The sequence below is a fragment of the Danio rerio genome, chromosome 14 (assembly GCF_049306965.1).
Source record: "Danio rerio strain Tuebingen ecotype United States chromosome 14, GRCz12tu, whole genome shotgun sequence".
NCBI classification, from domain to species: domain Eukaryota; kingdom Metazoa; phylum Chordata; class Actinopteri; order Cypriniformes; family Danionidae; genus Danio; species Danio rerio.
The window spans coordinates 26,332,130-26,620,487 of NC_133189.1; the positions used below are offsets into that span (position 1 = coordinate 26,332,130).

The following is a 288,358-nucleotide window of genomic DNA, read 5'->3' on the forward strand; positions in this document are numbered from 1 at the left end:
TGCCTTGTATCAGGACGATAATACACCAATACACACAGCAAGACGGCGACAGAGTGGTTTGATGATGATGTAAGCACAGGTAGAACTACCTGCAAGGCATTTCTGCCTGACACACCTCCGCTGGTGCTATTTAGGCTGGCTGCAGGGTCATCAGCCGGTAGCCACCCATCGTTGATGTTTCGCCCCTTTAATCCCGGAACATCTCCGGGTGGTGGAGTAACGGTAGGGACGTCTCCCTACCGCCCCCCTGCAGCCAACCCTAGAATCCTTCTCTCCTCCATGACTTGTCCTTCCTCTGAAGCCATGGCCAGAAGCTCCCTTTCTCTACCTCCTTTGCCAGCTCTTTTAGTGCCCTTGATAATTTGGTGCCTCTGACACTAATAGACTTAAGGAGCCATTGAGTGGAGGTTCCAGAGAAGCCTTGGCAGCCAATTTCCCACTGGATAAGTGAACGCGCTGGTCTGCATATCTCTCCTTTTTCCTCTGAAACGCAGCATCCAGACCATCTTCCCATGGCACAGTTACGTCAACCACGATGACCGTTTTTACAACAGTCGACCAGAGCAAAATATCTGGCCATGGGGAGGTTATAGCAATTTGCTGTGGGAACTTCAGCTGATGATCAAGATCTGCTCTCAGCTCCCAGTTGCTTCTAGGTGACAGCAGCTAAGTGCCTCACCTCCTTCCCTCACAAACTGGAAAGGACCACAAGATGTTACTAGTGTTTTTCTGTTGGCTTCCAGTCTGGGAGCCTCAATGACTTCTGCTAGTTTTTTTACAAGACCTGGTCGTGACGCCATCTGTATCTTCCTTGACTCAATGCTGCCTTGCAGCTGGCCAGGATATGTTGTAAACTGGGATTCAGATGGCCACAAAGCTGGCAGTTTTCATCTGTACCATACCAGAGGTGCAGCTTCTTAGGGCTTGGGAGAGAGTCATATGTTGTCCTGATTAGGAAGCTCAACCTTGCTTGTGGCATTCTCCACAAATCCGTCCACGTCACAATCCTGTCAACAGCAGCCAACCAGGTTGTCCATTTCCCTTGTTGGGATTGGCTTACGGCCTTGATCTTGTAACTCTTATTTTCTTCCCTCTTAACTTCAGAGATCACCAGATTTCCTTTCTGTCTTTGAGGCTTTGGACCACATCCTAGGTGATGTTCCTCAGCCCAGGCCTGCTCTACCTTGTTGCATGAATCCAACAACTTCTTGATGTTTCAGCCGGTTAATAGCCAGGTGCACTGCATAAGGTGTTTTCCATTTTTTTCAGTCTTTACTTGGGCGTTGGTGAACATGAAAGTGAAGTTGAATCTCTCATGGCCTGCACAGTCCTTTATTCACTTATTTTCTTTCGGCTTAGTCCTTTATTTATCAGAATGAAATGCCAACCATTCCAGCATATGTTTTACGCAGTTTTACCAGCTGCCACCCAGTACTGCATACACACTTGCATTTACACACGCGCTCATACACTACGGCTGATTTAGTTAATTCAATTCACTTATAGTGCATGTCTTTGGACTATGGGGGAAGCTGGAAAAACCAACGCGAACATGGGGAGAACATACATACTTCACACAGAAATACCAACTGGTCCAGTCAGGGCTCAAACCAGCAATCTTCTTGCTTTGAGGCAACAGTGCTTACCACTGAGCCACTGGCCTACACAATCACCAGAACTAAATATTATTGAGCCACTTTGGGGTGTTTTGGAGGAGTGAGTCAGGAAAGGTTTTCCTCCTCCAACATCATGTAGTGATATGGCCTCTATTCTACAAGTAGGATGGCTCAAAATCCCTCTGGCCACTGTGCAGGACTTGTATCTGTAATTTCCAAGATGAATTGATGCTGTATTGGGCTAAAAAGGAGGCCCTACACCATACTAATGAACTATTGTGGTCTAAAACCAGGCGTGTCAGTTTTATTGTGCAACCCATGTGTATATAAATAGTCTGTCATACCCAAAAAAAGAATTCATATTTATCTTTATATGTAACTGACTGATGACACATAGTGCTTTTTATAGCTTAAAGAGATTGTCAACACCTTAAATCATATTTCAAAAGAGTAAAACTGTATTGTTTTAATACAGATTTTTCATTTAAAAGATTTTTAGTTCTGATGTCAAAGCTGTATTTTCAGCATCATATAATCATAAAAAAAACAATAACAAATCATATTTATTATTAATCCTGAAAACAGCTGTGCTGTATTTGGTAAAAACCATGACAGTAAACAGTAAATTACCGTAAAATTAAAATAATAATTGTTTTAACTTTTTTTTTTACTTGCCCAGTAGTGCAAGTTGCGTGCAAGAAAAGTTTATTAACTGTTTAAAAATCCAATAGTATCTGGATGCACCCTTTATGATGCATGCTGAGATTGCATCTCTTAGAGACACAATGCACCCAATGAAGCTAGTGATATCACTGTGAGGGGTAGGGTTAGGTGAGCCCATTAAAAAGCATTGCACGCAGCTCAGATTGCACTGCACTGCAGCCAGACCTCTCTCAAAAATAACCTGTGAAAAAAAGTGATATGCTAGCCACCCAAACCTTTATCTCTTCCACATGTTGAAATTTGCATGTAAACTGTAAAACCCAATGAGTTAACTAATTAAATTACGTACAATTACAGTATACATTTCTTAGATCTGACATTGGGTTACTGTGTAGCACCTCTGAAAATAGCATGTTGCTAAGCTAACAGCCTAGCATTAAGAAACATGAAAAATATAATCATACTACTGTAAATGAAAATGGATTTCAAGTTTTTGTAAATGATGTAAAAAGCGTTCTCATCCTTCATGTGCATGTTTTCTATATGGGCAGTACAACGTGTTATCATTAGAGTAAGAAGCGCAACATGCAAGCATCGCATTGCCTTTAATAAACACACACCCTGACCTAATATGGAAGACATTGGCAAACAAAGTGTTCTTTACAGTTTATTGGTGCATAAAATTGTTCTTGGAGCTTCGTATAATTACAGTTGAACCACTGAAGTCACATGGAATGTTTTAACAATATTTTTGGTTTCTTTTCTGGATTTTCTGGACCATTTTGTGGCTGTTTCTGTCTGTATAGGATCAAATGTAGAGCTCCTCTTAATTTGTGTTCTGAAGATGAAGGTCTTAGGGCAATGTAACGACACAAGGGTAAGTAATTAATAACACAATTTTCATTTTTAGGTGAGCTAACCCTTTTGGAAGCCATTGACATCTGTAGCATATCTATGATGTCTATCTAGACAGCTCACTACAGTGTTGAATGAAGAAAAACTGGATGCTAGAACAGCTTCAATAGCCAGGGCTTTGGTTCGAATATGTTTCTCATATGAAAATGGAGTTAGCATGTGTCTGAGAGAGAAGGAGACATCGGTGATCGTGCCAGTGAAGCTGAAGTCAATTGTAATGTGAAATACACTTTGATGAACACAGAGACGTTTGTCTGTGAGCATGAGTATGTGAGTGAGTGAGAGGTAAATAAAAAGCTTTTAGTGTCAGAGATGGAAGGACAGAGATTACAGTCTCACTAACATACACACACACACATGCAAACATACCCTATCTGATCTGTCTCTCCAGATACACACGGCTCGGCCTATTTTTGGAGGCTTTTAAAAGTTTCAAGAATCTTCAACATAAACTAGTGAACTGTAACGGTTCCTTAAAATCTGGATGAGCATGTGTGGTTCTCCCATTCCGTTCTGCTTCTCCTCTCTTTTACATTTCGCTCTGTTGTTTTTCCGTGACCCAAACACAGTCTGACAGGTGAGGAATGGCTTTCTCACGCTGCGAGTGATTGCGATCCAGGCAGAGGAGTTGGAAAGCGACGAACGCCCTCGAGTGATTCCACTTTTACTGCAGTTAAATTAGGTTGGCCGAGTGCCACGTCACAACATCTAAAACTGGAACTCAGTTAATAAAAAGAAATTCTTTCAATCTTTAGTCAAGAGTTATTTTATGACTTAAAAAATTGTTGAAGAAGTCCCTTCTCTGCACCATTGCTGCATTTATTTGATCAATATGAAAATTTTCATATTTTTTTTTTATGGTCAATATTGATGTTAATAGTACGCAGTCTTTATAAACGATTCTTTCAACTATCAATATTGAAATCATTTTTGGTTTTGCTTTATATTTTTGAGGAAACATGATGCATTTTACTTTTTAAGATTTTTTTTAAGAGGCCAGCAAAGTGGCTAAGTAGTTAGCATGGTTGCATCACAGTGTAACGTGCAGGGATCAAAGCAAGGAACAGAGACGAGGATCCAAGAGCAGGTAAAATAAGATTATATTTAAGGCAAACAAGGACAAATAAAAGTGGCTGGTACAAAAAGGCCAATCCAAAACTGTGGTCAAAAGGCAGGCATAAGGTCATACTAGGCAGCAAAACAGAATCAACGAAAACAAAGACACTTGGACATGCAACGTACTTACATCAAAGACACTGTGATGAGATGGTGTGTGTGAGATATTCATTTATTCATTCATTCATTCATTTTCTTGTCGGCTTAGTCACTTTATTAATCCGGGGTCGCCACAGCAGAATGAACCGCCAACTTATCCAGCAAGTTTTTACGCAGCGGATGCTCTTGTAGCCGCAACCCATCTCTGGGAATCACAATCACACACATTCACACACACACCCATACACTACGGACAATTTAGCCTACCCAATTCACCTGTACCGCACGTCTTTGGACTGTGGGGGAAACCGGAGCACCCGGAGGAAACCCATGCGAAGGCAGGGAGAACATGCAAACTCCACACAGAAACGCTAACTGAGCCGAGGTTCGAACCAGTCCGAAAGATCAGTGATACAGGATTCAGCTGTGAGTGTGTCATCAGCCGTGATCAGCATCTGGTGTGTGTGACATGGCCTAAAGGGATTTGTAGTTCTTAGCAGCTTCGAGAGGAGTCTGGCTGCAGACTCGGTGCAGTGCAATCTGAGCTGCATCCAATGCTTTTTAATGTGCCGAACTTGCCTTACCCACCTGACCCCAGCCCTAACCCTACCCGTCACAGTGACGTCATTCACTCCATTGAGTGCATTGTGCCTGACATTGCATCGCTGAGTGATGCAATCTCAGCTTGCATCATAAAGGCTGCATCCAGATACTATAGGCAGCATCTAAAGTTCACCAGCGATCTGTCAGGAATAATCGCTGGTGATTGTGACACACGGCAAGAAGGTCGCTGTTTCAATTGGCATTTCTGTGTGGAGTTTGCATGTTCTCCTCATGTTAGTGTTGGTTTCCTGCAGGTGCTCCGGTTTCCCCAACAGTCCAAAGACATTCGCTATAGGCAAATTGGATAAACTAAAATTGGCTGCAGGGTGTGAATGACAGTGTGTGTGAGAATGAGAGTATATGGATGTTTCCAACACAATCTCACGACAATTCTTAACTTTGTGATTTAGTTGCTAATTTGGATGAATTCGTATGATCTAATTTGTACAATTTAGTTCGATATGCATATCCCCCCCAATGAAGATTGGGTTTAGGGGTGGGGTTAATTGCCACGCCCCCTTTTAAAAATTGTACAATTTCGTACAACTGAACTTGTACGAATTCGTACAAATCAGTCACTAAACTAACAAAACGTAAAATACTTACGTTTTTCCTGAGATCAGGCTGGTGTTTCCAATCACTGGGGGTTGTACAGAGCATTCGCCGTGCAAAATAATTGCCAGATAAAGCAAGGAATAAACTGAAGGAAAGTGAATGAGATTCTTTGATGAAAAGAAAGTAACAGCATTTGTTTGAAATGAAAACTTTTTTAGCATTATATAAATATTTTACTTACACTCAATCAAACAACTTGATGTGTTCTTTATAAATGAGAGTAAATACATTTTTAATGATACTTTTTAACAGTATAACAGTTTTCATTAAAATATAAAGCAGCCCAACACTGATAATAATAATATGAGTCAATATGAGTTTCATTATTTGATGCAGGCTATTTTTATGTGAGAAGTTGCTCTTAATCAAGCATAACTTGTTGTTTCATTTAGACTAGGCTGAGTCTTGGTGAAGAGAACAGCCTAATTTTAAATATCACTGAACTTTTTACTGGTAGCCTCTTGTATTTTTATTAATTGTAAAGGAAAAGTGTGGAATCAGGTTCAAAACAACCCCTTTGGTCATTGCTCAAATCCTCAACACCTTCATTTCCTCCATTTATTAAGGGGTTTCATTTTATCTGAATAGAGGAACCTCTGCCCTCTCAACACTGACTCAAGTTAGAATTCACAGAGAACATCTTGCCAAACACTTCCATTGTATTTAGCCACTGAATTCAGTGGCGTCGAAAGAGAATGTTTACGTTCCATTCATTGAGAACTGTCAAAGTGGAAACATGTTGAAAAGATGAAAAGTCAATGGAGCCTCCTTTAATGCTTGAGCAATATTGTTTAGAATCACACACCTGTTTTTAAAGCAAAGAGAACGACACATGCGCAAAAAAAACCCACAGCCATACCTCAAGTTTGGGGAAGCAATTGGGGGGAAATTACAGACATGTGTGCACTTTGAAGGTAAGAAGTCAGTTGTACGAACTCTGACATGAGACCGTGACCTTGTGAGATCTATACGGATGCAGAATTAAAGGAGTGAGTTAAGCTACTGACAGAGTGTATATGTATGAACATATGTTGGAAAGTTTTCCTGTCAGCTTGTGAAGTCTAATTAAACAAAGAACATTTTAGACATGATAAAGAGCCTGTCAAGGAAGGTTGAGTCTTAAGTCTTTGAGGTTTGAGTCAGGTTGAGTCTTTGGACCTTTAAACGGATTATGTGCAAAAATAGAACTTTATATTAATTTAAATTAATATTATTTTATTATTATTTATAGCATTTTTTATGTTGTATAGTAAACAAGGAATTCAACAAACTGCTGTTGCATTGTTAGATTCTTTTTATGTAGGGTATTGTTTGGGGAGTTTTTTTTCCTTCACTTTCATCAACTGATGAAGTTGTGTTCCTCGCCACTGCCACCATTGTCTTTCTTGGTTTGGGACTTGTGGAGCTGCGCATAGATAGATATGCTCTTCTGTGTTAGGACTTTCAGCGGTGACAATTAAACCACACTGAACTAAACTGAGCTTTAACTCTGAAAACTGGACTGACACAGATTCAATCTACTAGAACTTCTATGTTAAGCTGCTTTGACAAAATCTACATTGTAAAAGCGCTATAGAAAAAAACATAAATTGAATATTTTATAGTTCTGAACCTGTTTGAGTGTCTTTCTTCTATTGGTTTTCCGATGTTACCAAGAATATTGGAAAGAATATTGGAATACCATTGACTTCCATATAGTGAAGAATCTAACTAAGGATCTGAGAATCCTTGTAGCAAACTTTTGTGTGTGTTCTTTTAACACAGCAACCATTTATTTGTATTGTGTTTTATTTTTATTTGTTTATATTTGTTTATATTCATTTATTCATCATTTAATAATTTAATTTAATTATATCATTAGTAATGTATAGAATTATCATTAAATAATTTTATTGATCATTAGTTAAAGATTTGATTGTTAAATTAAATCATATGCAACTAAGATTATTTAATAAACTTTGCTCCTTCTTTATCTTCATTACTTCGTCTCCTGCTTTTGCTCCTCTTTGGGTTTCTTAGTCAACTGCTATATTGATAGTAGACTGTTAATTCAGCTGAATACTGGTTAACAGATTTGGGTATTAGAAACTCTGCTGACTTATTGTCCATATACCTGGAGAAACTGACATTTTCTGACAAGATTTGGCGTCTGGGGCTGGATCGTATTTATCTGGTGTGGACATGTTGATCTAACAATAGTGTTTATTTTTTCTACTATGGATTCCAAAGACTATTTTCATAAATTATATTACAGTATCTCACTGATATTAATATAACAGCAATTAACCATTAACAAATCAAGGTTAAAATCCCTTTGAAAGCAAAATGCAATTTATTTGGGTCTTGATATCATGTTGATCTTAATGTTATCTATAGGTTAGTGTGTTTTTAAACAATGATGAATTTCACATTTAAATGATAAACTTGTTGTAAATCAGTGATTTTGTTGACATCACTCTGCATTTTAACTTCTCGTTACATTTCCTGTCCAATCAAATACTCTCTATAATCTGAATCATCCCGTCCTCTAGAAGATGCCAAAGTTGTGGTTGAAATCTGTTACTTATTACCATTTTAGTGCACTAAATAGGGGATAAATGATTCAGACAGTGTTAACGTTTTCCACTAGAGTGAATGACGTCTGGTTTAATATTAGTGTTGTGTAAACCTTAACTGTCCATGAAAGTTTAATTCATATCTGTGACCACAAAGTTAAAACATCATTCAAAAAGCCAAACTTTTGGGAAATCACCCTGTGAAAATAACGAAACCTCAAATAGAAATGAGTTGGCAAACACAAAGAGAATCTGACAGTTTAATTTGAAGTCAAATTATAGGCTAACGATTCCCGGTGTTCAATATCAGGCTCTGGTGTGATTAGCGATTATTAGGCTCTTAAGATGCTGATTGTGACATTCGTAACTGATAAGATGATAACCTGTAAGCACAACTCAACTGACTGGATCAGATTAATGGCAGAATAGCAGAGCCAAAGTACAACTCCCAAAAAATAGCGCAACAATATTCTTCTGTAAATTGCAGTTTGAGACATGACCTGCTAGAGGGCAGGGATGTGACTCTGGACTTATTTGGAGTTTTTGGAAATGAAAGCAAAATATTAATTTCATTCATTGATTTATTCATTTTCCTTCAGCTTAGTCCCTTTATTTTATCAGGGGCCGCCACAGCAGAATGAACCGCCAACTTATCCAGCATATGTTTTACACAGCACATGCCCTTCCAGCTGCAACCCATTGGGAAATATCCATACACACTTATTCAAACACATGCACTACGGGCAATTTAGTTTATTCAGTTCACCTGTACAGCATGTCTTTGGACTGTGGGGAAAACCGGAGCACCCGGAGGAAACCCATATGAACACAGAAAAAACATGCAAACTCCACACAGAAATGCCAACTGACCTAGCCGTGGCTCGAACCAGTGACCTTTTTGCTGTGAGGTGACAGTGCTAACCACTGAGCCACTGTGCCGCTCACCAAAATATTAAGTTAAGGTTATTTTTTTACTGTTTTAAAGTATTTTCTTTAATCAATATTTAGCTTTAATTTTCAAAAACTGCAGGGCTCCAGACTGTGATCAAATGGTCGCATTAACGTTTTTTCTGCTGGTGCAACTTTTTTTTTGAGGTCGCACTTATTTGTCAGCCTGACCATTTCTATTCTGATATGATGTTTACATGTGCTTTCAGTCAGAAATCGCACAGGTGTTCGCTGCGTTTTATTATCCTCTTAATATTAGTTTATTTGTTGGACGTTATTTTTATGTGAAGTGTTGCTCTTAATCAGGCATTAATTGTTGTTTTATTCGGACTTGGCTTTAGTTTTAAGTCAATTTGTAGTAAGCTCAATAATACATTAAACATGTATTTTTCTTTTTTTTTTCCCCATCCCATAGCTGGTGCTATCGAAGACCCAGCGCCACCAGCCCTATAACTCTCAAATGGAGAGTCTAGAGATTTATTTTAGTTATTGTATAATGTTGAGAGGAATTAAATTAGTAAAATTAAATTCAACAAGTTTAAACCAGCTAATTCTTATCTGCCCTAAAATTAACCCCAGGTATTAATACAACATAAATAATATATCATACTGAAGTCTGTATAGAAAACCCATGATTACAAGTTACACATGTTTTAAACTATGAGGGCCACCATTTTAGGCACACAGTGTATGACATCAAATGGTTGCACTCAAAGAACTGCTCGAAATACACAACTAAGAAAACAAAATACCAACACAGTGTCACAATGTGTGGCTTTTGGTTTAAATTTTTATTAAGAGAAGCATTTTTGATACTAAAAATTAGTTTAAAAATAAGAGAAAATACAAGAAATGATAGACGCCATCCTGGCAGAATCTAAAAAGCTGACTTGTCATGATGCTACGGAAGAAGAAAGTTCCAGCTTATTTCCAGAGGAACCTGAGGATATTTTTTTGTTTCCCTAAATATCCAGACCCCATTTGAGGAAAATTGACAGTACAGCATTTGGTTTAACAAAATGTTATGCTTTTATCCATCACCACCGGTAAACAATTTCAGTAGCTCTGGTCTAAAAGCCTCAATAACATCAGAGCTAAAGTGGAGAAAACAAAAATGTGGATCTTTGGCAAATTTTGTTAAGCCACAGGCATCTTCCCGTGATTTTCTCCTCTTATTATTGCTAGAAAAGCCATGTAGAACCAGATCGCTTCTCACTCTGCTCTTCAAATGATAATTTTAACCAAAAGCTGCACAATGTGCCATCATATTTATTTTCCAAATAAATCAAGTATTTTATTTTCCAAAATGAGCTGCAGTAAAAATAGCGACATGCAGTGCCAGATTACTGCCACACCTGTTCGCTATCAATAAATCACTTAAATAGGACCTGCCAGACTCATTGAAGTAGACCAAAGTATCCTTAAAAGCTAGACATCATGCAGAGATCCAAAGAAAATGGAAAATGGTTATAAAACAATTTCTAAAGCCTTTCCTAAAGCTTTGGGACTGCAGTGAACCACAATGAGAGAGACATTATCAACAAATGGCAAAAACATGGAACAGTGGAGAACCTTCCTAGCAGTGGCCAACTGTCCAAAAGTACCCCAAGAGTTTAGCGACAACTAATCCAATAGTTCACAAAAGACCCCACAACAACATCCAAATAACTGCAGGCCTCAGTTAAGTTAAGTGTTCATGACTTCCCCATAAGAATAAAACTGGGCAAATAGGGCAAAGTTCCAAGACGAAAATCACTGCTGAGCCAAAAAGAACATAAGGGCTCGTCGTAGTCTTGCCATAAAACATCTTGTTGATCCCCAAGATTTTTTAGAAAATAATCTAACAAGACTAAAGTTGACATTTTTGGAAGGTGTGTGTACCATTATGTGTGGTGTAAAAATAACACTGCATTTCAGAAAAATAAGATCATACAGTATCAACAGTAAAATGTGTTCGTGGTAGTGTGATTGTCTGGAGCTGTTTTGTTGCTACAAGATCTGGAAGACTGTGATAAAAGGAAGCATGAATGTGCTGTGTACCAAAATATCCTAAAGAAAAAATGTCCGGCCATCCGTTAGAAACCTCAAGCTAAAGTAAACCTGGGTTTCGAATGGCTATATCCACTTCTGAATGGCTAAAGAAAAACAAACCAAAGACTTTGGAGTGGCCTAGTCAAAGTCCTGATCTGAATCAAATTGAGATGCACTGGCATATATAAATTATATATTATATCCGATATGAATTTTTGTTTATTAAATGACATTTTAGAGGCAGTGTATAAATGTGACTGACACAACCTGAGGTCATATTTATTTATCTTTTCTGGGTTTTCACCTTTAATGGATAGAACAGAGAGAATTGAAAGGAGAGCATGGGGAGCAGAAAGAGGGGAAGGATTGGCATAGGACCACGAGGCAGGAATCGAACACAGGTCGCCATGAGCACCGGAGTGCATGTGTCGACGCACTAACCACTACACCACTGGCACCGAAGTCTTTTTTTTTTAACATTTAGATATATATAAGAAGGCTACAAGTTAATACAGAGTGATCGGACACAAGTTTAAACTGACCAAATACAGATTTGAACGATGGCCAAGAGAGCTTAACATGCTGCAATTTAAGAAAACACGTGCAAATACAAAAAACACCAGCAAATTGAGAAAAAAAATATCTCAAAACCGCAAACACATTTAAAAAAAAAAAAAAAAAGCACTCCATTTTGTCACAACAAAAACAATTAATAAAACCCTCTGCATTTTCTCACAACGCAAACATTTTACGAAAATGAGCTGCATTTTCTCACAACACAATGGAAATGTTTCAAAGAAACCCTGAAACATGACAGACCTGGCTTTTTAGGTGATCATTTAGGCTAATAAATACTTAAGACACAGGAATAAGAAAATTATAATAAACAAACAAAAAAACTCACCTTTCAAAGATCACCTACAACTTCACTGAGCAATAGTCGCAGCACAGCATCGTCCATCACGTTTTTGGGTTCCCTTAAAATATTTCCGTTGTGTTTCATATTTTTTGTGTTGTAAGAAATGCAGCACGTTTTCGAAAATTGATTGTGTTGTGAGAAAATGTAGCGTGTTATTTAAAAATGTGTTTACTTTGTGAAGATTTGCAGCATGTGTGCTGTCATACATGTGCTCCACTCAGACACCGTAGATTTGTATCAAACAGGCTTATACTCAATGGCACAAGCTAAAAGAGGCATGATGCTGCCATGTGAGCTTATTTGTTGATAGTTTAACACCAGCCGGATCTCACAAGGAAACGTAAGAATATTACGTTTTGTCAGTTTAGTGGCTAATACGTACAAATTCGTACAAGTTCAGTCATACGAAAATGTAGATTTTAAAAAGGAAGCATGGCACCCAACCCCACCCCTAATCCCAACCATCATTGGGTGATAAGCAAATAGTACTAAATTGTACAAATTAGATCGTACAAATTCATACGAATTAGCCACTAAATCAAAAAGTTACGAATTGAAGTGAGTGTGTTGGTAACAGGCTATTTTTCCTGATCTGTGGACATGGTTTGCAAATGAAGTTTCAGCTTACGCCAGTTGTGTCAGATTAGTCAACAAATGCATTTGAGTTGCACAGCCCAAGGGGAAGTGCAAGTACAAATTTACGACACTGGTAACAAGCAATTGCAATTATCAGCCACAAGGAAACTTTTATAGTGCTAATGTATGGTCATTAAAAAATGAAAACGGATGTTAATTTACTCACCATCAAACCATCTGAGATGCAGAGGACTTTAACTTCAGTAAAACATAAGTACCGCACAGGTACCTTGTGATCAGGCTCAACTGCTACTGGCACTTTAAAAATCAAATATACAGTATACTGTAAATCAAAATGAATACTTCTGGCTTCTCATGAAACTTACGAAGTGAAGATATATTTACAAGGAAGTGGGAGAATTACGTGTTTTATTGTTTGTCAAAATTTGTTAGGATTTTCTAACCAAAAAATCCTTATGCTGTTAAAATATAGTTTTTAATGTCACAGCAGCAGTTGATAAAGGACCACAATATCATGATGAATGACCTAATCGAATTCAATCCCCCAACGCAGATGAGAAAACTAATGTTTTTAGACAAAAGGGACAGTTATCTTGTCAAAACTCATTGCTGATCTGGTCTAAATAAGCTTTTTTATGGCAGCAGCGCTGAAGCTGGATCTCAAAAGTACTTTCTGTCATGAGCAATCATGTAATCAGCAGAAAACACAGCGCCACTGCAAAAACAGCACAGTTTACAAGTCCACAGTATCCAGGAGTTTGCTCGCTTTGACGTTTACAGACTCCGCACAGGGGGAAATTGGTCTCCTTTGGCTCAATTGAAGTGAGCAATGGAAGATGTGTGAACAATTTATGAGGGCTAAATGTATGAATGACAACACTATTGTTCTTTATCCTCAGGACGGGTGAGGGAGCGGATTTTAATAACACCATTTTGGACATTTAAGACACCTTTTGTTGTTTTACAGTTTAACCCTATCCTACGCTTTTCCCCCTCACATTCTCTCCTCTTCCACTGTCATCCATCATGCGTGTCGCTGGAGGTCACAAACCATCGATCAGTCTGTCGCTTCTAACATCACCTACTGCTCTCACTTGTTTGTTAAATCAAATAATTTGCGTTAAGTCTAGATTGGAGTGATGATTACTAAAATGATGAGCTTTATAGGATGCATGAAGCTGGTTTTAATCTATTGTTTGGTCCAGTTTGGAAATAGTTTTGTAAGCACTTGGAATTAGTGTGAACACAAACAAAACACGCATATCTTTTAGAAAGAAAGAATAACAAGAAAGAGAAAACAAGAAATACTGCGACAACACAATTTCTAATCGTTGTAAACTGTTTTTTTACACAAATCAGAACTAAAATGTTTCGATTTCCAATTTTAAAACAAAACTGAGAAATGAGTAATGTACGGTAATGTGGTGCACTGATATTTTTGAGTTTTTGATATATTTTTGAGACTGAGAAATGTCTATTTCAGTCAATCACTTTAATTTCCTATAGCTGTGGGAAAATGAAAAGAAATAGGTTCTCTAAATTTAAAACCTGCTAGTTTTATTCTGTAAACTACTGAAAACATTTCTTACAAATGGCAAGTAAAAATGTAATTTAGAGCTTTTGGCAAAATAACAATAAAGGTTTATATGAATTTTTAGAGATCACATTGATTAACTTCAGAAGAGTTAAAGATATTTGATAAATGAGCCTGATTGTCAAATCTAAAAAAGGCAATATTTTCATTAGAAATTGAAAAAAAATATATTTATGAGATGATTATAGAACGAAGCAAATATTATACTCCTATTATATTGAAATACTCAGCCCATAATTAATTTAGTAAAAAAAAAGAAAAACAAGCATTTCTTGTCGTGGCAACTAGAAAATGCAGTTAGCAATTAGCATTAATATGTTGAATTCTACACTGTTAACAATTTTTTTTTTTAATTCCACAGTGTTAAACTGTAATATGAAGTATATATTTACTGTAGTTTAGCAGTATGCTACTTTATTTTAAAGTGAAAATGACTGTATGGGCCCTATCATACACCAGCGCAATATAAGGCACAAGACGTTTCGCTATTTTCAGACCAATGCAACTCCAAATTTCTAGTTTTGCGCCACATTGTTTAAATAGCAAATCTATTTGCACCACTTTATGGACTCATGGGTATGCTGGTCTATAAAGGAGGTGTGTTATGGTGCAGTTTTGGTTTGTTGCTGTCTTTAGGAATTAAAATACTGTGCATATATGACCAGCTGAAAGATGGTCTAAATTCTAGCACAGAACGCATTGGTTGTGTGCTTTAAATGTTTACACATTGCTTAATACACACAGGATGTACAGCAATATACAAATATCTTCACAAATGAAAAAAAAAGATTAATATGTATAAAAATTTTTATTTTCTATATAAATATAAAAACCACTGCCTCCATTCTTCATCTCTGGGGGCTTTTTCAGTTTATTCATGACAGTTTGCTTTTGTATAATATCATTATTAGCAGTATTATTTATTATATGCATATTTACATTTGTTTTAATAAAAACAAGTCTGATTGGATTAATGCACGTTATGCTCAAACACATCCATAACTAAATAAGAGAATAAGCACAACCCTGTTAGACCATGTGATTTGGACACATCCTTTATGCTTGCCATGTGCTTTAGACTTTGCGCCTAGATTGTTAAAATAGAGCCCTGTAGCAAAAGTATACTATTCTGTAAATACATATACAGCAACATAAATGGTGTTGTGAATGTAAATACAGTATTTTTGCTGTAATTGATTTACAGAAAGTTACTGGCAAACATCTGCAAGTAACACTGTAGGAAATTGTTAACAGTGTATCTTTTTAATGCTATAAATTAGTTAACAGATTAGCTTGCTTCTAAACCAGACAATGTCATGACATACAATGATGTTATTTTATTATTATTATTATTATAAAACACATATGAAATCTATTAATATAAAAAGAACAAAAATTGAACACATCATACACTGTGGTTTTCACAATGACAATAAAGAAATAACTTTTTTCCACATAAAATTTCAATTAAATTAAATTTAATTAATTAACTTGCTGTTTTTGTAATCTCACAATTGTTTCAAAATGTATTTGCACTAAGTGACAAATAGTTTCTATACAAAAGGCTTTCCTAAATGATCATCTGAAGTATTATTGTACAAATTTTGTGTTATTGTACAATATTGCAGAAACGCAACAACAAAATTGGACACTTTTCAATTTTCAATATTTTAAGGATTCTCAGAAGTGGAAGTCGTTGGTACAATCTATATACTGTAAAATACAATGTATATATTCCCATTGGAGGACAAATGTTGACTAGAAAAGAAACAGGATTTCTTTAAGTAAATAAAAACATATTACATATAACAGTGGCCAAAATAGAGAAAGATGTCAAATTTGTTGTTGTTCCCTATATATGCAGGACTAAATATATTTCTATAACTTAATAGCAAGATAATTTAATAGTAAATCTTATGCATTTATGTTACATGATGTCTAGATAGTGTAAAAATGCACCATCATGGTCTTGACCTCAATACCAAAGAAAGCTAATTTTGTCTGTATTTAGTACTAAAATAATACGACTATCTTAAAGGCGCAACCAATTTAAAAGCTGTGTCTCTGCATAAAGGTTAAGTGTTGTGGTGCCACCATGTGGATATGAAAAGCAGCTGTGTGCAACTGTCAGTCCGGGCCCCTATAAGAGCTGCGCCGTGGCCCCTTCACAGATCTTCAGAAGAAATCATAATAAACTCAAGTCCTGCCTTTCTGCCTCGCGAGAAGAGTTTGTCTTTTACTGAAGTTTTACAATGAAACTCAAGCTCAGCCAAACTCCAAACGTTGCCTGGGGACGAAAATTAAAACCACATGAGAGAAAAAGAATACGAGAGAGAGAGGGAAAGAGAGAGAGCGATGTCTGTTTATATGTTCATACTGATTGCAGTCTGGTCATCATTAAGAACAGAGAAATTGAGGAATGATAATAAGGTCTAATTTGCGAGGAATTTAAATCTCATCAAAGCTTTGGAGAGCGTTTGTTAGGTGATCTGCTATTGTCAGAGCGCATTTATAAATGGTTATGAGCAGTGGGTGGGGAGTCATTCCTGAAAAATCTGAAATTAAATTTAATCTGATGAAGGAAGATGCTCATTTGGGACGTATTTCCTGAGATGTATTTCTAGGTTTTGATGGTTTAGTATCATTTATTATATATACACACACCATGTGATTTTCGCAAAGAGGAAAATTTGTGTCAGCCTCTTCACATTTGCAGGCATGTGCGTAATGACATTTGCTTTAATTGGTTTAAACACTTTAGATTTGTGAAGTAACAGTTTCTGGCTATGTGGTTTTACACCGGAAAGACACACATAACCTTTTTATAGGTAGCGTATAAAAATAGATTATTGCATTATTTTTTTGATGTAAATATATTTACGTTCATTCTTCAAATATTAACAAATAAATTCTATAATAAAAAATATTTAAATTCATTTAAATAAAATATAAATAATCATTATTTAAATAAAAAAGTTTATGAATTGACATGGTGAAAATATATGCCTTTATTATAAAAGTTAACGCAATAAAATATTCCTATATACATTTTACATTTAAAAGATTCGAATAATAATACATAACAGAAACGCTCACAGTAAAAAATACGCACAGTAAAAAATCAAGTTATATTAAATTAAATATTAAGTTGATTTTAAGTTAAATCAAATAGTATAAATTATGTATCATACAGTAAAGATCACTGGGAAAAGGAATTAAAAATTGTGTATATTGTTAGCAGTTTAAATTTAAAGAGTTATAGTTAAATTAGGCAAAGAATTAGCATTAATTTAGTCAACAAATATGGAATTTTGAACTTATGCTACCTGACAAAAGTCTTGTCGCCTATTCAAGTTTTAGGAACAACAAAAAATGACTTAACTTCTAACATTTGATCATGCCTTGATTTTTAATTATTTAATTAGGACAGTAAGGTCTGACCTTGCTCAAACAAAAGTCTTGTCGCTTAACAGAAATAATGTACAGTATAGAATATAAAGTCATGGTGCAGTGGAAAAAGAATTATTATTGTGTATGACTCCCATGAGATTGGACGACTGCATCAATACATCTCTGCAATGATTCAAATCACTTATTAATAAAGTCATCTGGAATGGCAAAGAAAGCGTTCTTGCAGGACTCCCAGAGTTCTTTAAAATTCTTTAGATTTATCTTCAATGCCTCCTTCTTTATTTTACTCCAAAAATGCTCAATAATGTTCATGTCTGGTGACTGGGCTGGCCAATCCTGGTGCACCTTGACCTACTTAGCTTTCAGGAACTTTGATGTGGATGCTGAAGTATGAGAAGGCGCACTATCCTACTTTTTTGCCCTCTCCTGTGATTTGTAATGTAATGGGCAGCACAAATTTCTTGATACCTCATGCTGTTGATGTTGCCATCCACTTTGCAGATCTCTCGCAAGCCCACATACTGAATGTAACCCCAAACTATGACTTTTCCTTCGCCAAACTTGACTGATTTCTGTGAGAATCTTGGGTCTGAGTAATGAATGGGATGCAGTTCAACAGATGATTCATTGGAGAAACCTACCTTCTGACACTTTTCCAAATGTTCAACTAGAAGTCAAGTTATTATTTGTTGCTCTTACAACTGAGATTGACGACAAGACTTTTATCAGGAAGTGTATATATATACTTATACAAGTTCAAAATCCTTAAAAAAAAATGTTATTGACTGACTAATACAATTAAAACATAAATACATACATAAATACACAAATATAAATGAATATAAATAAGTAAAAATGTATGTTTTGTGAAAAATTCTAATAATCTCTTTTATATTAAACAAAAACATATAGCTTATTTAGTGGTGAATTTCTAACAAGTAACTGCCAGAGTACTATCCAAAACATAACTGCAAAAAACATCCAGAGACAAAGCCATGCAGGACTGGTGACAGACTCACAAGACATTCGCTCATCAGAAGAAGGTCATAATTTGGCACAATGTGTGATAGATGTGTCCTTTAACTGTAGACAGATGTTCTGATGATCTCTGGAGTTCTTAACACACATGCTTTACTCTCACTAATTTCATGACATCACAACTGTTCATGGCCATAACAAACCACAGGTGCACCTGGACAATGTGTTTACCATTTCGACCGTCTGTGTCTGAAGCACATAAAAGGTCGTTGCAATCCAGGCTCATTGGATTTAAGTGCCCAGAGATACATGTTTGAGAAATGAGAAATATGTACTGGGAGCTTTTTCTTCTTGTAGTTTTTTTTTTCTACAGACAGGACTAGATGCAGCCAACAAGGGGCAACAACACAGCCAGTTTTCATCACCGCTAGTTCTTTGACACCAGCTTGCTGTGCCCCCAGCTTAAGAAACATTAATCAGTACTCATAAACAGCTGAAACATCTGAAGAACAAACTTTTTTTTTTTTAGGATGCTTCATACACTTCACATGGCATGCAAGAACAAATCTTACTAGTTATTGATCCTGTGTGTAGAATGTTACACCATTTGCTAACCTTTCCAGCACTTTAAAACTGTGAATTACATATTTACAGACATATACATTATAATAATATCAGATGCTATTTGCTATAATTAATTCATTCAAAGTAATAGATTACAAATTACTGACTACTGGAAAATTGAAATCTGATTACATTAGTAATTACTTTATGTAAAAAGTAATCAGATTACAATTACTTTACTTTGAAGTTACTTTTAAAACGTATAAAATATACCTATAAAACACAAAATAAACGGCAGCTCTTTCAGTAATTTAATATTCACTGAAAAACATTACAATGGGTTGATCACGGCAGCTTGACATATACAAAATACTTAAAGTTTACCCAAAACTTAAAATTCTCTCATCATTCGCTTTTTCCAATCATGCTTGTCTTTTTTTATTTACACAAAAGAAGACATTTAGAAGAAAACTGAACACCTGCAATCACCGACATCCATAGTATGAAAAAGCACTGCAGTGTTTGGGTGTTCTGTGTTTGTCTGTGGTAATAAATTTACCTAAATGTGTATATTCCAGACAAAGTATGAAGTTGATCGGTCAGTTTTTGACCTGTGACTTAACTGGGTGTTCAACTGGGTGCACCTGGGAAATGTAAGTGCGATATGTGAACAGCCCAATAAGCAGCTCCACTTCACTTCACATTCAGAAGCTACCTTCACTCCCAATCCTGCACAAAAATTCAGTTTAGCCTGTTTAGGCTGAGTTGGGTCGCCGTGTTTTTGTGTGCTAATGGCGCTAAAGTATTGTCATAGAATGTTTTCTGTTCAAGTGCTTGAACAAGTTGCTTTTCAAGTTAAAAGCAGTCAAAATTCTTTGGACATAGACTGCATTTTATAGCAATATTTTTGTTAATACACTTAACGAAATCAAAGTACTGTCTGTTTTTCCACTTGAAGAAGCAGTCACTCAACTGCAACCATTTCAGCTCACGTTCTCCAGCAATTCAAAATCGCAGGCTTATTAACTGACGTTGCAGCAGAAAACGTGATTTTAAAAAAGCTTTTTTTTCTTCCAAAAATTATATTTGTAACGTAAGTAACGCAATTACGTTAACTTTAGTAACTGTAATCAGATTACACAAATTTAAAATGTAACTCCTTACATTACAGCGTTCATCAAAAATGTAATTAGAATACAGTTACTGTGGAACGGGTTACACCCAACTCTGATCCTGATCCTGTTATTAATCAGGGGTTGCAACTTATCCAGCATACAGTATGTTTTACACAGCGGATGCCCTTCTAGCTGCAACCCAGTACTGGGAAACATACTCTAATTAACTTCAATTTATTTTATTCAATTCATCTATATGTCTTTGGACTGTGCGGGAAACCGGAGCTCCTGAAGGAAACCCACGCCAACACGGGGAGAACATGCAAATTTCACACAGAAATGCCAACTGACCTAGCCAGGACTCGAACCAGTGACCTCCATGCTGTGAGGCGACAGTGCCTCACTAAGCCACCACGTTTTTGCTATTATATTCTATAGTATAATATAGTATTGAATTAGTGTTATTTACTTTCTTATATGTAATTTTACTCACAGCTTTCATGTATGTTTTCTTCATAAATTTATATTTGTTTAAATTTCAAAGGGCACAGATTAAAAAAAAGATAGTAAAGTCATGCTACAGGCACATGCATCATTTTCATTTTATGCAAAAGCAAAAAAGTTAATAATAATTATAATAATAATTTTAAAAACTTCACTTGTATTAACCATTTAGTAGGATAACTTATAAACTATAATTCCAAGCAGTTTCAATTTTTTCAGATTTTTTTCACATACTAAATTAAATTGTATTAATTTTTAAGGATTCTCAGGATCCAGAAGTACCGTGACTGTAGAAACTAAAATGTGCCATGTGACACATAAAAACAAATCTCATTGGACCTCATTGGATTGTCAGGTTTTTACTCTGGCAGCTGCTTTATTTGAATCATCTGTGCCCAAAACCTTTGCCATGTGTCTGCATAACTGCATATTTTATTGTTTTTAGAATTTATCTAAATACGTGGCTTGAAAAAAACAGAAACCTGACAGATTTTAAATTGCAGGTATCGTCTGAAACCAAACTGAAAATTTAGACAATGCAAAAAAATGCCATATTTAAATTGGCGTATGTCATGGGCTGTCATTCATAAGTAACATCTTCCCTGATGATCGTCTGTCTCCATGTTTACAAATCCACATGTTCTTCATCATCACTGTAGCTTAGATTTCTCGTCCCACTGTTTTTGTCCAAAGTCTTGCATGTTTTGCTATTCTGGAGTAATTATCCTGTCTGGATTCTGTTTATAATTTCGAGTTCATGATCCTAATCTGTTTTCTTGACTTCTCGCTTTGAACGTCGCTGATATGTTTGGATTATTGGATTACATCAGCACTGAATTTAGAACTGATTGATTACCGAAACTCGACTTCAGACTTAGCTTTGAAGCTTTAATTATTCACAGGGGTGATAATCATGTCATCGATACCGAAGGCATTACTTTGAGTCTGTAAAATCCATTCTGATAATATAAAGTGATATGCTTCAACATCCAAAAATATCAACTTTTGTAAACTAAAAATGGAAAACATTTTGTTTTTGTCATTCATTTACACAATAACTGCAATTTTGGGACTTTCAAAGTGCAAGTTATTTAAGACAATACCATTATCATTTCAGTGTGAACTTGTACATTTGTAAAAACTGAAAAATTGTATCACATATTTATTATATATGTTTATTATATATTATATATATATATGAGGAATATCACACTCTCACCGCACTGCTACGAGTGTGATATTGCGTTTATACAACAGTTTGATGGAATAATTGTGTATATAAAAACAAAATCAAACACGGAGAGTCTCAAAAACCCTTTTGTATGAGAAACTACTTTCTTCCGGATTCAAATCATAAGCTGACAGTTAAACAGCTGAGCAAGCATCTTTTAAACTTTAGATCTGTAGTGTCGGCTTTCTGCTGGCTGTATGTGGGCGGAGTAATACACAAAGGGTAAAGAGGCTGTACGGGTGCTGATATTACTTAAATATATCACGGCTATCAGCCAATCAGATTCGAGAACCAGACAGATACATATATATAGTCCAAAAGACAGTCCAAAGACATTCGGTACAGGTGAATTGGGTAAGCTAATATTGTCCGTAGTGTATGAGTGTGTGTGGATGTTTCCCAGAGATGGGTTGCAGCTGGAAGGTCATCCGCTGTGGCGACCCCAGATTAATAAAGGGACTAAGCTGAAAAGAAAATGAATGAATGAATGATGAGAGGGTACAGAGTGTATAAGTATTTGAAGACTTCATTGTTGCAAAAAGAGAAAAACAAAGAAAACAAAACTGTATGTTTGATTAAACAACTTGTCATGATTTATGAGGATATGTTTGCTATAATATGACTGTTAATAAACAGATGCTATTAAGCTGCGCCTGGGGAAAGATAATGAAGTCTCAATGTGATTTTGTTTCTCCTGATAATTCAGGCTCTTTTAATCTGCCTACGAGTTCCGCTGCCGGGACCCGTAACAGTAGCAAAAGCAAAAAATACTTTATATGAGTCAAAAGTTATGAAAATGGGTTATCTTAAAGCAATAGTTCACCCAAAAATGTATTTTCTGTTACTCACCCTTTAAAATGCTATTTTGATAAATGTTGGTAATGGAAACCTGTACCATTCACTTCCATAAAAGGAAAAACAAATACTATAATTAAAGTCAATGGTTACCGTTTTCTGACATTTTTCAAAATATCTTCTTTTTTCGAACCCTTTGAGGATGAGTAAATAGAGAGTACATTTTTATTTTTTGGTGAACTATGCTATTAAGTAAAGATCATGCCCCATAAATATATGTTGTATATTTTCTTGATTATTTTTTGATTAGTAATATGCATTACCAAGCACAACATTTGGACAGCTTAAGTGTCATTTTATCTCTCACTTTTCAGATTTTCAAATAGATGTATCTCTGTCAAATATTATGCCAGCATAAAAAAATAATAATAATAAATATTTAAAAATAAAATATATAAAAAAAATAATAAAAAATAGTATATATTTCAAAAAAATTAAAAATTGACCCTTATGACTGATTTCGTGGTCCTGGGTTACAAGTGGTTAGAACCACTTGCACTAACTAAAAACAACAATAGATTCCTTGATCATTAAATAATTTAAATACAATATTCAGAGGTTTAGTTTTAGTTTTTAACATTTAATACACTGCAATTATTTTCATAATGTAAAATGTTGTCATAATACATCTGTACCAACAAACCCACGTAATTATAATAACATCATTTTAATTGATAAAAATATAATTACACAAACCATAATATGTAATTAGTGTATAATGCAATGTATTACATAATTTAACCTGCACTTTAATACTTGTTTTATTTAGTATGTTTTACCATCTACTAAGATCCTTCATAAATCATTCTAATATATTTATTGCTAGTTAATAACAGTGCTTTTCATTCATTCAATTTCCTTCGGCTTAGTCTCTTTATGAATGAATGAAGCGCCAACTTATCCAGCATATGCAGTGTATGCCCTTCCAGCTGAAACTTAGTACTAGGAAGCATCCATACACACTCATTCACACACATACACTAGGCTAATTTAGCTTATTCACCTGAGCAGCATGTCTTTGGACTGTGGGGCAAAGTGGAGCACCCGGAGGAAACCCACGCGAACACAGGGAGAACATGCAAACTCCACACAGAAATGCTAACTGACCCTGCCGGAACTCAAACCAGCGACCTTCTTGCTGTGAGGCGACAGCGCTAACCACCGTGTCGCCAAAAGTGCCATTTGAAATATAGTTTTCGCTGATTAATTTGATTTGTTTTTAAACATGTTCCTTTGAAATAAAGATTAAATTAACAAAAGGCTAAAACTAAATTTTATAGACTTTTCATTGTTTTACTAATTATCCCTGTCAATTGTTAAGGATTCCTCTGATTGCGTAAAAAAGTCAACTGATAAATTATCATGCAAAAACAATTTAAACTCATTAACATTTCGTTCATAAACATGAAAAATTTGTTCTGCCTGCAATAAAAACGTAAAGGCTCTTGTAAATTGATACACCATCACAAAAAATTTTAATGTTTTATGATATTTACCGATCTTCAGAGTTTCTTAGACATAGATTTAATTTTGTGAAAGTGATATTGAAACGACTGCACATTTATTTTTTGAATGTTTATATAGCAGAACCTTTCAGTCCGATTCATTCAAGTGGTTGAAGAATTCTCTCAAGTTGTCCTCCCAATTTTCTAAAAATGTTATTTTCTTTGGTTTATTAGGGGAAAATGTTAATATTCAATTTGTATTGAACAATATTCTAATTTTAGCGAAATAATGTATTCATAAATGCAAGTGCCTTAAAACAAAACCACTATTTATAGTTTCCCTAAAGGAATTTTGGATATACTGTAAATCTTTAAAGTTAATACAATCAAAATGTGGAAGAAGACTGTTTAGTTTATTGAAAAAAATTTAATTTAAATTAACAGAAAACCTGTTGTAAATGTTTTTTTTTACTTTCTTTTAGTTGTGTTTGTGTGTCTATTCTAGTTTAAGTGTATCTTTTTGTATTACTATTTTATTGACTTTATTATTTGTGCTCTGTTCTATGAATGTAGATGATAATTGTTATTCGAATTTTGCAATTGTAATTGTGTTATAATGCAACAATAAAAAAAAAACATCACATCCCGATCCCCCAGTTACAACAGTTCACCAACAGAGGTCACTGTTATCTTATTATTGACCTCTGTCGCCATGGTTACCTTATGCCTGTCCTTAAATAGGCTATATGAGTGCAGTATACAGTGCTCAGCATATTTGAGAAATAAAATTTAAATTTATTTATTTAAATTATTATTTTCTATAGAATGCTTTACAGTTTGATATTCGTGCATATACATTAGATTAGTCAGTACTGAAGCCAAATCTGGAGCTTTTCTAACAAAATAACTTATAAGAATGATTCAAAAACTAGTATAGCAAATATATATGTTATAGAAAATATCAAAAAATATCAAAAACAATTTAAAAGTAGCAAAAATAAAGATAAACAAAAAACATACAATTCTGTTGAAATGCTGTAGTTTGCAATTTATTTTTGCAATATTTTGGATAAGTTTAGATGTGTTATCTTTCCATCTCTAAAGATGTTCTGTGACTAAAATATAATTTTAATAAATATATCTGTTTAAGGGGCGAGGCAGTGGCGCAGTAGGTAGTGCTGTCGCCTCACAGCAAAAAGGTCGCTAGTTCGAACCTCAGCTCAGTTGGCGTTTCTCTGTGGAGTTTGCGTGTTCTCCCTGCCTTCGCGTGGGTTTCCTCCGGGTGCTCCGGTTTCCCCCACAGCCCAAAGACATGTAATACAGGTGAATTGGGTAGGCTAAATTGTTCGTAGTGTATGAGTGTGTGTGTGGATGTTTCCCAGAGATGGGTTGCGGCTGGAAGGGCATCCGCTGTGTAAAAACTTGCTGGTTAAGTTGGTGGTTCATTCCGCTGTGGCGACCCCTGATCAATAAAGGGACTAAGCGGACAAGAAAATGAATGGATATCTGTTTAACAAATCTGTTTTGTTCAAATGCACCAATATATATTACCTATACTCACTAAGAAATAGATAAAAATATTCATTTTTAAAATGGGGTGTGCTCAGTTATGCCTGAGCACTGTATATGAATATGACACAAATGTGTATATTTTTAAAAAATGAAGGGTGCACTTGGGGTGACGCAGTGGCGCAGTAGGTAGTGCTATTGCCTCACAGCAAGAAGGTCACTGGTTTGAGCCTCGGCTAAGCCAGTTAGTGTTTCTGTGTGGAATTTTTATATTCTCCCCTTGTTGGCATGGATTTCCTCCACACGAATACGGGGAGAATATGCAAATTCCACACAGAAAAGCTTCTTGCTGTGAGGCCACATTGCTAACCACTGAGCCACTGTGTTGCCCCCTGCCAGAAATATACTCAAGAATCAATCTTAAATTTGTACATACACTTTAAAAAAGTAAAAGTATAGAGAGTTGTTCTTGCTTTGATGTACAGTGACCTTGATTGTCAAGAAATTATTATTATTATTATTATTATTTAGAGTGGAAAAAAAAACTAGAGAGTCTTGTTTAAGATTTTAATCTTTCACAACACAAAGTGAACGAACTATATGCAATGTTTAATCCTTCTTTAAAACTATTGTATTTAACTGTATTTAACTATCAAACTACAAGACTTGACTTTTGAGAGTCAAGCTTATTTTGGGGGCTGAAAAGCAAAAAAAATCTGATATATTCATACTGAATATTAGCAGGCATGTGCATAATGACATTTGCTTTAATTGGTTTAAACACTTAAGTTTTGTGAAGAAACAGTTTTGTGTGGTTTTACACCGGAAAAACACACAGGACCTTTTTTTAGGTAGAAATAGATTATTGCATTATTTTCTGATGTAAATATATTACGTTCATCCTTCAAATATTTACAAATTAATTCTATATTTAAAAAGTATTTAAATTAATTTAAATTAAAAGTAAATAATCGTTATTTATATTAAAAAAGTTTATGAGTTGACATGGTAAAATATATATGCCGATATTATAAAAGTTAACGCAATAAAATATTCCTATATACATTTTACATTTAAAATATTCGAATAATACATAACAGAAACACTAACGGCTATTTTATACAGTAAAAAATATATATATATATATATATATATATATATATTAAATAATAAGTTGATTTTAAGTTAAATCAAATAGAATAAATTATGTATCATACAATGAATTAAAAATTGTGTATATTGTTAGCATGTTTAAATTTAAAGAGATATAGTTAAATTGCTGAAAAGCAAAACAATCTGATACATTCTTACTGAATAATTATACATCTTGAATTGATCATTACTAATATCACTAAAAGAAAATAATTTGCTAAGATATGGCCATATTGGTTTTTTAGCAGCAAGGGAAAACTGTAAATAGAATTGAAAGGAGTAAAAAAGTACTTTAAAAATAATACTTAAGTACAGTAATCAAGTAAAATTACTTAAGTACACCTCTGTAGCAGCCTAACCTTGCATGTATGGATTAAAATATGAGATATAGTGATAAATATAGTGTTAGCAGATATAGTGTTAACCTAATACATTTTTATTTTAACATATCAGGTGGGTTATTAAAATACTTTATTGTAAGGAGAAGGCAATCTTGAATAGTTTACAAACTGCGATAGGGTCATTCCACCAGAAACATACATTTTGACTTAGAAAAAAATTAGACAGTCTGACAGGGCCTAACCTTTGGGCTTGTTCTCCTCAAAAAATCATACAAAAACAAGCATGACATCATACAATTCAATGATATCCTTGATCACTGTCAGCTTCTCCATCAAATGATGTCACTCCCTTTAATTCATAGACTCAAAGATGTATTGACAGGACTGACAGAAATATGGGGACAATTGTAGATTTGTTTGTATTATATTCATTCATTTTTCTTCGGCTTAGTCCCTTTATTCATTAGGGGTCACCACAGTGAAATGAACTACCAACTTATACAGCATATGTTTTACACAACGGATGCCCCAGCTGCAACCCGATACTGGGAAACATAATTTAGACTGTGGGGGAAACGGGAGCACCCAGAGGAAACCCACACCAACATGGGGAGAACATGCTAACTCCACACAGAAATGTCAACTTACCGGGATTCGAACCAGCAACCTTCTTGCTATGAGGTGACAGTGCTAAGCACTGATCCACCGTGTTGCCCAATTATTAATATTTATTTAGTGTGTATTTGTTGAATTTATTAATAATTTCATGTTTTTAATCAACTGATGTGAATGATAACAACTTATACTTTGCTGTTTTTGAAGTTTTTTTCTTCTTCTAAATAACAGTTTTTAGCATAACAGAAATGTTAAAGCTGTAGGTTCAATTGGGCTGAGGACAATGACGCATTTGTACATTTGTAAAGTGTTTTTAATAAAGGACAAAATTCTGTGAACCAAATAAATTACATAATCCTTTACACAGCAAATTGACAGAAATCAACCATCAGTCCATTTTAGACATTTTTAGAATAAAATACTTTTTTATTGACTATATTTATGTTTTTATTTACGGACAGATAGCCTAATGCATGTTTCAGGTAGAATGTCCCGATAACCTAATTAAACTCTATATTTTATATGTGTATTCTTGTGTGTTTATATTGATATTAACCTATATATACACACTCAAAAAATAACTCATTGGATGAACTCAATTTAATTGAGGGCAGGATTTCCATCCAATAAATTAGTGTAGAACTAGCTAAAAAAAACATATACACAATTAAATATAATTGAGTTGGTCCAACATGATTTTATCAAATAAAAGTTTAGAATTTTTTTTTATTATTTGTCGTTGGTTATTTTGACACATCGGCACATACAAATACAGCCTCAATCATACAGTGGGGAAATACAAAATGATAAAAGGGAGAAATATACAAACAAGTAAACATGGTAATACAGTCAAGCTAGGAGCAAAAAAAAAAAAAATATATATATATATATATATATATATATATATATATATATATATATATATATATATATATATATATATATATATTCCATAGAATAGAAAATCAGGAGAGATTATTAATGTAATGCCAAAAAGCTATCCATAGCTGCCAGAAGTCATCTGATTTTTGATGAATATCATAGGTGAGTTTCTCATGTGGAAATAACACACATACTTGAGACAACCACATTTTAAACAAAGGCACCTGAGGAGATGACCACATTAAAAGTATACATTTCTTTGCCAGATAGACCAAAATTAAAAACAAATGTTTGGTGTGGGGGTCCAACACATTCAACAAATACAATTCTAGAGAAAAACTGAATTTTATCTTAAAGAGTCATCGCCAAAAAGAGATGATTTTGTCACAATACCAGAAACAGTGAAGGAATGTTCCTTTCCCTTTTTTGCAGTTAAAACAAAGATCAGAGGAGTTTCTATAAATCTTTTTCAGACGCAAGGGTGTAAGATAAACTCTGTTAATATAATTGAGCTCATGAACACCCATTGAAGTACATTTAGAATACAAATTGTTACATATATCAGACCAATCCGTCTTTTCAATTTCGTGACCTAAATCTTTTTCCCACACACATTTCAAACTCTCAATGGAAGAAGTACATGAGTTAGACAAAACTTTATATATTTTGGATATTAGCCCTTAGGAAAAACTGTTTGTGCTCTATGGCTACAAGTTCAAATCTCATTTTACCCTTATCGGACAGAAATTTAATGAAATGACGCAGCTGAAGGTATTGAAAACAATTGGATTGTGGTATATCACATTGATTGGAATTTTTTTGGAAAGATTTAAGTGTACTGTCTGTGAAGAGGCACGATAATTTTTGAATCCCTGATTTAGAGCAATTTGAAAAAACAATATTTTGCAAAGATCTTGGGAAATCAGGGTTAAAATGCTTTTTAATGTCTCCCCATGTTAAAAGAGTATTTAATATAATGAAATTTGTTGAAACACATACAAGTTTTTTACATTTATATTAAATGGCAGGTACTTTATTGGGAGAGCCGCACAGGCTGTTGCCTCCATGTTAAGCCATCTAGAGTCAGTTCTTTCATTGTACCAGCTGACCATATGCTTCACTTGTGCCGACCAAAAGTAAAGACGTAAGTTTGGAAAAGCGTCACCTCCCCTATCTTTTGTTTTCATAAATTTGTTAAGGCTAATTCTGGGCATTTTGTGATTCCAGATAAATGTAGAAAGGTGCTTATAAATGTCTTTAAAAAGCATTGGGTAAGTGACAAGGAAAGAATTGAAATAAATATAAAAATTTAGGGAGAATATTCATTCTGATTACATTAATCCTACCCCCCCAAAAAAAAAAAATAGGAAGTGTCCTCCAAATGTTAAGGTGTTTTTTAATAACTTCAAAAAGAGTCCTTTAAATAAGTCCTTTAGAATTGGTGTAATAAATATGCCAAGATATTTAAAACCTACAGATGTTATTCTAAAAGGTTAAAGGGACGAAATATCGTTTAGATTAGGAATATGGAAAGAGAGTGCCAGGTTAATTTTATATCCGGATAAACTGCTATAATCTGAAATACATTTTAGTATAGCTGGGACTGACCTATCTGGTTCAGAAACAGCAATACGTCATCTGCATATAAAGAAATCAGATATTTTTCGTCTCGTACTGTTAATCTAAAAAGATGTTGACATTGTCTTATAGATTCAGCTAGTGGCTAAATTGACCTTTCGCTAAGCCCCGCCCTCCTTCGTTTCTGTTGCTACACCTGCATGTCAAGCGTTCGTGCCTGGCATGGCTTTTACAATATGCGCTTGTGTCAAACATTGCCAGGGATATAATGTCAGTTTTGGCGAATAGGTGAGATATCTGAGAAAGCCAGACAAAAAAGGATTGCAGAATGCATTACAGGGATATATTCACGACATAACAGGCAACCGATTAGAGAATAATTCAATCAAAATTAAAGCTAGCTTAGCCTAGCTGTCTCATACGTTGACCATTCAACAGCTAAGCTCATGCTCAGCAAGAGAAGTGAAATAAAAAATAATCTAAAAATAACTAACTAAACTGTGATTTCTCTATTTTTAGCCAAAAAGCCTGATAGATTAATTGTTGTGCAATGTAAAATAGCGTTACTAACTGACGAGGAAACACACATGGACATTGCTTCTACATAATTCTACATAAAGCTGCTGGTATAGTATATTGATTGCAAGTGCTCAGTTTGTGATTATATCTTGGCTTTGTTTTGAAAGAGCGGGTAGTAGAATGGGAGAAAGTTCTAGCCAGTTTTGTCAAATCCACAAGAGAACCCGTCCGACCCTGGGGAGTTGTTCGAGGGCATAGAATGGATTGCTCTAAAGACTTCTTCTGGCGACAAAGGTGTGTCCTATCTTCATCAGAAATAGTTGTCAGGGGGATTTTATCTAAAACTTCTGTAATATCAGACTGTCCTGAATTAACCTGTGATTTATATAGTAATTTGTAAAAGTTTCTAAACAATTTATTAATTAAAGCAGTTTCACATGTAATTTACCCGTTTGAGGTCTTCATTGATTTAATTATTCTCTCATTCTGTGTTTTTTTTATTTGATGGGCCAGTAAACTGTTAGGTTTATTTGCGTATTCATAATACTTTTGTTTTGAAAGGAAAATAGATTTTTTAATGTGATTTGTGTGATTCAAATTAAGTTCCGCTTTGGCTCAACCTAATTGTGCCCAATTTGTTTTAGCATGTATTGTACTATGTAGACATTCTAGCCTCTTTACTTCATTTTCTAATTCCTGTCTTTTTTTTAGACCAAATCCGCTTGTGTTCAGAAGTGTAAGATATAATATGCCCTCTAAGTGTAGACTTTGCAGCATCCTAAATAGTTGCAGATGTTACTGGTGAATTTTCCTTATCTGTCTAGTAACTTTTTAACCCTTCCTGGCCTGATTCACAAAAAGCTGAATCATTCAACATGGAAGGATTAAATCTCCAGACCCTTGTGGTCCCATGTACACATAATTTCATGAACTGGAGCATGATCGCACAAAACAATCGAGCCAATCTGACATGAAGAGATTGTATAAAGATATTGAATGGGGATTAAGATATAATCCAATCTAGAACATGGCAGTTGGAATAAAAAGTTTATTCTTTGCTTTCCCCATTAAATTCTCTCCAAACATCAGAAATCCCTGACTCATTACAAAGTTCCTTAAAAACCAGAGAAGCTCTAGGGTGGGAGAGTGTTTCTGAAGTGGATTTGTCAATTTTTTGATCCATGACACAATTAAAATCACCAGCACAGATTCCCAGGCCCTTGCAATACTGATTAAACAAAAGTATCACTTTAGATTTAAATTCAGGGGAGTCCTCATTTGGGGCGTGGACATTAAGTATAGTGATAGATATCCCCATATACTGTGCCTATAATTAATACATATCTTTCATCCGGATTGTTGATTTGATGTTCTAAAATAAAGGGGAATTGCTTACTAATCAAAATAATTGTGCCCCTCTTCCTGGTGTTTGTTTTATACAGTGAAAAAAATATCTGTCCAGCCCAATCCTGTTTTAATTTTAGTTGTTCTAAATCAGATAAGTGCGTCTCTTGTAACATGGCGATAGTAGTTCTTTGTTTTTTCAGATTAATAAACAGGTTAATATCTTTTTTCCTTTTGATCACATGCCCTAGCCCTTTAACATTCCATGTAATAACCCTGGTCCAATTATATGTAGTCATTCATTCATTCATTTTCTTGTCGGCTTAGACCCTTTATTAATCCGAGAGAGACGAGAGAGAATTTTATATTTTGGCATTTGTATTTTTAATTAACTTAAACTCTAAGGTCTGATAATATCATGCATGTCTATTACGTGTCGTTCATTTTGAAGTACTTAGTATTATTGGAAGTTATCCTAAATATTTTTAAGCATATATATTTCATGATATACAGCTGATTGAGCCTGATCTCAGAACTTGACAGTTATTGCTCATTGAGCAAAGCAACAAACTTAAGCTGCCAACACCCAAAGCATGGACTCTTCTGCAATGTAATCTCAAAACTCAAAGCATTACATGAGAATCTTCTAAATCTTCAAACTAAAGTGAATATAAAACAAGTCTTTATATTAACATTTAACACCTAAGATTACTTTTATTAATTCAATCCCACGCAAAGCATGCTGGGAACAGCAGGTAGTTAGACCAAGACAATTCCTTCATGTTGTCACAAAACACTTAAGTTAAACCAGTGTACTGAACATAAAACAAAGAAATCAGCCAAAGAAATTTCAAGAATTGTATTGTTTCAGCTCATTTTAAACAGGTAGTTTGAACAATAAGCAAGAAATCTTTTTTTTTGAGTGTAGTCTGTTTGCTGTGAAATGCATTGACTACAACCTCCACAAAACCGCTAATCTAAATAGAAGGAATCTCTATTGTAGTAGATCAGTGAACTAAACAAAAAATATGCCATGGTAATATGGAATAATGTTTCGTAAAATTATGATAAAGAAAGGCCATCAAAACCTATATAGGCAAAACTTATAAGATATATGGCTATCCCAATGTAGACTAATTTCATAGTTTGTATACAGTAATTCAAACCTGGGGCAGCTATTGTGCTAAAGTTTGTAGGCTATTATGGTAATGTTACCATAGCACGTGTAAACGGCTAATTTAGGAACAGCGACTGAATGAATGTGTAGCCACGTCACACATGCAAATTGACTAAGAACAGTGTGTAACTTTAGTAAAGGGGGAACAGTGAGGGTGTAGCTCTCTTACCAGCTTTGTTAAATATGAGAGGTTAGCATGAAGACCGATGAAGAGACATACTACCCGCTCTGAAAACACAACAAACAGAAGCTCCGGCCAGATAAACTCAGTTATCAACTGCATATCGGCAGCATCAGGAGAAGAAGTGCCATTTGTTAGTTTTAGCGCCGAAACCTGAGAAGACCAGGAAACAACGTAACGTCACGGTTAGCACTTGGCAATAAATTAAAAATGAAGTAAGTAGCTTGTTTTTTTTAAAGACTCACTGATTAAAGAAAAGTTTTATTCATTAAAAACGAAACCGAGTTTTTGAAGGTTGACTGGTTCATCCGTAGACGAGTGTAAATAGAGACTTTGGTAACTACAAATACAGACACGTGGCGATGTGGAGTCTTATTGCAGTTTTCTAAGTTTTAATTCTGTTTGATTTCTCAAACACGCATTCTCATTACCATTAAAACTCCCTTCGTGTTTTAAAAGAGCTCAATGCTGTTTTATGTAACGTTAAGTGTAATGTCTAATTGTACCCGGATTGTTGTGTCAGGCGTGTTTTATTGTGACATTAGTTTAGGGGCGCATATGGCGCGGTCTTGGGCATCTCAAGGGCTGGAGAAAGTTCGCTTAATCTCGTCGGGAAAGTCTCCTTTCTGAACCCGTGCTCAGATAGGCTAGATAGACAGATGGGCTACGCCGAGAAAGACAAAGCTTTTGTCCTGAGGGAACACAGAGAGGGCAAAATTGTCAGAATTTTAGGCTCCGGAAGGGAAATCTTTAAACCAGGAAACCATTTTTCCCGAATGGCTCAGTTTTGGATATTCAGTGGTGAATCGAGTCGATTGATACCAGAGCACGCGGGACTCGAACAGTCTCTGTCCATTGTTCATGGAAATGGTGCATCACAAAGTTTGAAGAAGTCAAAACCCAGATTGATGTAAATTTAGTTTTATAATGGCACGTTCTGACTTTCTCCTTAACAATATAATTTGAGAAAAGTGTTTTTTGTCAATTCTAAATAGAGGAATTAAATTAGCAGCCAATGACTATTAAAGCACAAAATTGTTCATAGTCGAATAAATATGGATAAAGTTAGTTTAAAGTCATACTTGCGTGTGATTTCAGAACAAACATTCAAAGTAACATGGTAAAAATAACAGGGGGCATGTCACAAGTTCCCATTGAAAGAATGTGTAAATATTAAACCAACTTTACCTGAATGAAATTCAGAACTTGTTGGTTAGATTTTTAGCCTTTGACAGATTTTGTTGACAATGTACGGTAGACATAGACTCATATTTGTAAAGTTTCAAACTCTTGATTTTATTCAGTTGGAGTAAGTCAAACAATTGGTGACATTCCTTTAATCGATGATGATAAATCTTTGTGCAAAGAGCATCAGTTAGTTGTAATCTGAAAGACTTGAAACTCTGGTAGTGTCCTCACTTTGTCTTACATTTCAACATCTGAAGTTTGAGATAAAATGTCTATGTAAGCCAGGAATAAATGTGTAGTTTTTATTTATAGTCCCAACAAAACACAACCAGTGTTTTCTGTAACCATTTACAAGAGCATGATAAATAATCTTTTACATTTTGTTCCGACTTCAAGAGTCATGAAGTGTATTCCATCCTTTAAAAAGATGTAGAAAAATCCTGTTTTTTTTCCCCCTGAGAGCTTGGATAATTTTAAAGACTCGGTTACTTATTAGAGAAAAAAACAAAAAGAGTTCATTCAAGGTCAAGGTAACAAATGGGAAGTTGAAAGCACACACAATGTTCTAAATATAAAATGCTTATACGACTTTCTCACTTTCTTAAACCTTAGTTACTATGCATCCTCTTCTATATACACTTCTATTTTTATTTATTCTTTATTTTACCAGAAGATTCCTATTGACATATTCATCTCTTCTACTAGGGGGTCCAGGCCAAAATGGCAGCACAAATGTTTCAGATACAAAATTAGACATATCAAAATATCACACATTAAAATTTACACAAAACATTCAAATGATTCTTCCAGGTAAGACTTCTAAAGATTTTAAAAATATCTAGAAATGGAATTGTTTTTAACATTATAACACTCATGATATAGGGCCAAAGGAGGAAACCGCTGTTTTCCCAAACTCTGTGAATACTCTAGGAACATTTGAAACTGTTTCAAACTAAAAGCTTATATGCAGAGTCTGCTCTTTAATGTGTACAAAGAGGATCAAGGGTAAAATTCACAGTAATTTATGGAATAAGCATTTTATAGGGGCCATCATCCATTTCAGTGCCCATAGAGATTAATGAACAGACGTACTTCAGAGGACCTTAGTGGTCCCTTGTAAATAAACATGTGCCTGAATATGAATTTTTCCAGTTAAATGAGCAGTTAATAGTTACTTTTTAACTGAGCAGCATGTTTTGCACACCTGTGTTCCAAAAGGTTTACAGTAGATGTCAAATGTTTTCACTAAATATTATAGTAGTATGAGCACACCAAACCGTCTTAACTCGTACTGTAAACAGACACAATTGTAGCTTATCATGATCAACTTATCTTGGATATTTAGCATCAAAAAGTATGACGCTGACCAAATATGAAACGTGCTTGAAAATGAATGGAGATAATTTTGAGCACGTGCCTTAACAGACCGTATGAGTTACAAAAAAAATCCTCCTGTAAGCTCAGCTTTTGAGGACAAAGACATCTAGTGGACTGTGTCTAATCGTGTTAAACACAACACGCTGAATCCATGTCCTGCTGAGATACTAACAGTTTCTTTCCTCTACTTTCTGTCTGCATGTCTGTATTCTCCTACCCCCACTCTAATCTCTATCTTTCTGTATTTATTGTGTGTGTGTGTGTGTATGTGGATGTTAGTGGGGGTTTTGGTCATTTGAGTTATAGTGACCGGTCTCTTTCAGTCATGTCATGAGATAAGCCGACCCCGTTTACAAACAAAAACTTGGACCCACTAGCATCATATGTGTGTTTTGAACATCATGACCTGATGCAATAACTAAACTAATGGGTTTAATTTGTTATAAAACATCACGTGTGACTTGTTTCACTGGTGGTTACGGCAAGTAGTTTTGAACATAGCTCCAAATGCAAATGAACTGGACACACCCATATTTAAAGAAGGCTTTGTGTAGTAGTGGTTGTAGCAAATATTTGGCGTGGCTCTTCCTTTTGCTTCTCATTTAATCCAAGAGATTTCAAGAATGAAAATTTATGGGCGTTTCTACTATTAACTATTTCAAGCCTCTCAGTTTCACTGACATAATGTAACAACAATCCCAACAGTGTACAATTGGAGATGCACAAAAAAACCTGAAACCTCACAAAATTTTCCGCTAATAATGTTTAATAGCATTATGATTAAGCCAATTTCACAGTGCCTGTAGCTAAGGAAACTGGAATATGCTCAAATTTAATGGAAATCATTTATTAAGGACCGTTTAAAAGTCTGCGGTCTGCAAGAAAACCTCTTGAAAGACATTCATTCTTTAATTGATCACTAAGAACACGTTTTAGAAAAGATTTCTACAAATAGCAGGAGCAGCACATCAATTTTCATCATTGATCTTGATAATAATAAGAAATGTGTTATTTGAAAGCCCAAATTAGCATATTAAAATGTTTTCTGGGGGATCTTGTTAGACTGAAGACTGGTGTATAGCTTTTTCATCGCAGAGATTGGTTTTATTTCCAAATGCACTGAAGTTAGGGTTTAAAAATATAATATTTCTCTGAGTATTGCAGTGTTTTTGATTGATCACAAATAAGAATATACAGAAGTGTTTGTGCTAGGGCTGTGCAATTTGAGGAATATCTAATTGTGATTTTTCTGACCGATATTGTGGGTTACTTTGCAATTTAACTTTGTAGTCATGCTTCAGCTCACAAATATTCCGATATTACTGATGTCCTGTTTTGTTGATATTATTTGTCTTTTAATGCTTCTGAAGCAGTAGACGCTATTATTCCAATTGTTCCCACTTTCCTATTTGTTTTAGTTAATTCTGATCAGGCAGAAGGAAAGTGTGCTTACTCAATTGGCTAGTAAGGCTATCACACACATTACTTGTATGTATGTATGTATGTATGTATATATGTATCTATCTATCTATATATATATATATATATCTACCGTTTAAACTACCTGACCTGTATGGTCTTTGTTTTACCCATAAACAAATCATACAGTAAATGAATAAAGGTAAGGTACACACATAATTACCACCTGTCAATCACTTTTTTTCTTGTGAATAGGCAGTGATCTCTGTCGTTATTATGGCGTCGGTAAAAAAAGGTGCACAACCAACAGGAACCGGCCAACAGTATCTGAGGTTTTCGCTAAAATTACTAAGTACTAGTGTGAAGGTAAAGGATTGAAGCAGTCTTAACTAGGTTAATAAGGTTAACCAGGCAGGCTAGGGTAATTAGGCAAGTTATTGTATATTGATGGTTTGTTCTGGAGACAGTCTGAAAAACAATTAGCTTAAGGGGCTAATAAATTTGACCTAAAATGGTTCATAAAAAAATAAGAACTGCTTTTATTCTAGCCAAAATAAAACAAATAAGACTTTGTTCAGAGGAAAAAATATTATCAGACATACTATCAACATTTCCTTGCTCTGTTAAACATCATTTAGGAAATATTTTTAAAAGAAAAAAACAACAAAGGGGGGCTAATAATTCTGACCTCCACTGTATATATATATTTACAGTAATTTTTTTAAATGTTTTCAAGAAAACTTAATCAGTTCATCAAGGCTACATTTATTAAATGTAAAAAATGTTAAATTGTTAAATATTTATCAAAATTTTAAATAACTACTTTGTTATTGTATGTAGTTTCAAATAAAATTATTACTCCAGACATTATTGCTTTTGTTACTATTACTGTTAATAAATATAATAATAATTAATATTACTGATTTCTGAAGGATCATGTGACTGGAGTAATGAAGCTGAAATGTTATCTTTTAAAATCACTGGAATAAATGAATAAATTAAATGATAAACTACTTTTGAACAGTTATTTTATAGTGCAACATTTCACAATTTGTATTTATGATGAAATAATTGCAGCCTTGGTGAGCAGAAGAAGCTTAGTTTAACATATTTAACAATCATACTGACCCCAAACTTTTGACCAGTTGTGTATAGAATATTTTATAAGTGAAAATGTGCACTTTAATTTTAACAACACACAGACATCGTCACCGAATATAAAGCAGAGGTCAGACTTTCTCATATATACAAAGCCTCATTTCAATTTTCAGGTTTTGTAAAAATCGATCTATTGAATTAATCAATCTATTAAAGAAACTTTGGCTAGAATTCTGCATTATAGGCTTAAATTATAGAGAGACATAGCAGATGAACCGAGACTACATCAATGTAAATCTTTCTTTCAAACTGTCAGTGCGGAAATGAACAAAACAACAGGCCTAATACAACATATTAAACGATTCAAATATGGAAAAATTAACAGATAGTAATTTCGGTCAATTTTCCTGACGGATAAACCGAGATCAGGCTGGATAAGCAGCTCACGGTAATATTTCAGCATGCTTTCACTTTCGCATTTACTGGTAAGAATGACATCTGGCCCTGCTCATCATTTTCTCTTCATATAGCCGTATATATGGCTATTACAAGGTCATAATACACTGTGATATAACCTGGGTTGTTAGTTCGTTGCATTGTTCTGTTTTCTCACTACAATCGATCCGCTCAATAGGGCAGAGACCGTCTCATTCAGGCGATCTCGGACTGATTGATTTGGAGCGGATGCGAGCGCAACTGCTGGATATATGCCAAACAAACTAACGGGGGAAACGAGACAGATTCCGAAACAAACGTCTATGTGTGAAAGCACCGTAAGATTGTATTTGCACACAATTGACAGACAGTCGCAGCACGCAGCTCTGGCTCAATCTGTCAGTCAACAAGGCAGCACTGTACACTGACCCGAGCGTCTCGCACGCTGGCTCCGGGCTATCGGGCAGTCCTTTTTGTCGAGCCCTGAAGGTTTAAGCTCTGACGATGGGTCTCCTGCGTCTGCACAGTTTAACAAGCACTTCAACAAGCGTGTTTTTTCCCGCTTGGCAAGCCAAGCTGACGTGACATGGGGGCGTGGCAGCATCGACGATTCTATTTTTTGATTCGATAATCGAAATCGAGCATAAATTTCGATCGATTTTCGATTAAAATCGAAATCGTGACACCCTTAATAAATAAATAAATATATATATATATATATATATATATATATATATATATATATATATATATATATATATATAGTGTGTGTGTGTGTGTGTGTGTGTATGAAATTATATATAGCCTCTTGCGATTTGGCTAATTACAACGTTTCAAATTACGATTGCTATTCGATTTCAGTTAATTTCACAGCCCCAGTTTGTGCATTATGTTATTTGCTTTGAGTTTGTCCATACTGAAAATATCTGACTCTTCAGTACATTTATGAATCAAAACTACAAAAACTGTCAGTATTCACCTTATTCTTCGCCGATGAGTGAGCGCAGCCATTTGAATCTTTTTGGCTTGAGACTTCCGGTCTCATTCACTTCCATTCATTTTTAGATGTTAAAAACTGCTTGTTTCGCTGTTTGATGTTGCAAACTGATATTTTCTTATTATATTATTCTACTTGGTCTATATAGTCATACAAACATTTGTTTGTAGAGCAAGTAGTTTGACCGTTTTCTGCCGTTTATTATTCCTAGTCATTTCTCCCATAGGCGACTGAATCGGAAGTTCTAAAACAATCGCGAAAACAGGCGCACTTCTGCATTTTAGAATAAGGTCAATACACAATTTCACAAAGCTTTAAATTAAAATACGCTAGGACATGTGAGAAATAAAGGTCAAAGTGTACTGAATTGTGGCTGTTGTGCTGCCAAAGAAACTGCTGTTATTACCAAAGCAAAGTATTGATTTTTGAAGCTTTATATATTTATTTATTTTTAATTTTATTTATGAATTGTATGTCCTATTACAGCACATGATTTGTTGAAATAAACTCTTTTGCTCTGTGTTTCGCAGGGGAATGGCTCCCTCTCTAGAACAGGCGTTCAGGAGGCGCTGGTGGATGGCCGTCACAGCGGTGTTGGAGAACCTGCTGTGTTCGGCTGTGCTGCTAGGCTGGGGCTCTCTGCTCATCATGCTCAAAAGAGAGGGCTTTTACTCACACCTATGTACAGGTAAATCATCATAGAAGCCAAGCAGATGAGCAAAAACCAACGCAATTTATTTATTTCAAGTCACAAAAAGGAAATTGAGCCACAGTCCCTGTGGAAACTTGAACTGCTTGGAGACTTTAAATCTTAATAAAGTCTCTCTTTCATTGTCCCTCTTTTTTCTTCCTGTAGAAAATAAGACAGTGAATGCTACTGGTGAAGAAGATAAATGGCTGAGCTGTGTGGAACAGGAGGAAATGTTGAATTTGGGCTTCACCATTGGCTCCTTTTTGCTCAGTGCCGCCACATTGCCGTTGGGTATTCTCATGGATCGGTTCGGCCCCAGGCCACTCCGCCTTACTGGAAGGTGAACACACACTTTCAAATCAATGCAGTGTCACCACAATTTTTCATGAATGCACTTGTGTTATGTAGCACAGCATGACTCATGTTCGTGCTAGAGCACTGCTCAAGGAATGTTTAATATAGTATTCCTCACATTCAGTTCATTAGGCAGTCTTGCCAGCTATTTTCAATATAACGGTACTAAGCTCTGCTGGAAAAGTTGCTAAATGATGCTAGATTATATCATTTGTCAATTTGCTTATTATTGACGTCATCACGTCTAACCGTTTGTTTAGCAGTCTATGGTTAATAATGGATATTTATATTTTCACTATACTTTATGTATGCATGTCAATTTAACTCAAGTTATTGCTGTTTGAATTCAGCATATCAGTATAGATGTGTAGTGAATTTGCAGTAATCTCTCAGATGTAATAAACAAGAAAAGAACAAACTTTCAAATTGAATTGTTAAGTTTAAAATAAAAGAGAAGCAGATCTGGTTGACTACAATACCTCACACTCACAGTGCTAAATCATTCACCATCAGTGCGCAGAGCAGTAATCTGCTCTCAGGCTGCAGGTGATAGAGACTGCTCTATGAGGACTGGGCCACCTGCGAGTTCTCTGAGGCGGGGGAGGGGCCGACCGCATCACCCGCAGCTCGTTGAGAAGAGTAGGAACGGTTCAGTATAGAGTCTATAAAAATCTCCAGTAACACCAAAAAAGTCGCTAGATTTGTCGCTACTCACTGTTTTGAAAATTTGTTGCTAGGGGTGTTTGAAAAGGCACTAAATATAAAGTTGGCAACACTGTCATTAAATAGTTTTACTCTTTTGTTGTTTTAATTTCTGTCTTGGTCTGTTCAATTTCTTTATCGGTGTTATATTTTTCTTTTCAGTGCGTGTTTTGCACTCTCTTGTGTGATGATGTCTGTATCAGCATATCAACCAGAAGGTGAGTACATGATCTATAATCTGAAAATAGAGCTCAATGGTCATTTGTCAGTTCTTTTTTTTTTTTTTTTTTCAAATGTGACCTTTTTTATATAATTGATTTTTAATCTGCTAAAAAGGGTGTCCGCAGAAGCTTAATGTCTTAAATTTCACAAACAAAATTTAGGCTTTAAAGTCCTAAATTCCTCACGATAATAACAGCAATAAATCTCTTTACATAATCTTCCATTTACATAAAAATATATACAGAAGTAAGTGTGGACACAATTTCATTAATCGAACTGACTTAAAGTCTTAAGTTTGACTTGATGAAACCTGCAGAAACCCTGGTTAAGGATTCCAACAAATTGAAAAGGGCATTTCATTTTAGGTTTTTTTTTTAATTTATTTATTTTTTTTTATTATACTCCTGTTCAGTTACATCACCTATTTGAGTAATTATTTTTGCTTTTAAAATCTAACATTTTGATGGATTAAAAGACTTTCAGACCAGTATATAATATTTTTATTCCAGTCTTAAAGATTACTTTACTTTTTTAAAAATATAATTCATGATCAGTTTATCCAGAAGCTGTTGCGATTGTGTAATGATGTTTGTGGTTTTTGTTCTAGTCCTTTCTGCAATCATATTTCTTGCCCTGTCATTTAATGGCTTTGGAGGGATCTGTCTGACCTTCACATCTCTAACGGTAAGGAGCAGCAGAAAATGCTAGAGACAGTGAGCACATGGAGTAACCGACGTCTGCAGTGCTCTGCAGTGCAGCTGTCACACAATGCTTTTGAAGTTTTTTTTTTTTTTTTTTTGACCCGACAGGTGTGTGTGGGTGTGTATGTTTGTGTGTGTTTATGCTTATGGTCCAGTCAGAGGATCGACACATGACTGAAGGAGAAATTTTCCTCAATTCAATGCCCACCAATCAAAAAACTAAACTGCCTACACGCCTTCTCTCACGCCCTCACCCTCCCATCAACCTCGTGCTGAAACAAACAAGGGCACAAGCGTTGTACACACACTCATCAAAAAAGACTGTGACTTTCCTTGTCGGGTTAGAGATATCACCTGGTGTGGGAATGAATGACTATATATATCCGCTGCCCTCAGATAGCCCACCACTCTCATGCAGATTTCAACACACACTTATCCTTGTGCAGTCACATTGCTTTTTCCAGAGCTGTTCAGGTATGCATTCATACCACACAACATGTGACTGCACACACTGGTTTGAAGTCAGTGACATTGCATCTTTGTTGACACTCATTTACTACCAGCATGGGGACAAATAGCAGTATGTTCTGATATTAATCTGATCACTATGTTTACACTGTTCCACTTTGTGGATGGATTTGATTTAATCTGAACAGTCTTGTGGTCATCAACTTGATGAACTCCAAAACATTGCATGTGATGTCACCTTTTTTAAATTAACAAAGATCGTTTGTTTGTTCCTTCGCTCATTAATTAATTATTTTATTTATTCATTCGTTATTCATTAAGACAACCCACAACTTTTAAAGTCTTAAATTCTTCAGAGATCAATTTAACACCAGTGTAAATGGTGTGGCATCCATCAACCAAGCATGTTCCCACCACTGCTATGCTGACAACACAACACTTTCCAAGTCTAATTTAGTTAAATTTAAACAATGCACTCTGTGGTGACTTGGTGGTTATAGCTGTATAATTTGTTGTAATTATCGATATGGTTAGGACTGAGGAAAAATATCTGAAGTTGATTCTCACAATAAACAAAACAGAGGTCTCCCATAACTCTCATTCGCTACAAACATCTGGTGATGTTAATATATATTGATATCAGTAATGATGTTCAGTAACATTCCTTTTGCTACTGTACTGATTGGCATCCTTCTGTCACAAGTTCCTTTAGGGGCGACTCTGCATTTGTGTGTGAAAAGCACAAGGAAGTAAAAATGTGCCGTTTCACAGAAGTGTGCATGTGTTTTCTAACCTTTTCATTTCACACAGGGCAGTAAAACACACTCACACACACCTGTTAACTTAACAAGAGTCTGGAAATACAAGGCACTGCTCTGGAGTTCTTGGAAAATGTGGAAAACAAATTTAATACAAATAATCTCCACACCAGGAATTTTGTTAGTGAACTATGCAATATCTGAGTGTGCTCAGTTTAAACTGTGATTACTGACTTGAATTTGAACAATATAGAACATTTTAGCATAGTACTAATGCTGGGCAAAGATTAATCGTATCTAAAATAAAAAGTTTGTTTATGCATAATACCTATGTGTGAAGGTGTGTATATATATATATATATATATATATATATATATATATATATATATATATATATATATATATATATATATATATATATATATATATAATGAAAAAGTGATAAACGAATCTAGCAACAAAACTATGCAAACCAATTTTGTTACATAGTTATTTAAATGTGTGTATCTTTAATTTGTATCTTATATACATATATTTTATGTGAAGGTAGATGTAAAGATTATCTCAAATATATGGATGCCTATGTGTAGTATATATATATGTGTGTGTGTGTGTATTTATGTATATGTATGTATATATATTTTATATCTCAAATATATGGATGCCTATGTGTAGTATATATATATGTGTGTGTGTGTGTATTTATGTATATGTATGTATATATATTTTATGTTTTGCACTACGCTTATATATATATATATATATATATATATATATATATATATATATATATATATATATATATATATATATATATATATATATATATATATATATATTTTTTTTTTTTTTTTTTTTTTTTTCATAATTCTTTTGTTTCCCACCTATATTGATAATTACATGCTTTCCCTTTTTCCTTCTGATAGCTGCCAAACATGTTTGGAAGTCTGAGCTCCACTGTCATGTCACTTATGATTGGATCTTATGCGTCATCTGCTGTCACCTTTCCGGGAGTCAAGGTATTTTTTGTGTGTAAATAAAGGTTAAACCAGTTTGACATGAACAGGCATTGAAGCAAAGTCTGATGAAATGTTGCATCAGATTGAAATAAACTAATTCACCTGTGTGGCATGTTTAAAACTCATTTCCTTAAAATTCTTAGTATTAGGGCTGAGGTTATTCATTCATTCCAGGTTTTTTGTTATGATTGTATATCATTAGTGTAAAAATGGATCCCATTTACATTTTTATTTGAACTGCCTTGGATGTTCTAATGCTAAAGTCTAAAGTTGTTTTCAGAAATATTTCTTTAATGAGAATAATTTTAAGTAATGTTTAATGTTATTTTAATGTAGAAAAAATGCATTCAATAAAAACCATATAATTTATAAATGCCATATTATAACCACCAAAACTAAGAGGACACTGAGAGACTCAATAGATTAAGTATAGTATTGTAAGTATAGTTTAGTAAATAGTTATGTATAGTGAGGTATAGTCATGTATGTATATTATAGCAAAGTATCGTAAAGCAAATAGTATAGTAAGGTAAGTATAGTATAGTGAAGTAGGCGTAAATATAGTAAAGTGTAAGTATAGTATAGTTAGGTAAATATAGTTCAGCAAGTATAGTAAATATAGTTCAGTAAGTATAGTATAGTACAGTTATGTATAGTAAAATAGGTGTAAGTATAGTAAAGAAAGCGTAAGTATAGTATAGCAAAGTAAATATAGTTCAATAAGTATTGTATAGTATAGTAAAAGAATATATAGTTCAATTAGTAAAGTATAGTAAACTAAGTACAGGATAGTATAGTAAAGTAGGCGTAAATATTGTAAAGTATAGTAGAGTAGTAAAGTGACTATAGTTTGGTAAGTATAGTCAAGTATAGTAAAGTACATATAGTTCAGTAAGTATAGTAAAGTCTTGTATAGTAAAGTAGGCCTAAATATAATAAAGGAAATATAGTTCAGTAAGTATAGTAAAGTAAGCATAGCAATGTATAAAAGTAAATGAAAGTATTATAAAGTAAAGTAAATATAGTTCAGTAAGTATAGTATAGTAAAGTTTTGTATAGTTAGTATAGTAGTTAAGTAAATGTAAGCATGGTATACTAATTGTAAATATAGTAAAGTATAGTATAGGAAAGTGTATAAAAAGTATAGTTAAGTATAGTATAGTAAAGTAAGTATAGTAATGTGTAGTAAATTGTGTTAAGTATAGTGTAAATATAGTGAAGTATAATAAAATAGTTTAATATAGTAAAGTAAATGTAAGTGTAGTAAAAAAGTATAAATATAGTTAAGTATAGTAATGTAGTTAAGTATAGTAAAGTAAGTGTAAGTATAGTTAAGTATAGTATAGTAAAAGCAGTCATTTATAAATAATTGCTGGAAAAAATCCTAAACCTAATTCTTGCTAGTACATGTTGCTAACCCATATTACCAAATAATTGTTGTTATGTTCTAGATTTCTTCAGTTTAATTTAGACCAATTACCATCAACCAGAAGCAGCAGACATGCTAAATCATTTTCCCTCCATTCAAGCGTGTTTTATAAATTGAAGAGAGAAAAACCTCATCAATATTGCATCTCCTCTTTGTGTCTCCCTCTTTTTTCCAGCTGATATATGATGCAGGGGTATCATTTACCCTTATCATGTGGATGTGGGCAGGCCTTGCAGGTCTGGTCTTCCTCAACTGTTTCTTCAACTGGCCAGAAAAAGGATTTGCAACGCCAGAAGAGATCGAAACGTTAGTATAGCCAGTCTCATAACTGTTAATTATTGAAAAGTTCCCATTACCTTAAATTGTACAGTCAGAATACAAAAATCAAAGCCAGTATAAACCAAAACTGTTTGGTTATCAACATTCTTCGAAATGTGTTAAGTGGCCCACAGAACAAAGTCATAAATGGGGGAATTATTTGATTACAGTATTTAATTTTGGGGAGAATTACCAGTTTTAGCTACATTACCCTTGAATTTTATTCCTTATTCTTTTTTTCTAATTATTTATTAGGAAAAAGATGCATGAAGCTGAAAACCACAAACTGACTCCAGCTGAAGAGGCGACAGGAGAAACCAAAAAGCCTGCTCTACCTCAGGAAACACAAAGTGAGACTCTTTGCGACAAAGTGATACATTCTGAGAAGATTTGTTACACTTGTGTGAATGTGTCGTTGAAGATGTGCCCTGGTCTCTGAAATCTAATGTACAAACTCCTGGAAATGTCTTTCTTAGCTGCTTCTATCCCGTTCCGTCGCTCCGTGTTTTCTCCCATCTTCCTGTGGAGTCTGATCACTATGGGAATGACCCAGCTGAGAATCATCTTCTTTATGGGAGCCATGAACAAGATGCTGGAGTTCATGGTGACTCATGGAGATCCGCACCGTAAGCGAAGCATCAGAACTTGCACACCATCACTCAATGTATTAAGCTTGCCTTCTGTTCAGGTGACTTAAAATGCTTCTGTCTTGTTTAGCCTCTGAAGAGCTGCAGTATACAGCTAAGAAGAATGGTGAGATCTTTACATGTAACTTTGTATGAAACCGATAGCATGCATCTGGGCAGGAAATCGGTTTTAAATTCATGCTAATTGCATCTGTTTTATTTTCAGTGAGTTTCTACTCCTCCATCTTTGGCACACTGCAGCTCTTGTGTCTCGTCACCTGCCCTCTGATTGGATACATCATGGACTGGAAGATGAAAGAGTGTGAAGTGGATCAGGCAGTGGACGGAGAAAAAAGGTCAGTTTTGCTTTAGCAACGTTATATAACAAATTGAGTTTGCCATACTGACAAAATAACTTCTCTGAACTATGACCTCACAAACTGGTATATGGTACAGTCTATTGAAGCATACAATTCCTTCACAAAAATTCTTTTTTTTTTCTGAAATAGTGGTGTACTAAACCAATTTTGGTTTTGTCTTTAAATAAATTCAGCTACCGTTATAGTTTTCTTGCATGATTTTTCTCCTTATATGATTTGAAAGAATTTAAATTGCATGCAAGGAAGTTTTTACATTTAACTTTAAAAACAATTTATAAAGTTGTTTCTACTTAAGTCCTTTAAAGAAAAGTAATCATTTACACAGAGGACTTTGGATAATTTTTTTTATGAAAGATTTATACAAATATGCATTCAGTAATTAAGAGGTTACCAACATTAATCTTTATGAATAAGGTGTCCTTGTTACACATTTTATGTACTTATTGTAATAATTATATGCCATTAGAATTTTAAATACTGGGTTCTAAGTGTAGGGTTTTAAATGTAAGATTTAAATGTAATTTATATGATGACATTAAATGTATTTGTGGTGATTGTGGACAATAAAGAAAGTAAAGTATATACAAATAACCTTAGACTTAAACTTCCTCATAACCCTAACCATATAGAAAGTAAGGTTGGGTCGATAGACTATGCCCTCCTCGATGGCCAATAGTTATCACAATGCTGAGCCGGCATCGCAATCCTCCGCCCCTGTCGCAGCAGCAACCCACTCACAAAAATTACACACTTAGGCCCCGTCTATACTAATACATCTTAGTTTAAAAATGGCTTTTTAGAACGAAAACGATCACGTCCACTCTGGCGTTTCACCTAGCATTTCTTAAAAAAAGCCCTCCTTCCACACCTCATCACTCTGCTTACTCATGCCACAGTCCTGCGGAAAAAGTAATTGTCAGGTGGTAATTCGTGTGTAACTTCATTTATTTATGATTTGGTTTTGAGTAAAACAAAGACCATGAGGGTCATATAGTTAAATTAGTAGGCTACAAATAATCAATTCATTATGAATTAATGAATTATTCCTAAATATTTAATTGACCACCACCTATGACGACGATGCCATCATCCATCATGATGTCATTTACATTTGAGATCGTACGATGCCAAATTAATCAACATCGCCCAACCCTAATTGAAAGCACATGTAGTTAGTTATTATTGCTGGGTATTTAAATGAATGGTTACACTGTAACTATTATAAAAAAATAATAATCTTTGCAATTTCTTGCTACATTTCATTTGTTGTTGTTGCTGTTAAGATTTCTGTAGTTGCTGTGATGTTTATGAACTTATCTAAAACAAACACTTGATGTCCATTCTTAAAAAAAAAATTTATCTGTGCAATATCGAATGCCACCAATCAAACTGTATTACTGCACGATGACATGCAGGGCCGGAACATCTTCACAACTGTTAAGAAAATAGAATCCTTACAATTGTGTGTGGTTTTAATAACTTGGTGAAGATTTATTGTTTTAATTGAAGAGGGTTGTACATTGGTATTGCTTAAAATTTGTGTTGAAGTGCCTTAAAGCAAATGTTTACTATCTTTGTTTTTCTGCAGTTGAAACACTGAGTGATTACATGTAAGATATTCATGTTTATTCACTGCTGTAACTAGTAGTAAAGAGAGAAGGATTGTTTACTTCCCCTGTAGCTTGAACTGTGGTACCAATTTAACAATGTATATCAAAATATTGATTTAAAAAAAATCCCTTACAAAACAGAAGTAATTTGACAGTTGAGACTTTTTCTCATCAAAAGCAACAAAAGTAATCATAAAAATCATAAAAAATAAATTTGATTATAAAAAGGTGTATAATATCCTATAATATCTAATGAAGATAACTTTAAACTGAATACACTCAAATGTCTTTGAATCAATATTGATTGGTTTAAATGAAGATCTACTGTTTAAAACTAGATGCTTTCAGGGTAAGTTATGCAAGTGCAGACATTAAAACAACTCTGTATTTGTGTGGTACACAAGCTTAAAAAAACATTTTCCTTATTAATATGGTGTCATTTTATAAATGGCACAATTATTAAACAAATAATCATTTTTGGGATTTTGTCTCCTGCCAGAGCTGTTGCTGTACCCAAGCGTGATGGAAAGATCCAGAAGTTGACCAATGCCATGAGAGCCTTTATCTTCACAAATATACTGCTCATTTTGTTTGGAATCCTCTCCCTCATAAACAACCTGCCTCTACAGGTATCAACTTCATACACATTATTTGAAGATTAGAATGGACACACATGTGCACAGAATTTAATTTCAAATACACTGTTATTAAAATGATTGCGGTCTATAAAGATGTACATGATCCTACAGAAGGTGCAATGCCGACCATCCACACTAAAACGACTGATAATGCTTTTGATTATGTACTGCACATGTACACAGACATAAGATGCTTTTCTGCCTGGTGTTTAATTACTTTCAAATACTCAAATGTCAGTGCAAACATCATCTGCTTTACAATGTTGTCCGTTATGTTTGCTAAATTGGTCACATGACTAAAATGGTAATTGGTTTTTAGTCCACACTGCAACACAACTGCATTTTCAATTAATCCATTTTAGACAGGATTTTAAAAATGCTGTCTTTGTGGACAGAAGGCCATAACAGAGAGAAAAATATGCGTTTTTAAACAAATAAGTATTAATGTGGATATGGCCTAAGCTGATTTGATCATCAAAATATTTACAGAAACTGCAATTTATTAAAAAATATATTTAATATAGATTTTTTGGTAGTCTAGTCATTGTACTCCTAACTGTCTCCTTGTCTTTGTCCAGATTCTGACATTTATTTTGCACACTATGGTGCGAGGATTCATTCACTCATGCTGTGGAGGCATGTATGCTGCTGTGTAAGTACATGATTATGTGCTATTATTAAACATGTTATTTAATCACACTTGCAAGTACAGACTCATCCTGCTCTTATAAAATCAGTGATTATAAAACAAGATCAGTGTATGTGCAGAGTGTGTGAATAATTCAAACTCTGTGAAATGCATTAAATGGGTTTCACAATTTCTACAGCACAGGTGTCAAACTCCGTTTTTGGAGGGATGCAGCTCTACACAGTTTAAGCCGCAGTCACACTAAAGTTTGAGCATGTCAAATTCTGTCGTAAAAGGGGTGAGATTAAATAAGTTAAATTAGATTTTAAAGCGTACAGTTGCTCCTTATTTAAAATTTCTGAAACGAGAGGTCATGTTTTGATCTTCGATTGGTCTCACACAATCAAGTGATGCTATTTTTGCAGGTCAATGTTGACCAAGCTTGAACTTTGCTTCGTAGCAACCTGCAAAACTTTAAATTTTCTGTCTAGAGAGGTCATGTTTTGATCTGCGATTTGTGTCACAGAGTCAAGTGATGTGATTTTGCAGGTTAGAGTTCACCAAGCTTGAACTTTCCAATGCAGATCTCTGCGAAACTTGACGCACAAGCTTGCATTTCCAGTCGGACGCATTTGCGCGCGTATGAATGGAAATCTCTAGGGAGAATAGTGCAGTCTGACCACAGCTTAAGGTGTTTCTGAGTGATTATAGTACATGATTTTCACAGAGGAATCGAGAAATAAGCATTTTCAGAAGAACAAATCAACTTTATTTTCTTTCTTTGTTTACTTATTTTAACATGTGCTATGCCATTGAGCCTCATTGTGTCCAAGGGAGCTGGTTTCTAAAAACATATGTAAAGCTTTATCTATAAAGAATGATCATGTGACTTGCATAAGCCATGTGCCATATAAACGTGGGGAAAAATGTTTCCATTGTAGTTAATAGAAATATTTCTTTTTCACATTGGCTGAAAAACACAGGTCAGCGTAAAAACTGTCCACTCAGAGAAAATATGGGCTTTTAGGATGGACTGACTTAAAGGGCATGTCGCAGAGGCTTATAAATAAGTAATATACTGTATGTGGAAAAACAATATGCATTAAGCTATCCTACAGAATTTCTGTTCAAAAGGCACCTCATTGACAGCATTTCATTACAGTTAAAATGAAGAATCTTACAGCTACAAACTTTGAGTTAAATGACTCTGTTTCTGTCACAGGTACCCGTCAAATCATTTTGGCACTCTGACCGGGCTGCAGTCTATGATCAGTGCTGTGGTGGCCCTGCTGCAGCAGCCCCTCTTCATGATCATGGTGGGACCGCTAAATGGAGATGCTTTCTGGGTACGAAATAATTTCCACCAGTTATCTTCCTATATAAGACCATTTAAGGCATATTTCAGTTTGTAGTTTTGGAGCATTTAAGTAATGTCAGACAGATTAGGGATGTACCGATATGGATTTTTGGCCGATATAGATAATCGATAATCCTACAGACTTGAAGGCCGATAGCAGATATATACTGGACGATAATTATAAACATTTTAAAATGTAAAATTTTTATAAAGCAAACTTCATAAAGGATTGAGCTTCTCTTATGAACTGAATAGTCTATGCTCAAAGCAAAAAAGCTATAATTTTAAAAATGCAAGGTGATTATATAGACCTATATTCACGATTTAACATAAATCAGCATGCAAAAAATGTATTTCCTTTTCTTCATAGCATATTAACATGCAACTTGACTGTTGCATAAAAATAATAGGTTAAATAACAAATTGGGATTTAATCAACAAGCAAGTTAAATATATTTTAAACAAAATGAAAGAGCAAAAGACTAAAACCAGCTCAAATGTTCTTGAATAAAACGTATTACAGTGATGTACATATGAACAAATATGTAATTTCCGAATTTCCGTTTTGAAAGTTCAGATCCACCGTACAAGCAAACAGCAAAATACAGATTGTACGTTTTAGTATGTTTAGAAAATGCGACAAAGATTCATCCTATTTGGCATTTTAGATTCTTTTGAACACATGTAGCTGCTGCTTGGCAATCAGACAACGCTTCTATGTTTGTTCTTGCTGTCAATTGCGGGAAAAATGATTGTTAAAAAGTTTATGATAAACCGCTTCCGAAACCGAGTTTCATTCAACTGCAGGCGGAGCAGCTAAGCGTTGAGCTCAGATGACTTTAAGACAAACACAGAGCATAATATAAAGACAGAATGTGCGGTGAGTTAAGAGCTCCTATGCTGGATTCAGTGACCAGCGCACCGCACCGCACCTCTCCCCCGTGCTGTGGTGAAGGCTGTAAGATCAGTGTGTGTGTGTGGTGACAGTCCTCAGGGGTGCTTGGTATAATCAATATGAATATTCCGATCAAACTGAATACATTCTTACATCAACAACACATGGCAAGCAATGCTTATTATTATTGTTATTAATAACAAAAAATCACATTGGATTATAAACAACCCAACGAGTTGTTTAGCACGTGTGCATCCTGAGGTGCAATTTTTCCTGAGGCGATTTAAACCAAAATACATAATGACACTCTATCAAACATATGTACAATGATGAGGAATATGGGTACATACTGAGTTATTAACGCACAGCAATACCACATGAAGAAAGGACGGACTTTGAAGGTATAAACAATGTGAGTAGAGCTCCATTATAGTGCACTGGACAAGTCTAAATAAGTTCCGCCCAAGCGTGCGCGAGGCAGGCAGTTCTGTACAAATACGCAATTTATAGGCTTAAAGATATCGGCCTAATTTAGACATCGGATCGATAACGTTAATCTTAAAACTAGCATTTATTCGGCAATAACTATATGGCCGCCGATATATCGTGCATCCCTAAGACAGATCATTTTTTGTTGAAAGCACATAAACAGCATCCCAAAGTCACTATTTTAAATGGGAAAACCTGAGTTTCCAGCTCAAGCTAGCATTTCTAGACTGGGACAGTGATAATATTTAGTACACACTACTGCTTTTTTGTCTTAAAGCATGAAATTGTGTAGTCGACTCGCAGTTGATGCACAATCAGCATCAAAACCAAACTAATGAATATACCAAGAATAATCATCGTCCAGTTTATACTGTAAACTAACTTTACTTCTTTTAATCTAATCAGATCAATCTGGGACTTCTGATCTTCTCATTCACCGGTTTCCTTTTGCCGGGTTACTTGTTCTACCACCGCAGACAACTTCAAATACAGGCCAAAGGAAAAACCAGCACACACACTCCTGATGAAAACCAGGCTCTCACCAACGGACACAGCAATGGCCACGTCCCGCAGGAGGCTTAATTTAATAATGAAGGATCACAGGACTCCTCGCATTTCAGCAGCAATGGCAAACCCTACGCGAGATATGACAGACCTCAACATTTCTGAAACATCTTCACCAAACACAGCTTTTTTTTGTTTTTTTTTTTTGGGTTGTATAGAAGACATTCGAGTCAGTATTGTCTTGTATGATGATCAGCTGCAAGTCTGTGTTGAAAAAAATCTCCAAATCTGCCCAACAAAACTATGCATTTTTATAGAAAAGAAATCTATTTATTGGACTGTGTGCACGCTGGCTCTGATTGACAGACATGATGATCTACCTCAGTCTGTTTAGCTTCTGCTCTCCTTCACCAAAGAGACTTGATTGATTGTGTGTACGTCAGTGTCTGTTTTCTGTCTTTTTAGTCGATACTTGAAAACTTGAAAGACAATCAACACCAGCATTTCATGGAAAAACACCAAAGACACCTCTGACGGAGCTTCTTAAAGTGTATCACTTTATTCTCCTCTTGTAATTCACTATGCTAAGTGTTATCTCAAAGCAGCAATATTTCAGGCAGATTTTTGAGTGACCGGATTGAACTTTAGTGTGTTCTGTGAATGATTCAGCTTGACAGACACTAACAGGAAATGTATTTTTTGTATTTGTTATTGTACCTTTTATCTATTGAGCCTGATGTAGATGTGCTCTGTAAATAATGCTTTGATATTTACTTTTCTGTGCAGTAATGGTGAATTGGGCCTTTTTGTAATAATTTTGGTGAAGTCAAGCAATACCAATAATGTGCTTATCACATTCTAGACATGTCAGTATGCTTTTTACTATGAATTTGTGTAAAAATAGTGCCTTGTGTTATTGTTGAATGTCACCATTTAGGGAAACTTGGGGAACCAAAGCCATTTTTGGATATGGATGTATGCGATAAAGCCATAATGGGACTGTTGTAGGTTTTTGGAGAACATGCAAGAGAGCATCCATGTACAAAGTGCAAACAATGTCACGTTTGAGAAATCAAAAAAAAAAAAAAAAAAAACACAATAAAAGATGCATACCGTTATTGTGAATAGTCTTCGGGGACATGTGTGTTATTACTGGCCAGCTTGAGATTGTGATGGTCTTCGTGGAGTGTGCTGCCCTCTGCTGATACCTGCACTTCACAAACCAAACAGATTGAGAACTCCAATCAGACTCTTTTCTTTTTCTGTTAATTATTACTATTATAGTATTTATAATATTTTAATCCGGTCCTGATTTGTATTGTCAAGAGCGGTCCTTTAAATTAAATCTTTAGAGTTTTTATTTTGTTTTACTTTTGGATTAGTTTTAGTGACTTAAGCAATTATTCTTAAATGGATAGTTCACCCAAAAGTGACAATTTACTCACTATTTACTTTTTTCTCTTTAACACAAAATATATTTTAAAGAAAACTGGAAACCTGTAACCATTGACTGCCATAGTAAGAAAAACAAATACTATTGAAGTCAGCAGTATTTCTCAACCATGTTCCTGGAAGACCACCAGCACTGCATGTTTTGGATGTCTCCTTTGTCACACCTATTTCAGGTCTTTCAGTCTCTGCTAATGAGCTGATGATCTGAATCAGGTGTGTTTGGTTAAGGAGACATGTAAATGTGCAGAGCTGCTGGTCCTACAGGAACACGGTTGAGAAAAAAAGGTTTTCATAATTCTTAAAAAGATGATTTTCTAGTAAATTGTGTCACCTTTAATTATTTTGTGAACTATCCCTTTAATGAGGCTTATTTGCTTTTTAATGTTTTACTTTCAGTAAAGAAATACATTTGAATAGTGTTAGCTAACAATAAAAACGTGCATTACATAAGATATGCCATATGGTCTTACAATTACAGTAGCACACAATACTGGCTAGTAACTGACTGCATGATTAAATGGCATATATTTATATGATTAAAAATAAATAAGAATGACAGTAAATTATTCATGATGCAGTATTCTCTAGAATTCCTTTGTTCCGTCTTTTTAAAATGGTACTAAGAGTTGTATCATTTAGCTGTGGATACATTAAACAAATGCACCTCTCAATCTATTATACCATTAATGTTGGTCAATTACTTAGAATAATTTACATTCATATACAGTAATGTTTGTTCAGATAAAGCCTTCAAAGCATATCTCAAACTCGATTCCTGGAGAGCCACAGCTCTTCACAGGTTTGCTCCAACCCTAATCAACCACAGCTGATCCAACTAATCAGGGTGTTTTATAAGGCTACTAGAGACTAAGCAGGTGTGAGTTTGAGCTGGTTGGAGCTGAACTATGCAGAGCTGCGGCCCTCCAGGTACTGAGTTTGAGAGCATGGCTTCCAAGGTACCAAAATGTTTTTTTTTTTTTTTTTTTTTTTTTTGCAGTGACCTAAAATATTTAAATTATTTTTTCTAGTTTATAAATCAGCTTAAAGTGCTAGTTTATCTCCCAAAATGTAATTCTGTTATCGTTAGCTCATGTTTGAAATCAGTAGAAGATGAGCTAATGACTTTCTACTGCTGAACTCAAAGTAAGACTAAAAAATTCTTCATTGCCATCCATTGTGTCCCGACAAGCAGTTTTGTGTTTAATAGACATAGACGTCGAGCATGGATGTCTTGGCTAAAACAAGTCTAAATTTGGTCTGTCAGTGAAAATATAATAAATGTCTAAGAATAGACCAAAATTAGACTAATAATGAAATAGACGGATAATACAGAATTTACGTTATTTATTCATGAATAGGCAATTTGATGACTTGTCTATTCTTATACGTCTATTAGGTTTTCACTGATAGGCCAAATTAGCCTTGTTTTAGCCAAGACGTTTAGTTATTTAGACGTCTATTTGACATCTTTAAAAAAATAAATAAATAAAAAAAACGTGGCCTGGCACGTTCAGACACTCATTCACAAAACCGAAATCCTGATGACAAACTCACCCTCGACACCCCCTCAGCAGGGAATGTTGTCCTTCCAGTCGAGGCTCGTGCTGAATGTTTTGGTTGAAGAATGTCGATTCCGTAGTAAAGTTTGTTTCTTGTATTCTGTGTCACGGTTTCCTGTGAGTCATTCTGTTAGCCTCTATTACTATAATGACTCAAAGTGAATGGTTTATGAAAGAGACACTCGTCAGAAATGCTCCTCGTTGGCCTCAATTATGAAGACTGGTGGTCATTTTAGCGCACTTTACATTGACACACTTTCCCGCTAGGAACTGTCAGATTAACCTGCTTTAAAAGCTCATTTCTACACACGTGAACTAAAGACGTTATTCAGCGCACTTTTGACTTATTTTCTTTGTTCAAGACTGCGCCCTCTTCCGACTGGATTTTTAACTAAATCCCAATCAGATCATCTGCATGATGAATATTTAATTTCGTTAGGGTTAGGGTTTATTGTATGGCTTTGTTAATCGGCCCTGTACATTTTGGGGCTCTACCTTGCTCTAAATAGTGTAGTATAGCCATTGCAAACCGGCCCACAATGACTTTATTGTTTAAATACAATCAATGAAATAGAAAAGTAAAGCCTGATTTCTTCTATCTAATAACTGAATGATGTAGACATTTTAAAACAGCACTGTTTTTTGTCATCTATCAGCTTAGAAAAATGAAGAATTAAACAACCTTTAATAAAGGGACCAGTTATTAAGCAAACAGAATAAAGATTCTATAAACGATTCTAGTTTTTTTTAATGAAACTCCAAAAGCAAAAACTCTGCATTAAAACAACACTGAACAATAATTACCAAAAGTGAAAATGCATTATTTAGTAAAAAACAAAACAATTAGCATTAATGAAAAAAATGCATTATTAAAAAATAATATCAAGTAAAATAAAGTGAATATGAAAAATATATTAATATAAAAAACTTGAAAAAGGAAAGCAACAAATACTAGGTTAATGTTAATACCCAAACACAAACTGTTTTATTCCCTTCAGTCTCCTTCCCTGTTCCTTACATTTGAGATGCAGGGTACAGAGCTTATATTAAACTATGATTAATTCAATTAGGGCATAACTTTTATAAACATGTCTCAGGAAAAGTATTGCCAGTGTGCAAAATATGTCAGTGAAAGACACTTCAGTATTGCAATTCAGTTAATTGTGTTTTAGACTAAGTAAAAAATAAAAATAAAAAAACGTGTCTATTAAAACCAGGAAAAATAAAATGTATCATAAGTAGATGACGTTTATTAGTTTGTAATTGACTATTTCCAATAAATGTGCGACTAGATTATGTCTTCAACATAAGCACTTAATCATTAGCACATAAAAGCGCTGCTAAAATGTGCTCTCTTCTCGCCGTCATTTTCCCCCCCAGTTTTCCACGCCTGAAGAATATTTGTTAGATTTGTTTCATTTTCACGGTGCAACATCCCAAGTAAATACAATATAATGAGGCCGACAATGAAGCAAAGGCTGTGTCTTTGCACAGGTTCACGTTCTTGTTGTCCCGGTCGGTGAATAGTGATTATTTGCTCTTTGGAGAACAGCGAGAGCATACGCATTCGAGAGATGCTGCGACTGCGAGCTTCCTGTTAATCACATGACCTTTCACACGAAAACAATTTCAACTTTAATGAAATTTAGATTTTTTTTTCTTTTCAGTGAAAATGTTTAAATATTTAAGTACTAAAGCACCGTCAATAAAAATAATTAGTAAAATGCTAATAAAAACTATTTCAGCAAGGAAACGGATCACGACTGGCTGGTCTGAGTATTTCAGAAACTGCAGATTTACTGGGATTTTCATGCACAACCATCTCTAGGGTTTACAGAGAAAATATTTAGTGAGTGGCAGTTTTGTGGTCTTGTTGATGCCAGAGGTCATAGGAGAATGGCCAGACTGGTTCTTCTAACTGATGGAAGAAAGGCAACAGTAACTCAAATAACCACTCATTACAACCGAGGTATGCAGAAGAGCATCTCTGAACGCACAACACATCCAACCTTGAGTCGAATGGGCTACAGCATCAGAAGACCACACCGGGTGCCACTCCTGTCAGCTAAGAAAAGGAAACTGAGGCTACAATTGGCACAGGCTCACCAAAATGGAAAATAGAAGACTGGAAAAAACTATGCCTGGTCTGATGAACCTCGATTTCTGCTGTGACATTCGAATGGTATGGTCAGAATGTGGCATCAACAACTTCAGGCTAGTGATGGTGTAATGGTGTGGGGGATATTTTCTTGGCACACTTTATGATCTGTTATTGTGAACAAAAAAGAAAGAGTGTGTTTAAAGACTGTATAAAGAATAACAAAGTTTATTCCTTGAGCTTTTCATCATAACCAGAAAAAGAAGTCAAAAATCATCAACAATTGGCCCTTGTAAACATCAATCAACCGCACTGGTCCATATCAGATTCTCTAACACAGTTCAACATCACTTCATGTGTGCAAACATACATACAAACAAGCACACTCGCACACACACAACTGTTCTATCTCAGGCTGTTGCTGTTGGGTTGAGATCCAGTAACACCAGGATGATCAGGACTGTGTCGATTCTAAAAGAAAAGAGGGAACAGACCAAGACCTTTTAAATGCATTAACAAGACTAAATGGGGTGTACTTTAAATGTGACAGGTCCCAGCAATAAACAAGTAATTATTCTACAACATAATTAAGGTATCAAGTAGATTCTAGGGACATATTCTACACTGTGCAGACCATCGATTTGATTTTGAATGCCACTAACATTGAGCATTTAATATTGTGTTATAGGGATGCGCAATATTGGAAAAAATATATCTCTGCAATATATTTTACAATATGAATAAAATTTCACCAGATGACTGTCTCTATTTGGAAATAATTTATAAAATTAGATTCTTATAATTACTATTTTTAACATTTTTGGGGTCCTCTGGCACATTTTCATTGTGGTCTGTGCTATTTGCAGTGCATTTCTGTATTTGCATGTGTTGCGAGTATTTTCATGCACAACAATCTATAAATACAATCAAGAAAAAGATACAAATAAAGTGTTTTAATACAAATAAAGTGTGAGTCTAACAGTATTCAAGTAAAACTTGAATGATAAAAATAAAAAATAATTAAAAATTAATTGTTGTTAAAGTCACAAATGGTACAATTTCATATAGCTGAATGTTTTTAAAATCATTTATACAATCAGCGGCATCAAAAACACATGCAAATGTGCGATGTGACTATAGCGAATGATCACATTGTGATATTGATGCTGAAACAATATGTTGTGCAGCCCTAATGTGTTATATTTTAATATTATTTATAAAATGTTATACTGCAAAATACTGTCTTGTTTCCTATTGTGAATAACTTATCAGTTACTTAAATCAAGACACATTTATTGAGAAGCAAGATGTCTAAAGTAAGTTTGAAAATTTATTTAGTTTTAGTAAAAGATAAAAACAATGATTTTATTCAAATAAATTTAAGAAAAAAAATTAAATCACACACACATGCATACGGTTTAAAGCATAAATGAGTTGCAACCCTTTTGGAAAATTCCTATTTTTTTTAATCAATTTCTCTGTGAATCGTCAATATATTTTGGTGTTGTATCAAACTGTTATATTTATTCAAATTAAATTAAATCGCCTAACGCATTCAGGAATAGAGAGACAGAAAATTTGTACAAAAAGTTTCTCATTAAAGGTGCAGTAGGTGATCTGCCAAAATGCTAACCGGTTAGCATAATATCTTAGAAAACAGTCCCACCCCTATTTTTCAAAGCCACGCCTCCTGAAATCACAAACACGCACTGCAAAGATGACAGTAGACAGCCCACTAACTCTTGTCATTCGCCAGTTGAAAAACTTTACAATACTTTATTACTGTAAAGTACAAAATACTGTATTATATCCAGCATGTTTTCAGTCGTGTAGCAAGCAAAACTTGTCATAATGTGCAATATTTCATCCATACAAGGATCGTTGGTCTCACTCTCTCCCACGTTTTGTCCTAAAGCCACTACTGTATGCTTAGTGGTTGGCTGGCGGGTGCAGGAATTACACTTTCGTGCATATAACACATCCGTGAAACAACAGAATCTACATCAGCTTTGTGTGACTTAATAGTTTTAAAACAGAACATGACCTGTCTAAAAGAAATACTTCAGCCATGGTCTCGTTCTTCCTCCAGCATAAAAACTAACTTCAATATTGATTCAGGATTATAAAGTTTTGTTTCAGCATTTGTTTTTACTGGTCGCGCTCTCTCTCATGTGCACGTGAACGCACGTGCACACACAAACGGCAGATTTGCACGAATAGCAGCGCAGATGTACAAGTCTACATTTGTTGACAGACAGTTTGGGCTACTTATCAGAATTATGGGAATTAACATTTTTTAGTCTTATGACTTACCCAGAATACAAAAATACATGTAAATACATTTAGATCATTTAATTTAATCATTACTATAGGAATGTGAAGAGACTTTCAACCTGCACATCAAAAAATGTTTCTGTAGACAATCACCTACTGCACCTTTAATTAATTTGGCTGGTCTCATTTTTAGACCGTGATGTTAAGTCTTTTTGTTAGATCAGTTCCAGTCTTAGCTTTAGTACTGACTAATCTAAAGTATATATGCACAACTATATTAGTGTAAAATATTCATGTAAAAGAGGGCGCATTCATTAAGCTTACACATCCTTTTAAATGTAAAATAAACACAGTTTACTGTTGAAATAATATTTGTGTGAAGCAAAAATGATAAATAATTATAAAGAGCATTGTTCAAGGCTGCTCAGATGTTACACCAAAGCAAAGCTGCTTCCTATGTGTATACATTTTTAAAATTTTAATAACGCATTATTATTTATACAGGAACATCCTGTAGCATTCAACCTTGTTCAACAATACACTTTTTAATTATTGTAAATTTGTAAGATTCTGCGCCGCATCAACAAAGTGGCTCACCTTTTTTTTCTTCTTGTCTTTCTTTTTCTTCCTGCGTTCAGGTTCATTATCTTTCTTTTTCTTCTTCTTGGTGGGGTCAGTGCGGGTTTCTGCACAGGGAAAGGAAGTTAACATGCATGTGGTGCACAGAGGAAATAAAATGTGAAAATCCATGAGCTTTTGAAGTGACCTAGCGGTAGAGGATCCTGAGGGTGATGATGTCTGTGTTTGTGTTTGCTCTTCTTCTTTGGTGGCTGTATGTGCATCAGTCTGTACTGCTCAGGAAGCTGCAACACAAACCAACACTATAAAGATGAAGCTCAAAGAACACATTTAGATTGCTTTAGAAAATATGCTGTCTACATCTTGTTTAAAAGGGGACCAATTGTGCAAAAATCCCTTTTAAAATGGCTGATTTATACTTCTGCGTGATCGCAGTGATCCACGGTGCCTGCCTTGCGGGTAGTCGTGCATTTATACTACTGTATACATGCTGTTTGTGTTGCTCTGCAATAACACTTCCGTACACTTGCTGGCAGTAGGTTATGTTCCTCTGTGTCGAGTATCTTCATGGGTATTTCGTTTTTTCTGAACGCTACAAGTAGCTAAAACTCACTCATTAAGTGGCTGTTTAACTGGGAGAAAAATAAAGTGTCCATTCTAGTAATCTAAACAATGTGAATTTGATATGAATTATGTATATCTATTAATGTTAAAAAATAATTATTGCCATTTCAGAAGACTTCAGGATTAAAAGACGGAGAGTGAAAATAAAAATCTGATGGAAAACACATATAAACTGAGATTTACAAGTGCCACTGGCCTCTTTCTCTGGCTCAAAATGCTTCAAGCCACATTTAAACATTTGCTATCATTGTTCATTTGTAATGAGAGAGATAATAACAACTAAAAAAACTCCTCGATGGTGTTATCAAGACTTTTAGAAAAAGGAAAAAAATAGCGTGAGACTGATGACGGCAGCCAGAGGAGTGAATGCCAAATTTACTCTCAGCCCCAAAGACACTGCATTATAAACACCTCACATAAGCAGCAATTCATTTTTTTGTAATTAGACGCAAAGATGATTTAATACATACATAAATGCATATAAATGTTCATACTTTAAATTTTTTTTGTTTTACCTTTAAGGATTTAAGACTATGATGACCGTTAAATGTGTCATAACAGTCTTGTGAAAAGGCTCTATTAGGAAACAACAATAAAATTGAACAACAACTGTCTCTTTAGATTCATTTCTAAACGTTTGAACCAGAAAAAATCTGGTGTGAGCCCCTCCCCCAGAAACTCCTCTATCTATAGTGATTGCTGATTGGCTCCTGTACTAGAAGGCGAGGCTTCATTCGCCATATTGACCGTCAACACATTTTCCTATTCAAAACTATATGAGTGACACATCTTGTGTATTCTATAGACTTTGATAATAATGCATTCCTTATGTCAGGTGTGAACAGGGCCCGTGTTAATGCATTGATTCACCGGGCCAGTGTGTAGTCTAAATCCAGTGAGTAGAGCTCCTGTCAGCGGACTGAATGAGTTTCCACAGACGGGAGGTTTCTCTATGAGAGAGCGCAGAGAACTGCCATCCTGGACCCCTGGACAGTCTATCATACCTGCAAATATGAGAACATCTCGCTGTCAAAATACTGTGATAATAGTATATCATGGTATACTAATTATTTATGCCAAAGATCTGCTTATCACCATTTGTGAAATTGACTTTCAATTAATACACTGGATAGAAGGGCTGGGCGATAACGCAATATGATAATTATTTCAATGTAATGTAACAACAAGCATTCAATAAATTCAATATACCTCCAGTTTCACAGACATGGCTTGAGGCTAGTTCTAGATTATATTGCATGTTTGAGCCGTCTAAGCAGAAAATAACCTGCAGTGAGAGATCTTAAAATATGTCAGTGCTATTGTTTTGTCTCCAGATGTACACCAGCATATTTTCCTAAGAAATTTTCATAAATGCTGCAGGATAACTTCAACTTATGAGAGGTTTAGTCCTGGCTTATGCTAAACCCTGTTTGTGAAACCGAGCCTTAATGCTGGTTTCAAAACAGAACTAACTGTGCGGCTCATTTGCACCACATGGATCTGCAGCACAAGTTTAATTTTGTTTACATGCATCAAGGTCTCGGATTGATCAAGCAAGCAGCTCCAAAAAGACATGTTTAAATTTGGAAGACAAAAAAAAAAAAGAGAAAAAAATAAGAAAGAAAACACAAATGTCTGAATGATTTAGATTAGAACCAGATAAAACATTGCTGATGTTCTCAATGGCACTGAGAAACAACTGAAACACTGACTATATTTACATGGACATCAGTAATCAAATGATTTGCCTTTATATGAATGAGACAATAATATGATTAAGGTGTTTACCTTAGTTCCTTTTAACGTTCCTGTCATGATCCCCATGTTATAGCACATAATTCGATTAATATCATTGTGTCACCACGCTATTCATGTTTCCTCTGGAGTTTCATGTAATTTCAGGTGTTTCATTTTTAATTTGTTGACTTGAACTGCAGTTTGATTAAGGTGTTTTCATGTCTGTACTGCACTAAAATCAGCTTAGTTCAATTATGACCTTAAACGGATTAAATGGATCGAAAAATTGCTGTTTACATGGTAGACAGTGACTCTTAATCAGAGAATTGTAATAATTGTATAGTATTATTGGTGTCCATGTAAACGTACTCACTGTGTCATGAACAGTCCAGTTTTTTTTTCCATGGATGTACTCTAGTGCCAGTAACTGGACAATGGTATTGTTTAAGCATTGTAAGCCTTATGTATTGCGCTTATAAACGTATAAATGCATTAAATGTATAACAGAAATATGAAATGGAATTACTGTAACTGTTGTGACCACAACATTTCTATTTATGTGTAATGTACTTCGACTAGTTTTTTTAATATTAATTCTCATTGAAATCTCTAGGTTGCAATTCAATATGGTTTTGAGGTCCTCCATGGGTCATGGAATAAAAACCTGTTTCAATACATGTGTAATATTTATCATTATATTGTACCTCAGATTTGGCAAATGTACATCTAGTTGATGCATTTATGATATTATTACAGTATTATTAACTGTCTTGTGTCCACAGATTTAATTCAGAAGCAAAAACCTTGTTTTTAAGAAATGGAGATTTGACATTTATCGTGATAATATCGATATGACTGACATTTATCGTGGTGTTTTGGTCATATCTCCCAGTATACTCCTCTCTTTCTCCAACACATAGAACTGCTTTACCTGGTAACTCTGGTAAAAAGTTGCTCAGTTTCTCCTTGACTTTCTTCCCGCAGAACTTATTATAGGCGTGCTCCAGATTATAATGCGTGATCAGGTTCGTGTTTCCCGTCAGGTCGTTTCCAACTGAATCAGAACACAAAAGCTCAACCTTAATATGTTTACAATGTTGCTATTCATAAAAACCACACACAAACATTACTGCATTCATATAGAAGTGTTTACCTGGGAGTTCTCGTAGTAAATAAAAAGGTTCGTTCATAGCTCCGGGTTTTCGCAGAAGAGGCCCATCATCCCCGAGTTGTCCTGGCATCTGGGCCGCTATTGGCGCCTGGTTTGGCGGCATAGAAGGGGGAGGTTTTCCGGGAGCAAACCCTAAAGCTGCTGGTCCAGAGGGCGGCTGTGCGTCATTTTGTCCGAATAAAGTAGAAAATATTTCCGTCATGATATTTGAATCTAAACCATTTACATATTATTATAAAAATACTAATAAAAAGCCGCACACAACTCCCGGTTACCGGAGTTGTGTATACCAGCGAGCAGCTGTCCGGTTCATCACATTATCAACAGTAGCGTTACCGTAATGATTAGATCATAAACGCACTCAGCTTATTTTTAAAGTCAACCAGTGCCCTCTAGTGTCCCCCAATTTGTTGGATATTATCTGTATTATTAAAAGGCCAATCTGGTAACTTACTCCTTGCGTCGATTTTCTAGCCTTAAAATCCAAAACTTGATAATGATTTTGGGAGATACTTCTTTCTATACTTCTTTCTGTTAATTACATAAAAGCTAGTATAGAAGCTTTGTGTACAAATAACAGTTTCGAATAAGGCTGATTAAATATTTGCTCTAATAGAAATAAAATACTATATTAAAACTACTGTAATATAAAAAAAAATCATGAAAACAATTCTAAAAAGAACTTTAAAAGCAAATCGCATATCAATATTATTTCAGTATTTAAAAAAAAACTTCCTTCCCAATGATCTAATTCCAGTGTGTACATTATTTTTTACACAACAATTCCAAATAATACTTTTTTAAATACTAAGGTACTAATGTAGAAAATGCTATTTGTGTTTTTTTTTATTTCTTTATCCTTTACAGTTGAAAAATTAGAAAAAAACTGTTAGAAAAGTGCAAAGGCTGTTTAATGAATAATGAACACACATTCTAATTAAGTATTATAATACAAAATAAACCATGCAGATGCACAATAAGCTCGTATTCAAGCTCCATTAAACTGTAGACTGTGGGTGTTAGAGAGACTCAAAATGTTCAGATGGCGAAAGAGTCACAACAAATTCTTCCAGATCTTCAAGTGATGCCTGCATGTGGAGAAAAAAAGAGAGGCAGAGCTGAATTTGTAATAACGTGACAATGAAAATGTGTTACAATATTAAATAAAATATATATTTTTTCCTTTTACCTTCCACTCTTGGACTCCTGATGCGATGCGCTGTTCGGTGTGTGTGATGTTCTCCCTGCCAGCTTGTACTTTTTGAGCGAGAGCAGCGTTCTCCTTCAGGAGCTTCTTCAGCTGTATCCGCATGTACTCCTCCTGCTTTTTATAACTTGACACTAAGTCACTGCAGATGTCCTGCTCTGGAACACCACTAGGACGCCTGCAAAATAAAGCATGAGCTTCAGTCTAAGCATCAATGCACAATAAATAAATGAGACTATTAATAAATCAAAAATACATTTCATACATGTATTTATGTATGCAACTTAAAGGATTAAAATATTATTGGATGATAAAACGACTACCTGCTCTACTATTGACTGCAGGCTTTTACTAAAGAATAATATGATATATGTGATTCAGAAAACATGGGGAGAATTACAGAATCCCTTTTAAAAAGATTGAACCAGCAGTGTAATGAGGAATATCAATGAATTTGGGTGATTAATGAATGAATGAACCAAACACAGTGCTGTGTAACGTATATCGTCTATGGCTATTATGCTTTAATGATCTATTTAAATATTAGACCTGCATGATTTTACAAACAAATGTTGAAGTTTCCTTTTCTGCACACATGCTCAAGCAATAAACATGAACAGATAAGAGTCAGATCATGAGCATTACATAGCTTTATTTGTGAAAACTATTACGCCATATTAATATATGTAAAATATTACGCTGAATAAACATTTGTTTTAGCTGAAATCATGAATGAACTTTATTACTGCTGTAGAAACCTTCTTAAAGTAATAATAACAGCAATAAAAACTTTAATTTTACATTAAAACCCGCCCAACAATTTTCATATTCTAATTTTATCAGGAAAAAAAAACTATCTGAGGGAAAAGTTGAATGTATTTTATAGGGTTCTTAAACTGTAACTTTTGTTAAAGTCTACATTGTTGTTAAATTAAATAAGATGAATAATTTCAATACATTGGAGGTGCTTTTTGATAATTATAAATCATAAAACATTTTTTTTTATTAAATCAAATCACTGAATTCAGAAAAATTAAAACGGGAGAAAACATATTTTCATTTTCTTAGAATCGTGACTTTATTTTGTACAAATTCTGATTTAACATGCAGTCTGACAATTCACAAATGTTATTTTACAATTGCTTTTATCTCCCAAATAAAAAAAAATTCCAGGATTAATGCTATCATTATCTGTATAGTGTACACAAATGCATATAAATTATTTGAAACCATTTTAACATTAATGCTCTTGTAACAACAGTAATTTTGCATATTATAATTGTTTTCTTCTATGATAAAGCATTAGTCTGTGAACTCACCATGCAGCTTGTGCTGTTTCTTTAGCAAGCTCCTCCAGTTTATCCAACTCTTCAAACTTCACCTGCAGGTCTCCCTCCTCAATCACAGTGGCAATCTCTTTCTAAAGACACAAATCATCAGCCAAAACATCAGATGCATGATCAGACCAATCACAATATATAATGCGATAGGAATAAAATTTCACTATATTTGTTAAAAAAAACTATTTGGAAAGAAATTATAATTTTAGATTGATTGGGGTGACTGTAGGAGTGTGCATCTGCATAAAAAATAAGAAATTTAGGAGCGTAGAGAAATTCCATAAAGCAAAAGATGCCAATTAAATAAACAGTGCCTTTTTGTTTTTTAGAGGAGTCTATCTGTATTCAGGTATATACTAATTGAATAATAAAATGTCAAATAATTCCTCATAGTCTTTGTTTTATAAACAATTTATTAGAATAAATCATTATTAATTTGACAAAATTACAAATGGTAAATTTTCTTATGCCTGAATGCTTTTAAAACCCTCATATAGTCACAGCCTCAAAATACACATTCAAAATGGTAAATTATAATCCAGACTCAACATTACTTGTTTTCGCGATGTGACTATTGTGAACACATTGCAATATTGATGCTGAAACAAACAATTGTGCAGCCCTACTGCTATCTTTAAAATATACTCTGACTTTATAAACTGCTGGATGATACCTAGATTAATCAGTCAAATTACACACATACTATGTTTGTAGTGAAATATCTGAGGTTAATGTGAATTAAGAGTGTGCTTGAACTATATTTAGACTAAACTACAGAATTAATGGAAATAATCAAGTCATTTTAAAGGACCTTCAAGACTTGCTTTCAGTTTAATGAGGATCATGTATGCAGTGTAATGCATCCTCTTTCACACACAGATCATTTATTTTATTGTTTTAAGTAAATTAGGAAAAAAAATAATCAACAAAATATCTTAAGCTCAAGGATTCCATAAAATGTATAAATTTATGAACCAGACATTTTGTCCACTTCAAATTCAGTTGGCAAAAATGTATTTTTTATATTCCCAAAAAAGGATATTAATTGCAAGTATTACATCTACTTTACTGTTACAAATAACTTGTGAAACTTACAAAGGACCTAACAAGTGGTCAATTTATTACATTTTAATGATTTAATAAAAACAATTAAATAGTAAATTATTTCAAACTTTTTTTGCTGTAGTTTGGATGGAATAAATAGAGGCTTGGATTTCTGTATAACCCACTGAAAACTTTACTGTTCTAAAACCTTTAACCAGGTTTGTGCATTTATGTAAAATGGAACACTGTCCTGATATTTTGACCAGTTTAAAAACATTAAAAGAAAATAAATGACCACACATAAAAATGTATTATATTTTATTCGATTAAAAGCATATATTTTAATAGATTACTTGCTTGTCAAATAAAAATGTAAAACAATTTGAAAAAAATAAATAAAATTTTTAAACAATTGTACATTAAAAAGTCAAAAAAAAGTCAAAACCTACCTTGACGGCCAGTGGTAAAGTGGTTTGTGAGTTATTAATTTTGTGGCTGCCCTGTGACCGACAAATAACTTTTTAATTTGCCATCAAGTGACTTTTCTAGATATTTTTTTATTTTTATTTTAATATATAAAGTGTTACGTTAAATAACATTGTGTCTTCTTTGTAAATCATGTATAAAAATAAGACAGATTAATTTTTTAAAGATGTTTTAGAAGACTGTTATACCAGTCATTAAAATATTAATAAAAATTATAATACATTAATAATAATGTATCAGTAATCAATTAAATAAATTAAATTACAGCTAAATTATTATGCTAGCCTTTTTAAAACCACCTTTTATATACATGTTGGTTAAAAAAAAGTTGTTTAATACAATTTAAAGCCTATCTTACTCTAAAAAACAAATAAATAACACATACTTTCACATTACTTTCCTTAAAATAAAACAATGTACCAAATTCCATGTGTGGATGGAAATGCAAATGCCACATAAAACAAATGCCAGAGTAATTGGTGGTGCATTCCGCTGTAGCAACCCTTGATAAATCAGTGGTTAAGCAGAAAGATAGTAAAGTTTGTGAGTGACTTTAGATTGTAATGTATTAGTCTACTTTTCCCCCACACCTTTGACCTAATATAACTATATATAAGATATAGCTATGGCTTTATGTGCATAATGGAGTGAAACACTGTAAACTTATGAAACAGACCAACAGTATACTGTGCATTATTACCTGTACTAAAGTCTGCAGTTGACTGATGAACTGTTTATGCATGACTTCAGTCAGCTGAGGGTTTTGCTTTGACAGTGGCTGAAAATAGTGGGAAAATCTGTCGAAACTGACACATAAAGAAGCAAAGTTTAAACCGTGAAGCTACTTAATAACATACAGTATAAAACAACCCGTTTACATGCCAAAAGTAGCTAAATCAGAGCGAGTTTACCTGGCGTTGTCCAGCAGCCACTGCAGACTCTTCTCCATCACTTTACTGAAGAGTTTGAGCCTCGGTTTAGGCTGAGAAGATTTCACCGAATCATTCCGACGGGTCGACGCTTGTGCATAAACCTCACCAGCCTTATCCGCATTACTTTTGGATGAATCGGATTCACTGCTCTTCTCGGGCTCCTCCATGTTTTCGCAAGCCGAGCTGTTGATATTTACAAAAGTCCCCGCCAAGACTTCACCACCGCACTACGGCAAGCGAGCAGCTACCACTTCAAATCGTATTCTTAAAGCGCGTTTCTCAGTACAGACGGGGTCATATTACTGCCATCAGCTGTCTATGATCTATTTCTAGTTTCTTCTCTCCCCTTCTGTTTCATTCACCACATGGGAGTCAATCTGTGTCAGGTCTACAGCCATGAGTTTAATTAGAGGACTGATTTCAACTATTTACTATCTTCCAAAGATTTATAAATGGTTTTACCGGCCTTATTATTTCCTGTCACTGCTGATGACTCTGGCGTTCGTCATCGTGCGCTGCTGCCCGGGACTGTGTGAGCATTTACCGTCCCAGAGAGAGGACGGAGACTCCTGCGCCTTCGACTGGGTCAGTGCTGCACTTCATAGAGGTTTGACTTCAAATATGTAGGCCAATAACATGTTAAAGTTAAAAGTATTATTCAGGATACTGTCAATTGAATATGGCTAATATGCCTATAGCACTAGTCTGTGCTGTTTCTGTTAACAGATATTAACAATTCCCTGATTATAGCCTATTTTAACTTGGGTTTTTATATTGGGTATTTTAAAGCTATTTTACAACAAAAAAAACTCATAAATGAGGCCTCAACAAACTTCCAAACTTATTAAAATAAGACAATCATTAAAATAAAACATATTTAATAGTAAATATATATATGTGTGTGTGCTGGATAAGTTGGCGGTTCATTCCGCTGTGGCGACCCCGGATTAATAAAGGGACTAAATAAGCCGACAAGAAAATTAATGAATGAAACACATTAAAATAGTACTGCTGGGAGAACAATTACAAAAAAACACTTTCAATTTAAATAATAAATATTTACAAATAATTTCAAAAGTTTTTTATATATTTACAAAATATATTTGCTTTCTGTAGAGGGAGGTGGAGATTTTTATGTTTCTTGGTGCCATTGTCATGATGAAGAACCGCAGAGCAGGTGCGTTTAACTTCAATAAATCATCATCATATAAACAGACAAGATATTCATGAGTGGCATTTGCATTGGTAGCGCTTTATTTGAATTTAGGCTGTATTTCCTTCTCAGTAACTGTGGAGCAACATATAGGGAATATATTCCTCTTCAGTAAGGTGGCGAACGTGGTGCTGTTCTTTAGAGTGGATCTGAGATTCGGCCTGCTCTACCTCACGCTGTGTGTGGGTAAATAAATGATGGCAAACATGAAATTAAGATTGTAAAATATTTAAGAGATGTATAATAGATGCTTTATATGCTTGATTTATATAAAAAAACAGAACTGTGTGACAAATAAAGTGTAATATTTGTTGTTCTTTATTTCTCACTACAGTGTTCTTGATCACATGTAAACCACCAGCCTACATGGGCCCTGAGAACATCAAATACTTCAGAGACTCTACTATAGATGTAAGTACAGACTGTGCTCTTTTAATTCTTTTTGCATGTTCTAGCTTGTGGAAAAGTTTATAACACAAAAAAAATACTATTTATATCATTTTTTTAAATTAATTTATGCATTTTTAACAAGTTTATACTTTTAAATGTATTATAAATGTATATTTTTGAAATAATTTTGTCAATTGCCAATCTTTTAATGCTTTATGTTCATATAGTTTTATGTTCGCATTTACAGTTAATTTTTTGTCAATTTCTCATCTTTTAGTGATTATTTTTCGATGTAATATTGAAATAAAATGAGCTACATCACCAAACAAATCTTTCATCTCACAATAGACTGTAGCCTAAACTCTCTGTATAGCAGTATACTATTATTATTTATGTTCCATGAGTAAAATAATAAGATAAACTAATCATTTTGCATGCTATTCTATGAAATGTCAGGAGGAACTGCAGAGGGACAGTCGTGTCACATGGATTGTTGAGTTTTATGCCAACTGGTCTCCAGAATGTCAGTCATTTGCCCCTATTTTTGCTGACCTATCACTTAAGTAAGTTACACACACACACATGCACACACACACATACACTTGTACAGCTATCTTTATGGGGACTTCCTTTAGACCAGGGGTGTACAGACTTGGTCCTTGAGGGCCGGTGTCCTGGAGAGTTTAGCTTCAACCCTAATCAAACACACCTGAACCAGCTAATCAAGCTCTTACTAGATATACTAGAAAGATCCTGGCAGGTGTGTTGAAGCGAGTTGGAGATAAACTCTCTAGGACACCGGCCTCCAGGACTGAGTTTAGACACCCCTGCTTTAGATGCAACAATTTTTATATACTGTATTGTGCAGAGATGCCCAAACTAGGGCCCGCGGGCCAAAGTTGGCCCATGGTGGATGATTTGGAGCGCCATCTAATCTGAGTAGAGAGGAAGAATGATGGCGGGGCTTTAGATATTGTCATTTCTAATATAATGTAACCTTTTGTTTGTATATTTGTTTGTTTTATTGTTAAAAGCTCACTAAAATTAATGTTTCAATTAAACGGTGTAAATAAATCAAATTTAGTTTAAATGCACATACTGTCACCCGACCGATAGAGGACAAATCAAGGCAAAGGCAGAATTGGCTTGACCAATGTATTCAGCATTGAACTCGCTGGTGTTATACTGTAAATGTGATTGTTTATGTTTTATAGCAATAAGTAATCATTTTAAATGTTTTACTGCATTAGTTATTACAATTTAAAGTAATGGTTTCTAATAAATGAGGAAATTATTACCCATGGCAACTTTAATGTCGTGCATTCATTCATTTTCTTTTCGACTTAGTCCCTTTAATAATCTGGGGTCGCCACAGCAGAACGAACCGCTAACTTATCCAGCATATGTTTTTATGCAGAGAATGCCCTTCCAGCTGCAGTCCATTCACACTCATACACTACAGACAATTTAGCCTACTCAATTCACCTGTACCGCATGTCTTTGGACTGTGGGGGAACCCAGAGCACCCAGAGGAAACCCACATGAACGCAGGGAGAACATGCAAACTACACACAGAAACACCAACTGACCAAGCCGAGGCTCGAGCCAGTGACCTTTTTGCTGTGAGGCGACTGCACAACCTACTGTACCACTGCGTAACCCCCCACCCCCACCCCTAAACTTTATTGTAATATAGTTTATTATATTTACCTTCAGCCCACGGCTCTCAATGGTATTTGGTTTTCGGCCCTTTATACAAAAATGTTTGGGCACCCCTGGTAAAAAATGTCCCCACATGGTCAAAATTTACTTGTGTAGTTATATACTTGTGCCCACAACGTAAAGCATACAAGGTACAAACACACACACACACACACACACACACACACACACACACACACACACACACACACACACACACACACACACACACACACACACACACACCTTTAAGTAAAAAGGTCACTGTGAGGTTACAGTTACAGAGTCACAGCTTAAATTCATTTCTAGGCACAACATCTTTTTTTCTGTAATACTTAAAATAAAAAAATAAATTGTTTACAGTAAATAGATTGTTTATGCTGCTAAGGGTACTGCTAAGTGCTACAAATACTACAAAACGTTGCTTTTGACCAATCAGCATTTTAGATGGCTGTCCCCATAATCCAATGTCTAAACAAAGACAACTTTAATAGTAATAATAATAAAAATAATAATAATAATAATAGAAATAATTCCTTATATTTATATAGCAGCAAAACACTCAAAAGTTTTACACATTTTTTGGGGAATCTCCGCATCCAATACCAGTGATTCATCCATTACTGGATGAAGCTACTGCAGCCATACTGCACCACACACCAGCTGATTGGGGGAGTGTGATGAAGCAAATTATGATATGGGGATTATGAGGCCATGATGAACAGAGGCCAGTGGGCAAAAGTGGCCAGGATGCTGGGGTTAAACCCCTACTCTTTTATGAACGACATCCTGGGATTTTTAACAACCACAGAGAGTCAGGACCTCGATTTAATGTCTCATCCGAAAGGCGGCGCTTACTGAGCAGTATAGAGTCCCCATCAATATACTGGGGCATTAGGACCCACACAAAGCACAGGTTGGCCTCGTTAACATCACTTCCGGCAGCCTAGCTTTCCCCTGTAGTCTCCCATTCAGGCGCAGCCTTAGTTTCAGTGGGAGACCATGTGAGAGTTGCAGAGAGCTAGCTGCCGGGACTTTCTGGAAAATAATGTAACATTCATACCCACTCTCCCCTAAATAAATATTTTAATTATAAAAGCTTTTCTTTCTTATTGGGCCTGAGGAATACACCCACAGTGACTTTTGGAGTACAAAATGTAGGCTAAACAAGCATACATACTTATATACCTCTTCATGACTTTGACTGTGGTTACCAGGTATACCTGTTTAGGTCTCAAATTTGGGAAAGTGGACATTGGACATTATGGAGCTGTTGCTGAGAGGTAAAACCAATTTCTCCAGACTGTCTTCGGCGTAACCTCAAAATAATATTAGCCATAGGCTTGTTTAGAGTTATATGGGGCTGTGGTAGTTCTGATTAACTCTGCATCACTGTGCTCCCCTTCAGGTATAAGGTAAACCCATCTCCTCTCTGCAAGCAGCTTCCGTCACTTCTGATGCTGCAGGCCGGTCGAGAGCTCATGCGCCGCCCTCTGGTGGACAAAAAAGGGAGAGCTGTAAGCTGGAATTTCACTGAGGTAAAAACCTGCACGTCAAACATTCAAGGGTTGCCAAGTCGGCGGTTCTCTCATGGAGTTTAGCTAATTTTAAAGTCATAAAAGAAACAGAAATTTGTTATCTCACTTAAAATATGTCTGTTCTTCTCTTTTGATTTTTGATGATTTAATGGCGTGAGATCACCTTGTCAAGGCAAGCACATGAGATCACAAAAGCAAGCAACAACAATCAATTCCTGATATAGTTACAAAACTAAGCCACAGTCTACACTACTATCCAAGCTCCCTTTCAAGCAGATTTTGTACATTTACTGCAGGTCAACTCGGAAGTGCTTTGATTAAAATATTTTGTTATTACACCAATTATGAAATTGAAATGAAATTGAAAATGGAACTGCTTTACGCTGTTTTTTGTGCGATAGGCAGTATTGTCTTATACATTTTAATAATACATAAATATAACAAAATATAAAAAATCTAAACATGAAAGACTAACAAATATGTAAATAAAGAGAAAACAGAAAAAAATGAATGAAAACAAAAATCTGATAATAACACGTACAACGATAACTTTATTTATTATCAGAAGCACAATTGATTTAGCAGCGTTCTCATTTAAAGATTCATAACAAAGATGGTCAGTTGGCTTTTTTGTGTAGAGTTTGCATGTTCTCCCAGTGTTCGCGTGGGTTTCCTCCAGGTGCTCCGAATTTTCCCACAGTCCAAAGACATGCGCCATAGGTGAATTGGATGAACAAAATTGCCTGTAGTGTATGTGTGTAAATGTGAGAGTGTATGGGTGTTTCCCAGTACTGAGTGGCAGCTAGAAGGGGATCCGCTGTATAAAACATATGCTCGATAAGTTGGTGGTTCATTCTGCTGTGTTCCAAATTATAAACATTTAACAGATTATATCAGAATTACAGAATGTGCATTGTGAGAAATTGTTTATATTAAATTTAGATATTAAAGGGAAATAATTTTGCTGAAGGAGCTTCTGATAAATATTGGCATTCACTTGACCATTTTAGTTTATTTCACGTTCACAAAAATTATATTATATTGTTCCTATGCGTTGCATGCAGTTTCAAAGTAGAATTTATTCCTAGACAGTTGTGTTGCATGGGCATATCTATGAAAATACCCAAAATTTTAATTTAGTAGTAAAAACGATAGATTTTTAGTTTATGCCAAAAATATTCTATGATCTATTTTCTGTAAATATATCAAAACTTAATTTGGTGACTAATATGCATTGCCAACAACTTAACTTGACAATTTAATTGTAACATTTCAATTCAGTCAGCTTTTAACAATAAAACAAACCAAGGGTTACATTAAATTTGAACTAACAATTTTGAAACATTCGCATCATTCTCTCTCTTCTCAGATGGGATGGTGGGCCAAACCAAAGGTTAACATGGGCTGACTTTGGCCCACAGGCCCTAATTACTATTACTATTACACATTACTATTGGAATGTGAAGAGACTTTTAACCAGCACAACAACAATTGTTTCTGGAGACAATCACCTGCAACTTTAAATCTCAATTTCCCAAAATAAACCCTTATGACTGGTTTTGTGGTCTAGGGTCACAAACATTCAGTGAGTGGTGCTAAAAATGTGTTCAGTTTTCTCAGAAACTTATAATCATTACGTGTTTTATTAACTTGGTTTATGCGCGTGGCAGTTCAGAATTAAATTAATGAGTTAGCCTTTGTAACAACCAGTTGGATTTTGTTCCATAAGACATGCATTTATGTGTTTTACAGGACAACATTATTCGAGATTTTAACCTAAATGAGATATTCCAGAAATATAAGAAATTCAGCAAAGGAGAGAGGCCTGAGGAACCACAGCCAGTGCTTGAAGAAGAGTCTGAGAGCCCCCTGGAGGAGGAGGAGGAGGATTCAGAGAGCAAGAAAGACAAATAACACTCATTCTTCATGAACCCACAGAGAAGTTTTCTCTCTCTGAACAGTTCTACACAATTATCTCACATGTGGAAAACCTTTCCTGTTAACCTTTATCCTGTCTATTACTTGCGTTTAAGTTTACAGGAAGGCTTTTGTCAGGGAATGAGTGGGTCAATTTAGTTTCAAGTTTTGTCAGTGAACACATAAACATGACCTTTTTGCTAAAATTATGTTGGATTTAATGTATTATGGCCTCTGGCTTTTTATAATAAATGCATTCAGTATGTCTTACCTTTTGACCTAGGCTTTATTACATTCTATACATTCTCAGCAGAGACAGGGAAAATAGTTTTGAAACCTCATTATTTGCTCATGACTGTGACACTGCAGGGGGTTTGATCATTAACGTTTGATCTGAATGATATGAAAAATGAAAAACACAATATCCATTTAAAGAGTTAGTTCACCTAAAAATGAATCTATTGCTATTTAGACACTCACAAATCATTGCAACCTGAGACAGACATTCACTGTAATGATGTGACTCATCGTTGCAACTCCACAACAAATACATCAAATAATCATTGGGAAAGTTCTTACTGTAGTATTTCTCACAAACGTTACGTGATAACAGTGGGTGGGGAGAACTAGAAATAAAGGCATAGACAAAAAAAAAAAACAGCTACAAAGGTGTTCAAATAAAAAAAAAACTATATTATGAAAGGTATAATAAATAATCTGATGAGTGTTTTGAGCTGAAACCTTACAGACATATTCTGGAAACACAAAAGACTTCTCTTAAATCTTGAAAAAAAAAGCGTAAAATAGGTGCGCTTTAGGATATTTTAGATGAAATCTAGGAGCTCTCTGATCTTTTATAGACAGCAAGGGTTGTGAGTAAGCTTATGATGGTATCTGATTTTCTTGTTGCGATTATTTGTTGAACTTTTATCATGAAAGACAGTATTTTCACAGTATTCACTTAAAGGAACCTATTATGGCCCTTTTTACAAGATGTAAAAAAGTCTCTGATGTCCCTAGAGTGTGTATTTGAAGATCCATCAGCTCAAAATACTGCAAGTGCCTCAAGTATATATTTTTATAAATCTTTAAAACTGCCCCTTTTAGGCTTTGATACAAGTTTTTTTGGTGGCTGTCCCTTTAGAGTCTACTGAAATCGTGCTCTTTTCAAAAGTGGGTGGAGGGAATCAACTTAGTGTCAGATTCAAAACAGTACTAGTATTGCCTCTGAAAAACCAATAATAAAGTGGCCTAAAGTAGGTTCGCCTATGGAGATTACAGTGTTCAATTGTGCATACTAAGACTCAACCATTATAATCATGTTAGTCGTTAACGTCATCTTCAGCTGCTACGATGTGAAAACTCTAGTCGTGGACGACTGCTTCTCACTTAGGGCTGTTTATGCTAATCAGGGGGAATGCCAATTAAAATGTTTCTGCAGACTGTGTGTATATAAAAAAGTGTGAATATAAAAAATGTATACATTTTTACCATTAGGCGGTGGCTATATTCACATGTGGGGACACAAACTTTTGTAAAAGTGTTTTTTTGTTTTTGTTTCGCATAATAGGCCCCCTTTAAGCCTCAAAAAATATATAATAGCCAAAAACACTTATACTTGTTTGGTTTAAACAAATGCTTAAAAATATCAAAATAAAAAATTGCAAAACAATCATAAAGTACAACAGATAACACTTAAACTTCGGTGAATGCATTGAAATCCACATATTTTTACTATGGTAAAGTTAGTTTAAAAATATAACAGAATTGTATGCATTAACTCCATTTCATAAATCAGCTTTTGTAGTTTTCATTGTGAGTTTAGTTAAATTAACTGATGTTAACTAGTGTTAACAAAAATTTGTGTTAACTAACAACAGGCCTATAAATAGTCAAAGTATTTTCTATCAATATCTCCTGCATGTCGTGGCCAGATTAACATGTAATAATGACATGTGAAATCTAACAGTCTATCAAGACAACCAATGCCAATACAACACTGAAACACTTGAAACTTGAAATAATAGTAATTATTTACAGTACTTTGACAACAATATCAATATTCTGCGTCTTCATAATCATGATTTATTAAATTACTAAGTATCAGCACGAGACAAGAACAACATCAAATCACTCCATTTGACTTCAGTGGTTCATAATCATACAAAGCTTCAAGAACACTTGTGTGCACAAAAAAAAAAAAAAACTGTAAAAGCAACTTTACTCACCAATGTCTTCCATATAGTGTGCTTTTACAGGCAATACAACAGTTGTGTGTTTCACAGCTGATTCTATTGGCAATACTAATGGGGTACTGCTTGTAATAAACGCACACAGATGATCTGACACAGGAGAGAAGATATAGGTAAACAAAGTAGTTTTCACAAATTTTTTGGCACACAAAGAATGAGAGAGCTCTAAAATATTTTAATTTGTGTTCTGAAGGTCTCAGAGGATTGGAATGACATGAGTGTGAGTAATTAATAGCAGAATCTTAATTTTTGGGTGAACTAATCCTATAACTTCCACCACATTGCACCGTCCCTGATTATCCCCAAAATTATGTAAGGATAGTTTTAAAGCAGTTTTAAAACTCTTGGCTTAGCATCTTTGCAGCTTTATTTTTATGCATGGTGACATATTTGATCTTGTGGCTCAAAGTTTTAAGAAATGCTGAGTGAATCATGTTTGGTCAAGCGTTAGTTATTCATACTGACATGACACAGATTTAAAGGAATACCAAAAAAATGAGCATGCTGTCATTCATATTCATGCATTCACATCTTCAAAACTCATGAGACACACATTTGAACATCTCCTTTTGTGTTTTGAGCAAGACTTAAGACTGCATAACACACATAAAGGATGTCCATCAACAAAAATTCATCAGTGGTGATAAGTCTTTCTGCTGTCAACTCAATCAAAGCTCTATGGCTCATGAAAGACATCTTTATGTACATCTATAGTGGAAGAATTCACCTTGAATCATCACTCAACATCGGTATGCGTTAAGATGACTGATCTTTAGTTTAATAAAAGAAGTGAATATCAGCGCAGCTGAAGCCGATGCACCTGGAGGAGAAACATATAAGATAACAACAGACAAAATGTATTTTCAGATGGAAACGTTTTTAAAGTATCTTACACTTAACAAGGCTGGTTGCATTTGGTTGAATTTATATGCACTACCTGACAAAAGTCTTGTCGACTATCCAAGTTAGGAACAACAAATAATAACTGGACTTCCAGTTGATCAATTGGTATTGGAAGTGGCTTATATGAAAGGCAAATGCCTCTAGATTACGATAATTTTACCAAAATAAAATATGATCGTGGCTTGATTTTTAATTATTTAATTAGGACAGTAAGGTCTCACTTTGATTAGACAAAAGTTTTGTCACTTAACAGAAATAATGTACAGTATAGACTATAAAGTCATGGTGCAGTGGAAAATAATTAATATTTGTGCATCTCTGCAATGACTCAAATAAGTCATCTGGAATGGCAAAGAAAGCGTTCTTGCAGGACTCCCAGAGTTCATCAAGATTCTTTAGATTTATCTTCAATGCCTCCTCCTTTATCTTACTCCAGACATGCTCAATAATGTTCATGTTTGATGACTGGGCTGGGGATTGGCCAATCCTGAAGTACCTTGACCTTCTTTGCTTTCAGGAAGTTTTCAGGAAGTGGAGGCTGAAGTATGAGGTGTGCTATCCTGCTGGAGAATTTGTCCTCTCCTGTGGTTTGTCATGTAATGGACAGCACAAATGTCTTGATACCTCAGGCTGCTGATGTTGCCTTCCACTCTGCAGATCTCTTGCATGCCCCCATACTGAATGTAACCCCAAACCATGGTTTTCCCTTCACCGAACTTGACTGATAACTATGAGAATCTTGGGTCCATGTGAGTTCCTACAGGTCTTCTGCAGTATTTGTGATAATAAGATGCAGTTCAACAAATATAAATATATAACATATATCAAGATATTTATATATCAACATATATATATATATATATATATATATATATATATATATATATATATATATATATATATATATATATATATATATATATATATATATATTTTTTTTTTTTTTTTTTTTTTGGGTTGAATAAATTAACCTGATTTTTTAAATATCATTCCAGTATTCAAAATAATATAGATTCAGTTTTGAAAACCTGCCATTTTACCATTTAATCTACAAAAAATTCCACCTACTTTATTATTAGAATTTATTAAAAACATTAGTATGTTTTCCATTAAGTAGCCGACTAATACCTAATTAGTATCTAGTGGTTATTGTATTAATTTGTGCTTATTCCTTACAATACTGTCAAAAATCCTGGTTGCCTTAAATTTGTTGAATCAAATTAACCTTATAGTCCATTAAACTTACATTATGTTAAACTGACTTAAAACAGCTTGCGTAACTTATGAAATTAAGTTAGAACATGATTAACTTAGCTTATAAGTTACAATGACTGGCATGCTGTCAGGACTAATTGGTCATATATGTTTTTACAGTGTAGGTAAAATCAATTAGATTAATTTATTAGACCACTGTTAAATATTTTACTTCATTTTTATTGTATATAACTAATCCTTAAATGATGGTGTTTGTTTATTACATATTTATTCAAAAATAAGAATCAACGATTGACCACTTCAAGTAACAGCTGTATATTAGGCCTACTATTATTTTATGGATCGTTATTTCTGTGCACAGCTAAAAAGGCCAATAATCTTCCCTGTCTGAGCTCATCTGTATTAGACTTTATATGTACTGTATACGGGCCAGTATGTGTGTCTTTCTCTCTCTTTTTATTGACGTGTGAATCTTTGTGAGGCGTATTATTTGCACTTGTCGGCTGCTCCTGTTTGCTCCTGATGCCTGGAGAGAAGGGCCTGAGTATGTGTGCTCCAGCACTGTAGCATTATGGCACCTTGGCAGACAGTATGTTGGCACGAATGAGGATACAGAGACAGATTGAGGCTGACACAGCAGACCTTCAGTTGGCGAGCGGCTGGCACTGCCTGCTGTGCGGATCAGAGCTCGCCTCTATGACATTCCTCTCAGGGGGGCCGTCACCCTTTTGCACTCTTTGGGAAAAAAAAAAGCAATGCTGTTAGACTTCAATTTCGGCTGCAGGATGGCGACAACAACAGCGGAAAATGCTTGGAAATCCTTCACAATATGATGCCACGTTCTAAATGTCATCCAGGAGTCTCAAACGTATCAGAAAGAAACCAATTTTCTTTCATCAGGACAAAAAGGGCGACCTGCCTTGCTACTTGAGAAATATTTCGCTTGTTTTGCTGCGTTAATGTTTTTGAAGGAAAAGTTTCATACTTTAGAAGAATGACATTTATGTTTGTAACATTATAAATGTCTTTACTGTCACCTTTGATGAATTTCATGCTGTATCAGCTCAAGTGTCACATCGAGCCATATATATATACAACGTATAAAATGCTATTTATATTGTTGTCCGCCATACTAGAACAATGATAGCTGGTCTATGAACACTTAAAGTTATAAGCCTGTAATCGTTAATTCTGTCATTCATTTTCCTTCAGCTTAATCCCTTAGTTCATCAGGGGTCGCCACACTTACACCGCCAATTTATCCAGCGTATGCTTTACACAACGGATACCCTTCCAGCTGCAATCCAGTACTGGGAAACAATCATTCACACTCTTTCACACACATACACTACAAACAATTTTGTTTATTTAGTTCACCTTGCACATGCCTTTGGACTGTGGGGGAAACCAGAGCAGCCTGAGGAAACCCATACCAACATAGGGAGAACATGCAAACTCCACACAGCAATGCCAACTGGCTCAGCTGAAACTCGAACCAGCAACCATCTTGCTGTGAGGCAACAGTGCTAACCACTGAGCCATTGTGTCGCCCTACACCAGCTCATTTTTGCATATTTTCCCAAGGTTACCCTCATCTCAAATCTCAGTGCTTTTTACAAGCAGACAATGTTCAATGTCTGCTCTTGGAAATCTTATTGATTTGTACTTGTGAATGATAAAACATTGGCTGTTGTAGAATGGGAGATACATCGTCTTGTCTATATCAATCAAATGTGACATCTGTGTAAAACATTTAATGACAAAGCGACCCAGAATTTGACATTGATAAATTCAAGAATGCATTTGAACGAGGCCGTAAAAGTTCACATTTGTGGTGTTTTCCAAAGTTCAAATTTAGTGAACTCTTGTTCTGCAAATTTAAAGGGCACCTGTTTTCCACTTTTTAAAAATTGAAGATAAGTCTTTTGTGTCTCCAGAAGGCAGCCCAGTCAGAAGCAATGAATATCAGACATATTTATAATCTGCTATTTGGAGGGTTCCAACTTAATAGTAAGTATGTAAAATAACCGCAAAGACCAAAAATTCAGCTTAGGCCGCTGACTTGTTGGTTGCCCTGCCATAGACTGGTCATTTCATGAATACACCTAACAAAATTTCAGAAAAACTTTCTGAGGCAGCATAACAAATTTGTCATGTACAACAACGGTGGCGCAGTGGGTAACGATGCCGCCGCACAGCAAGAAGGTCGCAGGTTCGAGACCCCAGCTGAGTCAGTTGGCCTTTTTGTGTGGAATTTACATGTTCTCCGTATTCATGTGGGTTTCCTCCAGGTGCTCCGGTTTCCCCCACAAGTCCAAAGACATGCGGTATAGGTGAATTGGGTAAGTTAAATTGTCCGTAGTGTATGTGTGTATGTCCTGGTCCTCCAAGTTGGGGATTGAGCGTTGGGCTAACAACCCACCTTGTAAAAATTACGTTATGAAATGCCAACATAGTGCGGCTAAGCATCAACTTCGAAATAAACAGCCCTGGGAGTAAATAAGGTGATAAGTTAATATTGAATTACTATAGTAAATGTGTGGAAACAAAAAAAAAAACATAAATTTTTTCACAAAATAATCACCAAGTGCAGTTGCATGCACCATCTTTTAAATTAGCCCAGCGGTCAGGAATTTTAACATAAGGGTTGTGGGACATCAAAGACAGCTAGGGATAAATCTTTTGGACAGCTTTAATAAACTTATAGTGAAATATGTTTATAAAACTTAACTATAGTTTGGCACTGCAATTATATTCATCTGCTTACTAAATCTTGAAACCTTTCTTCTAATTATTCCCTCAGAAGCAGAAAACAGTCCTCTTTTTATCACTTAACCTTGAACTGAAGGACTCCCGTATCGTATTAAGTTGGTGTCTTATCAAGGCCAGAATGAGTCCTGATGTGGACTTTAGATTTACCTGCTTAGCTTCCCTCATTATGTGCACTGTCAGGTGCTATCAGATCAGCTGTGTTTGTGTCAAGCATTTTCAGTTCAGCCATGGCCTGGAGAGTTAATGTTGTTTTTTTGCCAAGCTTTCCAGCGAAAAGAGAGCTGCAGATGAATCTCAATAATGAGCCATGTGCTCCAAACAGCAGGATTCTTGTATGGTCTCCTGTTCAAGCTGTGTCTGTGAGTATGCTTGCTTTGCCACCCAAACAAGCCAACAGGGGGCTTTATAAGTGCGCTGCCCCATTTTAGAATAGAGGATTATTTAAATATCTGAATACTCAATCAGTAGGAAATAATTAAGCATTCTCAAATCAGCCCTGCATCCGTTAAGCATATTGATCAGCCATGGTCTGCAGGATACTGTACACCGAGCCATCTCAGCGGGCACCTTGATTTCAAAACGACTTTAGAAATGCAAATCAATTTGATCTCAATTGACTACACACTCACTCATTCACTTTCCTTCAACTTATTCCCGGCTTTATCAGGGGTCGCCACATCTGAATGAACCCCCAATTACCATGGCAATTGTTTTACACAGTGAATGCCCTTCCAGCTGCCACCCAGCGCTGAGAGTAAAACATTTCTTGTTATACTTTTTGTGTAGTTATTTTGGTGGTCAAAAGGGCATCAATGTGTGTAAGTCAAATGGACGTCAAGGTTTTGACATCAAATCGGTTTACATTTTTAACATGTCTTTTACATCAAGGTGCCTGCTTGAAAATGTGTACAGGATCTTTTACAACGCAGTTTACAAACGTACCAGTTTACTATCCCAAACATGGTAATTTAAAGGGCACCTATTTTACTTTTTTTTTTTCAAGGTTTAACATAAGTCTTTTGTGTCTCCAGAATATGTCTGTAAAGTTTCAGCTCAAAACACTCATCAGATTGTTTGTTATACCTTTCAGAATATTAGAATTTTCTGCTCTGAACACTTTGTAGCTGTTTTTCTGGCCTATACCTTTAATGGTAGTTCTCCCCTCCCACTGTTCCCACATGCCTATCAGAGTGTGCCTCAATCTCCACCTCGGCTGCGTCAGATAAACAGCACAGTGACAGACATGAAGGAAGCAGCTCTCATGTAACGTTTGTGAGAAATACAAGAGTAAGAACTTTCCCAATGATTATTTGATGTATTTGTTGTGGAGTTGAGTTGATGAGGAAGATGAGTCACACAAGTTCACGCACATACACACAGAAACACACACATAGCGCACACATTTACCTTCGCACTGTTTTTGCACAGCAATTGTGACTGGATACACACCAATATCCACTGCTGCATGGATATATGTACAAAATAAACCTGATTTAATGTCCACAATTAAAGTGTCTTCTTTTATAATTGTACTGACATGCGGCTGTGGTGATAAAGACGGTAAAAATGTTTTAAGCTTGTAAAACTCATTCTTGACCACATTTGATGATTACAGAAAGCTGTACAGATCTTTTTAATCACAGTTGCTATCAATTTGGTGGGCGGGGAAACTGCACTACAACTTCACGTTGCAGAGGGCCTCAAAAAAGGAGGTAAAAAATTCTAATTTTAACATCTGAAAATTAAAAAAAAGAGACTTATTGCCTTTATATCACCTTAATATGACTGTGGACACACTATACCTACACAGCTCTCTCCAAACAGCTTACAAAAGTTGATTTTCATCATAGATGCCCTTTAATGCACATATATAAAGAGGCAGAAAACAAAATGGCTTCTCGTGCTGTTTTCCTGCACAGTCCATTACCTGAGGTAAGCCAGACCCACTTCACATCTCATACATTGGAAATAAACCCCTCAACCATACTGAAGCACTGGGTTAAAATGATCCCGGGGGAAAGCTTGTGAAAGAGGCAGGTCTATAACCCTTGGCTCTGGGGAATCGCTCTTTTGGACCTTTTTGGAATAAATTGAGTGCTGTCTGTTAGCAGCCGCACCAGAGCTGTCAGATTGTCATGTCATTTAAATCTAGAAATAGTTGTGAGGAGGGTTAGGGAAAGAGGCAACAGGATTATGCGTGTTTATAAGCAATGCTAAAAAAGGATCTCAGCATGACTGAAAGACGCATAAAATGCTCTTTGCATGGAAAACGTCGACTTCATCCTTTGGTCTTGGTGTGAAGGTTGCGTTGTGTTTTGTTTGGCGCCATCTGGTGGTACTGAAACGTTACGCAGTCTAAGCTGGCACATTTATTTTAGAATATCAGAACATGATATTACTTCATTCAGGTTTTCTAGAAAATTTACCAGATACGTGTTTTTAACATATTTCTTGTTGTCTTTCCGGCAAAATTTACAAAATAGTGATAAAAAGAAATAAAAGAGATGGCCTTCTCTAAGCAACTTGTGTTTTGTTTTTAACATTATTTTTTATATCTGCTTGGCCGTTAGCGTAGCCTAATTGCCACTGATTATATTTATTTCTTTTAGTATATAGTAAAATATTACTTATTGTTTGTTGCTTACATGAACATGTTACATGTTGCATTACATGCTTACATGAACAGTCGTCATTAAGCTCATGGAATGTTCTAGAACTTTCTAGGTCATGTAATGCTTCTCAAGGGCAGTCGAAACAGGTGTTGAAAGTTTGAATGAACAACATTGTTTGGTCTTTTTTTATTCTTCTTATTACAGATCACATTGATTAATAATTTTATGGCTTCATTAATCCTTACTTTGTTTGCTTTCTAGCACACTGAGCAATTTTATCCAGATGACTTAAGCATCATAGTTAAATTTATCCAGTAAATTAATGTTTACTGCTTCGCCTAATTAGTATTTATTTCTTTATTATTTACTTTTAATAAGAAAATTTAAAAAGTCAACTAACTGTTTAGATGTTTTTGAGTCGTTTTAAATTCACACACACTGATTTTTTTGATCAGAGGTTGTTGTTGCATTATACATATGATATTCATTCATTCATTCAATTTCTTTTTGGTTAAGTCTCTTTATTAAACTGGGGTCCCCACAGCAGAATGAACTGCTTACATTATAATATAATATAATATAATATAATATAATATAATATAATATAATATAATATAATATAATATAATATAATATAATATAATATGATATAATATAATATAATATAATATAATATAATATAATATAATATAATATAATATGATATAATATAATATAATATAATATAATATAATATAATATAATACCTAACAAAAGTTAGTTGTTGGAGAAGAGATCAAGGTCACATAATGCAATCTCAAAATCATAAATAAACAAAACAGCTGCATGTCATCAAATGGTAAATTAACATTTTTACAGATGCAGATTAATTATTTTACAGCAGATTAATTATTCAGATTTTCTAAACATCTGTAGAAAACCTTTTTATTTTTATTTTCTATTGAGCTTACTTATAGATGTCTGTGAGTTTAGAGCACATATGCTTTTGCACAAAGATCTTTTGTGTCCTGCTGATATTGTATTGCCTATTTTTTTATAGGATGTTTGCTTTGGCACTTGTTAGCCTGTCATTTTAAAAACTCTTGAACCTTCTAGAAACTTCTAGGATATGCAATCAGCAGTTTCTCAGGGACAATAGGAAGAGGAGTATTACAGATATTAAAAGACAGTGTTATGTTTATATATACAGTTGAAGTCAGAATTGCTAGCCCTTTGATTTTTTTTCTTAATATTTCCCAAATGATGTTTAACAGAGCAAGGACATGTTCACAGCATGTCTGATAATATTTTTTTCTTCTGGGGAAAGTCTTATTTGTTTTATTTCGGTTAGAATAAAAGCAGTTTAAAATGTTTAGGAACCATTTTAAGGTTAAAATTATTAGTCTCTTTAAGCTATATTTTTTCTGATAGTCTACAGAACAAACCATCATTATACAATAACTTGCCTAATTACCCTAACCTGCCTAGTAAACCTAATGGACCTAGTTAAGCCTTTAAATGCCACTTTAAGCTGTATAGAAGTGTCTTGAAAAATATCCAGTAAAATATTATTTAGTGTCATCAAAAATAAAATAAATTAGTTATTAGAAATGAGTTATTAAAACTTTTATGTTTAGAAATGTGTTGAAAAAAATCTGCTCTCCGTTAAACAGAAAATGGGAGGTACTGATTTACATAAATGTATTAATACTATTGCTTCATTAATCACATTCTGCATGCTCCATGGCCAGATGACTTGATTTGAATCCAGAATTTTTATTTAATGTTCACATATATTAAGGCTGTCACTAAATAAATGCTTACTGCTTAGTCTAAAATGTGTTTATTTATTTGAATATAAAGCTTTTTATTTGATTTTATTAAATATAATATAACATGTTCTTAGTTTTATGATAATATAATATAACATAATATAATATAATATAATATAATATAACATAACATAACATAACATAACATAACATAACATATAATATAATATAATATAATATAATATAATATAATATAATATATTTTCTAGAGATGGGTTGCGGTTGGAAGGGCATCTGCTGCGTAAAAACATGCTGGATAAGTTGGTGGTTCATTCCGCTGTGGCGACCCCAAATTAATAAAGGGACTAATCCGAAAAGAAAATGAATAATATAATATAATATAATATAATATAATATAATATAATATAATATAATATAATATAATATAACATTTACACTTATTTAGCAAAATAATAATTCTGTGAAATCTAATTCAATATAGCAGAGCTTTAAGGTGGTGATTTAATATAAATAATAATAAATAAAAAAGATAAATAAAAAAATATATATATATTTATAAACAGTATATAAAAATTGTTGTTGACCAGCGTGTATCTAACATGCTGGACTTCAAAGCACCGCCTGGCAAGCAACAAACCCCGCCTCTGCCTGACCAAGGGGGCGTCTTTAAAGTGTACACAGCCAAGCACGAACCAATAGAGATTCAGAAAGACAGAGCTCTGTGTCAGCACTGCCCAATAAGGTGATCCTATGTTTGGATATGGACTTTCTCAGGGTATATAAGTGGGAAGAAGCTTGCACGTCACTGCCTGACGCCAAGGGTTGGGGTGTGCAGGGCAGAAGTAAAACTTGCTTTAAACTTACATACTGAGAACATTCTTCTTTTTTTTCCCACTTTTAATAGTTTCTTCTTTAATATTTTATTTAATAAACTCTTAAATATTTGTTTTAAAAAAAGTCATATAATCGCCAAAAGGTAAGTGATTTAATTATTTGTTCATGGTCTTTAAGTATTTTTCATAAATACGCAGTGTACGGTTTAACATTATATTAAATTGTGACTTCTCGGGCTACAGATGTTTCGTTGGTCGTTTCGTTGGTCGTTTATCAGGCCTAAAAATGTCCTCTAACTTGCCATCCTAAAACAACAGAAGACTCTCTTCATCCGTTCGCTTAACGTAAAATAACTTTACATAGTTTCAAACATTGAAGTTAAAGTGCAACTATGTATTATATTGTTTCTAAAAGTTATTTGGAAGTATGACGCAAACTCCGATGGTTAAGTGTTAGTGTTAAACCATTGCTGACCCACTGGTTGACGGACATGCCCAGACATGACCAGCGGTCCTCGCGCACAGTCAGTGACGCTTCAGTCTGTGGAGCCCAGCTCTACAACACCGCGTTCACGATTATTAAGCGCAAATTAATATAAAAAAGCAGTTTAGAGAAATGACTTAATTTTTTTTAAATGAGTCAGTTTCGTAAGCCTGAACATGCCCGGGCATGACATGTCGCGTTCATTCAACGCGTCGTTTTTCAAAATGGACACTTGTATTAACTGCCCTACATGGTGAGCACAGTTTCACACGGTGGTGTCAAATTAATTCATAGATATTGTAGAACAGTTTTTAGATGGGAACTTTTTCACAATTAATTCCCTTTTTGTATTAATATTCTAAAACTGGTAGAGCAAGACGTGTCGATTCACCAAAAGAAACAAAACCATAAATCAATATACCTAATATTTCAATAGGTTTAGCAATGACCTATTATTACTTTATGTTGGTTGGTTGAGCTTTCAGTTTAAGGCTTTAAAGGCAGTGTAAAGTCTAAAATCCATTATGGATAAAATGTTTTGTAGTACACATTTGATTAAGTGTTTCTCATTTGATTAAGTGTTCTGAACCTAAATTTAGCTCACTGGCATGTATGATTTAATCAAATTTGCTTAAACCTTTTCTTTTCTACTGTACAGTTAAATGTGCTGATTTAATAATAATAAAGGTAATAAAAATTATGAACTGGGTATTATATTTATCAAAGTTATTCTGTATTGTAATGTTTGGGAGCAGAGCCTTCAAAAAAAAAAAAAATTGTGAATGGGGAAAAAGTAGTTAGGAACTGGTCTGTTTGGTTTTCCTCAGAATTAACCTTTACAATCACATGATCAGTATGGAAATTATGCTTGCTGTATATGAATATTGCTGTGATCTTAAACAGTACTTTAGTAATGTTGCTATTTCGTTATTATTTAGATGATTGACCAGGTGACCGAAACGGGGGCTTTGCCCTTTACAGTCCAGCTCAAATCTCTTCTAGACCAAGAGTCCAGATATCAGCCCAAACTCTGTGGACTCCGCGTCATCGAGTCCGCTCAGGATAATGGTCTGCGAATGACCGTCAAGCTGAGAGACTATCAAGTGAGAGAGCTTCTCTCCTTGACTCGATTCTTTGGCTTCTGTGCGGAGACGTTTTCCTTTGCCGTGAATCTCCTAGATCGATTCCTGGCTGTGATGAAGGTATGTGTGCTCCAATATTTGTGAAATATGACTCATTTCAGCACTTGGCCTTCAGAATATGAGATTCACAGTTTGAACGGTTTTGTTCTTTCTTCAGATTCAGCCCAAGCATCTGTCTTGTGTGGGTCTGTGCTGCTTCTACATCGCTGTGAAGACTTCAGAAGAGGAGAAAAATGTCCCTCTGGCCAGTGACCTCATCAGGATCAGCCAGAATCGCTTCACTGTTCATGACATGATGAGGATGGAGAAGATCATTCTGGAAAAGCTCAACTGGAAGGTCAAGGCTCCGACTGCTCTTCACTTCCTCAGATTCTTTCACTCTCATATTCAAGAGAAAGTGGACACAGAAAGGTGAATGACTTGACCCCCATATATACATTGTTTGTTTTTGACACAATTATTTTATTAAGACAAACTTTTTATTGAAGTGAAACTGCATGTATGATTTGGAACAGTTTGAACAGGTACTGTGTAGACCTGGTGTCCGTTCTTCCTACGTGGATTACTGAATTAGCTTTATTTGGATATTGACTATTTGACACTATCCAGGGTCGTTTAGTTCTTCAAAACTCATCTGAGACTTATTGTCATAGCAACAGTTCTGGTTGTTCAAACCTGCTTGGGAGCAGGTTCATTTCATATAAACAGGATTAGATTCAGTCAGTTTAAGCAAATATAATACTGAAAGTATGTACTAAATGCTGATTATCTTACATTAGTTATATTATCACACACACGTAAAATATATACTAATAAAACGTATGCAATCTGCACTCTGAAATAAAAGTACAAAGACTGCCACCTGGCGGTTCAAAGAGAACATACTTTGATGTTCATGATGTTTTAAAAGGCCCCTTTTAAGACACCGTGTCCATGCACAATATTCGACTTAAAAAAAAAAAAAAGGATCCTAATTTATGCAGTCATGCATGTGTTTTGACTGCTAATATGCCGATTTGCTGCTTCCCAAAAGTTTCAGACCCCTTTACCGATATCAAAATCCTTTGATGCAAAATTGATAGTTATTTTCTGCCCATTAAAAAAAAATGAAATGCATGATGAATACTCTTGACACATGAAAGTGTAAAGCCTGCAGCCCACAACACATGCTGAATGTTATTGCGTGTCATATTTAAACCGTTTACTGCTAATTTTATGTAATTTTGCTCACAAGGGTAATCGAATATCAATCACAAAATGTCATTACGCTGCTGTGCCATCAGCCAATCGTTGCATTGCTGATCATGATTTCGAGGATCGATAGATCTGTCCTTCACAACAGCGATCTCAGTTCATCCAGACATTTGTCTGATTCGCAAACTTGTTTGAAGAACCAAATTAGCCAGAGATCGGTTATCAAGATTTAAAGATCCAGGATCTGTCAAATCATCTTGGATTATTTTAAGCAAGGTACAAAGAAAGAACCCCTGGATGTTATGGCCAGAATTTATATTATGATCCTTTTCAAAATTTCAGCTGATATAATTCTGATATCAATTATGGTAATTAATAAGCCTCAGAATAATTTTAGAACTCCCTTTACATCTATACAAAGCCTCAAAGTAATTGGCCAAGTCCATAAAACCTTTTAACCTGGTTGACCATGTTTTGACCGTTTCAAATATTGGCTTACAGCATTGTTGGTTTACAAAAAAATCAAGCAAACATAATCCTGTTGCACTACTACACTTGTTTTTTGTTTTGTTTTTGTTGTTACAATAAAACCAAATATCATGTTAAATGAGAGAAATTTTTTGGCATACTTAAAAAAAAAAAAAAAAAAAAAAGTTAGTATTCCATGTTTTATAAAGATTGTTTTAAAATAAATTGGTCCTACACTTCATATTTTGATATGACACATCTACTATTTGGTTGGATGTTTTAATGCATTTTTCTTCAACATCCCAAAATTTCTGTGTAAACTAGCGACACTGAGTTGATAATTGCAATCCAAAATTTTTCTTGTTGTGGCAGTTCAAGGGTTAATGTTTAACTTTTTTACATTTTTGCATCAAATTAAAAAAAAAAGTGAAATCAAAAATAAACATTCATAGCTACATAAATAGATGACAATGGAGCTTATGTTTTGGATGCAGCTTGGCTTAAATTGAAGTTACCCCATCTTCTAACAAAGTAGGACTATGATGAGATCCAGTAACAATTACCGCTTGCTTTGAGTGCTTTTGGGTGGATTCTTAAACTTTCACCACTTAATGGGGCTTACATGGAATGTGCCACACAATGACTATACATTTTATAGTGCATTTATTTCAATGTTCGTTTGTAGCTTCACAGACCCTCGCAGCGCCCACTCAATGGGCTTGTTTTTCAGGAATTTACGACAAACTAATAAACAGCATTTACTTGAAATATTTTTATAACATTTTGAAGTTATCGCTTTTTTTTTTTTTTAATCCATGACCTGTGATGCAAAAAAAAGTTGTTAAATGTCTTTGATAAATGTTTTGAATGTTTGAAAAATTTTTTCCCTCTCTGTTATAAATAACCATAACCTGATTTAAAAGCTATTGTACACCTATACAAATGTTTCCAATGTTTTTCAGTAAGAAGATTCTGAACATCGAGAGGCTTGAGGCACAGTTAAAGGCATGCCATTGCTCATTTACTTTCACTAAACTAAAGGTAAGCAGCATCATTATTATTATTATTATTATTATTATTATTATCTTATTTTTTTAATTGTCCAAGTATGTTTGAAGCTTTTTCATAACTATATAACGGTCTCTACAGCCTTCCCTGCTTGCTTTGTCTCTTCTGGCCCTGGAGATTGAGGATCAGCACGAGTATGAGCCAGTTCCATCTCTAAAAGAGGCTCTAGATGGTCTGCAGCAGAGTTTAAATGTGAGTTTCTTCAAATGAAAAGTTGCTTTACAGATTGCCTCAAAACAGTTTCTACTTTTAAATGTCAATTTAGTTGGGAAATGGCATGAAGACAGCCTAAGATCACGTTTACATGTTGCCCATTAAATTGGCATATTTCTGTTTTAGACTTCACTGTCCACACTGAGATGGTGTTTTTAAATCAACAAATGTATTTTGAAAACCCTCTCAAAAGTGACTATTTGGAACCGTTTTCATTTCAAAGAAACAAAATGGCAGGCAGAAATGCTGTGGATCACAGTATCTTGCATCTTGAGTACAGGTATTAGGGCGTAGAACTAACTTTCAGGAAACTATTGATCTATAGTGTTGAAACCCACTTTTTTTTTTTTTTTTTTTTTAACATTTATAAAGACGCCATTGTAAAAATGTATCCATATTAGTGTAGATGTAGCAGTATTGTGCAACTAGTTTAGTGATCACAGTTGTCAAAATGAATCTTTCATAGTGAAATAGAAATCATTTTATTTGGTGATGCATCCGAGTGTAATTATCAGGAAAAAAAAAAATCAAAGGGCACAATCTGTTCTATTTTTAGGAGTGGCAATGCATAAACACTTGGGAGTGTCAATTGTTTTTTTCGGTGCAATGAAAATGCGAAAAATTCAGTATCGGTTCAGTAAAAATTATAACTAGTTATATAATTTTCTAGTTAACATACTGCCTTACTATATGGCAAGGGAGGTGAGTGTGAGAAATTAAAACAATCCAACTACTTAAATGCAAAAACCTTGCGCAATTTACTGTGTGAGTTTGCTGGACAGTCTTAAGGTTCCTACACACTGGGATGCTTTTCATTTGCGTTTATCGTCATTTTACAAGAAGTTTTTCCGTATTCATACCCAATCGATTTTCACTGTTATCAAGCAAAAGAGTGCAAATTCACTCCTTGACGTTAGATGTCGCTACACAACTTTAAGCTTCTGACACCCGCTTATAACACAAAAGAAGAGGAAGTTCACACGCTTGTTAAAGTTACTGATGACTCAAACAAGCATGGATGGTTCAAGCAGCAGCTCCAGCTCTAGTGATGAAGAAATTATTATTGTTCAGCAGTGCAATAGGCAGCTAAACGTTCATATTGCCTCTGGGCAATGGGCATCCTCAATGTGCCCTCGCATTGACAGTTTTGCGCTTGAGCGCCTCCCAAGTGCTTTTTACTGTAACTTCAGCAGCTCCGTGCACGTGAACAAAAGTGGCGATCTGATTGGTGGAGAAAGTTTTGACGCAGCGTGTCAAAACAAAAAGAGCATGAGACTTTTTTTTTTTTTTTTTTTTTTTTTTTTTTTTTTTTAAATGACGCTTTGTGCACGATCACATTGACGTTCGTTATTTAGTCGTGAGGCGTCGAAAAACGCGAGCATAAAACGTCTCTGTGTGCACAGGCCTTTACACTTACACTTGAGATGTAGCAGAAGCACCTATTTTACTGCGATTTTGAGAAAATTAAAGTAATCTACATTTTTGTCTCTCTCTTGACTTTTGACCAGCTGGCGTGTGGTAACGTTTCCTCATCTACTCTCTGCTGTTATATTGATACCTGTTGATCCAGACACGAGCGCGTGTCTCCATAGCAAGTTTTGTCCTTCTTGTCTATCATTGATCACTGGCAGCAGCAATTACAATTGATCTGTGTTTATCATCGGTGAACAACACCAGAGCCAATTGCAGCTCTTTCCGTTGAGTGCGTGAGCAATCATAGAGGTCTTAAAACTCGCTCGACAATGTATTTACAATTGTTCATTTGATCTGAATGCTCGTGTTGTTCTGTGCTGACTGCTTGTATTAAAGGGCAGAATTGTATTTCAAATAATATCTAAATCTATTTATACGTTTTAATACAAGAATTGCTGTGTTGTGAAGTAAAATATAAATTTATGTATGGAAAGCATCTTTAATGCTCAGATATTGAATTGAACCAAATCGATGGCCTGATAATTGTAGCCGAACTGTGAGGTGTAGGCTCGCATCTCTACTAAACGCTTATTCAACGACCTAGATTAAGTTATATATTACAGTGCATGGGAGCATTAATATGCTTTTTAAAGAGGTGATTCTGTAATTTGCATTCAAGTGATACATTTTGCCTTTTTTTTTTTTTTTTTTTCTCCCCCCGAAACTGAATTTATTTTGGTTATTTGCATTTCAGGTTAAAGTTGGAGACCTGGTTTGTGTGAGGGAGCTTGTTGCCAAGTGCCTGGTTGAATATTCCAGCACCAAGTGCCAGAAGCCAAATGGCCAGAGACTGCGGTGGATGATTTCTGGTAGAACTGCCAGACAACTGAAGCACAGTTACTATAAGATCGCCCATCTACCTACAATTCCTGAATATGCTTGTTAAGACTATTAGTGTTGAGTGCCCATAACTGAACAACATTCAGTCCTATGGGTGAATGGCTTGACTGTCATCACATTTTCTGCCTTCAGACTATGGTTTTATATAGTTTGTAAAGATGATGTTATGGGTACCTAACTCTAAATTCCTACTCACTTCCCCAGTCTTTATATTTTCACGTTAACACTTTTCCATAATTGTATTCATTTACATTGACATTGATTCTATCTTGATTACTAGTCAAAAGTGGTTTTCAGCAAGTTACTTATGGCTTCTACTGGTAAGGCTTGCTCATGTACAGTATGTTCATTTGGATCGGTGCAAAAAGCGCTGGTTGTTTGAAGCAATGAAGTATAGAACCGCCTAGGTCCTCAGTCCACTGTGTGGAAGAGGAGGGAGAAGGGTTTTGAGATTCAAACTACAACAATAGAACCAAGAGATCAGGCCCGAAACCCTTAACTCCCACCCTAGGTTGTCGGCTGTCGAAATGCACACTCCTACCCAAGGTGATGAAACGAGATGTTTTCTTTTCTTCTGCTTTCTAATGTGGAATGGCTTTGGAAATGCAGGTTTTAACTTGATTTAATATGCCTTTAAGAGGAAGGATTAGTTAAGTACTTATTGACCGGTGTTTTTTTGTTTTGTTTTTGGACATTTGGTTAATACTACAGTATCTATGACCATTTGTTTTACGCCTGGTTTCAATAAAACTAACACAAAACAAAAAAAAAGAGTGACACAAATAAAACTGTTGAAATGGATTGTGTTATTTGAAATTGCTCCTTTTTGTTTTGGCTCTAATCTGGAATTTGAAAGCAGTTTTCTGCAAATTGATGTAGTTGAACCTTTCAATAAAACTTTATTGAAATGTAAAACGCACTGGCTTGTTTGTGGTGTTTGAGAAGAGGCATTTCAGAAGTGCTTGAATATGATTTATTGAAATTCAAAGGATTGCGGTGCTAACAGTCTTCTGAAACCACTGTGGTGGTGGCTACAAAAAAACCTTGGCATTTGTAAATTAAAACCACCATATAGGCTGCTTGTGATGATTATGGCTTTATAACAATAGCTGACTTTGTTGCGATATGCTCCTTATATTTTAAACATAAAATTGGAGAAAGAAAACACTTTTTAAAAAAGTGTTAAGTAGTTAGAAAAGCAGTCCTTTTATTTTTGCAAGCTGGAGAAATCTGGTCCTCCACCGTGAAAGTTTCCAGAGATCTCTGCCCCACTGAAGTCAAATCCAGGATTCTGTTTGAAAGAAGAAAAAATGTAAACAATGGATACAACTGTTCAAAACACCACATCATTAGACATGCTGCATTTGCTTTTAATAGACGAGTGTTAAAACTAACATTACTTCAAAAATCCACTAAGAATTTTAAATCTCATTCAGAAAGTCATGATTTGCACTTGTTAAAGTAACTTCTAGTTTTTTACATTCTTGGCAGATACAAAACAGGCGTTTCGGCACTGAGGAGGGCATTGTGCCAAAACATCTGTGTATTGTATCTGCAAAGAATGTAAAAGTAAAAATTAACAAGTGCAAATCATGACCTTCTCAATGAGATTATTAAAGTTTAATGCACCAAATTTTTAAAAACTCCGAGCATGCAGTGCTGACCTAATTACTGAACGAGAATTATTATTTTTTATTAAAAAAAGACATGCATACGGGGGGAAAATTATTTTTTACATTTAGAGTTTGTCTAAATTGTAGGTCATAAGATGGAATGTCTCAGCTCTTAAAGTGACCACAGCCTAGTCCAGCTGATGTTTTTTTTTTTTTTACATATAAATATAAAATTAAAATTGAGAATTTTCACTAGTATGTAGACCAGGGGTGCCCAAACCCAGTCCTGGAGGGTCGGTGTCTTGTAAAGTTTAGTTGCGACCCCAGTCAGACACACCTGGGCTAGATAATCCAGCTCTTTATAGGCTTTCTAGAAACATCCATGCAGGTGTGTGGTGGGAAGCTGGAGATAAAATCTGCAGGACACTGGCCCTCCATGACAGAGTTCGGAAACCACTGATGTAGACTATTAGAATACACTGTAATTTGGATCAAATCCAATGGAGATTTTTCTTTACATTTCTGCTGGGCCACTAAATATGTTATCAATGTTTGACTTAGCAATATGGGAATGTGATGTGGATTTAGACATCACTACACAAGATGCAGTACTAGACAGACTTGGACAGCAGTAACTCTAAAATTAGGGTAAAACTATAATTGGTAACACTTTACAATAAGGTTCATTAGTTAATGCATTTACTAACATGAACTAATCATAACCATCACATGTACATCATTTATTAATCATAATTGAACATTTACTAATGTATTATTAACATCAAAGTCAATGCTTGTTAACATTAGTTAATGCACCATGAGTTAACATGAACTAACAATGAACTACTGTATTTTCATTAACTAACGTTAACTAACATGAACAAATAAAGCAGTAAATGTATTGTTCATTATTTGTTCATGTTAGTAAATGCAATAGTTAACATTAACTAATGAACATTATTGTAAAATGTGACCCTATAATTTTGTAATTTTTCTGTTGATACAATGCAATATACAGGTGAAAATTAACATTATTTAACAACGTACCGTTTAATAGCGTTACAATGACATTAATAATTTGTATCATTTAATTTAATAGGAACATTGCATGGTTACATTACATTTGTTACACCTGTTTGTGATTAAATAATGTCCATTTTAAGGCCAGTAATGAAGAAACTTATGCTTATAATAATTTATTTTTAGCCAACAGAATACCAATGGTTTACTTTAATAAGAGTTAGGATATCAATATTTGGTGAAATAACCCAGCTTTTCAACACTAGGTATAAAACAACATTTTCTAAAAATACATAAATAAATAAATAATTCATTAATTACCATTTATGTATATGAAATTTGGAGGAAATGTTCTCAGATCTAAATAAATAACATTTCACTCAAACACAAACCTAATAAATTAAGTAAATACAAAGAAGCAGAGATTAATCTTCATTTCCTTCCATAGATGTATATAGTTACAGCATATTTGTTTTAAGTCGCCGGTAGGGCTGTGCAATTAATCTGAAAAAAATTAGCAATCTTGATTCGACCCTGCACATGATTTTAATTCAGGCAATGATATTTTCATGTTCAGGAGTGAAGCGTAAAGGGGGTTGCACATTGTCTTCACATTATATTATGGTTGCTCAGCAACATGAAACCTCCAAATGGTGTCAAAAGTGTCACATACTGTATTTATGAGGTATAATTCACCCAAAAATGTCATTTCTGTCTTCATGTAATGACGCATTCGTGGCTGCGAAATCACACATAAGATGACACACTGTTTACTACCAAAAGGACGTATGCGTGCCCGCCTATATCATCTACTTTAGTTAACAGAACCTGCATAGGCTATGAATAAAAGCTAATAAAATTGCAAATAACGTTCAGTTTGTTGCAAACTAAACTGAAAAGTAACCGCAGCCATGACATGAGCACACTCAGTGATCATATTGCATTTTAAAGTTATGATTATGACAAGCGTTTGATGTGTTTTTTCTTTTATAGCGAACACAAAGTAGTACGGTATGGTACGATGCAGTTTGGTACGTTTTTTTACCGTTTCCACTGTCAAAAGGTACGTAAAAGTGAACGGTACCGTACCACTTTTTGGTCACCCTTTTCAAAGGGTACATAGCTCAATAAAAGAGTACTAAAATGCAGAGCAAGACACACAGCTGAACGCTATTGGTTTAGAGAGAAATGTCAGTAACGTGTACACATGCAGGAGAATAAAAACAAAGAAAGCGGCATTTTTAAATACACAGCAGGGCTGTTCGATTTTGGGAAAAATAATAATCATGATTATTCAAAACAATTATCAGTTGACGTCAAAATTATTAGCGATCCTGTGAATTTTGTTTTTAATAAATATTTCGCAAATGATGTTTAACAGAGCATGGAATTTTAACAGTATTTCCTCTAATATTTTTTCTTCTGGAGAAAGTCTTTTTTGTTTTATTTTGGCTACAATAAAAGCAGGTTTAAATATTTTGAAACCTATTTTAAGGTCAATATTATAATTATCAATATTATATATTGTATATATTATATATTATATATTTTTGACTGCCTAATTATCCTAATTAAGCCTTTGAATCGCACTTTGAATCTGAATGCTTGTATTTAGAAAAATATCTAGTAAAATATTATGTGCAAATATCATCATAGCAAATATAAAAGAAATCAGTTATTAGAAATGATTTGTTAAAACTTACATGTTCAGAAATAAGTTGAAAAAAAATCTTCTTTCCATTAAACAGAAATTGGGGAGGAAAAGGGTAACTAATATTCAGGAGGTCTAATAATTCTGACTTCGACTGCATGTATAGTTATTTTCCACCCGCAAAGGAAAGGAAAGAGAAATAAATACAATAGAAAAAAAAAAATGAAACAAACTGCTTTAAGCAACTTCACTATAAGAAGAAGACTTTATCTACAAAAGTCCTTCAGTCAAGAGCAGTGAGGGATTTTCTCCTTTTGTGGTTTGATTAATGATAAAAAAAGGGGGCAGCAGGAATATGGCGCTGTCACTTTAATGGTTTCTCTTTCACGTGTCTTTTGATTCTCAACTCGTTTGTTTATTACACAAATGAGGGTTAATATGAATAATCACTAAACACCGCGTTTTGACACCTATTTGACCATTAAATCGCTGACCTTAAGATGACTATAGATTTGTACGCTTCGCTCGTTTCAGTGTGCGAATGAGACCGAATGCTAACCGCATGCTTCTGAGTGTGTGTGTGTGCGCAAGCATACGATCTTTCGCGCTTTTAATAGCAACAAATGTGTAAAACTGAAAAGGGGGCGATATATGATGCAATAATTGTTTATCTCGATTAATGGTTTTTCATAATCGCTAGAAGCCAAAATCGAAATCGGATTTTCGATTAATTGCACAGCCCTACATTACACCGTACTAATATATACATATATTAACAACCTATGGTCGACCCGAGCTCAAACAAACCTTGTTGTCATTTTGATGAACAGCGACAAAGCCAAGAAGAGCAAAATCTGCCGTGTCCTGTTGTTGTTTTACAAGGCCATCTAAAAGCGCTTGGCCGCCCCTGGCCCGGTTAGAAGTGGTGTGCCTGAGCGCGATTCACTTGGGTTTTGGCGTGGTACGCTTGTGTGTGAGTGCAAAAGGCGTCAAAACCAGAAACTGAAAGCGAGACATGACTTTTAAGGGACTGTTTCATATGGATTTATTAATCATTCTTACTGTTCAATGAACGCAAACCCTTCACTGCACGACAGTTGCGCACTTTCAGCAACCTCCTAATTCCTGCAGGACTTTATGGTTGTTTATCAGTGCCAAAAGTGGCGGATCTGTTTGGCGAAATATCTGACTGCCTGTCACCGCATCCCAAACGATATAACTAAAGAATTGTCCACTGTGCTGAGCGAGAGCGCTTACTGAAGAGCGCAGCATCGATGACGTAATCGTGCCCAGGCCCGAATGTAATGTGAGTGCGGGCTGTCGGGGGAGACGGGAGGGGGGACAAGTGTGCTTTAGCCCGGTTCAAGGCTTCTGTACATTGTGTGAGTATGGCCTAGAACTACTCTAGCCTATATAATGTTGAATATAATGCAAGAGGGAATCTGATAATGACAAATGTTTCATTTTACCAGTGAAAACATGGTCTAATAATGTCAATGACAAACGACAAGTATATGTCTCAAACATAATAATTCAACTTTAGAATTATAATTATAAACATAATTAATATAAATAATTATAATCTGATGTTATCACTTTGCTGTGAATTAACAACCAGGACATATTTAAAGTCATTCCAAGTCTATACAAAATGTAGCATTTTATCCAACGGTAGACATAGGCCAAAGATTATTGTTGATTTATCATATGTTTGAGAATAACAATAATAACAGCCTACTCATATTAACCTTTATTTTATATCTACAGAATCGTGATCTTGATTTTAAGCACGGAAAAAAAAATTGTGATTCTCATTTCAGCCAGAATCGTGCAGCTCTAGCCGCCGGCCATCTGACAGGTGTGCGGAAATATGTGTTTTAGGCTCTTGCATGCACATACTTGGCTTTTACACCAATGTGACAATGCCATTTTGACAAGGTGCGAGTTATTTCCCTGAATATCTGCTACGTGTGATAGAAGTGTGACCCCAGCAGGGTGTAATAATAATAGTCCTGCACCTCTCTCTGAAACCTCTCCAGCGTGAGCTTCCTTTGCATCTGATCCTGCACCCACGGGTCGGCCATAAACTCGCCCTCCAAAAGAGACTGCCAGCAGTTCCCAGCCTCTCGGTTTGTCTTCATAAGAACTATACGGATCAGTTTTTTATCCTCTGAAAGCAGAAAGAAGTTTGTTTTTTCGGAGCGGCTGAGGAAAGACACGAGCATTATTTACTCTGACATGAATTGGTAAATGGCTTTTAGTTGTACCTAATGTCCACGTTGCTTCATCGCAGACTGTAGATCCAAACAGCTTCCCCTAAGAGACGACAGAAAACTGAATTTAGCATTTAGAAGTAGCTGTCAGGTTCTGTTAGCATCACTAGCAACAACATGTAGCTCAGTGGGTCTTTTCATATGCCTGTGCCACACGCTGCAGCACGCAACAGAGGTGCATGACAGTAATTACACTTATACACGCTCCAATATGATTGTGTGTTTACATGACAGGACGTCCTATCAAGACATACAACTTTACCATTTACATTTATTCACTTGGCAGACGGTTGTATCTCTCACAAAAGAGGATAGAAGATGCACTTCATATCAACAGAGATCAGCAGTAATATATAGATGCTGAGTTTAAGTTAGCTTAAAAGTGTGTTTATAATGTACATAATGCAGATAAGCAGATAGATGAGGAATAAGCAGAGTGCTATTATTGGACAAATAAATGATTTAGTGCTATAATGGACCAACTGGGGCACTTGTATTCAGGTTAAGCTCTAAGATTGCTCTTATTCTGACCAATGCATTTCCATGACTCTTTCAATGTCTCTATGCCATAAATGACTGAACAGGGTTTGATCTTTTAAATAAAACGAAACAAAACAAAAAAAAAAATTGAATGATGAGCTGTATACCAGGGTGGATCAGCAACAACAAATCAGACGAGAATGGCCAGACTGGTTCCAGCTGATTAAAAAAACTCAAATAACCCCTCGTTACAACTGAGGTATCCAGAAGACATACAACACGCCGAACCTTGAGGCTACAGCAGCGGAAGACCTCATCAGGTGCCACTCCTGTCAGCTAAGAACAGAAAACTGAAGCTATAATTTGCACAGGCTCACCAAAATTGGACAATAGAAGATTTAAAAAAATGTTGCCTGTTCTGACGAGTCTCGATTTCTCCTGCAACATTCTGATGGTAGGGTCAGAATTTAGCATCAACAACATGAAAGCATGGATCCATCCTGCCTTGTATCAAAGGTTCAGGCTGGTGGTGGTGGTGGTATAATGGTGTGGGGGATATTTTCTTGGCACACTTTGGGCCCAATAGTACCAACTGAGCATTGTGTCAACGCCACAGCCTGCCTGAGTATTATTGCTGACCATGTCCTTCCCTTGACCACAAGGGAAGGCTGGAAGTATGGATGTTTTGATGGCTACCTCCAGCAGGATAACACACCATGTCATAAATCCCGAATCAGCTCAGACTGGTTTTTTAAACATGGCAATGAGTTCACTGTACTCAAATGGCCTCCACAGTCACCAGATCTCAATCCAATAGAGCACATATGGGATGTGGTGGAACAGGAGATTTGCATCAAGGATGTGTAGTCAACAAATATGCAGCAACCGTGTGATGCTATCACGTCAATAAGGACCAATATCTCTAAGGAATATTTCCAGCACCTTGTTGAATCTATGCCACAAAGGATTAAGGCAGTTCTGAGAGCAAAAGGGGGTCTAACTCAGTACTAGTAAAGTGTACCTAATAAAATGGCTGGTAAGTCAAAACAGAAAGTGACGTACATCCACTTGAAATGGTCATGAAATTAAAAAAAATGTAGGGCGGAGCATGATTTTGTCCTTTTAGAACTGATTGGGGTGTTAAAAGATATGTTTTGGTAACAAAATAAAAGTGGACTGACAAATAGATCAATGCAGTGCAGAAACAAGACACGCCCTAAAGGCGATCCATGTGACCAGAAGTGAAGAAAAGTCATTTCTAAGCAGGTAAAAAAAAACATTATAGTAAGCAATAAATAAACACACACACACACACACACACACACACACACACACACACACACACACACACACACACACACACACACACACACACACACACACATTTGTTTTTGTAAAAAGTGGATACATTACATATAATTCCATTCATTTTATTCAGCACAAACCATATATTATATTGCCCTCACCCCACCCTACCCCTAAACCCAACCATCACAGGAGACTGTGTGCAGCTTTACTCTCTTAATAAACTCATTCTGTGGGATTTATACACATTTTGAGAAAGGACCAATGTCCTCATATTTCACCTCCTTTTTTTAATACCTGTGTCATACCTATGTCATTATACAGGTTTGTGTCCTGACATGTCACAAAAACACGTACACACACACACACACAAACAGTTTAAGAAATACAAAATTATTTCAACATCATTTTCATCAAGTTAAAATTTATGGGTTAGTGGTTGGGACAGCCACCCCCCAACTGATGTACCCAGTATATTATGATTGTATATATATTCATTCATTCATTTTCTTGTCGGCTTAGTCCCTTTATTAATCCGGGGTCCATAATCCACAGCGGAATGAACCGCCAATTTATCCAGCAAGTTTTTACGCAGCGGATGCCCTTCCAGCCGCAACCCATCTCTGGGAAACATCCACACACACATTCAAACACACACTCATACACTACGGACAATTTAGCCTACCCAATTCACCTGTACTGCATGTCTTTGGACTGTGGGGGAAACCGGAGCACCCGGAGGAAACCCACATGAACGCAGGTAGAACATGCAAATTCCACACAGAAACGCCAACTGAGCCAGGCTCGAACCACAGACCCAGCGACCTTCTTGCTGTGAGGCAACAGCACTACTGCGCCACTGCTTCGCCCGTATATATATTAAACTTAACTTAAAAAATATTAAAAGCCTTGTGACAATGATTAGGGAAAACGTGGGCCCCCAGAGCCAAACCACTTGAGGTTTTTGAGGAAAATCAAAATGGAGGATAAGACCTGCTTATACCAGCACCACAATTTGTATGGATGTTTTCAGCATGACCTAGATCATGGGTCTCAACCTCAATTCCTGGACGGCCACAGCTCTGCACAGTGTCGCTCCAACCCTGATTAAACACAGCTGATCCAAATAATCAAGTTGTTCAAAACAGTCTCGAACACCTTGAATAGTTGCATTAGCTGTGTTTGATTAGGGTTGGAGCAAAACTGTGCAGAGCTGCGGCCCTCCAGGAATTGAGTTTGAGACCCATGATCTTAGGAATCTACTCAGGTATTTGTATTTTTTAAAAACAAGGTGGCGCTGACCTGTACTGGAACTGTACAGATAAGCTCAAATTATGAAAATCATTAACACCAAGTTCAAAGTATGCAAAAGTGTTATAGTGATACATCCTCATCAGAAGAAATAATCTTAGCCCTTACTAGGGTTGTAACGGTATGAATTTTTCACGGTATGATAATCGTCTAAAACAATACCACGGTTTGACGGTTTCGCGGTATACGGTATGTTACAAATGTTACAAAATAATAGAACAGTGAAGCAAATTTGACTTTTTCCAAATAATATATTTTTAGTTACTATAAACAACACCACTTACAATGAACAAATAAAAATAAGAAAATAATAAATAATGTGTCAAAGTCCAAATAAAGTCCAAATAAACATGGTGCAAATCCTCAGTAAAAAAATAGATATAAATATTTACTATACTATAAATAGTTACATAACGAAACTAGATTCAATATGGAACATCCTTAGGTTTTATGTGCCAGCATGGATATGGTTGTCTGTGGATATGGATATGGATATGGTTGTCTGCAATGCAGACAAACAGCTGCATCTTCATTTGCGTCTTTTGAAAACACCAAGAGCAGCAGTTCGTCTTTGCTGTGTCACTGTTTTGTCATGTTTCTGTGCTGCTGTGCATGCAAAAGTACTTAGTATGAGAATTATTTCATGCAAAACTTTTTTTTTTTTTGCGTTTTATTTAGCCGCGCATAAATGTATGCCTTTCTCTCATTCCGTGTTGTTCAAAAAGCTTGGTCCACAAACAAAAGCGAAACCTATGCTTATTGGTTGTGATATAGCGAGTTTGAACCAATCTGGGCATGGAGGAGGGACAATGCATCAATGTATCATGTCTGATTTGTCCGGAGACACAGTGACGAGCGTTTCTTTGTCAAATCAGCGTTGTCAAATGTTGATGACGTAACCGCACTGATTCCGGAGCCTCTGAAAGTCTGAAAGCACTGGAAAGCTGAGATTCTCTTCTTTATGCCAATCTTTGAATTGTATGAATCGGATCAGCGGATCAAAAGTTATTAAACATTTAAGAGCAATACTTATTTTTAGCGGCGGGCGGCTGTCTCGGTCTTTAAGGGTTAAAACCGTTGATATGCAATTGTTCATGGTATGATAATCGTGCACGTTCAAATCGTGGTAAACCGTCATACCGGTATATTGTTACAACCCTAGCCCTTACATGTGAAAAGTAACTTAACCCTGAGAGAAACTTTGACCAGTTGCTGACACTAGAGGAACTGAGGAAGAGATTCTCTTGCTTTGGTTAATATCCGGACTGTCCTTTATCTGTGCGCCAAATTACAAACTATTTACCATACAATTTTGCAGGCAGCCAGCCATAGGCTTCCAGAGCAGATTAAGAACAATAATAACAACAACATTTTCAATTATAATAGATGCCCACGCACATTCATGTCTGTGCTTCAGACCACTGTCTTTAAGAGAATGAAACAGATGTAGTGACAGATCTTTCCTTGCTGTCATGTACATCTGAACAAAACAGATTATCAAAGGAAAATAAAAACATTAGGCATTGACTGCTGTTTGGATGAAGGAGGATATAGGTGGGTGTGTAAGTTAAAACACACAAGTTAAATTGAAAAAAATATATATTTTTTTACATTGAATTGATATCAGTTTTAAAGACTAAATTCAAGCACAAAACCTCAAATGATGTGTAATAATAGCATATACATTTAAGTCAAAATTAATGTACATAGGAAAATGTGTCAAATGTGAGTGTCAAGTTTGTTTTAAATGTCCAATTTATAATAAAGTACTGAAAATAATAAATGATCATATTACTGTATGTTTACTGATTAAAAACACCTTGCTGACCAATATCTAAAACTTAGTACAGAGGAAGTTGTAAAAAATTACAATGACAATTAATTAGTATTTTGTGGCTGCACTGTGATCCTTAAAGTCTTTTTTATTATTCATGTTCTAAGTATGCTTGACAAGTTTTTATATTGAGAGCTGAAGGACAATTTAGTGAGTCTGTTCTGTAAACCACAGTGAAAATAAACAATTAACCCCCTTTTCTTCTTTGACCCACATTTCATTCACTAATTACAGGAATAGTTCACCACAAAAAATACATTTCTGTCATCAATTACTCCCCCTTTACTAGGTTCTTTCTTCTGTCAAACATAATATACTGTATGATTTGAGCAGGGTGATTTGGTCTAAAATCAAAATCTAGAATAATTGAACATTTTAAGTTGATTACAATTAATGAACGATTATTTAATTAATATATATATATTTTTTTTGCCCTCATAGTTCACTGACAGGTTTTGTACAGTATTTGTATTTGTAAAGTATTTGTACAGGTTTTGCTCACTTATTACAAGTGAGAGATTTCTGAAATGGATTACTTTTAATGTTTTTCATATTTAAAGTTTCTCTTTTATGTTGGACAAATATAGTAAATGTATTGTTCATTGTTCGTTCATGTTAGTAAATGCATGAATTAACATTAACTAATGAACTATTGTAAAGTGTGACCAAGGAAACTCCTAAAGCTTTGAAACCACTAAGAGGAGTAAATTGAGTAAATTTTCATTTTGGGGTGAACTACCCCTTTTATTAAACTTTTAGGTGTCTGTTAAAGCACAACACAATTATTTTCCACAAGTTGTCACACTGATCCGACCATTTAAAACAATCCTGTCCTATTAAACACTCAAGCTCCTTTTTAAAGCAGTTTTACAGGCTCCTGCTCAGTGGTCATCCATACCTTAAAAATCTGCTGGTCTTTGACTCGAAGCTCGATCTGTTTGCTCCCGATGTTGCACTTGATCTCTTTAGCTGAAGTGCCAGGAGGAACATTGACTTCGATGTAAACCTCCTCCATGGTCTGATACCAGGAGCCCCATGCAGTTTTACACGGGATCACCCCGCTCCTCTCCTCAAAATGCACCGACATGTCCCGCTCGCCTTACTGGCCTCTCATCAAAGCGTCTGCTCGAGATCATACAAACACACGCCGGTCGCAAAAACAGCAATAACTACAGCCAATGAAGTAGATATGTTTGTCATACATTCTGGTAATATTTCGAAGTGCCTTCTTCTGCAGTTCAATATAGTGGCGTGTCAAAGAAAACGAGCCACCTAGTGTATCGGAGAGCGCTGTAAAGAAATATCAAACGGAATATACACCAAATAGCTAACTGTGGTGGAAAGCGTTTCTTGTCACTGTAGAAACACCGACTGCTGTTTTTGGTTTGAAATGACTTTACTTTTTATTTATTTAAATCTAATTTACTGTCAGAGAAGATCAATCTTCAGACTGGAGAAATGTTTAGGTTACGTTGGTGATGTGTTAAGTGAAGCTGCAGAACTTTCAAGAAGTAACAACTCGTTTATGTTCAGTTTGCTAGTTGAGCTACTTTTTAACCTGTTGCTAAAAAAGCTAGTGGATTTCACTAATCTCTTAATTTGATAATCCTCAAGCATTCACTTCACAGCATGTAGGCCTACTGACAGTCATACATAGTGTAGCCTACAGTGCTTCATTCCATCTGTAGTGCTTTATACAGTACATTATGACTTCTAACTATTGACAGCTTCATTTATTTATTTAATTTTGGCCACAGAAATGGCTCTACTTTTGGCCTTTTTATGTCTTACAAGGTGAGTCCATGCACTGAGCTAGTTATACTAACTAAATGTTTTTAAAATCCTTCATGTTATGTACAGTAAGTCTAACTTCATTTCTCTCTGCTTAGCGTTACAAATGTAATAGGAAAGCAAAAGATAAATTCAGAAAATATAACAAGGATTCTAGACGGACTTCTTGAGGGCTATGACAATCGACTACGGCCAGGATCTGGAGGTAAGCATAGAAATATGCATTTTGTATTTTCATTCTGTATTTTACTTTATTTTGCTCTAAAAGCCACATAATAACCTGTTGTTAACCTTTGCAGTCTCTGTGACTGAGGTCAAAACAGACATATTTGTTACAAGTTTTGGACCAGTATCAGATGTTAATATGGTAAGAAAACGTAACACTTATATATACAACCTTCTGGCTTCTGTAAAGTATGTTTTACTAAATATCTGTTCAAGACAAGACGTTTCATTTTAGTGTCTGCATATACAAAAGTGATTTTACATTCATAGAAAGCAAATAGAATAAAAAAGTCTAGTTTATTGTTTTAATAACTTCTGTGAAAATATAATATAGGGTGAACTTATGTTACATTGTCATTTAGCGTAACAGATATGTATATGTGAAAATGAAACGCACAACTACTAATATGTAAACTTTCAGAAAAAATTATACAATGTTATAATAAAGCAGGTGCAAACCCTTGTCACTAGTTCAGTACCTTTTTATAGAACAGAATTGTAAAAAAAATTATTTTTATCATTGCAGTTTGTACCTTTAAGGACATGATTTGTACCATGGAAAACCAAAATTTACCTTTAATTTTTAAAATCTGCAGATACAGTATTGTACCTTCATCAAAGGTACAAATATGATCCATGAAGGTACCACTACAGTGACAAGACACTTTGTACCTTAACAGTGTCAAATGTTATCCTTCAAGAACTATTTAAAAGCATTTTGCTTTATTCAAAATGCGTCAATTTATTTTCAGTAAATATAAAACATCAAATACATTTTTAAACAATGTTTTTTTAAAGTTTCTTTTTGTGTAAATGCTCCTTTTCCATTTACAATAAACAATAAAAAATACTTAAACATAAATCAAAATATCTATTTTTTGCTAAACATCTTACAACACTTTTCACAAACATGTTACAGGAATACATTCTCCCATGTACAATATAAAACATTTCTCCAATTTTCACACAATACCTTTGTGATCACTTAAAAGTTCATTTAATTTACTTATTTTTAAAATAGAAATAAAATGATGCAAAAGTATTGTAATGAGATATGCCCAATGTTTGATTAGTTTTACAATAGTAAAATGTCTGCATGAACACTTTGCATATGCAGGACTTTTGCCAGCTCACATACTTATAGTGGAAAGTGAACGCTAAAAGGTGCGGATAATGAAACTGTATTTATCAGAAATTGTTTACCAAATGTTTAGGTTACAATACCTATAGTTTTGTTTTACCAGTTGTTTTGTTTTAAAGAACTTAATTAATTAATGTTTATGAGTTTCTTTAAGCATATGCTTTTAAATGATGCTTCATGTTTTAATATGGACATTTTTCATAAAATCACTTTGCCTTTCCAGCAATATTTGTTTTTATAGATATTGCAATAAAGAAGGAGTTGTCCAACACTTATGTATCTTTTGATGAGAACAACTGTGTACCTTCATTTCAATTGTACCATAAACGGTACAGAATAGTTTAATAAGAGGTCTTTTCTGTACTATAAAGTACTTTTACAAAGGTACAAAACTGTTCCTTTAGGAACATTGCTTGTACCACTGTGTACCTTTTTTCTGAGAGTGTACTTATTAAAATATATAAAATTATAGCTTTATTTATCCCTTATTCGGGGTCACCACAGCAGAATGAACTGCCAAAAGCATAATTTATCACAGTATGTTTTGTTACATTTTAAATGATTAAAAATGTAAAAAAAAATTTTAAAAAGCCTCTTTTTTTTCAAGTAAAAACTTGTATTTTAATACACCAAATGATTTTTAAATGAAGCCATCCAACATGGTTTATGTAATATAAACAATTGCGATAACATTTTAGTGGGTGTCCTCTGAAATTATGTCTGAGAAAAAAAGTGTATTATTTTTGCCTAAAAAAAACATTTATTGTTTTGATGCTTTTAATTTCCATTTGTAGGAGACCCTCATACTAAAATGAGGACACTAATATTAGTATTCCAAGTCTTTTTCACAATATGCTTAAAAGAGATCCTGAATTATGAGTTCATATCATTTGCAACTGTGAAAAGGTCATGATTCACATCGGTTCTCTCTCTCTCAGGAGTTCACCATGGATATGTTTTTCCGCCAAATGTGGGTTGATGAGAGGTTAGCCTTTCAGGGGCCCATTGAAATCTTGCCTTTGAATAACCGTATGGTGGACAAAATCTGGACACCTGACACATTTTTCCGCAACGCACGGAAGTCACTGGCACACAACATGACGTCCCCAAACAAGCTGTTCCGAATCATGCAAAATGGCACAGTCTTTTATACCATGAGGTAAAACAATCAGATTAGGAGAGTTTTAGAGAACTCTTGGTTTTAGTTTACCTTTGAGCAATATAAATTTTATTAACATCAGTTAACATAAATTAACAATGAAAAATAAAGCGTTCTAAAGCATTTTACATTATTAAAATGAGTTATATTGTTTGTTACTAAATCTGCTAATATTATTTATGGGGCTAACGTTAACCTATAATGAACTGTTATATTTTTTATTAACAGTAACATGTAAAAACAGTGATACTAAATTTAGCATATAAATTTTGTTACTTGTATAGGCAGTTGTTCAGAGTAATATAGATACTGATGGTTTGGTGATATTTGCCTTTTACACCTTCTTTTAAAACGATTAATTCCACTATTTGGAAATTAATTAATTAATTTATTATCTTCAGTTCAACAAGTTTCGGAGTAACTTGTTGCAGTAATAAACAAATAACACATCACAATTATCATTCTTAACTCATTAATTGAATTCTGATGATAAAATTTCAAACATTTTAAATGTTATTAATCCTTGTTGGCATCGACTGAGTCTGCATTTTATCTCTGAAAAAAAAAAAAAATCCCAGAAAAATGTATGTTAATTAATATATGTTAAATGTCATTGTTTATGAATTATAATCAGACTAATTGTGTTTAGAAGTTCTACTTTATAAACTCTTAGCAGTGCAGAATAGCAGTTTTGTCATCATTGTCATCCATTTCAAATGAATTGTACAAAAGTGTCTTTTTGCCAATTTTAGTTTTCTTCTGACTTTTGACACAATATAACTGCAGAAAATTGTATCATGCTATATGCCAATTAATGACCAGTACGTTGGTGTATATTATGTGACCCTGGACCACAAAATAGCCAAAAAGATATTGGATGGGTCAAAATGATTTATTTTTTCATTAGAATAAAAGTAAAAAAAAATGTCCCATGAAGAAATTTCATACATTTCCTATTATAAATATATCAAAATTCAGTCTTTGATTAGTAATGTTCATTGCTAAAGCTTAATTTGGACAGCTTTAAATGTGATTTGCTCAATATAACATTTTTGAAAGCCACAAATTTTATGTATTCCTGTAACTGTATCTTGGCCAGATATTATCTTATCCTAACAAACCATATATTAATGGAAAGCCTAATCATTCAGAGTTCAAATGATGTATAAATCTATACTATGACTATTTTGATACTGGTTTTGTGGTCCAGAGACACACCAATATTGATTCTTGGTAGTTAATTGCATTAACCAATGTTAACTAATGGCACATTAATGCAAATTTCTATCAATGGTTTTCATATTGCACACATAATTTCAAGTTAATTCAGGTCATTGAATACATTTTCTCAATATTTTAGGTTGACTGTAAGTGCAGTATGTCCAATGGTGCTGAGGGACTTTCCTATGGATGGACACACATGTCCTCTCTACTTTGGAAGCTGTAAGATCTATCTTTCTGTCCATCCATCCATCCATCCATCCATCCATCAATTCCTCAACTGCTTTCTCTTCTGCCTGCAGATGCTTACACGAATCGTGAAATTGTCTACACATGGAGAAAAGGACTAGAGGCATCTGTAGATTTTCCTCCAGAATCATCAAGTCTTCTTCAGTATGATCTCCTGGGCCAGACCTTGTTCACCGAAACATATAAGTTCAGCACAGGTATGTTCACTTCTCCGTTTTCTCTAAATATTACAAACGTCGTATATGTGTCAAACATCATGTACTCCGGCTGAATGACCTTTCTAATTGTGTGTGTTAAGAGCAGATCCAGCAGCTTTCTCTCTAAGATGCTTATCTGATCAGGCCTATTTCACAGTGTCCGTCTTTAAAAATATCCGTGTTGTAATAAGCCCAAGCAGGCACTGATCGTGTGCCTAAGATGACCAGGGGCTTAGTAATGAGAAATTTACAGGCAGGCAAGAAGCTCAGACCACCTGCTTGGTTACTCATCAGATACTCAATTTAGGCCCAGATCCAAAATAAAGATATGTGTTCCCAAAACGTACCTCTCCCCTTGCCTTTTCTTGTAATTAAGAGTCAAGGAAGCATGTTTAGCCAAATGTCCTTGATCAAAGCATCGTATGGATGTTCGTAGCTGCTGAATGTAGATGATTTGTCTTCATCAGTGTCCTCTTTTAATCTCTTGGCACCGTGTAGGACTGTATTCTGTCCAGGTCGTCCATTTCTATCTTCAGAGGAAGCTTGGATATCATCTTATCCAAACGTATATCCCTTTGATTATGGTGGTGGTTCTGTCACAAGTCTCATTCTGGATCAACAAGGAATCTGTTCCGGCTCGAACGGTAGCTGGTGTGTGCTTTTCTTTTAAGTTAAAATTATTTGAATTCTTTGAGAGTTAAATGGTCTCTTGTGATCACAAAAGCTGCATTTATTTGATTAAAAATTTTAGTTTTGTCAATTATTGTTGTAATTTAATTGTAATTTGTCATTCATTTAGGATTTTAACTCAAACGTAATTTATTTCAGCAGCTTTTAATATAGTCTTTAATGTTAGGATACGTCAGATATCATCCTGATGTGATGTTTTAGTGCTGTTCCTTAATGCTTGACTTGGCATGTTATTTCCAGTATGATGAATGAACTGGAAGTGATATCAGATAAACATTTTCTCTTTCATGACCCATTTGATTCTGCTGCCAAATGTTGCATTTCAAATACACACACAGACACACACACAAAGGAATTCATATAAAATACCATTTTTTACTGAACCGTAACTTAACTTTAATCTCGGACTTACTGTAATGTGATCAAGTCATGTCTTAATGTAATTTGAAAATAATGAAGCGCTAATGTAGTGCTGGCGACGCAGTGGCATAGTTGCTTTCGCCTCACAGCCAGAAGGTCCCTTTGCCCTCTCTCTGCTCCCAATACTTTCCTGTCTGTAACCTCCACTATCCTATCTGAAATAAAGGTGAAAAGCCCCTAAAAAACAAATAATAATAATAATATATTTGTTATAAACATTTATAACATTTACTGTTGTTTTCTTGTTGAAGACTAAAATTGTTAAAAATTGTGTCTAAATGTTTTATATATATTAACTGTAATTTTATTAGTTTTTAATTACTCGTTTGTTTATTTGTCTTCCGTTTAATAAATCTTAGCAGGTTACTTTAGTCATTTTTCCACAGCAACATTTTCTTTAAAGTTTTTGATCTAATATAGATCATTTCAGCTTTATATCATTTAGTGAAAATATTATTATTTTTGAATACTTTGATTTATTATTGCATTAACAATTATATCTCTTTACACTTTTCAGTAAGCAGTATGCTCTTATATTATGAACAAAGGCTTTATTTGCAGGCTTTCAACACTCACGGGAATGTGACCTGATTTGTGCCTGAAGGACCTTGACCATATTGACCCTGTAAGGCTGACTGGCCTGTCAGGCATAAAGCAGGGCATCTTTCTGACATCTCCGCTTTGTACAGGCAAATTCATTGACTGTTTAAAATACTACTATTTCCAGACTACAGTCTGTTGTGCAGTCTGCACAGTATGTACATTTTCTGTATAGGAAAAAATACTTCTGAAAACATAAATGGCATAAATACACATAGTTGGGTCTAAAGAGTATTGTAATTTCCTAGACCAACCTGTTAAATTCAATACGTTAAGACATTTCCGTATGAAATTGTATTGTAAAAGCGTAAATGTTAACCATTAACTATTTACTTTTCCAATTTGCCAGATTAAGCAACACAACAATGAGTTAACAATGCAAATGATAATGATTTGATGAAAACATCAGTCTGCTGGCTTTCAGCGATAATTAAGGAAGTCAGTTCCCTTTAGGAAGCCATTAAGTACAGTCGTGTACCTTTAACATTTTGTCCAATTTTCAAAATATGATTTGCTCAAATCAAAATTTGTAATGTTGTGGTTGCCAGATTTGTATCTGGTTGAACAATGGCTTCCCTTGGGAAAAGGTAAATAGAAAAAATGCAGCAGAACAAGTCATATCTGCACTGTAAAACATATCTTGGTTGCTTAAAATTTTTAAGTTAAATCAAGTCCTTTGAACTTATATTATGTTAAACTGACTTTAAAAAAAGCTTGCATAACTTATAAAATTAGGTTAGAACATGATTAACTTAATTTAATAAGTTACTATGAACTAGAAACAAATGCTGTCATAAATAACTGATCCTATAATTTATTTCAGTGTACTAGTCTTGGCTTTTGATGTGTTTGTGTCATGTTCTCAACATTTCTGTCTTTTTTTCATGTTCATGTGCTGACCTAATCCTTTCTGACCTTCAGGAATCACCACTGTGCTCACCATGACCACTCTAAGCATCAGCGCCCGCTCTTCCCTGCCCAAAGTCTCCTACGCCACCGCCATGGACTGGTTCATCGCTGTCTGCTTTGCCTTCGTGGCTTCGGCTCTAGTTGAGTTTGCTGCTGTCAACTACTATGCCACACTTGAGGCCAACAGGGAGAATCACAAGCTCCCCAGAGGCTCCATTGTGGAGTCTCAAGCCCAGGGCAGCGACGATGAGCCCGAGTCGGTAACTATAACCTGTCAAGCCGAGCATAGTTAACATTATACTCTGGTTAAATGGTACAGCTGACGGATCTCCTGGTTATGCGATATGCACAACACGAGCAGCGCTCTTCACAAACCAGTGAACCGTGTCGCTGTTATTGTGATGCTAAATGAGTGTCGCTGCAGCTGCATACATGCACCTCCCACAGGGATGGTTAAATACCTCTAAAGACATATTTAGCACGCATAACTAATCATAGCACATGGCTTAACCTTTAAAGGGGACATATCAGGAAATTATGACTTTTTCCATGTAAGTGCTTTTGTTGTGTCCCTGGTGCATCTACCAACATAGAAAATGAAATGTGAAAAACGTACAGCCCAGTAACTTTGTTTTTGTAAACCTAAAAGTATAAAAAGTGGCGTTCTGATTTTAATTTCCTTGTGACTTAGAAATGGGATAATATTATATATTGCTGCCACTTAATCTGCATGTTTAAACCAAGCAGCAACATCCCTCTCTCAACATCCTCGTGAAGCTAATACTGAAGTAAAGGAAACTCATCGAAATTCTGCTAGGCCTGGATCCAAAACAGAGCACATTTCTATTGACTCCACTATTAAAACGACCAACTTTACAGCAAAAAAAAAATATGTTTACAGCCTAATACAAAGAGCGATTTGGGTTCATATGACTAATATTACCCTTCATGACAACTGTGAGGGGTTGATTAAAAAAAAAAAACGTATTAGTTTCATTTATATTTAGTTAGATTAGGTCTGCATAATTTAGGGCAGGGGTCTCAAACTCGCGGCCCGCGGGCCATTTGCGGCCCTCAGTGCAATATTTTGTGGCCCGCGCCGACCGCTGTACACTGACGGAATTCTATCCATACACATTCCCCACCCGCCGTGTAAACAAAGGGGCGGGGATGCCGGTGACGTCACCACGTACCCCGCCCCTTTGTTAGACGCTGTGACGGGCGGGAAGTGTTAAGAGGGAACTCGTGCCGGCCAGAACCTAGGTAAGCTGTTCCCGCCCCTGCCTGCCACTTAGCTACCTAGCTACAGCCTGCATCTTTATTATAGGTAGATACAGACTGGTACAGACTGATGTGACTGGAGTGGGGTGGGGGTGTTTTATTTATACATATATACGCCTTTTTTTTAGGTGAGGGAATGGAAGTTTTAAGTGAGTTCCCCCACTTTTTTCCCTAGGACTTGGCCTTTTTGGGAGCACATATTTGTGTGAGAAGTTATTCTCCACCTTGAACTTCAATAAGTCAAAGTACAGGTCTAGACTTAATGATGATCATCTTCAAGCCATACTGAGGGTCTCAACTGCTTCCGCTCTAAAGCCAAATGTGGTTCAGATTTGTGAGAAGAAGCGCTGTCAAGTCTCTGGCAGTAAGGAGTAGGCAAAAGATGCCATGTTCAGAAGAACTGTTCATAATCTTCACTCAATGTTCTATTAATGTTCAGGACACTTCATGTTCAGAAGAATTAATTAAAACTGTTAATAATGACATTTGAGGACTTTTTTTGTGAAATCCCTTATGCGGCCCAGCCTCACCCAGACTTTGCCTCCTGCGGCCCCCAGGTAAATTGAGTTTGAGATGGCCACTTTAGTGACAGCTAGGTCTCATGTCACCTCAGCTGATTCCGGCCAATTAGCTGCTGAACTCTGCATATACATCATATTTTGTTTAATGTGGCTTTACACAGTCAATTGCCTTTTGGAATTATTTCCAACAATTATCAGATAATTTGAGATGCTGTGTGCACTTAATTGTGCTAAGTCACGTGGATATTTATTTCAGAAAATGTGTTTCTGTTTCGCATTAACAAATTGAAGCAAGTCAAAAATCACCTAAAGTGAGAGTAAAACAAAACATTGTTTCTAAATTTTGCAATTCTATTACTGGTTTCTCAAGCAATACTTCAAAATGTGCAGTAGCACATAAAGATGAAAACCCAGCTATTGTCCGATTAAGTTTTGGACATGTAAAGTTTTATTCTGCTACTTATCATTTCTGTTATTTTAGCTGCATGAAATTTGCATTTTTGTTGTTTCTGTCAGAATAGCAGTTAAAGGCTCTGCCCTTTTATGGAAAGCAGCTGCTCATTTGCATTTAATGGGATACATACAAAATAACAGTGTGTTTTGCTCACACATAAATGGAGGCAAATTTGGCAAGCCAAAATAAATAATCTGTAGTGTATTTTGAGCTGAAACTTCACAGACACTTTCCAGAGAATTTTACATCATATGAAAAGGGGCATAACGTGTGCCCTTCAATGAGTCTGCCGCTGTATTAAGAAGTGACTTTGCTCAGGTGTTCGGTTCTCTACTCCCTCAGCTGTGTGTGAATAGTAGTTCTTATCTGTTGTGCTGAGTTAGATATGGTAATTCTACAGACGCATGGTGTCCGCCGGGACTGCTCTCACGCGGGGAGCTCACGGTTGGTGTTTTAAAAATAGCCCTCCGTATTAAAACTGCGAGCCATGACTCTTGTAATCTCTCACCTGTGCTGTAGATTCACTTGCTCCAATTCTCTCTCTGGTTTAGAGACTGGATGGGAAAAAATATAGTACCACATTAAGAGTGTAGTACGTATTTTTACAAAGAAAAATAAGATGAATTATAGCATATAAAAAAGGATACAATGTTATTTCTTGCATGCTTTACAATGTCCAGTGAGTGGTGCTGAAAGTATGTTTAGTTAAAGGGCTGGGACACACCAAGCTGATGCCAGTGAAAAACAAAACCCAACTTTGTTTTCACCTCACGTTGGATTGTGTCTAAACCAAAAAGCTGCACATAAACACACAACATTTGCACTCTGACTCATTGCTAAATAACAATATTAAAGAACTTTCTTCAGTTGACAGACCACACAAATTCTACATGCTGAATTGTAACAACAAGTTCTGGAGGTAATCCGACAACAATCAAAGTATGGAACACTCTAGGCCAGAGGTGCCAAATCCTGTTCCTGGAAATTTCAGCTGCAACCCTGATCAAACACAACTTAACCAACTAAATCAGATCTGAAGGCGTACTTGGTAATTATAGACAGGTTTGTTTGATCAAGGTTGCAGGAATTTAAATCTTCAGGAACAGGATTGGGCACCCCTGCACTAAACCAACTAGCCTGACCGACGGACCAATGAAGTCTAACAGCCGACCATCAGCTTGACATGACAATATCAACAATTTGCCCTGATGCATGCATAACCCCAGCTTATAGGCAACATTCATGTAACTTGTAACTAACGTAACTTGTTTTCTCGTAACTAACGTTCAATAAAGGTTCTCTCAAAGTTGTTAAAAACGTTCTATCATAATGTTTGTAGGTTATTTCCATAATGTTATTTTCTACAAAAATAATAATAATAACACTAATAATAATACATTTTATTTATAGTGCGCTTTTCTCAGACCCGAAGCAGTACAAGGCATACATGGCAAACAGTGACAAAGCAGAACAATAATAAAAAACAGTAAAAACTCCACAATAAGACAACAAAAATATAAACAATAAAACTGAATAATTAAACTGACTGAAATAATCAATCTAAATTAATAGCGACAGTAAAAAGGTGAGTCTTGAGAAGTTTTTCAAAACAGTCCAGAGAAGCGGCATTCCTGATGCTGATGGGATGACCATTCCATAGCTTAGGCGCATTGTGCGAAAAAGCTTTAGCACCCATGGTCTTAAGTTTTCAGCGTGGCTGATACAGCTTAAGTCCAGACGTAGAACAAGGGCTGCGGGTGGGAGTTAACAGGTCACAAATGTAGTCTGGTGTTAGCCTATAAACTGCTTTATATGTTAAAATCAAGGTCTTAAAATCAGTACGTGACTTAACAGGAAGCCAGTGAATTTCTAATTAATAAACGTTCTAAAAATGTTAGCAAAAAACGTTATCATTGTGTTGTTGGGGAAAGGTTTTAAAAACGTTAGCGGTAAAAACGTAATCATTAAGTGATGAATAGAACATTCTAAAAACATTTTAATAACGCTCTTATGACCAAACGATGTAAATACAGCGTCTAAAAAACTGGGCGTTTTGAACATTTTAATATTGTTCAAATAAAATGTTTTTTTATAACTTGATGAACAGATTACAAGAATGTTTTTATAGCGTAAATTGTTAGTTTAATTGAGTATATAATTTATGGCATAACATTGGGTAGCACTGTTGCCTCGCTGCAAGAAGGTCGCTGGTTCGAGCCTCGGCTGGGTCAGTTGGCATTTCTGTGTGGAGTTTGCATGCTGTCCTGTCTTCACTTGGGTTTCCTCCTGGTGCTCTGGTTTCCCCCACAAGTTCAAACACATGTGCTATAGGTGAATTGGGTTAGCTAAATTGACCATAATGTATGTGTGTGAATGAGAGTGTATGGGTGTTTCCCAGTGATGGGTTGCAGCTGGAAGGGCATCCGCTGCGTAAAACATATGCTGGATAAGTTGGTGGTTCATTCCGCTGTGGTGAATCCTGATTAATAAAGGGACTAAGCCAAAAAGAACAAGTATGAATAAATGAATGAGCTATAGTGTTAAAGGGAAAAAGCAGCCATGCCGTATCTCTTTTATACACAGCTCTGAGCGCTTCTAACCACAACTGCATCCCTCTACCAGATTGTAAATATAGAAATGTACATGTTTCAATTCCCTGTTGTGCAAAAATTATACACTGCACCTTTAAAATGTATGCTGAATATTTAAACTGTATTACAAACTTTTTACTGTTTCTTATTCTCTGTTTTTGTTTTGTCGAAGCCTCAGTCTGACACCAGTGCCTATAGCCGTAAAAGAAGGGGTTACCCTGTGTCTGAAGCGCCCAGGACTCGCGTACCCATCTTTCTTCAGGGCTCAGCCTTCCCACCCAATATGATGCTGGCAGGCACCAGCGCCATAGACAAGTACTCCCGCATCCTTTTTCCTCTGGCCTTTGGGATCTTCAACCTCGTCTACTGGTACATCTATCTCAGCAAAGACACTCTGGAAAAGCTCAGGTTTGTTCTTTTATAACTGGTCACAGATGGGAAAAAATGTGTGCCTTAAATCAGTGAGGGTGTTTTTTTATTTGGTCTTAAAGGGGTCATAAACTGCTTTAATACATTTTGCATTTTTGTAAGATTACAGTATAACATTGTGAAGGATTTTACATTTACAAAATCATAATTTAGAAGCAATAGGCTATTTTCTGTCTTGTTTTGAACTACTAATCTGAATACATGGTTTGTATGGGTATGGCGAATTCAAGACAAACATTTTGTTTTGAAAGAAAAACGTAAATGTAAAATAACCTAATCTTTTATATGCGACTCATTTCAGAATTATAGGTACATTTCAAGCATTTTTCATTCATTTTCTTTAGATTTTAAAGAAATATAATAGATTGATAAAAAAATTGCCTAAATATGATAGGGAAGATTTGATTCTGTGACTAATTGTTGTTTAACTTTTTGTTAAGCTTTTTCAACTCTTACAGAGTTGACATTTTCCACCATTTTGTGATATAGCTCAAGCTGCTAACCCCAAACCAGATACCACATGACATGTGTAAAACAGAATTTTATGCATTTTTAAATAACAGTATGATTTTTAAAAAGTAAAAGAGAAATTCACTAAAATACCAAAAAACAACAACAGAGTTGACATAATTAATCAACTATTGGTGTATCATAAACATTTAATACAAATTGATGAGAAAAGAAGAATAACAGGAACATTACTTTATGAGATACCTTGATATAATTTTAGTTATTATTCAAAAGTGTTTGATTAAAGGGGTTAATAATAGATGATTAATACAAGGTTTATTATGGGGAAGCAAAATACCCGCAATTCAAAAATCTAAAATTAATTAAAAAAAAATTAGTAACACTCCTTCATAGTAGGTTAAAAATGATATACAGTAGGTTAAAAATTGATAAACTGTCTTGTTAAATTTAGTTTTTCTGAGGTCCACTTACAGCATAACATTATCAAGGTTTTAACATTAAAAAGAAAATCCTAATTTAAAAGTAATAGGATATTTTCTTTCTTGTTTTGACCTATTCATCTGAATACACTGTATATGTATATACATAGTTGAAGTCAGAATTATTAGCCCCTGCTTGATTTTTTTTCTGTTTTAAATATTTCCCAAATTATGTATAACAGAGCAAAGAAATTTTCACAGTATGTCTGATAATTTTTTTTCTTCTAGAGAAAGTTTTATTTGTCCTGTTTCAGCTAGAATAAAAGCAGTTTTTTTAATTTTTTAAAAGCCATTTTAAGGTCAAAATTATTGGCCTCTTTAAGCTATATATATTTTTTGATAGTCTACAGAACAAACCATAATTATACAATAAGTTGCCTAATTACCCTAACCCGCCTAGTTAACCTAATTAACATAGTTAAGCCTTTAAGCTGTATAGAAGCGTCTTGCAAAATATCTTGTAAAATATTAATTACTGTCATCATAGCAAAGATAAAATAAATCAGTTATATATTATGTTTATAAATGTTTTGAAAAAATCTCTCCTTTAAACAGAAATTGGGGAAAAAAATAAACGGGGGCTAATAATTCAGGGGAGCTAATAATTCTGAATACAACACACACACACACATATATATATATATATATATATATATATATATATATATATATATATATATATATATATATATATATATATATATATATATATATATTCATCAAAAACATGAACTTCCTCCTCTCCACTGCAATGACATCCCAAGGGTGGGACAATAATCATTTCCAGCAAGCACTCAAATGTTTTGGCAGCCTGAACCAAAACCAACTACAGACTGTTTTGTTTTTTTTCTATTTTGAGAAGCTGTTACATTAGAATAAAGAGGATAATCACAATTTCATTTCATACCTACTTTAATGAGCAAAACATATTTTAAAAGTTTATTAATAATGTATTTGCATAATGACGGTTACTTGTTGTTATAGATTTGATTACTCAACAGATTAATTTCGCCATTAATAGATTTACCATAGAAATGCATAATTTTGAGCCCAAGGACGTGATCAGCTTTGAGAAGAAGCCCGGGTTGTCATCTAGTAATTATACTAATTACAACAAGACACGAGAGCAGGCATAAATTAATAACAAACGGAACTTTTGCTGCAGATATTTTTTGATAATAAGACTTTAAGTTTTCTATTTTTTTGTTTTTTATTATACAACAGGCATTTTGGTCTTAAAAAATAGGTCATAATGCAAAATAATATAGGCTTTTATTGCCATTTCTTTGGCATTTTTGTTTCCTGAATTGGAAACGGTGTGGTTTTCATGTTTATTTCTGCTCTGTATAGCTTATCTTCTCATCCCAGCTCTACATCGAACGCTGGATATGTGTTATTCTGGAAGCTATGATGGCACACACATTCCACCGGATGTTTTATCGAGCCTGTAAATACATGAATAATTTCTGAAGCTAAAACAGCCGCAGGACTTGAGCAGGTGAAAACAGGAGAGAAGATGTTCCTTCTGGGTGACTCTGTTACTGTGCTTGTTGAGGTCAGAAACCCATCCAAGATTTATCACTTATGGCCAACACTTATCCTGTGCTATTTTCTTCTCTCTCTCTCCTCTGAATGCTCCGATTTGTTCAAAGGCATCATGAAGCAAACATCACATTTAATCCCAAATTTCTCCCAGTGCCAAAGGCGTGAGATTTACCGAATCAAGAAAATCAACACAGCCTCTCAGAATAGAGTCACTTATCAAACTCAAAAGCCAAAGTTTCATTATTTGTTTTCCTGAGGGGAGCTAAAGGCAGTCATTTGAGGCCTTTCTGCAACATAGCGCTCGAAATATAAGATGCAATAATGTATGACTTCAAATGGCATCCTGCTCTGCGCATTTCACACAGCAAAAAAAAAAAGATCATATTCATCAAACATTAATCATTGACGTCAGAATACAGGCGATGAAAGAGCGCGTGAGGCTGTGAACACTTGTACGCCACACTTTCATCTCTGCTGATCTCATATTTGTCTTTCGATGTGTGTGTGTGTGTGTGTTTTTTTTTTTTGCTATCTCCACAGGGATATCGAGTGAGTTTCTCCTGAGCAGCACAAGGCATATTCAGCAGTAAGACTTACAGGAAGTGCTTTACTCTGGACCTCTCTTTCTCTGTCTCTCACTTTCGTCATCTTTCGTCAACTTCACCCTTGATCGAGCACAAGCCCGCCTGACACTGTTTGACAAGCATTTGATCCCGTTCCTTTCCTATTTTATCACCTATATACTTTCCACTCCATTTGCCTTTATATTCACAGATGTAGCCGAGGGCCACGTCGTTATACTAACCCTGCTACATTACAAACCTTCCTCTGGTTCTGCTCTAGTTCTGTTCGTGTATGTGTGTGTATGTGTAACACACTAAGGAGTTGATGACATAATCTGCAGCTCTAACTGGTGATGCAACATTAAACCAATGCTTTCAGTGGCCTGCCCTCTACAGAGACACGGCTCGCACTGCACTAGATCAAAAGCAGCGGGTTTATACTGACAGCTTCAACGATTTCGCATTGAAAATAAAGGAGAAAAAGTGCATCCCCAGAACTGAACTTTTACTAACACCATTCACACACCACACGGATGTATTGAGAGTACGGTGCTTCTGTTGGTGCGGTCACGCTGAAATAGAGGGATAAAGTAAAGCTCGGTGTGGGGGGTGCGTGTTTAATATGTATTCTCTGCTCGCGGTTTATTTGATGTTCTCTGATGTTTCTCCGCCGTCTCTGTTGGGAGAACATGCACATGCACAGGATGTACTCGTCAATTCAAACAAATCGTAAGACTATTATGTTCAACATCATAAATGGCTTTGAAAACCCATTTTGAAGAGACAATGTTGCACTGAAGAGTAAACATGCAGGTGCTAATGTAAACCTCAGGAAATAAATACATTAATTTGCTGACTTGTACTTCCGTTATGTGCTTGCATATAATGTACTTGCCTATATAGGATATTTTTCTTTATATATGGTTAACTGTTTGATGAAGTCCACTAAACATCGAAAGATGTGTGATTACTGTATTATGGTGGAGAAAAATGACACACTTTAGTACTGTATTTGTAAATAAAACTCAAATTATTGGACTGTGTTTTACAATAAAATACTGTAATTTAATTCAGTTAAATGTATTATCTGCCTTTTATTTTGTAATTATCCTTGTCTGTGACACTCATGCCATGTCCTATTTGTTTTACATTTCAATCATAGGACATATTAATGAAATATAAAACATTTTGTTTAAAACAATATAAAAAAAAATCTTTTTAAAATATTTTCCTAAATGATGTTTAACAGATCAAGGAAATTTTCACAGGATGTCTGATAATATTTCGGTAAGAATAAAAGCAGTTTTTAATTTTTTTAAACCATTTTTAACATTAAAATCATTAGCCTCTTTAAGCTATATAAATATTTTTTAATAATCTACAGAACAAACCATCAGTATACAATAACTTGCCTAATTACCCTAACCTGCCTTGTTAACCTAACTAATCCAGTTAAGCCTTTAAATGTCACTTTAAGCAGTATAGAAGTGTCTTGAAAAATATCTAATAAAATATTATTTATTGTCATCATGGCAAAGTTAAAATAAAGCAGTCATCTGTGAAAAGTAAAGCTCTGCCTTTCTTTGATTGGATGTCTTAGTCATATTGATTTTTTTAACTTTATTTTTATGAATTAAAACATTTTACAGAACAAAACATTCAGCGACATCAGTGGTCATTAAAAAAGTAACACTAGCAGTAAATAAAAACAAATTACCAAAAAAAAAACACATACATCATTTTCAATTTCAAAAGAGACTGCTAGAAATACTGTGTCCTGTTTAGAAACATAGAAACACGTACCCATCTTAGTTTTAAAATATCCAATTTCAGTTGAAGTTGGGCAGTCATACAGTATTTTTAATTCTATATATGGATTCAAGATTTTTTTAACAACTTTGCTATTGTTGGAGGCTGTGGCGTCCTCCAATTTATTGTTATAGTCTTTCTTGCACTTAGTAAAATGTATGTAGTATGTACCTCTGTTTTATTATATTCTGGGGTATCCCTTCAAGCAAGAAAAACAGGGGAGTAAAAGGAAGCTCTAACTGCATAATTTTCATAATCTCAATCTTTACTCCTTGCCAAAATGCAAGTATCTTCGTACATTCACGAAATTTATGTGTGATTACGTTCATTCCCGCAACCCCTCCAGCATTCCTCTGACTGTGGACGGTTAACATATTTTGATACTGGTGTTCTAAAAAAACTAATTTTTGTTTTCTAGTCAAACCCTTTCCTGTTCTGGCTATTGATCACCTTATGAGTTTTTGAACATTTTTTCCCAAATCTCATGCCCAATTTTTTTGTTACGTTTAGATTCCCATTGTGCTTTAATATTAAGGGTGTTATCTGTTGAATCCAGAAATAGTCTATTATATATGTGTGATATGTGTCTTTTATGTAGTCCTTTTTGTTTTTTTATATCAATAAAATATGTTATTGATATGATATGTTATTGAAGTTGGGACTTTTTAAAAATGTTTGAGCAATTCCAGCATTATGGATGTGACATTTGCAGTAAAAGTTTAAAACATAAATTCGCATAGAAGGTATACGTTAACATTATATTGAAACTTTTGTTTTTATTTTCCAAAACATATAAGTTTGGGTGAAAACTTAATTTTTTTCATGGCAAGGTTGACTTGATGACAACATAAATTTGTCTTTAAGATCAGAAAATGATTGTGTAGTGTTTTCATTAAATAACTGATCAATTATCATAAGTCCTTTATCACACTATGTTTTAAAAGTGGAATCCCATATAAACGGTAAGAATTCAGGCACAGTTGCCAATCCTCTTAATTTTTTTAACTGTTGTCCAAACTCTCAGAGTTTGTTCAACACACCTTTTCATTTGAATCTTTTTGAGATCGTTGTATATTGAAATTTAACCAGTCTAAACATTTAATGTTAATTTTTTTGGTTATCCATGATCTGCAGGTATGCTTGCATATTCTGTGTTTTTCACAGCCACAACTTGTGACATTATGTCCTATTTTTTAGATAGTTTAGATCAGGGGTGCCCAAATTTGGTCCTGGAGGGCCGGTGTCCTGCAGATTTTAGCTTCAACCCCAATTAAACACACATGAATCAACTAATCAAGCTCTATGTAGGTATACTAGAAACTTCCAGGCGATGTGCTGAGGCAAGTTAGAGCTAAACAATGCAGGACACTGGCCCTCAAGGACCAAGTAAAATGGGCACCCCTAATTTTCTATCTATGTTTTGTTCATATTTATTTCCAACCACATTAGAGTTTATTTAAAGCCAGAGTGAGATTTCCAATTGTCTTGATCTGTTTGGTTGGTGCTTACCAAGGTCTGGATGGTAACAGTCAGTTACTCAAATGTACTGCACTAACAGATAAATAAATTTATTAGTTTCAGTTAAATGTTAATACGCTTCAGTGAATCAAAGTTATATATTTGATTCAATTACTTCAAATTTATTAATTAGCCTTTTGTTTTCAGTGTTTTGAGGGACTTTGAGTGGTTCTTAATGACATTTGTGATTTTAAATAAATGGTGGTTTGTATTTTTGCACCTATTAATGGTTGAGCATGAAAGACTACACATATGTGATGAAACCTATACAGTACAAACGTCTATTTTACAAGAAAAATGTTTTGTGAACACTTACACTTTCTGTTAGTGCTCTACATTTGCTGGTTTCAAACGCTAAATTGATATTTTTGCCGCAAACATGCATTCACAATGGTATGAACCATTATAGGGGTGGTCAAATGCTTATTTACATTTTCTATTATTTTAACTAGTAATATTATTAAAGATACAGATCAGAGAAAACTATTTCTTAACCCCCCCCCCCCCCCCCCCCCCCCATATTTCATGTTTTGATGTTCTTCAGGGGGATCAAGCATTAATTACCTCCCCAACAACCCCTGTAATTCGCACCCTGATTGAGGGGCGTGTCCAGCTTAGTGTCCAATCACATGCTACCTAAAATGATTCTGTCCCTCCCCAACACCACCTGTAAGTGTATGTTTTCGGAAGTAAACAGTTTTAGTTCGTCTTTTAAATGTAATATGTTTTCACAATAAAGATACGGCGAGGTAAACCTCAGCACGTGATTATTTAGAGACCTTTAAATTTGAAGTTATGACTACGACACCTGAAGTGTGACGGAAGCCCCTTCGTGTCACCTTCAGGAAACTGCACTAACCTGTCAAGTTCCAGATTGATGTAAAAATGCTGCATGAAGATCACCTGATGTCTTCTTTTCTTGACTTGGTTTATTCAGTCGTCCCTTTAATTTTTCCCCCGCAATGGAAACAGCTCATCCAGCATCATCAGGAGCTGCTCTTTGATCTGAAGCTGTCGTGTGCGCATGCGCAGCTCATTGCCTTCCCTGCACTGGCTTCAGTAAGTTGGATGTGCGCTGTCTTCATCATCACATCCAAAACCCCATCAAAACTGTTGCAATGGAGAGTATCGGAAAAACCCCACATATCTTCTTGTTATGTCCGCTCATCGTGGCCGTGGCGTGCGCGCAAAGGTATGGTTGCGTTTTGTACTAGCCTTTTTGTCTAACAGAAATGTCATTCTTTTTGGGATGCAAGAAGATTTTAAGAACATCTCGTGATGTTATTGCAGTATCAGAGACCCGAGCAATATGCCGGTGGTTAAAGACACCGTGGACAGACTCATGAAAGGATACGACATTCGGCTGAGGCCAGATTTCGGAGGTAATGCATGAGTACAATTCGTATAATTGTTGCATTTGGGTTGTCACGCGCACTAACATGCCCAATTACTCATGCAGACCTTGTTCATTCATTTCAGCCCCTTGTCAGACGTGCATGTCAATGCATGAGAAGGAAAAATCAACGCATGCTTATTTAACGCTGTTGTCTTTTCCCAGAGAGGGACGCTAACTTGGGGATCAATTCAATTTGCAGTGCAACTTTTGTTGCATCATGACGGCAAATGAAATGGCATGCTTTAAAATCCCATTTGATGCACGCGCACGCATACAGAGCGCATCACAGAAGATGCTCAAGCTGTTATTGATAGAAGGACACGTCTAACTGTTCATTTGTCAGTCATGCAGTTGCATTTGTGCGTTCACCTCCCGTGCTTGGAACAAATCAACAATTTCATGCGCAATGCCACGTGAATTCGGGGTGTTGCTGTTTCACATACATACATTATCTGTCCTGTTTCATTTCTGTATAATGGCATGATAATAATACCACCACCCACAGTGAAGGCAAAACTATGAACAGCCTATAAGGGATGCATGCATGCGATCCTGCGCTCCTTTTTAACCATTTCCCTTTCTTTCCATCAGGCGCTCCGGTGGCGGTAGGGATGAATATAGACATTGCCAGTATAGACATGGTATCGGAAGTAAACATGGTATGTTGCATGTAACAGTTTTATCCATTGCTGTTGTCTGTGTGTGTGTCTATCTCTCTGTGCGTGTGTGTCATCAGCCGTATGTTAAAACGCAACGGCAGAGAATACGAACGCACACTAACTTGAGGCGCACCAGCTGATGTTGCTCGCACATGATGATTAGATGTGAAGCTGCAGAAGTTCATTGGCATGCTGCGGTATCTGCTCTGCATTTCGCTGCTACATTTGAATTCAAAACACACGCGCACTGGCGCACTCGCACGCGCACCCGCACGCGCTCCGCATGTCTCACACTGTGTTTTTGAGCCCAGCAGTTTTGATCTGCCTCCGAGAAACGAGCACGTTCGTGGGAGCACCTTCACACTGTGTGACTTGTGTGTGTGTGTGTTTTTTTTTGTTGAGCAAATCTAGTTCAAGGTGAGCGTTGTCCTCTCAAGGAGAAAGACGGCACGTGTCATGGATGCTGACTGAATCGTGCGTTTCTTGGTTGGTGCAAGTAAGACATTTTGCACGACGTTCGTCCCTGAAAAGCCTCTGTTCGATGCTTTTCATTAGCTGTGTGCTCGTTTTTAGATGGTTAGGTTTTAAATTGTGATGCAAAGCAACATACTGTTGATGGGGGACAGCGGAAAAGTTTATCCCGTGAAAGCGCACCCTCTGTCGGACGCAGCGTGGAGCGCAGCGGTAATTGCAGCGGAATATGTATGGCTGTGAAATTAAAGATTTATGGCTCGTACTCATTGCAGCTTTATCATTTCAGTGGAGGGTGATGGAGTTTGTTTTCAATTCATTTCCCAGTCGCTCTTTTTAACTCAATGAAGGTGAAATGGCCTGTGCCAGGAGGCCTGCTTTATATTTCTTCATGGATCGCTGTGGAAAAACAAGCAAAAGCATGCCTCGCTTGCAGATTGAGTCCACACATATATTTTTAGCTCTGTAGGTGGTGGATGTACACAACTGGGAAAGTCTTTTTCATTGCGCTTAAAGAGATGCGATATTGTGAGATTTCAGATGTTTATCTTGGATGTGATTGAAGTTTCAGAAAAAAAAAATGATTACGACTGCCATCAAGGTCAGGATAGCACATGAATACAGAAAAAGGGATTCGTTATTCTTGTAAAAGTCATTTAAAAGCACAAATCATACAATTTAATGGGAGATTCTATATTTCCATATAACATTTTGTAGTTTTACCTGGAGTTGCTGTTATTGAGTATACATTTTGTAGCTCTCCTCATTGCCCTTTTCTCTCAGTGAGTGGAAAAGTTATTCAAATAAACAAAAACTTTTAACATTTATTTAAAACTACTAGAATTTGCACTTTCTAAAAGGAACTTTTGTAAGTGAATTAGCATTTTTATAGTAAACACCCTGCAGGCACAGGACGCCAACAGGATGTCATATTGACGTTGTACCCGTTTGATTTTGTTTGGAATTGAAAATCAGGGTTGACGTCAGAACCCAACGTAAGGTCGACGTCAAGGCCCAACCAGCCAAATGTCAATGTAATTTGACGTCATTTTTGGACGCCAACATATCGTTGTCCGTAGACGCTGGCTAGACATTGACTTTTGGTCACCTGACGTCATGACCTAAATCTAACCTAATACTACCGTCTTATGATGTTGTGTGCCTTCTGGGTCGTAATTTATCCAGAATATGTACTTTATTCATGTGTAGTTTTTTTATTATATAAATTAAATTATTTTTTCTGCTAGAATTTGCTCTTTGTGAGTGTAAATTAAAATGAGCAAAATTTAACAATTTAATAGGAATTTCTACTTATTTTTGCTTTGGCTGTTTTGTCTCTGAGCTCTTGAACTTTTTGAACATATCCAACAATTAAAATAACAGACTGTTATATATGGTTTTCATATCTTGACCTTTACCACAACTATTTCATAACTGAGTTGTGTAATTTATTTATTTTTTTAAATCCATGAGAGTTAATGAAAAGCAAATATCCAACATTTGGACAAAAACAGCTAGACGGCTCTATTTATGAGTAAATTTGCCACTTTACTACATGCTAGGCATGGGCTGGTATAAGTTTCTGATGGTATGATAACCTTGGATAAAAATATCACTGTTTCACGGTAGTGTAATTACTGCTCTAAAATATACTCTTTTAAATGTCTGGGTAAAAAAACTAAAACTTCTTTCCCTTTGAACACAAAATGTTTGGTTTAGTTTAGTTTAAACTTCATTGTTCGTTCTGCTTGGCACAGAAAGGAAATTTGTCTTTAACACTGGATTTAAGACAGCAATTGCATACATGCAGCAACACTCATCAAGACAACAACATAAGTTAAACATATAAAAACCAAATTAGCCCCATATTACTGCACTTCATTTTTGATAACCACCCCATTCCCTTCAAACAGTGATCCGATTTAAGACAATTACTGCAATTGGGGGACTTTTTATGAGCATTTCTTCGGGCTTTGGGAATTCTAAACCTGCGTCCTGATGGTAACACTTCAAAAGCTGAGTGAAGGGGATGTGTGTTATCTTTAAAAATCACAACTGCTGTTTTTTCCATAAAGGAGTCAAATAGAATCTGCAGCAAATTTTGTTTGTGACCAGTTATCTAATTTGCCTGATTGATAATTTGCGATTCATTTCTTCTTCTGTTTAAGTGTTGTGTTACCAGACCATAAACAGTATTATAGACTATTTTTTTGTGGTCATGTCAATGACCCATGAACATTTCCTGCTTGTTATTAAACAATTTTATAACTGTAACAAGAGGCAGTTAAATCATAACTTAATGTTAAAACAACTATCATAACTTATCAATATGTGGCTCTTTTCGGATTCTCAGAAGCTATAGAAATTTAAAATGTAAAACAGAAAATATGTTGGGACCATTGTTTTTGTTTACATATCTCAAAATGGTCTACATCTGAGAACACTCTCTATTAATGATCTATATGCCATGTTTAAAGTCTGTGTACTAACATCAAAACTTCTTTTAAGCGACATTTAGAATATTTTGGAATTGTAAACAATGTCAGGCTAAATAATTCAAACCAATCTTTGATTACTGTTGTTCTAAAAAACTTAAATCAAAATGTAAAAAAAAACAACAACATACACATACTTTAGGAATGGTATAGCAGAATCGTATTATCGTCCCATGCCTCTTACATGCAAATAATTTTGCTGTAGTTTTGTATTTAAATATTTTACTTACAATTTCAATAGCGTAACCACAAACCCCAATTATAAACGAAATACAAAATAAAATGACTCTTCTAAAGTTTTTGTCGACCTTGTAAGGTTGACAGTAGTTGTTTTCTGAACAGGCCTCTGGACATGGATGCCTAATACTGTGTAGTGATGTGCTTACAAATTACCTTTATAGATCTGTCAAGTTTGTTGCTTGTCACGCTTGAGCTCTGGAATCCCTAAGAGTTAGAAGAAAAGATGAAAATCTTTGTTTTCTGCAGCTCTAGCAAAATTGGATTGTCAGCGAGCTCGCAGCCGACAGGATCCTTGACTATCCTAAGGGCTGACAGGGTTGATCTCTGAGATTTGCAGTCATTAGTATCTGATATTTCCATTCAAAGCCAGCACCGCATGCATCACGCCTCATTCGCTCTTCTGCTCGCCTCGTACCAGTTTACTGTCTCATTAGTCCAGTGCGATGCCTGTGTTTTAGACAGATGTATGATCTCTCAATTAGGAGCGGTGCTGATGCCCCAGGTGTCTTTGTTAGGCGAAACTGCTGTGAGCGTTTTGTTTTAAAATCAAGCAACCCCCACTCTCTTCAACTCCACCTGCCTGCCATTTCACACGCATGTAAACAAGCACGTTCTCGGTGTGTTAAATGTGGCCAAAGAAGCCTCGACCAAAGGTCAGCTGTGTTGTTTGGCAATGCAAATCTTTAGGCCAGTCTACGCAAGTTGCGTTTTCGCTGCTTGACATTAAAATCAGGCTATTTTTGGACTGAGGCCGCAAGAAGAGGCAAACGCGGGCCGTGCTCTCTGACTGAGGCGTTTCTGATGACTCATTTGAGTTTTGAGGAAGCGTAATAGAAATGGGATAATATGACATTGGAATTCATGGCTTTTCAAAGTGCGAGGCGTGCAGAGTGATAAAGAAATTATCGTAGCCGCTTAAACATCTGTACCGGTTAGTGTAGTGGCTTCATATCAGCTATTCAATTTATCTTCATACACTATATGCTGGGTAAACACTGAATACTCAGATGCCCTTTTTCAATTATTAAATTATGCCAAATAGAAAAAATTATCCTTAATTTGTTTTTAGCCTCTTTCAGTTTCTTCTGTTGAACATAGAAGAACATTCTTTTGGAGAATGTTGGGAAACCTGTGGCCACTGACCTTTTGACTATTGACTTTTTTTTCTACAATGTCAATGGCTATAACAATTTCAAGCATTCTTCAAAATATCTTGTCAACAGAAAAAAGAAGCTCATAAAGCTTTAGAGCCACTTCAGTTAATTTTGGGGTGAGTTATCACTTTAATGACTAGATTAAAAAGTAGGTTTTATTACTAAGATATGTGTCCTTTCTGTTTGCGATTTAAACCTCTTTTAAACCAAAAAGAGGTGTTTTTGAACTTAAGTAAGCTTTAGCAAAGTTTTCAGTCCAAGGATCCAATAAAAAGGTTAAAATAAATCATTAATTTCATTATCTATTTAGAACCACCATTCAGGTGGTTTAACTTTAATTCTGATATGGTTTGACTAAAATAGGAAACAAACACAGACCGAAAACATCTAAATGAACCAGACGTATGACTTCATGTGCATTCTGTAATTGTTTTGGAGCTGCCGAAGCCTTTTTCAGTGTGTTGTGGGAAATACAGCCTGAATGATTGCCCAAAACACAGAAAAAGTAAACCCAAGTCTCACTAGTTTTGATGCACATTTATATTTTGTTAAAGATAATTATAGTCAAATCCAGAAGTCGGACAATAGGCACACATGAATCTGTTATGCACACTTTCAGATGATTGTTATAGCATCATGTTTAACATGAACACATTTCCATACATCCATAAATTCAAAGAGGTGTTTTTGAACTTGTGTGAAAATGGGTTAACGTGAATATTGTGAAATTGAAACACATTTGCTGAATAAACTCTGATGTAGCGAACATTACACCTACTGTATGTATGTGGTTAATCAGTTGTCTGCATTATGCTTGCCTTGTTTACCGTTGGTTACTAAGTTACCAATACTATAGTAATACACTCTAACAGCTGGATGAAAATGCACCTAATTCTCATTTGGGATTTTTTATTGCAAACTTTAAAAAGATTTGCTTCAGGTTATGATGTAAATCCAATTATTTGTCACTAAAACTTGAAGGTAGAACACCTCTGTGTATATTGTAAAAAAAGGGGTTTCCCAAAGTGGGAACATTTTCATAGTTAATAGAACTAATGGTGAATGTACCTCTTTTGCACCGCAGGAACTGAGTACAATTTTAATTATGAAAACTCTAGGTGCATCCCAAGTCGCATATATATGCACTATTCTACATCATTTTGTAGTATAAATAATGTAAGTTGTGCGTTCACACTGAAAACTCTAAAAAGATTGTGTACACATTGAACACCCGGATGATGCACTTATTTAATTGGTTAAATGATGTGTGGAATGTTGGACACTTCACACACTCACAACAGCTGCTGCTTTGCCCACGTAGTGGAAGGGACGGAGCTTTCGGGCATTGTAGTTGGATTATTTTTTTGTACTGTAAAAGCAAAATTCTCCTACGAGAGTGATTATACTGCCTCCCGATGGTGAACGCAGTTACACTCATGGCGGGTATAATTTGATAGTTTGGTCATTAATTTCACTGATTTAGTGTCATCTGGTAAACGGTTTGAATTTCCGCTAGTAAAAAACCCATTAGTGTTCCATTTGGGACGACACTACATACATATGCTGACCTGTTGATTGTGTAAGTGCTTAAGTACATAGTGCATAAGTGCATAGTGTAAAGATTTGGTACCTAACCCTAGCTTCTCTTTAGTGACACATGAATGCCATTCAAGTACAGTATGTTAAAATGTTACTAGACATACACCATAGATATATATACGCTAGATATTGCATACAGACCCTGAGCATGCGTCAATAGCGCCGCCACATTTGTACAGTGCTCCCAGGACAAGTGTCATTCAACTGCACTAGTCAACCGCAAAGCCAATGTGAAGATGCTGGACTTTAGCGCTATGGATGGGTGTAGTAATTAACAAACAAAGAAAAAAAAGCACAAAGGCAGAACATTTCATAGGTAAGATTTCGTTTTTTACGTTTTTGTATGTTACAAACTTTTGTGCTTAACAAGTAACGTTATTGATGATAATACATTCTTTTACTGCATTCAGCCCTAAGGCAAAGTAGTACCAACTCACACTAAATATAGGCTTGTGCTAGTTTTGTGGAATAAAATAAGCAAACAATGTCAATGAAATATGTCAACAAGATGCTGCGGTGCGAGAAATTTGTATTATTGTCGCCTAAGTGAACGAGTCGTTCATAACGGAAATTCATTTACAAACAAATCGCTCCCTCCGTTAGAATAAGAAATGACAGTGAGAGAGAGGATGTGTTTCAGGACATGGATTAGATCAAATTAAACAGGGAGGAGGGATAAGACATTTACATGTACACAAACACATGCTCTTTGTCAGGAATGCCCTTTCGATCACTTATCCATCCATGTAGAAAAATGATGTAAAATGATAATTTTCATGATTTAAAAAAATATGTGCATACTTACCACCGGGAAAACTTCTGTGTTCACGTGAACACAACTGCTGCGCTCGTGCATCCAGGTTAATCATGAACAACTCATGTGCACATGCGCTAGTTGCACTATCGATTATGTCTGATTATGTTTCAATCAAGGTTTATACGCATCAAATACATAACATCTGTGCCAAACATTTCAACTGACGAACATATTAACAATAATACAACCATGTGTTAGCCGAATTAAATGTGTGCATTGGCATGTTACAGCCCTAATGAGCATGATTATGTGAAACTCCATATATAGATACATATTGCATTGATTTCGGGTACTTACTTAGCGATGCACGCACACATAACATTATATGCACAATCCTTAAATGCTCTGCTGATTTGCACTCTATAATACCTGTTTTATAACTTTTTAAACTATCAACAACCACCACTGAGCTATATTCTAGCGATCATTTTTCCCGCTCCGTGGTGGATTTTGGCATAGTCCATTTCACGTGAGATGGCGGGGGGTGAGTGGAAGAAACCAAGTCGCGGGGGGAATATTTTCTACAGAAATAATTTCTGATTTCTTATGTGGCCCGGGACCAATTGTTCCCTGGACCGGTACCGGTCCGTAGCCCGGTGGTTGGGGACCATTGGCATAGACGACATCTAATGTAAATATCTATGGACATACACATACAGAAAGCTGACGTTAGTAACATTTACCTCACCTCTGTCTGCATAGTAGTGTTGTTTCTCAGTCTCAGTGATACATTATGTAGCACTAAAAGCTTAATAGGCTTACAGGAAAATGAGTTCTCATGTGTCCGGGATGGTGGATGGTTCCTGTAACTGAGTTCCTATAACTACCTGGTCTGAAAGCCCCTCAAAGAGAATCCCACTATCTTTGACTCCCTGTTGTAAATGATGCGTTTGTCATTGGCCATAGATGAGTGTCCTCCATCTCCAGTTTGTTTGGTGCGTGCATAAATTATGGTGGAAAGGGCCTTTGTTTGTGGCTGGGATGGAGGATATGTTGAACAGTTTTCTCTGAAAACATAATAGTCACTTCAAAGGGAATGATTGGAGCAGACTTGTGCTAGCTCATGGGCTAAATAATTACCGGGGCGGAAACATTGCCCTTATATGTATCATTATCCTGACAAGCATTAATTGCTTACATGAATAAGAGGCAGGGCCGTGCAATGATAGCCTGTGAAATAACAAATGGATGAAAAGACAAATTTAGACTCAATTAGATCGGTCGAGTTAATTAGTACTAGTGAGTGTAATTGCTAATCATTTCTGGCTAGTCAGTTAGTGTCTGTTTAGTCCCGTTTTATTGAATTCGCTGCTGATAAACAGTGTGTTATTTAGTGTTATTTTTACTTTTTGTTGCTATGACAACACCACCCTTCTCGAAAACGCAGGGTTAATGTGGGCTCTTCTCTGTTTTCCAGATTATGTTTTAAGGCAAGGCTGCGGATTGTTTTTATCAATTCTTTTGTACTTAGCGCTGCGCAGTGTGGTTACATGTATGATTTAGATTCAGCCAGAAATAGAGTGGCAACGGTGAGGTCACATGATGTTCTCCCAGACAGCAGCAGCAACTTGTATTATAATTTCATACACTGATGAGATCTGCAGCACATCTCACTTCTCTGAGAAGCTTATTATAGTTCCTCCATTGCGCTTCTCTTCTTATGATTTCTGCAATTAATTCAGCACGACCTGTTAATGGGCATGTAGCGCCATTCCATTTGGATGGGTTTTGTTTTGGGGCTAAATTTAGGTTTAGGAGTATTTACTTGTTGTTAAATGTTGCGCTTTAAAAGGCGTTTCAGATTAAAGTATTAATATTTCGATGATGCAGCTGCTTCAGTTAAATGCTTGCTGAAGTGGAGTTGGTGTTTTTTCTTCATTTATTTACATACTGATTTTGGATGGGTCTTGTCATGCTTGTACTTGTTTAACTGCGCATAGCTGCAAATGTCACAAACACGACACAATAAGGTTGTGTTCAATCTTAGCATATTTGGTTTCATTTGATTTGCGCTGTTAATGTGGTTTATATTAGAGCTGCACAATAAATCGTTTCAGCATATGCACGTCCACAATAGTCACATCACAAGATATGCAATGTTTAGTCTGAATTATAGTTGACCAGGATATAGGTATGGGATGATAACTGTTTTCAAGGTATATACCGTGGTTTGGAAAAGTCAAGGTTTTAAAACAAAAAACAAGCCAAAATTTTCTGCTATATCATTCCTACAGTATATGTAAGATTTTTTATTTACATTTTTTAGGAGAATAGTATCTCTTGTAAAAAAAAAATATTCAAATATGCTGTTTTAAATAGTAAAGCCATCAGTGTTATTGGAACTAATGAAGACAGCAGAAGTCAGGGATTCATTTGAATTATTTCATCACCTTGGATTTATAAGGTCCTATCTGTGTTCTGAATGATTTGAGATATTGAGCTTTAAAGTTTTTGCATTCCATAAAGATAACATTATGTGTGTAACATTTGTTTTTAAATAAAAAGTCTTAAAATGTAAACAACTTATAAAAAAATATCACATAATGTAAATTATCATTTAGTTATCATTTAATAAGAATATGTCTATAACAATTTTGACAAAAATGTCAAATAGAACCTTATAATTCTAAGGTGACAATTTAACCTGACATGTTTACTGCTTTAAAATACTTAAAATATATTTTTTAAATAAAATAAATTGTGTTCAAAGGGGAAAAAAGTTGTTGTTTTTACCCAGAGATTTAAAAAGAATATATTTTTAAGGTGTAATCATGTTACTGTGAAATCGTGATATTTTTATCCAAGCTTATAATACCGCCCATGCCTACCAGGATACATGTGGAGTCATTGCTAAGTTTAACCATAAAAGAGTGAAAGTTTATCTTCTGCATGTGTTTTTAAGGCCTCTGACTGAGCATTTCAACAGCGTTTAGAACTTTTGGGCACAAAAGCATTATTATGTTTGGAGATGTAACAAAGATAAATTTTATTTAATTATTTATGTGAAATTTATACAATTTATGCAAAAAAATGTTTTACTTATGTAGAATTTTTGTCTTGTTTCCAGTCCAAATATCTACATTTGAAAGTGAAAACAAGATTTTTTTACTCACCCCATTGGCAGAAAATGTAGCTTGTTTTAAGGAAAAACTCTTAGTTTTCTTTTATCAAGCAACACTATTTGATATTGCAAATGCTAATATTTCACGAATGTGAAGATCTGAGTTATTTAACATCTAGCTTTTAACGTCTCTTCATAGCAAATACTATCTTAAATAGGCTTTGATTGCACTTCATCTCATAACATGAGATTTCTCCCCAAATGCATTGAAGGATTAGAAAAAAAAGTTCTCAGCTATAAGAAACTTTATAACATGTAAGCTGATGAAAACATTATGCAATGCACTTATGAATTATGAACAGGACTAATAATATTTGTACTGAATTCTTTAAAAAACCTCTGTAACTTGACTTGCAAGTGCATGAATTCTTGTAAAGCCACAATATCAACTTTATGATGAAGTGTTGACTTGCAAGTTCATAAACAATTACTGGTAAATAGTAGTAGTAGTAGTAATAATAATAATAATAATAATATTAATAATAATAATAATAATAATAATAATAATAATAATAATAATATTTTACAATACTATATATAAACTTGCTGATAGAAAAACATTGGTAAATTGTTTTTTTTATTGCACTGACTAAATGGCAAAATGGAAATGGAGATATCTATTCTATACCTATAATGGAGATGTGAGATTTTTGTTAAAATCAGACAGTGGATGAATATTACTGTACATGGAATAATATATATAGCATGTAAAAATACAAATATAATTTTTTTTTTGTCATAATAACAGTTTTGGTGGGGTTTCGAACAATGTCAACATATGTTTTTTTAATGTGGTAACATTTTAGATGTTTCATTTTAAAGTACAATTCATGCTATTAACTATCTCAATAATGAAGTAATTTGCTGCTTATTAATAGTAAGGTTGTAGGTGAGTTTAGGTTTTGGGTAGGGTTACGGATTTAAAATAAGATCATACTTCATAAATATTTATAAATAGCCAATTTCTTAATAATACACACGTAATCAGCCAGTAGTTGGTACATAAGCTACTGCAGGATTTTATGGAGTTAATAATATTGTCCTTGTTTTTTTCTGTTATTTCCTCTTTATATTTTTAAACTTTGTTTCTACATTTTCACATTTGTTTCTGGTTCAGTTGGAGTTTACCCTGTCATTTTAAGACTGAATCTAAATATATAAACACATTTAGCTTTTTGCAAAGAAACAAGTCTGTGTGCTTGGCTGAACAAGCTGGTTGTTTGTGAATACATGTGATAGTATTTTTATCAGTTGAGAACTTGTGAGAAGCAAATAAACGTGTAAAGAATTCAAAGCAACACCCTGGATTGGTAACGACACTCCTATTACAAGAAAAAACAGGTATGCTTAAGGATTCTTTACCTTTTATGGTTGCACCTTGTGACATTGTGTTCAGTTTGTGGTTTATTTAGATGTTTTTGGTCTCAGATTTTAGTCAAACCATATCAGAATTCAAATTCGAAATGAAGAGAGGTCAATCTTTTAGGATGGCAGGGTTCACACTTATTCATATAAACTAGGGCTGCGCGATATTAGAAAAATCTGATATTGTGATATTTTATCAAAAATAATGATTGATGACAGTGCAGTGGCGTTGCTTTTTTAACCTTTTCTTATCTGCCTGAACAGCTAACTTTAATTACCCGACACAAAAGCTGCGTTAAGTGGAATGCGCGTGATGTATGTGGTAATTGTAAGCACTTAAATAACAAAATAAATGTTATACAACCTATTTTTATTTAAGTGCAACATATTCCAAAAGATCATTGCCACTGGTCAGAACTGTGATTTAGTGCAAACCAACAACATCAGTCACACAGTAGTCTATTAATAATGTTAAAGAGCTTTAATATGTATTTAGTAAATTAAAAGCCATCATTGTGTTGAGAGTGCAGTGGCTGGTATTTAAATGTTTCTGTCATGTTGCATCGTGCCTAGTGCTAGGGATGCAACCATTGTAGATTTTGTTCGTACGATTATGAGGGATAATCACGTTTTCTTGGTTATCATGATTATCATGCATATAATAATTTCAAAGCGACTAATTTAGAAAATCACATTTAAAATCCTTATATTGTAAAGTGTTATTTATTGCTGCTCAATAACCAATTAATAGGGTATATAGAGAGCCAGTGTTTCTTCCCATGCCGATATACTTCGGGTGAACGGTTAACGTGACTTTTTCAATTTCAGATGCTTCCTTTTTACAGCATTGATGTTGTAATGTAATTGTAATATAATCAGTTAAATAGACTTCAGCATTCAGTTAGTTGTTCAAGCGTAAACCGAGATGAAAAGTTGTTTACTCACAATCGCACGTCAGGCACGTGCCCGTCAGGTTAAATTGAAATACTTTAAAGACATGCCTCTGAAAAATGTAATTCATTGCAGAGACTTTGATTTTTAAAGAAAACCGACCTTAACCGATTTTGTAACTGCTTACAGTTCACCGGAAGTGTTTGACCCACGTTACTGACAAATTAAAAGTCCTTCTGCATGCTTCTGCATATAACAAAAAAAGAAAAAAAAAAAGGCGTAATTATTTAAATTACTTAAATAAGTGAAAAAAAGTTTTTGGTGAAAATAAGTAATACATTTTCAGTGAAAGTAAATAACAGAACAATGAATGAATAAATAAATAGTATTTGTCTAATGTAAATCTAAGCAACATATCAACATATTAGCTAAGTATTTCCCTTTTAAAGAGGACAAATCAAAGATTGCTGAACCTCTGTCTGAAAGAAACTTTTGATCAACTATATTAAAAAATTGTTAAGTATTTTCCTTTTGTATTTTTTTTTCTTTGGAGTAGAAATGTGTATATTCCATACAAAGTATGAAACCGACCGGTCAGTTCTTGTATCGCAGCAGTCCTTCAATTAGGTGCGCCTGGACAGCGTGTGCATGCTGCTGCCAATATGCTCACACAAGCTGCGCGCCTCCATTTGAAAATAACAAAGTTGCGTGCGCAAAAGACAGGATATGTGAACATCCCTTAGTTAATAGCCTTAGCCATAGTTAAAATCAGCCTTTAATCCAGAGTGTGTGCATATTAGCCTCGCTGTACAAGCTCCCGACTTAAAACTACCACACATTTGGCGTCTTTGTTTAGTTGCAGCAGTTTTGTTCTTTGCAAGAACATGATGCTGAGAAGCCTTTATGATTAATTAACTGTAACGAATTAAAGCGCGGTTAATAGTGAAACTGGTTAATCATTGCATCCCTAGTGCAGACAGCCAAAGTGCTTGTCGCTGGAATCATGTTGCATCACGTGTTGTTAGGACATACTGTAAGGGGGAAGCTAATCGTTGTAATCTTAGTCGGAAATATTGTGGCCAATCAAACACAGCAATATCATCTTTATTATTATTATTAAAAAAAAATTCTAGTAAAGTTAACTAGTTTGGGTTAAGAAACTGTTTTTTTTTTTTTTGACAAATAAGTTTATTTCCATCCTTAATTTATTAATTTGTTTAAAATTTCATGTCCATCTAAAGCATTTAATCATTCACAAGTTAACTGTGCAAAAAAAACTGTTTAAAGCTTCACATCAGGGGTGTCCAAACTACGTCCTGGAGGGCCGGTGTCCTGCATAGTTTAGCTCCAACTTCATTCAACACACCTCCCTGGAAGTTTCTAGTATACCTAGAAACAGCTTGATTAGCTAGTTCAGGTGTGTCTGATTAAGGTTGGAACTAAACTCTGCAAAACACCGGCCCTCCAGGACAGAGTTTGGACATGCCTGCCTTACATTGTGGCCCTAATAAGTATGAGGATCTAATTTGGGCCTAACCATCCGTTACATATAAAAAATAAAACACAAAATGCATACAGCACAAGGTTTAATCAAATAACAGCATTAAACACTAATTTCAGAGCTCACTTTGCAAAGAGGCGCTCGGTTGTAGATTAATTTGAAACACCTGGCGTTTGGAGTCTGTTTGACATTGCAATAAACTTTGCCACTTAATCACGTCTTCGACATCAAACGTTTATCACCAAACATGTCATCAACATCCTCATCACGGCACTTGCAGTTATGAGCTCAGATTAAGGGAAGTTAATGTGACAGATTTCACTTGTGTAATCTGTTAATACATCATCCTGCGATGGGGTGTTAGGCTGTTAAATCAAACGTGTTTAAGTAGCTGTAAAAAATGCTCCGTTGGGAATAAAGGCTAATCGGCCCAGTCATGCTATCAGCACCGCGGGTCTGACCACTGGATCTTAAGTCCATCTTTTTTACAACCTCCGTTTATTTAGAGGCTTGTGCTTAACCAGCCACTCGGATGGTTTTGTTGTCATGCCCAATTATTGAAGCTTCTCTAGTCCAGTGCTTCTCTTACATGGAGAGACGGTGGACGTATGGCAGAGCTGATGCTAAGTGCCCTGTTATCAGCGTTTTCCATTGCAATCTCTTTATGCCCTCATTTGGCACTTTCCGCAAATAGGGACGGACAGAAACACTGCAGTGCTTCATGATTTATTTAAAGCATTAGAGGCATGAAACTCATGTTTTTGTGCTGAGAACTTTTAGGGTACATTTACATGACAATGATGTAGTAAAAACTGACTTTTCAAAAGGATGCTTGTTCACATGCTTCCGGAAAATGACTGAAATGCTGGATTGAATTGTTTTTAGGTTTAAAGCAGTGGTTCTCAATTCCGGCCCTCGGGCTCATATACGCCCTGTACATTTTGTATGTTTTTCACACTTAAAACACCTGATTCAGATTATCAGCTTGTTATATGAGAGATCTATAAACTGGTCCTTGTGTGACAAATAGGAGAGACATACAAAATGTGCAATTTAGAATTGTGAAACTCTGGTATAAAGAGACCATCATTTTTAAAAAAAAAACCAACAGGCCCCAAAAAACATGTAAATAAAGGCCAAAATGTATTAAAAAAAAGGTTTTCGATCAAAACTGTGGCCCACTTGGATAGAGACAAAACTTTAGGCATTCCTGTGACATGTAAATTCTTTTACAAATATTTAAAAAAATATTTAAAAATATATATAAGGTGTGTTTAACAGAGATCTTTAATACATATTTAAAAAACAGTAGCTTTGATAACTCTTTTTCTAATGACTAATTTCTTCTATCCTTGTCATGATATCAGTACATACTGTTTTGTTAGCTATTTAGTATTTGGCAATATACTAGTGTTTAGCTTTAGGGGTAATTTAAAGGCTTAACTAAGGTAATTAGATTCACTAAAGCCATTGGAAAACATGGTTTGTTCTGTATCCAATAATATTTTTTTCCAGCCAAACTAAATAAATAAGCAAATATAAAATGCAAAGAATCTGCATACACTCTCAGAAATAAATGTACACGGGCTGTCACTGGGGTGGGACCTGTTCAAAATATATTAGATATAAAATATATTAGATATACGAGAAAAGTTTTCTGTTAAAATGTTTAGGTACTAATATTTACGATTTACTTTTGAGGTACCAAATAGATCTTTTAAGTACAAATGTGTACCTTTAGAAAAGGTATCACCCCAGTGACAGCTCACGTACCTTTATTTCTGAGAGTGTATAATGTAAATGAATAGTAGTTTAACATGGCTAAATTTAAACAAAGCATTTGTGTTAAGTTTTTCAGGGATTTTTCCATACATGCAACTTAATGTTTTTTTTTTTCTGCAGCATATTGAGAAGACAAACAAAATAATATCCCTTTTCTCAGTTCCTTCACCGACTGTCATGTTGACAACAGTTCCAGCTCATTCTAGCTAATAAACCCCTTGTAACTTCAGTTGAAAAGTTTGTCATTTAACAGGGTATCTACTCAATTTGTTACATTTTATTATTTTAACAACTGATGTATTAATATTTTGCATGTGTGCAATTTAGAGTACGTCACACTCTGTGTGTGTGTGTGTGTGTGTGTTTGTTTGTGTGTTTGTTTGTGTGTGTGTTTGTGTGTGTGTGAGTTTGAGTGTGTTTGTGTGTGTGTGTGTGTGTGTGTGTGTCTGTGTGTGTGTGTGTGTGAGCATCAGGCACATATGCCAACTGCAGAGGGTCAGAGCAAAGAAAAATCTTTCTGGAGAATTTTCACTCTTACCTAAGCCATCTACTCTAAAGATATCAGAGAACTATTTAACATATTGAATTCATGCACTCTTTGGCACCTTTTATGATCATACCACGAAAGGAATTGATATGATAGTTTAGCTCTTTTCAAATATGACCATTTAAATGTAATTTTTTTAATAATATCAATGTTAAATGTGTGGTTATATTATATTGTACTATATTATGTTATGTTATGTTATGTTATATTATATTATATTATATTATATTATATCATATTATATTATATTATATTATATTATATTATATTATATTATATTATATTATATTATATTATATTATATTATATTATATTATATTATTCATCAGGAGTCGCCTCAGCAGAATGAACCTCCAACTTATCCTGCGTAAGTTTTATGCAGCAATGCCCATCCAACCACAACCCAGTACTGGGAAACATCCATACACTCGCATTTACACACATGCACTACGGCCAATTTAGCTTATTCAATTAATGCAAACTCCATACAAAAATACCAACTTTCCCAGACCGGACCTTTTAGGTGTGAGGCAACAGTGCTAACCACTGAGCCACCTATGTTATATTATATTATATTATATTATATTATATTATATTATATTATATTATATTATATTATATTATATTATATTATATTATATTATATTATATTGTATTGTATTATATTATATTATATTTCTCAGTGACGGGTTGCGGCTGAAAGGGCATCTTCTGCGTAAAAACTTGCTGGATAAGTTTGCGATTCATTCCGCTGTGGTGACCCCGGATTAATAAAGGGTCTAAGCCAAGAAAAACATGAATGAATATTATATTATATACCTCAACCTCCTCCGGATTCTCCCATAATTAAAATGAACAGATGTTAACATTATCTTCTATGATGTAAAAATAGCCCCAAAACAACCAGTTTTTCCTACAATATAAAGGAACAGATGCTAACATTGTCTTTTATGATGTAGATTTTAAACCTGGAAGACAAAAATAGCATTAATAATAAAAAAAACAGATGCCAACATTGTCTAATATGATGCACAACACAAACGCCTCTGACATAGAATCTCAGAATATAGTTTTGTGCTTCATAACCCCTTAGGTGCCTCTTTCATTGGCTATTTTTTTATTGACCAACATTTCAGGCCTCCCCCTGTTCTTGGGAAAAGTGAATTATGCTTCGTTTTATGTCGAATCTGCAGATCCCGGGGTTTGGGCTGTGTGCAGCAGAGACAGATGTGTGCTGAACGTGATGAGTGCTGGATTTGGGTTGTGACAGGTTTAATGGAGAACTCCCAGCAGCCTCTGCTTCAGTGTCAGCTCACTGAGAGAGACCCGACAAATGACGTTGTGTCACTCTGTCACAATCTCAATATGATCTATCGATCTGGATATCCATCTGAAGAGCTGGCACGCTTCACTTTATCTTACATAAGGCTGTTTCGCAGAGTTGGCGTGCTCCACTCTGAATCCTGGAATCAACAATAAGGATTTTTTTTTTCTTTCTGCTGGCTCGGTTTTAGTAGGCTAGCTTTGATTTTTACATCCTTTAACCAAACGACAAGAAACAATTCGCTGGTCAGTTCCTGAGAGATTCACGTTTCAATGACTTTTGTATAGTTTCGCTTAATACAAAGACAACTGAGACTTGATGATTTTTCATGTCACATAAAGAATTCATAACCAATGCACTCTTAATTAGTACATTTAGGCTGCACATTTAGAGACGTCCTTGATTAAATTAATTTGCACTTGCAAATTTCAGCTCTGTTAACGATGATTAAACAGCACAAGCTAACAGAGGCGCTTTTTTATTTGCTCTTGGGGAACATCTCTGCATTTCAAAATAGTTTAAAGGCATAGTTCAACCAAATATTAATATTCTGTCATCAATTACTCGCCTCGTTCATCTGTAAAACACAAAGGGATATGTTTTGAATAATTCAGTATTTCATTACCATGAAATTAAATTACTTTATGCTTTTTTGTGTTCTTATTTATATTGGATGAACTTTTTATGCTTTTGCATTGTGTTGGAATATTTAGTCAATTCAATGCGTGTTCAATAAAAAAGGTCAGGAGAGGTTTTTTCTTCAAGGTTTAACATATTAGCATTTTATTGGATACAAATCAGTTATTAGATTCACAAATTCTGTTGTCCTCAATGCAATGCAAGAGTTAAATTCAAGGGTGTGCAACAAATTTAATTTCCTGATTCATGCTTTTACACCTTGCTGATATTAACAGGTGGAGTTTAGTGGAATCTGTCACACAATCATCCTCCAGCCCTCCATTGGCCGCACCCATACATGCGTCCTCTTTTTCTATGAATTCTCTGCACAGCATTAAAAGCCTAAGCCTTTCTCAACTGCACATATTCTGTGTTCAGTTTTAACACATTTCTGCGAACAGAAAGTTTAGCTGCAGAGCTCAAGTTAATTTTAGACAACCAGCTTCATCTACTTCTGCAAAAGTGCTTCATGAGTATGCAAAACATATCACACTCAACTTTAAGCAATACAAATACAATTGTTTAATGAATAGAAAAAGAGACAAAAAAGTATTCTTTTTCACAAAAATTGTCATTTGGCAAACATTAAACCAAAAATCTATTTTTAAATAGTTTTTTTATTTATAATTTTATATTTTTTTACTTAAACTTTTTTCTGAAAGAAATTAAACATCTGTTAATATAAAAATTGCTACTCAAAACAAATTGATGTTTTAAAAAAAAATATATAAAGTTTTTAATAATGGAATTATATTAAATTATTTTGGTGAAATGTAACAATTTAAACTAGGGATGTCCAGATCACATGATAATAAATCCGGCCCGGTTACGTAGTTTCAGACTCTATCAGAATCGGACGTTTCCTTCTGATCAGAACTTGAATATATATGTATCTCATTATTTTTTAACACGTGTAGTTATGCGGTGGCACAAAGACTTCTTTCTTGACTTCACACAGAAACAGCAATGTGTTTGGCATGACATCTCTTTATTGCAGAGACACTATTAGTTAAATGCCGGCAAAGTAGAATATGGAAGCAGCTTGAAGCAGAAAGCGGGAGTATGTCTGCGGTCTGGAGGGATTATAAGTTGATGACGAAAACATTATCATGGCAAACTGAGATATGTAAACTTGGGATTGCAAGAGGTAGAAAGGAAAAGGCTACATTTAACACACAAACCTGATAAGGCACTTCAAAAACAAACACCCGACACAATACAGCGAGTTTGCAACCCAACCGAAGATGATTTAAATTAATAAAAGAGCATCCTGGATTTGTTTTTTTCTCTTTTCTTTGTTCTTTTTGTTTAGTATTAAAGAGGTATCGGATCAGGTTTCGGTATAGGTAGAAATTTAAAATCAGTTGACTCGGACTTCGACTCGAGGGCAAAAAACCCGGATCAGGACATCCCTTATTTAAAGAATTGTTTTCAAGATTAAAGGGATAGTTCACGCAAAAATTTAAAGTCTTCATTTACTCACCATTTACTTGTTACTTGTTTCTTCTGTTAAACATGTTTTACACAAATTACTATGTTTTTTATTTAATTTTTTTTCAAGAAACTTGGAAAAATGTAACCAATTTCCATAAGATTTGTTTTTCCTACTATGGAAGTCAGTGGTTATTTTCAGCTTTCATCAGAATATCAAACTTTTGTGTTAAACAGGATAAAAAACATATACAAGTTTTGGAACAAGTGAAGGGTGAGTAAATTGTGAGTAAATTTTTCAAATATTTCAAAATATTTCATATATTTTATTTAAATAAGAGATTACTAACAGCTTATGTAAAATATATAAATAAATATATATTATACTGTGCATATATGTAGCAAAATACAGCATTCTCCATTTATTTGTTCTAGTTAACTAATAAGATTGAATGACATTCCTGAGGTCAATGTAGCTTTAATACTTCAAACCTGTTTTATTGGTGTGTTTGCATGGTTGAGTCTCTGAGAGTTGACATGAGACCTTATACAGTTCAGAAAGTCTATATTTTTCATCATGTCATCTAAGGTTCATTCACATTTATATACAGTATACTGCTATGAATGTAGTAAAGAAAGAGAAAGAAAAGATCAGTTCATGTGTGCTTGATCTGTGCTGCCGATTGAAATGATATGGCTAAAGTCATCTGACATGAATACTTTACATTTCATGATAAAATCAACACAATTAAAAAGTAAAAAATGTGTTTTTAGGACATAATGTCATAATTGGTTGACTGTTGCACTGCATATGTTTAGTAAAGCTGTTTACACAGAAACAGAATACAGCACAGACTGAGCTTCAGATTTAAGAATCCATACTAAGCAAGGACAGTTTATTAATATGGCACATTTCATACACAATGGTAATTCAAAGGAATTTATATAAACAAGAAGATTAAAAGAATCCATAAATAATCACACAAGTATAAGAATTCAAAGCAACAAATAATTAAAGACTGATTAAAATGTGTTAAAACAGTGTTTTAAAAATAAATAAATAAATAGTGTAATCTGTCAACTTTAGCACAGTGCACTCTTGGTAAAGTATTGATTAGTATTAGCATTGATTAATATCGAGAAGTCCATTTTCACAAAGCTGATATGAAACTTTTTACCCATGTTACGTAAATGAACAGTCAAAATACACTATTGGAGAAAAATAAAACAATTTTGGTGAGTTTAAAGCGTTTTGGTGCAACTCTTAATTTTCTGTTTGGTTAAAAATTGTAGCATAATTGTAAATTATGTTTAGCGCTAATCACAATTAATAATTACCTAAATTTGATATAGCGCTTTTTGGGACACTTAAAATGCTTTACGCATTGTGGGGAATCACCTTATTCATCACCTGTGTGCAACATCCACCTGGATAATGCGACGGCAGCACTAATGCGCCAGACCACACATCAGCTGATTGGTGGAGAGCAGACAGAGTGATAAAGCCAATTATGATTTAGTGATGGTTAGGAGGTCATGATGGACAGAGGCTAGTGGGCTAATTTGGCCAGGATGCCAGGGTTCAACCCCTATTCTTTTTAATAGGACATCCAGGGATTTTTAGAGACCACAGAGAGTCAGGACCTCAGTTAACATCTCATTCAAAAGATGGCGCTCAGTGAGCAGTATACAGTCTCCATTAATATACTGGGGCGTTAGGACCCACCCAGAACACAGGTTAAGCGCCCCCTGCTGGTCTCGCTAACACCATTTCCGGCAGCAACCTAGCTTTCCCATGTGGTCTCCCATCCAGGACCGGGCACAGCCCTGCTTTGCTTTAGTGGGTGGGAATTTTTTGGGAAGGCTGGCAAAATTTCACCATATGAAGTAGTGCTGCATGATATTGGGGAAAAAAAACTGACATTGCAATATTTTATTTTTCTACGACACTGTGTATATTTTCACCAGATAACTTGAATAGAAATATTTGGGGAGAAATCATTCTTTTAGAGTTATTGGGATCATTTTGTAGAGCATTTGCTAAACCTATAATAAACCAATAACAAGCATAAATACAGTCGAGCAAAGTTAAATACAAATAAAACAAACAGTGCTAGTAACCAGGTATACATATTGCATAGTCAACTATATAAGTAAATACAATTATTCTTTCTTAAAAGCTACAAACATTATAATTCATAATGCCTGAATGCTTGAACTGGCTTAAAATGCTACCATGGGCCTTAATGCCTCATTCATATTAGCAGCGACTTTATAGCTGCCTGTCGCTCTGGGTGGCAACCTGCTGCAAACGTAGGTCTGTGTAGGTATATACAACACGAATACAACTGGCCTCTGAGCAAGCTTAGAGAGGATCACGTGAGCTCTACTGGCACTCCTATTGGCTATCGCTCAAGAAAGTCACTCTTCATTTGCATAAAGTTGAAAGGTTCTCAACTTTGTGGCATCGCTCAATACACCCACCTAGTAGCCAACAGTTGCTGTTGATTACATAAACAGAGGTCGCCCGGAAGTTTCTCGCTCTTCTTTGAAATTAATGGTCGATTGTCGCTTTGCAGCTGCGAGTCGCTCGTAGTGTGAATGAGGCTTCAGAGCAATTTGGTAATTTGCTAATTTTTTTGGTAACATTGTGGAGTAAAATAACCATAAATCATGTGTTTTCCAACTATGGGTACTGGTCAACTATAATCCAGACTCTACATTGCAAATCTTGAAATGTGACTATTACAAATGCAAACTTTGCGATATCAATGCTGAAATGAAATATTGTGCAGCCCTAATATAAAGTAACAGTCTGACATCATGAGAAAACATAACTATGTTACATATTGACTAAAAAGTAGCTAATTCCTGTGAATTCACAGAATTTCGTTCGTATGAGAATGATTTCACAGACTTTTAAAAGGAGGTGGTACCCCTGAACCCAACCGACATTAAGGGGTGAGTACATTTTGGGCTAAATTATACAAATGAGATCATGGAAATTCATACTAGTTCATACATATTAGTTAGCACTAAATCAAAAGTTACAAATTGCTGTAGGATTGTGCTGGAAGCAATGCGATGCAATAATAATGTAAACCGATCTTAAATATCACACAAATCCATAATACATCAAAGTAACAATGCACCTCTGGTAACAATGGACCTCTGTCCCGTGATTCTATCACTAGTAAGGAAAAAAAAATGTTGATAAATCTATTCGATTGCATGTGTGCTTGCAGAAGCTGCGTGTTTGCGTCTCTGTTTGAGATCTATTGATGTCAAAGAAGAGTAAACAGAGCCCAAAGAGGCATCTGCTACCATCTGTGACCATAGTAATTATGCTCACATTTGGCACTGAAGCCAAGAGGAAAGTTCCAAGCCCAGGTGTTCCACATTCTGCACCCCGGCATCCACACGCCACTCACGGATGTATATTTAACCTCTTTTCTCCAAACGTTAATCTACAGCTTTCCTCCAGCGTGACAAATAACATGATGTTTGCAGCTCTGTTTCGTTGTCTTTCATTATTGCGCTGGACTACAACACTAGATTGAATAATATTCGGCTTAAACTTCATGAGAAATTTCACAAATCTTCATTTAATTCATACTTAAAGAAACAGTTCATCCAAACATGAAAATCTGTTTGACACTAGTTCAAGAATGCTGTGTTTTTACACTTGTCCACACTTGAAAACACTTGAAAATTGCTGGTAAATTTCCTTAAAGAGCGCATGTGTGAACAGGCTCCATTAAAAATACCAGAAAATGAGTTCCAGCAATTTTACCGGCAAATTTCCTCAAAGAGATCACATGTGAACAGGCTCTTTCTAAAAAAAGCCAAAAAATTAGTTCCAGCAATTTTACCGAATGAAAAGTTGTATATTACCAGTACATTTCCAGAATTCTGATGAGTGTGAATGCAAAAGGTTTGAGAACATACAAGTTTAGAACATGCTGATGTAAGTCGTCCACTCTGTCCAATCAGAACATTCTAGTGCAGATGATGCATTCACTCTACGCTGTTAACGGAAATAAAAGCCTTGAAATTGTTGCCCAGGCACATTTAACTGCTGCTTGTTAATTAGAAAATATTTCTATGTTCCTTTTTAGTGCGAGGTGTGGAAAAACTGATTGATAAAATGCTTATGATAATATATCATTAAGCTTAACTGCAAGCTCTGTGTTCAACTGTATCCTATGCAGGGGAGTGTGATTTGCCAACCAGGGAGTCAGATTTTTGTACAACAGCAGTAGTCTTTCATTTATAAAGAGGGTCTTGCATGCAAAATTTTCCATTCTCATCTGTTCATCGTATTTGTTCAAAATACTCTTATATCTTTCAGTGGATTAATTAGCCATGTTCATCAGTCTCTATATAGAGAGAGTTATGGGTAACATTTTGCAAATACAGTACATAAAAATTGATGTGTTAACATGTAAACTAATCATTACTTTATTATAAATTAATGATGAGTTAAGGCGCACGCTAATCATCTACAACACGAGTCATATGAGCTTATCTGTGAACAACGGCTACCTTAATTACTTGTTAGTACATGTTAATTAATGTATTAAATAACATTTAGGTTTAAGGTACAGTAAATGTAACCATCATGAACATATGAGCTGTTAATATATAATTATGTGATGACTTTATTTAGATGGGCACATCACCATTAACTCCTCCTTAACTACTCATGAACTCCTGTATTTAAGTTGTTGATGTTGACAGAACACTTTTCTATTGTTATTCAGTGTAAACACACTAGACAGACATACATAAGGAGTTCATAAGTAGTTAAGAATAGATAAATGAAGATGTGCCCCTTTATGTAAAGTCATGATATAACTGTACATGAAAATATCATGAGTTCATGATGGTTAAATGAAGCATAAATGAATGTGGTAATTAATACATTTATTAACAATCAAGCATGTACTAACAAGTAATTATGCTAGCCGTTATTCTTTCATGAACTCATGTGACTCTTGTTGTAGGGTAGGTGAGTTCATGATTAAGGCACACTTTAACTTTTATATATTAACACATATTAACATATTTTACATATTGACACATAATAAACATAACTTTATTTGATGGTTCAGATGCTAGCGACAATTTTTCTCCTATAATTGATTATTTGGTTTGTCTCTGAGACAAAAGCAGCTGCGTGAATTTGAAAGTTTAAAAAAAATTTTGACAAAAATACTGACCCCCTTTGTAAGAGTCATAACTTGATTTATTATGATTTATTCAAATATATTCAAATGCGAAAGTGAAAGCAGGAAAGACACAGCACAGTTTTTGAGTTTTTTGTTATACTGTATAAGCACTTACTAAATATTTTTTTTAATCTGAACGTAACCCAAGTCAATTATTTATCTGTATGATTTACTGAAAATTTACTGATACTACACTCTTAATATACCACAGCTATTTAGCGGTCATTTCTGGTTAATGATATCACATAATTTATCAGTACTTGAAATTAATATTTGAAATTTTTTTTTTTTTAAATGTTTGGACATTTTTTGAACATTTCTGCCTGTGTTAGCAGTGCATTTTTAAAGCACTGAGATTTGAAAATTGTATGTAAATGGATACAAAGAGGTTTGTTCTTGTCATGTACACATCAAGTCCCGCTAATAAGTCATTACTCTGATTATTGCAGATAATTACTTTATTGTAATGTTTTTTTAGTTACATTTTTTTTTATATTAGAAATTTTCGCAGACATTCACTTGAAAATAAAATTTTTTCAAAACATAATCATAAAACTTGCATTTTAACAATAAGACATTTGAAAATAAATCATAATAATAATTAAAAAAAAAAAAAAAAAAAAAACGAACAACAATCAGTCATAAAAATAATAATTAATCAAAAAACATAAACATGCATTCCCCCAACCAACCACCCACCAGTGCAACAATAAACGTAGGTACTAAAGGTATAGTAAACAAATTAATCACAAATTTGTAAAAGGGAAATAAAAGGTGACCATTTTTTAACAAAACCTTGTCTATTAGGGTATATCAGATTTATTTCCCAGATGCATTGTACCAGTTAACTCTGTCAGCCATAATTTAAGAGTTGGAACTTCTTTTTTCTTCTAAAAAAAGAAAAAAAAAATATTTTTTTGGTTGAGATCAACCAATATAAAACAAACTGTTGTTGTACCCTTGTAAGTCTCCAATTTTTTTTGCAAACTCCAAATATAATTAATATAATAATATAACAAATATAATAGGATCTGCTTCAATCAGAATGTCTAATGTAAGTGAAAAAAAACTTCAAATATTTTGTTCCAGAAACTCTGTAATTTGGGACACATAACATAGGAATGAGACGGGTTGGAACTTTACTGTAATGTTATTTGAGATCTGTGGTGATAGCGTGAACTCCATTTACATACATTTACATAAATCTGCATAGAGTACTGTAATAGTGATATTATCTAAAACATAAATGATTTATGAACAGATATTTTACATTGAAATTTCAGAAACTTGAAATTAATATTTAGATGTTCGTCTTTACCTCACACAGAACTAGATATGTAACATTTTTGACATTACAAAGGCTCATATGGATAACAAGTCCCATGAATGACTTTTCCGAGGCTTTTATGGCACTTTTGTCTTTTGTGTAGCTTGAAATCTCCTTGTGTACATCCACATTTATGTTATGTGTCAAAGCAGAATGAACATTCTTCAAAACCTATTTTTTTCCATGAAGTAATATAAATCTATTTTCCAAACGACTGGGTAACTACACAGTGTTCATTACCCCACACTCCATTAGCATCTGTTGAAGTTCACTATCCAAGTTTTAGGAACGACAAATAATACCTTGACTTCTAGTTGATCAATTGGTATCAGAAGCAGGCCTGGATTGGCTAATCTGGAGGACCGGGCGAATTCCCGGTGGGCCGGTTTGTTTTTTGGCCACGAGGGCTGGTGTCCCTAGCTCCAGAATCTGTTGCTCTAAGCAGTCACACTTTTAAAATTAATTTATTGATTTACTTGACCACAGTCTTCTTATTCATTATTTTACCGCAGCTCTGTTTTTTTTTATATATAACCAGCCTGCAGGTTAATGATAATATAAAGCAGATGAGTCACTTTCCAATATACAACTGTTGTGGTCCAGTGGTTAGCTCGTTAGATTATGATGCTGCTGACCTGGGTTTGATCCTCGTCTGAGTAAGTAATTTTTTTCATTTTTATTGTTACGACTTACAAAACTGTTAAGGTTGTTGAACATTTGAAGTTCTAAAGCAGCTGTTCTCTTAAAAAAAGACGTGATAGTGTAATTAGAAACTGAATTGGAAATGACCTTATTTTAATATAGTCAGTCGTGAACTGAAGTGGGCCGGTCTGAGGCTTGAAACTCCAGGGCTGAAATGGAGTCCCACTCCCTGATCAGAAGTAGTATACATCCATACATCTGCATCTATACATCTCTGCGATGACACAAATCACTTATAAATAAAGTCATCTGGAGTGGCAAAGAAAGCGTTCATGCAGGACTCCCAGAGTTCATCAAGATTCTTTGAATTTATCTTCAATGCCTCCTCCTTTATACTCCAGACATGCTCAATACTGTTCATGTCTGTTGACTGGACTGGCCAATCCTGGAGCACCTTGACCTTCTTTGCTTTCAGGAACTTTGATGTGGATGCTGAAGTATGAGAGGGAGCGCTATCCTGCTGAAGAATTTGTCCTCTACTGTGGTTTGTGATGTAATCAGCACAAATGTCTTGATACCTCAGGCTGTTGATGTTGCCATCCCCTCTGCAGTTCTCTCGCACACCCACATACTGAATGTAACCCCAAACCATGACTTTTCCTTCACAAAGCTTGACTGATTTCTGTGGGAATCTTGGGTCAATGTGGATTCCAGTAGGTCTTCTGCAGTATTAATGATGATTGGGTTGCAGTTCAACAGATGATTCATGGAAAAAATCTACATTCTGCCACTTTTCCAAATGTTCAACAAGAAGTCAAGTTATTATTTGTTGATCTTACAACTGGGATCGACGACAAAACTTTTGTCAGGTTGTGTATTATTAAAGTGATTAATATAAACTGTCTATCTGATGGTGTCATTTTAAAATATCATAATTTGGTTGTATTAGATGTGCATATTTTAACTATTATTGTAATATAGTTGCCTGAAGCTTAACCTGCCATATCATGCACAATTTATACCCACAAACAACCCATGTACAAACCCCATCTGGGACTAATTAAGCTTGGTGTCAGGTAAATAAAATGATAAATCATTTTCTCCTCGTTTGTTGTAGTCGAACTTCTTGTAGTACTAGATTGATGTGTGATGATGACTAGTGGCTAAATTTCCCTCTCCACTTCCTGTGTAGTGATCTATTGATATTCCCTTACTCCCTATGCTGTGAAGTGATGCATCAATGCCTCCTAATTCCCTATGTGGTTTGCGGTGCCCTTCAAACTAAACATGTTTGCTCCCTTGGGATCGTATCCTCTAAAGTTCACTCCGCAGAGCACTTAGAGCCCAGTGAAATGACAGTATGGTAACTAATGGTGTACACACAGATTTTGTGCCCTTACTGTCAACATGCTCAGCCACACTTCAAGCCCTTCTAAAGTTGTAATTGTGACAACTACATTTAGGAAAAATCACATGCAGTGTAGAGCGCATAAACTGAACTTGAGCAAGAAATCACAGGGAAATGCAGGTCCCAAGGCCAGATTTTTGGTCAAACAATCAGCAAATTAGAGCATTGAACTGAAATAAATCCACAGATCATAAATAATAAAATGAAATAATAACATTAAATATTGTGATTACAAATAATGTGATAATAATATGAAATTATGCTGACTTATAACAAGGGCCAGACGGAATCTTCAAACATTTTTTGCAATTTCTGTGCAGAATTCAGCGCTTTTTTTTATTTACCGGTAAAGTCGTTCTAGTAATTTGCCGGGTATTTTCCAGTATTACTGTGTCAAAGTGGCTAAAGAGAATTTCCTAAAAAACTATTGGCAAAACAAGGGAATTTGCTGAGGAAGGATTCAATAGAGTCTGGCTGCAGATTTGCACTTGCACTTTCAGGCTTGCACATTTAGACTTGCACTCTCAGGCAACCGCGCTTCATCTGCGAGTGACATCATTTACAATCAACACCTGTACCCACTTGCATAAAAGTCCTTCAGTAATTTAACTTAGGGATTTCATTAAGAATTTTGCAACAAACTTTTTATCTTCTTCTTATCTGTCACCCTAACCTAAGTACCTTTTTAGTTTTTGGCAACATACGGCGACAGGCGACACAGTTGCTATAGTTATATAAACAGATCATAACGAACCATGAATGCTTGTCTTAAAACAGATCTGCAGTACACATCATCTGTGCCATTTTTTTTCCCGTTTCAAGAGTTCGCCCTTAGCTGATGATTGATTATGAAGCGTGCTTGGCATGCTGTCTTGGTAGAGAACCCTGAGCTCGTAAGATCCTCGAGCCCCCCCCCCCCCCCCCCAATTGCAGGGCGAGAGAGGAGTCAGAGCCCAGATAGGTCACGTAAATGTTTAAGAGAAAATTGTTTCTAAAGACGAAGGGGAAATACTTAATGGCAGCCTTAAATTCTTTAGGTTGATGTTTTTTGTTTTGTTCTTGCAACCCAACTTTTACTAAGGGTACCCTTAACCTTCAAACTGGGGGATTTTTTGTTTAAGGACTTTCATGACGTCACTTGTAGAGGAAGCGTGGGTGCACCAGAGTGCATGAATGAGAGTGCAAGTGCAAATCTGCAGCCAGACCCTTCTGGAAGGATTAGCCGTGGGCCTTTTTTCATATTTAATTAATTACTTAAGATGAAGACGAAACGCAATGAATATGCACAGCAGCATTTAGAGGTGATCATAATACAAGCCACTATGATGACAGACTTTGGCTTAGGATTTTTAGAGCAGCCAAAACAACATTTCAGATTTTGTGCAATGTGGTCAATCTGCTGCTTTTACCCATTAATGCCATCCCATCTCGCCCATTTTTGTTATCACATGATCTGTTAAAACAAAAATCACAAGACCTTATACAAGACCTTATACAATAAATGTGTTCCTATTGTAGTTTATGCACATATTTTTTAAAATAAAATGTTTACCCTAATTAGTTGCTCACATAAGTTTTTTTATTCACATGTTTCAAAAATGCACAAAAAATGGAAACACAGTTTATGACTGCTGGTTGACTTGCCAAAAAAGTGTGACAAAATGTTAATTTTGAGCTCAGCTATCTCTTTAAGAGTTTGAGCAGACTGAGGCGATTCTGTCGCCCAAGGCTTCAGCTGCTTCTCCTGAGGGAAACCTGCACTGTAGCTGCTCAGCACCATCCTTAACCTAGTATGCGCATAATGACACACGCCAGCAATCGGAGCGAATTATAAGAGTCGAGCTTGTGCACCTGACAGCAGACTGTCTGCATTCTCAATCTGAGATTCACATAGCCACATTTTTATTAATAATTTGAGTTTTTAGCTGTCTAGAAAGCTTCAGCAGTGCAGTTTTTTAAAACAAAACACCAAACAGTGATGCAAAACTGGCTTTATTGCAGTTGTGTTTTTGTATTTGCGTGTGGGATTTTTGACGGAGAACTGGGGCGAGCAAAGTGTGTGCAGGTGTGTGTTTAGCGCGTGTTTGCTCATGCTGAATGTGCACATGCAGGACAGTGTGAGTCACATCTGGTTCTTCCAGCAGCTTTTGAATCAGAGGGAGGTTTTGTCCTTTAATGCCTGAGAGTAACTTTATCAAGTGCGCTGGTTATTTTTGGCAGAAAGCGATTGCTGGTTTTAAGAGTTCCCTCACAGGTCACTGCTGGAGAAGCACGGAGAGATAAATATGGGGCTAGAAAGTGGCTGGCACCGTTCAGCCGTCCCACTGCCCCCTCATCCTCTGGCCACACTGATAAACGCATCCAGAGCTCTCCCCCAAAAACACAAGCTAGATCAAATCAGCAGGCAGTTTATCCCAGGAGGCACTGCTCAAAAGCACTGCACATGAGAAAATGATAGACAGTATATAAATGTAAAATGACTAACTTTATGGAAAGCTGTTTTAAGAGTTATGTTTAAAATGTCTATTTTCATGCTACTAGCACTTACCTTTTAAGATACTAGTAACTAGTAATTAGGTACTTGTAAAAATGTATTAGTTAATAGTGCTTACAGTATGTTAGATAGCTAGTTCTTGTTTATTAAAGCAAGATGACATTTTTAGATAATGCTATTTACTTATCACAAGAAAAATAGAAACTATTCATTGTTTATTATTAGATACTAGTACTTATTTATTACTTATTTCTTAGTTACTAGTACCTATTATATAGATACCAGTACTGTATTTATTTTTTAGGCCCACACTGAATCTGCACTCGCATAAATATATATTATAGAATAATTTATACAATAAATAAATATTATATAATAATTTATACAATAAATAAATATTATATAGTAATTCATACAATAAATAAATATTATATAATAATTTTGGTAATATTATTGAATATTATGATATGTTTTTATGATTTATGTACATTGCAGCTCGTAAAGTAATTTTTTCTGTGTTGTAGATATATTACATGAGAGACTTTGTTTACCAAACAAGTGGTTATAATTGAATTTGCATTGTAAACTTTAAATACTACTCTCAAAATCATTCCACCGAAATCTACACTTCTTATTGGTGAGAAATTGTTAATTTTTGCCATTGCCCTTTTTGAAAATTATTGCAATATTAACTACTCTATTTTGTGTAGTGTATTATATTTGTGATACTTGTAATTATGCATTAGATAATAATACAAATGAAAACATTAGATATTAGACCTACTCATTAGGTACTCAAACCTATTGGATATATACAGGTTTGTATTACATACGTAGCACACTGAAAAATGATTAATTGCAAATTGTTGCAAACAATTTATGTAAGCTGAATTTAAATAAACAAATTAAGCTGAACTATACTAAATTTATTTAGTTTGTTTAAATTCAGCCCATAAAAATTGTTTTTAACCACTTACCTTAAATCAAATGAATCTTTTTTTTCAGTGTAGTATTTATAAAGTTGAAGCTACTGTACTTAACTAATTATCAGTACCTGTTAAGTGATTGCTAATCCTTATTCAGTGGATACTAGAATACTGAGCTACTGGTACAAAATAGATACTAGTAAAACATGTATATTAGGTACTATAACTTATTCCAAAAGTAACCATTTTTATTAGCAATTATTCATTGAATTCTAATGTGGTCATTCTGACTAGTCATTTCACAAGGTAAAATAAAAGGGAGACTAGTTAGGTAAGAATTGTTAACAGTATTAGGTACAAAATATTTTGGTGTCTAGTAAATAAGTGTTTGAACCTAATTAATACCTAGTATCCAGTAAATAAAAACAACTGTCAAATGATTACCAGTAACTACTAGTACCAAATAAATAAGTATAGCCTATAAAATCTAGGATTACACTTCATTTTAAGGTGTCTTTGTTACTGTAGAAGTAATATTTGCTTAGTGGGTATGCATACTTACTATATAACTACTAGTATCTACAGATAAAATGATAGTATGCAGTGATTTGTAGACAAAACAAAAATACTAGCATAAACTAGTAACAGTAGGAATACATATTAATTAAAGCTAGACTGATCTTCAAAGAAATGTAATGGCAAAAATATGTATTTATTATTGTAACATTAGTTTAGTTACTTGTCACTGGATTTTTAAGGGAATTTTCTAAAAAGTAGTTTTGGTATTTTTAACGGGTACTAGTATATGGTGTAAAAGCTGTAATTGTATTCAATAAATAGTATATAATAAAAAGAAATTATATTTTTGAAAGATACTAATACCTAAAGATAAGCACTGGTTGCTAATGCATAGTATTTTAAGGAAAACATATTAGTATTTAAAACTAGTACTACTATTATTATTTAAAATGAATCGAAGCACATATGGATTAAAATGTAATCTAAATCTCTAAATTGTATCTAAATCTAAAAAGCTTGCCATATAAGCATTGGAAAATATGTGATAATAAAATATAAACAAACACTGTTCAAGAGCTGTAGCTTCTGTGTGATTGGCTGATTGCACTGTCAATATGATAATGCCAGCCTGTCATGAATACAGCCAGTCAACAAATGGTTCTGAATGTGTCAGACTGGTGGAAATGGATGGACTAATTACAGCGTAAACAACTCACACGCTCGGACATCATCACTATCGCCCACATCCAGATCGAAATGAACTTGTAATGACTTGAAACGCAAGGTGATTTGTGACTGAGGCGGTTTTAGTGAGCACTCAGCTTGGTTAAATTAAAAAGGTGCATCTGCGTTCCTGCCACCACCTGCAGTGTTTACCCAAGATTTGTTGACTAATGATCCGAAAGAAAGCAAAAAATGGCTCTACAACAGTTCGTGGTGACTAATTAAATAGGCAATAAATAGGCTTGTTACTGAAGGTATTATTATATGAGCAACTTGATGATGAGCCTTGTGAAAAAAAAAAATATTCGGTGTTATAGTTTGAGCTGTAATTTCACAGATGCATTATTGTGGAGTTTTATATTCAGGCTCATTGGAACACGTGCCTCAGCTTTGCTTTAAGTACGTTTTGTTAAACGTTTCAGGTAACACATCCACTAGAGGGTGCTGTCGATATTTCTGCAAATTTGAAATATGTTACTTCAGCACATGTCCTTTCATGAGAAGGCAGGGCTAGCAAACATAAGAGAAAAGTCTCTTTTTTTACATTTCCTGACATTAAAAAGGATCCAAATCCCTCCCATTGTGAGGCCCACTGCAGAGTGACATAGGAGTATGGTTTTCCCGCCCACTAAATTGATTGACAGTCGTGTGTTAACATGTTTCAGTATTAATGCTTATAATCATATCAACAAGACAGGATGTGCACAAAGCAATTAAAAGATCTGTTCAGCACTCTGTGATCATCAATCATCATCAAATGTGATCAAGAATGAGTTGCAGTGCATGTTTGTAATGAATTACAGCAATTTTAACCTCTTTACTTTATCACCACAGCAGCGTGTCAGTACAATTATAAAAGAAGATGCTTCAGTCCTTGTTTGTGGACGTTAAATTAGGTTTATTTAGTACATTAACAAAACGGATGTCCATACAGCTGTGGATATTAAACAGTGCAAAGTTAATTGCGCACTGTGTGTGTGTGTGTGTGTTTGTGTGTCCGCTGTGTCTATGTGTATGTATGTAGACATTGTGTGTGTATTGTTGATAATTTGAATATTATTAGTGTGAAAAGGGACAAAGAGGTTATTTTACACAAATAAGCTGAAGCACATATAGTAGGGAAATGTGTTCAACACGTCATGTTTATTCCTGGGAGTAATCTAAAGGAGCTGTTGACATGGAATTGAACAAGATTTTGGTATAAACACAAACACTTCAAACATAAAAATTAAAAATAATAAAATAAATTGGAAAAATTGGTCATGTATAACATCGGAATTACAGAAGGAGAAAGGGCTGAACTACTGAAATGTATTTAATATTTTGGCTTATTAGACTTAGAGTGTGGAAATATTGATGGTTCTGTGGGTCTCGTCTATCAGATCAGATCTTTATTTTGTATTCGTTATTGGATTTAAGTCAGATGATTGGCTGGGCCATTCTACAGCTTAAATTTTTTTCTCTGAAATCATTCATTCATTCATTTTCTTTTTGCTTAGTCCCTTTATTAATCTGGGGTTGCCACCGAAGAATGAACTTATCCAGCATATGTTTTACGCAGCGGATGCCCTTCCAGCTGCATCCTATCACTGGGAAACATCCATACACACTCATTCACACTTATACACTACGGACAATTTAGCCTACCCAATTCAACTGTACCGCATGCCTTTGGACTGTGGGGAAAACCGGAGCACCCGGAGGAAACCCACGCGAGCACGGGGAGAACATGCAAACTCCACACAGAAACGCCAACTGACCCAGCCGAGGCTCAAACCAACAGCCTTTCTTGCTGTGACGTGACAGCATTACTTACCATGTCACCACGTCGCTTTCTCTGAAATTATTTTTTAGAGTTTTCTTGGCTGTGTTTTAAATCATTGTCCTGCTGAAATGTCCACCCTGGTTTCATCTTCATCATTCTTCTAAAATAGATGTTGGACTGAAGCAGCTAATATTAATTTACACTGAAGAACTGCAGAAGGTTTCTGAATAGCTACTGAGAGATTTTAGCTGCTGTCTGGGCTTTCGCTGCCTTTCTACACCTTCCTTTCTTCATGTGTTCAATGCTTTTTCCCTGTGTCAGTTCATTATATTACACATAACTGTATTTGTAAACTAATTAGTATTTTTTTCTTTGCATATATGGACTCATACTTATTTCCCTGACTGTATTTCCTATGTGTTGTTTATATTACATATGTAAAAATGGGAATGACAGTTCTTTACTTAAAAATATTATAATTTTTCTCAGTATTACTGTTTTTACTGTATTTTTGGATTAAAACAACAATCCCAAAATAATAAACAGTGGAGTAAAGCCTTCTACAAAACTAAAGGATTAGATTAGGTGGGCTTGACATTTGCAGGTCACCACTTTTCAAAGTGTGCTTTGAAATATTCATATTAAATACTTAAATATGAATTACAGCTTGGGTTAAATATTTATGACACCTCTTATTAATATTAAATATTGATGTAAACACAAAGTAGTGTTAGTTCCTTGTTGATAAAGTGCATGCATATTCTTTTAACCTGGATACAGTGTGAGTAAAACAGAATACAATGTCACGTTTGCTCAAAATTCTGATGTTTTTCCTGATGGTGCTCTTATTTCCAGGACTACACCCTGACTATGTATTTCCAGCAAGCCTGGCGAGACAAGCGATTGTCTTACTCGGAGATTCCTCTCAATCTAACCTTGGATAACCGCGTGGCTGACCAGCTGTGGGTGCCCGACACCTATTTCCTCAACGACAAGAAGTCCTTCGTTCACGGAGTGACGGTCAAGAACCGAATGATACGCCTTCACCCTGACGGCACCGTTCTATACGGATTAAGGTACGCTCTTGGAGGTCATTGTCACTGTGGTTATTGACCTGTAATCATCACATCGGCCAGAGGTTGTTTAACTCCTCTCATAATTCTATTCCTGCTCTGGTTTGCGCACCACCCACATGCATGTTCTGGGGCCTGTTTTTATTTTCCTTGCTGCTGATGCATTATGCCGGTGTAAATGACTCAACATCGGCGTCTATGTTTAGAAGGGATGAAATTGTTGTTGCTAATTCCAAAGCTGCATATTGTGCTCTCTGTTCCTCAGCCTGACAGCGGCGTCCTTATCAGAAGAGTGCTTAAAAATTAAAAATCTGCATTGCAGCAGATAATTCGCTGTTATTAAGCTACCCCAAATCAATAAATATAATTTATAACGCTCCCATTATGTAAGTGCCCAATTACATAAGCTGTTTTTACATAACCCGAAAGGGAAAATTCGTGCAGAAACACTAAATGCACATGATGAAACATTGATGGGAATGTGTGAGAGTGCCGTGACCTGGCCTGCAGAACATTGCTGCCGTGACTGCCAGTGCGATACTTTGTCAATGGAGACCTTCGTCTGTGAGACAGTGTGTGTGTGTGTGTATGTGTGAGCATGTGTTGAGGAGGCAGTAATAGAGCGTTCTCTTTGTGCCATTTCGAAATTTAGTGCGAATCTGTGATCTGTTGCGGTTTGACATAAAAGAGTGTTGGAAGATGGGCTTTCTGGGTTTGTAAATGTGTGTGTGTGTGTGTGTGTTTGTGCTGTGTTGTCCGTGTTCCTTGGGTGCCCTGCTCCACTAAGCCTGCCAAAGCATGTTCCTCAATTACCAGGAGGAGAAGAAAATAACAGCGCTCTTCTATAACTGTCTGCAAGAGCCCAGGCTGACAATTTAGCAGAGGCAGGTAGATCTGATTATCTTGCTCCTAAAAGACTTCAACCAATAACCACGGACACTGGCTAGGAGATGAAAACACAAAGGCTTAAATATCGTTTCTGAGTCATAATCGTATAACTGAATCATGTTACAACTTAGCACTTGTGTTGTGCTTGTTTTTAATGGATTAATGTTAAGATATGTTCATTTGTTATATTCTGAATTCATCGTTAGACGCTTTTAAAGGGATAGTTTTACGTACTCTTGTGTGTAGGCTTGGGCGGTATCCAAATTTTGAAACCTTCAAACCTCCTCCCTATTTTACCTCTGTATACGGTATTACAGTGCATAATAAAACAATTATGATGTAAGGCTCAAACAGCGTCATCACCAAACTGTTGGCTTGTGCCTAAACCTTTCAGAAACTGAATACCATATATGCCACCTTAGGTTCTAGGTCTCTTGCAGTCACCTTTTTGTTGCACAGTTTGCAAATTGTCTCATCTATATTTACTGCCTCTCTCTTCTTGTTCGGTTGAAACCCGAAATACTGCCAAACTGCAGAAGTTGTGTTCTTTTTCTAGACCAGGTCACTTGGTGCACAACTCGTCATCTTTTCCTCCCCTGCTGTCCAGTGATGACAACCACACATACACATTTTTAGACATTAAATAAATTATATTTGATATTTAATCCTTGTCTCCTACATAAGTGCATTGTTTTCTATGATGTTATAGTGGTATTGACCAGATTACTGCCCAAGTCTACTTGTGTGGTTTCAAATCTTTAAGAGAGTTTTCCTTCTGTTAAACACAAAATAAAAGGATACTTTGAAGAAAGATGAATACCTGTAACCATTGACTGGTTTGAAAACTCAACCCAGGCTTATTCTGAAAACGTATCTCTATATACTTTTCTGGAGAGTGCCAAATATGTCCCAAGAGCTATGTTTTTGTGCAGTTTTTGTGAATCCAGTAGAGGCTGCTGTTTATGCTTTTCAGACCTCAATTTTCTGTCCTGAGTGCCAATCTTGCCTACTCTTCTTGTGTAAATCCACCAGAAGCCGCTGTCGACTGACTGACTGATTGACCGATCAACTGACCCACCCTCCTCCTTCCCTGAACCCAAACAATAGTGTTTTTAAAAGCATCGATTGACCCACCTACTCACTTTCCTAAACCCAACCGATAGTTTTAAAAAGCAATCCAGACAAAGAAAAGCCCTCGCCTGATTTTTACTACGTTTTCATGATTAACTACGTTCTCGCCCTGTTATTTACTTGTTGATTTTATTTTTTGGCTTCTATTTTTGTCTTTCCCACTTTCTGGAACCATTCTTCACAGAAACAAAACCCCGTCGCCGTGGTCAACTCTTCTCTGTGTCTCAAGTCCACTGACATGACAAACTAACTGGAAGTGGTCAGCTGGTAAATGTGAAAAGGAATGGCGTCATGCCGCCCCGTATCGTTCGTTTTAAAAACTATATAGGGCTACATTTTCAGAATAAGCCTATGTTGTTACAAAAGCAAATACGCAAGTCTATAGTTTCAGCTGTCTTCAAATGATCTTCATTTGTGTTTAACAGAAGAAAGAATCTGAAACAGGTTTTATAGAAGTGAATGGTGAACTGTTCCTTTAAAATGTTAGTTATTAGAATTCTGTTATTATATACTCAACCTCATTTTTTTGTTTATACTCAAAACCCATGTGAATGTATTTCTAAGGTATTTCTAATCAAATCTTCTGTCCTTTCCCTGAACTAAACGTTGATTACCATTGATTTCTTTACAATTGTGAAGGTGAATTGGCTTTCAGTGAATGTACAGAAAATCATTTAGGTTTTATTCAAAATATCTTCATTCCTGTTCTGTTTCTTATTAATTGGAATTTTTATTTTATCATATGTATACATCAAAGAAAACTCTGATTATTGTTTAATGCAGTGATTTTTCTCAGTAGATCAAAATTAGAGAACAGGGTTGTCTTTTCATTCAGAATTTTAAGGATTTTTTAATGGATATTTTTTTTGTTTTCCCATCGGACCCATGTAAATTCAACTAACTTACTATGTGAACTTTTTTAGCAGTTTTGTACAACATGCTCCTCAGCAAAGGTTAGTTTAGACTTGAGGTTCTTTCTTTCTGATGAGAGCACTGAGAAGACTTTTAATCCAAATTCTCTTAAAAAATCAAGAGATATTTACCATTCAGAGTGGAACTAACAATCAACTCAGTTTTCCAGTATTGAACCGATTGAGATTCTGTGCATTACCCTAGCTCTCATGCATTTGTCTTTCATAGACGACCAGCATTTTGGGGGTACATTGTAAAGATGCAAAATTATAGAATTTGAAAACCAGTTTTTCTTGCTATGGCTAAAATGCTCTCTTTTTGACTTTCATTTGCTGTCAGAGGGTTTTTATACAAGTCAGAACATCTCACCATCTTGTGAAGTCAATGAAAACCTATAGTATTTAACTTTACTCCTGGGGTCTGTTCTTCATACCTTGCTTAAATTATCTAAGAAGATTTGGCAAATCCTGGATCTTTTAATTTTGGTAACTAATCTCTGGCTAATCAGCAATGCAATGATTAGTTGATGCCACAGCTGCATAATGACATCATCTGATTATTATTCAATCATCCATGTGAGAAAAATTGTATAAAATGTGTAGTAAACGCTTTGTTAAATATGACAGGCTTTACACTTACACTTTACACCTTAGTTGTGGGCTGCAGGCTTTACACTTTCAAGAGTATTAAGCAATGTGTTTAGAGTGGATTTTCTTTATTATAGTTGGCCTATTTAAGTTTCTTAATAAATGGCTGTTTATTTAATAAATTTTGCTTAAAAAAAACATTTTGATAAAGGTGTCTGCAACTTTTGCGAAGCATTAAATCACAGGCAGCGGTCAAAACGTGTGCATTACTGCATGAAATATTATTAATTTCTTTAAAAAAAAAATTAAAAAAAAAAACGTTGGCTGCGTCAACTCAGCTTTATTTTTTTCAATTATTTTACTATTTTCCTCAGTGTGAGCTACCAGACCAGTTGCTATGACAACAACTCTCGGATGAGTTTTGAAGAACGGAACGATACTGGAATGTGTCAAATCGTCAATAACCAAATCCAGCTAATTGAGTAATCCACATACAAGGAATGGACCACTGTAAGCATATAAATCCACCCAATCAGGGGTGTGTTTCCAAAAACCATTGTAAGCCAACTAAGTTTGCAAGTTTCGTCGTTATCAACAAACATTCGCAAACTGCATCGCAAACATGTACTTTTCCAACTACACTTCTAGAGCTGTAGTTAGAAGCATGGTCCCTGGCTGTGTTCTATTCCCCGTTGTCCCCCTTTTTGCCCTATTTGCTTACAACATTCTAACATTTAAACTTGGAATTATTAAAAAAAATATTAAAGTCATCTTTCTAAGGTGATTTTTACAGTTCAGTTTTTGTGATCTTCATATTAACAATTGCGTTACCTTTATTAGTAGTGCACTTTGAAAACATTTATGCCATTTTAAACACAGCCCTGGCTCATAACGAAAGCTATAAGTGACCAATTATTTAAAAGTGGAATTTAAGTTATGCGTCCAAAGCTTGTGAAAACAAAAATACATAGCGTACGTTAATGATTTTAATTTATAGTAGGTTATTTATTAAGCATCTGTACTGTACATGAAATGGGCCTGTTGTTGAACATTTCTACAGTGGTTTGCATGTGTCAAATTGTAAAAGTATACTTTTTAAATAAAATATTATGTAAAATAAATAAACAATATATAATAAACAACAACAACAACAACAATAATAATAATAATAATAATAAAAATAATAATAAAAATAATAATTATTATTATTTAATAAATTTTTATTTTTAATTAATTAAGTTTGATTGTTTTTCTTTTTTTTTAAAATAGCCTACTGTAAATTACAACAATTTACAATTTACATGATTTATATATGAGATTAGAATACGTGTTTGCTCAGTGATTTTATTTGGAATTTTCTCAATAATATTTGTAAATGAAACCATATGTGTCATTTATATATATTTCAATTAATATGAAAAATGAGTGGATGTTTTTACCAAAACTATTTTTTTTAATGCGTGTGCATGTAAAACAATATAATTTGCACAAAAAATTATGGGTGTTTTCTCTAAAAAAGTAGTTACTCCACATTTAGAGTGCCGTGAAGGACGTTTTACATTATAGCTAACGTAGTTCAAATGACAGATTTGCGACAGAGCAACTATAGTTTTTGGGAAACACTCGTCACTACATCGTTTTTTTTCCCAAACGATGCATCTTGCTATGTTAGTTCAGCTGCAAGTTAAGTCCTTGTTTGGGAAACGCACCCCAGATTATACCTTGCCAAATTTGTGCAACAATCAGTGCCATCTTGTTCCATGTTACTATGTTAACTACACTGTAATAAAAATGTTGGATTCCATGTTGTCTCAACACAATTCGATCAAGTTACCTTAATTGTTTTTACAATTTTAAGTTGATTGGACATAAACAATTAAGTTGTCCCAAAAACACTAAAGAATAGTGCTGATTTAACTCACATTAAATTAATAGTTTGAAAAAACAGATAAATTATTTTTTTTCAAAGTATCTTGCATAGATTTATTAAAGGAATAGTTCATCCAAAAAAAAAATAATAAAAAATGTACGCACTATTTACTGACTGAAGTTCTTTATTCTCATAAACACTAAAGCACATATTGTATTTTGAAAAATTCGGAAAGCTGTAACCATTCCATGTATACCACTTCCATAGCAAGAAAACAAATGAAAGTAAATGGTTTTAAAAAGTCTTCTTTTGTATTCTCAAGTAGAAAGAAACTAATAAGTAAAGGGTAACTAAATGATGACAGAATTTTTGGCTGAAGTACTCCTTTAATTTAAATGCATACCTAATGTCCTTTATCTAAATTAAACTAACATTGCAAGTATAGCTTTAGCGCGAAAACTGTAATGGTGTTGTGTTCCATTCAGAGCATTTTACTGCACAGCATCACTCAGTAAGCATAGACTATAAAGTGTTCCTCAAGTCTTTGTATTAAGCCCAATTAGGAAGTGTTACAGTGCCATAAAGGCTACTTCTGTCTATGTAGTTGACTAATTTAGGCCATAATAAACTTAAGCAAAGCTAAATTACTGCTCATGGTGACTGAGAGAAGGAGAGAAGCGCTGTTTACCGTGTAAATCTCATTTACAGTGGATGAGCCGCACAATAAAATGGAGACATGATCATTAATTTTCATTTACAGAAAGGTTGCCTGTTATATCGAGGTGAAGTGCGTCGGCTGGTCTTTTTTTTTTACTCAGGGACTTGAAGATGTCTAAGGGCAGAATAGGACGGCTTCTAATAATAGCCAGCATTAATTCATTTTGAGCAATCACACATTCCTTGTGCTGTGTTTCTTTGTAAATGTGAGTGAATGCCATTGCATCAGAAAAACTCAGGACAGCCATCACTGCTAGGAAAATCGCTGAGCTGGTTGTAAAATTCAATAGCGTGTCCTTCCCTTATACCTCATGTCCAATTCTGTCAATAATGGCTTAGCAGGATCACCAAGAAAATATATGTTTAATATATCCACCTCATTTTACAACACTCAAGTAAGGTATTTCCTTTGTGTGAGACTTGCAGTTCATTAGCTGGCATAGGGTATTAACTAGATATGTTATTAAATGCAGTGAACAGTAAATGTAAATACACTACAAATTATTGGTCTCTATTTTAATGATCTAGGCACAAAGTCTAAAGCGCATGACGCAAAAGCATTAAGGCCATGTCTGAATCCACTTTGGCTATTTTAAGGACGAAACAATATGCTCTGCACCGCGGCCCATGATCTAACAAGGTTGAGCTCATTCTCTTAATGAGTTATGAGTGTGTTTTGAGCATAACGTGCTTTAAACCAATCAGAGTTTCATCTCCCATTCCCTTTAAGAGTCAGTTGCATCGCGCTATGGCACATTGCTATTTATATGGTGACTTTGTAAGTGGAAAAACTAAACATTTCACTAGCGAGAAAACAATTAAACAGACCATTCAACCTCTTTGCTTTTCTCTTTACTCCTTTACTTTGGTGGATAGGGAAGCAGTGTTGTATGCACTCCACTAAAGACTTGTATTAGCCTGTATGTTTAATTTCGTTTGTTAAGCACAAAGATTTGTTTCAAAACTATTTCTAAATTCAGTTCTAATTTCCAGCCACAAATAAATAACCATTAATAATAAAGAAGTGTGGTCAAAAAATGGAGTTATATCCAAACACACATCCTCTTATTATACCCCATGGTGATGTGTTCATCTCCAAAACCTGACAGGTGGAAAAATCTAAACTGGTTTTTATTGAAACAAATATAAATATGAATATAATGAATAATAATAACAATAATAACAACATTATGAGTATGCAGATTGTCATGAATAAACTGAAAAAAGCCCCCCAAGGTGAAGAAAGCATGGAGGCAGTGGTTTTACATTTATGTAAAAAATAATATTTTTTGTAGCATTTTATTCCTTAATTTTTTTTTTTCAATTGTAGAGATTTTTGTGTATTGCAGTGCATCCTTTGTGTATTAAGCAATGGTTGTCACGTTCAAATAAGAGTCTGAGAGGATCCAATAGCAAGTGAATTAAGTTTATTTGGCGTAGTCAAAATAAACCAACAAAGAATAATGTGACAGGCTAGGACAACAAGGAACACAGAGCAGGAACAGACAGGATAACAGGGTCCAGGGTTCTCTCCTCAGGGCCCTGAGCACATACAACACACACATAAGCAAATGTAATGAAGTGATGAAGAAACATAGAAACGTCGCCCAGATATAGGCCCAATAATGAGCCTCAGCTGGCGAGCTAATCAAACCAGCTGAGTGCCGTCATGATCAAACAGACACTCCGGAAAAGCGCACAAACCTGCAACCTTGACATTGGGTAAGTGTTTGGACCTGCATAGGTGCATAACTAACGCGCTCTGTGCTGGACTTTAGGCCACCTTTTAGTTGGTCAATGGCTCTGTCTGTTTCAGTTCCTCAAAATAGCAATGTGCCAACAATTCGCCTTAAAACAGCGGCTTTTTTGACCAGCATGCCCATGAGTCCACAAAATGGCACAAATGGATTTAATATTTAAACAACGTGTTGCAAAATACAAATAATTAGGGTTGTGCTTTTCTGAAAATAGCAACAAATTGCCAAACACGTCTTGTGCCTTATTGCGCCGGGTGTATGACAGGGCGCATTGTGTTTATGATTGTGACAATAAAATGACCCTAAAAAACTACAAAAATGAATATCAATTGTTTTATATAATTATAAAAACGATTATCATAAACATAATAGAAATTACAAATTCCAGCACTTAGTTTAAAATATTAAAATAAGTTTAAAATTAGTCTAATTTGACTGTATTTATTTTACAGTTGTTTTTTTTTTTGTATTTTGCTAAAGCTTTAATTCAAAACAACTTTTATTGCATTCAAAACATGAGCAGCAGTTTGAGCAGCAGGTATAATTATTTTAATGCACATCCCCATTTGTGCAAAAAGGAAAAGTATTTGTCTTTTAAATATTTTGTCAACATTGGTTTTGTCTCCTAGGTTATTTTCAATATCTGATGATGTCACCAGCCATACCCCACTCCCCCCATCAGTAACATTTTATAAAGAGACCATTTTTCACTTTTAAAATCGATTGTTAAGCAATTCCATTGTTATGAATGTGATATTTTTTTTTTGCTGTAAAAACTTAAAAAAAAAAACATAAATTATATTTTAACATTAATTTAAAAGATCTTATGGGAAAGTATATATATATATATATATATATATATATATATATATATATATATATATATATATATATATATATATATATATATATATATGTATGTATGTATGTATGTATGTGTATATATATATATATATATATATATATATATATATATACATACATACATACATACATACATACATACATACATACATACATACATTACATTATATATATTATATATTATATATTTTAAATAAGGAAAATAAACATGCGTTATGGATGTGACCAAATAAGTATGCAGTAAACAACAATATTATAGACTTTTATTTTACATAATCTTATGAGGGAAAAACAAGGGCAAAACGTTATCGCCTCTCCATTATGGATGTGACAGATGCGACATTGGCACTTGTGTGACTTTGGTGAATAAATGTAATTTTTTGAAAACATTGACATACATTTTGGAGCAATTTGCATTACTGTAAAAATACACAAAAAACTTGAAAAGGGTTTCACTATTTTGGTGAAAACTTTTATGGCAAGGTTGACATTTGCATGGAACTACAATGTACAACTATGATTTACACTGAATACAGTACTGAATTACACTGAATACAGTACTGTATGCTGTATACAGTAGTTTGTATGTGCTCATCATACCAAAGAAAAACCTAGTGTTTGTAGTGTCAAAATTGGCTCTTTTTCTGAAATGACTTTGTCAAATAATGTTCAAAAGTATTTGTCATTTAACCACTCCTTTTTTATGAAGAGATTTTTTTCTTAAAAACAACAGCTAGACTTCCTTCCTGTAATCCTTGTTACAGTTAACATTACACCACTGAGAAATTTAGTTTTTCCACCTTTCAAATGTTCCATTTTCTCACCGCCCTTATAATGCACACTCCTTGTTTGTAAGAAGAAAATATTTTGTCTTTTTAATATTTCATCAAACTTTGTTCTGCCTCTCAAATGACTTTTTATATCTGATGATGTTACCAAGTCCTTATTATTTACGTAGCTCCTCCCGTTCCAACCAGTTTTCACAAAGAGACTGTGTTTTCACATGAAATATTAATACACTTTTTACATTTTCCATTCTAGCAGTTCAGAAATCTTTGTTCCAGTTCAGAATATTCTGCGTTCCAGACACAGTCAGAGGTGGGAATTTTAGCATTGACATGTCCCACTTCTGACCTCGATGCGTTCCAGCCAGTCATGCGTCACAGTTGCATTTTCACCATGTGAGATGTCAATATTTTATAACATTTTATGCTATTTTGCCAATTATGGCTAAAACAAAAGGAATAGTAAATGCTAGCTGTCCCTTTGAACACATCGAAGCATTATAAAGCTAATATAACTCAAGAAATAGCCTCTAGTATTAGGATTCCTTCTCATTTTTGCAAACACTGGGAGAATGTGCAAACTCCACACAGAAAAGCCAACTGACCCAGCCGGGACTAAAACCAGTGACCTTCTTGCTGTGAGGAAACAGTGCTAACCACTGAGCCACCGTGCTGCCTATGCTTTAAAAAGTATTCATATAACTCCTCTTAAGCAAGACGAGCCATCATCTGTGATGTGACGTCAAATGACACATCTCACTGAGGTCAGGGTTTTTAGATTTACTCTGAAATCATAGGTCAGATGTTCAACTTCAAGTGTTGTTCTAGATCAGGGGTGCCCAAACTTTTATGTATAAAGGGCCAAAAGCCGGGCCAAAGGTAAATATACCAATCTATATCATATTAAATTTGCTAATTTATTCATAAGATTTAAAAGTAAATAGAAAACATACTTTAAATCATATTAACTGATGTAATATAACATTTAACTTATTGCTATAAAACATAAACAATCACATTTACAACACAGAGAAGTTCAATGATCAATACACTAGTCAAGCAGAATCTGCCTTTTGTCTTGATTTGTCTTCAGTTGGGTGACAGTATGTACATTTATACTGAATCTGAATAAGTTACACCATTTAATTAAAACATTTCATTTCAGACAGTTTTTAACAGTAAAGCAAACTGTCTCTAAATCTCTAAACCATGTCCATCATTCTTGTTTTCTTCTTAGATGGGATGATGGGCCAAATCAAAGGTTACTTTTGGCCAACTTTAGCCCGTGGGCCCTAGTTTGGGCATCCCTGTTCTAGAAGTTATCTTCAAGCAGTCATAAGGAAAAGTCCCATTTTTTAGTTATCTGGAGCACAGCATACAGGTTTCACTTCAGTGTTTTTAGTCTGTCCTCTTGTCATTTTGTATGTACACATTAACGAAGAAAAAAGTACTTCTAGTGTTTTATAAATATTTTCTCTGCCTAATAAATGTATATTACCCCCAAAATTCTGCCATCATTTACTCAGCCTTCACTTGTCTAAATCTGAGTTTGAGTTTCCTTCTTCTATTGAATGCAAGGAAGATATTTTGAAGATTACTGGTAGTTTGCACCCATTGAATTCCATAGTGTTTTTTTACCTACTTTGGAAATCAATAGATACTATCGACCAGCATTCTTCAAAATAACTTCTTTTGTGTTCAACAGAAGAAAAAAAACTTGAGTATGTAAAACCACATGAGGTAGACTAAATACATTTTTGGGGGGAACTGTTGCAGCTGGAAAGGCATCCGCTGTGTAAAACATATGCTGGATAAGTTGGCGGTTCATTCTGCTGTGGCGACCCCAGATTAATAAAGGGACTAATCCAAAAAGAAAATGAAAGAATGAAAGTCCCCTTTGTACACACAAAAAAAATTATACCTGCAAATTTATTGCAAACAATTTACATTTGTTGAATTTGAACAAACAATTTATATTTAGTAGAATTTTGTTGGAATAAATCATCAATTCCATGCGTGTTCAATAAAGAAAGGTCAGGAGAGGTTTTTCTTCAAGGTTTAACATATTAGCAATTATTGAATACAAATGAATAATTTGATTCACAGTATTCTGTTATCCTCAATGCTATGCAAGAGTTACATTCAGGGGTGTGGAACAGTTTTCATTTCCTGACTTCAACTTTTATAGGCAGCTAATATTAACAGGTGGAGTTTAGTGAAATTTGTCACTTGTCAGTCATTCTCCAGTCCTCCATTGGCCGCACCCATACATACTTCCCCTTTTCTACTAATTGTCTGCACAACATTAAAAAGCACAAAACTTCTCAGCTGCAAATTCTGAGCTGATTGGAAGTTTTGCTGCAGAGCTCAAGTTAATTTTAGACAAGCTTAACTTATTTCTACAAAAAATGCTTCATTATTATGCAAAACATACCACACTTCAGAAGAAGTTTTGTTAATACTGTAAATCACATTTAAGCAATACAAATAAAATTGTTTATTAAAAAGAAAAAGAGACAAAAATAATAAAAAATATATTCCTTTTGACAACCGTTTAAATTCAGCCCAAATAAATTGTTTACAACCACTTAACTTAAAAAAAAAAAAAGTAAATTCAAGGAATCATCTTTGAATTATTTTTTTCAGTACTTTGTACTTTCTATTTGTACTTTGTCACTTAATTTGTGTAATTTGTTATTAGTGCCTCCCCCTCCAACCAATGCACAAAGACTATGAAAACAATTACTACACGTTTTAAAAATTACACTCTTGATCCAATTAAAAATTAAGAATCCCTGTCCAATGATTTTGACATACAGACTATTTTTGTGTTCAAATTCTTGTAGTTCAGTTTACACAACTCTTAAGGTTTTTCAGGGACAACGTAATTGTGCTATGTTCGATCCACTTACATTTGCAAAAGCAATTAGGTTAACGTAATTGATTTGTGTTGGGACAACATGAAGGAATTGTGTGAAACCCAGCATTTTTTACAGTGTATTCTGTGCATTCTTCTCACCTCCAAAATGTGTATTTATAGTCTGTACCTGCACATTATACAGTATATATAAATATAAAAGTCTTTCCATTGTTTCATCAGAATTTGCCCTGTCCCTCAAATAACATTCCATGACTGGTGATGTCACCAAGCCCTTGCTTTTATAGCCTCTCCTCTAACAAAATTGCATAACGAAAAAAATATGAAAACAACTTCCACTATTTTATATTTAAAAATATCATGTTGATAGTTCAGCATGCAAAATCCTTGTTACAATTCCTAAAATTTTCACCACAGCATTTTTGTTGCGTCCTCTTGCCCCCCTAATAATGTAATTTAGTCAGAACCCCTGCGTCGTGCGTTGCAGCACAAGCCTTGGTAAACAAGGTCGTTTGAAATAAAGGTACACATGGTGCCTTGGGCTCCATTCTCAACCCTAACGTGAACCTGTGCGCTGCAGCCCGCCATCGCTAGACGGATAGATGAAGTCTAGTGTGCTGGTAAAGAGAGCGCTCTTGAATGTGTGTGGATGAGAAGAGCGTAGCGATGCTGCATGGGTTTCAATGCAGGGAAATTGCAGTCTAACGGCACCACAGAGAGTAAACAGCTCTGACTTCTATTCCTCAGACCCTTTTCAAGCTGATACAAGCTGCCAGAGGCGTTAAGCGGCACTAAACCGGTGAGGGTCAGGCCTTGATTCCTCCTGCTCTTAATATTTCCAGCCAAACACTCTTCAATCTGATACAAATCAAGCAGTACGAGAAGAAGCAGAGGAGTTTTTTTTTTTTTACTTCAAACATACTGACTATATTTTAAGAAAGGAAACATTTATACTCTGCAAAAAAAAATCTGGAATTTGAGACTCTAAATCCAAATTTGAGAACTAAAAGAATTATTTAAGAAGATACAGACTACAAACATGTCGAAATATCTGCCATTGCAATGTAATAATTATACTTGAAAAAGAAAACCGATAGGCTTAGTAAAGAAAAAGTCTGTGTTCAAAAACCACATACTCAATGAGTAGGTAATCCATTTCAATGAATACTTAACAAGGACTAAAGCTGCAGTCACAGTAGACTATTCTCCCTAAAGACTTCCATTCAAATGCACGCCAATACGTCGGACTGGAAACGCAAGCTCTTGCGACAAGTTTCACAGTTCGCTGCTTTGCAAAGTTCAAGCTTGGTGAACTCTGACTTGCAAAATGGCATCACTTGACTGTGTGAGACCAATCGATGATCAAAACATGACCTCTCTAGACAGAAATGTAAAATATAGACCGATCGCTCTCTTTTTTTTAAATGTCTAATCATCTTGTTTAATCCCGTCTCTTTTCGCAGCAATGTACCACAGAACTTCACAAGCTCAAACTCTTGTGTGACTGCAGCTTAAAAGAGTAGATACTCAACAGCCAAATCTCGTCAAGTGTGAATAATGCGATCGTACGTCATCCGCCATGTTTACGTTATCAAGTGACTGAAGTTACAAACGCAACAACTTTGAAGAAATTGCAGGTTTAATAAATCTTAATTTAAATTAATTATGGTTTTATTTAGATTTAATAATATTACATGTAATGTTACCTAACGCAAACTGTGTGGACAACAGTGAATTCCACCTAAACACAACCACATCACTCACTCAGGTATCTGATTAATAGTGTAATTTGCTGATTTGCAACACTTATCATATATTTATATCAGACATTTAATAATCACCTTTTTGTTTGTGTAAATCGATTTTTAAAAACGTAACGTTATGTGCTTAAAGAAGTGGTTTCCACGTAGTTATGTTATAGAGCAAAATAAAACAAATACTGTATAACATTACTATACTATACAGCATCTTTACATTTTCAGCAATTCTACAGTTCACTGTACAGTAGTTCAACAAATGCCATTTAAATTGGAGGTTCATACATACTTAATTGCTCGCCTACTGCTTTTTTCCATACCTAATAGTAGGGAAGTACGCGATTTCGAACACAGCCAAAATCTCTTAAAAAAGTAATAATTGTCACAGCCAGGCCAGGTTCTCCCCATTCACAATCACCACAATCATCAAGATCTCTTCGACCTGAATACTAATCAGTTACACACCTGCACGTCATCTCTGCTCATCATTCTAGGTTCATATAACCCCTCACCGTCCCTCACTCAGTGTCCGTCCTCGTTGCTACAGAGGAAGTCAAATAATCGCGTGTGATTCCCTCCTGGTTGTGTGTTTCCCGATTTCTCCATGTTCAGATCCCATCATCAGTCTCCGGTCATCTACCATCATCTGGTTCACTGCTCACCAATGGAAGAAAGACACCTTACTTGTTTACTTTGTTTATGAACCTTGCTAAACTGCCCTTCATACTGCTTTTCTTATTTTGTGGCAAACTACAGTTGCTAAACGTGAGATTTCCTTTTAATAAAAAAAAATTGTCATTATACAGTATTGTCTTAAAATTAAAAACTTTAAACAAGATTATTGCATAAATTGGGGCGCCACAGTGGCACAACCGCCTTTCAGCAAGAAGGTAATTGGTTCGAGCCTCGGCTGGGTCAGTTGACATTTCTGTGAGGAGTTTGCATGTTCTCCCCGTCTAGGTGTGGGTTTCCTCTGGGTGCTCCAGTTTCCCTCACAATCAAAACGACATGCAATACAGGTGAATTGAATAAACTAAATTGGCTGTAGTGTATGTGTGTGAATGTGTATGGTTGTTTCCCAGTGTTGGTTTGCAGCTAAAAGGGCATCCGCTGTGTAAAACATATGCTAAGTTGGCGGTTCATTCCACTGTGGTGACCCCTGATTAATAAAGGAACTAAACCGAAAAGAAAATGAATGAATGCATTGTATAAATGAAATCAGGATCATATCTACTGTATATTGATTCAAATTAAGACTTGACAGTAGTTACAATGCAAAATTATTACTTGTTGCTTCTCAAAATACCAAAGCTTACTTCAAGAAAATGTAACTGAATGTCTCTAAAGAACTAGTATTACTGTGATTACGTAAGTTATTACAGCTAAAATAAAGGTTGGTCTTAAATGATGGGCTCTATTTTAACGATCTAGGCACAAAGTCTAAACCGCATGACACTAAAGCATTAAGGGCGTGTCCGAATCCGCTTTGCTATTTTAAGGACAGAAAAATATACTCATCTCCCGTTCCCTTTAAGAGTCAGTTGTGTCGCACCATGGCGCATATGCTATTTACATAGCGTACTTTGTAAGTGGAAAAACTGAACTCATCACTGGCAAGAACACAGTTAAACAGACTATCTGCAGCGTAAGAATAAAGAATGAGCCTCCTCCATTCAGCTTCCTCACTTCCCTTTACTTTTACTCTTTACTCCTTTACTTTCGTGGATAAGGAAACAGTATTGTACGCACTCCACTGAAGACATCCATTAGCCTACATATTTAATTTTGTTTGTTAAGTGCAAAGATTTGTTTCAAAGCTATTTCTGAATTCAGTTTTATTTCCAGCATACGAATAAATGAACAATAATAAAAGTGTGGTCAAAAACTGAGTGAAATCCAAACACGCTTCCTATTCTTATGACCCATATAGTGACGCATTCTTGGCACAGCGGGTAGCATGATCGCCTCACAGCAAGAAGGTCGCTGGTTCGAGCCTCGGCTAGGTCAGTTGGCATTTCTGTGTGGAGTTTGCATGTACTTCCTGTGTTGGCGTGGGTTTCCTCTGGGTGCTCCGGTTTCCCCCACAGTCTAAAGACTTGCGCTATATAGGTGAATTGTGTACTGTTTGTGTGAATGAGTGTGTGGATGTTTCCCAGTAATGGGTATCAGCTGGAAGGGCATGCACTGCTTAAAGTATATGCTTGATAAGTTGGAGGTTCATTCCGCTGTGGCTACCCCAGATGAATAAAGGGACTAAGCCGAAAAGAGAATAATTGAATGAATGAATGAATGAATGAAAATAAAACAATTAAGTTGTCCTCCTAAAAGCTCAAGAATAATTTTTTATGTGTATTTGAGAAAAGTAGATAAACTGTTTATGGAGCTGTAATAAAAAAGACTTGATCGTAATATTGAGTTTAATAGGAGATGTCAGTGTGTTTGGTGTGGTTGGCGGCAATTATAACACCTGACAAATAAATCATATTAAATAAACCCACTCTCACGTAAAAAAGCACATGTGCAGGCAATGATATCCTTGATTTAATGCATATTTGTCTTATTGTGTTTTCTTCTTCATATGGTATTAATTTAGCTGTCATGTGCTGTTTAAATGAAAGGCTAAGAGGGAACTACAGTATGATTGCATGAAGTAAGGTCATTTTAGATGGTCATTTTTAGAAGTCAGTGCACAGCATCAAAATTGTTTAATTAATGAATTTCGTAAATTAATTAATTTAATTGATACATTTCAGGTTTTGCTTTAATGCCATAAACAAAAATAAATCTGTAAATGTACATAATTAACGTATTACAGAAGACACAATTAAAATTATTTTCATATATATACCCAATTTCTGCTTGAGAGAAGATTTTTTCAACACATTTCTAAACATAATAGTTTTATTAACTCATTTCTGGTGTCACAAAAGCCAGATAGCCACTATGGTATGCAGAGCTGACCCCAGACCTGTAATACTGATCTACACAAATAGAACAAACCCACACACAAAGTACAATCTGTTTCTTACTCAAAGCTGGTTAGTGTACTCTCAGCCGTCTTTTCAAAACTGCTGGTACAAAATGCATTCAAACTGACGGCTTTTATACAAAGGAATTAACTTTAAAAGATTTAAAACATAAAATGGTAAACAACTCTGGAAATAGTTTTTTCCAATTCTTCAAGAGTCCAGGTCCAACCAAGAGGTCTCCATAACCTCAAACCTAGCTATGGAGATCCTGAGGAAACAAATAATTTGGCATACAGAAAAAGCAAGGGCGTATATTATTCCAGTTTTATTTTGAAGAGAGATAACACTGAGGCCCTTAAACATTCAACTTTATTAATAATCATAAAGACATGAGAAATTATGTGTTAATAATCAGAACCCACATCATCAAGCACAATATAGACTAAGAGTTATTTAATTTTTGTTTAATTGTATGTGCAAGGCAGAATTATGGTGGTTTTGCTCATCCATATTTTTACATTTCATTTTTAAAACAGTTACTTAAAAGTACATAAAAATGTTTTCTGTGTTATACATTAATCCAGTCTTTATTTTCACTTAATTCTCAGAAATCATTCTAATATTTAAATATTAATAATATAATTGATATCAATGTTAATAAAAACAGTTTGTCCTGCATACTAAATCTTTTTAAATGAATAGTAAGATCCAAATACATGCATTTATTTAAAAAATAATCCTTTGTAACACTATAAATATTCTTATAACACTATAAACATCCTTTGTAACACTATAATCTATATCCTTGCTGATTTTGATACATTTAATGTGTCCACGCTGAATAAAAAATTATTTCAAAAACACAAAATTTGCCTTCAAATGATGACTTTAGTTTATAAACAGTCATGGTTATATGGAAAACCAAATATATATATATATATATATATATATATATATATATATATATATATATATATATATATATATATATATATATATATATATATATATATATGCTTAACATTTACTCACCGTCAAGTGGTTACAAACCTTTATAAATTTCTTTCTTCTGTTAAACGCTAACGACGATATTTTGAAGAAAGCTGAAAACCTGTAACCATTGACTTCCATAGGAAGGAAAATAAATACTATAGAAGTCAATGGTTGCACGTTTCTAGCTTGAGATCAGCAGTAGAAAGAAAGTCAAACTGTTTTTTTATAAGTAACGGGTGGGTAGCAGATGACAGAATTTTAAGTTTTGGCTGAACTATTCCTTTAAAGCAGTGTTTAGTTTAGTTCAATGCTTGATGTTTTACAAATTGTCCCATTTCTCAACTCCCAATGTTCTCTCTTAACACATAGTACAAGAGAACGGCTACAGTAAAAGAAAGATGGAGGATGAAAGGGTGAATTCAGATAATGAGCAGGGGCTAAAGAGCGATAGAAAAACTCAAAGAGCGACAGATAAAGAAGAAGTTCTCATGACTTTGTCCCTCTCCACCTCAAACTCATCTCCAGCTTTCCAACAACACCACATCGGACCAATAACTCTCTAATCTATCCATCTCTCAGACACTGAAATGCACAGAGACTTTTGCTGATGATGTAGCGACCTATAAATAGCCTGTTATTTTTACCTCTGCCATCTTGGCCTAATTTCCTGATTTCCCAGAGCTCCCAGTTCTTCCAGCGCTTCCTGTGGAATTGTGATTGCGGAATGGTGGGATCTCCAGAGTATTGATGTTTTTAGTTTGCTGATTTATGACCGCAATTGCGCATAAAGAAAGAGATGAAGCTCTTGTTAGGCCACCTGGTAAAAAATTGCAAGCCACAGAACATAATAAAGTCATACAGTATGAAATATGCACACAGAATCAATCATAGATCAGTTGGATGATATTTTATAATACGTTGGATAAAATATAAATCACTCACACCACACAAAAATTTTTAATAAACGATATTTTGGACATTTGACCTTCATAGGGTTTTAACAGAACATGCAAAGTACAAGTGCATTTGAAAACAGGTCATCTAGAGTACAATCAGCTTCCAGTAATAATAATTGTCATGGCTTCAATTATGACAGAAGAGAAACACAATTCTACACCCAAATGGACATTAGAACAATACACAAGTGCTCTCTTTGTATCCCTGACGAAGGTCGATTGATCAAAATGCTGCTCATTGGAATGTTACGATGGTGCAAACTTCACTAGTGTGGGGGTTTCCTAATTTTATAACCCCACAAAAAAATTAAGTGCTGCTTTCAATCTAAGTTATTAGGATAAGTAGACAACATTTTCCATGAATACATTAAGTAAATTTTCTACTGTAAAATATATCAAAACTTAAGTGCTTAAAGGTCCTGTGAAGTGCTTTGAAATGTGCATTTTTTAGTTTGATGTTTGACGCAATCTCAGCTGAAACACTAAGAGATGTGGGATAGAGTAGCAGCTAATAGCGTTTTGTTTATTATCACAGCTCTGCCAGCAAGTGCAATAAATTAAACAAAAAAAAAAACTAAGGGATATATACAACGTCAGATAATTTGATTGGTTAAGGTTTGATGACAAACTGAAGTAAGAGATGGTGTCAAAAAATTGTTGATATATTTAGGCGAAAGTGACAAACTGGATGCTTTGGATGTTTATATCTTCCGGGGATCATATGGTCAAGGAAAACCTGGAAATGTCATGGTATTTTGACATGGCATTTTCCAGTTCTGGAAAAGTTTTGGAAAAACAGAAAAAAAGTTTTGGAAAAGTCATGGAAATTAGTTAACAAATACTGCCTCTGTATACTTGAAATAGCGACGAGCGATATTGGAAAACTCTGACATCATATTTTGTATTGTGATATACATTGCGATGTGAATACAATTTGACCAGATGATTTAACAGGTTTATTTGGATTGATTGGGGGGATTTTGTAGAAGAGTGAATCTTGAATAATATATAACAAATAAATTAAAAGCATGGATAAATAAAATATAGTAAAGATAAAAGTTAATTACAGTTTTCAGGTATTCACTATTCAGGTACAGATTTTGAATAATCAACACTGCATAGTCTTCATTGTATGTATTCTTTATTAAAGTTACCAAATATGTCTTGTGACCAGATGTTTTAAAATATTGAAATGTTCACACAGTCACAGGCCTTAAAGGGACAGTTTACTCAAATATTAAATTGTACTCACTTTACTCACACTTAACTTGTTTCAATACAACAGGAGTAATTTAGTTGTCTTCTTTTTGTGCTCATAAATCATAAATGTTTGAAACAAGTGAAGGGTGTAATGAAAATGGTAAGTAATTTTTGGGGGAACTATCTGCATGCAGATGATAAACTTATACTACATTATGATTAAACTATATATATAACTATGCATATTCTGTGATGTGACTACTGTGGATGCACACATTGCGATATCAATGCTGAAACTATATTGTGCAGCCCTAACTTGAATATAGGTTAATTGTGTGTACTTTTTTGCCCTTATATGCTCTCACATTGTTAGTGCTGTGTAAGCATTATCAAAATCAATTAAACATAGATATAAAAACAAATTTAAACAAAATAGATTGTTGCGTGTTCTATGATATGCTGTAATACATTTGAACGTCATTTTTTTCGTATTATTTACCATGTGTATGTAGACATTACATGGATAATTACGTCATGAAAATGTACTTGAAAGGTCTGGAGAAGTCTTGGAAAAGTCATGTAATTTTAGTAGTAAAAATGTGTATGAACCATGATCTTCGAAACACAAATTTTGTCACTGTTTTGTAGCACACAAGCTTATAAATATCCTTCAACTAACATACTGATAATATAAATAAAAAACTGTACTTTAATTTCTTAAATTGGATAACTTTTAAGCCGATTTTTTTTTCAATATTGAGGTTTTTTGAACCCTCATTTACAGTATCAGTTTCCTAACTGTTACTGAAATATTGTCCTATTATAAACATTGCAACAGTTAAAAGCTTATTTCTTCAGCTTTCAGAAGATGCAAAAAATATCCATTTTTGGAAATGATAACTTATTACTGGTTTTCTGATCCAGACTCACAAATATAATGTCCATTGTAATGTCATTTTGAACAAAAACGTAAACGATAATTACCTTTAATTTCAACATTTACTCTTCTCAAACAGTCTGTATTAAAGCATGATGAGCAAATCTGTTTTCTCACTTAGTAATTGTTAATTTAGTCTGTCTTATTTTTTTCTTTAAAGAATAGTTCAGCAAAACTGAACACATCAAAATTAGGCATCTTTTGCTCACCCTGGTGTTGTTCTTTAGCCACAAACCATTTTGTTTTTATGTAATGACAATGAATCATGAAACAAAAAAATAGAAACTATCATTGAATGGTCTCAAGTGACACAAACCACATAGTTCAGGTTACTGTACTGATCTCACAACAGACTTCCATCTATTACAAACCATGCTCATTCTTTTACGTGATTCTACATTGTATAAAAAGTCTGTTATTTTATGTTTTTTTTATTTAACGTCCGTTATTTTATGTAAAATAAATGTAAAATAACAGCCGTTCAATTACAGACATTTACCATACAATAACAGACATTAAATTACAGAAATTTCCTCAATCTACCAGGAAAAAAAAAACCCTTGTAAAAAAATTTTTTTTCAGCTACATTTCTGCAGAACCTGACATTATTTTGCTGCACATTTCTTATAAAATGTCTACAAGAGGGCGATATTTTTCATGTGATTCTAAATTGACTCCAGCCTGGAATCTGCTATCTCTGTCGGTATCCCCTTTATCTGTCGCTCCTGAGTTCGCTTATAGGACTCTGTGGTTAACGCCTCATCGGATGTTATTTCTTATTATTTAAAGCTAAACATTTATCAGTGTAACATTGAGTACCATATGAAGTGCAGTCTTTGAACCTTGCCAATGAAATACATAATTTAAAAAACATTAGTGGTCATTACAGTGCTTTTCGAATTTAATATAATAATAATATAATATAATATAAATATTATTATTATATTATATTTTATAATAGTAATATAACTGAATATAATATAAATAACATAAATTTCACAGGATTTTAAATCAAGTGCTATGATTTACCCATTATAACTTCAGTGAACCAACAGGAAAAGCGGACCTGATTCCTATAGGGGAGGAATTGATTTGTCATGACACTGGCTTCTTTTCTGCAAAACACTGCTCCTGGTGGAAGCCAAGATGGCGGAGAGAGCGGATGTGTTGTGCTTTTGAAGAACGTCCTAAGTTTTGTCACACACAGTTAGAAAAGATTATGTAATACAGTTGCCATAATATTTGGTTACCGCATGTATATAGTTTACAAATAGGATTTTACGAACCTGTTTTTGTTGTTAAGTGCAGATTTCGGAACTCAATATTAACATGGAGACAAACTCAACGAGTGAACTGTGTAACACGGAAGAAATGGAGGTAAATACTGTCAAAGATAAGAGAGTTATCCAAGACACACACTCATACTCCTGTAAAGCGTATAAGGATGGTAATGGGATGTGTGATTCTAGTCCCAACACACCGGACAAAAAACTCTCAAAGAAAGCACGCAAAGAACAGATACAAGTGAATTCTGATCCTTCTCTGACTGAAATACAGGACAATATAATCCGTGTTATTTCTGCCAAAATCAACGAAAGAGCAGATATTACTGATGAAGCTGTGAAACACAATACGATGCAAATCGAGGGTCTTAAAAAATCGCTGGAATTCTGTCATCAAGAAGTAGTCGATCTGAAAAAAGAAAACGCTACAATGAAGATACGAGTGGAAGAAATGCAAAAGAAAGTCAGTGAAATGGAGCAAAAAGTAAACGATACGGATCGATATAGCCGCCGGTACAATCTTCGGATCTATGGAATGAAGGAAGAGCGGGAGGAAAACGTCAAAGCAAAAGTGGAAACAATTTGCCGTGCAGTAATTCCAGGCAGCGATGGAGAAGAAGTCAGAGTAGCAGTAGACGTGGCTCATCGTATTGGAAGAATAGACAGCGGAGGAAAAAACAAGTTTCCAAGACCTGTGATCGTCAGATTTATGTCTAGATCAGCTAGAGACACTTTCTGGAAGGGCGCCAAGAACAACGAGTTTCTCAAAAGCACGAATCTTCAGGTGAAAGAAGACCTAACAGCTGATGACAGGGCAACGCGTGCTCGTCTGTGGCCGATTGTTGAACAGGCAAGGAAAAATGGGGAGAAGGCTTATTTAGTAGGTAACAAAGCATTTGTAAATGGAAAAGAAATCAAAGGCTGATCATTTAGTGACTTCAAATGTCATCAAAAGTATAGTCAGAGACTTGAGATATTGGCTGTTCATTTACTTTACATGACTTCTTGAATTACTACTGAAATTAAGAGAAGATGGGTTAATGCACTTATTGTTGATGATAAATGCAACATGTAGCTTCAGTGGGTGACACTTTATGTTCTTGTTAAGAGCACTCAGCATACGTTAATTTGTTAATTGCAATCGGTTATTGTTCATGTCAATTTCAATTTTTTCGATTAATGCCAGAGGTATAAGAAACCTGTTGAAGAGGAAATCTTTATTTTTATTTTGTCAGAGTAAAGGTGCAAATTTTTATTTTATTCAGGAGTCTCATGCTTGTGAAGCAGATGTAAACTTTTGGAGGAGTCAGTGGGGGAATGATGTTTGGTTTTCATTTGGTACTAACCATTCAGCTGGGGTACTCGTATTAAAAGGTCAATTTAAAGGTCAAGTTCTCGGTAAGCAAATAGATACGGAAGGAAGATGGTTAATTTTACATGTTAGTATAGATCTTTCCCAATTTATTATAGTAAATGTTTATGCCACAAATAATAAACAAAATAATAATCACTTGTTTACAACAATTGAGAGTAAAATTAATCAAATAAGTTCTAAATATCCTTATGCAACAATTATTTGGGGTGGGGATTTTAATACTGTTATGGATGAAGAAGTTGATCGTTGGCCCCCCCAAAAAAATAAAAAAACCTCTGTATTAAAAAGTGTATGTGCGAGAATGGATTTGTTAGATATCTGGAGATATACTTACCCAGATCAAAGAATGTATACTTGGACTAATAATGACCTGACAAAACAGTCACGTATTGATTTCTGGTTAATCTCTGCAATAAATAAAGATGATGTTGAATTAGTGAAAATTGATACTTCAGTATTAACAGATCATAAGGCTATAATGATTAAGATGAACAAAGATGGAAAAAGAACGACCATTTCTAAAACAAACTATTGGAAATTAAATAAAACCTTGTTAGAAAATGAATGCTTTAAAAAGCAGTCCATTGATATTATACAAAAATATTGGAAAAAAGCAAGTATTGTTAAAAAATTTGGTCACAATTGGGAATTAATGAAATTTGAAATAAGAAATATAGCCATAAATATAGGGAAAAATATTGCTAAAGTTAAAAAAGCAAAAGAAAACAATTTAATAGAAGAAATTTTGAAATTAACAAGTAAAAAAAAATCTAACAAATGAAGAAATCAAACAACTAACTTCTTTACAGCTACAGTTAGATACAATTTATTTAGACAAAGCCAAAGGTGCCTTTGTAAGAAGTAGACAAAAGTGGATTGAACAAGGAGAAAAAAATACTAAATATTTTTTTAACTTAGAAAAACGTAATAACGAAATGTCTTCTGTAAGTAAACTCATGATTAATAACAGTATATGTGAAAATAATAAAGAAATTGCTGAGTATGTCACACAATTTTATAAGAATCTATATACTTCAGAACCTTACAATGAAAAAGAAGCTGAACTGTTATTAAGTAAAATATCTGATACAACCAAAATTATACAAGAAGACTTTAAATTACTTTGTGACCAAGAAATTAATTTACAAGAGATAAATAAATGTATTTCGGGATTGAAGGATAATAAATCTCCAGGAAACGATGGATTGACTAGTGAATTTTACAAAATGTTTATAACACAGTTATCTCCTTTTTTAGTTGCAATGTTTAAAGAATCCATTACTTGTGGGGAACTACCAGCAACTCTTAAACAAGGTCTTATAACAATAATCCCTAAACCCAATAAGGATAAACTTTATATTGATAACTGGAGACCGATTACTCTTCTGAATAACGATGCAAAACTTTTTGCTCTTGTTTTTGCAAGAAGATTAAAAAAGGGTCTGGAGGAGATTATTGAAGAAGAGCAATCTGGTTTTTTGACCGGAAGACATATAAGTAATAATATTAGGTTAATTTTAGATATGATTGATTATAATTATTATATACCAAATGACTCTTTTATTTTATTTATAGACTTTTATAAAGCATTTGATACTGTAAGTCATGAGTTTCTGTTTAGATGCATTAAACATTTTGGTTTTGGTGAATACTTTGAAAAAGCTGTTAGAACTATTTACAATGGATGCAATAGCTCAGTTAAATTATCTGCAGGTACAAGTGGTAGATTTGAGATTAATCGAGGTATACAACAGGGTAGCCCTTTATCTCCATTTTTGTTTTTATTAGTCACACAAATTATGGCCCTATATATTAAAAAAGCAGATTTTGAAGGTATACATGTATTTGGAAAGGAATTTAAATTATCCCAACTAGCAGATGATACTACTATTTTTCTTTAAAATAGTTTAGAAATATTAAAAGCAGTTAACTGTGTAAAAGAATTTTCCTTAGTTTCAGGTCTTAAAATGAATATTAATAAATCTGTGTTATTTCCAATTAAATCATGCAATTTGACAGAATTACATAGTATCCCTATTAAAGATACAGTTAAATATTTAGGGGTTGTCATTCATAAAGAAGAAAATGAACGCAATAAGCTTAATTTTCAACCCATAATAAATAAAACTAAGACTAGATTTAATATATGGCTTCAAAGAGATTTATCCCTGAATGGTAGGGCTTTACTGTCCAAAGCAGAAGGTATATCAAGATCTGTCTATGTGTCTTTAGCTCTAGAGATGCCATCAAATGTATATAAAGAATTAGACAAAGTACTATTTAATTTTTTATGGAGAAATAGACATCACTATTTAAGAAAGGAAATTATGTGTAAACAAAAATGCAATGGTGGGTTATCTGTATTAAGTTTTGAAACTTTAAACAATACATTCAAAATTAATTGGTTAATTAAATTCATGAAAGAAAAGGACAGTATGTGGTATACTTTTCCAAAACATATATTTGACATGATTGGGGGTATAGAATTTCTGTTGAGTTGTGATTTTAAAATTGACAAACTTCCAGTGAAATTAGCTAAATTTCACAAACAAGCTTTATTAGCGTGGATGCTGGTATTTAAACACAATTTTTCTCCAAACAAATATATTATATGGAATAATAGATGTATCCAATATAAAAATAAATCTCTCTTCTTCCAAAAATGGTATGAAAATGATATTGTATTAGTTAGACAACTTCTTAATTTAAACGGTAATTTGTTATCTTACAGTGAATTTTTAGATAAATTTGGTTTTCCAGTTACTCCAAAAGAGTATGCTATTGTATTTGATGCCATATCTCAACAGCTTCTTCATTTTATAAGAGCGTATGGAAATAGATCTTTTGAAGGAAAATATGTTAAAGAAAACCTTTTTTTAGGAGATATTGATATTATTAAACAAAGTTATACTAATAAATATATTAGAAATCTTATAACAGGTGATACAGTTGTATATAATAATTTAAAATGGACCAATGTATTCATAAATATAAATTGGAAAAAAGCTTGGCGTTCTTGTGAAATATATTGTATAAATAACAAAGTAAAAGAAGTTACATTTAAAATTTTACATAGTATATATCCAGTTAAAGAGGTTTTGGAGAGATTTAATTTGGATATCGATTATTTCTGTGATTTTTGTTGTATGGAAAAGGAATCTATTGTCCACATGTTTTGTGATTGTATATATACAAGGATTTTCTGGGTGGATGTGGAAAATTTTCTAAGAAGGAAAACAAATATTGTGTTTAAGTTAAAAAAATTTGATATTTGCATTTATTATTTTAATACATGTAAAAAAATTACCTTTCTGGTACAACTTTTTATTATTTTGGGAAAGTTTCATATACATAAAAAAAAATGGACTGGATCAAAGCCAAATTTTGTTCACTTTCTTCAAGAGACTAAGGACTACTGCACAAGTTTGGAAAACATTGTTAATAACAAAGCAAAGAAGACTTGTAATATTTTTAAGGAATATAAGATTTTTATTTACTGAATGTTTTTTATTTATTTTTTTATTTTATATATATCAATATACACTCTGGCATGTATTTTGTTCTGTATAGTATTGTATAGTTATGTACTTGTTAATAAAAAAAAATAAATAAATAAAATAAATAAATAAAAAAAAAAAAAAAAAAAAAAAAAAAAAAAACACTGCTCCTGGTGCATTTACTGCACTTTTCTTATGAAGTGTCCACGAGGAGGAGAAGATTTTTGTATATACAGTATTTACTAAGTCCAATTCTAAACCAGGGGTCCGTTCTTCGTACGTGGATTACTCAGTTAGCTGGATTTGGATATTGACGATTTGACACGATCCAGGATCGTTTCGTTCTTCAAAGCTGATTCGAGAGTTGTTGTCATGGCAACAGATCTGCTAGGTCAAACCTGATCGGGAGCAGGTTCAAATCATATAAACAGGATTAGATCGGCTCAGTTCAAGCAAAGATAATACAGAAAGTATGTTCTGAATTCTGATATTTTCTTACAGTAAAAATTATATACACTTGGGAAAATAGTAGTTTTTAACTATATATTTAAAGTTATAGTCATTAATAAAATAAATAAAGTTATACATATTAATAAAACTTATGCAATCTGCACCCTCAAAATGAAAGTACAAAGACTGCCACCTGGTGGTGCAAAGAGAAAACTTATTGATATGAACTTTTTAGATCGCTTTAGTACAAATTGTGTATAATAGAAATGCACAATATGTGACTTTTTTTAAAAGCAATAATACATTTATGCAGTCACAAACATGTTTTGACAGTTAATATGCCAGTGATTTGATGCTTCACAAAAGTTGCAGACGCCTTTACCAATATCAAAATGCTTTTGGAAACAACCAGTTATTCTTTACACCGATTAAAAAACTGTACTATAATAAAGAAAATCTTTTCTAAATGTAGAACTAAATACATTGATTTGCATTGAAATACATGATGAATACTCTTGTCTTGACAAATGAAAGTGTAAAGCCTGCAGCTCACAACAAATGTGGAAGGTTATTGCGTGTCATATTTAACAAACCGTTTACTGCTAATTTGATGTAATTTTGCTCACATGGATAATTGAATATTAATCAGATGATGTCATTACGCTGCTGTGCCGTCAGCCAATCGCGTGTGCCAAAAGCCATTGCTGATCATGATTTCGAGGATGGATAGATCTGTCCTTAACAACAAACGCAGCGATCTCAGATCAGTTCATCCAGACATTCTAATCTGATTCGCGAACTTGTTTGAAGAACCAAATAAGCGAGAGATCAGTTATCAAGATTAAAAGATCCAGGATCTGCCAAATCATCTTAGATCATTTAAGCGAGGTACGAAGAACGGACCCCAGGGGTATCAAAACTTGATCCTGAAGGGCTTGGAGTTTAGCAACAACTTGCTTCAACACACCTGCCAGGAAGTTTCTAGTATATTCTAGTAAGAGCTTGATTAGCTGCTTCAGGTGTGTTTGATTAGGACAACAGCCCTCCAGAACACAGTTTGGACACCCCCGCTCTAAACCTACACTGTAAAAATTGCTGTAAATTGACAGTATTCCTGGCAACCAAAGTTGCTGTAAATGAACAACATTTGCAGCACTGTTGTAATTGTTAATTTACAGTGTACTTGTAAATTTTACAGTATTACAAAATAATCTTGCATCTATACATACACAACAAAATGCATTTTTTTGTTTTATAAATATTGCTGGTCATTTAGTGATTCTTGTATGGTATTGCGATAAGAACTTCCTTATAGATGGATTGTGTCATGGATGGATGGATTTTCATGTAAAGATTCTTACTGCTTTACATATTTATGCTTTTAGATGAATCATATTAACTTACATGAATCAAACTGACTAAAATAATAAGTTTGTTAACTTTGTATAACTTAAAAAATGTGGAAAAACTAAAATAAGAGATAAAATAAGATGATTAAAAAATAGGTTGAAGCAACAAAAATATTTGTTGTCTTGACTTTTGTAATTTTTAGTGTGGTTAGTTTGTTTTTTTAAGTTTTTTCAACAGCTCAAGGGTGTTTTCATATGTATATTATAGATTTGTCAGTGACCCTTTTATTTTAAGTCACATTTTATGCTATTAATAAACCATTAAAGGTGCTGTATGTAAGTTGTTGATTCTTCTAAATCATAGAAATACCATAATATGCTTGCGGGTATACAGGAACAGGCTTAGTGAACATTTGTTTATCTGAAGAACAATGCTAAAGTTAGTTATTCTCCTTATGACAAATATTGAAAATATTACTTTTATCATGTGTAGTTTGGACATGATGTAGGCTCGATAGTCAGGCATGCTCGCTCCTGTTGGTGTCGTCAATCTGGCAACCTGCACTTGCATGTAGTCATCGGGGGAGGGTCTGGGTGAAAAGTGTTTTAAATTACGAGTGCAATACCTAGTTCAACCACTGGGTGTTAATCTTAACAAAGACTATTAGCTCAAACTGTTAATTTGTTGCTTATTAAAAGTAAGTTAGATGTTGGGTGTAGATTTTGAGTAAGATTAGGGATGTAGAAAAAGATCATATTTTAATAGCATGAATTGTGACTAAGACTAAAGTTTTACCATTTATTTGTACTAAGTATTGATGCAACGTTATTTCTTTCTGCATTACATCTCCTGTGATGTTTTGAATGACAGTAATAGGAAACTTGAACGATTTTCGCTGACCCCTAGAATATGAACAGATCTTCAACCCATTTTTAGGTCATAAAAAAGCATTGTAAAAGCACTTCTGTGGTTTTTCTGTGGTGTGAATGTGTAGATTTGAGCAGGAGCTGTGCTGTAGCGCTGCGGTGTCTCTGTTGTCCTTGAGAAGCATCAGTAAATCCCCACAGTCTCTTGTTGTCTGTGCTCTGCATTCAGGATCACCACCACCGCTGCCTGTATGATGGACCTGAGGCGATACCCGCTGGACGAGCAGAACTGCACACTGGAGATCGAGAGCTGTGAGTGCTGCATCTTCTGGCCTTCTCATCTCTCTGATCCTCTCACTGTGCAACATCAATGCAGCTGTTTCTCACTGCAGGATAACTGCTGCTGCTCTTACGACAGATTATTTTTTTCCGTTTATATACTTATATTTTGTTATGCTGTTTTGTTATGGCGAACTGATAACCGATATAGTTTGCTTTAGTCTCATAGTTTAGTTTAAGAAAGTTTTTAGCAGAATTCAAAAAAATAATTTGCAATAATAAATTATGAATTACATTATGGCAGTTTTTACAATAATAATTTGAGCACTTCTTATAAAAAATTTAAAATAATTTTATCAAAATTGACAATAATTAATGTTAGTGTTTAAATAATTGTAGAATCACAAACACATAAAAACACAAGTTTTTATATACTATTGATGAGATATTTTATGCATTTCTCAAAACTACAGGTTTATAAGTTTTTGGAATTTTGTTCTCTTTGAGTTCACACCTGTGTTATAATTGTTGCTTCTATATTCCTGTATTCTATACTCGATAATCCTATATTCTATATCCCATCCTGTATTTAAAATTCAATTAAAATCAATTAAATTCAAAAACAATAAAATTTATCAATAATAATATGTTTTTGTTACAGTTGTCATTTGTCATAAGTTCAATTAAATTAATGAAAAAAATATTAATAATAAACGTTTATTCTGCTGTGTCTACTCCAGATAAATAAGGCACTAAGCCAAAGAAAAATTAATGAATGAATTAAAAACAAATTTTAATACAATTTTCAAAATTTAAAAACGTAACACACTTCTAAAAACTACATTATATAAATTCATCTTTTGTTTGGTTATTAGTTTCCGTTGGAATTTAAGTTAAATTATGAACGTCCATTCATTCTATTTACCATAATCATGGAAATGATCAAAACATGTAATAAAAAATAATATATTATCATGAAATAGTTTCCATAACTATAATGACTACTACTACTACTACTACTACTACTACTAATAATAATAATAATAATAATAATGGGCAACGCGGTGGCACAGTAGGTAGTGCTGTCACCTCACAGCAAGAATGTAGTTGGTTCGAGCCTTGGCTGGGTCAGTTGGCATTTCTGTGTGGAGTTTGCATGTTCTCGCGTTGGTTTCCTCCTGGTGCTTCGGTTTCCCCCACAAGTCCAAAGACATGCGGTACAGGTGAATTGGGAAAGCTAAATTGTCCGCAGTGTATGAATGTGAATAAGTGTGTATGGATGTTTCCCAGTGATGGGTTGCAGCTAGAAGGGCATCCGCTGCGTAAAAACATATGCTGGATAAGTTGGCGGTTCAATCCGCTGTGGTGACCCCAGATTGATGGAGAGATTAAGCTGAGAGGAAAATGAATGAATGAATAATAATATTAATAATAATTTAAAATAATAATTAATAAAAACACTTTACAATAAGGTTGTTATAGTTAATTTTAGTTAATGAATTTACTAATATGAATAAACAATGAACAATACACTTATTGCAGTATTTATTCCCACTAATTAGTGTTAGTTAATGGAAATTTCACAGTGCATTAACTTGTTAATAAGCATGAATTTGTATTTTAGGAATGCATCAGTAAATGTTGAATTATGATTAAGTATTATTATTCATTATTAGTTTATATTAGTAAATACATTTTCTTTACATTAGCAGGGGCGGCATGGTGGCTAAGTGGTTAGCACTGTCGTCTTACAGCAAGAAGGTTGCTGGTTTGAGTTCCGGCTTGGCCAGTTGGCATTTCTGTGTGGGTTTCCTCCACAGTCCAAAAACATGCCGGATAGGTTAATCGAATAAGCTAAATTGGCTGTAGTGTATGTGTGAATGAGCCCTGCAGGCACAGGACGTCATACTGACATTGTACCCATTGTACCCCAACATCATGGGGACTTTGGATTTTGTTTGGAAATGAAAATCGGGTTGACGTCAAAATCCAATGTAAGGCCAACATCAATGTCTAACGTCCAACCTAAAATAAACCAAATATCAACATCTAATCATGTTACACCTTGACGTTGTGTGGACGTTACCACTGACGTTGGATTGTGGTCACTTTTTTTCACTTTCCAACACAACCTAAAATCATCCTAATATCAATGTAATTTGACGTCGTTTTTAGACGTTAAAATAACCTTGTCCTCAGACATTGGCTAGATATTGAACTTTGGTCACCTGACATCATGACCTACATCTAACCTAATATTAACGTCTTATGTTATTGTGTTCCTGCTGGGAGGGTGTTTGGGTGTTTCCCAGTACTGGGTTGCAGCTGGAAGGGCATCCCCTGTTTAAAATATATGCCCGATAAGTTGGTGGTTCATTCTATTGTGGTGACCCCTGATGACTAAAGGGACTAGGCTGAAGGAAAATTAATAAATGAATTGACATTAACTATTGAAAACTTATTGTGGTGTGTGACCATATAACAACAACAACACTTAATAATAACTACTACTAATAATAATAATAATAACAACAATTAGTAATTAATAATAATTAAAGAAATTAAATAATAATAATAACTACCACATATGGGTTAAAATGCTCTACATAGCTTTAATAGTGCAGACCTCACATTACACATCTGATTAAAAGAAATAGATTTCTATAGTACATCTTTTTTCCCTAACCTGTTTTACACATCCTTCATCTCCTTTCGTGTTCGGCAGAAGGGTAAATAAATAAATGATGAATACGTTTTCACTTTGGGATGAACACTTAAAATAGAAAAGCATGCTAAAGCGTATGTTGAATCGTTAATAAGGTGATCTATAACTCATCCCGCATCAGAACCTTTAAATGCAGATAATCTGTTCTTCATGACAGCGGTGGTAAATTATGCATTTTCAGCCACAACAACAGCTAATCATCCGGCTCTTTATGAAGACGAATGGGCTTTGTGTTGTGTGGTTATTGCTGGTAATTGTGTGTAGTGCAGTTTTTCTTGTGCTGGAGTGAAGGCGCAGGAGGAAGAGGAGGAGGAGGAGGAGGACGGGAGTGTTTGATCATTGAGCTGCCAGAAGCACAGAGACTCTGAGGGTCAGGCTTGCCTTCTGCAGATACTCCTTTTTTTCCCTCTCTTCTTTTACTCATTCACTTGCTTCTCTTTGAGGTGTAGCGCAATACAGGAATTAAGAATCGCTTGCCTTTTATTACATGAATTTTAATCCAATTGGACACCAGCCACGCACGCAGCTTGCTGAGCTGAAGTTTATATTGAAATCAGAGAGATGTCTTTAGTCTAACCATAACCCTTTTAATTAAATATGCAAATTTGTTATATGTATGTGATTTTTTTTTGCATTATTTATCAGTGCAGAAAAAACATTTAATTGAATAAAGTCTTGAATAATTATGATTATGCATACTTTAATAATTTAATTTAAGGTTATATCAAATAAATATATAATATAATATAATATAATATAATACAATACAATACAATACAATACAATACAATATAATATAATATAATGTAATGTAATATAATATATGTGCAATTGAAAAACAAGTATAAAATATAAATAACTTTTAACTGTTGAAAATAAAAAAAATGTTTTCAATTAATATAATTTTGTCTCGCTTTTAATGATTCCAGATGTTTTTGTATGAAATGAACTCTCTTAAGGACATTTTTAAGTGACACCAGGAAAATTGTTTTATTTTTTTTTTATCATGTATTAGTGCGAGAAATCTTGTTTAATTGATGTACTCATCTATTTGTTGATTTTTAATTGTATATTTATTATTGAAATGTTCTTGCCATGAAACTAGCCTTGGTTGCTGACATGGCATTATATAAAAAATACATTACAATTAATATAATTTAAACAATATAATTCATTTTAGCAAAGGTTCCTAAAAGTGTCTTAAATGAAAAATGAAATTGTGCATATTTTGTGCAATTTAAACTAAACATTTTAACACTAGAACTAGTAGTGAGGCAGTTATTTTGACAATTTTGAAAAAAAAAAAGAAATTGTAATTTAATAATCTAAAATAAACCCATAAATCTATAGTACCCAGAATATTCATAAATATCTGTATATTTAATTCTGACGTTGTTACTTTATTAAAATTACAAAACACAAAACAGTATTATCACCTTTGTAGATTTGGCTGCCTACATTCCTTTTTCCTGTGCCTTCGGATATGTATGCTTCGGTTGCTTAGCAACCTTCTGCTGAAAATAACAGCTGTCATAAACATAAAAAAACGATGATAACATAAAACTTAAAGCATTACTTTACTTCGGACATGTATTTCAAACTATCAAAAACAATATTTTCACTTTAAAAATGAGCTCTCTTGATTGCCAGACAAAGTGAGGTATGGACTTTCTAGTAGTCTAACTTGTACACAATTATTGAATATATTACAAAAAAGTTCATGTTTATAGAGTTAAATCTCAATAAAAGCTTGATATAAAATGAGCAATATCACACTCGTAGCAGTGCGATATGGCTGTATGTTGGACTGGTGGGAGGCAACCATATTGCACTGCTGCAAGTGTGATATTGGGTTTATACAAAAGTTTGACTGCATAATCGTGTATATCAAAAAGAAAAGTAAACATGGAGAGTCTTTCCCAGAGATGGGTTGCGGCTTGAAGGGCATCTGCTGCCTAAAAACCTGCTCAGATTAGTAAAGGGACTAAGCCGAAAAGAAAACTAATGAATGAACGAATGAACATGTAGAGTCTCAAAAATCTTTTGTACGAGGAACTACTTTTTTCTGCCATTCATTCACTTCTGCAGCTGACGTCAGAACAGCGGAAACCATTGCTAATTCACATCACGCAGCGTCACTTTAGAGCTAGTATTTGAATGATTCTCTAACGTAATGTCCCATTTTAAGATTACTGTATAAGGTTGAACAGCATGAAATGCCATCAGTCTACAGACATTTGCCATTATTTCTGTCTTGCAATCAGGATATCACAATAAGTAACATAAAAAAGCCAAAGTAAAAACTAACAGATTACTAGATGGTATAAATAAAGCACTACATACAAGAGCAAGAGAGATCGACTTAGAAAGTCACTTACCCATTTTATAATGATTTGATGAGCTGTAGTTTGAAATACAAAAAAAAAAAAGAGTTTTTCTTTCCTAAGGACTTATTATGCAGTCACTGCTGCCATCTACTCAGCATGACAAGATAGCCTTCGACGCACTGAAATCTTAGAAATTATAAATATTTAAAATAGGCACTATCCATATAAATAAACTGCATAGATGCAATCTAAACAACTACATTCTGACCTAAAAAAGCCTCAAAAGTACATTGTTTTCCAACAGCTGTGATTTTAGTGATCTGCTGTCACTCTATGTGGATGGAGGAATACACAAGAGTGAATAGGCTGTAGGAGTGCTGTTATTGCAGAATATCACACAACTATTAGCCAATCAGATTCGAGAACCAGACAGAACTGTTGTATAAATATAAATATGACAATACAAAAGTTCTATTCAGAACAGTCTTATATGAACTATGGCTAATTTACATATAAAAAGTGATATAATCAAAAAGTCATGATAACAAAATTTGGTCACTTTTATTGTACAATTTACACTATTACTCACCATTAATTAAGACTTTTAGCTCAATAGACTACAAATTAGCTACTTAATAATATTTAAGATAGCAGTTGGGTTTGGGTATTGGGTATGTAAATGCGTAGTCATACTTTATAAGTGCTAATATACAGTTACTGTACTATCTGAATTGTTACTTAAACCAAAGTTTTACCCAAAAATGTAATGTTACAGTAACTTATTTTAATAAGTTATTCCAGGGTTCAACGCTAAGGATTTTTTCTACTGGCTGATCGGGCCAGTAATAGAGTTTTTTACTTGCCCTGCCAAAATTTTGACTGGCCCCACTAAAAAAAAAAAAAAAGTTAATAGCTATTTCTCAGCCAAATATTTTAAATAATGTGTCAAAACGTACGTCTGTGAATCGAGAATTTAAATATAAAAAAGTTAATAAATATAAAGTATTTATATTTATATTTAATGAACAAAATTCAAGTGTTTTGCAATCAAAAAGAGCAGGATGGAAATGTGCAGGTATTTTATTGCACTTCTCTATTATTCAGCAAAAGGTGGCTGACTTGCCAAATTAACGGCAATCTTTAAAAAACATCACTTCATTTTTTTCGTCATGTTGTACCCATGTAAATGTCTGCTTCCAAGACGTTAGAAACAGACATTTCCTTTTGGCCACATAATTTGATATTACTGCCTCTTTGCTGTACTGGTTGTTACCAGGTCATGGAAAAAAAAACATGCTAAAAACATTCAATCAGATAAACGGAATTGAAAAGACGTATGATGTTCACGACATCACAGAGGAGGTAACATTTAAAGGCTTAAAAGCACAAACACTTTGATTCTAGGAATGTATTTGCACGCAATTGATTAATAGTGCTAACACTCCCGTTTTTCCTGGGAGTCTCCCGTATTTCAGACCAATCTCCCGCCACCCTCCCATTTTGTTACTTCTGCTATAAATCTTCCATCATTTCACCGGCAAACCCCCCCACCCCGCCCCCCCTTAACTTTTTGATACATTGTATAGCACCCCTGGATTGCCGACAGATGGTATATTGCCGGGATAGTATCTGGTTGCAGCAGCTGCCCGAAACCCGGTGCATAGTACAGTTACTTAGCTGTAACACTTAGACATCCTCACCAGTCCTGCCCCCTGTATTCAGGCTTCGACTTCATTCAAGTCATAGAAAATGTTATTTGTCATTTTATGTCTAATTAATTTATGTAAGTAAAAAAAATTAAGGCATCAACAAATTTATTACAGAATAGAATTCAGTTTTAAATTCCACTAACAAGTCATCTTAAATTACAATTTTAATGGCGTAAACCCTTTGCATGTCTCTCATTTTAAAAAAAACACACAATTTTCTCCCACACATACACAACTGCACATTTTCCCCTTAAATGTCACCTCCTCCATGTGTCCAGAAAGCTGAATCCGGGCACTGCGACACTGTGAAACAGAACAGTTTTTCTGCCGGCATGTGCCATTTTCACGCAGGCTAATGAGACACAAGCTTAAGCCGACTTTTCCCTGATCAACTGGAGTCTTGATGCATTTTTAATGTGCGCGATTGAGAAGCAGATTTTACAGCACAGCAGAGCAGAAGCTGCTTCGTCCTGATCTCCGGTTGGTCTTAAGGTCCAGAGCGTTGCTGAACCCCCTCGAGCACAGCCAAGTGAAGTGATCTGTTGACAGTAATCAGCCAGTCAATTGACAGAATCAGGCGCTCTGGCACTGAGATAATAGATTTAATGGAAAGTGAAACACCAGTCCGCATCCAGTCCAACAGCGCTTTTCTCGCTCTCGTCTAAAAGCCCTTTCAGACAAGCTTCTGCGGTTTTACTCTCCAAACGGCTGAAGCTCTTGTCGTATTTACATCACGTTGCACTTCGGCCCATTAAACCCAATGAAGAAGCCGTATTTGTTATCGTTGTCTTCGAGCTCTGCATTAATGCTTCACAAGGCCTGCAGATTTTTAAAGGGTGTATCCAGTTGCTAAGTCATGCAGAGACAAGTCTCTTGAATATACATTACAACTCTGGTAAAAATGCATTTGCTTTATTTTACTGTAGATCTTTTTTTTACATAATTTTTTTACAATTAAATTGTTATATTTTTCATTTTTTTCTGTTATTTCAATCCAAATTGAGGAAATGGAAACTTTGGGTTAATGTAATGTATTTATTTTATTTATTTATTTATTTATTTTAGATTATTTTCTTTTGAATTATATATTTTTTTATTTTTTTATTTATTTTATTTTAGATTATTTTCTTTTATATTACATTTTTATTTATTTATCTATTTGTTTAATTTTTTTTTTTATTTTTTATGATTTTTAAATTTGCTTAGTTTGTTTTATTTTACATTATTTCCCTTAATATTATATTTTTTATTTATTTATCTATATGTTTTATTATTATTATTATTATTATTATTATTATTATTATTTATTTGTTTTTTAGATAGTTCCTTTATATTATATTTTTATTTGTTTATTTATTTATTGGTTTTATTTTATTTTATATTACTATTTATTTATTTATTTATTTATTTATTTATTTTATTTTACTATTTATGTATTTATTATATTTTATTTCAGAGTTGTTTCAATTCAAATAGAGGATAAATATGGACAAACCCAACATTTCGGTAAAATGTTTTATTAAAGTATTTAACCTAACATATATATATATATATATATATATATATATATATATATATATATATATATATATATATATATATATATATATATATATATATATATATATATATATATATATATATATATATACAAAAAAAAAGAAAATGTATTTATTTATTTGTTTATTTATTTATTTAATACTGTTTGCAATATTTTCTGAATTTTTGACTGATAAAATTCACTTCCAAAAATCCCTCATAAATTGTTATTTCATAATATTGTGTCAAAACAATGATGTAAGAATATAAGACAGATACAATTGTATACGGTTGAGCACATATTTAATATAAATATTGAATAAATAATGCCACATTTTCTTATTTAAACATATTTTTAACCAAACCTTTAGAAAACTTGTAATGCAAAAAAAGCTTGAAATTTTTAGTCATCCATCAACAGGAATAGTAACAACTATTTTTTATCCTATCCAACTGCAGTGTCTTTGCCCTTTCAGACACGACACAAGCTTATGCGGTTTCACTAAATGGCTGAATCTTTTGTCGTATTTACATCACATTGCTCTTCGACCCGTTAAACCCAATGAAGAAACCATATTTGTTAGCATTTTCACCAAGCACTGCGTTAATGCTTCATAAGGCCTGCAGATTTTTTTGTACCTAGTCTGTACCTGGTTGCTAAGTCATGCAGAGAAAACTCCCTTGAATATGAAGAAATCAGAAGCTCAGCGTTAATTATTCAGTGCACTAAATAGGTCACTGGTTCTCATTAGAAGTTGCACGCAGATAAACTGGTACAGAACCTTAGTGAAGATGGAGAACAAGCACAAACACAAATTCCTGCATAAGTATGGATTTGTGTCTGTTTCATAACCGCATGTGCCCTTATGTAATTACATTTAATCATTTCATTTAATAACTGAAATGCTTGTGTTGGAATTTAAACGTCAGTGTTTAGAAAGATGTCGTTGTGGACATTGCGCACTTTTAAGGGTTCTGATGTTTTAATGGAAGGCATTAAAAACGATAAGACTCTTTTTGTTAGATATGAAAGAAACTTACTGTAGTGTGTTAAAAGCATCTGCTTCCTCTGCTTAATAAAATACCTCAGAAGCTAATCTTTTAAAATGTAACTGTTATAGGCATTTATTATCATTATTTTGACAATATATTACATATATATTTAAAAATGATTTCAGTTAAAAATTATTATTCTTTAATTATTGAGTAATTTTATTGTGTGATTTTCTACATAAAATTTTTTACAACTTTTTTTTAATCGTTACATAATTTAGATTATTTCCACACAAACAACCTCATTCCACGTTCGTGCTGATTGCATGCGTGAAGCACATCCTACAACCCTACAAAAATTATTTAAACTTTTTTTAGAAATATGTATTTTTATAAATTAGGTTTATTTTTTGTGTGTGGTTTGCTTTTTTTAAATAATATATTTTTTTATCTATTAATTTTTGTCAATGTAATGCAGACATGCCTTTTTTTAATTTTTCTTAAATCAGTTACTTTTTACTCATGTTTGTATTATTATTATTATTTTTATTATTATTTAATTGTTATTATTATTATTATTATTATTATTATTTGTCGTAGTAGTAGTAGTAGTAAAATTATTACTACTATTAAAAGTATTATTATTATGAAAATCATTATTATTCTTAGTAAAATTATTATTATTATTATTATTATTAAATTATTATTATTATTATTATTATTAGTAGTAGTAGTAGTAGTAGTAGTAGTAGTAGTAGTAGTAGTAAAATTATTACTACTATTAGAAGTATTATTTTTATGAAAATATTGTTATTGTTATTAAAATTATTATTATTATTATTATTATTGTTATTATTATTATTGTTATTAATCGGTAAACTGGTTTAAATAATTAAAATAATTAAATAAATAATTACAGATTTCCAACATTCTTTAAAGTATTTTCTTTTGTGATTGATAAAGATTTAAAACATTTTCATTCAATATTTAGGTGAACTATTTTCCAGTACTGGGTTGTAGCTGGAAGGATATCTGCTGGAATATTTGGCAGTTCATTCTGCTGTTGTGATCCCTGATATATAAGGAACTAAGCGGAAGAAAAATGAATGATTGAATTTGGATGAACTATCTCTTTAAAAGAAAACATGTGACATAGGAACAAAGTGATTTCGAGTGTGTGTATATTTATGTTTTTAGGATTTGTTGTTACACATGTGTCTGTGTTTTCCCAGATGGATACACCACAGATGACATCGAGTTTTATTGGCGAGGGGGAGATGGAGCGGTTTCGGGGGTGGAGAGAATCGAACTGCCCCAGTTCTCCATCGTAGACTATAAACTCATCTCCAAGAACGTGGTCTTCTCCACAGGTTCAGTTTAATCTCTTTCGTGTGTGTCGTACAGTTGGGACCATGAGTCAGATCTGTTCAGAAGTTGTGTTTGATCTGGAGGTGGGCGACACGAGCAGAATATTAGATCATGCTATGAGCAGTTTTATTAAGATAAAAGTACACACTAGAGCTAACTTTGTTGCGAATTTAATGAAGAAGTTTAAGAAAGAAAGGTGTGAATAATTTTATTTAAAAACTGAAGAACACAAACCTGAAGATACGGCATGGTTATTTATTACATGAGCGATAAACTAAAGTAAAATAAATCTCACCCTGATTTCATGGAATTTAGAGCTACTCAAAACATTTTTTACTTAGTATTATTATCTTGATATCCAGTCAGATATGCAAGCATACACTTTATAAATGTTGGATTATTAACACTTTCACACTGAAGTTTTAAATACTTCCACTAACCTCCTGTGTCAGCTTTTTAAAAGTGTTTCCATGGCAACACCTCAGTTTTATCACGACACACTGCAGCACTGATGATTTTAGTAAACAAAAATATATATTTTTCCTTTTCCTGCAAATATTGACAAACGTTCTAATTATACTGAGAAATATCTGACATTTTGATTCCAGTGACATGCAGTTCGTGGCTGGTGCACTGACTGACATATATGACATATATGCACCCCATATATTTGCCAACTACCGATCTCACATCAGCATTCCTTCTATACACATAGCAGGTACATGGGCCTATTTGGCCAAAAAAGAATGTAATGTGTATAGAGATTCAAAATGCCTCCCAAAAAACAACAAGGTGGACGCTACAGACAACTTTAACAAGCAATACAGCACGACGGCAAAACTCGCTCATGCACTCATTCACTCCCACACAGACACAGGATTCACACACTAGTCTCACATTCACTTGTAAATGAAGTTTTGAAATTACTTGAATTACTTTGAAATGATCGAGTTATCTTCTGTCCCGTCCTTTGAAGCAAGACCTTTAGCTCATATTTATTCGAGCCCTGATCAAAAGGTAACGTCCGATTCAGATCGTCTGAAACCGCATGATCGGGCCCGATTTCCGATCACGTGATCGGATCTAGACATCCCTAAGAACATATTTTGTAATTTGAATTGTTTAATCAGTAATAAAATAATTAAACTGCTTAAGTTTAATTGCTTAACCAGCTCTGATTTCTCCACTGCTGCACAGACTAACATGGTGGCACCAAGCGCCAACCTCCCGCTCTCCCTCAGAAAGCCAATACGGAAGTAACTAAAACTGCAATTCATCCGAAATTCCACTAGTCGTGGCCGCTCCTGGCTCCCAAACAGAGCAAATTTCAATTGAGCCCACTGCTAGAATGGCCAACTTTACAGCAGAAAAAACAGCCTGGTACAAAAAAAGATTTTGGTTAATACAGCTAATATTACCCTTCATGACAACTGTGAGGTTGGTACATTTTTTTATAACTCATCCGTTTACTTTATATTAAGTTATATTAAGTTTGCATAATTAAGGGTGTGGCCACTTGAGTGACAGCTAGGTCTCGTTGGTCGCCGTCTTGTCACGTCAATCCTGCAGATTAGCCACTGAACTCGGCATATTCATTGTATTTCTGTGTTGTTTTATGTGGCTTTACACAGTCAACTGCCTTTTGGACTTGTTTCCTACAATTATAAGATGGCATGGCATGCTGAGTGCACTTAACTGTGCTCACAAACCATTCACGTGGCCTCCGTTTCCCATGTGAGTAAAGTTATACTCATATACCTTCTCTATACATGTATTTGGTTTATTTAAGATCCTTTATCATTTATATTTATATTTAGAGCTGTAATGCACTCCAGAATCTGACGAATTGATTAGCTGTAGGCTCTAGAACAGTCATCTGAAGCGTTGTCATACAGTGTTATGCTGGATTTCATCAATAGTCCTGCATTTACTAACACAGACTATATCTGAAGTGTTTGGAAGTAATTCGCGTTTTCCTCCTGTTGAAAAACGTCATTAGAACAATGTTTAGTGGCTCAAAACACTTTATTGATATAGTATACAACTAAGCACATGTGGTCAGAATACAAACGAGTCACAGGTGATAAAGTATTAAGCGTTCTCCCAAAGTAAAGTGTGTCTAAACCAGGTCCAAGCAAATTGTCAGCAGGTGTCTGTAGCTCCACTCACTCTCCGCCTCTTTGCCCTTGTTTGGTATCCTGCCGTGGGTGTGTTGACGCGCGAACAAAATGGCGACGGTTGGCCGTGCCTACTTGTGGCTTCTTTTGCGCTCTTTAGAAACCTATGGGTGACGTCACAGATACTACGTCCATATATTTTACAGTCTATGGGTGGCACCCATCACCCACTTTAGATCAAATAATTTTAAAATTATCCATGTTAGTCTATGCTGCAGTAAAGAGATCAGAGCTGCTGGATTTACAACATGTTTATTTATCAACTTCTATTAAAAACCAAGAAAGTAAGTGGCTGTTGGGAGAAGAACAAAGACTGTTTATGTTAAAATATAATTATTATTGTCATCTCCATAGACATCAGTGTGTATGCCACAAGTCATAAATATATATTTTGTTTATTTAAAGGTCACAGCTGATCGCATGACACATTAGGCATTCTAATTAAGTCAGTATGATCGCACACATCAAAGGCTTAATTTGTGGTATTTAAGATTTTTTTTTACCTCTTAAAATGCCAGTAGCCATTGACATGGGGTTTATGAATCATCAAAGAGCTCAGTTTTAGTTAAAAAAAAAAAAAATCTTTAATGTTGTACCTACAGTTGAAATCAGAATAATAAGTCCCACTTTTATTTATTTTATTTTTTTTCAAATATTTCCCAAAAGATGTTTAACATAGCTTGGTATTTTTAACAGTATGTCTAATAATATTTTTTTCTTCTGGAGAAAGTCTTATTTGTTTTATTTCTGCTAGAATAAAAGCAGTTTAATAAAAAAAAAAACATTTTAAGGACAAAATTATTAGCCCCTTTAAGCTATTTTTTTTTGATAGTCTACAAAACAAACTATTATGATCAGAAATGTGTTGAAGAAATCTTCTCTCCGTTAATCAGAAATAAACAGGAGGGCTAATAATTCATCATGGCTAATAGTTCTGACTTCACCTGTACATATTGGATGGGCTGATGGTGAGTCAGTTAACAGCAAATATTCATTATCAAATGCTCATTTTGTTCATCAACAAAATGAATTTACGGATGTCAGGGTGTGGAAAACAACACCAAAAACACATCTGTGGGCATTCAGAATGCTGATATACTGTGATACAGCCCAGGCCTAGTATGAACCTCCTGCTGTTTATTCACCAAAACCGAAAAGCTGCGCTGCAGACGTTATTGCATGCATATATAGTTACAGTGTCCTTTTGCTAAACCTTGAAGCGATGCAAACGATGAGTGAGCACATGAGTCAGTGCACATAATTTGTGTTTTTCTCCAGTCTTATTATCATCACTGGTCTGCCTTTCAGGAACAGATAAAGTCACACAGTCTGGCTGTCTGACTCTATACACAATCTCAGACACTGCACGCTGCACTTATTATTGCGACCTGCTCTGCCACCAAATATTTATTCGCAGAGGCCTGTGTGTTTGCTGGAGAAAGACAAATGCATTGATTGATCCAATTAAAATTTGCAGCAGTCTGCATGAAAAGCAAGAAATATGCTGATGTTAACAACTGCAAAGATTTAGGGTCGGTTTAATTTAGTTTCTGTAAATGTTATTTTAAAGAATGCATTCAATTGATCAAAAGTGACAGCAGACATTTGTTACTAAAGTGCTGTTCTTCTGATCTTTCTATTCATCATTGAATACTGATATAAAATGTTTACTGTTTTGAAAAATGAGAGTTAAAACAGCCTTAAATCTGCAGGTTATATTCATTTGTGAAGGATCATGTGACACTGGAAACTGATTAAAACAATTTTTTAGCCAAAATACATTTTAAATTTCACCGCAAATCAGGTTAAAAAAAATAAACAAATATATATTTGAACTCTTTTCTACATTTTAGAACAAATAAATGCAGGACTGTGTTAATAATATTAAACATTTCACAAACCTCAGGTTAATGCATGTCCCTGACTCACAGCAGCTGTCAGACACAGGCTGAGAATGTTCTCCATTTTGACAGATATAGTCTATATAAGCATTGCTTCTTTAAACTCGTTGTTATACTAATACTTGCAGCATTAATAAAGTAGTCTAGGTGTAAATATAGTGGTAAGATAAAGTTTTGGGTTATTGATTCCGTATCTGACTTCTAAAATATATTATAATATATGTACAATTTTTAGGGAGTGCTTTTGTTTGTTGTTTATTGCAATATCTGGCAAAACTCTGACATGCGACAATCAAAATTGACGTACATGGTGGCTCAGAAAGTGGACAAACATTTATTAAGTTTAGTTTTTAAGCTAATCATTTACAGTGGAATTCATGCCAAAATTGATTTGCTATTCATCATTCATACATCTCAATCAAGACTGGTACAGCAAAACAAAATGATATTCCTGCATTAAAACAAGATTATAATGTTACACATTATTTTTATCCATTAATATAGCTGAATTTTTACCAAACCCCAGACCTCCCTATATTTCAAGCCCTGGCTACAGCCTTTTGTACGAGTAATGCAGTATGTTTTTTACTATTAAGTATGAAACTGTCTTTCTCTGTCTTTCCTTGGACCAGGTTCGTATCCACGTCTGTCTCTGAGTTTCAAACTTAAGAGGAACATTGGTTACTTCATCCTGCAGACCTACATGCCCTCAATCCTGATCACCATCCTGTCCTGGGTATCCTTCTGGATCAACTACGACGCTTCAGCTGCCCGTGTGGCTTTAGGTGGGACATCTGATTAAGCTGATGTCTGTTGACTAACCCTTTATGCATGAGCTCAGATGTTTGCTGCAATTATGGTGACCACTCTGGACTGTATCTTTATTCTGTATACTCAGGGATCAGCTATTGTGGTTCTTTGGATTTCTGCTACTTGTTTTACAGGCTGTTTTCTGTTTGCCTCTCAATGCAGTCGAGTAATACATCAGTGACCGATTTTTGCCAAAACATGTTTCTGTATCAACATCACTGTTGGGCATGAAACAACACTCATATTCACCACTACAATGTGAGCAAAGACTAGAAAGTTTTATTAAAATATTTTGCAAGTGCGTAAATATAAACACACTGAGACTTTATAACCAAGTTGTTTGGTCACACTTTATTTTGATGGTCCATTTGTTAAAATTAAGTTACATTGCATCTACATGCCAACTAATTCTCATTAGCATTTCTTATAGTCAGTTAAATGTCTATTGAAGGAGCAGTGTCAACAGATATTAAGCAGGCAGTCTACTAATACTCAAATGGACCATCAAAATAAAGTGTTATCAGTTGTTTTTTTTATATATCAAATTAAAATAGTGTAAACATAAATATTATTATGCTGAATTGCTAAACCAGTTGAATTAAAAAGCCCCAATTATGGGTTTTTGTAAATGAGCTTCCATGCAGTATGTAACACAGCTCTAAGTGAAAGAAAATGTCCAGCTGAGGTTCATATCTGAAAGTGCAACGTGTTTAAAACTATTTGTTTATTTTTTCCCAAATTTCTAAACATAATAGACAATGGCATTCAAGTTCGATGAAGAATGGTTCCAGAAAGCCGGTAAAACAAAAACCAAAGCTCTAAAGTAAAATAAATTAGTAATTAACAGGGTGAGAATGTGGTAAAAATCAGGCGAGGGCTTTTCTTTTTCTGGAATTTTGGAGCATAATTCAGGTCTGAAGGGGTTAAAACACTATTGGTTAGCTTTAGGGAAGAGGGAGAGTGAGGGGATTGGTCATTTGGTCAGTCATGAAGTCAGTCAGTCGACAGCGGCCTCTGGTGGATTTAAGTGAAAACAGCAGGCACAAATGGCACTCGCAAGAGAAATCTGAGAGCGGAAAAAAAAAAGCATACACAGCGGCCTCTGGTGGATTCGCTAAAACAAAAACTGCAAAAAAAGTAGCTCCTGGATTGTATCTTGCTTTCTTCAGAAATGTATATAGGGGTACATAATCAGAATGAGCCTGGGTTGGAAAGTTCACGCAGGGCGAAAAACATTGCGTGAGTAAACTGGAGCCAGTGATGCGGTGCTTTGGGTCAGGTGTGAACCTAGCTTCATGTGTAAGCCCTTTAAAAACCACACTAAATCCAAATTTACAATGCTTATTTAGCTAGTGCACATTGTTAATCTTAAAGTGAGCAAATAATCTGTGCAAGTTAATCGTCTTTTTGTTTAGGTTAATTTTTAATCAAAACTGAACAATTTGCTTCAGCACTGGAATGACAGTCCTTTTCTGACTCTGATGATACCAGTTTGATGGCCAAAATATGTTTAGCCACACCCCTCAAACCATTAGTTTGATGAATGTAAGAGATGAGAGGAGGTGCCCAAGAATAAAACCACGCCCTACTTAGTACACCATTTGATTTGTAAAAGTGTCATCATACTGAAATAAAAGTAACTTACAATCCACACGGACATTAGGATTAGTAAACTCCCTAATAAACATGAGTAGAATGTTCTTCAATACCATAAAAGAGTGATAATATCAACATAGGCTCATTCTGAAACCGAAGCTCTATATACGTTTATGGAGATCTCGAGTTATGTAGCCAGAAGTATGTATGTCTGCATTTCGCCTTCAAAACGAATGCTATGGGGGCAGTATGACACCGTTCCTTTTGGCGCTTACCAGCTGACTGCTTACCTTTGTGTGGACCGCTTTCCAGTTTGTCCAGTTAGCTTGCCGTCTACGTTGGCGGACTTGAGATGCAGAGAGGAGCTGACCACAATGACGGGGTTCAAGTGCGGCAAAGAATGGTTCCAGAAAAGTCAAAAACAGAATCTAATAACTAAAATAAAACAGTAAATGACTGGGTGAGAATGTGGTAAAATCTGAAGACATGGTAAAAATCTGATGAGGGCTTTTCTTTTTCTGGATTGCTTTTCAAAACTGTCGGTTCGGTTTAGGGAAAAGTTATGGGCGGGTCAATTGGTGCTTTTTAAAATAATATTGGATGGGATTAGGGAAGTAAGAGGGTGGATCAGCCGATTGGTCAGTCAGTTAGTCAGTCAGTCAGTCAGTCAGTCAGTCAGTCAGACAGCCGACAGCGGCCTCTGATGAATTTAAATTAGAGCAGGTGCGAATGGCACTCGCGAGGGAAGCCAGCGGCTTCTGGTAAATTCGCAAAAAAAAAAAAAAAAAAAAAGCTCATAGGACATATTTGGCGCTCTCCAGAAATGTATATCGTGGTACGTTTTCAGTATAACCCTATGTTGGAAAATATCTTGAGTTTGAATTAAACAACGACCTTATTTTAGGTATTTTAAACAAGAAACCCATTAAAGGGGTGGTCCACTACGAAGTCATATTTGAAACTTTAGTTAATATGTAATGTAGCTGTGTGAACATAAACAACATTTCTGAATGTAAAAAGCTCAAAGTTCAATGCAAAGGGAGACCTTGGTTTTTACAGAGTTAGCTTAGCAAAGCCTACAATGAACGAATTTTGGGGACTACAAAACAATACTTCCGCCCCCTGTGAGATCACAAAGGTTCGTTTACTGCGAATCCAAAGGCGCTGTAATGTTATAGCAGAGATAAAGCTAAAAATGCATCCAAACACTGCTGTTTCCACAGAGCTTCATCTGTTTCTGTATTTGGGCTTCCAAAGGACACAACACAAAGACAGAAGTGCTTACTGTTCAATATTAATTATGTTCCAGAGAATTATAAAATACATAGCAAGCATGATTTGACAAAACAGCTCCAGAATCTCTCGCAGTTCAGTGCTGGATTTGGTTAAAATCTCCTTAAAGCAGAAGTTGTAAGCTACAAGTAAGTGTTTTTATTTGTTAAAATTGATCATGACATGTACAGTGTCTAGCGTTAACGGTATGCTGTAGCAACGATGTAAACAATGGGGAATGCTGTTTTGCACTTCTAACGATTTAGCAACAAATTCATATTAATCAGTCAAACTGCTGCAAACACACACACACTTATGCCTAGTTCAGACTGCGTGATTTTAGCCCCGATTTTGGCTCGCTGACAGGTTTTGAGAAATCTTTGACAAATGCCTTAAATCACAGTCAAATCGCTGCTCGTGCACAAGAGTGACAATCACACAGTATGAACTATCAAAGACGCGATCTGAGAGAATCGCAGATGAGTCGCCGATGCCTGTGAGATATCTGGCGATTCAAATCATGCCGTGTGTAATGAGTTTTGACTGAAAATCACATCAGCCATTGCCTACAGCCAATGAGAGAGCAGCATTCACTTGTGTGTGTGTGCGTGTGTGTATACCTGCTGCAGGCCAGCGGGAGGCTGGGGGAGAAGTTAAAAGCGCTCTTTTTAGGTTTATTTGGACCCACAAAATGGAGGAATAACTAGTGGAGGTTTGACAGGACTGTGTCTGTTTGACTATTCATACAGAAAGAAATTAGTTTATTATCAACATTGAGGAGAAATGGCTACTTCCCTTTAAACCCAGGTGAGCAAACATGTACATGTTCTACCCCATTAAAGGCTTCTGTCTCATTATGTAGTTAATAACAAAAGATATACTACGTGTTTTTGGCTGTGAGACGTAGTTTGGACAAACTTGTTGGCGATTCTTCCTATAGTAAAGTCATGCAATGTGAAAGCCCCTGTCACTGATACATCTTGCAGTGTAAACACAGCAGCGACGAAATGCTAGCCCAGATAGTCATGCAGTGTGAAAACATCTGTGACATGACCACTTTAAAAATGCAGTCTGAACTCGGCATTATGCAGCACGTTCGTGTCTCTCTATGTGTGTGTGCGACTGTGCAGTGTTTCAGTTTAGGCAGCTTTTCCAAGCGTTTTACATCTCAGATAATGAAGTTGCAAAAGATATGTGGATGATTCATATTACTTATACCTGCATTGTCCGGAAATAAGTGAAAGACGTTGTGTAACGCGTTGAGTTAAAAAAATACAGGATAGCTCACCTAACTCGTGTTGCAGCCGAAACATAAATCAAGGCTCACACAGGTCACATCCCACATCTTGTGCTTTATTCTTCTGTCACAATATATTACAGAAAATAACTTAATCCGAGCATCAGAGAAAAAGAAAGTCCTGCGCACATGCTGTTGTTACAGAAACTTCACACATTTACGCACACACATAAACACACGCAATAGCGATCTCTCTTAAAGGAGCCACACCCCATTTTGGCTGACTGTTGTGACTGACTGTTTACACAGCAGAGAAGCAGGTGCTTGTACGGGCGTGTCGTGGAGCCGATCCACAAATCGCAGCACATTATGACGATGACTAATCAGAGTCACTTGAGGGCGGGCCTTTCAGAGGAACTAGGAAATATATCAGTCGTTTTCATGTTAGCTGAATAGCTGTATATAATCAAAGTGCGATATATGAAAAAATAACATGATTTCCTTCAAGTGAAACATGAGCTCAGATTGCTTTGCATATTATAAACACAACCAAGCCCTAAAATTACATTCTGGAACACCCCTTTAAAAATGTATATTGATTTTAGGATAATGGAACTCTATTTAAGACTCAGCCTTTCAGCACTCTATTAACAAATAAGATTTTAGGTTCCATTTGTAGTCTCAGATGGGAAAGTCCTACTCCGATTTCCTATCATAGAGGTGTTAAATTGCTTGACGACTGGAAGATTATGTACAGGGAGAGAAGAAATCAGAACTACAGCAGGTGTTCAGAGACTCCTGCCAACCGAACTGCAGAGAACAAGCTATGGTGCGCTTTCACTTTGCAGGTGTAAGATTTTCAACAGATTTTTAAACACCTATCATTGCAAATGCTTGCTGAATGGGGGATTTCACATGTGGCTGGAGATTTGACTTATGATTCATTGAATGTGCTGAAATGTGGTTATACTGCACATCTCCCCGGGTGTCAAGTGAGAATCGAAGTGTCATCATTCAAGTTGGAAAGCCAGTAGTCTCGTTTAGCCAAGCCTTAGATGCTATAATGTATAGCAGAAAGAGATCATCTTGGTGAACAATAATAATTTTGTTCAATGTCGAGGTTAAATGTTGCTACAACATCACTGTGCTACAATATGTCAGAGAGGCTCTGAAGTTAATGCAAATAATAACACAACAATCTGGATTAAAACCCATATGGATGTAGGTAAGGTTTGTTCTCCCAAAACTAAGAATTATCATAACGCTGTCAACAGAAGTCACTTCTGGTACACATCTGTTTGGACACGTCTGTCAACTTTTTCATGCCCACAAGCAATTTAAGTGATTCAATTACACAGCTTTTGTGAGCACAGCTTTATTTCCTGGTAGAGTTTCACATCAGACTTCTAGAAATCCAATCAAAGTTTAGACTTTCACTGTAGTTGCACAGTATTATTTTATTCCAAAAGATGCTGATCCAAAAACATGTCATGGGAAAATCAGGATGACCTTATTACATTTGTTCCCAAAGAGGAGAATTGTTTAGAGGTTGCTCTTTCATTGCTCAAGAGACGCACCGGGGTCCTTTGCTGTGTCAAAGTGAATTGTGTTTCTCCTAATATTTGTTGCAAAGAGTTGCAAATGTTCGAATGCATGCTATTTTGGGACATTTGAGGTGTTATCCATTCTAAATCTCTAGAGGAGGCACATGCTCTGTTTTCTCCTGGTATTCACATGCATTTGCAGTAATCACAAGTACAGTAGTCAGCTGAGATACATTAAAATTTCCTCCTGGTGCTGACCTGCATTTAAATAGATGTCTTATCACCACTTGTGTTAGTCTCCACTTTGTGTCACTGTAAAAAAAATGAAGCTACATTGATTTTGAGGACAAAACTGCACTGTAATGGTCATTATTGAGGGGCCCACAATAAAATTCATGCACATATTTATGCAAACCCAACCACACACACATATAATTATGACACCAAATCGCCTTTTTATAGCATCAAATAACTGAATAAAAGCAAGCTTATCAGATAAACAAACATGTGAACATATATCCGCGTGATGTGCTTAAATGCATCAAAAAAAAATTCAAAATAACATACAAACAGATATAATATATATATTTTTTATGAAAATGTAATGTTATTAAATTTTTATGAAATGTAATGTTTTGGAGCATGTCGACACTAATACATTTTCATTTAAAAGCACTAGTTTAAAAGTCTTTAAAGTGAATTTTTAAAATGCCGTTTTCGTGTTGCAGTTTGGACTGTAAAAATGGAGGATTTCAAAAATGATGATGTAGCATCCTGTAATGATCATGTTAGACCAGTAGATGGAAAGTAGGTGTTTTTTTTTGTGACTGACAGCTGATAATAAAAAAGCTATTTTTTTCTCTATTTCTGTAAGAAATTTGTTCGCAGCTTTTTTTCAAGCTGTTTTACTAAATTTTATGATAGAAAGATTCTCATTTGTCCATCTTCTTTTGATATATAGGTTTTTTCTTAATGTATTGTCCATGGTGTGATTTATACACGTGATGTATGCCATAGTTTTATATTATTTTAACGTTATATTGTTTATATGGCGGATACTACGCTCTCTCGCTCTCGTTAACATGCTTAAATACCTGTGCTATTTGACAATAAAAGAGCTTTTTTAGTCCTCGTGTATAGATTTAAGGTTTGCAACTCTGCTTAAGTCTTTTCTGAAATGAAAACGTCAGACTTGACATCATTTGCTATGGTTTTTAATGATGCGTGACTCGCATTGACAGGTAAAAATCTGATCTACCTGCTTTCACTGCAGACACGAGAACACCGATCCGATTCATATCGGTTAAATTTCCACACGAACAAGGCCTGAATCTGATTGGAGTAAATCGGAATCCATGTGATTTGTTCCTGCTTACACGTACATGGGCCATATCCGATCTGTGTGACTTGGGAGAAAAAAAAATCGCAATTGAGTCACTTAAACAGTGCAGTGTAAATGCAGCCTTTGTTACGACCAATCCACATAAACAAATACGTGCGTAACAATCTGTCGATGTAATTGTTATGACAATTTGACATTTCTTTGTCATAAATCTGACATAGCTTGATTGTCATGAGACCAATGAATCTAATTATCATTAATATTCTTTATACTACAGTGGTACAAATAGAATTTTTTTATAAAATTGAACCAAATATGCATTACGATGTTATAAAATTATATTTAATAATTGTATGGACACTTTTAAAGGTGCAGTAGGTGATCTTTCATTATGCTTTCACAGCTTAGCATAAATCTCTGAATCACACCAACTTCCCTGCCGTCTGGAGCCACACCTCCTAAAAAAACGAGCACAGCAAAAGTACCCTCTCTCATGTGTTAAAGAGCCCATGTTATACATGAAATAGGGTCATATCTTGGTTGTAAGGGTCTCCAACAACAGTCTAATATGCATGCAAGGTCAAAAAACACTTTCATGGTCTTATAATATGCATTTATTTTTATCTAATTATCCCAGCGACTCCCGTATGAATCGTCCAGTGATTCATTTGTTCCCAAACCCCTCCTTAGCGCGAAGCTAATCTGCGCTGATTGGACCGATGACAGTCTGTCGCGATTGGTCGACTGCCTTCAGTCAGAGAGGGAAATGGCCAATAGCCAATCAGCAATATAAAAGTAATCACAGTTCATACACGCTCGATAGTGTAGGCGTGGATTTTAGCTGCCACACACACACAAAAACACACACACACACACCTCCGGACGACAACGCTCCCGCTTCGCGCCCGATCCCGCTAGAGCGGGGGACCAAAAATCACCCAGCTATACAGTCCAGACAGCCAAGCTGTCTGTATAAACACAGCACCAAGCACACAAAGTTCGTTTGCTCGCTCTCTCGCTCTCTCGCGCTCTCTCTCTCTCATACGCGCACGTGCGCACTAACACACACACAAGCACCAAGCAGACACATCTTTCTCATTCGCATAGCAATATCCGTGATATTGCTAGACAGCCTGCTCCCATCCCAAATTAAACCCGTTACCGACCGCTCCCCGCGATTTATTCGGAAATTTATTCCCGCAGCTGTCCCCGCGCCAGATTTCTGCAGCGCGGGAATAAATTTCCGAATAAATCGCGGGGAGCGGTCGGTAACGGGTAACGGGTAACGGGTAAGCAGAACTCTAGCACGGAGCTCCATAAACAAAGCAGCACGCGTCGCGTTTTTAACGTGACTTTGCACGCGATAAGAGAATATAGCCAGTTAACCTGATACAGTACACTCGGTTACAAGTAACAAATCACAACTAAATACATTTGCAAGCTCGAGTCAACGAGGCAACAACTTTAACCGCACGTACTTACACTTGAGAAATGGAGGAAGAAACCCATCCTGACGTCCATCAGTAAGTTACTGTTTATTGATCCTTCCTTTAACAAACTCAGATGAAGTATTCTTTGTAGCATGTAGCTTCCAGAAGTTTTCAACTGCTTGGTTATAATGCTGATGTTTCATCTTTGGGTAGAGACTCAATATAATATCCATCTGCAGTGTGACTTCAATCGACCGGCATGTTTGTGTGCGTGTTGTTGTGGGTGTGCGTGTGTTTGTGGGTGTGTGTGTGTCTGGGTTTCTGCGTCAGAGGGCGGGGCCTCAGGTTTGAAATCTCCCGGGTTTGCGCGTGCACGTGAATAACTTGGTTTCGTTCGTACGTCATGGCGAAACACCTAATGAATCGGTATCAAGGCGACTCGTTTGAAGCACTATGAGTCGACTCTTTTATAGATGAATCAACCGTTTTAAACACTGTATTCTTACAAATTTAAGCCTTAGCTGGATACTTCACTTCACTTAGAGCTGTGTTACACACTACATGGAGGGGAATTTTCAAAAACCCATAATATGGGCTCTTTAAAAGTGACTAGTGCCTGTCCGGCAGCGAGCAAGCCAAACTGACATGCTACTTCAGAGTGAATATTTAGAGTTGCATGGTAAACAATATAGGGAGAGACTAGGTGGAATAGGGCTATTTACTTGTTTTTTGTTGTTAAACTAATTAAAATCTACATTATAGATGCTGTAAAAGGTCACTTATGAAACTGAAAATAGTCTTATCAATCTTTTATCGAAAGATTTTAGTGGCTGAACAACATTTCTGTAAAGATATAACCCGTTTGTAACAACATCTAACGTTACATCAGATCTGCATGAAGCTAAAATAGTTTTAAAACAAAACATTACCTGTCTAAAAGAAATCCTTCAGCCATTGTTTCATACTTTCTCCAGCGTGCAAAGGTAACTCCAATATTGATTCAGGTATTTAAAAAGTTTTGATTAAGCAGGTTTTCACCGATCGTGTGCGCGCGCCCTCTCTCGTGAACGCGCGGCACCAACAGCGGTTGGCGGAGATGCGTAAAAACGGCTGTGCAGTTGTTCAAATCTGCATTTGCTGACAGACTGACAGACAGTTTTGCCTACTAATAGGAATTATGAGAGATTTCGGTCTGATTCTAGTTAATTGGATGAACATTTTTTAGTTTTATGCCTTACCCAAAATATAAAAATACATATAAATACATTTAGATCATTTACTTGAACTATTGAACTGTGAAGAGACTTTCAACCAGCACAACAAAAAATGCTTCTGAAGACAATCACCTACTGCACCTTAAATGAGAATTTTTCAATGGCAATTTTCTTTTCGCTACCCATGTTATAATTGATTCATGACTATCGTGTTTATGACAGATTTATGACAGGTGTTGTTGTCTTTTGCTGATTTCAGACTGCATCATTTTAGCCCATATTTTGACTCGCCGCCAGGTTTTGAGAAATCGGCAATAAATGCCCGAAATCACAGGCAAATCGGTGCTCATTCATGTGAGTAAAAATCGCACAGTGTGAACTATCAAAGACACAATCTGAGAGAATCGCCAATAAGTCGCTGACACTTGTCAGATATTTGGTTGCTAAATATCTGGAGCTGTTGGTGATTCAAAGTCATGCCGTGTAAAATGTGTTCTGACTGAAAATAACATTGGCGATCACATACAGCCAATGAGAGAGTAGCATCCACTAGTATGGGTATCTGCAGGCCAGTGGGAGGTTGGGGGAGATGTTAAAAGAGCTTCTTTTGAATATAAGGTATGGAGGAAAAACTAGTGGAAATTTGGCAGGAACACCTGTGTCTGTTTGATTTGTCATCTGAGCAAAATCATAACCGGCCCGAAAAAGAAAAAAGAAATTGTTAATTCCCTTCAAAACCCAGGTGTGCAAAATAAGTATATTTTCTACCCCACAAGGCTTTTTTGTTCTCATGTATTATTTTGACAAGTATGTCGATGTAAAGTTTGCATTTGAAAAAAAGTATAATTGACTTCATCCCTCCTTTCTGCTTCATATATACTGTAAAAAAAAATCTATCAGGAGCTATACTGTATAAATAAGATCACCATCATATCATTTAAACTTTGGTTTGTCGACTTGCAAAACTCACTGCGTGTGACACCTCCACATAAAAGACTGTACGCCAGTTTCACAACACATGAGCAGCGCAGCTATTTTTTCGACGTGCATGTTCACAACCGGACAGGGAGCAGAGCAGCGCGTCAGCGTCAAGCTGGAGCAGTGTGTGAGGCATGAGAGTACGTTTTTTTTTTTTTTTTTCTGTGCACATTCTCAGTTTGCTTTTTAATTAAACTACAATGCTTTCATCAGCATTGGTTCGGTTGCACATAGATAATAACGTCTTTATTCTAGGATTACCACTCTTAATAGCTAAATACACTTGCATATAAAGTAAATTCTCAAAACATTTACTGGGGCACTGGCGATTTTTACTGAGGCACGTGCCCCAGTAAATGGGATCTAGCGATGCCCCTGGTCAAAACCATGCAAATCTCCTTCGAATTCATGACGTCATGTCATGGGTATAAAAGTGTTATGACAGTCTTATGAATACCCCTTCAAGTGAATACCTCCAAATAAACAATCTCAAAAATATAAACTTGATTGACCATTGTTTGCTTGTCATTCATTTGAAAAAAGGCATCTTAACACCAGGTGTAAACAGGGCCTTTGTTCTGTTTAGCAGAAAATCTCCATTCGCTTAAAATTTTCTCTCTGATATCTAGGAGAAACTAGTGAGCTATTGTGGTTGTGCTATCCATTGGGCAGCACCGTCCTGTGCTCCAAAAGAGGAAGCTCAGATTGCAAATAAAATTGTATGATGCTTGGACTCAAGTGGGTCTTAAATCTGCCTCACTCCAACGAAGATGCGGTGCTGCCAGCTCTTGCCTCCCTCCTGCTCCCAACTCTATTAGGAGTGCTGTGTAGCCTCTGCTGATCTGCGCTGATGTATTACTGCTGATTAAGCTGACAAACTTTCCTCCGGTCGGTCTTTACTGACGTGTTTTATGTCCAGGGCCATGTTCCTGCCATTATGACAAAATGGCTTCTTGTGACGCTGATACTTCGGGGGGGAGACGGGGAGAATAGATCACTGATGATAGGGAGGCCGGGCCTTTTGTGTTTGGGTGAACTTGTCAGAATTAATCTGTCTGCAGTGAGGGGCATGTGACAAGGAAACACATGTCTGAACCTTGCTGTATTGTTTAAGCCGAAATACAGCAGCTCTGTTACAGACTTGACATCTCTTTGGGTCTGTGTGGCTTCAGAATGAATGGCTTGAGCTTTCTAGACAGTTGGCTAAAGCTTGATATGTGTGAAATGATGATGATGATGAACAAATTAAATGTTTGGGGTGTGGGGGAAATGCTGATGGAGTGTTCGTTGACTGATTTGACAGATGGATTGAGGTAAGCTTAGAGGCAAAAATCCATCATGTAACTACAGATTATGACATTTTTTAGAAAAGGGACAGCAGTGCTTGCCTGTACAAAACTCAAAAAAAATAAAAAAATAAAATAAAAAATCCAGGCTCATTCTTAAAATCTACAGCTGTATACATTTCTGGAGAGTGCCAAATACGTCCCAGGAGCTATGTTTTTTGCAGTTTTTGATTTCACAATCCCACCAGAGGCTGTTGTGTATACTTTTTCAGATCTCAGATATCTCTCTTGAGTGCCATTTGTGCCTGCTATTCTAGAGTAAATCCACCAGGCTGCTGTCGACTGACTGACTGACTGACTAACCGACTGACTGACCCACTCTCCTCCTTTCCTAAACCCAACCAAAAGTGTTTTCAAAAGCAATCCTCGTGGCCGCCTGTTTTTTTTTTTTACCACATTTTTAGATTTTACCACATTCTCACCATGTTTTTTATTTGTTTATTTTATATTTTGGCTTCTGTTTTTGTCCTAATCTGCCTTTCCAATACACACAACAAGTGACAGACCGGAAGAATTTCCATTGGAGAGTAGTCCGGGCGCTGAGTGCAGTTTCGATCATCTCCGTATGCAGAAAATTCAGATCCGTTTTGAAATGCGGATACGTTGAAATATTAGAACTCCTGTGATTAGACCGTATGCGACCAGTTGATCGGATGTAATGTATTCCAGTGTTGTCCAAGCAGGTCCGTGTGCACGAGATGAGAAATAGTTGTATTTTTTTGTTATTTTTTTAATCAGAAAAAAATCTATATAAAAAACATTGCTATTCATAAATGTGTAATAAATTATTATTATTTTTTTTGTTTATGTTGCCTCCACATTCCCTCCAAAATCTTCAGCGGTCTATGAGTTTCTACTATTATTAATTAATTCATTCATTCATTCATTCAACCATGGTATATGCACAGAGAAGAAAGACTCTTTTCGCACTCCTTTATTTTGGACACCGCGAGAATCAGCTTCTCTCCCATGATGCACAACAAAACTGAAAATTCTGCGCGCTTGCCACAAGGGGGCGTATTTCGACAGTCATTTCTGAATGTCGTCTGCAGGGGAAAGGCAGCTTTACCCACTTTCTGGAACTGTTCTTTGCCGGATTCAAACCCTTTTGTGTCGTAGTCAACTTCTCTCTGCGTTTCAAGATATATAGCGAGCTACTGGTCAAACTGGTAACAGTGGGAAAGCTGCCCATATGGAGGTAAGCGGTCAGCTGGTAAGCTTGAAAAAGAACGGTGTCATACCGACTTGTAGCGTTCGTTTTAAAGATGAAATGCATGCCAAACGTACTCCTGGCTACATAATTTGCGATCTCCAGAAATGAAAATGGTATGTTTTTAGAATGAGCCTATGTTGCACAAAAGGTATCTTATGTAGAAGTTTTTTTTAGCATTGCTAGGCAGTGCTAGTTCGGAGTGGCCACTAACATTTGAATGCAATTGTATGGTTCAGGTCACCCATTCAACGTAAGTCTTTGGGGTTGTTTGTGTCTGTTTTGCCATCTCCCATATAGAAATCTGATGCAAATGACATATACAAGTTCATATTTGGATTGTACATATATAAAATATAGGTAATATATGCAACATATAGTTTCAATTATTGCAAAAAAATAACACTTTCATATATGTTTCCTATATATATTTTGTATATTTTATATTAAACTATTGGGGGGCTGTGCCAGGGCTGATCAAGTTTCTGAATAATCAAGCTCCCTCCCCTTCATTATATATGTAAAATCCTGTTATTTGCATATATTTCCATGTATCAGTTTTTATTTGGGCTACCAGGCAATATCATAAGTCCTATTGTCTACTAACAGCCTCAACTGTCTGGTTTCCATTACAGATTTGCACAAAGCATTTACATTCACAGGGCACCTTGTTTCCATCACAGCCTTGCTAAATATTCCTTGTTTGAATTGTCTGAATAATGACCCCATGTGTGGGTAAAAACGTTTTTGTTGTTGTTTTTGTGTGTGTTTTTGCTAAATCAATGTTTTTCCATTAGGCATGTTTTCTATTGAAATTTGTACAATTTGAATGTTAATGGAAATGCAGCCATTGATGTGCCAAAAACGAGATGAGTTGCTTGCCAAAGATCACATAACCCCCAGAACCCAACTATTAATATTGTCATATAACATGCTACATGAATGCAACCAGAAATTGTACTCTCCTTGAATCCATAACCCCAAGTATGATATGAATAACGCATCTTTTCCTAGGTATATCTTAATGGCTGTCTCTGGCAGCTCTCGCAGCACATCTTTTCTATTTGCATTTGCATTAGCACATTGTGTTCAAGTTTATTGTTGTCAAAAGTTTTCATAATGGTTTCAAGTTTGAAGATGACACATGAATAACCTCGGTAATTGCTTAGTTGGCAGCTCCTTCTCAGTACTTGCCGGATAATTACGTCTCAGTCCTCTTGTTACATAAAGCTGCAATTGACTTGAGCTGCACAGTACTGTACTTAATTATCCTTGAACACTTTCTCTGAACTCCAGGTATCACCACCGTGCTGACCATGACCACCATTAATACTCACTTGAGAGAGACCCTCCCCAAGATTCCCTATGTGAAAGCCATAGACATGTACCTGATGGGCTGCTTTGTCTTTGTGTTCCTGGCGCTGCTGGAGTACGCCTTCGTCAATTATATCTTCTTCGGGAGAGGCCCTCAGCGGCAGAAGAAGGCGGCGGAAAAAGCCGCCACGGCCAACAATGAGAAACTCAGGCCCGACCCCAACAAGGTACTGCCGCGCTGGACCCACACACACACACGCCGCGCATCATTAGGGTTTGTTGACAAAGGCCTCTGGTCAGTAGGTGGTCAGTACTCTGAGGTAATGTGTTGTGACTTCTATCAGTGTCCTTTCAGGGTCAGTGGGCTTTGGAGATTGTTAAAACACCGGATGTATAGCTGTGTTCTTTCCACTGGCGTAAGCTTGTTCACAAACCACAACCTAATGGGCTTTTACCCCTCAGAAACATGCGCTGAAATATCCGGGAGATCGGCGCAGACTTTTGTTAGCTGTAAACAACAGACTAGCTCACTCATCCCGGGCCGGGCCGCGTCCGAGCTCGTGGCTGGCAGAGCCTCTAGGGCTTTCCTTCTAATCTCATTCAAAAGAGTTGTGTCTCTCCCTGAGTGCGGCCGACCTCTGTAACAGTGCTGATTTTGTATGCTTGCAGTGGTTGGTGGGAAGTGTAGTTCAGAGAGACGATGCTCTCTATGCCAGAATGAAACAGAGGGAAATTGACGGGTATGACTCGATGTGGGATCCGATCTTTGCGGAGGATGCAGCATTAGGACTAGGCGATCAAAGACTTAAGGTACTGAATATTTGACCTGAAGTCAAACAAAAACAAATGCAATGGCTCTGCATCGATAACCAACCAGAAGTGAACACACCCAAGCTCTTTCTGTTTGATTATTGTTTCTTTGGATGACTTTTTTTCTTGTTCCTTTAGAGTAATGATGGTAGCCATCATCATTTCCACCATTACGTTGTCCTGCCCTTTTTTCAGTTACCGTTTGCACCCGAGCCTTTTCCCAGACGCCCATTTCTGTTTGATCGCCGTGCATAGCAGTGTATGCTTATTAGTCTTCAAGCACATTCACACCAAGTATGATAACTTGTACTGTAAAGTTAATAATATTATATGTCAACACCATGACTGTATAGCTATGTGTTCACAAAAGCAGTTTTCTCTCAAGGTTAGCATTTTTAAGTGTGAAGAGGTTATGATATACCCAATTTATGACTATATAACTTACAGTATGGTTACTTAAATAGTGAGTAGGGCATAATACATTGTGCGTTTTTAACAATGTAATCATTTGGGATTTGTGTAGCTCGATTAGCAATTAATTGCATTATAATTGTATGACAATCATGGGTTTTATCTCAGGGCTTAACAATAACATCCCAGAATTGGAACTATTTTTGGAATCACAAGATACAGTTTAAGTCAGAATTATTAGCCCCCCTTTAATTTTTTTTTTTACTTTTTTAAATATTTCCCAAATTATGTTTAACAGAGCAAGGACACTTTCACAGTATGTCTGATAATGTTTGTCCTCTGGAGAAAGTCTTATTTGTTTTATTTTGGCTAGAATAAAGACAGTTTTTAATTTTTAAAAGCCCTTTTAAGGTCAAAATTATTAGCCCCTTTAAGCTATACTTTTTAGATAGTCTACAGAACAAACCACTGTTGTATAATAACTTGCCTAATTACCCTAATCTGCCCAGTTAACCTAATTAACCTAGTCAAGTATTTAAATGTCACTTTAAGCTGTATAGAAGTCTTGTAAAATATCTAGTAAAATATTATTTACTGTCATCATGATAAAGAAAAAATAAATCAGTTATTAGAAATGAGTTATTAAAACTATCATGTTTAGAAATGTGTTGAAAAAAAAATCTTCTCTCTGTTAAACAGAAATTGGGAAAAAAAAAATAAGGGGGCAAATAATTCTGACTTCAACTGTACATGCAACTATTAATTAACATTTGTTTTTCAGTGTAATAATAGACTGAGTGTTGGCGTGGATACCAAAATAACTGTTATCGTTCCAGGTGTGAATGCGTTGTAATAAATGTTTATTTGACAAATCATTATAATACCCTAAAAATAATTATAGCATACCACATTGGTATGGATGCAAATATAGTTATCATTTTAAATCTTTAGTTATCAGTCTTGGTGTGAACAAGCCATAAATGCCTGTAAATTATTGTGATGAAGATTTTGGGGTAAATTTTCCTAAACAAGTTGATAGCTACAAAATCCAAGTGGTTGTTAGTCAATAAAATATATGAGTGCAATATAATGCTAATATATGAGTGCAATATAATGACACTTAAAGAAAAAGTGACATTGATTTGTTAAAATTAAGTGTGATCATTGCTTTGCTTCAGTAGCATTAGCAATTAGCAAGCCACATTAGCAAAGTTTACTTCTCAAAGGCAGCATTTGCAGAATAATCATCAGCGAGCAGTTTAAAAATTAATAATGATTCAAATCAACATTTGAAACCAACTCTTATAAAAAGTAATGATAAAAATGTGCTTTATCAGGGAAATCGTGGAAAACGAAAGCAGCTAAATGCTTTCCTTCCCACCCCACAGCCTTTCCTTACCTCCATCTCTGTAACCTGATTCCTCACTGTCGATCTAGACTTTTGCCTTCATGTTTTTGCCTCTTTTATTTGCATTATTTGGCTGATTTTTATGCAGACAGAATTTTAACCATGCCATGGTTGAAATTCGGAAATAATTATGGATATTATTGCCTGAAAAGCTTTACTCCACAGCTTATTATGAGTGCAATGTAGCTTTCACTGATGATTCATTTACTCTCGTGTTTTTGCCAGCTATGGCTGTACCGCATTCATCATAGTTTTAAAAGGGACAGTCCAATTCTTTTCAACATCTAGTTCATGATATCCATCGTTGTACATCATTTTCAACTTATTTATAAAAAACAGCATTAGACTGCGGTCTGTGTTAAAAAAAAAAATCACGTTTAGTAAGTGAACCTGGCTTAAAAATGCTTTATCCACAGATCTCAGAAAAATGCTGGTTTTGCAATTATTCTGTGGGGCTCCTTAGCATGACTTTAGTAGCGTACCATTTATTACAGGATTCATATAAAGACCTGATCCAATGATGTTACTTTTATCTCCAGATGACTCCCGATGATATCCGGCTGACCACAGTTGAGATGAAGAACGAAATGGGGCCGTCCGATCTCTCCAGGGGTCTGGGTGACCCACGCAGCACCATGCTAGCTTATGATAGCTCCACCCTGCAGTACCGCCGGGCGGCCATGGCTCGGCAAAACTACGGGCATAGCGCCCTGGAGCGCCACGCTACCCAGAAGAAAAGCAGGCTCAGGAGACGGGCTTCCCAGCTCAAGGTCAACATCCCAGACCTGTCCGATGTCAACTCCATTGACAAGTGGTCAAGAATGATCTTCCCGACTTTGTTTTCTTTCTTCAACATAGTTTACTGGCTTTACTACGTTCATTAAAAGGATGCGGAAAGTGGAAATGGACCAGAAAAGAAAACAAAGACGAGTTTAAAAAAATAAAATAAAAGAGAAAAACGTGAAAACTACACTTTTTGCTGATTTATTTCAAATATATAGTGGAAAGACTGAGGAAGATTTTAAAAAAATCAGGACGGACTCAAATTTTTTTTTTTTTTTGGACATAAACGTTGAGGAAACACGTCGGCGGCTGAACTGGAGAAATAATAATAATAAAAAAAAAAGATCACGCAGTACAGGGCTTGTTCCAGAGTTTCAGTATACCACTTATATTTGTCATATGTAGATTACTATGTGGATCAAATATTTATGCTTGTCTTTGCATATATTTTAAGATTTTTTTTTGTTTTCGGTTAGTATATGTTTACTTCGTAGCCAACTGCATCCAAGAAAGCTTTACAAAAGGCATCAAGAGGAGTCAGTCTTGAAAGTCTATTTTCCTATAGTTAAGCTGTATATCAGATATCTTTTAAAAGCATGCTTTGGTTTGTTTTCTTTATCTCTTGCAGAGAGCTGGAGCACAATGCATTTTCCTTTGACACTTTAAAGGTTCTTCTGTTCTTTCAAATGAGTTTGCAGGATGCAATGCAAAGACGCTGTCAGGAAGCCATACAGGGTATTTTCACAACAGGTCCTTTTACTATTGTTTTTTTTCTTCTCTTCTTTGTTTGATGTTGGGCCAACAAGGAAACTCAGCCCTATTAAAATGAGGATTTTATCTGATGCTGGGGGGGATTGTGAACAGGATGGGCCATGATGAAGGACATATCTGTGGAAAGGATGAACTGACATGGACCATTACCCTGGTGGTTGGACTCGCTGTCCTCTCCGGCTGTGTCAACAATACCTAGGCCGTGTAAATGCTAAACAGTCCTCATCTCTACACTGTATAAACTTTGTGTGGTGAGCCGCTAGGGGGAATACGGCTATTTGACATCTCTCAACATGTACCAGGCGAGTTTACCTCAAAGAGGAAAGACGCAATATATCTGTAAACCATTAACACTATCGATAGATATAAGTTGAAAACTAGTAGCTGATATTACATCATGGTAAAAAAAAGAAGAAGAAACTTTCTGATTCAATAGTTATAATATCAGATGTTAATGTTATGGTTCATTATTTAAACGTATTTTTTGGTGTATTAGATTTCTTAATGTTGAAGACTTTGGTTGAAGAAAAAAAATCTTGCTTCTTAAAAATCGGGTAAAGGATCTGAATCTTTTTCAAAGGCCTCAAAGTGCACCAGTCGAATTCAAGCAAGAAATGCGATCATTGCTACTCTGAAAATTTATGGTAACTATCACTTCAGTTCACTAACAATACGTGAAGGATCTGGATCATACAATCAAGGCATCTGTCAGGCAATTTTGTACAAAATCCTGTAAATTATAATGATATTTCATAATGACGTGTAAATATATATATTGTGTAATGATTGTCAACAATAATGAAAATGTATCTAAATTAAATTATTAAAGCTTAATGAAGCTTATATCTCTTACACCATTATGTTGCAGAACTTTCTTTACAGTTTTACAGCTAGAAAGTGCTGAGTTCGAATTTACTACCAAATAGAACACTATTACGACCCACTATTTAGATCAGAATTAGACATAATTTGGTCACACTTTATTTGGATGATTCGTTTGTTGAATTTAAGTTACATTGCATCTACATCTCAACTAATTCTGATTAGATTATAAGTAGACTGTTGGGTTGGGGTTAGTGTAAATTGACATGTACTTGCAAAGTGTATTACAGTCAGTTAAATGTCTGTTGAAGAAGCAGTATCAACATATATTAAGCAGACAGTCTACTAATACTCAAATGGACCAGTGCTACCAATTATTTTTATCCTTAATCAAATTTAGCTGTCTATACCAGAGGTGTTTTGAGAAATAACCAAGATATCTAAACAAAAAAAACTGTTTAACAGTTATTAAAGTTGAAGAATTACACATTGAGCAATGATGAAAGATTTCAATTGAAATTTCTGGAGGTTACAGCAGTCAAAAAATATGTAGTATAGAGTCCCTTGCTTTGAATGACTCCAGCACATCTGCAGCCACAGGATATCACTGGTCTCACAGACATCATTTGATCAGCTCCAGTGTCTTCCAATTCACTGAAAGTAGTGGGTTTCATAACTTTGTCATCATTACTTGGAATATTTCGTTATTTCTAGCTTTTCTTTACACACTTTAGCTTTAGTCTTTCCTCAGCTTGATGACCAACATCATTTCCCATCAGATCAAGATAATTCAAAGTGTGCTTTCATCACTAAAGCGAACTCAGTTGTCTGTTCACACAACATGCTTCTCTGTAAAGATTAGTCTAGACTCTTTATTTTTTCTACTGTTAATGAGAGTTTTGGTCACTGCAGCATCATTATCTTAAACATTGAGACATTGGGAGTGAATGGGAAAGGGGGAGCAACCTGACAGTGGTCAAAGTTTCACCATTCACACTCATGCAGCCCGGGGCGGACTGGCCATCTGGCATTTCTGGCAAATGCCAGAAGGGCTGGACCAATTTTTAAATGTGGGCCGGTCAGTTTTTTTTTTTTTTTTTTGTCAATATGTATTGTTTTTACATAGAGGCAGCTTTTATCTCTTGCTAGATGTGATATTATGATGATGATGATAAAAAATAATGGTAATAATAATAAATGTTAAGCATTTGGCGCAATTGGCGACGGCTGCCTGATTTCAAGATGGGCCGAACCAAAGGTTACCCGGACGTAATCAAAATCTGGCAAGAATGTCATATTATTTCACCATCTGTACACCAAAAAAAATAGTGAATATGCGAGTCCGCCGGTGGGACTGTGTCGGTGTGGTAATGTGGGCTGATGTATCTACAGTGCCAGGGCTGAATTTTTGTCCCAGTCCGCCCCTGCCTGCAGCATTCATCAATTTCAGCTTCAAACTGAACTAAAATATAGGTAGAAAATAGAAAAACTTGGAAATCATAATATTCTCAATTGCTACGTCTGCTATTTACCAAGCTAACATGACTCACAAACCAAAGAATAAGCGCAAATATTGATAAAAAACCATCATGAGTGCAATCATAAGTATGAGAGAAGACTTCTCAACCAAATTTACAGGAATTCTCTCAGACATACATAAGGTAAAACAATAAGGCAAAGAATTAAAATATTTTTAGACTGAGCACAGCAGAACAAAGTATCACAGACGATCAGATGACTGTAGAGTAAACATCGAGAAACTGTTTGTTGAGATCTATCTGAACTGTGATGTCCAGCCTGCCTGTGTCCTCTTGTTTATTTGCCTTTGGTTGACGACCAGCCATTTTGAGGGACCTGAATGAGTTTGTGACTTTGTAAAGGTGGAATATTTAAAAACCAATCACAGATCTGGAATGACCAGTCTTGCGTGCTGTGGCTGAAATTATCATTCCTTTGCCCTTTATGTGTTTATATGCTGTCTGGGGGTTTCAGTCACTTCGGAACGGCTGCCAAACAAGATTTGTCAAGAAATTATCAACTGGTACAGAAAAGTTTTAATAACTGGGAGAATCTGAAAGTTTTCCTTCATTTCTTTTCTTTACAAATTTTGATCTCCACTGTTATCTGTTTTTCAAAACTTGTATTAACGGTATACAATAATCAACATCGAAATGTAAGCAGGTTTCATTGTCATTTATCATTCAAATGTATCATTCACGTTTTTGGTGAGATATATTCTAAACCCATAAACTTCTTGGTGAGACGTAAAGAGGATATTTAACCCAAAAATAAAAGCGTGCTGTATTTCCTCACTCTCAGGTCATCTGAGATCAACAACAGCTGATTTTCCTTTTTTTTCAGTAAAGTAAAGAAGATTTTTATCTGAAAACATGAACCCTGCAGGGGATTGATATCTTGCAATTTAATGACTACTAGTCAAAAAACATGTGCAGTCAAATAATTGGATGAGAGTCATCCCAATGAGGCATTGAGGCCTTATGAAGCTAAATGATCAGTATTTGCAATACAGCCTAAGCAAAGTTTTTGGTTTGTGTGTGTGTAATTTGTCCCTTTATGTTTCCATCCATATATTTTATGAACATTTTGGACATGCACATACATTTTGAAAATGTGCATAAAAAACATATGCACAGAACTGAGTAGGATAAACTTTATTCAATAAGAAGAGATGTGCATAAATTGCAATGGAAACACTTTTACTGATTAAATTCCAGTATGTGCGTCATAAAAGTCTTGTAACTTTTTATAAGAGATCATGTGATGATAAAAATGTGTGTGAATGGATAAACCAGCAGGCAGAGCACATTGTAAAACATCTGAAATGGTCATTCTAAGTTGCTGTAATTATTCAAGTATTAGTATTATTATATTATTAATTATCTTCAGAATAGTCAACAGTGTCTGTGCTCTGCGTCTGATGCCTTCAAACGCCACCACATGTTCATTGTGTGTCAGCATTGTCTTCTGAGATGCAAGTCATTTCGTCACCTTAGAATTATAAGGTTCTATCTGACATTTTTGTCAAAATTAAGTTATTGACATATTCTTATTAAATGAAAACTTGTTTACATTATTGGATGTTTTTAATAAGTATAAGTATAATAAGTATATATTTATATTAGTATAATAAGTATATAAATAAGTATATAAGTATAATAAAAAGCAAATGTTACACACATACTGTTTGCTATATGGAATGCAAAAACTTTAAAGCTCAAATCTCAAAATCATTCAGAATGCAGATAGAACCTTATAATGCCAAGGTGACGATTTATTAAATAAAGAAAAGATGGACACAGCTTCTCCTACCGCAGCAAATTTCATTTTGATATTTGGCCAGTTAATCAGTAATGATTATGTTCTCTTTGATTCACTGGATGGAAACGCTGCTTTGTTCAAACATCTTTTATGTGATATCTCATTTATGGCTCCTAAACTCTGGAATAGCCTTCCTGATAATGTCCGAGACTCAGACACACTCTCGCAGTTCAAAACTAGATTAAAGACCTATCTTTTTAGTAAAGCGTACACTCAGTGCATCACTTAGCGGTATGATACATGAATGTGCTCCACACAGGTTTCTGCATCTCGTTTATATACACTATGAACAGCAGCTACGCTAATTATTCTCTTTATTCTCTATTTCCACCTGGAGATACTCATCCCGAGACCCTCAGACCATGCAGTGCCACTGATTCGATTCAAGACCAGCGACAAGATGATCCCAAGCTTTCCATATCCTGGACCAGGCCGTATCCTGAGCAGCTACTGTGGTGGTCATGGAGGAGTGGAGAGCATAAGACTGACTCCTGTGACGCTCCAGGCTCTGACGAGTCTTCGCTGATGTCCAGCTTCCCACCTCCGACACTTGGACTGCAGCTGTGCACAAGACCTTGGCCAGTGGAGAAATGATCTTGCCCATCTGAGCCTGGTTCTCTTAAGGTTTTTTTTCTTCACTTTCGCCAATTGGTGAATTTTTTTCCTCGCCGATGTCGCCATTAGCTTGCATGATTCGGGATCTGTGGAGCTGTGCATCGATGGATTGCTCTTCAGTGTTTGGACTCTCAGTAGTAATTATTAAACCACACTGAACTGAGCAAAACTGAACTGAACTTAAAATTTGAAAAATGAACTACACTGTTTTAATTTACTATGACCTTTTATGTGAAGCTGCTTTGACATAATCTATCTTGTAAAAGTGCTATACAAATAAAGGTCAATTGAATATTCCAGTTTTGTACGTAAATTCAATTCACATATTTGGATGGAAACATAGCTATAGATGCCATTATTTCTGGTCAATTTGTCACAATAAAGATGGAAACCACACTTAGTGCTTTGTAGGGACGCACCCGAAAGTTCCTGGCAAAAATGGCATTTTTGGTTTTGAAAAAAGGCCAAAGATTTGAGCCAAATATCAAGTCAAATATACACTAAAAATGATTCAAAGATGATTCTATTGTTTTTCTACAGTTTTTAAGTTAAGTGGTTGTAAACAGTTTCATTGGAATTTAAACACACATTACGTTGAACATAACTAAATTTAATTTGATTGTTTAAATTCAACCCATATAAACAGTTTGCAAAAATTTTGAAAAAAAAAATTTTCAGTGTACTTTAGGGAGTAATATGGCACAACTTCAACCACTGAACCTTAATAAACTTTTTTTTAAGCAGCTGGTTGCTTTAAAATTGTAATTTAACTCAACTTTTTATTTTTACAGTGGTAAACGCTAAAGTGAAGAAATTAAAATTCAAAGTCTCCTCAACTGAATTTTTAACTTTCATTAAACAAACTTACAGTTAAATAATTTTTATGAGTAAATTTACCTTTGAGCTTAAAAAAAATGTCCACCTAGCTTCTATTTTTCATCTGAGTTAACAATTTGTAAATTGGATTTTTTACAGTGTATAAAATGTTAGTCAACAAAATAAAATTGTTAATTATGGTGCATCCTTAGTGCTTTGCATTATGGGTTGATGAAAATGAAATTTATGTGCATAATTGGAATATTGCATATAAGACATGCAAATAAAGCAGCGTTTCCATCCAAGTAGTCAAAGACAACAAAATCTGATTAAATGGTGACAAATATCAAAAGTAAAAACGGTATTTCCTGTGGTAAGAGAAGCTGAGTGAATCATTTCTTTATTTACTAAATTACTTACGCCTCAGAAGACAGTATGCCGACACGCAATGAACATATGGTGGCGTTTGAAAGTGTGAGATGCGGAGCACAGACGCTCGACTATTCTGGAGGTCTTTCATAATATAACAACACTAATACTGAAATGGTTAAGGCCTTTTACAATTATCAAAACATAATTTCAGATGTTTTACAGTGTGCTCAGCCTGCTGTTTTGTCCATTCACACACATTTTTACAATCACATAATCTCTTATAACAAAATCACATGCGTACTTTTAATGTGCACACTGGAATTTGTTCTGTAAAAGTGCATGTCCAAAATGTCCATAAAATAGGTGGATGGAAATATAGCTATGTGGATGCTGCAGCGTATACTTCAGAAATAGTTTGAGTGTTATGTTAGTGTAGTATCCTCAAAATATCCACCAGCTCATTAGATTAAGCAGAAGAACAATATTGAATTTGTTCTCAGTCATGTTGTGTGTTTAATCCCATTGTCGGCCAGTTGGGACGTGTACACGATTATGTTGCTCACAGTTCATTATCTCTTGTTTGTTTGAAATATGGATTCTGCTAACACAGCACAGGATTAATATCGTTATGGTTCCCTGGAAAATGTTGGGCTCTTTAATAACTTTGGAAGATTTTCAATAGCCCTTTAATGCACGTTGACTTATTACGCTTAAATTACCATAAATCCATAGGAGCTCAATAAAGAGGAGATCAATATGTGTTATTGTCACCAGGTTATTGAGAGACAGGGGTAAAAACTGGATTGTTTGTGTGGTTTTGTACTCGCTTTAAGACTGACTGGGTGCCAGAATGCATAATGGACGAAAAGGCAACTCTTCCACTTCTGTGACAGACAGAGAGGGGGGAAAAATGCAGTTCTCATGGGCAATGGAGGCTGCCACAGGGGACATTAAGGCAGAAAGGCATGAACGTTCCAGTGCACTATGGACTTGGTGTAAAAGAATGGCCCTGTAGGCCAAAGGAGCAGCCAAATAAAAGCTATGCAGAAATAGAGATCAGAAATAAAGATTTTTCACCTCAATAGAACCCTTGCTGGCTCACAAATATGGATTTTTATATTTCAACACTTATTCCTTCATTGTAATTTCACACACATATATAGCAGCAATGTGTGAGTTAAAATGCATTCTACCCCAAACATTTTCAGTGTTTCATTGCATAGCCCTGTTTCAACAAGATATTCATCTTAAAACTTTTTATTCGTCGTTTTAAACTTTCAATACATTCTCTTAAAATGTGATTCTGTGAAAACGTTGACATCATGTGTTTGTGTATCATAAGTTCAGTCTATAAAGATATGTGATAACTTTTCAACCAAAACAACAATGGTGGACCCCCAGACTGTATTTACAAGTTTGTATTTTGTTTTCTTGGAGTGCTCACTCTGATTTCTCAGGATTTGCAATGGTTGGGGGAGATCCAAATTGAACCTAAACAAATAATTACAACTGGCTTAAGATTGGCAAGGAAAATCTGGTAAATGTGTCAACCAGCAGAACCTGGGAATTAAAAAATAAGGCTGTTTCTCAATATGCGATCTTGTCTGTACTTGCATTCTTGTGTCCTTGTGAAACGTCATCAATCGTTGCCGAAGGACTGTTCCAATTTAAAGTTCACTTCTTGCCAACCCTACTGAAACAAACAGCTTAAACCAGCGTAGGCTGGTTGGCTGGATTTAGCTGTTCAATCATGCTAGTTTTAGAGGGGTTTTGGGTTTTTTCCAGGCTGGTTTCCATCCATTTCCAGCCTGGTCTTAGTTGGTCAGGCTGGGAGATGACCAGCTAAAACCAGCTTGACCAGCCTAGCCAGGCTGGGAGCCCAGTCAAAACCAGCTGTGTCCAGCTTAAACCAGGCTGGTCAAGCTGGTTTTAGCTGGTCATTTTCCATCCTGACCAGCAAATACCAGGCTGGAATTGGCTAGAAACCAGCCTGGAAGTGGTCAAAACCCCTCTAAAACCAGGCTGGTAAACCAGCTAAAACCAGCCAACCAGATTTTTTCAACAGGGAAGTACAGATAAAATTCCTGGATGTGTAATTGTGCGAACTTGTGAAGTGCAGTTATCCCAGAAGGCATTGCAGCCCAACCAGCAAAAGCTATGGGCAGAGGAGAGTTTTGAGAGTATTTTCAGGCAAAAATGTAGTTCTTTTAAACTCGAGTCTGCAGTTTATTCCTAGATGTCCTCGCCTGCAGCTTGATGTCTTAATCCTGGTTTATACTTCTGCGTCAAGTGACTGGCGTAACCCACGGCGCATGCAACGCGCGTGGCTGTGCATTTATATTTCTGTGCGCTGTCTCTGTTGGTCTGCATCAACACTTCCGAAATGCTATTGGCAGTGAGGTGTTAATGTGTCTCTGTGTCGAGTTTCATCGCTGCTGTTTTGCTTTTCCTGATCGCTTTCGGGATGTAAAAGTGGCTCAAACTTGCTCATTTTGAGGCAGGAACCGGCGGACGTGCAACAAATTTAACTATGAGGTAAACACAAAACAAAACTTTCCATCCGGAGCTCCTTCACGGGACTCCACACTTGTAAACAATCGCTCCATCAGTCTTGCACCATTCATGCGGCTCTCGGTCCCGCCCAGACTCGTCAGCGATACCAAGCCTACCAATCACAGAGCTTGCGCTACGCGTCGTTGCGACGTGTAGTTAAATTTTTTTAAAAGGTGAACGTCAGCGACGCCCACGGCCACGGCGAAGGGCTATGCGTCAGCGCTGTAGCATACGCCGGCGTTTGACACAGAAGTATAAATCAGCCTTTAGGCGAACATCAAGTATGTAGTGGACCTTGTACCGCCCACTGAAGTAACGCCCATGCTATTGTGACGGATGGTTTTAGGTTAGGGTGAGGTGTATTCGATTGTCAACTACAAACTGGACCTTGTACCGCCCAGTAAGATAACACCCATGCTAATGTGACGGTTGGGTTTATGTTAGGGGGAGGTGTAGGCGATTGTCAACTACATACTGGACCTTGTACCGCCCACTAAGGTAACACCCATGCTACTGTGATGGTTGGGTTTAGGGTAGGGGGAGATGTAGGCAATTATCAACTACGTAGTGGACCCTGTTCCGCCCACTAAGATAATGGCCATGCTACTGTGAAGGATGGGTTTAGGGTAGGGGGAGGTGTAGGCAATCGTCAACTACATACTGGACCTTGTACCACCCACAAAGGTTACACCCATGCTACTGTGTTGGTTGGGTCTAGGGTAGGGGGAGGTGCAGGCGATTGTCAACTATGTAGTGGACCCTGTACCGCCCACTAAGATAATGCCCATGCTACTGTGACGATTGGGTTTAGGTTAGGGGGAGGTGTAGGCAATCGTCAACTACGTAGTGAACCTGATCAACTACATCATCAAGCTGCGGGCTGCAGCGAGGACTGTCTTGTGTATTCACAAAGCGCATCTTTAATGATGTGCCTCAGCTTATGCGGACTCTGATCCCCAGCCTATAAGCTGGAGCTTCGTCATCACCTCCCCTACCAGGAGCAGCTTTACTTCGGCCAGTCCATCTTGGATGTACTGCTTGATCTCACATCTCCTTTGTAGTTAAAACATGATAATACATGTTGTGTATATCTAACGGACAGACTTAGGTCTTTTAAATCTATTATTTGTTCTCAGTTGTATTCTTTTGGCAGTGTTATTTTGTTATGTTTTATAATTGTCTTTTTTTTACTGTCCATTGTAGTTTATTAAATCTGATAATCAAAGAAACAGTCTGTGTATAATAACACATTTTACTTCACAATTATATAGATTTGTTTAAAGAGCCCATATTATGGGTTTTTGAAAATTCCCCTCCATGTAGTGTGTAACACAGCTCTAAGTGAAGTGAAGTATCCAGCTAAGGCTTAAATCTGTAAGAATACAGTGTTTAAAACGGTTGATTCATCTATAAAAGAGTCGACTCATAGTGCTTTAAACGAGTCGCCTTGATACCGAGTCATTAGGTGTTTCGCCATGACGTACGAACGAAACCAAGTTATTCACGTGCATGCGCAAACCCGGGAGATTTCAAACCTGAGGCCCCGCCCTCTGATGCAGAAACCCAGACACACACACACACCCACAAACACACGCACACAAACATGCCGGTCGATTGAAGTCACACTGCAGATGGATATTATCGAGCCTCTACCCAAAGATGAAACATCAGCATTATAACCAAGCAGTTGGAAACTACTGGAAACTTCTGAAAGCTACATGCTACAAAGAATACTTCATCTGCGTTTGTTAAAGGAAGGATCAGTAAAGAGTAAGTTAACTTACTGATGGACGTCAGGATTGGTTTCTTCCTCCATTTCTCAAGTGTAAGTACGTGCGATTAAAGTTGTTGACTCTAGCTTGCAAATGTATTTAGTTGTGATTTGTTACTTGTAACCGAGTGTACTGTATCAGGTTAACTGGCTATATTCTCTTATCGCGTGCAAAGTCACGTTAAAAACGCGACGCGTGCTGCTTTGTTTACGGAGCTCCATGGTAGAGGTCTAAATTTCCGAATAAATCGTGGGAGCGGTCGGTAACGGGTTTAATTTGGGACGGGAGCGGGCTGTCTAGCAATATCACGGATATTGCTATGCGAATGAGAAAGAGAGAGCTTTGCCTGTGTGTCTGCTTGGTGCTTTTGTGTGTGCGTGTGTGTGTGTTAGTGCGCACGCACGCGTATGAGAGAGAGAGAGAGAGAGAGAGAGAGAGAGAGAGCTTTGTGTGCTTGGTGCTGTGTGTGTGTTTATACAGACAGCTTGGCTGTCTGGACTGTATAGCTGGGTGATTTTTGGTTGTGTTCTCCCCCACTCTTAAGCGCGATCTGGCACGGCGGGCAGAAAACGGGGCGGGTTCTCAGGCTAAAACCTGGCGCGTGCAGGCGGAAGCGGGAGCGTTGTCGTCCGGAGGTGTGTGTGTGTTTTTGTGTGTGTGTGGCAGCTAAAGTCCACGCCTACACTATCGAGCGTGTATGAACTGTGATTACTTTTATATTGCTGATTAGCAATTGGGCATTTCACTCTCTGACTGAAGGCAGTCGACCAATCGCGACAGACTGTCATCGGTCCAATCAGCGCAGATTAGCTTTGCGCTAAGGAGGGGTTTGGGAACAAATGAATCACTGGACGATTCATACAGGAGTCGCTGGGATAATTAGGTAAAAATAAATGCAGATTATAAGACCATGAAAGTGTTTTTTGACCTTGCATGCATATTAGACTGTTGTTGGAAACCCTTACAACCAAGATATGACCCTATTTCATGTATAATAGGGGCTCTTTAATCAAAAATATTGATTTATAATATCATATTAATTATAAGGCTGTAATTTATATAATTAAATCATTCTTTTTGTTTTTGTATTATGAATCTACTGCTCTTCCATTTGAAGAAGTACCCGACTTGTGTCCTCACATCCTCGGGAATTCGTTCTTCCAAGTCTGAGCTTGGCAAGTCTGAACTTCCAAGGATGTAAGTCCAAACTTTGCATATTTGGTATTAAGAAACAGACAAAAAGTTTGTTTTCTTGTTTAATTATTGATTAGTTGATTGACTGACTGATACTTTTTACAAAGTGACATCGCCATCTGCGGGTCTGGCATGCATATAACAACATTTAAGTTAATTTTTGCACAATCATGTGAACAGGAACCATTTTGACCTCATTATTTATCCACTTTTAGCACATCAACTCCCTTACTTTAATCATTAAGAGTCATACATGTTGTCGTTAGTACTGAAGACTGGATTTCTTTATTTGCTAATGGCTCTGAGCTCACCATGTTAAAGAGCTCCACCTGCACAAAGCCACACAGCCATACGCAATGCCAAATGTAGTTGCCATGGAGATCTCTCTGCCAGGAAGCTGTCTTAAAGACGGCTGCACGTTTGCTCCTGCAGTTGGCAGTCAGTGTGACGGGAGCTGCCGCTAATTAAATAGTAAAAGTCTCCACACCAGCCAGAGGGAGGCAAGACTGGCACTGCACTGAACCGCTGCCATAGAGAGACCATTACAGCCTGCGTTCAGATGACTTAGTCTTCTGGAAACACACCGTTTTACTCACTGAAGTGACTGCTGTGACTTTCCCTTTAATATCTCAATCGTGACTCTTGGAAAGTAATGATTCTCCTGCTTCTCATGTTTCAGCTGAGAAAAGATCCCATTAATATCCTGCTAGTCTACTTTTTTTATTCAACAAAGAGTATGACACACAAATGTATTAAACATTTATTTAAGTTTAGGCATAATATTAATCAACACAGCTATTTTCAGCATTACTGATAATGTTTCTCGAGCACCAATTCTACATGGGATAACAGAGAAATGGCTGCAGAAAATTCATCTTTGCCACCCAGGGGAGATTCTATATATTTTTAAATGGGGTAGCTTGGGGGATAGCAAAAACCATTTATTCATTAATTTGCCTTCGGCTTAGTCCCTTTATTTATCAGGGGTCGCCACAGCAGAATGAACCACCAACTTAACTGTTTTACACAGTGGATGTTTTACCCAGCGATTTAGCTTACCCAATTCATTTTTACCGCATGTCTTTGGACTGTGGGGGAACTGGAGCACCAAGAGGAAACCCACACAAACTTGGGGAACACATGCAAAGTCCACACATACATGCCAGCTGGAACTTCAACCAGCGACCTTCTTGATGTGAAGCGACAGTACTAACCACTGAGCCCCTGTGCCGTCACCTGTCTATTTATACTGTATTATATTGTAATTTATATTAGTTACTATATTAATTTGTATAATTTAGTATATATAAAAGGCATATTGTATTCTGATTAGAGACAAATTAATTTTGAAAATAAACTTTTTCATTTTGGAAAACATTTTAAAAGTGGAAAAAAATTCAATTAAAATAATAAACAATTTGTATTGTATATGTGGTCAAATAAATACTGTAAATCTGTTTTTTTTAATGCAAATGAAACAATACATGTCTAACTAACACTAAATGTTTGATATAATTATTAGAAATACGTTATGTGAATGTGCATGACATTAACTTCATTCATTTTCTTTTCAGCTTAGTCCCTTTAATCTGGGGTCCCCACAGCAGAATGAACCACCCGCTTATCCAGAATATGTTTTTACGCAGCGGATGCCCTTCCAGCTGCAACCCATTTCTGCAAACATCCATACACACTCATTCACACTCATAAACTATGGACAATTTATCCTACCCATTTCACTACCACATTTCTTTGGACTGTGGGGGAAACCGGAGACCCGGAGGTAACCCACGCGAGCGAGGGGAGAACATGCAAACTCCACACAGAAACGCCAACTGACCCAGCCGAGGCTCGAACCAGCAGCCTTCTTTCTGTAAAGTAACAGTACTACCTACTGGCCCACTTCGTCTCCCTGACATATAATAGATAATAATAAATATAAGTAATAGTAATACATACAGAAGCATGATCAAGAAGAGTCATTAAAAATATGTTTTCTCAAAGTTAAGCAGTTAAGCCATTTAAGGACTATTGCACTGTAGTAACATTTTATATTCTTAAAAAGTAACTTTCTTAATTTTGTAAAGAGCATTGAATGATTCTCGCTATCGTTTTTTAATTATCATTAAAAGACACCTAAAATAAAAATCATCTTTTGCTGTTTGGACAGAACTGTTTGCAGGTAAAGTGTGTGCACCGTCATATTGAGGTGATATCAAAACAATAAGTCTGTTGTTTTCTGAGACCCACTGACATTAAGGTGCGGATTTCTATGCCCACCAAATTAACTGACAGCTGTGTATTAACATGTATCCATAGTAACTAGTGTAAACATGTCCACAAGATAGGATGTAAGCAAAGCAACTTAAAAGATCTTTGCTCTCTGTGATCACCTGCACCAAATGAGTTTTACAAATGTAAAAAGTCTTAAGCGTATGTTTGTAATAAAGTCGCTGTAAAGTTTATTACCACAGCCGCATGTCAGTACAATTTTAAAACAAGATGCTTCAATCCTGGTTTGTGGATGTTTTATCAGGTTTATTTTGTACATTAACACATCGGATATCCATACAGCAGTGGATATTAACATGTATCCTGTCACAATTGCCATGCAAAAAACGTGCAAAGTTAAACACGCACACTGTGTGTGTGAATCTTATAATGGCATTGTGTGTGGCTCATCATTGCAGAAAGGCTTGACTTATCTTCAAAACAAATACATCAAATAACCATTTGGAAAATGTCTTAAGGCCCATGCACTATGAAGCGTTTTTTGATCTCGTTTTCTGTCGACGTTTAACACCTCGTGACTAAATAAAGGGCGTCAATGTGATCATGCAGACCAACGTGCAAAATGCCAGGTGTAAAAGCATCATTAAAAAAAAAAAAAAACGGCTCAATGCTCATTTTTCCTTCAACACTAATCAGATTGGTACTTTTGTTCACGTGCACAAAGTTGCTGAATTTACAATAAACAGCACTTGGAGACGCTCAAGCGCAAAAATGTCAATGCGAGGGCACATTGAAAAAGATGCGGCGATATGAACGTGGAGCTGCTTATTGCTCTGGTCAACAATAATCAATTCTTCATTGCTAGAGCTGCTACTTGAACCATCCATAACAACAACCATAGCTGCGTCCCAAATCGCATACTTATGCACTATTCTACGCCATTTTGTAGTATAAATAGTGTAAGTAGTGTGTTCACACTGAAAACTCTAAAAATAATCAGTGCACTTTAATTACCCGGATCATGCACTCATTCAGCCGCTAAAATGAAGTGTGTAATGATGGACACTTCACGCACTCAACGACCGGAGGTTTGCTTACGTAGTGGAAGGGGCGGAGCTATCGGACGCACATGTTGGATAACTTTATTTATTTTGGATGGAGAAAGCAAAATTCTCCTACGAGAGTGATTATATCGCCTCCCGATGGTGAATGCGGCAATACTCACGATAGGTATTATTTGATAATTCTTTTGTTTATTTCGCTGATTTGGCAACCGTCAAACGTCATCAGGGAAACGGTTTGAATTTCCGTTTAGTAAAAAAAAACATTAGTGTGCCATTTGGGACGACACTACATACATGTATTATCCTGTTGAGTGTGTAAGTGCAATAGTACATAGTGCATGAGTGCATAGTGTATAGTGTGCCATTTGGGACGCAGCACATGTCAACTTTGTCTTCTTCTTCTGTGTTATAAGCGGGTGTCAGAAGCTTAAAGTTGTGTAGCGCCATCTAACGTCAAGGAGTGATTTTGCATACTCTTCTGCTTGACGCCAGTGAAAACTGCTTGGGTTTGAATGCGGGAAAATGTCTTGAAAAACGCTGATGATAAACGCAAATGAAAAGTGTCCCAGTGTGTACGAGCCTTTACATTAGTACTGTATTTTTTTTATCAATAGTAGATCAGCTTCCTTCCTATCTGTCCCTGTGCTGTTTATCTGAGGTGAGACAATGCAGGAGATGGAGACACGATTAATGAGCGATGTCTATGACTCTGACACAGTGAGCTCATTTGCATTAAAGGCACAGGCAACAAAAACCGCTACAATGTGCACAGAGCTGAAAAATCCCAATATTGAGAATGGTATAATGAATATTCTGATGGGTGTTTTGAGCTGAAACTTTACAGACACATTCTGGAGACAAAAAAAGACTTATCTTAAATCTTGAAAAAGGGGTAAAATAGGTGCCCTTTAAATAAGTCACTATAACCAGAGTTTGATTACTGTTTATGTTATTTTAAGACGTAGCAGTTTTTTTTATTCGTATTTCACTATTCAAGTGCACACCTGAACAAAACATGTACCTCTATTAATCAGATCTCACAGGAAAATGTATTTATATTTTACATAATACTCACATGACAATACTGAGCAATATTTTGATCCTCAGTCTCAGTATTTTTACCTTTCAAGGAAATATTGCTTACTCTCTGCATAAATTACACTCTAACCTGATTTCACCAAGGACATGTAGGACAACATTCCAATCATGAATAAAGGATACATTTACAGTTTATGTTTAGTTTAGGCTTACGGTTAGGTTTATGTACTTCTACATGATTGTTTACCAACTGTTATTCCCCTCTGATTTGAGGAATCATTTACAGTTAGGGTTGGGATTAGGTGTCGGGAAGAGGAATGGATTACATTTTTCAGCATAAATGATGTTCCAGAATCAGCATAGATGTTAGTTTAGGATCGAATTGTACTTAGCGAAATCATGACGTGCCAAAATTACACACTTCCCCTTTAAATGTCTCATAACTGTCTCCTGGGCCAAGAAAAAGCAACGTCTGAGCAAATGTTCCTCGAGGAAGATGGAGCTGCACATGAGACCTACAGTATAAGCAAACACGAAAACAAGAAAAAAACAAGAGACTCTTTTACACGCAGCACATACTCGCATATATTTAGCATTTAAAGCAAGATCTCTCCCATTTTCCTTCGCTTTTTCTTCTCTGAAAAGGCCCTAGTGTTGTTGAGATGTGAGAGGACTGAAAAAAAAAGAGAAACGCAGAATAACCAGATGCTTTCCGCTCTTCAATGCTTCTGTGCCACTGGAGGAATTAAGGATTCACAGATCTTTGTCCTATTTGTCAGGAAGTGGAGGGATGGAAGGGAGGGGAAGGAAACAGAGAAAGAGAGGGATGGAGAAAGAGGGGTGATGCTCTACTATAACAGCTGCGCCACCGAGCTGCACGAAACAAGAGGGCCAGCCATCCTGGGACGAGGCAGGCGTACACTCCACTACTGAACCTCTGCTTTCATCAGACTTACACAACACATGGTGCGCTGCAGGGCCATGTCAGCTAGTGACAGCTGCAGAATGGGCTGTGTTTGTGTGTGTGTGTGTGTGTATTGTGTGCTTGCACTGCTATAGTTGGGCAAAACGCACAGAGACAGATATATGAGCTCACTGCTTTAAATCACAGTATGGTATTTATATTAGTCATTTCCCATGCTAATGCAATAGCTGGAGGTGCAGTGATTGTATAGCAGAGGTGGCTGTATTTTAAACGCTTGGGTTCAAGTTGGCATGATTCCTCGTATTGCAAAGGTGTGGTCACATTTAATAATGATCAGCACATTTCTGCAGTAAAATTTCTCCAGTCATTTTTTTAGGCATCTGCACAAATTGACCTCAGCTGAAAATTTGGCCTACTGTAGATAATGTGTACCCTTTTATAAATATTGAATTTAATATGTTAATGAATAAATATTTGTATAATTATATGAATGCATATTTTAGGTTTTGCTTAAATTGATCAGTGCATGGCATTGATTCCTAATTAATAAATACTCATCAAATCAAAATAAACACACATCAATCAATTTTTTTATTGATTATGGCCTGCATTGGCGACAGCTATTTTACCTGACATAAGTCTTGTCGCCTATCCAAGTTTCAGGAACAACAAATAATAACTTGACTTCTAGTTGATTATTTAGTATCAGAAGTGGCTCATATGAAAGGCAAAGGCCTTAAGATTATGCTTATTTTACTAAACTAAAATATGATCATGCCTTGTTTTTTAATTATTTAATTAGAACAGTACGGTCTGACTTTGCTTAAACAAAAGTCTTGTCACTTAACAGAAATAATGTACAAAATAGAATACAAAGTCATGGTGTAGTAGAAAAAGAATTAATATTGTGTATGACTTCCATGAGCCTGGAGGACTGCATCCATTAATCTCTGCAATGACTCAAATCACTTATTAATAAAGTCATCTGGAATGGCAATGAAAGCGTTCTTGCAGGACTCATAGAGTTCATCAAGTTTCTTTGGATTCATCTTCAGTGCCTCCTCCATTTTACCCCAGACATGCTCAATAATGTTCAAATCTGGTGACTGAGCTGGCCAATCCTGAAGTACCTTGACCTTCTTTGCTTTGATGAGCTTTGATGTGGAGGCTGAAGTATGAGAAGGAGCGGTGTCCTGCTGAAGAATTTGCCCTCTCCTGTGGTTTGTGATGTAATCAGCACCAATGTCTTGATACCTCAGGCTGTTGATGTTGCCAACCACTCTGCAGACCTCTTCCATGCCCCCATACTGCATGTAACCCCAAACCATGATTTTTTCTTCACCAAACTTGACTAATATCTGTAAGAATCTTGGGTCCATGCAGGTTCCAGTAGGTCTTCTGCAGTATTTGTGATGATTGGAATGCAGTTCAACAGATGATTAATCAGATAAATCTACCTTCTGCCACTTTTCTAAACGATTAACTAGAAATCAAATTATTAATGGTTGCTCTTAAATTTAGGATCAATGACAAGACTTTTGTCAGGTTGTGTACAATCGTGATGTTTGCCCAAAACTTTGTTACTTTTTGTTACTGAAAAATCTTAGACTAGTTTAGGCAGTAGCCCTCCACTAACGAAATTGTTCACCCAAAAATGTTATTTATCCCATACTTTACTCACCCTTAAGTCATTCTCTCTGTACATGACTTTACTCTGTTGAAACACAGTTGGAGTAGTTTTACATTGGATGGCTTTTCCATCGGTCAAGTCAAGTCAGTTTTATTGTCAAGTATTATTGATCAACAGTACAGATTAAATTACAGTTCTCTCAGCCTACACCATGCTGTATAATGGTGTTGGGTATGGGCACCAAAAGATTAACATTTGTCTTATTTAAGACAATTTCAGTTTGTTTTGTAACAAAAATATTTATAATTTTTACATTATAAACAAATCACTGACTTCTGGCAGCTGCCAAATGTGCTTTAGACAACTTCTTGGTGGACCTTTAACTTGACAAAAGACACATTTAAAGGACAAATAAAACATTGCAAACAACTCAAGCTCTTCTTCTTTTCAATTCAATTCAATTCAATTCAGCTTTATTTGTATAGAGCTTTTACAATGTAGATTGTGTCAAAGCAGCCTCACATAAATGGTCATAGTAACTGGATCAGGGTAGTTTCTAGTGAAATCCCAAGACAACTTATTTTCCACTTTTAATTACCAGCATTTAGTTATCCTCATTCATCTACTCTAGCTGGGGCATCCGCTATGTCACACATCATACGTCAGTCAGATATCAGTCAAGTTGTTTAGAATGCCCCATTTGGCAGATGACTGAAGTCAGTAATTTAAGCTCATAATTTGCAAATAAGAAATGTTTTTGTTACAAAAACACATTGATCTGCTAAATAAGACATGCATTTACCCCCTAGCTGCATATAGGTTAGTTTTATGATAGAATAATATGCTTTTGGAAGCTTAAAAAGATGGGCAACTACCCAACACCATAATAAAGCATGGAAGAGCCAGAACGAAATTTAAAACTACCCCTACTGTGTATGTCTAAAAAAAGAAATCATATACACTGGGGTTGCCTTGAGGGTGAGTCAATTGTGGGATCATTCAAATTTTTGGTTATACGGTTCCTTTAGGCTCAACAGCAAGCAAGATGGGGTTTGTCTGGGGTTTATTTAAAATAGTTATATTTATTCTGCAAACAAGAAATTCTTGCATTTTGCATCTTGCAATTGTGATTGGTTTTGCTGTATTATGTTCTAAACAAAACAGAAAATTTGCATCTTCCACATTTTCTCTTAAACAATTCAACTTTTAGAGTGAGTCAATGATCAGGTGATTCACTTGTTAAGGCTTGACACCACCTGGTGGTTTAAGTTTCATCTGTATATTTATTCTGAATATGAAATGTTATATTTAGAACATTAATATTATAGCTTTATAAAGGCTATGTAATTGCAGTGTGAATACACTTGAATATTGGTGCATATAGGTCTATACTGTAAGAACCCAAAGACGTGACAGATGATTCTGAAATGATTTCCTTCTGAAACAATCTAATTCTCTATAATGTCTTCTCAGTTATTTCCTTTTCATACGACTTGACAAACGGTGACGTTAATTTTGAGCTTTGTGATGTCCCCCTGACGTCTTGTGGTATTAAAAAAGTCAAGATTTGATTTTTGCACTCACGTCAGATGAAATTACACGTTGGTCTTTACAGTATTGTGAAAAATGGTGACATAAGCCTCCAAACAAGTTTGTCTGCATTACAATTGATGTGCACATATAGCTTACATTCCTGCCTTCTGAAAGCACCTGTTCATTAGGTTTATCTTTTTATGAACTTTCAGTCCTTCATATGACTGACTGATGGATCCTTAAAATACACTAGACGCTTCTTTATTATTGCTATTTTACAATTTTTATAATAACTGGAACATCACTATGAAATAAAAAAGGAAAATGTAATATTAAATTAAAAATAATATTAAACAAAGACTTATATTTAAAGTCATTTTCTGGGATGCATTTGAAACAGTAAACAAGATTTCACATGAACACTGGAGTTTTTATTTTTCTTTTCCTTATTAGCTACAATGTGGTGTATGAACAAAGACTTTTAATTTTCAGTCAGCCAGCTCAAGCGCTTCAAGTAAACTGTCTTTCCATTACAAAATTACCACATTTTAGATCTAATCTCTTGAAAAATCTATGATCTTCACTGCCTGATAGATACAGTATATAGCCTACTATAAAGTGGGTCTCATCCCGGACAAGCATTGCTTAACTTAATGTATTTCAATTACATTACAACATCTATGTTATAAAAGCAAGCATATAAATGTGAAAATAGTCACATTAAGCTTTCACTGGAAGTTGGCTGAAAACACTAGCTGAATTGAAACCTTTGTTATTAGCGACACCTGAAGGCCGGAGGTCATTAAATGAACTGCAGCCAGCTGTGTTGGTCAGACTCACACGTGCACACGTAAATACTAAAGGGACTAAACGAGATGCAGTGCCCTAATATACTCGCTTTGATGTTATTTTCTTTTCGTGGATGTAAAAAACTCGCTTCTGACAAATTAGTAACGTTGGTGCTGCACCTCCCAATAAGAAAATAAAGACAACAAAAATGACGAGTGGGAAAATCAACTGGTCATGGTTATGTGGCAATGTTTGCTGTTGTTTACCAGTGACAAGTTGACAGACAAGGTAATTAAAATTCCACTGTAATGTTAGTTATGGGAAGTATATTTGAGACTACAGACTATCTGGCTGTGTGAGGCTACAATTCGAATTATTGGCATCTTTGTAAAGTAGCCTACTCAATCGTTCTGTAGGCATTATCCTGAACATAAGTATGATTTCTATGTCTAAGTGAAAAGAAGAGAAGCTTTCTGCTGCTTGCAAACTGTAAATGTCAGACAAACGTCCCATAAGAAAAAACCCAGTATGATGGTTATCTATTTTTTAAGGGATAGTTCATTCCAAAATTAAAATGTACTCTCCCTTAAGTGGTTTCAAACCTTTATGATTTTATTTCTTCTGTTGAACGCACAAACACAAAATGATATTGAAAAATGTTGGAAACCTGTAACAAGTGTCTTCAATATTTGTTTTTCCTACTATGGAAGTAGCTTCCAACATTTAGATTAGACAAAATAGATCATATATATATATATATATATATATATATATATATATATATATATATATATATATATATATATATATATATATATATATGAAAGATTTTATGCTTTGCTCCATTTATGCTTTGTTGCAAAATTTTCATACATTAAAAACATGATAACAAATATTAATAAATAAATACAAATAAATGTAATCAACAAATAAAAAAAAGTTATATAAATGCCCCTTGAAACTATTTTTTTTTTTTATTAATACAAATTATTATTGGAACTATGCAGCAACCTCCTGCTCTCCCCTGTGAAGCAAACATGGAAGTAACGGAAACGGCAATTCATTCTGCTAGTCCTGGCTCCATAATAGAGCAAGTTTCTATTGAGCCCACAGTTAAAATGGACAACTTTACAGCAGAAAAAAAGGTGTTTACAGCCTGGTACAAAGATTGATTTTGGTTCATATAGCTAAAATTACCCTTTATGAAAACTGTGAGGGGGTAAATTATTTTTATAACTCATTATTTATATGAAGTTATATCAAGTCTACGACGCAGTAGGTAGTGCTGTCGCCTCACAGCTAAAAGGTCGCTGGTTTGAGCCTCGACTGGGTCAGTTGGTGTTTCTATGTGGAGTTTGCATGCTCTCCCGTGTTTGCATTGGTTTCCTCTGGGTGCTCTGGTTTGCCCCCACAATCCAAAGACGTGCGGTATAGGTGAATTGGGTAGGCTAAATTGTCCGTAGTGTATGAGTGTGAATGAGTGTGTATGGATGTTTCCAAGAGATGGGTCGCAGCTGGAAGGGCAACCACTGCATTAAACATATGCTGGATAAATTGGCGGTTCATTCCACTTTGGCGACGTCAGATTAATAAAGGGATTAAGCCAAAATGAAAATTAATCTGTTGTGCATAATAAATGGCGTGGCCAAGTGAGTGACAGCTAGGTCTCGCTGGTCGCCAGCTCTTCACCTCAGCTGATTCCAGCTGATTATATACATCGCATTTTTGTTTTGTTTTTTGTGGCTTTAAACAGTCAGTTGCTTTTTGGAATTATTTCCTACAATTATCAGATGAAATGGCATGCTGTGTGCCCTTAATTGTGCTCACAAACCATTCACATGGCCTCCATTTTACAGGTGAGTGAAATTATATACTTAAACCATCTTTATTTGTTTTATTTAAGATCATTTATCATTTGTACTTTTCTTTAGACCTGTAATGCACTCCAGAATCCAACAGACCAATTAGCTGTAGACTCTAGAACAGTCATCTGAAACATTGTCATACAGTCCTTAGTAGCAAAGAATTCTGGGCCAGATTTGGCATAAAGCTGGGACACCAGCCATTCACCGGCACTGGCATACAGCATGTGAGCCAAACATTGCCCGGGTTTGGCAGAGGTGGCACCGTCTTTAAGGTGGCACACAAGATTTGGGCCAGATGTAAAACGTAGTATTTGACCCAGATTTTAAAAATTGATAAGTGGGCCACATGAGTTTGGCCAACCTTGACACAAATTTAAAATACATAAAATAATTTTTGAGTAAAAAAAAAATTCTACCAATCAGGTCACTTTGAGAAAAAGTCTGCCCATAGTGTGCCTAAAGCGCATCACTTCATGGGTTTATCAATTTCATTGCAATCGTGACACACCAATCTATCTGGCCCAGTTTAGGCCCAGTTATGAGTTATTAACTTGGCTGAGACTTGGCCCAGATATGGTCCATGTTTGGCCCTTGTCTGGAAGCCAGATTTGGTCCAGCCATGTATCGTAATTCACTGCGGCATGTGGGCCAAGCAAAACCTGATTGTGTGGGCCAGAGCTGGGCCAGAGAAATTTTGCTATGTGAGGTGTTATGCCTGGGTTTTATAAAACCTACAAAAGGTTCTGATTTGTGCACATAAAACACATAAACATTCCCTTAACTTTAGTTTTTGGTTATGTTTTTTATTTATTTATTAATAAATAATATTGTTTTGCAACTATAAAAAATGTTCACAGAACAAAAAATTTAAAACACCTAAAAAAAAAAAAATTGTATTCTATACTAATGTACTCTGTCAAACACTCAAAACATTGGGTCAAATATGGACAAACCTGGTGTTGGGTAATTTTTTTAAATTAAATTTTAATGACATTTTTTAACCCAACAGTTGAGTTTGGCCTTATACTGTATAGCCCAGCATTGTGTTACAATATTTTTTTTTACTAGTCTGAGAGTATATTATACAAATCCAATTTTAGCATTTAAACACAAATCTACATATATGTAGCCTGGACTTATATGAAAGAATTCACGTTTATTTCTATAAACATTTAAACAATTACATGTTTATCTCATCATTTAAATGTTTTTTGGAAATAAAAGCAAATTCCCTCACATGTGTCCAGGCTTTCGTCAGGGTAATGAGAACGATGTATCTGTAGTGAACATAAGAACGTACACAGTTAATAATGCGGACGGCTGCCCTGAGCTTGAGTATATTCTGCACACCGCTTTGATTAATGTAATTGGGTCACTGGAGTGCCTTTGAATCTTGATTTTCAGTTTTGATTCAGATTCTGTATCTGTGGCATGCACTGCTCTGACAGCATACCTTCACTTCAGACAGGTGTTTTTCCTATCAAGAGCGGTCAGGGGAGTTCTACAGGTGTTGACTCAACCCACTTTTCTCTCCCTCTCTTTTTCTCTCTCACTCACACTCTCTTTCTTTTTCTCCACACTTTTCTTTTTTAGTCTCACTCGTACAGGTGATGTGAGAGGCATACATTGCAGCTTCTTACCAAATTCCCCAAAACCCAGGATTTAAAGTGTCATGCAGGGAAAGTTTGGATTGGCTGAGACATCATGACCTGGACAAGCCCTTTGACCCTTTTTCAACGTGGCTGGACAAGGCACAGGGACCAGGACAGACCCATCAGGAAGGTGGTCTCCAACCTGCCCTTCGAAGACCTGAGGAAACGTGAACAACCGAACCGGCAGTATGAGGGCAACGCCATCAAAACCAACAAATACAGACTGTGGTCTTTCCTCCCCATGAACTTATTTGAGCAGTTCCACCGTTTGGCCAACATTTATTTTGTGGGCCTGGCCATCTTGAATTTCATCCCAGTGGTGAACGCGTTCCAGCCGGAGGTGGCTCTCATTCCCATTTGTATCATCCTGGCACTGACCGCTGTCAAGGATGGCTGGGAGGATTTCCGGCGGTACCAGACTGACCAACAGCTCAACAATATGCCCTGCTTCATATTCAGAAGGTAAACAGCTCACACATCACCAATAAAAGTCATTGATTGGTACTTTATTATAATCAGATTTACATGTTAAATGATTTCTTAAAATATATTATTGCATTGTCAGTTGAATTATTATATTATTATTATTATTATTTTATCATTATTAATATTATTATTATTGTTATAATTTTATCATTATTATTATTATTATTATTATTATTAAATAAGTTCAATTATTATTACTTCAAAGTCAAAGTAAGCCTTATTGTCAATTCAATGTTACTCTCAGACCCTGTAGGTGCATATAATATTAATACAAAAAGTAGAATTTTGCAATAAATACAATTACACATATAATGTAATCTAAAAATGTTTAGAAATTTTAAACAAAACAAATTGCACTTAAGGGCATATGGCAAGGAGTGCAAACCAGGTTGTGCAGATGCGAAACAGTATATAGTGCAAAAAAAACAAAAAAACAGTATGATGCAAAACAGTATAGTAAATATGATAAAGTGACAGTGTCTTAATGTGCAGGGAGGTAGTATGAGGTAACTAGCAGTCCAAGGTTACACAAAGCGATGTAGATGCAGATTATGTTTAAAACAAACACAAAAATGTACAGAATTACAGAATTAGTAAGTTCCATGAGCTATTTTCTACCATTGGATCAGCTTTGAAATCACAAGTTGCTGTATGTCAAATGCTAAGATGCTAAAAACATTTTTTTTAATGCTAATAGTGTAAATAATTTTTTATTTCTATAGTGGTTATAGATTGGAAATAGTCAAAACAACTTTACAAAGACAAAGACAACAGGCAATAAGGTTTCATGAAACAGTTCAGTTTATTAATCATTAGGCACATTGTTCAAAAGAAGGCAGTTTTTAATTCAGTTGCTTGTTCAATGATGATTCAGTTTAGTTCAATAAAAAGCTTATGTAATGCTCCAAGGACCACTCCACTTTTTATTTGCAAAGAGGCTCATAGAGTTAAACAGTTTAGTTTGACCATTTTTGAATTCATTCAGCTGATCTCTGGGTCTGACAGCCGCAATTTTAGCATTAGCTTAGCAGTAATCATTGAATTGGATTAGACCATAAGCCTCTAGCTCAAAAAACAATAATTTTCCTATTTAAAGCTTGACCTTTCTGTAGTTATAAAGACCAATGGAAAATTAAACGTTTAGTTTTCTAGGTCAATATGGCTAGAAATTATATCTCGCTCTAGTATCTTATCAGTTTTTCATCTAGTAGCTAGTTCAATGAGGATTCAGTTCAGTTTAATACAAAGCTTATGTAACGCTTATCGGAACACTCCACGTTTAGTTTTTTTTTGCAAAGAGGCTCATTTTACTTTTAAATCTAATCGGCCAATCTCTGGGTCTGGCATCTGCACTTTTAGCTTTAGCATTATAGAATTGGTTTAGACCATAAACATCTCATTTTAAAAAAGAGTTTAGATCATTTTCCTATTTAAATCAAGACCCTGTTGTAGTGACACAGTGTACTAAGACCAATGGAAAATTAAACGTTGCTATTTTCTAGGTCAATATCACTAAAAATTATGTCTCGTTTTGGCGTAATATCCTAGAAACTTGTTGCCATACCATGACTATATAACAGGAACGATGATATTACACAGTGCTGTTACCTATATGGGAACTACTTTTAAGCACTGCATAAAATAACATCATTGTTGATCCAAATTTTTGGATGCACCAGAATGAGTGTATTTCCTAGCCATATTGACCTGGAAATTAACATTTTTCATTGGTCTTAGTAAACAATGTATTTAGAGAAGAGTCGAGCTTTAAATAGTAAAATATAAATCCAATAAAAATCCAATTCAATGATTTACGCTAAGCTAAAAGTGCTACCGCCAGACCCAAAGATAGGCTGAATACATTTAAAAATGGTAAAACTCAACTGTTTACCTCTAGGTGACTTGTAAAATGGGCTAATTTCCAAAAAAGTGGAGTGTTTCTTATATTGATTCATTCACATATACTGTAATGGATATGTATTGAGAATGTAGATAAAAAAATCATTAGGTCTGTGCATTCTCTGTTAGGTGCTATACATCAGAAAATGGGTTTTGATTTCAATAGGGTTCATGAACGCAAAGTTGCTTGTGACAATATAGTGACTAAGTCGAGTGCCTCTCTGTGCTCTTTCTCGCCTCTCCACATCCCTCTCATTCTCTCACTCTCCTTCTCCCCATGTTTCTGTGAGCTCTGTCGTGGTGCAGAGACTCGCTTGAATTTGTGTTTCACTTCATCTGTGTTTCGAAACCCCATGGGAATTTTTGACCTAGAAATAAAATTTGTGTGGGAGATTTTTTTCCCTTCTTTTTGAAGAGCCTCACAATGTCTTGCATCCAACGCATTGTGTGCATTTTGACGAGATCCTCATGATTGTGTTGCATCAGAGGGGTAGACAGAGAGGCATGGTTTAGATCTATTTTAAAACGACTGAATAGCTGGTGGGGAAGAAATAAAATGAGTAATTCACCACACTTGAGAGGTGGAAGGACTGAGAGGCTACGGGTTAGAGAGAGAGAGAAGAGAGAGAGAGATTTCGCAGCAGTCACAGGTACACCCTGAGATATATTTTTACTTCCAAAAGAGATTCCAAATCCATCACTTATTGCTATGGTTACTTAGTCTCTTTCATTTTTATTTGGAGCTAAGCCACTGCTCCATTTTGTGAGTCCCAGAGTGTTTCCATAGAGGGGGAGACCAGGTGGTCCAGAAGCACACGGGCAGGAACGGGCTCAGGTCAGTCCGAAAAACTCAAACCCACTGCTGTCCTGACATGACTGTCATGCCCAGAGGGGGTGTTAGAAAAACCTACTCCTGCAATATGTGTTTTGCTGTTGTTTTAACCATGTCTTAGGCAGCTGGGTTATTTTGTATTCAGAAATAACAGGCAAAACTTTGCATAATGCCAACCGGAAATCTAAATCTATTTATTTGTTGTGCATAAGTTCATGCTATACGAAATAAAATGTGTGTGGCTAACTAGACTTTTATCAAAATGAACGCACAATGGAGAGACATTATGGAGAATATATTGGAGCACTTTGCAGCCTATATATAAATTTTAATCATATACACTCACCGCCACTTTATTAGGTACACCTTACTAATACCAGGTTGGATGTCCTTTTGCCTTCAGAACTGCCTTAATCCTTCATGGCATAGATTCAACAAGATACTGGAAATATTCCTGAGATTTTGGTCCATATTGACATGATAGCATCACACAGTTGTTGCAGATTTGTCAGCTCATGTGAATGATGTGATGTGAATCTCCCGTTTCACCACATGCCAAAGGTGCTCTATTGGATTGAGATATTGTGACTGGAGGCCATTTGAGTACAGTGAACTCATTATCATGTTGGAGAAATCTGAGGTGATTCATGCTTTATGACATGAGACGTTATCCTGCTGGAAGTAGCCATCAGAAGATGGGTACACTGTGGTCATAAAGGGATGGACATGGTCGGCAACAATGCGCCCACAGAACTGCCGCTCACTGGATATTTTCTATTTTTTTGCAACATTCCCTGTAAACCCTAGAGATGGTTGTGCGTGAAAATCTCAGTTGATCAGCAGTTTCTGAAATTCTCAGACCAGCCCGTCTGACAACAACAAACATGCCAGTGTTCAAAGTCACTTAAATCACCTTTTTTCCCCATTCTGATGCTCGGTTTGAACTGCAGAAGATCGTCTTGACCATTTTCTACATACCTAAATGCATTGAGTTGCTGTCATGTGATTAGCTGATTTGAAATTTGCGTTAACAAGCAGCTGGACAGCTGAACCTAATAAAGTGGCTGGTGAGTGTATATGCATTGTGCAAACTATATACGGATAGAAGAAGGACATAATCCATACTGAAAGAACTATTTTCTTGTACTGTGTTTTTGTTTTGTTTACAAGTAGAAATATCTAAATATATATTGTCAAATCGCAATCCATTTACTGAGAAACACAAATAAAATGAAAGAGTTTGTGCTTAAAACAGGCAAATAATAACTGCAGGCTGGTTAAAAAAATATTTCACATAGAATATATATTTTTTTCTCCAGGTATTTTTTAATAAAAAAGCAGGACATTTTTTTATAGGTATCTAAATCTCAAATCTGGTATAAATAAACTCCTTTTAAATTGTACAGTATTGACACCAATAGAAATAACCATCAATGACCATTCAACTTTTGAATAACTGTCTACTTGTGTAAATGATGGCTCAGTTCTCAGAATAAGGTTTACTGGTATACAGTAAGTGATGTAGGGATTGGTGCAGTATATGCAGAGTCTTGAATTTCCAGACATTACATTTCAGATCATATTCAATACTTTCTGAGGCAGAAAGCACAATGCCATCCTCCCAACTTCTTCTGCTGATCTGTGGAGTTGCCATATCACTGTGTGATTGAAAAAAGTTAATACGCTTTCTATCACTGCTCTATAGAACTGAAGTCTTTCGGTCTTTGATACCTCAAACTTTTTGAGCTGTCATGGGAAGAAGAGCCTTTGGTGAGCTTTTTTGATGATGCAAGTTCTTTCAGCTCAAGGTTGTTAGCACAGCACTATTCAGTGAGAGATGAGACCTCATTCCTGCATCCCTAACTGTGAACAGATCAACCGGTGCAGCTTTTTGTTGGCATGACTGTATTAAACGCTATATGAGCTACAGAGGACGCTTGGATAGGTTACAGTTTCTCATAAGTTAAAAATACTGTTTCATTTGAATTTTCTGTGAATGTGTGGCTTCTGATTCATTAGCTGCAATTAGGTGATGATAAGCACTTTGGTAGGCTGCTTTATTGTTAAGCTTTGAAGCCTTTGCAAGTCTTTAGTTTGGAACCAGTAGTGCAGAGCATGTACAGTATTACATTTTATTATTTTATTTTAGTTATTATATGATTTCACTTAAAAGGATCATTCACCCAATAATGTAGATTTACTCACCTCAAGTGGTTTCAAAGCTTTATACGTTTCTTTATTTTGTTGGACACTAAGTAGAATTTTTTTTAACTGGCTACCAATTTTCAGCTTTCTTTAAAACATCTTATTTAGTGTTCAACAATAAAAAACTTAATTGTTTCAGGGTTTCAGCATTTTTCTAAATATCTTCTTTTATGTTCAACAGAATAAAGAAAGCCAAACAGGTTTGGAACAAGTAAGTATTGAGAAAATGATGAGTTTTAATGTTTTAAATCTCAAAAGCTAAATTTTAGGCCTTAACGTCTTAAATCTACTGGAATATTGTGTTGTAGGTTTTAAAAATTGTTTTAATCTTAATTTTTCTTATGTATAGCTACCCAATCTAACCATTAACACCCATACAATAACCAACAATCCCAGTTCCAGTAAAACTTTTGATAGGGCAAGTGAAAATCTTTTCCAACTGGAATATTCAAACAAAATCCTTAAAAGCATCTGTAAGTCTAAAATTTTATTCATAATGGTCTTAAAAATATCTTTAAAAGTCTTAAATATAACTTGGTGAAACCTGCAGAAACCCTGTGATGAACATGTTCATCATAAACATAAGTTTTAAAAACTTCTGTTTTTTTGCCTATGGTTGATCTCAATGAACTCACTTTTTAAAAAGTTTCTTGATGGTTCTTCAAAATTTAACATCCATGAATTTCACAAAAGTCTCTAAATAGTTATAAAAGGTTTAGACATGTCATCTTAGGAACTCATTTTCCAAATCGCAGAAAAACCCTCTTTTGACCTATTTCTAAAAAAGATTAACCATTTTTTCTTACTGATTATCTTTCAGTTTTTCTACGTTTTTAGAACTTAAAACTTATTTTACCAGATTTTTTTCTGAATTTTCACAGAAAAACACAAGAACAGAAGCAAATATGTTTCTGATAATTGCAAATAATGTTTTGAGAAAAGAACATCCTAAAATCATTCATACTGTATGTAAAGATATGTCCCTGAAACATTCTGGAGGGACAGACTTTTTAAAAATTACTATTACTAGAAAAGGAGAGAAATAGTTTTAATTTTATGTACCTGGGGTGCATTTCCATTGTTAGCCAACCAAGGTCACAAATTACATCGTTACAAACATAGTTTGTTGACTAGCCGTTTCCCAAATCCATTGTTCATTCTGAAAATTCATCGCAAACTTGTATACTTGCAACTACACCCTTTAGAGCTGTAGTTAGAAGCATGATTTGTGGTTGTGTTCTTTCACAATTATCTCCCTATGCCCTATTAGTTTTGAACATTTAAACTTGAAATTAGTCATGGAGTAATTTCTCTTACATATAATTTGCTTTCAAAGTAATTTTACAGTTCAGTTTTTGCGATCTTCATATTGAGAATATATTTGAAAACATTTATGCCACCTTGAACACAGACATAATAAATAGCCTACTGTAAATTAGGCAGACAATCATTAACAATTTATGATTTATATATGAGATTACAATACGTGTTAGCTCAGTGATTTTATATGGAATATATTCAATAGTAATTGTAAAGGAAACTTATTGAGGTCCTATATGTGTCGTATACATACATTTCAATTAATATAGAAAATGAGTGCATGTTTTCACCAAAAATAAAATTGGATTTTTTATGCGTGTAAAACAATATAATTTGCACAAAAAAAAAAATCTCTTAACAAATTGTTACCACCCTGTTTAGAGCATCAATATGGGTGTTTAACGTTATAACTAACATTGTTCAAATAATGGATCTGCGACAGAGCAATACGGTTTTGGGAAACACTCCTCACTACATTGTTCTTTTAACAAACGACGCATCATACTATTATAATTCAGCCATGTTATTTCATTGTTTGTGAAATGCACCTTTGAATGGCCAAGTCCAAACACAAAACAAGCTCTACAAATAAATAAAAAGATTTATAAGCACCTCTTGTTTATTAGTAGTTCTGTTTGGTCATTCACCATTGTGTCATACATCGATACGTCATACATCAGAATATCAATACCTTTTCAAAAAGATACTATTCTACAGTTCTACATTAAATCCTCCAAAATATACATGTATACGAATAGATATCATTGAATAATATGAAGTATAGTGTTACTGAATCACCATTCAGGAGCAAAACACAGCTACTGTACTTTCAAGAATCTGTTTCACTGTATTTTCGTTGACAGGACCAGAAGAGACAAAGTTACTAACCACAAAGTATCAGTACAACTACTGAACTGCTGTAATATAAAAGGAATATTAAATGTGCAAAATTTATAAAGTAAATGTGTTGTTTAATCTAGCTTGTGATTTCCGGAAAATAAATATACAGGCAACATCTGCTACATTTATGCACCGTGACGCACGACAACCAGCGCGCAATGTTTTTATTCGCTTTCTTTGTAAGAGCTGTTCCCTTTTTATGACATTGTTTTATCATGCTGGATTTTTCATACCCGTAAATAAACAATTGAATTTCAAACAGTTCCCAGCAGTCAGACAATCCCTCGTTCCACTGGCTCCACAAGGGGACCTTCTGTCTGAAAGCAACAAAATCATTACGCTAATCTAATACTTCACACGCTTTTACGCTGTACAGTGTTGCTAATGCCTGTAATGTGCACGTTTCCCTCTTATATTGGACGTGAATGAACTGTGGTGCTTTCCTCCAGCGGTTATGATTGATTAGTTCCTATTCTACCCCAAAGGGAGAGAATTTTATAATATTGTTCACACACATAATCATAGCCCCTTTCATTAAAACAGCTCAGGGCAGACGAAGTGATGCTTATTCTATCTTGGCTGTTTAATTTGCTCCTGCTGATGACGTTTTTTACTGCTGTGGAATATTTGGTCAAATAAGCAGATAGTTCTGGTGCTCGTTTAGCAAACAGGATTTTTACATTTGCTAAAGAAAACAAGAACAAATCTTATGGCTGCAAAATTTACTACCATGGTGGTAAGGTGTTGGTGGTTGTCGCCAGGGTGTTGCTATGATGTTCTGATTGGCTCCTTGATGGGTGGGTGCTGTCTACATATGGTTATCCCTTGAAGGACTGTGATTCATGATAGTCTAGTGATGTCATTTTGTTGTTTACATAGGAGCCTGGCTCAATAATCATAAAACTTCATTTCAACCTGACTGACTGAACTCAGACTGAACTCCGCATTTTCATGCTTGGAAAACATTGGAACTGACTCCTTGTCATGCTTCTTCATCTTCAAACAAATGTTATCTTCTTTTAGAGATCAAGCTTAAGCCAAATTCGGGTCAGACATTCAAGACTCGGTATGCTATCTGTGCTAATTTGTGTTAGCGATATGTAGTGAAAAACTAGAAACAGTAGAAACATGCTGATTTCTTCTAGTAACATTTTACTTCATTCTTGAAACATATGAATGCTAAATGTTAATGTTAAACATGTTAGCAATTTTTAAATCACGCTAAAAGGTAATTGCTATTGTTTTCTACCTGATTTCTTGAGTATCACAATATTACTAAATATTAAAATTTTATCAATATCAACAGCAGCTCTCGTGTACAATACCCAGCTGGTTCAGTCGTGAACAAAAAGGCATCGTGGTGTGCTTACGTTTTTGGAATGTAAAAGCACGTTCGGTGGGATCAGCTCCCTTAAAGTGTCCCACCAGTGACAAAATACAGCCAAATCACACTGCTAGGAGTTAGATATTGCATGTATACAACACTTGGATGGCATAATCGTGTAGATAACAAAGAAAATCAAACACGGAGAGTCTTCAAATCCTTTTTTTATGGGGAACTACTTTCTTCCGCCATTCATTCACATCTGCAGTTTACGTCAGAACAGCAGAAACCATTGCTACTTCACCAACGTCACTTTAGAGGTAGTATTTGAATGATTCTCTAGCGTAATGTCTAAAGTGATCACAAAACAAGTGATTTTGCTCACATTTTAAGATTATAAGTCTGAACGGCATGAAATGCCATCAGTCTAGAGACAATTCCCAGTATTTCTCTGTTGCAATCGGGATATCACAATAATTAACCCCAAAAGAGCCAAAGCAAAGCAAACACTACAAAATTACTACGGTATAAATAAAGCACTACAACATACAAAAGAGAGAGATCATTTTAGAAAGTTACTTACCTGTTTTATTTGTAATGATGATTTATAATGGTTTGATCAGCTGTAGTTTAAAATTACACTGAGTTTTTCCTCCTATACGGGCTTATTATTTGGTCTCTGTCACCATTTTGTGGTCTTTGCTCTGCTCAGTATGACAGGATGGATGCCGACGCGCTCTTTCTAAACAACTACATTCTCACCTGAAAAAGCCTCAAAAGTGCATTATGTTGTCCAGCAGCTGCAATATTTGTCAAACTGTAGTGTTTATTGATCGGCTGTCACTTTTTGTGGGCTGTACGAGTACGAGTGCTGTTATTGCAGAATTTTACACCGCTATCAGCCAATCTGATTATTGAACCAAACAGAACTGTTGTTTAAATATATATTTACTTTTTAAATTAGTTAAATAAATAATAGGTGAGTTTTAACATTACTTGAAGCTGTAAAACATAACATTGCAGTCACACCTATTTGTTCTGGAGCAAATAATAGATGATTGTGACCATATATTTCCATTAGATATAACCTAAACTAATTGTATTTCACTTTCACATTTCACCAGACTCCAGAATAAGTGTCCATCAAAAGGGTGCTCTTGACTTGGAATAAGAGGTGCATGCGCACCGGAAGTCCCATTACTAAAATCATCATCATTTTTTTTTTTTTTTTTACAAATTGCAATTCAATACGCTTTTGCTCCAATTATTTGAATAAACATTACTCCTCTGGAACCAGTAATAGTGATATTTGCTTTACTAAACTTGCCTAATACCTAAAAAAAGAGTCTGGCTTCAGCTTGAAGTCTATAATCAGTCTCCTGGACATATGTGTGGAGAGGAGAGGGGCAGTTGGTGTGGAGGAGGGATGCAGGAGAAATTGTCAGGAGTGTGGCAGGTAGTTATTTATAGATATCTTTCCTTGTAATAGAACATACTGGCCCGAACTTTCATTAAGAAATACATCTGCTGTAAACAATGGCAAACTTTACCAAACAGTCGACAGGCTTCCCATTTCACATTAGCATGCATGAGCGTTGACGTTTAACACGGCATGCATTTGGATCACAAAAATGTGAGTAGGTTGCAGTGGAACTAATGCCTCCTTTCCTGTTGAGTCACACCGACCTTGTAAAAATGGTTTTTAAGCTTAACTCAATACATGCATGCACCTTTCCAACGTAATGCATGGTTCGTCATGCTTCTGTTAGAGTAAATATTTATTGTACAAATGACATGTGAACTTTTGGTCTATCTCTTGGCATTTAACAGAGAGGAATGCAGATATATTGGTGGATTAGATCAAAGAAAGATACTTTGTAGGCGCACCTACTTGTACTGTAGTTTGCATGTGTGGTGAACATCAACTGAATACAAACGATGTGCCAGACTTTTTATCAGAGACATGAAATTCTGATTATGATTAATAGTTTTTAACTTTCACAAGATTTTATAAGAATTTGTCCTCTAAGATATTTTAGCTCAACATCGCACAGATCATATATTATAGCTTATCAAATTTGTATGGAACCAGATAAGTCTCAAAAGAAATTCATGTAAAAGACACGATGTACTGTACACATGCGTAGCCAAATTCACATGCATAAAACCAAATTCACATGCGGAAAATATTTATTTATATTCACAAAAAAATTTCACGTGCACAAAATAAAAATAAATTTTCATAAAATACGTTTCACAAATGCAAAACACCATTTGCAAACGTATAAGAGTGTACAAAATGTTTTGAACGTTTAAAACTTGCGAGTTCATCCTGAATGAGAGAGGATTTGCACATTCACGTACGACTTCCCCTGGATGTGTGTATTTTTGAGACTTTCCTGCCAGAGTCAGGACTACTCGTCCCTTTCAGCCAATCAGATGAGAGCTGTATTCAATGAAACCAACTCTGTGCTTCATTTGCGCAGACTGTTTCTCTCCAGCATGGCGAACGGAGAAAACAGCAGTCGCAGTTGCACTTTTTTTCATTTATTTAATTATTTGTCCATAGCCTCACTCTTTTTATCCATTATTTTGCCACAGCTCCGCTCTTCTTAGGCGACTGAATCGGAAGATCTAAGACAATCGCGAAAACAGGTGCACTTCCGCATTTTAGAATAAGGTCAATAGCACTCGCACAAATTTACAAAATAAAATTCACAAACATATTTATCAGGAATCTAGTTATTGCAAAGCTGATAAAATGGAAAGAATGAGAATAACAGAGGTATTAAATCTGTTGAATAATGAACATGTTACATAAAATAATATAAAATATTAGTCTAAATAAATAAATAGACTATATAAAATATATAAGAACTATTTTATGTTAAACCTTTTAATTAGGTAATTACATACACAAATATAAATAGACAGATAGAACCCCTAAAGGACGTTTAAAATGAAAAGCAACCAGAATATAAAATTACTCAAACTACTCTTTTCTATTGCAAATATTAACGTAGCCTATACCTTTTTTGATTTTTTTATTATCCTAATTATCATTCTTTTTCAGTTTTTTTTTTTATGATGTGGGTGTCATAATTGTAATATTTTGGTATTATTTTGATTGTTAAATATTCACCATATGAAAAAAAAACATTGCTGAAAAAAATTTCTGTTCATCACGTTGGTCAAGCTAATTATTTCACATTTCTTGTTTGTAAAGGCTAAATACGAATAAAAAATGAACATACGTTTTTTCAACTGTTTTTATTATTTTTTTAAAGTTGTAAGAGCCTGGAGGTATTATAAACTTTGCAAATTCAGTTTGCTGACATTTGTAGGTATAGGCATACAATGTGTGCGTTCTTGGCAGTTTTTTTCCTGGCTTTTTAATTTTGTCCATATCGATATCGGAATTATAATGTATCGACCGAAATTAATAAATATATATAAATTTTTGCCATATTGTCAAACCCTAGGTAAAAGAGTAGCTAACAGCGAGATATTAAAATATGAATAGAATTATTTGGTAGACAAATGTATGTATGCATTTTTTCCTTTTTAAAAAAAAAAGTTTTAATAATCGTTTAAACCACCAACTGTTTGTACACTAGGCATACACGCATATCAAATCACGTCTTCCAGTTAAAGGGCTAAAATAAATAAATCAATTAAACAGAATAAATAAAGAAATACAATGATTAGAATATAATTGAAATTGAAGTCGATATGCAATAACAGACCAGAACGCAGAGCTAAATGTGTTATAATATATGTAAAGAAGATACCTTCGTGTAATAAATACTGAACTCATAATCAGTTAATATGAGATGGTTTCACTTTCAAAATGTGGTATAAATTCACCATATTTTGACATTTTTAATTCTTTTGAACACATTCAGGTGCTACATGTCAATTTGACAAGGCTTCTACTTTCATTCTTGCTGTCAATTGCAGACGAAATGATCGATAAAAGGTTTCTTATAAATCGCTGTGACGGGTGCAGGAGCTGTGTGATGTGAGTGCACGCAAGGGGGAGTCAAATTTGTCCGGGAAGTCAGATTTCGATACAACACCGGCACTGCATGGTTCTCCATGTTGCGTGTAGTGATGGTTCGTTCTTGAATGAAATGTTCATTATTAACAAATCTTTAGTATGACTCAGGGAGTGAATCATTCAATTGCACATGCGCTCATTTGTGCAAGTAGAGCTCGCGTGCTACCTTGGAATGGTCTGTTCCACACATGTATGACCTCAAACCATATTGATGAAAGATATGGAATAATCCTGCATTACGTTGGGGAATCATATCTATATATCCGTAAAACTCGATATACCGCCTAGCCCAGGGGTGGCCAACCCTGTTCCTGGAGAGCCATCTTCCTGCAGATTTCAGTTGCAACTCATATCAAACACACCTGTCTGTAATTATCATGTGGTGTTCAGGTCGTAATTAATTGGTTCAGGTGTGTTTGATATTGGTAGCAACTGAAATCTGCAAGAAAGTGGCTCTCCAGGAACAGGGTTGGCCACCCCTGGCCTAGCCCTACCCATCATAGCCTCCAAATCATCCCCATCCACCGAATTGGCTCTATCGCTGTCCCTTCACCCCCCCATAGCTGGTGTGAGGTAAGCGCATTGGTGCCATAGACCTGTGGCATTCTAACATACAGGTAGCTCTTGTTTCTGTGAATACTGCTGACATTGGCAACTTGAGCCACATTTAACCACACAGCATGTTAACAAGCACATTCAGAAAGGATGTTTGTTTACATTCTCAAAATCTGAAGTGACATAGTTGTTGTGGATGTGAAGTTAAAGTGTTGGTATTTACCTTCAAAATATAAATTCAACATTATCCTCACAGGCTCGGTGGTCAGGAGTTGGTGAAGTCTTTTATTAGTTTGTTTATTCAGCAACAGGCAGACGTAGTAAATCTCCAGTTTCTATATTGAGTAAACAGAAATGGTGGAGCCCCGGATCGACAAATGTGCAGATTAAAGGTTTAGTTCACTCACCGGTGAAAATTTTGTGATTAATTATTCACCCTTCTGTCGTTCTAATCCCCTGAGACCTTCGTTTATATTTAGAACACAAACTTTGATATTTTGATGAATTGTGAGAGCTCTGTCTTCCTTCTCATACAGAAATTGTCCTGAGACATTCTAGTATGATTGTAACTAATTTTACGATTTGTCAGCTTAGTTGCTAACTCTTATGAATTCGTACAAGTTTAGTCATACGAAAATGTACGGTTTTAAAAAGGAGGCACCCAACCCCACCCCTAAACCAAAACTTTCTATTGGGGATGAGCAAATCGTACTGAAGTGTACGAATGAATGAATAGTATTTATGAGCAATTTCACACTTCGATAGCAGCAATAAAATATGAAAAACACCAATATAAAGATGCTAAGTAAATCAATGAACAATGGCTGAGCATTATATTACATTTAGCTGTAAAAAACAACATTGCCATCAAATCTATTTTACGATTTGTCAGTTTAGTGGCTAATTCATACAAGTTCGAGTTCAGTCGTAAAAAAAATGTAAGATTTTACAAAGTACGAAAAAGAGGCGTGGCACCCAACCCCACCCCTAAACCAAACTTAATTTGCAGATGAGCAAATCATACCGAATTGTATGAATGAACGAACAGTATTTATGCACAATATCACGCTTCAATAGCAGCAATAAAATATAACAAAAACAAAATACAGGTTTAATATTACATTTATCTGAAAAATGTGGTGGTGCAGTAGGTAGTGCTGTCGCCTCACAGCAAGAAGGTTGCTGGTTCGAGCCTTAGATGGGTCAGTTGGTGTTTCTGTGTGGAGTTTGCATGTTCTCCCCGTGTTTGCATGGGTTTTCTTCAGGTGTTCCGGTTTCCCCCACAAGTCCAAAGAAATGTGGTACAAGTGAATTGGGTAGGCTAAAATTGTCTGTAGTGTATGTGTGGATGAGAGTTTATGGGTGTTTCGCAGTGATGAGTTGCAGCTGGAAAGGCATCCGCTGCGTAAAATATATGGTGGATAAGTTGGCGGTTCATTTCGTTGTGGCGACCCTAGATTAATAAAGGGATTGAGCTGAAAAGAAAACGAATGAATGAATTTAGCTGTAAAACATAACATTTCTGTCAAATCAATTTTACAATTTGTCAGTTTATTGGCTTGTTCAGTCCGATTTTAAAAAGGAGGCCGTAGCACTTAACCCCACCCCTAAACCCAAACACCATTTGGGGATGAGCAAATTGTAATGAATTTTACTAATGAGATCATACGAATTAATACAAATTAGCCACTAAATTAAAACATTACGAATTGCCTTGAATTGAATGTTCAATGTCCAAAACATGCCATGTGACTTTAGTCGTTAAAATGTAACCATACAAAGCTGCAAAAAAACACATTTGTGGGCCAAAAAACTAAAAAAAAATAAAAAAAACGTGTAAAACTTCACCCATTTCTTCTGTATCAGATCATTTTTTATCATTGTTTTCTATAAGCAATACAACGCATTGTGTGTTGCACTGCTGACTCTAATGCCAATATGTTGTATTGCCTATAGTAAATGCACACACTGGCCTGATGCTGGAGACAAGGCAAAGGTCAACAAAGTTATATTTATAGGTTTGGTATGATTACAGTTGAACTACTAAATTAACATTTAATGATTTGACAATGTTTTGAATGTAAATGTTTTTAAATAGAGGATAAGAGAGTTCAAATATCTTAATTTGTGTTTTGAAGATGAATAAAGGTTGCAGAAAAACATGAGAGAGAGAGTAATTAACAACAGTATTTCATGTTTGGGTGAACTAACACTTTAAGGGTGGTAATAATATATAATAATATTCCTATCATACATCACCAAGAAAAATAAATCTGAATGGTTCATTTTTCCACATGCTTGCAGAAAAAGGCTTATCAAAATAAATTTGTTGTTTTTTTCTGAGTTGCGCTAGGTGCCCGATTATTGCACTTAAACATAAAAACATTCGATTTTCATGATGCGTCCCCTTTAAAGGCTGTGAAATGAGTTCAAATTCAGCATGCACTGGAGTGCTGTGAAATGGCAAGAGGTGTTTTCTCTCATATTCAAGAGCAGGTGCTTGTCTCACACATCATCGTTTCTTTACACTCACACATTTTGACTGACAGTTAAATGCCAGAAATAGACGTCTCGCTAATCACAGACTGCAAACAGTGAGTCCTTCTGGAAGATTTATCTTACACCACTATCTGAAACAGACATCAGGCACTTCATTCAGAGAAATGCTTGCTTTGCACAAAACAGCATTAGCCTTGTCTGATCTGGGAAGCTAGTGTTCTTTTGTCAGCCATTGTATTATTTAAAAACATCATAATTAAATAATTGTCTGACTCGGTGGTATGATTCAAATGGATTTGGGGTTGCATTAAAGGAAAAAGAGAATTTAAGAGGGATTTATTTGCCTAGCAGTGAGAATTATAAAGTAAACTTTAACTCCAACTTCAAAAGCTCATGTAATAATTTGATGTGAATTGCAAATAATACAAATTTATTTAGTAATGGTACATTATGGATGTGAAGTTAATGTGTTAAGATTGACCCAACCTTCAGAAACAGCACTGAAGAAGTCTTGTGCTAAATAAATTTTATGTAAGTATATACTGGTAACCCTTTACCAACAATCTTTCCTTTGGCACATTTTCTTTGTGAAGTCTCTTATGTCAGTTGGTGTATTCAACAACAGGCAGATCTAGTAAATCTCCAGTTTCTGCAGTGAGTAAACAGAAATGGTCGAAACGTGGGTTGATAAACATGTGGATTAAAGGGCTAGTTCACCCAAATATAAAAATGCTGTGATTAATTACTCACCCTTGTGTTATTCAAATCCCCTAAGAACTTTGTACATCTTTAGGGCACAAATTTCCATAATGGCAAAATGGCAATTGAAATTATTTGTAAAATAAATCAGATATTAGAAATGAGTTATCTATATATATGAACTATATATAACATGCAATAAAAATAATCTTACAATAAAAATGTCTGTATCATATTGCATGAAATGCAGCTACATTAACAGGTATATAGATTGCCTGTTATTCTTTATGCAAAGTATAATTTCACATTTGATCTATTCTTTGTCGTTGAGGTGAAATATAAGGTGGCTAAGGTTCACCCACATTTCCTTTTCACAAAAACATGAAACGAGTTTTCAAAGATCTTCTGTAAGTTGACAGCTATTTTAAGAGAATATGTGCACTCCACCCTGAAGTTATGTTTAAAATACATCTTTGCTTTGCTTTGCTTTGCTTTGCGTTGCTTTGTGTGTGAGGTGTGACTGTGACGTTTCTCTGGAGCTCTGACAGTCGATAAAGAACCACCCAACCCAGTTATGCATGCAGAACAGCATACCTAAAGGTCGCGTTATTCTTCTGCTGTTTGCTCTTTGTTGACATTTGACATTGAGACACAGTAGAGACTGAATGCACTGTCGTACTGTACAAGTATCGCACAAAATGTGCACTTTAAGCAGGTGCTTAACTAAAAACCTGTTGATTTAAAATATACAGTTGAAGTCAGAATTATTAAACCCCCTTTGAATTTTTTCTTTTTTAAATATTTCCCAAATGATGTTTAACAGAGCAAGGACATGTTCACAGCATGTCTAATACTTTATTTTCTGGAGAAAGTCTTATTTGTTTTATTTCAGCTAGAATAAGAGCAGTTAAATTTAAAAAAAAAAACATTTTAAGGTCAAAATTATTAGCCTCTTTAAGCTAATTTTTTTCCAGATACTCTACGGAACAAACCATCATTATACAATAACTTGCCTAATTACCCTAACCTGCATAGTTAACTTAATGAACCTAGTTAAGCCTCTAAATTTCTCTTTAAGCTGTATAAAAGTGTCTTGAAAAATATCTAGTAAAATAATATTTATTGCCGTCATGGCAAAGATAAAATAAATCAGTTAATAGAGATGAGTTATTAAAACTATTATGTTTAGAAATGTTTTTTAAAAAATCTGCTTTCCGCTAAACAGAAATTCAGGAAAAAAATAAACAAGCGGTCTAATAATTCAGGGGGACTGATACTTCTTATACTTTTCTGGAGTAAAACATTGGATTTTTGTTTGTTTAAATTTAATGGTGTTGTGCCCCTTCAAGTAAAGTCATGATAGAATTATGAATTAACATAATGTCAGTTCACGATGGTTAAATTAATCATAAACGAATGTGGTAATTAATACATTTATTTACAAACAAATATGTACTAACAAGTTAATAAGGTAGCCGCTATTCACACATAAACTCTTGTGACTCATGTTAAGTTAGTTTATGATTAGCTCATGCATTTACTCATACTTAGTACACGAATAATGTGTTAATATGTAAAATAAACATTATGAACTGTTTTTGTAAAGTGTTACCAAACAAGATTTGCTATAAATAATCTTAAATTTAATGCTCTAATAATCTATATCACAGTTTTTGCTTGAAATTTGGACTAAATGTTGCCAGAGCTTTTTTATTTATTTTATTCATTTACTTTATTCATTTATTATTATTTTATTTTTATGAATAATGGATACATTAATAGATATTGCTACAATCCCCTCTGTAAAAAAACAGACATTTGGTTATGATGTCAAAGTAATTAAACAAGAATTTGTATACTGACTTCATCAGATGTTTAGATTTTTGTGATTATAAATGTAGACAATCGAACACATATTAAATTAAATAATGTCTTAATAACGTTTTTGCAATGTAATTAAAAAAACTTTACATTAAAAAAGTTTTTTTAATTTAATTAATCACAAGGGAAAGTATTCACTAGTAGTTTCTTGCCTTAATAGAAAGCTAATGTTGTACTGTGCTGTGTTCATAAGCATAAGCCTTTATGTGACTCTGAAAGACCACAGTGTATCATTAGAGGTCCGTCTGAGGTATTAATTCTGCTCTTCTGCAGGAGGCTGATGTGTTTCGTGGAGAGGCGCTGGAAGGATGTTCGGGTGGGGGACTTTGTGAAAGTGCTCTCTAATGAAATCATCCCAGCAGATATCCTGCTCCTGCACACGTCCGACCCCAATGGAGTGTGTCATATGGAGACTGCAAATCTGGATGGAGAAACCAACCTCAAGCAGAGAAAGGTGGTGCCAGGCTTCTCTACTCTGGTAAGGGCAACGAGCGACAAAATATCTGTGCTAAAGATCATAAAGTTATGGTGGGCCCATTAAGATATCGATGAGATAAAATAATGCCAAGATCTTTTTTAAAAGACAAATAAGCATGCTCTCCCTGCCAATACCTATCTTGTAACACCAAAATAGTTGCTGTAATTGGGCTTTAGTTTAAAAAAAAAAAAAAAAAAAAAAATACATACAGACAGTAGCACACTCGCCTCTCATCAAGAAGGTTGCTGGTTCGAGCCCAGGCTGGGCCAGTTGGCATTTCTGGGTGGAGTTTGTATTTTCTCCCCTTGTTTGCGTGGGTTTCCTCTGGGTACTCCAGTTTCCCCCACAGTCCAAAGACATTGGGTAAGCTTAAATTGTCCATAGTGTATGTGTGTGAATGAGTGTGTATGGATGTTTCCCAGTGATAAGTTGCAGCTGGAAGGGCATCCTCTATGTAAAAACATATGCTGGATAAGTTGTTGGCTCATTCCGCTGTGGCGACCCCAGATAAATGAAGAGACTAAGCCGAAAAGAAAATGAATAAATAAATGAATGAATGAATGAATGAAGAGCATTAACATATTTTTTTATTTAATTAGTTTACAAATACAAAACAACTGTTGTACTTTGAAATATTATTGTTTAAAATAAAGTATTTAATATAATTTAGTAAATTATATTTAGTATATTTAGTTTAATAAAATATCATTTGTCATTTATTTTTATGATTGCGATTCAGAATTTTACACACATCTTTCTAAAATCATTCTAAGATGTTGTTGTTGTTGTTGTTATTGTCATTATTATACATTTTTAATCAGTGTTGAAAACAGTTAAAGGTGCAGAATGTAAGACTGTTCGAGACCCAGTGGTTGAACTAGGTATTGCACTTCAAATTCAAAACACTTTTTCACCCGGCCCCTCTTTCAACAACTTTATGCGGAGGCAGGTTGCCAGATTGATGAGTGAGCATGCCTGACTATCGATCATACAATACATACAACAGCAACAGAAAATGTTAAATTAGTTTTTGTCCAAACCATCGCTTGAAATTCATATTTTAGAAATGGTTTCTCTTTCTTGTGGCTGAACATCAGTATGAACTACAATGACTATGATCATCTTAGGTACTAACGATTATGTGCTTTTTTCAGTGTTAAATTATACCAATGTGAGTTTAAATATCATTTGATGTGGCATTTATTGACATACTGAAAGCAGCAGTACCTCAGCCCTTGACCATAAAATAAACATATTTGAAAATGATGTTAGAACTGTGAATCAGTGCAAACCAACAAATATCAGTCACTCAGCTTGTATATTAAATAATGCTGAAGAAGGTCATATGTATTAATTAGATTATAACCTTTACCATTTTGTTAAAGTGCAGTGAGTGCACTATTCTGTGCTTCTAAAAAAACTATATTTAAACATTTTTGTTGTGTTGTAGCTAGTGCCGACAGTCAAAATGCTTGTTGCTGGAATTTTGTCACATTGTATGTTGTTAGGGCATGGTGTTAAAATGTAAACTGCTCAGCTAATGCTCACATTTTTAATATTTATATGGTATTACTTTATTTTGATGGTCCATTTGAGGATTAGTAGACTGTCTGCTTAATATCTGTTGATACTGCTCCTTCAACAGACAATTAGCTTACTATAGGAAACTTTGGGTAAACTGGCAGTGGATGGGTCATACAAGCAAACAAAAAAGACTGACATTCCGACACGGACTGCACATTTTCAAAGGAGAATCTTAGCATTATTTTTCAGATAAACAAGTGTGTTCACTTAACATGTTTCTTAAATCTCTGCAAACATATTTTGGCATTTTTATTCTTTATAAGAGGAAAAAAACTTACATGCAGCACCCTTAAAGGGACAGTTCACCCTACACTTGTTTCAATCTTGAGATTTCTTTTCTTCTTGAGTTTGCTTTTATTTTCCAAAAAGCCACCCTTTGTTTTTATACTTTCATGTTTGACAGCATCTGACGTGTCATGCAGGTCTACTGACTCAGCTCACTAACTTTCTGAAGCACAACTCATTATGACTAAGCCCGGTATCATTGACAACAGTAAAGTATGTGATTGTGTAATAGATAGCTAACAACTCCCGTACACCTACATTCCTATCATCCACATCTGAGCAACACACAAAACACTGCTGCCTGTCTTTAATTTGTGCAGGCAAGACATGTTGATGTTTGTTTTTGTCTGGGCTGCTCAGGCTGTCACACGCAGTTTTCTGTCAGTCGGCAGTTCTTGTTGGACAACTCTGTTCAAATTACTGAATGATGTGGAAAAAATGAGGATAAACATGTTGGAGGAGGAAGAAACAGCAAAAATATACTGACTGTATGATCTCTTTGCATGTGTTTTAGGGTGAACCCTTTCAACCTCAGACATTTGACAGCACAGTTGTGTGTGAAAACCCCAACAACAACCTCAACCTGTTCAAAGGTTTCATGTGAGTTTCTGAAATCAATTTCACTCAATTTCATGCGCGATTAACTACATCACGACTCCATCGTGACTGCCTCTTTTGTCAGATCCACACCAATGAACAGCGTTTGTTTGGCCTTCACATGTCATTCTCCAATCAGGGAAATTGCATCAACCCTCTGATGCGTCACAATGAAAAACATGACATTTTTTTTAAAAATAAAAACAAATATATAACCATTAGCAATCTGTCCACTGCAATAGAAAATAATGATAACTGTTTCAGAGGTCACTGCATCAGCTCCTTCATCAGCCATGTTGAGTTCATATTGGTAAAAATAATAAACACAATATTCAAGTTGGTTAGGGTCAAACATGTAAGAACAATATATATATTCTTTAGTTTTTTATATAAAGTAAAAAGGCAACAATGAAAAATAACAATACTGTTAATATGCTATCAATAAAATGGTTGTCATACCAAATTCCTAGTGTTAATCAGAAGCTGAAAACACTTGCCCTGCCTGTAAGTTCATCTGATTGGTTCACTGCTTTGGAACTGACACATGACAACTGATCAGCAGTGCTCTATAAAAGAGTAAAAGTTCTTTTATCTTGACACAGTGTCTAAAAAAACTTGATGCACATAGGAGAAGCACTGCAAAAGACATAGAGTGCCCTATCATACACCCAGCTCAATAAGGCGCTAGATGTGTTTGGCAGAGATGGGGGTCATACATGTGCAAGGCACAAGCTAGTCAAATTGAATTTTTTCGTCCTTAAAATAGCAAAAGTTAATTCCGACACTCCCTTAATGCTTTTCAGCCATGCGCTTAAGACTTTGCACCTAAATCGTTAAAATAGAGCCCTTTGTCTATATTATTTTATTCCTTGTTATTCTGTGAATGAAATCACTTTAATTTAAATCTTTATTTATTTTTTAGGATTCAGTTCAGTTTAGATTAGAGTAAAAAGCACATGGCACATTGATGTTATCAATAAAAAATATTTGACAATAAAGGGCCCTATGAAATGTTTTCTTTTTTTAATTTTTCACTCTGTGCAATAAAAACAATAAAATAGTAACCTTTTACATCACAATTTAGATTTTTCTCAGTTTTCTTCTGAGCAAAAAAACCCCATTTTTGATTATACCATGAAATTCAGAGTTTATATAAAATAATATTATAGATTAAAATATAAATAATATATATAGAAAATAAATAGAAAATCTTCTTTTTCTTTAAAATCTTTTGAAACATAGAATTCTAAGTTAAAATTTTTTTTAAATGTTTTCGTTATATTATTCAATAAATCAAAATTTTACAACAGGATTCTACAATTTCAGCATTAACTTATTTACAAGGCTCTATTCACGTAGGTCATGGATGTAAATCTACCTGAAAGGTTATAAATTATCCTTATACTTGCACGGTTGCAAAGTTTCCCCACACATCCAGGCCATGAAGTAGGCTGGAAAACAGATTTGTCCCCATTTTTTTTTATCCCGTTGCAGCCATATTAACTGGGTTATCATCACGGCGAGAGATGATTCTGATGTTCCCAAGCATTATAAAGCTCTTATCCTGCGCCTCTATTGAAAGATGGGCCCGTACCTCACGTGGCATACACACACACACACACACACACACACACACACACAAACACACACACACACACACACACACACACACACACACACACACACACACACTCAGAGGTAATTAGTCTGTGTGACTGGGGAAGATGCTGTGTTTGATGTGGCAGAGAGAGGCCTGATAAGAGGAGAAGCGGCTTCGGCATCGACAGTCTTCTGCTGCGCGGCTGCACTGTCAGAAATACTGATGACGCCGCTGGAATAGTGGTGTACGCAGGTATAATTCAGCACCACATTTTTGCAATACTGTTCATACTGTACTATTGGTTCACAAGGGAGATCCTAAAATACACTACTAATGTACTTAAAGCTGCTGTAGTATAGGACTCCTAATAAGCAACATTTATATTATGAGCTAGTAAATCATGAAACCACCTTCCAAAGTGTGCTTTTGTGTTATGCTGAATTGCTACAGTGAGCTATAATAAGTGTTTATATTGGGGCTACTTTAGATGTGTTAGGCTGATCTGCAGTATTTTTGTGACATATAATATGCTGTACATAAACTAAGAGAAGAAGCTTCATCTGTAAACTGTGTTTCTGCAAGAAGTTTTTGGTTTTATTTATTAAAGTGCCCCTATTATGGATTATAAAAGGTTCACATTTTAGTTTTGGAAGTCCTCAACAAAGGGATGATATACCTGCAAGATAAAAAACAACATTTGTATACATATAATGCATATGAAAAACAACATATGCATTATATTATAATAATATGCATTCTTTTTTTACTTAATTATCCCAATGACTCCCATATGTTTTGTTCAGTGATTTTTCCAAAAGCACTCATTTGTGTGATGCTAATCTGTGCTGATTGGTCTGATGACCCAGTCTGTTGTGATTGGTCAACTGTGTCCAGCTTGAGCCGGAAATTAATTGAGCACTGCAGTTCGTACACCATCGCAATATACTTCTTTATAAGTAATCCAAGTAATATCAACAACAAACATTCAGTATTAATCGACACATTTCTGCGCAGTGGCAAAGGTTGGACTATTTTGAACTTTGACTGTGGCACAATCACAAGATTGTTAAAGGTGCCCTCTGCTCCTTGTGTGGTTTATTCGACGCAACCTGGTTCGAGATTTCCTGGGTTCTGTGCACAAAACAAGTGGGAGGGTTATGTTTTACTGAGAGGTCAGAAAGAAACAGCCAAAGATTCTTTTGGAGAGTAAGTCAAAAACTTTCAACACAGTGAACTTTCAGATTTTAAATCTAGCAGTGTTTTCATTCTTAAAGATGTGTTACACACTGCATGAAAGGTCATTAAAAAAATAAATAAAAATCATAATGGGGCACTTTAAAGCACCAAGTTACACACTGTAGCTTTAATTACCTACAGAAATGTTTGGTTTTAAAGAGTTATTTTTAATCATGGGAACATTATACTATAGTAATTTACTGTAAATTTAAGATATGGTGCTAATGAGTATCATATGCATATTTGTTTTACAGTGGATATACAGTGGATTTTTTTGTGATAGTAAATTTCTCCAGAAGAAAGCTAAAAGTTCTGCTTTTTAAAGCTGCACTGTAAAAATATCCTTAAGTTAGCAGTTCTGTATTTTGTAATATTTTTTATTTTATTTTTCCACATTTATTTATGCTTTTGAATTGCACTATGGGACTTTGATATTTCTTCCAAAAACGTTTAATCTTGAAAAGTTCAAAAAAGTTACTTTTATTAACATTTATAATAGTTTAAAGTAATATATTGCCTGGGTTCTTGTTGTATATTACCGTAAAAAACTGGTATAACCTAACAGTATATTTTCTGTTATTTTACAGACTTATTTCACTATATATTATTTCTTATAAGTTACATATTATTTCAAACGACTGAAATGTCAAAAAAGTCACTTTGTTAAACTGTAGAGTTGAATTTTTAACATCAAATGTCAACAGAGCAGAGATCAAGATCTCAAAATGCAATTAATAACCGTAAATAAATGTAAAACACTTATTACAAATACAACAACTGTTAATTAACAGATTTATTTACAGTGTGTCATGATATTTCACAGTTTGTGTTTGAGATTAGATGAACGCATCTGTATAGAATTTTTGTGTGGCTCAGGTCCATTTGGTCTTGAAGAAACAATTTTTTTATTAATCTATATTGTCTCTGATTAGCTACTTCTCATTGATAAGTGTTTTCTATAATTGAATTTGTTTAAAATCCTTTGAATTTATAACTCCTTTATAATGAGTCTATAATTAATTGGTCTCACTTTATTTTGATGGTCCATTTGTTACATAGCATCTACATGCCAAATAATTCTCATTATAAGTAGACTGTTGGGGTTGGGGTTAGGGTTGGTGTAAGTTGACATGTACTTGAAAGTTTCTTATAGTTAAATGTCGGTTGAAGGAGCAGACAGTCTACTAATACTCAAATGGACCATCAAAATAAACTGTTACCTTCAATTTTTTTCTAAATGTATGAAATCTACGTATTTATATCCAACAAAACATAATAAAACAAAAAAAATTAATTGCACTTGCAGAAATTTCAACTTTCAGATAAAAATGTGATCAGTATTTTGTTTTGCAATTGTCTGTGAATTTGTTTATCAACACAAATCTGTCAAAAAATGAATTATGAGTATTTAATGTCCTTACTGACCCCAAAACTTGAACGTTATTTTCATTAAATCACTTTCTCTTCCTTTTCTTTTTCCATATTCATATCCGTAAGCTGTTTTATACCATTATACATCTTCATTCATCATCCACCCTCATTTGTAACGATAAAGCCTAATATGCTGTGACTGTAACACCTAATAGTGCAATAACCCCATGCTATACAGCTAGACTCTTCTTGTTTTAAGTCTTTAAGATCCCATTTACACTGGCAGGGACGCAACAAACTAGAACGCTCTCCCATTATAATCAATGAAGCTGTCCATAAAGCAAGCGCACCACAGCTTAGTTGATTATAATGGAGGCATTACAGTTTGTTCCGTCGCATTGTTTTGAAGATGGCAGTTCTGGAGCTCACTATGGCTCTCTTGATAAATTATACACATGGCATGCCTTGTAAATGGGTGTTGCTATTTTACAAATGTTCTTGTTTTTATGTCATGATTTATTCATTGCAGGACATGAGACCAAATCCATGTTGAACAACAACGGGCCCAGGTACAAACGCAGCAAGATTGAGAGGAAGATGAATACGGATGTTCTCTTCTGTGTGCTTCTTCTATTTTTCATGTGTCTCATCGGAGCCCTGGGTACAGTACTGGGAACAAAACCCTCGAAAATTCCAAATACACTACAATACTTTAACACACAAGCTCTAAAACGACACTTTGATTTCTGACTTGCAAGAAGTTGTGTATCTGTTCTCCTTTGTTCTCTTGACTGTTTAGTAATAAATATAAGCCATGGTGCTAATGATTAGCGTATACAGGTTACATTTACAGAGGCTGTTTGTGATGGTAATGAGAGAAAAGACATTTATAATGTTATATGTCTCATTTCTCCTGACTATTTACTGTATATAAGCAATGGTGCCAATGATTAACACATGCATGTTGAATTTACAATGGTTGTGCATTGGTAGTTTTCTATATTATTGTTTATGGTAAAATAAAAAAACTGATATACACAACCTGAAATTAATCATGGCAAATTCTGACTTAAAGTTTTTGTTCAAATGTGGAAAAAAAAAGCTGAGAAATCTATATATATTTTCACAATGATGCCTCTTGTAAATTTTCTTATTATTTTTTTGCTTGTGTCATTTCTGGTCAAAAAAACCTGCTGGTTGTATAAAAGTAAATCTAAGTCAGAATTTGTAAGGAGTATGAATCATTTTGAGCTTGATTGTATATACCATGGTACATGTTTGAATTTGCATATTAAAAAAAACATTAAATTGGCATTAAATTGATCAAATATGAGTGTAAAGACATTTGGAATGTTATAAAAGATAGCAAATAAATTGTAAAACTTTACTTGAAGGTGGCGTTTATAAGACTGTGATAGAACATTCATAATTACAACATATGTCCCTAATATGAATGAGATTTTATGCATGCTTTTGACAACTGTAATTATGTGTAGGGCCAGATGGAATCTGCTGACATTTTTTGCTATTTCTGTGCTGAATTTAGCTAAAAATCTGCGGATTTATGCTAAATGATTTTGGGGATATCATAACTAAAACCTTAATATATGAAATAAAAAATACCTTTTTAATTTTTATTTAAGGTTTAAAATGCAAATCCAATTAGATCCACTTTATTTGGTAAAAAAGCAAGTCTCTCATTTAATATAGCTACCAAAAGACAGAAAATATTACTTTACAAACTATGTTGTAAATAAATCGTATGAATATTTTCATATAAATGAATAATATTGAAAATAAATAAAAAGTAGTAAATAAAGTAAATAAACAGAATCAATGATGGACTAAAAATCTGCGGAATTCTGCGTAAAGAGATTCCGTGTGGCCTAATGTTCCGTGTGGGACAACATGAAATTACCAAGACAACATTACTTGTCATATATCTGTCATCAACATAATTGTCATGAGGCCATTTTAATTGTCTAATGAAATTTTAACAGCGTCATTAAAACTTTTTCCTGAGCTCAACTACAGTTGGATGTGTCATTAAATTAAGTTTATTCATAAACTAATTTCGAGAGGATCACATGCTTATGATTTATCACGACCGGTCCTGTATTTGCTTATTACTATCTTCCAATCATATGAGCCCTAAGCTACTGTAAATAACCACAGTTTTCAGTTCATTTTATCTTTGTTTGTAAGAAACCCCCCCTCCTCCCCTATTCTCCTCCTTTACCTCTGATTGTGCAGCACGGCGGCCCAGTGGTTAGCACTGTGAGCCTCACAGCAAGAACACTGCTGGCCCTGGTCCCATAGGGCCGGTGGGTATTTTTGTGAGGAGTTTGTATGTTCTCCCCGTGTCCGCGTGGGTTTTCCCCGGTTTCTCCGGTTTCCTCCCACCATCCAAAGACATTCAACACGTATAACAATCAAGCATTTGTCTAACCCATCTGTTCCCTTAGCTACCGCAGTCAGGGAGTTCTGAAATCCACCGAGCTCAGGCTCCCCTCTCGCTCTGCCAACGGGAGGAAACCCCGGGCTCGAGGATCCCTTGAGCTCGGGGCTCTCTCCCGCGACAGCATGCCAAACAAGCTTTTATAAATCATCAGCTCAGTGTGAACTCTTGAAATGACATTAAATATCATTTAACGTTAATGATTGTGTAATAAAATTATTTGACATATCATTGACACTTTTAATAAGAAGTTTAATGACAAAATATTTGTCATTTCACTGAACAAATTTATCAGAAAAATGTTCATGACACAATTAGAATCATCAATCTAAACAGGGGTGCCCAAACTTTGTTTTATGTAGGGCCAAAAACCAAACTTGATTGAGGGAGGCGGGCCAAAGCTAAATACGTATACCAAACTGCATTACATTAAAGTAAACTTTCTAATTTGATTAATAATAATGATTCAAATATAAAGGAAAAAATTATTTAATTATCAATAATTATATATATTTTACAAGAAATGTGTTTTAGGGTTTCATTACCCTTTAAAATATCTGATTCACATTTAATTGAAACATTTAGAGACCTCCCAACTTGGGAAAAGTCATTTCTGGCTGGGACATAGATGATGGTTTGGAGACTGCACGACATATCTGAAGAGCGGAGGGTTTGGGGGTGGGGCATTGATTTTGCACACCTATCTAAAAAGGGCAGGTAGGGTGGTGTATGTGGTGTGGGGCGGGGGTGTGTGAGGTATCTGAAAATGTGGGAGGTGCTTGCGTGACATATCTTGAAAAGGCAGGGGTGTGACGTATCAGAAAAGTGGGGAGTGTTGTGATGGAGAGTGTTGTGCAACGTATTTGAGGACCAGGGAGGGGGACGCGTGATTTCCGGGAGATTATCAGTCAACTGCAGGCATCCAGGAGCATATGCATGTGTGGGAGACTTGGGATGTCTGCATTTAATTTCATTTTTTTTTGTAGCTCAGCAATTAAACAAACAAACAAACAAACATAAGTTTATGTAAAATTAGAACAGATTATCTCTAAGAGATTCACTCCAACCTTCCCCCTCATTTGTCTATCTTTTCTCTGATTGGTTGGCTAGTTTAGGCATTTCTCATCTAAATGATCATGTTTATGACTGATTTATGACAAGTGATGTTGTCTTGTTTATGTCAGGTTTTCATAACAAAGACATCTGTAACAATGACATCTTTACATATAAAACAGCTGAGCCAATGACATTTAATCACAGTTGTTATAAGCATGCATAATGTCTATGAAGGTGTCTTTACACTCTTATGAACGCCCCTTCAAGTAAAGTGTTATCATACAGGCAGCACATCCACTGATAATTCAAAACACCCTACACCCTAAAAGTGCATTGCTTTAAAATACAAGCTCCAAAACGACACTTTGATTTGCGAACTGCTACAAACGGCTTGTCTGTTCTCCTGAGCCGCTTCAGCATGCGGCTGATCTCACAGCAGTCTCAGAGATAAAGAATAAAGCGCTGTTACGACCTCACACAATCCTCACGCTCTCTGCTTTTCCTTCTGCAAGGCGTGAGCCAAAGAAGGACACTACCGATACCCAGAATAGCTCACTTATACGCCAGTCTCTTATGAAAGCAATGATTAATCTCGCTCTCTTTCTCCCCGGTTCGAGTTCAGTGACGCTTTATTGGAATATCTGAATTGAAATACAGTACTGTCAGAAGCGATGCCATTAATGAATGTAAATGTCTCCATCTTTTAGGCCATGCGATCTGGTTGGAAACTTTTAGCACCATGCCCTCATACATCGTCCCTGACAGTAATGGCAATTATATCTCTTCAGCGCTGGCAGGATTTTACATGTTCTTCACAATGATCATCTTACTACAGGTACACAATCTGTCACTTTCAGCATTGCTCATCATGTACTTACCTTTCTGTTTGGCTTTCAAAAGAATTTATTTTGAAAAAAAAATGTTGGAAACCTGAAAACATTACATTTTCAAAATATCTTTTTTTTTATTATCAACAGAAGAAAGAAACCCATAAAAGTTTGGAACCAGTTTAGGGTGACTAAACAGTTAGAAAATTAAAATGAGTGATCTTTTTAAAGGCATACTTCTGACATAAAAAGTCAAAATCTAATACATTCACCCCCAGGCCATCTAATATGTAGATGACTGTTTTTTTCTTCAGTAGAATTTTAAATGAAGATTTTTAGCCTTTATAGTTGCGTGTAAAATGCACATCAATATTATCAAAATAAATGGTTACACTTTATTTTAAGGGTCCAAAACAATACTTTAGTTAAGCATTAATTAATAGTCAATTTATGTTGGCTTAATATCGGTTGATACTGTTCCTTCGATAGACATTTAACTGACTATAAGAAACTTTGCAAGTACATGTCTACCTACACTAACCCTAACCCCAACCTAACAGTCTACTAATGAGAGTAGAATTAGTTGGCATGTAGATGCAATGTAACTTAAATTCAACAAACAGACCATCAGAATAAAGTGTGACCCAATGTAGATCATGTCAAAGCACCTTAGATAAAGCGGAAACTGCTGCAGGACAGTTTTCACCGTTAAAGTTGTGCAGGGCTTAAATTTGTATTTTTTGGCTTTTTTAACTGAAATTAAAGGGTCAGTCTAAATGCATTAATCGTGTCAGTGCTTTTGGAGACTCAGTTTGTTTTTTTGTAAAGTTAATGACTTCTTAAAAAATTACCACAGTTATGATATCATAAAACTAAAAAATTTCACACACCCCTACTTAACCATAATCATGGAAGTACTTTCTGTCCAGGTGATGATTCCTGTGTCATTGTATGTGTCCATTGAGCTGGTGAAGATGGGTCAGATATTCTTCATCACTCAAGATGCAGAGCTTTACGATCAGGAGCTGGACAGTCGAGTCCAATGTCGTGCTCTGAACATCACAGAAGACTTAGGACAGATCCAATATGTCTTCTCTGATAAGACAGGGACTCTTACAGAAAACAAGATGGTATTCAAGCGCTGCACCATCATGGGGACCGAATACTGTCATGAAGAGAACGGTGCGTGATCCAAACAATTTTTATATTTTATACTTTATATATTTTTAAAAGTGTTGTCCAAAATTAGTGTGTTAACGCATGTGATTCATTTTCAGTTTAAGAGTATTCCAATGTTTAACTCAGTTAACAAAGAGGAGAAGAAAATCTTATTTTCTCTTAAGAAAAGTTGCGTTTTTTGTATTCACAATGTCTTCATGACCACATCAAATTGGAGGCTTTAGAAAAAAGCGAGCTCTCTACAGTATTCTTTGAGATTAAACTGCTATATCATATTAAAATGCACCTAATTTTTGAGCATGCTGTATCAATGCTGTCAACAGTTAAGTCATTAAACAAAAAAGGCTATTAAACAACTACATATAACTGATATAAATATCTTTAAGATTGTTTGTATAAGTTGTTGTTTTTGAAAATATATAACATTTCATTTTGAGCTCTCTAAGTTATACTTCATACACTGTAAAAATATCCATAATTTTAGGATTTTTTTCGGCAGCTGGGGCCGTCAGATTACGTAGATTACGGCCATCAGATTACAGAAATTTACGATAAAATAACAGACATTAAAATACAGAAATTTACCAGAAATTTAAATTTAAGGAAAGTTCTGTAATTTAACATTTATTATTCTACTTTAAATTCCTGTAATTTAAAGGCTGTTAATTTACTTTTTTTTCGACATCCCAATTAAGGATTGTTTTAAAGTGTAGGCTTAGTGGTTAAATATTACAAAAAATCTATTTTCTGAGAGATCATTAGAAGTAAAAGTATTAGTAAATCATTTAAAATATGCATTATTTGAAGACCAAATGTGAAATTATTACAATATAAAACCATACTGTATTTGATTAATTCATTTGTTTTCAGCAATGTGAAAGAACATTTTTTCTAAGTTTGTATGGATTTTTGAGCCATGTTTGGTGTCAAAATGGATTTTAGTCAGCTACTTTATCCATTACTTTTAATGGTTATAATTAATAAATTAACAAGCTTTATTTTTGACATTGCACAGCTGCTCGCTTGGCGGTCATCAATGGTGGAGGAAATGAAGAGGAGGAGGTCACCATCTACCAGAAGACAAAGCTTCCTCCACTCTTCCCTCTGGAAGAATTACAGGACGACCACACGGGGCACAAAAATCACGCCAACACTCAAGTCGCAGCTGCCAGTCGACGCAGATCAAAAGTGGCAGCGGGAGCCCAAAGTGACATGGCCTTCAGCAGTCCTCTGGTGAGATCCTAGATCAGAAGACTATTATATCTGCGTTTCAGGGTGAAGATTGGCAATTCTAGATGATTTGTTTTGAAAGAAACGTCTCTTTCGTGCTTTATTAAAATTGGCAGTTTTTTTTGACACAACGGCAATTTAGTAGATAAACAAGAGGCTTGTTTTATTTGCCAGTTTCTTTGGCCATGTGCACACTGTAATGTGTTTTCTCCATATCTGTATACAACAGACTCTGTTCTGAAACTGTGATGATTGACAGTGTGCTGGCAATAGCAACATTCTGGAATCTCACGTACTTTGGTCAATAGCAGATAACAGAGTAATATTAAAGTGACCATTCACTGTTACATTCAGCATTTCAACTAAACAACTGTCGAAAGAGCATCGTGTTTGATTTATGTTTGGCAGGCTGTTTCACAAAATATGCTATAGAAGTGTTACCATGGGCACTTATTATAAGCAGTTTTAGATATGTTGTTTGTCTTAGCTTTTAAAGAAATTATGTTCATAGTGTTTTTAAAGTGTGGAGGTGTGTGTTGGGATACTTTTGTTCTTATTTTTTATTTACATATTTTACTGGGTATCTGCAGGGGCTTAAATTCACTGAAATATTGTCTTGTAGGACTTAAAAACTTTTAAACGGGTCTTAATTTTCCCTTGTTTATGTAAAGCAACCCAATCGATTTAACAAACATCCAATCCCCGTTAATAAAACACAATAGCTATATTTATGACTAATATTATAACAGTCTGTTGTCCATACATTTAGTTTTTAAAGAGTTTTTTTTAAAGTTATGTTGCAAAATATTTATGTAAAGAACTAGGCTCTGCTTGTTTTGACGCATTATTTAAAATATGTGGCTTAGAAATAGCTAATTGGGTTTTTTTATGATGGAGCAAGTACTTTTTTTTTTTTTTTGCTGAGCCATAACAAAATCCTTAGCATTTAGCCCTAAATAAGTCTAAAATTTCATTCGTCATGGTCTAAAAAGTCTTAAAATATCTTAAATTTGACTTGATGAAACCTGCAGAAACCCTCTTTTAGATGTATGTTGGTTTATTATGAGAATTCTTATTATGCATTCACACAGGGCTCCAACGTCAACGTTTGACCGAGGATGTGTCTGAAGTTAAGGCTGACGTGATTGTCATAGCAGCGTCAGCCACTGAAATTAGTCCGCAATTGGCTACTGTCTGAGCTGGTGTATTTGCATGAAGCGATCTAATTGACTGACACTTCTGTTGGCGATTGAAAAGTTGAG

At 35.2% G+C, this 288,358-nt stretch overlaps 9 protein-coding genes across 13 annotated transcripts in view; 6 read left to right on the forward strand and 3 right to left on the reverse strand.

Annotated features, from left to right (window-relative positions):
* Positions 1-33,579: 33,579 nt before the first annotated feature.
* Positions 33,580-55,106, forward strand: slc43a1a (solute carrier family 43 member 1a). The gene is given in 15 exon segments (NM_001327986.1): positions 33,580-33,887; positions 40,717-40,874; positions 41,043-41,217; positions 42,096-42,151; positions 42,763-42,839; positions 45,010-45,102; positions 46,707-46,837; positions 47,105-47,199; positions 47,326-47,475; positions 47,567-47,602; positions 47,702-47,831; positions 49,965-50,094; positions 50,682-50,755; positions 51,954-52,077; positions 53,878-55,106. Coding segments are annotated over 15 exon segments (1,611 nt in total). The 5' UTR covers positions 33,580-33,882; the 3' UTR covers positions 54,055-55,106.
* Positions 55,107-59,297: 4,191 nt separating this feature from the next.
* med19a (mediator complex subunit 19a) lies at positions 59,298-65,764 on the reverse strand. The gene is given in 6 exon segments (NM_001076591.1): positions 59,298-59,556; positions 61,957-62,045; positions 62,126-62,222; positions 63,433-63,566; positions 65,231-65,353; positions 65,453-65,764. Coding segments are annotated over 6 exon segments (729 nt in total). The 5' UTR covers positions 65,673-65,764; the 3' UTR covers positions 59,298-59,490.
* Positions 65,765-66,357: 593 nt separating this feature from the next.
* si:dkey-6i22.5 lies at positions 66,358-70,754 on the reverse strand. Its single transcript, NM_001386276.1, has 5 exons — positions 70,459-70,754; positions 70,248-70,353; positions 67,997-68,097; positions 66,660-66,855; positions 66,358-66,558 (listed from the first exon to the last, which is right to left on the reverse strand). The coding sequence occupies exons 1-5, from the start codon at positions 70,644-70,646 to the stop codon at positions 66,490-66,492; spliced, it is 660 nt and encodes a 219-aa protein (NP_001373205.1). The 5' UTR covers positions 70,647-70,754; the 3' UTR covers positions 66,358-66,489.
* An 81-nt stretch (positions 70,755-70,835) lies between these two features.
* tmx2a (thioredoxin-related transmembrane protein 2a) lies at positions 70,836-77,508 on the forward strand. Of its 2 annotated transcripts, none has more exons than XM_073921475.1 (8): positions 70,836-71,064; positions 71,596-71,656; positions 71,765-71,874; positions 72,027-72,103; positions 72,539-72,645; positions 75,001-75,066; positions 75,192-75,321; positions 77,074-77,506. In XM_073921475.1, exons 4-8 carry the CDS (start codon positions 72,059-72,061, stop codon positions 77,233-77,235), a joined length of 510 nt encoding a protein of 169 aa, XP_073777576.1. In that variant the 5' UTR covers positions 70,836-71,064; positions 71,596-71,656; positions 71,765-71,874; positions 72,027-72,058; the 3' UTR covers positions 77,236-77,506.
* Positions 77,509-89,568: 12,060 nt separating this feature from the next.
* On the forward strand, positions 89,569-97,394 carry ccng1 (cyclin G1). The gene is given in 6 exon segments (NM_199481.1): positions 89,569-89,740; positions 91,020-91,283; positions 91,381-91,634; positions 93,848-93,926; positions 94,035-94,145; positions 96,334-97,394. Coding segments are annotated over 5 exon segments (900 nt in total). The 5' UTR covers positions 89,569-89,740; the 3' UTR covers positions 96,526-97,394.
* A 44-nt stretch (positions 97,395-97,438) lies between these two features.
* On the reverse strand, positions 97,439-109,192 carry nudcd2 (NudC domain containing 2). Its single transcript, NM_001003539.1, is given in 4 exon segments — positions 97,439-97,770; positions 102,782-102,933; positions 103,031-103,079; positions 108,865-109,192. Coding segments are annotated over 4 exon segments (474 nt in total). The 5' UTR covers positions 109,054-109,192; the 3' UTR covers positions 97,439-97,686.
* Positions 109,193-109,236: 44 nt separating this feature from the next.
* gabra6a (gamma-aminobutyric acid type A receptor subunit alpha6a) lies at positions 109,237-125,975 on the forward strand. 3 transcript variants are annotated; one of them, XR_012389409.1, is made up of 10 exons: positions 109,237-109,760; positions 109,856-109,962; positions 110,057-110,124; positions 112,062-112,282; positions 113,643-113,725; positions 113,806-113,949; positions 114,448-114,600; positions 116,581-120,587; positions 120,679-121,823; positions 124,880-125,975. XR_012389409.1 is itself a non-coding variant. In XM_005173112.5 (10 exons), exons 1-10 carry the CDS (start codon positions 109,726-109,728, stop codon positions 124,890-124,892), a joined length of 1,308 nt encoding a protein of 435 aa, XP_005173169.1. In that variant the 5' UTR covers positions 109,237-109,725; the 3' UTR covers positions 124,893-125,975.
* Positions 125,976-129,264: 3,289 nt separating this feature from the next.
* Positions 129,265-231,176, forward strand: gabrb2a (gamma-aminobutyric acid type A receptor subunit beta2a). Of its 2 annotated transcripts, NM_001024387.2 has the most exons (10): positions 129,285-129,421; positions 129,520-129,611; positions 130,217-130,284; positions 165,591-165,811; positions 196,060-196,142; positions 206,635-206,772; positions 211,481-211,633; positions 226,124-226,368; positions 226,811-226,951; positions 229,310-231,176. In NM_001024387.2, exons 1-10 carry the CDS (start codon positions 129,348-129,350, stop codon positions 229,652-229,654), a joined length of 1,560 nt encoding a protein of 519 aa, NP_001019558.2. In that variant the 5' UTR covers positions 129,285-129,347; the 3' UTR covers positions 229,655-231,176. The 2 variants fall into 2 exon arrangements, with proteins under 2 accessions (XP_005173160.1, NP_001019558.2); XM_005173103.5 differs by lacking the exon at positions 226,811-226,951 and having other exon boundaries at positions 129,265-129,421.
* A 23,304-nt stretch (positions 231,177-254,480) lies between these two features.
* atp10b (ATPase phospholipid transporting 10B) overlaps positions 254,481-288,358 on the forward strand; it is a 66,205-nt gene continuing 32,327 nt past the window's right edge. Inside the window, exons 1-8 of the mRNA XM_017359117.3 lie at positions 254,481-254,997; positions 273,469-273,673; positions 276,057-276,142; positions 277,885-277,991; positions 280,876-281,007; positions 284,568-284,695; positions 285,617-285,869; positions 286,882-287,099. Of these exons, the coding sequence (XP_017214606.1) occupies positions 254,588-254,997; positions 273,469-273,673; positions 276,057-276,142; positions 277,885-277,991; positions 280,876-281,007; positions 284,568-284,695; positions 285,617-285,869; positions 286,882-287,099 (1,539 nt within the window). The 5' untranslated portion in view covers positions 254,481-254,587. The remainder of the gene's footprint in view (positions 254,998-273,468; positions 273,674-276,056; positions 276,143-277,884; positions 277,992-280,875; positions 281,008-284,567; positions 284,696-285,616; positions 285,870-286,881; positions 287,100-288,358) is intronic.

Coding starts and splice junctions, on each gene's coding strand:
- si:dkey-6i22.5 (NM_001386276.1), bottom strand. CDS start 70,646: ATGGAGGAGCCCGAGAAGAGCAGTGAATCCGATTCATCCAAAAGTAAT. Junction 70,354..70,458: donor TGGCTGCTGGACAACGCCAG/GTAAACTCGCTC, acceptor TTTATGTGTCAG/TTTCGACAGATTTTCCCACT. Junction 66,559..66,659: donor CAGGAGTCCAAGAGTGGAAG/GTAAAAGGAAAA, acceptor CTCCACATGCAG/GCATCACTTGAAGATCTGGA.
- tmx2a (XM_073921475.1), top strand. CDS start 72,059: ATGGGCCCTGAGAACATCAAATACTTCAGAGACTCTACTATAGAT. Junction 72,104..72,538: donor TCAGAGACTCTACTATAGAT/GTAAGTACAGAC, acceptor ATGAAATGTCAG/GAGGAACTGCAGAGGGACAG. Junction 72,646..75,000: donor TTTGCTGACCTATCACTTAA/GTAAGTTACACA, acceptor TGTGGTTACCAG/GTATACCTGTTTAGGTCTCA.
- gabra6a (XM_005173112.5), top strand. CDS start 109,726: ATGGCTCTACTTTTGGCCTTTTTATGTCTTACAAG. Junction 112,283..113,642: donor ACAGTCTTTTATACCATGAG/GTAAAACAATCA, acceptor TCAATATTTTAG/GTTGACTGTAAGTGCAGTAT. Junction 116,829..121,587: donor GCGACGATGAGCCCGAGTCG/GTAACTATAACC, acceptor GTTTTGTCGAAG/CCTCAGTCTGACACCAGTGC.
- gabrb2a (NM_001024387.2), top strand. CDS start 129,348: ATGGAGAGTATCGGAAAAACCCCACATATCTTCTTGTTATGTCCGCTC. Junction 130,285..165,590: donor TGGTATCGGAAGTAAACATG/GTATGTTGCATG, acceptor TCTTATTTCCAG/GACTACACCCTGACTATGTA. Junction 211,634..226,123: donor AGCTGCCCGTGTGGCTTTAG/GTGGGACATCTG, acceptor TCTGAACTCCAG/GTATCACCACCGTGCTGACC.